The sequence below is a fragment of the Oryx dammah genome, unplaced genomic scaffold (assembly GCF_014754425.2).
Source record: "Oryx dammah isolate SB20612 unplaced genomic scaffold, SCBI_Odam_1.1 HiC_scaffold_7, whole genome shotgun sequence".
Lineage (NCBI taxonomy): Eukaryota > Metazoa > Chordata > Mammalia > Artiodactyla > Bovidae > Oryx > Oryx dammah.
In genome coordinates this window covers 14,386,722-14,675,079 of record NW_024070191.1, presented here as the reverse complement: position 1 = coordinate 14,675,079, position 288,358 = coordinate 14,386,722, and the positions used below count along the sequence as shown (strand labels likewise).

General features: G+C 41.6%; 9 protein-coding genes and 1 long non-coding RNA gene across 18 annotated transcripts; 6 read left to right on the top strand and 4 right to left on the bottom strand.

The window, feature by feature from the left end:
* The first annotated feature begins 13,668 nt into the window (after window positions 1–13,668).
* PDLIM3 (PDZ and LIM domain 3) lies at window positions 13,669–43,600 on the top strand. 3 transcript variants are annotated; one of them, XM_040243072.1, is made up of 8 exons: window positions 13,669–14,017; window positions 23,858–24,009; window positions 25,249–25,333; window positions 32,493–32,560; window positions 37,539–37,802; window positions 39,349–39,479; window positions 41,119–41,230; window positions 42,624–43,600. In XM_040243072.1, exons 1-8 carry the CDS (start codon window positions 13,925–13,927, stop codon window positions 42,811–42,813), a joined length of 1,095 nt encoding a protein of 364 aa, XP_040099006.1. In that variant the 5' UTR covers window positions 13,669–13,924; the 3' UTR covers window positions 42,814–43,600. The 3 variants fall into 3 exon arrangements, with proteins under 3 accessions (XP_040099006.1, XP_040099008.1, XP_040099007.1); XM_040243074.1 differs by lacking the exon at window positions 37,539–37,802 and having other exon boundaries at window positions 13,841–14,017; XM_040243073.1 differs by lacking the exons at window positions 32,493–32,560; window positions 37,539–37,802 and adding an exon at window positions 31,942–32,129 and having other exon boundaries at window positions 13,842–14,017.
* LOC120865736 lies at window positions 33,266–36,510 on the top strand. Its single transcript, XR_005721490.1, has 2 exons — window positions 33,266–34,658; window positions 34,759–36,510. It is a non-coding gene; the product is annotated as an uncharacterized LOC120865736 (long non-coding RNA).
* A 7,708-nt stretch (window positions 43,601–51,308) lies between the features above and the next one.
* Window positions 51,309–64,072, top strand: CCDC110 (coiled-coil domain containing 110). Its single transcript, XM_040242879.1, has 8 exons — window positions 51,309–51,425; window positions 51,656–51,956; window positions 58,698–58,753; window positions 59,187–59,252; window positions 60,679–60,789; window positions 60,885–60,944; window positions 61,626–63,711; window positions 64,016–64,072. The coding sequence occupies exons 1-8, from the start codon at window positions 51,309–51,311 to the stop codon at window positions 64,063–64,065; spliced, it is 2,847 nt and encodes a 948-aa protein (XP_040098813.1). The 3' UTR covers window positions 64,066–64,072.
* A 5,768-nt stretch (window positions 64,073–69,840) lies between these two features.
* On the bottom strand, window positions 69,841–86,002 carry CUNH4orf47 (chromosome unknown C4orf47 homolog). Of its 2 annotated transcripts, XM_040243067.1 has the most exons (8): window positions 85,645–86,002; window positions 80,936–81,121; window positions 79,628–79,847; window positions 78,117–78,254; window positions 77,947–78,022; window positions 76,147–76,326; window positions 71,915–72,081; window positions 70,205–70,291 (listed from the first exon to the last, which is right to left on the bottom strand). In XM_040243067.1, the coding sequence occupies exons 2-8, from the start codon at window positions 81,033–81,035 to the stop codon at window positions 70,243–70,245; spliced, it is 930 nt and encodes a 309-aa protein (XP_040099001.1). In that variant the 5' UTR covers window positions 81,036–81,121; window positions 85,645–86,002; the 3' UTR covers window positions 70,205–70,242. The 2 variants fall into 2 exon arrangements, with proteins under 2 accessions (XP_040099002.1, XP_040099001.1); XM_040243068.1 differs by lacking the exon at window positions 71,915–72,081 and having other exon boundaries at window positions 69,841–70,291; window positions 85,645–85,734.
* On the top strand, window positions 86,001–105,149 carry UFSP2 (UFM1 specific peptidase 2). The gene is made up of 12 exons (XM_040243066.1): window positions 86,001–86,173; window positions 89,075–89,153; window positions 92,055–92,238; window positions 92,320–92,386; window positions 95,181–95,338; window positions 95,729–95,921; window positions 97,468–97,614; window positions 98,037–98,201; window positions 98,402–98,526; window positions 100,023–100,099; window positions 101,011–101,135; window positions 104,982–105,149. The coding sequence occupies exons 1-12, from the start codon at window positions 86,171–86,173 to the stop codon at window positions 105,066–105,068; spliced, it is 1,410 nt and encodes a 469-aa protein (XP_040099000.1). The 5' UTR covers window positions 86,001–86,170; the 3' UTR covers window positions 105,069–105,149.
* Window positions 91,166–107,926, bottom strand: ANKRD37 (ankyrin repeat domain 37). Of its 2 annotated transcripts, none has more exons than XM_040243070.1 (5): window positions 107,683–107,926; window positions 107,311–107,463; window positions 106,414–106,505; window positions 105,696–105,899; window positions 91,166–91,383 (listed from the first exon to the last, which is right to left on the bottom strand). In XM_040243070.1, the coding sequence occupies exons 1-5, from the start codon at window positions 107,707–107,709 to the stop codon at window positions 91,380–91,382; spliced, it is 480 nt and encodes a 159-aa protein (XP_040099004.1). In that variant the 5' UTR covers window positions 107,710–107,926; the 3' UTR covers window positions 91,166–91,379. The 2 variants fall into 2 exon arrangements, with proteins under 2 accessions (XP_040099004.1, XP_040099005.1); XM_040243071.1 differs by lacking the exon at window positions 91,166–91,383 and adding an exon at window positions 105,215–105,447 and having other exon boundaries at window positions 107,683–107,922.
* A 288-nt stretch (window positions 107,927–108,214) lies between these two features.
* Window positions 108,215–135,331, top strand: LOC120865730 (LRP2 binding protein). The gene is made up of 9 exons (XM_040243065.1): window positions 108,215–109,563; window positions 114,663–114,789; window positions 115,508–115,620; window positions 119,622–119,735; window positions 129,016–129,158; window positions 129,239–129,344; window positions 130,231–130,454; window positions 131,845–132,019; window positions 133,982–135,331. Exons 2-9 carry the CDS (start codon window positions 114,684–114,686, stop codon window positions 134,045–134,047), a joined length of 1,047 nt encoding a protein of 348 aa, XP_040098999.1. The 5' UTR covers window positions 108,215–109,563; window positions 114,663–114,683; the 3' UTR covers window positions 134,048–135,331.
* Window positions 135,332–136,694: 1,363 nt separating this feature from the next.
* SNX25 (sorting nexin 25) lies at window positions 136,695–226,811 on the bottom strand. 4 transcript variants are annotated; one of them, XM_040243062.1, is made up of 19 exons: window positions 226,211–226,514; window positions 203,399–203,483; window positions 199,950–200,166; window positions 195,631–195,803; window positions 193,534–193,720; window positions 176,036–176,106; window positions 166,719–166,900; window positions 162,719–162,850; window positions 160,752–161,024; window positions 158,244–158,408; window positions 156,882–157,013; window positions 153,577–153,717; window positions 152,041–152,154; window positions 147,030–147,194; window positions 145,228–145,345; window positions 141,316–141,382; window positions 138,363–138,556; window positions 137,805–137,905; window positions 136,695–137,278 (listed from the first exon to the last, which is right to left on the bottom strand). In XM_040243062.1, exons 2-19 carry the CDS (start codon window positions 203,418–203,420, stop codon window positions 137,198–137,200), a joined length of 2,535 nt encoding a protein of 844 aa, XP_040098996.1. In that variant the 5' UTR covers window positions 203,421–203,483; window positions 226,211–226,514; the 3' UTR covers window positions 136,695–137,197. The 4 variants fall into 4 exon arrangements, 3 of the variants coding, with proteins under 3 accessions (XP_040098996.1, XP_040098997.1, XP_040098998.1); XR_005721489.1 differs by having other exon boundaries at window positions 137,805–138,556; window positions 226,211–226,794; XM_040243063.1 differs by lacking the exon at window positions 153,577–153,717.
* A 6,402-nt stretch (window positions 226,812–233,213) lies between these two features.
* On the top strand, window positions 233,214–262,133 carry CFAP97 (cilia and flagella associated protein 97). 2 transcript variants are annotated; one of them, XM_040243059.1, is made up of 5 exons: window positions 233,214–233,341; window positions 240,855–241,906; window positions 251,345–251,610; window positions 256,367–256,517; window positions 257,628–262,133. In XM_040243059.1, exons 2-5 carry the CDS (start codon window positions 240,871–240,873, stop codon window positions 257,756–257,758), a joined length of 1,584 nt encoding a protein of 527 aa, XP_040098993.1. In that variant the 5' UTR covers window positions 233,214–233,341; window positions 240,855–240,870; the 3' UTR covers window positions 257,759–262,133. The 2 variants fall into 2 exon arrangements, with proteins under 2 accessions (XP_040098993.1, XP_040098994.1); XM_040243060.1 differs by having other exon boundaries at window positions 233,288–233,439.
* Window positions 262,134–264,840: 2,707 nt separating this feature from the next.
* SLC25A4 (solute carrier family 25 member 4) lies at window positions 264,841–268,968 on the bottom strand. Its single transcript, XM_040243061.1, has 4 exons — window positions 268,712–268,968; window positions 266,969–267,455; window positions 266,323–266,463; window positions 264,841–265,291 (listed from the first exon to the last, which is right to left on the bottom strand). The coding sequence occupies exons 1-4, from the start codon at window positions 268,820–268,822 to the stop codon at window positions 265,134–265,136; spliced, it is 897 nt and encodes a 298-aa protein (XP_040098995.1). The 5' UTR covers window positions 268,823–268,968; the 3' UTR covers window positions 264,841–265,133.
* Window positions 268,969–288,358: the final 19,390 nt, after the last annotated feature.

Sequence of the window (288,358 nt, the reverse complement as noted above, 5' to 3'; positions counted from 1 at the left end):
TGGTGACTGCAACCATGAAATTAAAAGACACTTACTCCTTGCAACGAAAGTTATGACCAACCTAGACAGCATATTGAAAAGCAGAGACATTACTTTGTCAACAAAGGTCTGTCTAGTCAAGGCTATGGCTTTGCCAGTAGTCATGTATGGATGTAAGAGCTGGACTATAAAGAAAGCTGAGCGCCGAAGAATTGATGCTTTTAAACTATGGTGTTGGAGAAGACTCTTGAGAGTCCCTTGGACTGCAGGGAGATCCAACCAGTCCATCCTAAAGGAAATCAGTCCTGAATATTCACTGGAAGGACTGATGCTGAAGCTGAAACTCCAATACTTTGGCCACCTGATGCGAAGAGCTGACTTCTTGGAAAAGACCCTGGTGCTGGCAAAGATTGAGGGCAGGAGGAGAAGGGGACGACAGAGGATGAGATGGTTAGATGGCATCACTGACTCAATGGACATGGGTTTGGGTGCACTCCGGGAGTTGGCGATGGACAGGGAGGCCTGGAGTGCTGTGGTTCATGAGGTCACAAAGAGTCAGACATGACTGAGTGACTGAACTGAACTGAACTTATGGACTTGCACCAAACCTCTGAGTATTATCCAATTTCTTATTCTCTCTTGCTCTGGGATCAATTTCTTCAGAAGGGGTAACTCACCACAACTACCTGCCAGGCTCCTCTGTCCATGGAACTCTCCAGGCAAGAATACTGGAGTGGGTAGCCATTCCCTTCTCCAGGGGATCTTCCCAACCCAGGGATGGAACCCGAGTCTCCTGCATTGAAAACAGATTCTTTACAATCTGAGCCACCAGGGAAGCCCCAACTACATGCAACTATTCTTCATTTAAAAATCCACACTGCACCTGCTGCTGCTGCTGCTGCTAAGCCGTGTCAGTCGTGTCCGACTCTGTGCGACCCCATAAACGGCAGCCCACCAGGCTCCCCCGTCCCTGGGATTCTCCAGGCAAGAACACTGGAGTGGGTTCTCATGTCCTTCTCCAATGCATGAAAGTGAAAAGTGAAAGTGACGTTGCTCAGTCATATCTGACTCTTCGCGACCCCACGGACTGCAGCCCACCAAGCTCCTCTGTCCATGGGATTTTCCAGGCAAGAGTACTGGAGTGGGCTGCCATCGCCTTCTCTGACACTGCACCTAGTAGACAGCCACTAACACTTTAGTGCCTGGTCAGCTCATGAGTCCTTTATATATGCCAGACAATCTGGAATTCCATGGCCTGCCTGCTACAACTGTGTGTTATCATTTTTGAGAGTATTTACTTCAAAGGCAATAAGAAATGGTCTTATCTTTGTTGATGCCAAGTGGTGGACAAACAGAAGTTCAAAACTTGACTTCCAAGAAGCATAGGCTACGAACAGGGAGGCCTGACGTGCTGTGATTCATGGGGTCGCAAAGAGTCGGACACAACTGAGCGGCTGAACTGAACTGAACTGAACCAGCTCAATTTTGACTACTTGGTAATTTTGTTTTTCTTTGTTTCTTTTGTGGGTATCTCTAGAAGTAACTTCAGATCTTCTTTAAAGAAGTTAAAATGTGTGTCCTAACCCTGAGAAAACCCACCAAAACCTTAACAGAATATGGTGCAGAAAGTTAGTGTCAAGAAAAGAAGTTTTGAATTTCTTACAATTCATTTAATACCACAGTAATTAACTGGAATTTGAATTTTATAACCAGATATCACAATGTAAGGATCATAGGACTCTCTCTGACAAATCTGTGATAAAGAGTGCTTTTCTAATTTGAGGGTCACAAAGACCCACAAGAAGATACACTGCCGTCAGATGTGGACGCCCTGGTTGTCACTGCTCCACCCACTCCCCATCACAGCTGGATGACCAGGCGATATGAAAGGCCCCCAGAGAGACTAATTCTTTGTCATCTATTTTAAACTGCTTGGTAAAATGAAATCAGACATGCCTGCAATTCTAAGAATGCCTGCTAAGCCTCCCACCAACCTCTCAAGTCAATCACCATCTCATCCACCTTCAAAAAATATTTAGCTAAAAGGATATCTTGCTTCCAGTGGGGCCCTGTGTTATTTAAAAGTATACCATAAGCTATGGGTGGAGATGTGCTAAGTTTAACCCAGGAAAGAGAGAGAAAACCTACAGTGTTTTCCTAGGACAAAAGGGTATGTCTCCACTAAACAGATGAGCATGTAAAATATGATTGGCAGGCAGTCTTTACAGTAGAGTCTCTGTGACACCCACAGTTGCAGTGTTTTCTTTCTCGTGTTGGCTTCTTTTAAACGTCACATTGCCAGGTAAATGTACAATTCATTATTCATGTTTCACTTGTAGACTAGCATAATCAAACTGTTTCACTGAGATTTTTAAGAAACACACAATCTAAAGAAATATATATATATATATCTTAAGAAATACACAATCAACTAACATTTTTCAATATTTGACACAGTTCAAAATAGCTTTTAAATCCTTTCCTGGTTTCATTTTCAGGAAGCTTTTAATCTGCGGTAGGTCAATTTGCTAGCTGGAGGATAGAATTTAGGGAAATATAAATCAAAGGATTCAGTTGCCATATTAACAAGCTGGCTACAACCTATTTCACGCCCTCAGACCACTCTACAAGCCCAGTCAACCACCTAAAGTATGCATATACCCAGTAACAGGGAAATTAGACAAAATGTATGTCCAGAGAGTTTCCCTGATGGCTCAGCAGTTGGTAAAGAATCTGCCTGCAATGCAGGAGATGTAAGTTCGATCCTTGGGTCGGAACGATCCCCTGGAGGAAGAAAAGGCAGTGCACTCCAGTATTCTTGTCTGGGAAATCCCATGGACAGATGAGCCTGGTGGGCTACAGTCCATGGGGTCACAAAAGAGTCGGACATGACTGAGCGTGCACGTATGTACAGAACAGCAAAAACACATAACCATTGCTAGAAAACTCCCCAAAGACCATGACCTCTTGAAAGGAATTCATTTTTTCACCTGAAGAAGTGCATAATTATATCTACCTCTTCTAATTTCTAAGAACATAGGTGACCCCAAGAATAATGCTACCATTCACTATCCTGAGAACAGAAAATGTTCACCAAGTTCACGTGGCTCATTAACTTCCAAGCAAACAGCTCCAAGAAGATAGTACCCCTTGATGTAGGAATTCAGAAAACCTTCAAAGAAGACTACAGACTCTGGCTGAGTATCAGAGTGGAGAGTTTATCAAAAGCATGGAAGAACTCCAGTTGCCTCGCTGATCATCTTTGGTAAGCTGAGTAATGACATGTGAATTATGGATCTGATCTCGTTCATGATTCAAGTTAACTTTTTTTTGTGTTAAGGACACTTAATACAAGATCTACCCTCTTAGCAAAATTTTAAGCATACAGTATGGAATTGCTAACTAGAGGCACAGTGTTGTACAACAGACCCAAAACTTATTCACCTTACATAACTGAAATGTTACTCCCACTGAACAGCAGTTCCTCATTTCCTCCTCCCCTCAGGCCCCTGTTTCTATGAGTTTCTGTGGGTTTGACTATTTTAGACACCTCATCTAAATTTCCCTCATGCTCTCATGGCTCAGCTGGTAAAGAATCCTCCTGCAATGCGGGAGACCTGGGTTCAATCCCTGGGTTGGGAAGATCCCCTGGAGAAGGGAAAGGCTACCCACTCCAGTATTCTGGCCTGGAGAATTCCATGGACTATATAGTCCATGGGGTCACAAAAGAGTCAGACATGACTGTGACTTTCACACATACACACACACACACACACACACACACACACACACACATCTAAGTAACGTTACACAGTATTTGCCCTTTTGTGACCAGTTTATGTCACTTAACATAATATCCTCCAAGTTCATCCAGACTGCAATTCGGTGGTAGTAGGGGCATTCTCTGAGGGCATTCTCTCTCAGGAACCACTATTTAGTTCCAGAATCTTTTCATCTCCCCCAGAATGAAATCCTGCACCCATGAAATAGTCCCTCCCCATTCTCCACAGTCTCCAGCCCCAGACACAACTAATCTGCTTTCTGTCTCTATGGATTTGGCTGTTCTGACTATTCAGATAAATGGAATCATACAACATGTGGGGAGTACTTGCGGTGGCTGCAAGGAGAAGGGGAGGCAACACCTAGGTCTGAGCCTTGACTAGCAACACTGGAGGTGCTCCTCACCAGAACGGAGGGGAGAGGAAGGGAAAGAGGCAGAGGATTCAAATTTTGGACAATCTGAGCCTGCCTTTCTCTGAGGGAAAAGGTTAACAGACACTTCGATATATGGCTCTTACATCCAGAAAAAGAAAGTAATGACAGAATATATATATCTCATTGGGGGAGACAGACTTTCAATTTTGCTTTGAAACTCAATTATTTATTATTATCACTCTAACACTTCCTGTAAGTTTAAAAGCCTGGGTACTGACCAGAATTTTAATATCTTATGAGGCCGTATGGAGATTTGTCTTGGTTTATGGTGACACCTCAGTTTTCAGCTCCCCTTAGGGGCTTACAGGCATTCTCTGTCACCTCTAGAGCAACTCTGCACACTGTCTGTGAACCCCTCTTTGTCTAAGCATAGACAATATGTATAAGTGCACCAAAGGGATACCACATGTACACAAATACTTCCCAGGCTTTGCCTACCTTTACCATAGTCTTGACCCAACACTCTATAACCAGGGAGCTTTGTTTGCAATTATAGGCGTGCACTAGGCTCTTTTGGACTTCCACAGTGGCTCAGTGGGTAAAGAATCTGCCTGCAATGCAGGAGACTCAAAAGATGCAGGTTCAATCCCTAGATAAGGAAGATCCTCTGGAGGAGGAAATGGCAACCCACTCTGGTATTCTTGCCTGGAGAACCCCATGGACACAGGAGCCTCATGGGCTACAGTCCATGGGGTTGCAAAGAGTTGGACACAATGGAGTATCTGTTCATACATACATAGGTTCTTTCAGATTTCAGGAATGATCTGAAAGACTTGGTAAAAACTGACCCATCTCAGAAGCCTCTGATCAGAAATCAGCTCCACATTGAGAGCATGGCTTACCTACCCAGAAGGAGTCAACCATGATTCCCATGGCCCCACTCCACCCCTCTTACACATCGGTCATGATGCCTGTAGTCCTTCTGTACATTTATCTCTTAAACATCTACCTTTAAAAAAAAAATTTTTTTTTTACATCGATCATTTTAAAGTCTTTACTGAATTTGTTACAACACTGCCTCTGCGGTTTATGTTCCAGTTTTTTTGTCCTGGAGGCATGTGGGATCCTGGTTCCCCAACCAGGGATCAAACTCACACTCCCTACATTGGAAGTCAGTCTTTCACTACTAGACCACCTGGGAAGTCCCAATATCTATCTTTTTTAGTAGTCTACAAGACTTATACCAAGAGCCACGTGTTATTGCCCACTGTCACTCTATGTTCTCATATAGTGACTGAAAGTAATTAATCACATAACTGTTAGTAACATGGCCTAAGAAACTGATTGGAGGTGGTGGTGGCTTAGTCGCTGCTGCTGCTGCTAAGTCACTTCAGTCGTGTCCCACTCTGTGCGACCCCATAGACGACAGCCCACCAGGCTCTGCCAACCCTGGGATTCTCCAAGCAAGAACACTGGAGTGGGTTGCCATTTCCTTAGTCGCTGAGTCATGTCCAATTCTTGTGACCCCATGAACTGTAGCCTGTTAGTCGCCTCTGTTAATGGGATTTTCTGGCAAGAATACTAGAGTGGGTTGCCATTTCCTTCCCCAAGGGATCTTTCCAACCCAGGGATCAAACCTGTATCTCCTGCATTGCAGGAGGATTCCTTACCACTGAAGCACCAGGGAAGCCAGAGAAGTTGATTAGATACATAGAAAAGGTTTTAAGTTGAATTGGGGACTGAGACCAAGAGAGGAGTGAAGGTGAGTGAATGAGACAAAGACAAAGTTGGAACTTATCCAATGACCATCCCCACCCACCATAAACTACAAAGGCATATATAGTATATAAATATATCTTTTTCTATAAAAAATATTTGAAAGGAGGCTCCCAAGCCACTCCAGCCCATTAACCCCTGTCCCTGTTAATGTTTTCTAAACAAAAAGGATGTTGCTACCTCCCAGTACCATGGTTAGTAAACATTTGTGTGGACTAGCCAGTATCATTCTAACTCAAAATAAAGACTCTTCTTGGGGCCTGAAAGTAGGTTTTTATAGAGGCCCAGAGGGCAAGCATTGGAGAAGGAAATGGCAACCCACTCCAGTGTTCTTGCCTGGAGAATCCCAGGGACGGGGGAGCCTGGTGGGCTGCCGTCTATAGGAGCCCAGAGTCTCGCACAGAGTCGGACACAACTGAAGCGACTTAGCAGCAGCAGCAGCAGCAGCAGAGGGCAAGAGGAAAGCAGTCAAGAAACAAAGACAAAACAGAGATCTAGGGGACTTCCCTGATGATCCAGTGGTTAAGCTTAGGGAATGCAAGTTTGAGCCTTAGTCCGAACTGAAATCTCACACGCCAGCAGGACAACTAAAGCTATGCACCACAACTGCTGAGACCCCGGTGCTCTGGGGCCCACAAGACACAGCTGGAGAGCTCACACACCCCAAGCACAGCCAAAAAAACACAATAGAATAGAATTAAAATCTCAATTAGATACTGCTGCTAAAAATGAGTAAAAACCAACCAACCAACCCCAGACATCTGCAATAGTCATAGTCATGCTAGTTAAGAACTAGGTGGCTCACTCAGGCAGGTACAGAAGCTGGAGGCAGATGGAGAAGCCTATAAAACCAATGTCTGAGTACTCACCAGTGCTTGATAAACACCATAGAACGTCCACCTGGCTATAGCCATTATCAGTAGATAGGCTCGGCGAGAAAGGGCCCTCTCTGCCCCTCAAGAACTCCTCACCAGTGAGGAGCCCTCCATGGTCTCTGAGGGAGTCCGACTCCCAGGTGACAAGAAGCCCTGGGTCCGAGCGGGGCCAGTCCTGAGCGGTTACCAGGCGAGTGGTCCGCGTCCCCCTGGCCCCCCTGCCATCTGGCCCCCAGCTCCTACTCACTGGGCAGAGGCCCAGGAGCCGTCCGGGCGGGTTGAGTCCCCATCTGCCACGAGGAGATGCTGTCCGCGCACCACACCCGGAAGACAGACACCGGTTTCACCCTTGACCCGGCCAACCTGACCCCTCGGGCGCCGCCTGCACACCTGGCGCTCAGACTGCAAGATGCTCGCTGGGGCGGGACCAGGTACCACGCGGCGGCTGCTCGAGCAGAGGCTGCGCCTGGGAGAGCCCGCGGCGCATGGTGAAGCCTCCTCGCGTGTACAGGACACACCCAGCCCTCGGCGCAGGCCTCGCGGCACCTGGACTGCTTTTTCCTCTTGCGACCTCGCTCTAGCACCTCACAAACCCGTGGCCTCGCTGGAAAACTACTGCGCCCGACCTCACAGAGCTGGAAAGTTTCCATGCGTGCCGAGAAGGTCCCCAAAGGTTCCTTATGTGCAGAGGCCTGAAGGGGTCGGGGGCCGCAATGTACACAGAGGGTATCCGTCTCTTGCCGCAGCCTCTTGGGTTCCTCCTGTTCCTCCTCTGCCTCTGGTTTCCGGTCACTCCCTTCCCCACGTTTCCAGCTCTGCGGAGCCCTTCTCCATGCCCTCTGCCTCCATGCTGGCTGATAAGGGAAGCCAGACAGCCATCCAGAATTTTTTTTAAAGGGTTTTTTTTTTTTTTTTTAACATAGGCTATTTTTAAAGCCCTTACTGTGTTCGTTAGAACCTTGCCTTTGTTTTATGTCTTGTTTTTTTGGCATGTACAATCTTAGTTCCCCAACCAGGGATTGAACCCACACCCCCGGCACAGGAAGATGAAGTCTTAACCATTGGACTGCAGGGAAGTCCCCAGACTTTAATTTTTAAGTAGGAAAAAAAGCCACAGGCTTTTATGAAACCTCGCAGTGAGATTCCAGAACATGAGATGAGCCTGGAACCACTGACATTTAAGAAGCGATTATGGAAGGGAGCTTTTGAAGAAACTCAGGAGCTTCCAGTGATACGTGCCAGGAAAAAAATCCAGAAAATTCTGGTATGACAGGGTCTAAGAGATGCACAATTTTAAGGGAATAAGTAGACCAGAGCCTTCACTGAATTGGTTTTAGTTTGTACCAGGAGCATCCAATTCTACATATAAAACTTAGAGGTTTCATTATCCTGGAGGAAGAGCAAGTGTGTGTGCTTTGCAGATGGCCTTCCTGTAGTGAGAAGGCTTTCCTCCAACTACAACAGTTGGCCAGGACTTGGAACCTAAAATGTTCATTCCCTTCATGTGACCAGAAAACTGGGACAAATGGGACAGAAGTACTCATTTCCCTCCACTCGACACAAGTGGAGGCTGAGCCCATTATTCTAGAACAGCAGTAACATTGTCCAAATAATATAAACACAGACTATATATAGTAATTACTCACTAGTTATTGTCCCCATTTTTCATCTTAAAAGTCTTGAAGAATTTTAAGAAAAGAAAACATGGGGCCACTAAGATGACTGTGTATGGAACCCAGTTCTATCTGGACTAAACTGATATACCAAGTACAGAACACACACGTTTTATTTGTTCAGACACCAGTCATGCGGCCCAGTGGTGAAGCAGGTGGAAACGCTCAAGGAGATGGCCAAGGCGTCTGTGATAGATTAAATTCTAGCTTTAGTGCTTCCCTTCAAACCTTCTGGGTGACTAAATCCAGGCCAGGCGTCCAGCCATCCAAGTCTAGAGCTCCCTGTACATTTCCCCAGGGTTTCCACTCACTCTGTTCTCATCTGAAATGTTTTTATAGTAATGATAAACTGATCCAAACAGAAAAGCTCCAAAACACATGGTCTCTGTTACCGAAGCATAGGTTCCAATGTATTTCTATTATAACTATTATCTTGGCTCTTCTAATGGCTCGTGAGCGTGTTTAAAAGATAAATCTAGATAGAATCTGAGGGCAGTTAACCCTACCAAGTAAAATACCATTTGACTGAAGATCAGGTCTTTGATTTCCCAAGACCCATTTAGGCAGGAATTTCTAGGGACCCTGAAACATCAAGAACAGGTTGCAGTGAGCGAGATCAACTCCAACTTTCTGAGGAGTCCTTTTCCACTGGGATTTGTGACTCCACCTAGGTCCCCAGGGAAAACAAGCTTCTGGCTTCTAAAAGACCTCAAACCATGGCACTGAATGGCCAGGAGAGGTTGTTAGAGGCTGTCTGGGGTGGATAAACCTTAGCAAATGTGCATTAAGAGGCAACATGAAGGGACTTCCCTGGTGGTCCAGTGGCTAAGAATCTGCCTTCCAACACAGGAGACGGGTTTCGTCCCTAGTCAGGGAACTAAGATCCCACCTGCTGCAGGGCAGCTAAGCCCATGCACCACAACTACCGAACCCATGCTCTAGAGCCAGGGGCTCCCTAACTAGGGAGAAAGCCTGTGCACTGCAGCAAAAATCCAGCACAGCCAAAAAGAAAGAAAAAAAAAAGAAGAAGAAGAAGAAGCACTGTGAAATAATAGAAGAAGCAGAAAGGGACAGATCTAAGCTTGAATCCAACTCTGCTACTTATCAGGTATAAGATCTTAGGTAGCGTCCTTATCTTCTCACAGTCCCTATTTCTGAATAATAATTTCATAATAATATCTATTCTCCAGGATTGTCTTAGGAATCAGAAATAACTAGCCTGTTAAATGCTTAGCACAATGCCTGACACACCATAGTAGCTCTTCTGATCAAGATCAAGTTCACTTTGGCAGAACTAGAAATAGGTAAGTAGTCCACAAAGAAAGAAGCTTCTTCCTCAAGCTGCCAGTGCCAGGAAGCAACCTGCCCTCACTCAGCTTGAAGTCTACCCTGAAGACAATCTAGTAAGGATGGAAATACCCCAGAGAAGTGGCTGCAATGGGAAAACATGATAAAAAAAACTCTCATCCTCTGACCAACTCTCTCCTTCTCTCTCTGACACTGCAATTTGCAAAGGCCTAGCACGCAAACGGCAGCCACCAGTAGTAAGAGAGGCTGGTACCCAGAAGTCGCCCCTATTTGCTGCTCAGTCCACAGTGCCTCAGTTCTCATTTCCAGCATACTGATGAGTCTCTTGATTGTTATTAGTTAATTCAGTACAAACAGTGGGAAAACTCAGTGACATTTCAGAGGGGAATACCAAATGAACTTGAGCTGAACCATCGCATGGTCCCAAGGAGTGTGACGACGTGGGAATGAAACAATGGAGGCTCCTGCCAGCAATGAGGGTAGGCACGGAGCATGGAATTCAGTGTGGTTAATTCTCCAGAAGAGATTTCACAAGGGCCCAAATCCTCCAAAGCATGAAAATCACACGGGCTCTTACCAAAGAGGAAGTCAGATACAATGCAGGGAAGGGCTTGGGAGCACTGGCTGGCTGCCCGGGCCCTTGGATAAGTTGGTTTGTGTGGCCCATACCAGCAAAGACACGCAAATACAGCACCAGCAAGGTAGGGCTGGGGGAGCCGAAACCCTTGTGAACAATGAGCATAACAGAAGCTGTCAGGGAAGGTGCTTCTTGGTAGGACTATTGTGGAAGGGAGAGTCAAGAAGGAACAATGAGCTTTCCTAATCCAACCAATTCCAGTCAAGACCAAAACCTGCTTCTGCCTATGGAAGATCCCCTGGAGAAGGGCACAGCAACTCACTCCAGTATTCTTGCCTGGAGAATCCCATGGACAGAGGAGCCTGGCGGGCTAGCCCATGGGGTCACAAAGAGTCGGACACGACTAAAGCGACTTAGCACAGCACGGCACACTTAGCGGTAATTACCAACCACCTCCTCAAAGCCCAGCGCTAGATGGCAGTTTTGGTAAATTCCAATGAAATAGGACACCTGCCCTGGAGGAACCTATTGTCTTGTTGGGAATGCAAAATAACTCTCAGGAAAATGTCAACCTTGGGACTCCCCTGGTGGGCCAGTGGTTAAGACTATGCTTCCAATGCAGGGAAATTCTTGATCCCTGGTCAGGGAACTAAGATCCCACATGCCAAGCAGCCAAAAAATAAATAAATAAATAAATAAATAAAAATAAAGAATAAAAATAAAACATCATCCTTGGAAGATTATGTGCCTGTCAAAATCCAGACTCATCCCTTGTCCCTGTGTTTAACCCCAGCATCCATCACATTAGCAGGTGCTTGGTTATACTGGAGAAGAGCTAAATTCAAAATCAAGATATATTGAAGAGAAATAAGAGTTAAGTCAAGAAAATGTTCGGGGTAGATACTGGTGGCCAATCAAGTCTTCCCATAAAATGTGGAAAGGCAGTGGGCTGTGATAGAGAAAAGAGGACATTTCCAAAAGGATGAACCACACGTATGAAGCCACAGTATAAGATGTTAGAATCCTATGAGTTGATTTACTTTTTCTTAATGTGTGGTCCCCAGACCACCCACAGTGGATTTTGGCCCAAGCGACTGAATTCAGATCTCTGTAGAGTGGAGCCCAGGAGTCCACATCTCTAATAAGCACCCAGGCTGTCTTGTGCTGTGTGCTGTGCTGAGTTGGACACAACTGAACAACTGAGTTCAACAGCTGAGTTGTTCAGTCGTGTCCAACACTTTGAGACCCCATGGACTGTAACCTGCCAGGCTCTTCTGTCCATGGGGATTCTCCAAGCAGGAATACTGGAGTGGGTTGCCATGCCTTCCTCCAGGAGATCTTCCCAAGCCAGGGATAGAACCCAGGCCTCCCGCGTTGCAGGCAGATTCTTTACCATCTGAGCTACCAGGGAAGCCCCCCAGGCTCTCTTAATGAGCATCAAAATTCAGAACCACTGACTGAGGGGGTCTCAGACTTAAACACATACTCTTCCTTTAAAGACGGAAAGAGAAGTAGGGAAGGAAGAAAGGATGAAAGAACTGTTTGGAACCAGAAAACACCTATCTGCTAGGATTTTACATAACTCGCCACAGTGGACAAAGTAGTTTCAACCCAGGTTTTGTGATTTACATGATTTCTGGGCTAGTCGACTTTGCTCTCTGCTTCCTGAATCTGTCCCCTCTCTTGAGTCTTAAAACCACATACAAATAGACTAGGCTGCTAATAAAGCATACTCTGGCTCTTCTTACCTGAAGTGAGACAGCCCTATCATATAGGGCATGAAGTCCAAGACACTCATCCTTGAGCTTTTTAAGCATTTCATCCTTCTCCTCCCTTGTCCCTCCCCTTCTCCTTGGGAATCAGAGCATCCTGGAATATAACACGAGAAATATCTGATTCCACATGGAGCCTAGGCAGGACCCCCCTCAAACTATCCTGGTCTTCAGACCTACACCAGCTACATCCTGGAGTCAGGCAGACCTGGGTTTGTGATCACAACTGTATCACTTGTTAGCTATGTGATCTATGCAAGTAACTTCTAAGAAATTACTTCTTTACCAGAAAAAAAAAATTGAGAAGAAAAAGAGCAATCTGATGGGCTTGCCATGGGGATGAAAAGGACAGGAATAAAGCAATCACCGTAGCACCTGGACAATTAAGATGTTCACTGAACACCCACCCCCCTCTTTCTCCTATACCCAGTTTCATCCTGTTCAGGGGTCCTCTTGCACGGCTCACACAGGACAGTCTCAGCTCCTAGATTTCTGTTACACTCGCCACCCATGTGTCAAAAACATAAGTTTACAGACTGAATTTGAGGGAAGTATAATTACTCCAATCAAAATTAAATGATACTTTGGGTATACTGGGGTTCCCTGGTGGCTCAGACAGCAAAGAATCTTCCTGCAATGCAGGAGACCTGGGTTTGATCCCTGGGTGGGCAAGATCCCCTGCAGGAGGTCATGGCCACCCACTCAGCATTCTTGCCTGGAGAATTCCATGGACAGAGGAGCCTGGCGCAGGTTACAGTCCATGGGGTTGCAAAGAGTCAGACACGACTGAGCGACTAACACTTTCACTAACACTTTGAGTATACTGATGAATTATCTTTTCATATACACTTTTAGATGACCCATTGGATTGGATACCTTTGCATAATATTTTCACTTTTAGATTTCTTTGTTTTTTTAAAAAATAGAAGTTTAATATAGTTATATTATCATAGATTACATAAGGGTTTCCCAGGTGGCATTAGTGGTAAAAAAGAAAAACTGCCTGCCAAGGCAAGAGACATAGGAGATATGGGTTCTATCCCTGGGTGGGAAAGATCTGGAGTAGGAAATGGCATCCCACTCCATTATTCTTGCCTGGGAAATCCCACGGGCAGAGGAGCTTGGTGGACTAGAGTCCATGGAGTTGCAAAGAGTCAAACTTGACTGAAGTGACTTAGTGCACAGGTACACACCCACATGTGGTTGGAAGCAATGTGCAGAAATAGCTCATTTAATTCTCACAGCAACCCTACCAGAGAAGGACCATAATTCCCTGCAGGGGAAACTGAGGCTTAAGAAATTAAAGTTCCTTAGCCAGGGTCACACACTAGTAAGCCACCATTAAAGAACTCAAAATTGCTCAATAACCAATTGCATTGATGATGCTGGTCTTCTTTTAACTTGAAGTATAGAGGCTGTGGTTTAACTGCTTTTAACTTCCAATGAAGTTCCCTGTGGCTCTCCAAGCAGAAGATAAACAGTAGGACAGGTGTTACTTTTTAAGAGAGGGATGGGAGTTGTAACCCGAAGCCTCCTCCAGCCTTAAGCCCAAGAAGTCGGGGAGGCTGCGCCCGAGCCGGTGCGTCTGTAAACTCCCGCGGGTCTGGCACGTCTCTTTCTTCCAAAGTTGGAGCTCTCCTTGGTGGGAGGGGGCGGGGAGGAGGGGAGGCCACTGACGTCACACGGGAGCGGGGATAAAGCTCCCGGGTCGCGGTCCAGCGAGGACACTGCCCCGGGAGTGGAGTGGGCCGTGCCGCTCGGGGACACTCGCTGCGGCCCCGCCCGAGCAAGGCCGTGCCAGGAGGCACCATGCCCCAAAACGTGGTCCTGCCCGGGCCGGCGCCCTGGGGCTTCAGACTTTCGGGGGGCATAGACTTCAACCAGCCTTTGGTCATCACCAGGGTATGTGTTTTCCATCCTTCGGCTGCAAGTCGGGGACTCTGGCGTGCTGCCGGCCCCCTCGGGGGAGGAGAGCGGCCAGTGAGCCAGTGGGGTGTGCTGGGTGGGTCCTGGCTTCGGGTTCACAGGTCGAGGGACGGCAGCATCTCAGCGAACAAAGTTCGGAGGATGCGGAGCGGCTTAGAGAATTAACCACGTCCGTCCTGGTGGTCTCTGTCTGCAGCCTCTTGACCTCCCACAGTCTTCCGATGGGAGTGAACTGGCTGCGTGGTTTCCCTGCGAGGTGGGCTGCCTTCTCTCCCTCGACACCAGGTTTCCTTTCAGTCACAAACGAGGTGGGGATCTGAAAAGCGGAGACGGTAGTGGTGCTTTGTTGGAGAATGCTTTCCTTGTCTGGATGAAAAGTTCAGGACGCTGTTCGCAGGGCACCACCTGGGCTGGCCAAGTTGGAATCTATCATATCAGCCCAGACAGGGGAAAAGTTACTAATTTGTATTACTAGGTTTCCAGGCATTTTGAGTAAATACTTTCCAAAGCTGGAACTTGGCTTAGAAATCATCACCTATAACTCAAACTACAAAGAAAACTTGTCAGACAGCTTCCTTCATCTGATGGAGAGCCATCTTTCAGACTAGTAACTCTGAAGATAATACCTCATTATCAAAATCAAGCTTTCCTTAAACTTACTGCTTTCTAAAGTATTGTCCAATTAAGAAAAAAGGAAGTGAAAAAAATTCAGGATCTGTCCTGTCAGTAAATTTCTAGTTGGTCTAGTTGATTTGTTTCTAACATCATCTTAACATAAAATTGTTATTATTTCAATTATCACATATAAATATATATATATATAACCTAATTTTAAAACATAAACTTTCAGCATATTTATATCTTTACTATGCTTTATTTTCTTCCTTACTGCTCATACTATATTTTATAAATGTATACTTTATAATCTGGCTCACATAGACTTTGAACAAAGAATTCTAAATTCTGTTCTACTTATGGGTTTTAAGAACCAATGGCTTTTAAAAATATCTCAAAACATACGGATGCATGGAACATTTCAAGCTTTGTTTTACATTTTTTGAAAACATAAACACATCTGACATGTGTTTTCATATGGACATAAGAACTTAACATACTCTCAAAATGTTCCTAAGTAAATTAGGCAGAAAATGGTTCAATGATCTGGGCCAAGCAATGCCTTTTATGGATTTACCAAAGGAAACAATTTCCATTATCTCTACAGAGAAATATTTTTAAAGTTTCTGAAGTATAGTTTTCATTTGTTTGTATTAAATGAAATAAGCTTTTGAATCCTAACAAATCCTATTTATATTATAAATCCTAACAAATCATATTATAGTAAATCTTAGGGAAACAACTTTGTCACAAAAATCCTTTCAGTGATTTATAAAAGAAGTATCTTGCTATTACTGTGGAACATATCAATATGATTAATCTTATGCTTGAAATGTTGAGTTGTTGACTTTATAAACAATGTTTATTTCAAAGCAGAACTTAACATTTTGCACTTGACCACAGGAGCTATCAGTAAATATATTTGATATAATGACAACTATTATTTGGGAAGCCAATTCTGTTTGAATTTTAACTCATAATTAATTTGTGTCACTCACAATGACACTTGGTTCAATAACAGTGCATATGAACACATATGATTATTTCATTTGACTACTTATTTTCTCTTCAATTAATTTAACTCAAGGACAGCAGGTATTGCTACACTGCTTTGTTTTCATCCACTTAATTCACTTCATCCACTTAATTTACCTACAACCTCTTCTTACATCATACCTTGTACCACAATTGTTTGAATACATCTGTATCCCAGATTGCATGCTCCCCTGCTTAGGGCAACAACCAGCAGATTTAGGGGGCTACTCAGTGCCAAGCAGAGTGTCTAGTATCTCTTACGTTACAGAATGAAAGTAGACACAATATGAGTGATTAAGTCATTCACTTTTGAGATAACTTTATAAATTTATCCTAACTGGTGTACCTTTTATTATTCTAATAGGTGTACACTTTATTATCCAAGTGTACCAAAAGCCATTCACACGGTAGATTCTTATTCAATAAATGAAAACATAGTCACTTGAACTTTTTTGCTTTAATGAACACCTAATTGAGAGTACTTCCACTGAAATTATTAGAATACTAAAAATCATTTGGGAAAAAGACTAAAAGATATGAACATACTTATCAGTATTATAATTAGGTGGTAGAATAATTGTATTAATTTCATAATTTTTATACTGTGTTAAAAGGTAGTGGATGAGGTTGTGTGTGCATTAGTATACTTTTGCCTGCCATGCACTCTTCTAAGCCTTTCATACCCACTAACTCACTTGAATCTCACAATAATCCTATCAGAGTAGTAGTAGTAATATCCCTTTCTGCAGATGAAGGGAGTAAGGCTTCAAGAGCTTTATAACCTGACCATGACCACAGTGGTGGGTTGGACTTTGATACAGGTCAACTTGCTTCCAAAGCCTGCATCCTCCAAACGCATGAAAGATTCTGCTTATTGTACAGATATTTCCAAAGAGGTATTTTGTGCCATGCAACTCATCACCAGGTCTTGTTGATCCTACGTCTTTCAGATCTACCATTTTCCTCTTTTTCTTCCACTGTCCCCAGTCAAGATTTCATAAGTTGAAACCTAGTTGTCTCCCTTCTCGATTCACCATGCATATTCTCACCAGCCATCTCTGAGAAGGTTGCTGGTTGATCCTATCTTCCCCATTTTTAAAAGTCCTTCAGTGGTATTCCCAGTTTATAGAGAATAAAATGTGTGGTTTTTAGCATGACATTCACGGCTTTCACCTTCTCTCTCAACTCAAGTGTCCAACTCCATTTCCTCCCTCTCTTCTCTCTCCTTTCTTCCTCTCACTCCACAAATATGTAGTAGGGCCCATACTCTGGACCGCTTATGATTTCTCTAACATAGCTTTCTCTAATGTAGCTTTGCTCTTGCTATCATTTTTCTCCAGAATTCTCTTCCCCACCCATTCCACTGTCCTCTGTGCCTCTGGAAACCCATTTCAATACCATTCCTCCAGCCTGATTCTGGTAGCCATCATTTCATCCACTTAATTACTGTAGCTCTTGACCTACATCTCCTTACATTGCTCCTTGTACCACAGTTGTTTGAATACATCTGTATCCCACAGATTGTATGGCCCCCTCTTGGCAACAACCGACAAATTTGGGAGGGGAGCGCTATTCAGTGCAAAGCACAGTGTCTAGTATCTCATATATGTTACAGAATAAAAATAGACACAATATGAGTTATTAAATTGTTCACTTTTGACATAACTTTATTTTCCTAGTAGGTGCAAGTTATGTTCTCAGAAATATCCCACAATAAATAAAAAGGAAAACTTTTATTGTTCATTGATTTGTTTTATGTAAGTTCTTAAGCATGCAAAGAATTAAAACACCAGTGCCTGTACTGGACACCAGAATAAGTCCCATGAATAAGATATGGTCCTCAAGACAATTCAATTTTTATCCTACAAGCAATGCCCTCCCTTCCCTTCCTCATACTCTACAAAAGCAGATGATAGCAATGCTACTTAGACAGTGGTCCTCTGCTCCAGCCTCTGCTGGGGAGCATGGTTTACAAAATAATTCTTTCCATCAGTTGAAATTACAATTCAGAAAATTAGAACAAAGGGTCCCCACCCAATAATTGTTTACCATCCAATTAATCAGCCAGGTAAAACTCTGTATCATAAAAAAAAAAAAAACATTAGAAGTAAGATAAATTGGGGCTTCCCTGATGGCTCAGATGATAAATCAAATACCAAACAATCTCAAAAAATTTTTTGAGCAAATTGGTTGTGATCCAATGTGTAGGAAAGTAGTTTCTAGGCAAAGGTGCTCTTTACTTGGTGCAATGTGAATTTAAGTTGCGGATGTTTAGTGTGGGGGAGGGCATTGTTACTGCAAACATTGTATACAGCTGGCCTAGGTATTTCACAGAAGGTTCACATCTCTAAGTGAGCAGCTTTTCTTCTTCTGGCAAAAGTTTCTAAGGAATCTCTCCCTGTCTTAAATGTTTGGACCACCCTGAAGGTAGATCTATTATCATAGCCAAGTTACAGACAGTTTGTTTTCACAAATGGTCCAGTTTGGAATAAAGCACAGGCTTCTTTTGTGTACATGATGTAAAATGACTGTATACATCTCCTGCCAGTATGTCCCTTCCCACTCACTTCCTCTTCCCTCTTTTGTATACCGAGCACACCCAGGATCAAGATCACTGTGACTGAGAATGCTGTATACGGACCCGGGTACCAACATAGAAAACGTTAGGCTTTAACACAGAATAGTACTTTAATATAAACTATATTGGAAATTTGAACTTTTAGAAAGAAATGTTTACAGTTGAATGTGGTCTTTTCCCACATAGCCCTCGGTATCCTTGAGGAATTGTTTCCAGGACTCCACCCATCTCTCTCCCCAATCCCCATCACCCCTCAAGGATACCAAAACCCCAGGATGAACAAGTTTTTTATATAAAATAGTATTTGCACATAACCTAGGTACATTCTCCTGTATACTTGAAATCATCTCTAGATTACTTAAAATATCTAATGTGATGTAAATAGTATGTAAGTAGTTGCCAGCATGTGGCAATTTCCAGTTTTGTTTTTTGGAACGTTTTGGAATTCTTTTTCAAATATTTTCAGTCCTTGGTTGGTTGAATCCTGGATGCAGAACCCACGGATCTGGAGAGGTGACTGTATTTAATTTGTTCTAACAGAGATGTGTCTGCATCCAAGCACTAGTTCATCTGTTCCTGACATTCATACACACCACAAGGATCCATCAGGTGCAGAATGTATTGTTTGTGTAAAGCACTGTGGGGGATACAGTTATAATTTAATGAGTTTCTACCCCTCTGTATCAGAAGAGACATGTACACACACTACCATGATACAACTTGTCCAGGATTCCGTGAAAGAAGTGTGACCAAAGAGACAGGAGGAGTGAGAGAAGAGAGAGTACCTGCAGGGGTGGCATTGTGGGATAGTGGAGGAGCTTGAGCTACAGAGTTAGAGGAATTTCAAATTTTCATTGGATATATGACCCTAAGCACGTTTCTTATACTTTCTGAGTATTCATTTTCTCATCTTAAAAAAGACAAATACCAATAGTATAACACTGTTATAATATATAAATAATTACATATAATATAATATATAATAGTATAACATGGTTCTCAAACATGGCTGCACATTAAACTCGCTCAGATAATTTTTGAAAATATCCATGACCAGTTGCTACTTGCAGAGATTCTGAGTGAACTAGAAATGTAGATTGCAGCCAGGTGCTGTGGAGGGCTTTCAGACATTGGAGTTTATTTGTAGGCAGTGGAGAACAGCTGAACAATGGGATTTTTCACTATTTAGATCCACACTCCACAGGACAGCCTTTCAGTATACACTAGTCTTGCTCCATAACCATTTCAGTCATTTTTATTCTTAACACAAAAATCCCATCAGGGCCAAGGACTTCTTTCATTTCTCCCACAGTTAACAGGACTTTATAGATGGTTTACCTGTGATTTAAATTAGTTTTTTTTTTTTTAAAAACAGACCCAAATAATATATTGATGTGAAAAATAGGAATCATCTGAAGGACTTGTTAAAAGCACAGATTCCCTAGTTCCTCTGCTAGAGCTTCTGCTTCATGATTCTAGGCTTCTGGATTGCACTGGAACCTTTATGTTGAGCAAAGACCCTCCCTCCCCTCCCCCTCACCCAGTGATTCTTCTCATCCAACAAGTTTGAAACCATGTGTTCAGTGACTGGTGGCAGTACTGTTTCCAATGATTTCTTGAATGCTTTTGACTTTTGAGACACTAATGAAACTGAATAATAATCCACAGAAAACCTCTTTGCTTCATTTTACCTCTCTCTTCTCCTAATTTGGGGAAATGTTAAACTATAAGCAGTAATATAAATGAAATGCAAAGTAATAATATAAAGTAACGCTGGGAAATAATAGATTCTTGTGATTAAACAGATCGTTTAACTTCCTAAAACCAGGCCAATTTAGTGGTCACTTGCTGATCACTAACCTCGCTGAACTTGAGACCCAGGAAGAAGGGAAGATCCTGTTTTCTCCTTCTCTCTCGTCCATCTCTTGACACACTTTTTTTCTTTCTTATCAACTCTCGCCTTGGAGGTCCCAGGAAATCAATGTCCAGGTTGAATGCAAAGTCAGACTCTGGTTCCGGCGTCACCATCAGCCACCTTTCCTATGTGACTTAATGAAACACTGGCGACAGAGCTCCCACCTTAGTGAGAAGCCATAGGTTCCTTAGTCACTTTACCTCCTCTGATGGAAAAAAAGCAGCCTCCTTTGTCCAGCCTGTCTTAGAGTTGTAATGATAGAGTTATTAGAAAGAGTTTTGTAAATGTAATATTTTGGGTAAGTATGATAGTTATTAACTTCCATATTAACATTGCTAATTACATTTACTAATGCATGCAAACTAAGTCACTTCAGTCATATCCGACTCTGTGCGACCCCATGGACTGTAGCCCGCCAGCCTCCTCTGTCCATGGGATTCTCCAGGCAGGAACACTGGAGTGGGTTGCCATGTCCTCCTCCAGGAATCATCCTTACCCAGGGATAGAACCCTCATCTCCTGCAGCTCCTGTATTACAGGCTGATTCTTTACCACTGAGCCGCTGGGGAAGCCCACATTTAGTAATATTCGGTATCTAAGTTCAGCACACCAGATGCCTCTGTTTAAAATTTATATAGAGCGATACGCACCAAGCCTACCCTCAGATGTTTACACTCACTGGAACCAGAGCTAAGAAATAATGTTAGGCTTTTCTAAAACAATATTGAGTATTATATGTAAACCAAATTTAAGTATATTAGAAAAGCTAGTTGAGTCTTTAAAAGCAAACACATTGAGGCATGCTTTCTCATGTTTTAACTCAAAGAAAAGCATTCTGGTCTTAGAAGTTTTAAAATAGACTATTGATTTTGATGAACTATAGCTAGAGAAAATTAAAAGTTTGAGGTTATTTTTATCTCTACAAGCCACACTGGGAATGGAAACTCTTATTCTTCTAACAGTTGTGAGTCTGGGAGAATTTCTAAATGGAAAAATGGCATGCCTCCCAAAAGCTGAGATGTAATAATCTCCAGTTGTCTTCACCCAGGGCCCCCATTATGTGTTCCTACTGGAAAATAATCATGATTGCTACTGTGAGATGATCAGAGACATGAACTGAGTACAATAAACATTTTATTGATGAGACTGAAGATCTAGGACACATAAGAATTTTTTATTTTCTTCTTATGAATATAAATTTATATGAATTATTCATTTATACAGGGCTTCCCGCACAGCTCAGTTGGTAAAGAATCCGCCTGCAATGCAGTAGACCCTGGTTCGATTCCTAGGTTGGGAAGATCTGCTGGAGAAGGGAAAGGCTACACACTCGGGTATTCTTGGGCTTCCCTTGTAGCTCAGCTGGTAAAGAATCCTCCTGCAATGTGGGAGAGCTGGGTTCAATCCCTGGGTTGGGACGATCCCCTGGAGAAGGGCAAAGCTACCTACTCCAGTACTCTGGGCTGGAGAATTCCATGGACTGTATAGTCCATGGGATTGCAAAAGGTAGGACACGACTGAATGACTCACTTCACTTCATTCAATTCTGTGAATCTTGGATCTCTCTTAGAGCCATGAAGTTAATTCAATGACTAGTTATATCGATGACTAGATTAAGCAAGTGGAGAAAAAAATGAAATAATGACTGATCCTCAGTTAAACATTAGGAATGATCTAATTTATTCCTGGAGCAGTTTGAGGTTTAAGTCAAGTTCCACATATTATCCAGGCTTCCTGCATAGCTCAGTTGGTAAAGAATCCGCCTGCAGTGCTGGAGACCTGGGTTTCATTCCTGGGTAGGGAAGATCCCCTGGAGAAGGAAATGGCAACCCACTCCAGTATTATTGCCTGGAGAATCCCATGGACAGAAGAGCCTGGCAGGCTACAGTCCACAGGGCCGCAAAAGTCGGACATGTCTTAGCGCTACCTTTCTTTTCTTCCTTTCCACATATCCTGCTCTAACCAGTGGGAACTTGCAAAAGGAGCAGTGACAGATTGACATTAATAGCCATCATCTTTGGGTGTGTGAGGACTAGTTCTTTTTTGTTTCACAAGCTCTGATTAAATGTCCATTACATTCATCTTTCAAGTAGTTATTCATCAGTTCAGAACACTGAGTATACACTGGGAAGTATTGGAAATATACATGGTATTGTCCTTCAAGAGGTTGAGGTTGGGAAGGCACAATACCCAAGTAAATAAACAGACATGCAAGTACAAGTTGTCTTCATAGAGGGAAAGAACAGGGCGTCACAGTGGAGAACGATGGGGAGAGGCTGGAGACGCTGTATCAGAGGTCTGAGGAGGTCTCTTCATGACATTTAAACCTAAACCAAAAGGATGAGAAGCAGCAACAGGAGCGTTTCAGGCAGAAGGAACAGTGCATGAAAGCCCAGAAGAGGGTGCAAGCTTGGCCTATCTGAGGAGCTCAAAGGAAATCTGACTGGCTGTAGGGCAGTGGACGAACAGGAGCAGAGTGTTGTGAGATCACGCTCGAGAAGTAGGCAGGGTGACACCAAGTGAGGACTATTCGTTGTCAATTGGGTTTACCCAGAAAAGCTAGGAGTGGGTGTAGCAATCAAAAGAATCATTAGGCTTGCTCCTTGGAAGAATGCTATGACAATGTAATCAGTGGCACAGTTTAATTGAAAGCTGCCATCTTATTAGTTGTTTTCTACTTATTCCATCTCTTCTTCGTTTATGGAGAAGAGACTCTAAGTGGACACAAACGTCTCTTGTGTCTGTAGTTCCCGGGGGTTCTAGACTCTCACTGTTTACCTCATACTTGGCCTTTAGCAATTTGTTCACAGTTTTAGCTAAATTCTTCTCAATAGCTTGTACACTTGGCCCCATCTTCCTTTGTGCTCTGGTACAACTGAGCCTGTGCTTACATCTCATCTTTCCATGGAGATGCCCGTCTTTCCTTAGATTCCAAGCTAGTTGGTTGCCCTGCAACTTCAGTTCTCTGGAGTCTGTGCAAAGTTATAATTTTGCATATTATCTGGCTTCTTGTTAATACAAGAGTGATTCTCTTTCCAGCTTTCTATATCCCACCCAAGTGCATTATAGGGATGCTAAAGCTGTTTCAATTCAAATATAAAAGTACCCCAAATATATTAGTAGTAAAGTTATATTCCCAAATAGAGAGTTTGGGGTGAGCAAAGACTCTAAGAAAGCAAATTTTTATTTAAAGCAAAAATATGATTCAAACAGGGAGTCATAGAAGATGTTTTCAAAGAGAATTAGAAATGTCAAGATGGAGAACATGTGGTTAGTAAGAAATAGAATTATCTCACATAGCAGAAAAACAGAATACAATTGGCCAATTAAGAGTTAAGCTAGATATAATATTTTCTGCAGGGGACTTCCCAGGTGGCTCGGTGGTAAAGAATCCACCTGTCGATGCGGAGCTGCTGGAGACTCAGGTTTGATTCTTGGGTCAGGAAGATCCCCTGGAGGAGGAAATGGCAACCTACTCCAGTACTCTTGCCTGGGAAATCCCATGGATAGAGGAGCCTGGCAGGCTGCAGTCCATGGGGTCACAAAGAGTCACACAGGGCTGAGCCTGCCCAATGAAGCATTTAGAATGTTACCAAGGTGAAGTACAAATGTCAGGCACAAAACTCAAGATGCCACAGGGTGTTGATTTTTAGCTATGCAATGATTTCTTCCAGATCACTCCAGGAAGCAAGGCGGCAGCTGCCAACCTATGTCCTGGAGATGTCATCCTGGCTATTGATGGCTTCGGGACAGAGTCCATGACTCATGCTGATGCACAGGACAGGATTAAGGCAGCAGGACACCAGCTCTGTCTCAAAGTTGACAGGTGATCTTTAATTAATGGGGGTAAAATTTGATCTGTTTTGCAGGAGAACCTGAACCAGAATGATAAATGACTTCATCCTCCCCGTGAGGAAGAATATTGCAGGACCCAAAATTTTAACTGGCTTTTTTATATGTTGGCCACTTTGGTCTGTCCTTCACTGAAGTCAGTCTGGTAGCTGTTAACAAAGGATTTCTGAAAAGAATTCTCTGGAATGTCAGAATAATGAAAGAGGCTAAAAGAATTTTTTTTCCTTCACTAACCCAGTTGGTCGACCGAGAAAATAGTACTGGCCATATAAACACCAAACAGCATGTCTAGCTACACTGCTGTTCTAAACATGGTAGAGAATGGAATGGAATTTCGCAAAAGAATCGTCTGCTTGCCGAAGTGTGATCCTATTAAAATCTGGTTGCTAATGTCCTGTATGCTGTTTTCTGTTTTGTACTGAATTCAGCCCGGAAGAATCTCACAAGGTTTGAGAGGACATGGGCACACGAGGGTTTTTAGACAAGGAGACATTTCTGATCAAAAACAATATTAGGAAATCGAACCTGATCTTTTGCCATCAGACCCGAGATCTGGAACTGAACTGTGAAAAGAATGGTTTGTTGCCGTGGTTAGCATGTGTGTCTATCCTGCTGCTGTTGTATCCACAGTTTCCCCTGCTGTGGTCCAGAGGACACAATCCATCAGCCAGTCTGCCATTTCATGGGGTGAAACTGACTCTGTCCCTGTCTCTGCATCACCTGTGTTCCTGCCAAGCACATAGTTCCGTAGGAGCCACACGACCCCAAGTAGATACATGAGAAGAGCTGGATGGAGCCCACTTCCTTGATGCCAGCAGCAAATCCACCTGGCACATCGTTCACTGCCTCCTGTGGTGACCTACACAGGACAGGAGGGAAGTTGAGGAGGTCCAGGGGCGTTGCCCTGTGGTCATCTGCAGGGCAGGTCACCAGGCTCTCCCTCTCCCGTATACTTCCCGCATGCACGGCAGACCCGCTTTCTCCAGAAACTCTACGGTGTCCTTGCCTTAGTCCAAGTTCCTACAATCGAATACCATAGACTGGCTGGCTTAAGCAACAGACATTATTTCTCACATTTATGGAGGCTGAAAGTTCAACATCAGGGAGCCAGCATGGTTGGGTTTTCGGGATTCACAAACGCAGGAAATTAAAGTGTATTAAAAGTAGAAGTCCCATTAGAATTTGGGTTTACAAATTTTATTTTTATTTACAGGGCGGAAGCTCACTTATGGTCTCCACAGGTAACTGAAGATGGAAAGGCTCATCCTTTCAAAATCAACTTAGAATCAGAACCACAGGTATGAATTTTGGAGTTAAACGATGTTCACATTATGAAGAGAAGTATTCTTAGGTAAATATCTTGTTAAAAGACAAATATGTTCTCATTAGGGAAAAAAGAGGCTATATCTATCTACAGTCTGCTTATTTTTTCATTTTTCATGATGGACATCTGCCAAATGACCATGAGGTAACTCAGGAAATTTAAGATGTTGAAACAAAGCAAAACAAAGAAAGGTCAACCATTTGAAACAGGTGTCTCTAATCTAATAGTTATTGTGACCTTCAATTCCTCAAGGTCTTCATCCAACTCTTAGGTTACATCCTTCTTTAATTATCAGTTCAGGCATTCTATAATTAAGTTTACTCTAGGAAGAGAGTTTTGCATTATGTAATCACAATAATATTCTGCCTATGCAGCTGAATTACAAAAGAAAAGGATTTTCCCTTCAGGCAACTCTAATGAGCTAAATTAATCTAATAATCTGATGCCTATCTGACTGTCTACTTTCAAAATCGCCAAAACAAAACAAAAAAAAAACTGAAATTAAACTGACCCCCAGTTGTGCTGTGTGGACAGTATAATCAAGAAAAGGAACCTCTGCTTGGTTAGACGCTCCCCACATTTAGAGAGACAGACAGACATAGTTTGAATAGTCCCTTTTAAACAAGTATCACTACTAAACTGATTATATCTAATGAAAATGAACTGAAAATATATTTATAATTTGTGCTTCAGCAAGGTTTCCATTTTCAGGATCATCAGCTCCTGAATTTGTCCCTCACATTTTCCCCTTGAGGGCCTAAGCTCCTATTCATTTTATTCTTGGTAAAATACATGGAGAGTACATATTACATGTGTCTCATAGGGCTTCTAAAGATTGAAATAAAATAAGATAGGAAAATAACTTGGCATATTGCAGTGCTCTTAGAGAGACTCAGTTCAGTGGGCGCTCTCATTATTGCTGGTGTGCCACCCCCTCCTGCCAGGCTGCAACCAGAAGGGCTCCTGGCCTCTCCTGTCAGTGACATAGGAGGCTGCCTGTGTGACAGAGGCTGAAGGTGGCTTAGCCTGGCCTCAGAGGTGGGTGGGTGAATAGTACCTGTCATCAACATCTTCTCTGATAGAAGAAAAGGTTGGAAGGAGGAGCGAGAGCAAAGTCCTCCAGGCAGAGCGGTCACTTGTGGACAGCCCTTGGCAGTAATGCCCAAACCCACCTGCTTCCTCCAACCCTCATCACTCAGAGGCAACACAGGAAAACAGAGAGCATGTGGTGCTTTAAAAAAACAAAAACAAACAAAGAAGGAAATTTACACGCATATATCGACACCCCCATCTCCTATTATCACTAGGACAAACTGGATAGAATTCTGAATTTCCTTGATCCATGTAGAGGACACATCAAAAATTGTATGGCACCCTTCTGCACATTTCTATTCAAAATTTCTCCTAATTTTTTAAACCCGATTTCACTGATACTAAAATAAGGGACCAACTACACATGTTTGACCAAAGTACCAAATCCCCAGTGATCCCTGATCGTGTTGGAGCACCCACTCCGGCACATGGATGATTCGACAAGTATGGATTTTATTAAGCACAGGGTAAGCTGAGAGCATGCTGCGAGCCTGTGTTTTTCTACCATCTCCCCAGACCAAACTTGGAGCTTATCTGACCTTTATTCTTTATTGCAGATCCATGAGTTTTAATTTATGACTATGGTTATTCCAAGACTTAATTTTAAAAGATAATCCAAATGTTAAATGCCCTGGCTTCTGGTCAATCATTTGTTAGCACATGTGTCCTGCATTTTGGGGTCAGACAATATAAATATTTATGATACTACACATGGGGAAATGATAAAGAATGGGATAGTTTTTATTAAAAAAAAAAAGAGGTGAAGACTGAGTTAAGGGCTACAGAAGTCAGTCAGATGGAGCCTTTGAACATTCCATTAGACTGAGTCATGACTAACTTCTTACTTGCACCCTTTCTCTAAGAGGCTGGTGTTTGAAGAGCTCAGAGATAAGGACCATTTCTGTTCTTCCCCTAAAGGACCAAAATATTCCTACTCCTTATGACCCTCAGCCAGATTTCTGCATGACCAGCTCATATAACTTGGCATTTCAGGAAAGACCTTCCCTACAAAATATAGCTAAATTTCAGCATAACCTCTGCTATCTGAAAATTCCATAGCACAAACTGGAACAAAATGTAGGGATAAGTATCAAACAGTGAATTAACTTGTAGACTGAGACTGAAGAACTGGCCAAACTGTGCTTATGTTTGTATTCTTTTTCTAAAAACAATTAACACAAAGCTATGCAAAGAAACATCTTGCAAACAGATATCTTTTCTTTCCCCAAATGAGAACTCCACAACTAAAGCAACCCCTTCTGAGCAATAAAAGTGTGTCAGTCTGAAAAACAAATGCCAGTAAGTCTTTAAAATGCCATTGTATATGAATGGTAAAATGTTGCATTTGAGTGATATAATAGTTGAGTTCTTGTTTCTCAACCGAAGTCAAACTTCTGTTGTAAGTTATGTGACTTTTGCTATTGAACTAAAACACTATTTTTCATTTTAAAGGCAATATATATTTACTGGAGGGGTGGTGGTGGAAACCATGACACCCTACCATGCAAGTACAGCCACAAATAATAAAATGTTAGTGTATGTTTTTTCCAGCTTTTCCCCCTAGGAATAGGTTTAAGCTTTGGGGACTTTTTCTTACATAGTTATAGTAATAAATGATACTAAATTTTAACATCTAGATTTTTTTTCATTTTTCCATGCTATTATTAAATAGCTAAATTTTGATTTTATGAATTTAGACTCCAATCTTAGGCTTAAAAGAAACCTTAGAGGTTGTTTAGATCAACCCCTGGCCATTGGATAAACTCCTTTTAGACAATCCTGAACATGCCTATGAGCAGATGGGTACATTTTTCTATATAAAGTATAGAAAAGGACAAAAGGTATGTGTTAGAGTTCTTTGTCCTTCTTCAAAGGTTACATTCTCCAATAAGGTATTACCCTCATCTTTGTTTAATATTAGCTGAACTATTCAAAATTATAATGTAGTTATCACAAGACAGGAAAGATGCTTTTCAGAAATAAAAATGCTGTTTTCTAAATGAGAAAAGACTGCATCCTTTCCATAAAAGGTTTGGCAATAAAAACATGCTATCTGCACAGTCAAGTAGGGTACAGAAGTAGGCTTGAAGCTGTCAGATTTTCATGAAACAACTTCATTCTGCAATGTTCTGATAACTGGGCGGCAGCCTGCCCAAAACGAGTTTTCATAAAATCCTCGTTTCCCCAAACTCCTCCCCACTGACTTATGGGAGAACACTTGAAACATCACTGAAGTGAAAACATGAGTGGTTTTGTTCTTCACTTAAGGGGTAAGCATGAGGATGGGACAGGGATTGTTGATAAATTTCAACCATGGTAAAATATAATCATTTACTAAGTGTACTTTGATCTGAGCACTTGATATAGTTTGTTTCCTAATTTTGCCACCGTTTTTCTTATAAGTAGCTCTGCATACTGTCACACATGTATCAGACATGTTGTGTCAAAGCTGGTCATTCTCAGACCAAATATTTATTCAAGTAAAAAACTGAAAGGTGAGCTCTCTTTGAATGACAACATCTCAGAGGTCATTTCAAGGACTGGGGAGATTGCTGTCAAGAGCTGCATCTCCCAGTGTCAGCAGATCTCTGTCAAGTTTCTTAGCTTTCACTCTGGCAGCTCTAGCATTTCATTAATTCAAAATGTTATTCTTTAATATGAGATCCTACCATTTAAAAATAATATTGAAAAATCTAATTAATCGCAATAATTACTTATTGAATTCCTAAGAGAGAAGAGTCATTTAGATGCTTTTGTCTGGGTAGCAGAAACACAAGAGCTGGACTATATTAACTGCTAGATAAAATTTTGACAGTATTTTTCCATTACTAATGATTTTCCAGGAAAATATAAAAAGGAATTAAAGTAGAATAGCAAGCTTCTAATTGGTCTTGTCTTTTGATTCTGTTTGACCATGGATAGTGATGTAAGACTTGGATAGAATGTTGCCTCTCTGTGCCATATTTAAATTTTTTGTTTACCTTTAGTGTATACACTTCACTGTGCTTTTTTGGAATAACTCCAGCAACCCATAAACTAATGCTTTGCAAAGCCTGAATACAAATGTTTGAAGCCTGTATTAGAAACATTTCCTTTTAGGATCTGAGTGAAAAAGAGAGAGGGTTTTATTGTTTCATTTTAACAAATTACATTTTTGTGACATTTGCAATATATAACTAAAACTGAAAATAGCAAAGAAAAGCTTGGAGCTAATTAACTTATGTGCTGCTTTTTGAAGTACTACTAGGGGCTATTATTGCACAAATATTTTCAGAGCAGATGCCTCATTTATAGGTCAGTTGCCATCCATGTTTATTTATCATTTTAAGACTAAGAAATAAGGGCAGAGATTTTTTTTTCCTCATAAAGTGATCACATTATGTTACCTAATTTTTTGTAAAATCAATATTACATACCAACATCTTTAAGGCATATCACTTTCACTTTAAAAAAAAAAGCTAAATTCCACAAAGCTTGAGTCCTTCAGTACTTCTTTATATACTCTTTTGATTAACCTGAGAGATTTATAATACACCAAAACTAAATTAGGCAATTAGCCTTCTGTCTTTCATATCCAAAGTAACAAAGGCTTGAATCATGTCCATCGTCATTATTTACAATTATTTCCTATTTACTTTTTTTCATGCCATAATAACAGCTAATCATAATGGTTAATCATAAAACCCAGCCAATCCAAATTCATTATTAAGTCAGTCAAAGCAATCAGATGGTACCACTGTATCAATCTTTGTCCATGTTTTCACATTTTCTGGGATTCAGCACACTTCTAAAGCCATATTTTATTGTTTCAATCATGCTTCTGTCTAATATCAGCAACTACATTGTCACTCAACCAACTCCTAGGCAGTGAGCCATTATTCTGGAGATTAAAGATTGAATCAATAAGGTATGAGTCAAGTCAATCATACTATAGAATCACAGACCTTCTTTTCAAGTTCAGGAGGCTATTAAAATATGCTGTCCAAAGTAGTCGAGAGAAAAGCTCTCATTCACCACAGTACAGATTTTCAGGCACCAGGAGACCCGGGGCAGCTGGAGTCGAAGTCTCTGTTAGAGCGCGTGTTGGAAGCTTCACCCTATTTGCCTTGTCATAGCTACTTTGTAAGTGGGCTTTTCCAATAGGCCTGCATGGGGGAGCAGGAGTGTATGTGATGACTGCCTGCTCAGGAGAACCAAGAAGCATTGTTCTGGTTGGGTCCCTAATGTAAGTTGTTGGCTGTCCCTGAAATCCACGCAAAACTGTGGTTCCACCCCTAAGAAAGGAACACAAGCTTTTTTTCTAAACAGCACACTTCCACACCTTACTCATCTATAATCACAAGAGGAAAATGACACAAATAAGAATATTACTGGATGTTTTCAGTTTTTAAATCAAAATCGTCTCCATTAACATTTCAAGCAATCATAAATGTTTGTACTGTTTGAGATCTCTGTGAAACACTGTCGGTGAAGTCACAAAAGTAAAGGAGGTGGATGTGAATGTGTGAGTGAAAATAACGTAAAGACGGATCTTAACTAATTCTGCCAAATGAGAAGGTTTGAAAGAGAATCAGCTTGTGTGTATTTTAGCATTTGTTTTTGGTTTTCTTCTGTTGCTTAGAAGAAGAAAAAGTTTAGTGACTTGACAAAATTATCCATCTGTATAAAAATTGGAAAACTTGATTCCTACATTGAAAGATAATAACAGAGTTTCAGATCATTCAGGCATGTTTCAAACTCAGAGTTTTGGATTGAAGTTTGTTCTTTTTCCCTAAGCAATAAAGTGAAAATGCTTCTGTAAATCACCTACATTCACTGTCTCTGTGAACTTGAACCCACAACATGAAATCAGCACAATAAAAAGGGAGGGTTTTCTGTAAATGTTTTTCCTGCTTTAATAATGGAAGTCCTTTAATTTCTATTATTTTTTCAAAATTTAAGGCTATATCTTAATGCAAATTAAGAATTTTGTTTATTGTAGGAATTAAGAAAAAAACAGGAAAAAAGACTTGATTAGTTACAATGTTGCAGGACAGTTATTCATAAATGTTCACTCCCTTTCTGATTGCTTTAGTCTCCCATTTCCTAAAATGGGGGAAATGTTAAGAGAAATTTTATCTAAGTTCGACTTAAGACAGTGTTTCATAGAATCATTTTTCTAAGCCAAAAATCTTATTTTTGACACAAAATTTCTGGATTAAAATGAGTCCTATGAGACTTTCTTAGATGAAGTCAGTAGCGAGCAGACAAATGGTACAATATTTGCATTATTTTATACTTCAAATAATATCAGCTCCTTTGCACCTTAACATCTGGTGACGTTCACAACACATATGAAGTTCATGGCAAATGTAGTCCTCCTTTAACCCTGCCATTAATCTCGTAGTGGATAAAGAAGCCTTGATTAACAAGAGCGATGCTGTTGGTTTGCGCGCTAATGGCTTTGTTGTGCATTCTGTGGCTTTGTGTATTTTGTCTGCCATTGTACAGGAGTTCAAACCCATTGGTGCCGCGCACAACAGAAGGGCCCAGCCTTTTGTTGCAGCAGCAAACATTGATGACAAAAGACAGGTAGTGAGCGCTTCCTATAACTCACCCATTGGGCTCTATTCAACCAGCAACATACAAGATGCGCTTCACGGGCAGCTGCGGGGGCTCATTCCTAGTTCGCCTCAAAAGTAAGTATTCCACTGGTTTCTGGCTGCCATGCTCTCAATGGTGATAGTAAGGCTGCTTTTCCTTTCCAAAGTCCAGCTCTTGCTGTTTGATTTTTACTTTCCTGAAGGCACGGATCAGATTTTTCTTTTAAAGACAATCATCTAGAACATGGTTCTAGGGTCCAGTCTGCCAGTTCCTGAACGTTTAGTGAATAAATGGTTGAGAGGAAGAAATCGCTCTGGCTCCATCATCACCCTTCTTACTCATGTCAATATCTGGTGATAAATAATCCTTTCTGTACAATTGTGCAATTAATTTTATCTAAAATATATATATATCTATTAATCCTCCACTGAGGGGCTCTTTAACGCTTTGTTTTACAGGATGTGAACTACTTTGAACACAAGCACAACGTTCGGCCCAAACCTTTCATAATCCCAGGCCGAAGCAGGTCATAAGCTTTAAGATGGTGAAGTGTGGAGTGCATGCCTCCTTAATAAATCCTACTAATCACCAAGATACGTAACTCTTAGGTGTTTGGAGTGACTTTTCTCTTTTTTGAAGCTACTGCAAAAGCAAAAGAAACAAATGCACCTAGCAGAGGCTAGCAGCTAACTCACCTCCATTTCTGAGAGTAAATATTGACAAGATTAGAGAGCTGTGAAATGTTATGCAATCACTGTGTGTATTTATAACTGATATCCCGGCTGCTCTGAGAATCCCATCCAGAACACAGTGACCTTTGAGGTTAGCAGACATACCCTGTCCCAGGGCAGGATGGCCCAGTCAGCAGGAACAAACATGAAAACCAGCCTCTAGTCAGGAGTAAGGAAGCAGGTGAGGCAAACGTGGAAAGGCTGGTGCAGCTTTCTGTGTTTGACGGACTCCATTCATCCCATCTCAGCACCTAGTTCTCACTGTGTCATCAGAGCCTGCTGGGTAATCCCACTCATTCTAGCTCTTACATAAAAATAAATTTGCCTTCCTATGGATACTTCTGTGGCTTCCCTGGTGGTCAGCTGGTAAAGAACCTGCCTGCAATGCAGGAGACCTGGGAGCCATCCCTGGGTTGGGAAGACCCCTGGAGAAGGGAATGGCCACCCACTCCAGTATTCTTGCCTGGAGAATTCCATGGACAGAGGAGCCTGGCAGGCCACAGTCCGTGGTGCCGCAAAGTTGGACACAACTGAGAGACTAGCACACACACGTACACACACACACATATACATGGATACTTGCAAAGGAAGAGAGGCCACTTGGAATTTTTCCACTTGGGGAAAATAAGTATAAAGAGAGAGTTGGGAGGGAGGGAGATTTACTGGGTAACCCTCATGGATAACTGTGCATAGACGGGAATAATAATGAGGAAGATCTCTTCTTGTCTGTCAGAGAAAGAGATCATCGTCAGACAATCCTTTACAAATCTTCTCTAGAAATTAAATTCCAACCTACGAGGAAAGAAATGAATATCCTGTATTGCCGCATCAGGAAACAGTGACTTCAGGAAACCTGAAGTCCTCTGACCTCAGCTCCATCAACCAGCCCAGAGGAAGGAAGTGGGGGTTAGGCTGGATCAACCCTAACAGATCAGTGAACAATGATTTACATCAGGTGTCCCAATTGGTGGTCCATAGGTGGAGTCAATTCACAGACAATGTTTTCTTTAAACCTCCCGTTGTTTAAAAATATGGAATTTAGGTCAGTGCCTTAAGATGGAACATCTACTCTCCATCTTGGCAAAATACCCTTAACTCCCAAGTATACCACACCTGGCCCATTTTCATATATGTGTGACCCTCCTGGCCCCTGGAGACATCTGAGTTTATGCTGCTTGCCATGGATGGTCAGTCATCACTTGATATATGATTTCCATGTGCAGACCTTTCCATGAGCTAGAGTCAGAGCCAGAAAATGACCTCAAAGTAAGCCAATTTTGTGATATCAGACTCAGAAAGAGGAAATGGAGTAAAAGATTTGGAGAAAGATGCTATTAATAATAAGGCAATGACTACCAAAGACATCTGACCCCACTAAAATGTAAACATATTATATCTCTGCTACCAAGAAATGAGGCTAGGACAATAAATGCTCAGCAAATGTTCATTAGATAAAGGAACAAAATCTCGAGAGTGCCTAATTAGACTTCCTGAGTAGCAAGAAGAATCAGGAGCTGTTATTCCTCCTGCATACTGGCAACTTTGAACAATCCTTTTTGGCTTCTTTTAGCTTTTCCTCCTTCATATTTCATTCTCCTCTACATCCCTCTCTATTTCCCCACATTCAACAGTTTTCCAACCCCACTGTCAATAACATTAAAAAAAAAACTGGGTTAAAAGTTAAAAGCTCTTTTACTATTGGATAAATATATATACATACATCTTCCTAAAGAAGCATAGTAAAACAGATACACTTGCATTCTTTTGAGGTTAACATAAATGTAAGCTCACTAACATGAGCTAAAGAACTCCACGAGGCTTGAGTAAAATGATACGAGTAACACAGATCTTGCTTCTGCTAAAGACCAATAACATTTAATAGCAAAATTCAGGGTAAGTCAGAGATTCAGCTACGTAATGCCCTTCTTTTATATTTTCATTTAATTCAAACATGGTGATAATGACAAGCTACTCATAATTTTTTCATTGTAAGGTGCCTTTCAATCTAGCTAAGTTTGGAAGAGGGGAGAGGAAAACCAGATATGAAAGGATTTGCTTAAAAAGCAGGTACCAGTAAACAAACCTTAAAAAATTCTAAAATTGCTTCTATTATCCTCCCTGTCTTCCTGTGGCCCCTCACTATTTGCTCTAGCTTCCGAATTTCTTGTTCTTACCAAATAATTCTTCATCAAGGTGGAATTTTGAGTGGCTACTTACCAAGCAATAACTACACCATTAATAAATGACTTTTGCATCAGATGTTAAGTTGGAGATACCAATATAGTCATCTCCCTGGGTCTTAATACTAGTTAGGGTTCTTTTAATGGTTTCATCGTAACTGACCCATATTAAAAGAAAAGTGTTTTCATATGAAAATATGTAAATGTTTAAAGCCAAAACTAACATTTAAAGTACATACAAGGCATTTTATAGATCCAAGTGATAAAATACAATCCGGTTAGTGGTTTTTGGACAAGCTGCATCCAAAAGCATATCCCCCAAAGTCCATATACAAGCAGGGAAATGAGTTCTGTGTCTAATGATCTATCCAGTTGTGTGATAGTAATTGAGTGTATCATCAGCCTTACAGGTTGCCAAGTCAACAGCTCAATGTCGTGAAATTTCAGCAGTATCTACCTTTCCAAGTCACAGGAATAGGTCATGCTGACCCATGATCATCTCCACAGTGACTGGAGTCCATGAAAACTATTTTTCAAGCATCAGTTCAAGAGCTTGTTTAAAATCGTTCCAGAAATGTATAAAAAGATAATTGTCATTTGCTTAGGTTTTATTTCCTATGTGAATAGATAGACATGGGCCCTTAAACAGAGTGATTAAGAAACTGGGAAATAGAAGACACAATCTCTGCTTAAACAAAATTATGTCCACAGACATGCATGTATATAAGAACACTAATAAGAGGAAAAATAATATTAATTACAACTATAAAATAAGTTCTATCTGTAAGTTCTGAGTTAACCATAGTTTACATCTCCACTATCTAATACCATGCCTGGGACACAGTAAGGTCAGAGTAGTTATAAAATGCTTGTGGAAAAGGTTCACTATTTTAAGCTCCAGTCTCCCAATATTGAAATTCAGTGTCTCAAATCCCTAAATTAAAATTTAATAAACTTCATTATACTGAGGTCAAATCAATATGATCCTGACTGAACTGTACTCTAACTGAAATTTCATTTCTACTCTTTTATCAACTGAAGTCAATTTCAGCAACCAGTATAGTGTTAAGCCTATGAAAATGGTGAATAAACCACTTGATATTTTTGTGTGTGATCAGCCAATTTACTGAGTTTCAAACAGGTTCTCAACAGCCAGGAAGTGAAGGAGCACGTTCATATTAACCTGCTTCGTTTAATCTGTGCAGGTCAAATCAGATAATACAACACAAAAATTTTTTTTTGTAATTTATTTAGTGACATGGGTTGCCCAGACTAACCAGGCTACAACACTGATGAAGCCAACAAAATCAATCCTCAATATATTGGGTTTGGAGTTTTTCCTCTCTGTATGGACCTGAGGTTGACATTAATAGCCCTAGAGAGTAAATGCAGGCAGGGGCCATACTTGAGCCCTAAGGGAACACTGACTTTGAGATAAACACGCCATATAAACTGTTCTCTGCCTTGAGTTTACAGCAACACTAACTTGCAGACATGATAGAAGCTGACATCAATACTAATATTTCCTTTGGCTTTGTCTTAAATAACTATGCTTTAAAAAAAAACAATATATTCCATTTCTCAAAAAAATGCATTTGTCATGCTGCATTTAAAATGCATGTAGAAAAATGACTTTTAGTCATCAGCATGTCAGTTATGACTAACCTCATATCTGTAGAGAATTCTATTCATAGAGAATATGAAATTTCTGTAGTTGTTCTTAAAATTGCATGACTGGCCTTTCTGATGTTTTGGTAAGTTCCTTTAACTTGTTAAAAGGAAATGAAAAATATGCATGAAAATATATATGTGCTTTCAAAATTTTGCAAGAAATAGCTGTGCATTAAAGAAATATATATACATATCTTAGCCCTAAGTTGCATCCAAAGAGTCTGAGATCACTTTATTTGCTCTCTAATTATTAATTTCAAGGTGACAAGCATTTATTGGCTATTTCTAGGACCTATATTAAGTCACCAAACAATTTCTTAATGTGTAATCTCCACAAAATTAGAGAATTAAATAGAAAAAGTTAAAATAGTAACAAAATATTTATAAAATGTCATAAAACAGAATCTTTATCACATAACCTCAAGTTACCAATTACTTTGAATTAAGCCCAACTATATTTCTGAAAATACTTATTTTGCAATGTTTAGCCTAAATATTTGATTGGATCTTCACACTGCATATTCATATTACTATTTGTGTAGGATCATTCATTAATATTTTAATTTTAAATATTGCAGCTCAGAAATGTAAAAGGATTCCAGCTAATGCAATTCCCCTGAGCCACTTCTTTTATACACCACTCTTTTCCCATGAAGCTTTCACCTAGCAGAGCGTATTTTATAGTACAGCGGAGCCAAAAAATGCAGTATCACCGGTATCTTTTAATTCTGTGAAACTTTTTTCAATCGTGAATTTTTAAGTTCCCTTTCTAAAACAAATTCTAGCCAGAAATAAACATTTCTTTTCCATTTGGTTTAATTCACCTCTTACTTTTAACCTCTCTGTACTTGTTCTCTGTGTTCCCCTGTCTGGACTTTCTGGTTCCTGTGTCGTCTTCTGTGTGGCGTGGTCATTAACACAGCGGACGCAGTACTCCGTCCGGTGTTGACGGCGGCAGTGGGCGTAGCACCCCTTCTTCTGTCAGTACTCTTAGTACTATTTGCCCAGGTGACTTGAAAGTTGCTGCTAAGATGGCCCCTAACATTCCTTTGGAAATGGAACTTCCTGGTGTGAAGATTGTACATGCTCAATTTAATACACCCATGCAGTTGTACTCAGATGACAATATTATGGAAACACTTCAGGGTCAGGTTTCAACAGCTCTAGGGGAAACACCCTCGATGAGGTAATAAGAGTCTTTCTGAACCGTGGGCATATTAACTAAACACATGGGCAATGTCGACTTTACTGTTATCTTGTAACATTGTCTTAATTGAAAGAAAGCTTTCAAGAAAAAAAAAGTACTAAGGATTTATTGCAGATATCTAGGCCTTGTGAGAATGGCAATTTGGGAAATTAAGCAAGCAGAGTTTTATGTGACAGATAGCAATAAAATGAAATCATGGCAGGATGAAATGTACATGTCTTTTGAAAAGCTACAATGTACTTTACAAATCTCTGGTACAGTACTTCTCAAAAGTGATTTATAATCTGGGATACTGTGTTTCTTCTTTGGGTATCAAAAACTGGGGAAGGGATGGGACGTTCAGAGAAGTTTTAAAAGAAATGATACCTTTTGTCTCTTCTAATGGCATCTCGTGGAAGAGTTAATTATTTTTCCATTTACTATTTGTGCCATGAGTAAAGGTTTGTAAGTGAATATCTCAGGCTACTAATGTAGATATCTAATTTCCATTGGTCTCTATTTTGACTAATTTCTTCTTTATTATGCATATTTGTTCAAAGTACTTTTCAATTAAAAAGATTTATTAGAAGATAAAACCTTATCACTTCTTTCAATATTATAGAACAATTATAAAGTATTATGATGCTTACCAGTGCTATGTAACAATATCCCAAAGATAGCCCTTGGGATGAGATAATAATAGCATAATGTATTTCAAAGCCATTTGCAAGGAGCTTCAGATAGGTAAGATGATTATTTCCAAATATGATATAGGTAATAAAAATTTGTGCAAATAGCAACTACCTTTTCTAGATAATGCAATTAAATGACAAAATAGTAAAATATTACAGTGCCGGACATGTATTTTTATTATGGCATTTTTTATTGTTCATCATGAATATATTTGTAGAAAGTTTATTAAAATATATCATCTATCATTTTTGTAAATGAATTATAATGTAGCTATTTAGTAGCCTATACAACTGACTTCTGTGTGAAAGTCACTATATTATGCGCTTTCAAACACTGAGAAGTTGAATTCTTCAGTTTACAGCCAAAATGTTACCTTGATTCAGGAGTTAACAAAACTAAACCATATTTGATATTTGGTTTAATATCAAAAATGAATCTGAATTTTATTAGCATCTTTATGAATGAGATAAACTGGGCTCACTCATGCACTTTCTATCACACATATGTGGTCTTTTATTTCTAAAAGGTTAATTTTGTTCACATTATAATTATATATCCATCAGACGCACGCATTATTTTTTAAATTACTATTTCCTAACAACATTTCAGTTGCCCTCCAAAAGATTCTTCCACATGGAGAAGTGCTGAAGTGACCCCCAGGTTAATCAATGATATTTTTAAGGCAACCCCTGTGAAATCACGTTATACTTAGCTGTAATAGAGATTAACTTGAGAATACGGAATCTCTGTTCGGGAGTTGCTGTAAATATAGCAGTCACTGCTTATTGATATCTTGTGTCTTCCTGCACATACGCACGCTCCTGACGCGGCTTCGCCCGCCATGTTGTTTCAGTGAACCCACGGCCTCCGTGCCCCCCGAGTCGGATGTGTACCGGATGCTCCACGACAATCGGAATGAACCTAGTCAGCCTCGCCAGTCAGGCTCCTTCAGGGTGCTCCAGGAACTAGTGAACGATGGCCCTGGTGAGCAGTCCGTGAATGTCTGCTGAGACGTGGTTGACAGAGGTTATTGCAAGGGTCAGGGGAGGGGAGGGCAGCAAGCATAATGGGAATGAGAGTCTAAAATTGATTTTCATCAGTCATCAAATGACTCTTTGCTGTAAAAGGATTTGGTGTTGCCTGGTTTAGGAGGAGAACATCCAGAACATATTTAAGGAGCCATCAACTTGATGGTAAAAGATCATCAAAGGTAAATCCTATCTCAGTAGTCAAGGGCTAGTTCAGCTTATTGATCATAAAATACTGCAAGATTTCTCAGCCTCCCCCATATCCCAGGCTATCATAATCATCAAATTTTTAGATAACACTGGAATGAACACTCACTATGTCCCAAATCCTGTGCCGAGCTGCTTTGCAAATGTGATCATTTAATCCCCACAATAACTCAGTGAGGTAGGAGCTGTTATTTCCCCTAGTTAACAAAAGAGAAAAATGAGGCATAGAGAGGGTGGATTTGCACAAAGCCACACAGCCAGTAAGAAACAGAGTTGGGTCTCCAGCCCACTCCTGGGGTCTTCAGAGTTCATGCTCTTACCAATGATTTTCCATGTCCAAAAGATATATACTGTCCTTGAGAAGTTGCACAGAAATGCAAAATGCCCCATTAGTATAGCCATTATTAAAAAAATGGAAAATAAGTGTTGGTGAGGATGTGGAGAAATGGGGACCCTTGTGCACTGCTGATGGGGAATGTGAAATGGTGCGGCCACTGGAAAAACAGTATGGCGGTTCCTCAAAAAGTGAAACAGAATTGCCAAGGGATCCTGCAATTCCGCTCCTAGATGTATGCTCAGAAGAACTGAAAGCAGCGACTCAAACCAATACTTATGCACCAGCATCCACAGAATTATTCACAACATCCACATTATTCACAACAGCCAAAAGTTGGGAACAACCTAAATGTCTATTTACACATGAATGGAAAAACATAATGTGGTATATATCCATAAAGTATGCTATTATTCAGCCTTAAAAGGGAATGAAAATTCTGATATATGCTGCCACATGGATGAACCTTGAAAACATTCTGCTAAATAAAATAAACCAGGGACATAGAGACAGATATAGCATGATTCCATTTATATGAGGAGAGGACCTTAGAATAGTCCAGTCATAGGGACAGGAAGTATAATAGAGGTCACCAGGGTCTGGAAGGAGAGTGAAATACAGAGTTAATGTTTCCTGGTTACAGAGTTTCTGTTTTAGATGATGAAAATGTTCTAGAAATAGGTATCAGTGACGGCTGCACAAAATTGTGACCAGACTTGATGCTACTGAATTACACACTTAAAATGGCAAAGATGGTCCATTTTATGCTATGTATACTTTACCACAATTTAAAAAAAGAAAGATGCAAAATGTTTTCTGTTCCTTTGGGCATTTGGTAACAGCTCCCTACAACAACAGTTTTTTAACTAATTTTGTTTCCTAAGGTCCTGTTTCAGAATAAATTATGCTTGAAGGAATCCTGGTTCTTTCCAAATGATCATTGTGGGTAGGGCTAAGAATTCCTCAGGTTAAAGTGCACCCCTTAAAATAGAAGCGAAGTATCAACCATAGCCAGCTGCTCCCTGGCCATAAATGGAAGCACTTTGCTTTTCAGATGACCGTCCCGCTGGAACTCGGAGCGTGAGGGCTCCAGTCACAAAGGTCCATGGCGGCGCCGGCGGCACGCAGAAGATGCCATTCTGTGACAAGTGCGGGAGTGGCATCGTGTAAGTTTCGTTTTCAACCCCAAGTTCACCATCAGTCTTGGCGTCAGTTCCCTACTTCCTCTAGAAGAGACTTGAAGTTTTACAAAAGACAAATTTCTATTCAGCGAACTGAAGTATAAATGTCCACAACACTGAGGGCAGTCTGACCAGAAATCCTTTTAGGTGTACCCCCAAATTAGCATAGAAGGTGAGCTGGAAATCCTGACTTATAATTTCAGGTATATGTTCGTAAAAGGAAAATGCCCCAGAAGTATATCCTAAAAGTCATTTCCAAGAATCATGACTCCACTTCAAAAAGCCCTCCCTTTGTTGATGCTTAGTCTTTGAATTCTTCCTTTTCTGTATAAACCCAGGAAAACAAATATGGGGGTCACCCAGTTGTTCATTAAAACACATTATCCTTAGTCAGTTTCTTAAAGTTGCACAAATACTGAAATATGATCTTTAGACACATTTTAAGGGGCTTTAGGTGTAAATAGCCACCCTTGCTAGTTTCAGATCTTCAAGTGAACCAGATCATGGCAGTCCCTCCACCTCCTGGCCCGTGGGAGCACGCCTTCCATCCCCTTTTTCTGTCCCCCTGTCACTAGCTCTCACACTGAGGAGCTATTAGTGTAGTCACCCAGGAGGCATCCCAGGAGGGTAGGGGAAGGAGATAAGCCTGCTTATAGCACAGAAGGGGCTGGGAGACAGAGAAACTAGCAGGACAGGGGGCTGGGGGCAGAGAGGACCTCGTAACACATGACAGGTGTGTTGGGGTGGCCAAAAAGTTTGTTTGGGTTTTTCCATATGCTGCAATGGACAAACCCGAAAGGATTTTTTTTGGCCAATCCAACAATTGTTGCTCCCAAGTTGGAGTAAACTGTCTCAACAGTTTACTGTCGAAATGCAAGTGTACCCCACCCATGGAAAATTCCATCTCTGCCCTTTGATGTGTTCTGTGTTCCATAGAGTGGACGCTGGACCACCAAGCTAGACACTTTAAGCAGAGGGACTTTGGTTGTATAGACAACAACCTTGGTCACAGTCTGATTCCTTTGCAGAGGATTGATTATCTGCATCATCTCTCCTGCTTCCAAAGAAACAATGGGGAGAGATCATGAAGTAAGATCCTATCATTTCTCTAAAAAAAAAAAAAGAAGAAGAAAATTTGTTTGAAGAAAAAAATCTGAAAAATATTCACACGTGAACAACAGAGAGAAACCCATGCAGGTTTATCGTTGTTGTCTTGGCTCTCCCTGGTAACTGCATCAGTTCCACAGCTGCGCCGAGTTTTACAGCTGTTCTTTCCTGAATGTGAAACACCTGCCTTATCTATAGTGTTGTCTCCCTTTGGGTCATATTTTTGGCTGTATGTGTGTGTGTTCACAAGGGTCTCCTTTTTCCCCACCAGTGGTGCGGTTGTGAAAGCGCGGGACAAATACCGGCATCCAGAGTGCTTCGTGTGCGCAGACTGTAACCTCAACCTCAAACAGAAGGGCTACTTCTTCGTGGAGGGGGAGCTGTACTGCGAAACTCATGCCCGGGCCCGCATGAGGCCCCCAGAGGGCTACGACACGGTCACCCTGTATCCCAAAGCTTAAGTCTTAGGCAGAACGAGCACGCACACACCCACACGCATCCACACAGGCTGGTGTTAATGGCTTTGGGGCAGATTTATAGCAAAGTGTTGACGCCAAATCTAGAACCAAGATTTTAGACACTTACTGTATTTTTAGGAGAAAGAATGGGAGGTACATGCCTGTTGTAACACAAACATGCATTCAACTGTTTGGAGGGGAGCTTAGCAATAACTTAATGGCATTTAAAGCAATAATTTTTTCATGTCATTCTCCACAGTTTCCATTTATATTATTATGACCATCAAACATGTAAACATCAAGATATTCGGGGAGTCCAATTGTCTTTCCTTAACCAGCTGATTTTGCAATTCTAGTAAATACCAAATGACAATCTTGTATTCTAACAAAACCTGCAGTGTCTGTTATCTGTTTCAACAATTACAGTGCATATCAGAAATTTTCTAGATCTCTCTAGTTTCATATTCAAACAGTCATACTGCTGGATGCAACATAACATAATAAATACATAAAATATTTTAAAAATACCTAACAAAGTGGCACTCGCTGAATTCAGATAAAATCAACATTCCAATGAGGGAGCCCAGTCCTAACTTGTTGTGTACAACCTGAGTTGTACACGAGTGATAACTCGGATATTTTAAGGAAAAAAATATGGTTTCTTTAATTTTTATAACTCATTTGCTCTTTCTTATGAGCCCACAGTTTCTGCTGATTGGAGGGGAAGTTTTAAATTTGCTAGTTAAAGGTGATACAGTCTCAGATTAAAACAGTTTCTGTTGCTTTGAAATAGTCTCTTTCATTTTAAATGTCTCTTTCAGATAAATATTCAAAGTTCAGACTCCATCAAGGCCAGTTCTTTATTCTCAAGGCTCACCACCACCATCTTCACTTCCCAAAGGTGGCACCTCCAAGAGGAGACATTCAGGGGACCCCCTGGGGAGGAAAGGGGCTGCTGCGTTCCTGGGGTCCTGCTTGTATTCTCTGCTGAAAATCCATGGTTCCACTTGTGCTGTTTTTTTAACATAGTTGGAACCAGGCAACAAGCCACCTTTACCACCACCTCCAAAAGTCTCAGCTCAGCTTTCCTTGGAGTCATGGTTTCTTTGCATCTCAGACACGAACCCCATCTGGCCCCTGGCTCAGCTCGGGTACCTTGCCCTTCACCATGGTGGTGCCATGGCAATGCCCCCTGACATGCGTGTCTTACCTACTTCCCAAGCTTGTCCCTGAGGACAAAGGAGAAGTTACGAAACCGTCCTCTCCAAGTATAAACCATGGGAACCAGCAGGCTGGGGAGGTGGGCACTGTCTCAGGTCCATGGTCTCACCCCCTTGTCACAAAGCCATGTCTACCCAGCTGCAGCTGCTGCCTCTGGGCTGGGAGCAAGGATCCTCCTATTGTCCCAGATGGAAACTAGGGCCCGTGTTGTACTGCTCTGGGATTCTCCTAAACTTCTCTGATTATTTCTGACTCTGACCGGTCTGGGGTTTTGAACTAGTGACACAAGACAGAATACCTGCCCCAACCCTCTGGGCCATTTGAGATAGAAACCGGAACGCCTGCACCAAAACACAAATTCATCCACAGAGCAATTCAAAGGAAATAGAAAACTATGTGATCAAAGAAATGATTGTGTTCAAACACATTACTTTTTGGGTTCAGATGTTATTTTTAATTTTTTTTTTCTGGGAAAGACATAATCTTAAAAGTTTGGAAGCTAGAGCAAAGGAGTGGGAACTGATTTAGGAAAGCTGAGAAAGTTAAAATCCAAAGCAGCAATGGAGAAAACTGAAGACTCAACCCAGGATCTTGAAAAGGCGAGGGAACTGAAAACATAGGCATTTCTAGACTAGGGGATAAAGGTGGGGTTAATGAAAATGAGGGTCATGGACAAGCTGTTTGAGAAGCACTTAATCCCCACTGTATCCCCTCTCTGCCCCTCTCTCACACACCTATAACCTTTCCTAGTGGAAGTTTGCCTGGTGTTATCTGGAGAAAGTAAAACAGCATCTCTGGAGTCAGGAAGCAAAGTTGAGGGTACGTGTACCATACTAAAAGGAAGTTAAATAAGAATGAAAGACTCATGAGAAGAAAAGTGTACATTAGACATTATGCTATACATTAATGCATACTTTATGTTAGATATCAGACAGTATTTTCCTTAAAATTATATTTTACATATTTTATAATGACATTCTTAAGTTCAGATGTTCAATAATGAGGGGGAAAAGTAGTACAGTTTGAAAAATAGTAGTAGTATAGCTCTAATCTGAAATTCAGGAGCCATATGGCTTAAAGCTGATAATTCAGTCTATGTGACTAAGGTCTGTGATTATTGTTGTTTAGTCACTAGGTCATGTCCAACTCTTTGCAACCCCCTGGACTGTAGCCTATCAGGCTCCTCTGTCTATGGGATTTCCCAGGCAAGAATACAGGAGTGAGTTGCCGTTTCTTCCTCCAGGGGATCTTCCTTATCCAGGATCCAACTTGTGTGTCCCGCATTGGCAGACAGATTCTTTACCTGGGAAGCCCCAAGGCTTATGAAGCAAATTCTCAAATTGCATGTTCATTATTTTTAATTAAAATTATTCTTTTGATGATTAAGCCTAGAATTTGAACATAAAGATAAATTTATGACAATTAACCAGTAGAAATGAGTGCAATATAAAAATCATTTTAAAACATACAAAGTACAGGGTGAAAATAGCAATGTTAAAATGGAAAGGAATTAAAAGTTTTTTAAAAAGTAAACAAATAAGAAAGCAATATTTCTCCCTGTACTAGCACTTTGTCTTTCAATAATGAATTCACACCTGGGCTTATATAGGAATTCATGCCACAGACAAAGAATGCCAACCAGTTTTTATTTGGCTCTCAGAATACTATATCTTCTGAGAAAACAGATTAGTCACTGTTTTTAATATTTATAAGCTTATTAAAACCAGCAATGATCAATGAAATCATCTCTGTTTAACAACTCTAGGCTCATGATTAACTAAATTGCTCTTTTTTCAGAGTAAACCCAGGATAGAGTTGCTACACCCTCTACCAATGGGACAACTGTTTGAATAAAAAACAGTTCTGGTTATCACATACATTTGCTCCTGTGTAAGCAAAGTAAAGTTAATGGCTAATATGATATGCAAACAGTTTATTTATCTCTACATAAGATAATCTAAAATTTGTCCATCACAGGAACATTCCAAGATAGGCAGGATGGAGCTTGGGGGTTCTTCTACTAACAACCTGAGTTGCAAAAGTTTGTCAAGCTGTCCTTTAAACAGATTTGATTTTAGCCTTGAGAAACTACTACTTTATAACCATTACTCTTTATTACCATGTCATCATGGCCTAATGTCCTTTTTTTTTTTTTTTTTACTTATGCTGTGCTATCTGAATCTTAAGCATAAAAAACAAAATTGGAGAAAGATTGAGAGCATTCAGATAATTCAAGCAAATAAACCATTTACTTGATCTACATGAATATTTCAAGATAATTGTCTTAAGCTTCTATTCATGTTGGAGAGCACTCAATAAATACTTAGTTGACCCCCTACCAAGTAAGATATGTTGACACTGTGATCTAACGAAATGGATTTTTGAACACATTGGCTATATTTACAAACTGACATTTTCAAGCTAGCTAGAATGGTTCATGTGGTGAAGGTTAAAACAAAGCACCTATCAGAAGTGGTTGCTTTATCATAATTTCTTTCATTCAAATTTTGTAGTAATGTTATTCATCACACTTCAGAAGGGCATAAAATGATTATATACAAGTTGTTTCTGAGCCAAGGGCAAGAATATGTTGCAGAGTCTCAGACCTACCTCTTATGAGATCAAATTCCCATTTTATCTCCTTTCCTGAAGTAGAGGGGATTGAAAAACACAACATGAATTACCTATCATGTGTATATATGCCAAAGCGCACGTGTATCTGTGGTTCACTAAAGCACCAAGGTTATGCTACCAATGTGGCATGCAAGAGCCTGCTTTGTGTACCATGATGCCTCACACAGAGGCACATGCTGTTCCGCCTACCTCTTCACACATCTGGGCTCCAGATGCTGCTGAGTTCCTGAGGCTTTCAGCCTTGACCCTTCCGGAACCCTGCTTCATGTCTCAAATCTTGTCGTTCCTCCTCGTGAAGACGGTCCTTGATTCCACTGCTGCTTCTGCCAGCCAATGGAAAAGACTAATTGCCACTAACAAGTACTATTCATTTTCTACTGCCCCCTTTATGGCAAATCAAACACTTGTGTTTTGTTCTGAAGACAGCCCTTTAATCTTAAAAAAAAAAAAGACTTCAAGGGTAGGAATTCTAGATATATGGGGAAAAAAAGTTGGAAAGAGAACTTGAGGAATAGAGTAATGGGCATGATCTGGACCAATAAGGACCAAGTCTCTCTCTCCTTTTTTTTTTGACTGTGCTAGGTCTTTGTTGCTACACATGGGCTTTGTCTAGATGCTGCGAGCGAGACTACTCTATAGTAGTAGCCACACTGCTCTATCGTGTGGCACATGGGCTTAGTTGCCCCAAATCATGTGGAATCTTTCTGGACCAGGAATTGAACCCATGTCCCTTGCATTGGCGGACAGATTCTTAACCACTGGATTACCAGGGAAGTCTGGACCAACAGTCTCTTTGACCTTAGGAAGGTTTGTCCGATCTGTAGAGATGATGATACTGAGCTTGGCTCTCTGACAGAGGCTGAAGCAATATGGAATGCACTTTCTCTGAAACGAGGCACTTCCATGAGATAAGGCTGTGTTTGTGAATCTTACAGAGGGTGCCTATTTTTCCCACTCAGTCTTTCTGTGTCATGGACTCTTCTCAGCCTGCAAGTATGCTCACATACTCTCCACCATGCTAAAACTCTCTCTTTCCCTTATATCTATTCCTTCTCAAGCTCCCTTGATAATCCTCTGTGTATCTCTTTAGTACAGGCAGATCAACTCCACTTTCTGAGTTTCCGCACTACACCACTATTTATAAGTCCCCTAAGGCAGCAATCAACTTCCTAAGAGCCAAAGCTACTGGCTATTTTTAGTGAGTTGTGGGGTCTATTCTCCTATATAGATGAAATCAGGTTAAAATTAACTCCAAAAGATACCTAAAGATGGCTGTGGATTTGCATTTGCACGTAGTAGCCTTTGAGATGGTCCAGTAGCCATACAAGACGTAAGTCACCAGCACAGAGTTCCCCTGACCAAAGCACTAACCTCATGACAATTGTCCAAATTTACCATGTCCCTCGTGGCTTATCTGGTAAGAATTTGCCTGCAGTGTGGGAGACCTGGGTTTGATCCCTGGGTTGGGAAGATCCCCTGGAGAAGGGAAAGGCTACTAACTCCAGTGTTCTGGCCTGGAGAATTCCATGGACTGTATAGTCCATGGGGTCGCAAAGAGTCGGACACGACTGAGCGACTTTCACTCACTTACTCACTTGGTCACTTTTTCACACTACTATAGACTTCAGCTATGATTAATGATAGCCTTGTGATCTCAGGTTTTTAAAAAGATCTTCTGGAGCTAAAACCCCAGAAGTATTTCAGTCTGGTAATAAATTGCTAAGAATAGATTTGACTAGCTTGTTTTTGTGCAAGCTCTTGAATTTGTTCCAGATTCTTGATTCTGCAGCTGTTAGTCAACAGGTGAAAATGGATTCTGTAAGAAGAGCTACTATTTGAAGATTCTGAAATATTGTGACTCACAGATTTAAAAACAAACAAACAAATTGGCAGTACAGATTTTAATTCCAACCTTTAGCAATGAGCTTCACAATAAAAAATAAATAAATCAGATATTTTCACAGCAGTTTCTGGACTGACTGACATGTATGGCCAGAGAAGGCATATCCTCTGACAGAAAATTCTCCACTGTCCACCTGATATGAGGTCAAATGAAATAGGAACAGTCTCACCATACTGAGAAAATAGTACAGGTGACATGTGATACCATATCAGGGAAACAAACTTTTAGTTCTAACATTAATATTTATACCTCCTCTATACTTTTGTAAAATTTAGATGAAATGTTGTCCTATATCATAAAACTGTGATTTGCTATGGGTAAAAATAAATAAATAAATAAACTGATTTGTGGCAAAACTAGGATTTCAGAATCAAGAAGTCTAGCACTGACCAGTTAGGAGAGTTTTTGAAAAGTCCCTAAACCTTCCCATGTTTCAGTGTTTTCCATACAAATCTGGAAAATAACATTTTCCCATGAAATTCCACATTTCTCAACACCATGAAGTATAAGCTAAGAATATTTCACCAAAAACTTAATTATTGGGGCAATAATTACACTAGGGAGGGAAAAAATTGAGCATCCCTCAGAGTAAGTGTTTTGAATCTAAACTTTGCTCACCAATTTCAGCTGGGATCATCAACCTTTTTAGTGTCATAGGCCCAGGAACTATGATAGGTGGGGCCACGAGTAATCAGATAAGACTTCCCTGGACATACATTCACAAATGCAATAAATACTCCCCAAAGTGACCAAATACGTCCATTTTGGGGGTGACAGTTTCTCTCCTTAACCATCCAGTTTCTCTCTCTCACCAAAGAACAGGGTCTCCACGTGTCTCTTGGTGTGAGGCCCTCACAAGGGGCCTCTTCTGAGGGGATACCATTCATATCGTAGACACTTTAATTATTAAAGATATTTTTAAAATGTATTATAACTTTGTTGGCTCCAAAGATGGGCTTGTTCAATATTAATGATAATGATTTTTGGACAAATACATTATTTTTAAAAGTTATTCTTTAGTTTACAAAAGAGAAATGAAGCTTGTAATCAAATGATCTTGTTGACTTAACATCTAAAATCAACTGAACTTCTAAGTAAAGAACTGCTGCTCTCATTGATGAATTGATTGGGAAGTATCTTAAAATTAGAGTAGACATCTACTGAAATTAGCACACTGGCCAACTTTGAGTTTTTGATACTGTAGCTCTTATCATCTCCTTTTTATATCCTGTACTGAACAGTATGGTTGAATCATCCCATTTAAATCCACAAGTAATTTCTGTGTACACATCTGCCATCCTAACCCACAAACATTACACAGACAAATCAGCTATTGTAGAATATTACATGATATTAATTATGTTATCAGATATTAATATATAATGTTGCATAAAATAAACTATTTTATAGTAATTTCTTATTTGTTATGGAAATTTCATTAGTATAGTAATTAACTTTCTAAAATGTAATGCTTTTTTATCTACATTCTCCCTTCAAAATACTGAAGTTTATTCGGAAGAGTAATTTGACAGATACATTGATGAAAATGTTTGCAGCTCTTCAGAAAAAGTTAACTTTGTCACCATCAATCATCAGTGGAGAACCTAAGCTCTCAAAATTACAGTTTGCCAAAACTGTCTACAACACCACAAGAAAGACTGCCAAATCTTCCAGAGGCCATTTCTATAGGCTAGGAAACAAGAAATTTACAGCTAGTAAACAATGAAACTATGATAAAGAACTTCATTTCCATGAAATCGAGGCACATAATTATTACATAATAAATTATTCCATCATGATTTGAAATTCCTTACTATGACTTAAAATCTGAACTTTCAATTATTTTATATTTCATCTATAATGGCTGTTATCACAAAATAATAACATATACTCATTTAATAGTCTCACTTAAAGAGCTCCATTTTCTGATGGGCAAGGGGATTGACTGTGGCCAGGGTCAACCCATCTTTACTTGAACAAGCCCCTGCTTCCAAGGCAACATCCGTCTTTTACAAGTGGTTTGCGCACAGGAAAGCAGCATGCGCTACAAATGAAGACTGGCGCCTCTGCGACAGCTCTAATGTGGACGTTTCAATACACTGCTATTGGAAGTTCATTACTGGAAATAGGGGTCTTCTTTTAACCGCAGCAAATAGATGTCCCTTGTCTAGGATAGCCTGAATCTCAAGTCGCTGAAACTGACCTGACAGATGGGTTGAAACAAGAGGAACCGAACAGAATAAAACAATGAAATGGCAATCAGAGAGATCAGAGCAGGAGGGGAGTTCCTAGGTGTCTGTGTCTCTCCAAACACCCGCCTCTGTCTACACAACTTCGGCTCAACAGGTGCTGCGTTAAGTCAGTCTGATCAATTTCTGGATGAGCAGGGGAGACGCGGGGGGCAGGGAGGGGGGCGCCCTAATGAGTTTGTCACTGGATTTGGGGGGCACAGCGAAGGTGGGTGGAGAAGGAAATGGCAATCCACTCCAATATTCTTGCCTAGAGAATCCCGTGGACAGAGGAGCCTGGTGGACTGCTGTCCATGGGGTCGCACAGAGTCGTACACGACTGAAGCGACTTAGCATGCATGCATGCAATGGAGAAGGATATGGCAACCCACTCCTGTATTCTTGCCTGGAGAATCCCAGGAACAGAGGAGCTTGGTGGGCTGCCGTCTGTGGGGTCGCACAGAGTCGGACACGACTGAAGCGACTTAGCAGCAGCAGGCGCCGCTCGGGCGATGCGGGCATTTGGGACCCGGGACTCCAGACCCCAGGACGCACCTTCCTCCTTCCCACCTCCACCGCTGCGCGCGCCCCCACTGCCCCTCGCGCGGTCCCCGCCACCCCGTTGCCAAGCAACGAGATGCCCGGACTAGAAGCAACCGAGCAGAATGCCTGGGAGGAGTGAAGGCAGTTGGGAAGAGGCCTTGAGTAGCAGAAATGAGCCCGGGTAAGAGCCAGGCTGGGGTGGGACTGGCCTTTGAGGGGGCGCCCTGGGAGGTGGACGGGTACTGGAGAGCGCTGCCTCCCCGACCCCAGCCCGTTTACCCCCAGAGCGGGTCCGGTCTGGGGTGCGGATCTACAGGACCGGCCGCGCACCTCCGCCGGCCAGGAGGAAGGCATCCCGGCGCCCGCCCAGCCTCCAGCCCAGCGCGCCCTCCGGTGGCCGCTCAGCGCGCCCGCGCCTCGCATCCCCAGGCCTCGTCACCCTCCTCCCCAGGCCTCGTTTCCCTCTTCCCGGCAAAGCCAAAAGGCTAAAGCCCAGTGCTGTTTTATTACAGAAAAGCGTCCTGAGGAAGAGGATGAGGTTGACTACGTCCTCCTTTCAGCATCCAAGATCCTAAATTCTTCTGAGGGAGTAAAGGAAAATGGTAGCAGTGAAACAGGTAAAAGAAAAAAAAAACAAAAAACTCCCGGCCAAGCTCAGCCCACAGTGATGCTTCTGCGTTTTTACTGTAGCAAAACTACAATAAATGACGTAGCAACCAGTACGCCGCCTAAATCCCCTAGCCCAACTGGTGTACTTCCGGTAACTGTTCGGCTGGTACAAACAGTAACTAACACGGAACATTTCCTTTGGGCCACGTACGGTCCTGAGCACTTAAATGGATCAACTTAATCTTCGCAACAACCCTATGAAGTAGGTACGACTGTTCTCATATTACAGGTGAGGAAACTGAGGCACAGAGAGGTTAACTAACTCCCCAAGGTCACACAGCAAGCGACAGAGCCAGCATTCAGCAGGGTAGCTGCAAATGTCCAGGCCTGAACACACCTGCTACACTATACTGCTTCTCTGAATATCAAATAAGAAATTGCTGATTTTTCTGGACAATCACTAAAAAGATAGCGATTCTTTCCAAAAGAACTGCTTTTATAGTAAATATCTGTGGACTACTGGAAGGGTGTATAGGGAGGGTGTTTGAAATAATTAAAGAGCTGCAGTTTTGAAGCTCCATATAAATGATGAGTAAGATGTGCGGGGGTGGGAGGGCCATCTGAGCACACTGAAGTTGGAGTCTGGCTTCCTCCAGAGAGGCTGCAGGAGGCTCCAAGGCTCTCAGAGGAGCCTGGTGTTCATGAGAGATGTCAGGAGAGGCGCAGAGTGCTGGGGGTGGGAGGCCGTCTCTAAACTGATGGGCCATGTTCGGATCTACAGTTGCCCCTAAGCCACACAGGACACGTGGGCCATCCCCACGCAGAAGGGCTGGGAGAAGTAACAGGAGATCTGAGGTCAGGACGGATTGTCCACCTTCAGAAACCAGGGACCTTCACAAAGGCTTTGTCAAGGGCTCTGAAAACAGGGCTGGCACAGCCACACCCCTGTAGACAAAGACAGCAGGATGCCCGTGACCACCAGGATAAGCCATACCTCAGCGGCCCCCGCGGGGACAGTGGGCTGACCTGCCCCCTCTCCGCTCTTCTGAGCACCGGCCATCTTCTTGGGGGAGGCCAGGCAGGCACCCCTGTGCAATGTGTGGGTGGGTGGGGGTGGTTCCCGAAGTCCTGACCCAGGGAGAAGTCCTCACAGACGGTTTAGACAGTTCCACACCCTAGGGAGCGCGTTTAAGGTCAGAAGAGACTGAGGGCCTTGAATTTGGCAAGACTGTGTGTTCTCTAACATGAGCGAGATGTAAGGAGGAAAATGCCAGCATTCACAGAAAATGACGTTACATACAAAATAGCACATAGGCTTGGCTGAGAGATCCTGTCTTTCTCGCTAGAGCATGGTGGGTATAAGGGCAGGGGCTTAATCAGTGAGAGATATTCCAAGTCAGGCGTGATGAAGGATGGCAGGGACCTTCTGCCTACAGCTAGAGACGAAACTCGGACGTGTGACCCTGTGCCCCACCCTCTTTCTGTTCTCTTAGCTACATTTCATCATTACCAAGAGGTCTGTTCTTTGGGTACGGACCAACAGAACATTAACGTGATTTGCATAAATAACACCGAATTACAATGCTCTGCAATAGTTCTCAGGTCTCTGATTTTAAGTAGTTAATACATGAAGTGGTGGAGTATATGGAATGTCAGAGGTGGGTGGGGAGTGAGCAATTTTATTTCAAACAGGATGGGAGGAGACTTCATTAGCAGATGACATCTGGGCAAAGGCCTGAAGGAGCTCAAGGAGTTGTCAGTGCAGATTTCTGGGGAAAGAACATTCCGGAAAGAGAGGAAAGCAGCTGCAGGGGCCCTGAGGTGGGAGGAGGCCTGGTATGTTTGAGGAATAGCTAGTGACGGGGGCAGAATGAGCGAGGAGGAGGAGGATGGGAGGAGGGTTCAGAGAGGAAACTGGGCTTTGCAGTTCCATGTATGATGAGAGGGCTTGATCTGAGCAAACCAGGAAGCAGTGGAGAACTTGAGCAGTCATCCCTGCTCTCCATCTCAATTAGAAATTTTAAATTTATCAAACCATCATCATATTGATAACATCCTTGCTGCTGCAGTAATATTAGTAACGTTTTCTTGAGTACTTACTGTATGCCATGCACTATGTAAGGCTTTGCCTAGAAACTAGACACTATCCCTCACAGCAAGCGTCTGGCGAAGTCAGGCTTCCAGCCCAGGCAGCCTGGCTGCAGAGCTCCCGGGACAATGCCTTGTGCAGGGACATACCCTCCCCTGTGCCCTACATTTCCCCATAGGAGTTACTCCCGTCCTACACACTCTATCCTCCGTGCCCCTCACTAGAAGGGGAGCTTCACATGGGCAGAGATGTTGCATGTTTTGTTCAACTGTAAGATCGCCAGCACCTTGGACAGTACTTGATAGATACAAGGTGTTCAAAAACAGTTGTTGCATGAATGAATGAAGGTTTGGATGGAGCAGCTCACAAGGCTTCAGAAAACAATTCCTTCTAGGAGTGAATGGGAATTGCCACACCAAAAATCAGTGTTTGAACCTGAGAATTAAAAAGCTTCAATTACAGAGTATCTAACATCATATATAGAATTATTACCACATCGCATTTTTAAAATTCATTTGTTCTCCCTGCTCCGTTAGCTACAGCTATGTCCTTAAAACCTTCTCTATACATTGAATGGGCTGCCCTGGTGGCTCAGTGGTAAAGAATCCACCTGCCAATGCAGGAGACTTGGGTTTGATTCCTTGGTGGGAAAGATGCGCTGGAGAAGGAAACGGCAACCCACTGCAGTTTCTTGCCTGTGAAGTCCTATGGGCAGATTTGGTGGGCTACAGTCCAAGGGGTCAGACATAACTTAGCGACTAAACAACAAAAATATGTCTACTATGACATAAGCTCCTTTAGACTTTAGAATAAATTCCCCATATCTTTACCTAAATTATCTCAAAAGGCATCCTGTTGCAAACTATCTTGTTTAAATTCTGACATTTAAATATGAAACAGCTAGAGAATTTAAGTTGAATCTAATCTGAATAATATTTCTTTCAATCTGAATAGAGATTAGGCCTCTTCAGGACTGGCACCACATCCTCTACTTAGTCTAAATATTTCCCAATATTGTACGTTTAGCAAGGACTTAATAAACTGTGATGTGTGATTCTGCTCCCTCTCCTGTGCTTCATTCATAACTTCTCTCCAATTCTAGAATCACAAAATCCTATGTGGTTCTTTAAGTACTGATGAATTTTAAAATCATCTTCCCATTGGGAGTAAGGAGCAGCCAGTGTCTCTGAAACTCATAAGAAAAATAAAAAGTTCTTTTGATAGCTTTTTAAAATAAATGACTCTCTCTGCCTACCCTGTATCTTCACTGAATCATCGGAACTTTGCTGGAGAAAAACACTCACTTCTGAGTCATACTGTAGATCTCAATGCTATTTGGAAAATACTTTATTTCCCCAGAAAACACTTTATTAAGCCCTCTCCAAGATAACTATTTCACTTTCCTTGTTTCATGAAATCTCCAGCACCTCTCACCACTACCTCTCAATGGGCAACATGATCTCATACTGTATGAAAAAATTAGAAGCAGTCAGACCCAAACACCCTGACCCTCAACCTTAAATTCTGCTAAGCTACCTGGCTGTGTCCCACATTCTCTGCTGCCCCCACTTCCATGGAAGGACTGTCCCTGCTCCATCACAGGCCATTTCCTCCAGATCATATCTCTCCTGGAATTCTGTAGTTCTTAACTTTGGCCTCATTCTCCAGAATTCTTCTTCTTCTCCATTTCCACTACATGGTTTCCATAGCAAGCAGGTAGATTAGACTCTCTCAAGTTAAAAAATCTCTTGGACCTTCATATCTCTTCCCCCAAATGCCTGTCCCCACCCAGGCACCTTATCCACTGCCACAGTAAAGCCAGAAAATGCTGCCTATATATATATCCAGTGCCACAAACCTCCACCTTCCACAGGAGAATGAGACGGAGGGAGGGAGGTCCATGTAGAAGCTGTCTAGAAAGCCCATGCTCTTTCCTTAAGATCTTCATTCGCTTTATCTCTTGACCAAGTCTTTGGATTTCTTTTTGCCCCACATTTCTTACTCTGTCTTAGCAAAAGGAGTCCTTATATTTAGCCGTAAGCTTGCAAGTCCTAACAAGACAAAGGAAATCTGTGCAGAAAAGGGAGACTGTTGCTGCGGGTGCAGGAAGAGATAAAATTGTGAATAGGAAATTCATTAAGAATAAAGCTAGAGCCTGGGAATATTTACAGCAATATCTTATCTTCGGGTTTAAATAGTTTTGTGAGAATTATAGTTACAGAACAAAGTGTGAACATCATGAAATGTGAAAATATCACTATCAAACATCATGACAACTGGGGAGGAAGGACGAGGCCAATTTTCTCATCATTTACCCCCTTTTTTGGCATGGATGGAGTGAATCACACTGAATATTCATTCACATCAGAAATGTATGTTATTTGCAGGCGGCTTCTTTACCTGCTGAGCCATCAGGGAAGCCCCACCTAAAACATAAAATTTCCAATCTCTTAATCTGTTTCATGACCCATTTCCAATATTTTATTAGAGGGCTCTCATAAGAAATAATCTCTCATGTAGTGAGTAAAAATCTGAATACTAGCAATAAATTTGACTATTTGCAGTTTTATTTTATCAAATAAAGTGCATAATATGATCCCATTGATTGAAAATCATTTGTTTTTTTCCACATATGTATCTAGAGAGCTGACTAAAGGGAGGTACCTAAAGTTTTGTTCTTGTTGTTGTTGTTGTTTATCAGTCACTAAGTCGTGTCTGACTCTTTGTGACCCCATGGACTGCAGAACACCAGGCTTGCCTGTCCTTCACTGCCTCCTGGATTTTGCTCAAACTCATGTCCATTGAGTCAGTGATGCTATCTAACCATCTCATCCTCTGTCACCCCCTTCTCTTCCTGCTGTCAATCTTTCCCAGCATCAGGGTCTTTTCCAATGAGTCAGCTCTTTGCATCACATGGCCAAAGTATTGGAGCTTCAGCTTTAGCATTGGTCCTTCCAATGAATATTCAGGGTTGATTTCCTTTAGGATTGACTGGTTTGAGCTCCTTGCTGTCCAAGGGACTCTCAAAAGTCTTCTCCAGCACCACCATTTGAAAGCATCAGTTTTTCAGTGCTCAGTCCTCTTTATGGTCCAACTCTTTCACTCGTACATGACTACTGGGAAAACCATACATAGGTTTGACTATACAGACCTTTGTCGGCAAAGTGATGCCTCTGCTTTTAACATGCTGTCTAGGTATGTCATAGCTTTCCTTCCAAGGAGCAAGCATCTTTAATTCTGGATGGTGAGATTCTAGGTGATATATTCGGAGAAGGCAATGGCAACCCACTCCAGTACTCTTGCCTGGAAAATCCCATGGATGGAGGAGCCTGGTGGGCTACAGTCCATGGGGTCCCTAAGAGTTGGGCACGACTGAGTGACTTCACTTTCACTTTTCACTTTCATGCATTGGAGAAGGAAATGGCAACCCGCTCCAGTATTCTTGCCTGGAGAATCCCAGGGACAGAGGAGCCTAGTAGGCTGCCGTCTATGGGGTCGTGCAGAGTCAGACATGACTGAAACGACTTAGCAGCAGCAGGTGATATATTTTTTCATTTGCATTTTTATCTATTAATATTTGAGTTCATCATAAGAGGTTATTTTATTTATTTATTTTAAAATTTTATTCATTTAATTGGAGGCTAATTACTTTACAATATTGTAGTGGTTATTTTAGAGTTTGAAAAACTTTGGGATGCCTTACAGGACTGGTCCAGACCTTAACTTGAGTGCCTTTTTTCCTCTCTGAGATGAACATTTCTGACTACCGTTTTATTCCCAGTAAGATGCAAAGCTGAGCAGTAACCAGATGGACTCATTGTCCATCCCTGCCCTGTGATGAAGGTGGGATTCTTCACTTGGCCAAATGACTCCAGGTTGTGAACCAAAGCTGCTCTCTCAGTGATAAGGGCCAGATTGGGACGGGATGGGAGGGAAGCGGCTTTGCAACCAGTTTCTATAACATCTGGCAGACTTCCATTCCAAAGGAGCTATGCTGAACTCTTTAGAAACCTTCTCTTAAACATCAGAAATTGCCAGCCTAGGGGGAACATTCTAATGTAACTTTCATTTCATTCAGGACATGTTTCTAAAATTTTTTAAATAAAAATTTTGCATATGTCATGAAATTTGAAAACATTATATAGTGTCTCTGGCAGATCTATGATCTGTTTTTTAGGAAGGAACACTTTGCTTAAGAACATGATAAGACCTATGTTCTATTCATCCAAACTGTTTTCCAGATTAAGGAAGAAAAACATCACATGGCTGTTTCATAGACACTGAGACCTACATAGTACTTTGCCAAGGGTCTCCCATCATATGAGAACTGATCATTTTTATACCAAAAAATAGTTTATATCCCTGAAACAAACAAAGATATCTAAGTTTCAGAGTAGTCTAAGTTTGGTGTTACAAGTTAATGATTTATTATAAAAATAAAACCACTGTTACAACCTCAAGTAGGTGGAGTATTTTAAGTCAGATGAAAATTATTTCTTAATTCATTATACAGGTATCACTGGGTTTCTCCTAATGTGAATATCAGTCATCTCATTATCTCTTTGCCTCACCATCCAAAAAGCTAAAAGATTGCTTTCCATTAACATTGTTTAAAAATAACAAGAATTAAATCACATCATTTTTCAATTTTACTTTTTAGAACATGGGTGTGTATCAGAATCAGAAAATCAAATCCAGCCACAATCAGCATTGAAAGTGAGTATATTTCATTTTCTCAGAAAACCTGTGTAAAGTCTTTTCTTCCTCAGAAAACTTGAGAGTGAGCAAGAATGATTAAGAATGTAAGCCAGCCACCTGACTCTCCATATGATCCCCGTAATAGGCAACTTTGAGGGATATCTTTTTTAAATTCTAACAAAGTGTGTATTCATGCGTGCTAAGTCATTTCAGTCATGTCCGACTCTGTGTGACCCCATGGACTGTAGCCTGACAGGCTCTTCTGTCCATGGGATTCTCCAGGCAAGAATACCAGAGTGGGTTGTCATGCCCTTCTCCAGGGGATCTTCCTGACCCAGGTCTCCTGCATTGCAGGCAGATTCTTTACCATCTGGGCCACTAGGGAATCCCATAACAAAGTGTATGTTCACCTACAGATGTTCAATTGCATCCCTGTATAACTTTGTTATAGGCCCTTCAGCAACAACTGGAATCGTTTCAGGCTCTCCGAATACAGACTCTGCAAAATGTTAGCATGGTATGTTTCTTTTAATATACATAGAAAATATCCAAACTGAGGACACCATCATACATGTCTAAGCTGATGACCCCTAACCACTTGATTACTTGAAACTAAATGTGATAAAATAGAGCTGCAATCTATTCTAGAGCCCAAATTTGGAGGAAACTACATTCTGTTATACCTGAATTTAAAAAAAAAAGTATGTTTAAACTGCTACCTATTACAGTCTACAAATAGGGACTCTCGTCATAATTGATACAAAATCTAACTCAAAGTAAGGGGAAAGTGCACTTTGTTAGTTCTGGTAATGAAAACCCCAGGGATAGTGCACTTGCTGCTGCTGCTGCTGCTGCTAAGTTGCTTCAGTCGTGTCCGACTCTGTGCGACCCCATAGACAGCAGCCCACCAGGCTCCCCCGTCCCTAGGATTCTCCAAGCAAGAACACTGGAGTGGGTTGCCATTTCCTTCTCCAATGCATGAAAGTGAAAAGTGAAAGTGGAGTCGCTCAGTCGTGTCCGACTCTTTGCAACCCCATGGACCGAAGCCTACCAGGCTCCTCTGTCCATGGGATTTTCCAGGCAAGAGGACTGGAGTGGGGTGCCATTGCCTTCTCCGGATAGTGCACTTGGGGACATCTTTATCCATATGACCAGGACTATATCATCCGAGAACCAGCCTCCCTCCTTATCATGGTTCTGCTTTTGACAGTATCGGATTCTCAGACTCTAGGTGGTAGCAAAAGGGTTGCTAAAAGTTCTGGCCTTTATCTTTCCAGACTCTAGCTAGAGAAGAGACTGTGCTTTTCTCTCTTAGCACTTTGTCCTGATTCTGATGGCCCCACATGTATTCTTGAAAGCAGTCCCTGTTCAGAGGGAGGCAACGCTCTAACTGGTCACATGCTCACCCCTTGGAGCTGGAGGTGGGCTCTACCATCGCCAAAGACACAGGGACTTTACCCAGAAGAAACAAGGGGTAGTGTTAACAGGACAGGGTGTGGATACTGGGGATACAAAACACAAAACTTACAACTAGAAGCTCTATATAAACTTCATCCTGACATTCCTGTACTAGAAGCAAGTGCAGGGAAATGGGAAGAGAAGATAAAATCCTCCTGAGGCTGACACAACAGATTCCACTCTGATGACAGAGATCAAGGATCTCTGATTTATTCAACAACATAAAAAGCAAACATCTAAAGTTATTTTAATTCAGAAGATTTTACTTTCCTCAATTAAGTCTTTCTGATTTTATAATCACATAGTAAAGGCATACTTTTCTTAAAGATTCCTTCAGTGATAGAGATTATAAGTTTATTTTTTTATATGATGGCCAATAATTTTTATGTATAGGAAATTTAAAGATATCTTTTATTTATAATATCTATTATTCTTGTGCATTCATAAGTTTATAAGGTCTGATATTCTTAATTTGTCTTTTAAAGGTACAGTCTGAAATCAGTGAAATATTAAACAAAAGTATTATTGAAGTAGAAAACCCACAATTTAACCCAGAAAAAAATCTAGTATTCAGCACACACAATGAAACGGCTTTGGTATGTTCTTCAACATAAAATCATTTCTACATTTCGGTACTTCAGAAATGTTACAACCTTTGATCTTCATCTTTACATTCTCCCCTTCTTCACAGGATGATTGGATTGTCAGAGGTGAAAATAAGGAAACTCCTGTCCTGAAAACCCTGAAAGATGTATGTTTGCCTCCTCCATACTTCTACAGTTTTCTTGTTTCTCTTAGAAGAGCATATGAGGGGCATTTGACTTAGTCCAGATATCTAAAGAGTCCCAAGTAAACGGAAATGCAAGGCAGCTTTTATGGCCTTTCTGTCCACTTAAGAGTTCTCCTACTTTTAGGATTGACTTAGACCTAGAGTGAATTCTCTAGAACAGCTCCAAACCAGACTCACTGTGTCTCCACTTATTAGAACTCACATTTCCAGAACAGTCACAGCCCTAGATACACTTGAAACTAGAAAGACAAGCTAAGATTGACATACAGAAGGAATGAAAATTTTCATTTTCTTTAAACTTCCCTTTGAACTATGGCTGCTCTCTTCCCCATCAATGTATGATGGTCTCTTGAGAAATGCTAGATTTCTATTTCTGAAATTGAGGGGTTGACCCTGCCATCTCACTACTTAAGAAAATAAGTATAATTTCTAAGCAACCTGTGAAGACCAGAGTTACAGACCTCAAAATAAAGGTAAATTTTCCTGCAGAAAATGAATCATACTTGTTAGGCTTCTCTGCTGAAGGAATGGATAAAATGTTCATTCTAGTTGTAAAAATATATCCTCCCCAAATATTGTCTTAATTTGTTGGTCATGTAGCAAATGATAGTACATTTATAGTGTGATTTTTGTTTTTACTAGCCTATAGAGAATCAAGAAGAAACCCTTTCTACGGAGAAAATTCATCATTTTGAGGATTCCAGGACTCTTCATTCAGCAGAAGAAAAATTCAGTAGTGATAGTATTAACAGTCTTCCTCAAAGTATAGATGTTCCATGCCAGATACATTTCAAGGACATATTAACTCTGAGAACTTCAACAGATAATTCAGCTTCAGAAAATTCTGACAGGTTGAAGAATTATAATAACTTTTATAATTTTCTACCTAATGCACCTCAAAATGGGATGTCTGAAGCTGAGACATTAATTCTGGATAAGTGCAGAATGACAATGCCTTTTGTCAAGAATGGATTTTGTGAAAATTTAGATGATATTTGCCATTCTATCAAACAAATGAAGGAAGAGCTTCAAAAGTCACATAATAGGGAACTGGCACTTACAAACGAACTGCAGACTTTAAAAGCTGTTCCAAGGCATGGGAATTATGACCTGCCCCCCATTCACAAGGAAAAAAACAATTTCATTAAGGAAGAAAATATTGAAAGCAACTTAAGTGAAGATATAAAATCAAAGAGAATTTTGGAATTAGAGGCATTAGTAAACAAATTGCTCCCACTTAGGGAAACAGTGTCAAAATTCCATGTGAATTTTTGTAGGAAATGTAAAAAATTATCTAGGAGCGAAATACACAGGGGAAAAAGGAATGAGAAAAACAATAAAGAAATTCCTATCACTGACAAGAATATTGGGGATTTAAAACTCCATTCCAGAGTCCCGAGACATACATTGGCATTCTTTGACCCAACAAAATATGAAATGAAAGACAAAGAAAAACAACCATTTACAGTAAAACGAGGATCAATAATATTTGAAAATGAGAAAACATCCAAAGTCAATTCTGTTACTGAGCAATGTGTAGCAAAAATTCAGTACTTACAGAATTATTTGAAAGAATCTATGCAAATACAGAAAAAAGTAATGAAACTAGAGAATGAAAACCTAACCCTTAAAACAAAAATTAAACCTCTTGTCTTTACCACACAATCTCTGATACAGAAAATTGAAATGTATGAAAAGCAACTTAAGACACTGGTTGAAGAAAAGAATACTCTCCAGTCCAAGTTAACTAAAACAGAAGAAGATGGCAAAGAATGTCTTAAAGAATTGAAAAAAATAGTTAGCAACTACAATGTTCTCCAAGGACAAAATAAAACCCTCGAGGAAAAAAACAGTCAACTTTCTTTGGAGAATCAACAAATAATAGAAGCATTAGATCAACTAAAAAGCAAGGAACACAAAACTCAAAGTGATATGGCCATTGTCAATAATGAAAACAAACGATTGAGCATAGAAATGGAATCAATGAAAACAAATATTCTATTGATACAAGAGGAAAAAGAAATGTTAGAGAAAAAAACACATCAGCTTCTAAAGGAAAAAGGTGCACTGGAAAATGAACTGAAAGAAACCCGCCTAGAGACAGCACAGCTGAAAGAGAAAGAAAGACTGGCAAAAATTGAACAAGAGACACTTCTTCAAATAGTAGAAACAGTTAAAAATGAAAAGCTTAATCTTGAAACCACCTTACAAGAATCTACTGATGCGAGAGAGATGATGGCAAGAGAAATTGAGGCTATTCAAACATACCAATCTACTGCAGAAGAGAATTTTCTGCAAGAGATAAAAAATGCAAAGTCAGAAGCAAGTATTTATAAGAATAGTTTGTCAGAAATGGGCAATGAATGTGAACTGTTATCAAAAATGGTAATGGAAATTAAGACCGATAATCAGCTTCTAAAAGAAGAACTAAAAAAAAATAGTCAAGAAAGTATAAAATTTGAAAATAGCATCAGTAGACTTGAGGAAGACAAAATACTCCTAGAAAACTATGTAAGAAGTATAGAGAATGAAAGGGACACCTTGGAATTTGAGATGCGGAATCTTCAAAGAGAATATTCAAATCTAAGTGAAAAAATCTGCAGTCACCATATTGACCTCTCAAAAATGGGTCACGTTTCAAGGAAAGATAAATTCCATTTTGACATCTATGATATTTATGAAGACACCTCTAGTCCTGGGAATAGGCCTTTAGCCCTTGGTTTGAAAGGTGTGTATATCTTGGTGGATTCATAGAAATGTGTTTAAGATTTCTTTTGTTTATCAGGCATTAGCAAGAGGACAGTAATAAGAAGGCGAACACTATTTTTGTAAGATTTGTATCCAATTCATTACACAGCTGAATTACTTAGAGATTTTGGTCCTTTGATGAGATGTGTTATTTATACTACTTCTATATGTTGTATATGGCTAAAGCAACTTTGGTAGCAAGCAGGAAATTTTGTTAATTATTATTTTTCCACAGTACACTTACAGTGCCATCTTTTCAAAAATTCTCCTTTTTTTCCCCCTAGGAACTCCAAGTAAACTGTATCAACTGCTTCCATCCAAGACATGTAAATAAATTTCTGAAAACAATATTTCAAAATCTTTCATCCAGGTACTTTTTTCAACAAAAAGCTTTAAATTTACCTCCACATATGATCACAATTACCTTATAATTGATTGGGCTAATTTTTTAATTAGAAATTGGAATTAGGTATATATTCTCATGCTGTCAAGAACTATAAATACCTTGAGACTTTATCCAGTTTGTAAGCTAATAATGTGTTATAGCCTGACGTGGTGTCGTGGGTTCCAGTGGAAGACATGAGAATCCTGGATCAGAGACAAAGGAGCTTCTTGCTCACAGCAACAGCAGTAGGCAGAGTAACAGCACTTTCCCATGGGTTCTTCCAATTCCGACAGGCAACATGAAAAAAGTCACACAGTGGTTATTACAACAGAAAACTCTGAGCTTTTCCTTTAAATACAGTAACAGGTCAAATAGCCATTTTAATGTCTTTATTTGCTAATTCCATCTTCTCTACCATTATGGCATTCATTTCTATTGACTGATTTTTCTCCCGGTTGTGGGTTACATTTTCCTGCTTCCTGGCACATCTAGTAGTTGTGTTTTGTTTTTGTTTTTAAACTGGAAGATGGATTTTTTTTTTTTAATAATTGTATTTACTTGTTTATTTTTGGCCGCACTGGGTCTTTTTGCTGGGCAGGCTTTTCTCCAGCTGCGGAGTGCAGGCAACCCTGGCACGTAGGCTCGCGGGCTCTAGGGCACAGGCTCAGTAGTTGTGACACACACAGGCTTAGCAGCTCCATGGCATGTGAGATCTTCCTGGATCAGAGTGCAAAACTGTGTCTCCTGTATTGCCAGGTGAACTCTTCACCACTGAGCCACCAGCGAAACCAGGATTTTTGTGAATTTTCCATTGTCGAGCGTCTAAATTTGGTGTCTTCCTTTACAGGTTGTTGAACCTGGTTGTGCTGGGTTGTGCTTACTTCTGTTGGAACTGGTTGTGCTTACTTCTCTTTCAGTCAGATCCTTTTGAGCCTGGTTTTTTAGACTTTCATTAGGGTGGGTGCAGAGTAGCCTCTAGCCTACCCTAGCAGCTCTGGAGCCACCGCCGAATGCAGAGAGGTGAGAACACCCTAGCCTTGGCTTGTTTGACATTTATCACTATGTAACTAAATGAATTTTTATTCATTTATGTCTACCCGGAAAAAACTTAGCTACTCTGAAACAAACGTATTCCCCTCTGAGGCTCATGACACCCCTGATACTGTCTTTGAGATGTTCATTCCACACTGTCCTTTGGATAGGAAATAAAAATCTTAAATATTCCTTTAGAAAACTTTTTTCAGTATTCTTTAAAAATGTATTCTTTTAGAAAAAAAGTAAACAGTGATGAGGCATGAAATAAAAATATACGTTTGACAACAGGAAAACTCCTCTGTACCCTCTGAATCCCTTCAAAAGTCACATGTGTATCTGGATTGACCAGGCTTCTCCACCATCGGAAAAAATTGGGTCTAGAAGCAGAGCACTGCAGCCTCTACACATTCTGATTTTCAGCTCTGGGAGGCCTAGAATGGCAGAGGGACGAGTACTAAGAAAAAAACCATGAATCAAAAATAACTCCCCCAACCATTGTACTAATCAGTTCAGTTCAGTCGCTCAGTCGTGTCTGACTCTTTGCGACCCCATGGACTGCAGCACACCAGGCTTCCCTGTCCATCACCAACTCCCGAAGCTTACCCAAACTCATGTTCATCAAGTCAGTGATGCCATCCAACCATCCTCTCTCCTCCCCTCTCTTCCTGCCTTCAGTCTTTCCCAGCATTAGGGTCTTTTCAAATGAGTCAGTTCTTCACATCAGGTGGCCAAAGTATTGGGGCTTCAGCTTCAGCATCAGTCCTTCCAATGAATATTCAGGACTGATTTCCTTTAGGATTGACTGGTTTGGCCTCTTTGCAGTCCAAGGAACTCTCAAGAGTCTTCTCCAACACCACAGTTTAATTAATAGATACTGTAAACTTCCCTTTTAAATACCACTATCCCACCCCAACTGAATGAGAACTATTGAGAGATACCTCACTACGAATTACGGGAATATATTTAAATCATAACTTTTAAGAACAGATTTTTTAAAGTGATAGGGCCAGTGAAGAGGTAACATGGGAAGGAAGAGGATAAGACCTAGAGAGGCAGCTACAGAGGAGACTGAGAGAAGACAAGGACCAACTTCATCCATCTTGAAACCTGGCCATTTTTTATAAGATACTGAACTGAAAGTGCATTTCCCAGTCTCCCATCCCCCACACACACCCTAGACCCTCACCAACGCTGCTCAGCCTGGGGCTGCCACTGGCAGATCTGATGCTTTACACGGGATATACATAGAAGGCACCATACCACATTAACTGAGCTATCTGCCTCACTATACAATGTATGTATATGAGAATCTATTAAATAAGACTGATTCAGTACTTCCCTGATGTTAAGAATGCTTTAATGGACCGAGACACTTGGATAGCTGTCAATTCAACCTCCAGATACCTCCAAGACGGAACAGCAAATTAAGAATTTACTGTAAAGCAACTATACTCCAATAAAAATTAATCTTAAAAAAAAAAAAACCAGCCAGAAAAAAAGGCAATATGATAGGATACCAAAAAAGGAACTCCCCAGGTCATTAGGTGCCCAATATGCTACTGGAGATCACAGGAGAAACAACTCCAGAAAGAATGAAGGGATAGAGCCAAAGCAAAAACAATACCCAGTTGTGGATGTAACTGGTGATAGAAGCAAGGTCCAATGCTGTAAAGAGCAATATTGCATAGGAACCTGGAATGTCAGGTCCACGAATCAAGGCAAATTGGAAGCAGTCAAACAAGAGATGGCAAAGGTGAATGTCGAGATTTTAGGAATCAGCGAACTAAAATGGACTGGAATAGGTGAATTTAACTCAGATGACCATTATATCTACTACTGCGGGCAGGAATCCCTCAGAAGAAATGGAGTAGCCATCATGGTCAACAAAAGATTCCAAAATGCAGTACTTGGGTGCAATCTCAAAAATGACAGAATGATCTCTGTTCGTCTCCAAGGCAAACCATTCAATATCACAGTTATCCAAGTCTATGCCCCAACAAGTAACGCTGAAGAAACTGAAGTTGAACGGTTTTATGAAGACCTACAAGACCTTTTAGAACTAACACCCAAAAAAGATGTCCTTTTCATTGTAGGGGACTGGAATGCAAAAGTGGGAAGTCAAGAAACACCTGGAGTAACAGGCAAATTTGGCCTTGGAATGTGGAATGAAGCAGGGCAAAGACTAATAGAGTTTTGCCAAGAAAATGCACTGGTCATAGCAAACACCCTCTTCCAACAACACAAGAGAAGACTCTACACATAGACATCACCAGATGGTCAACACCGAAATCAGATTGATTATATTCTTTGCAGCCAAAGATGGAGAAGCTCTATACAGTCAACAAAAACAAGACCAGGAGCTGACTGTGGCTCAGATCATGAACTCCTTATTACCAAATTCAGACTTAAATTGAAGAAAGTAGGGAAAACCGCTAGACCATTCAGGTATGACCTAAATCAAATCCCTTATGATTATACACTGGAAGTGAGAAATAGATTTAAGGGCCTAGATCTATAGATAGAGTGCCTGATGAACTATGGAATGAAGTTCTGACATTGTGCAGGAGACAGGGATCAAGACCATCCCCGTGGAAAAGAAATGCAAAAAAGCAAAATGGCTGTCTGGGGAGGCCTTACAAATAGCTGTGAAGAGAAGAGAGGTGAAAAGCAAAGGAGAAAAGGAAAGATATAAGCATCTGAATGCAGAGTTCCAAAGAATAGCAACAAGAGATAAGAAAGCCTTCTTCAGCAATCAATGCAAAGAAATAGAGGAAAAAAACAGATTGGGAAAGACTAAAGATCTCTTCAAGAAAATTAGAGATACCAAGGGAACATTTCATGCAAGGATGGGCTCAACAAAGGACAGAAATGGTCTGGACCTAACAGAAGCAGAAGATATTAAGAAGAGGTGGCAAGAATACACAGAAGAACTGTACAAAAAAGATCTTCACGACCCAGATAATCATGATGATGTGATCACTAATCTAGAGCCAGACATCTTGGAATGTGAAGTCAAGTGGGCCTTAGATAGCATCACTACGAACAAAGCTAGTGGAGGTGACGGAATTCCAGTTGAGCTGTTTCAAATCCTAAAAGATGATGCTGTGAAAGTGCTGCACTCAATATGCCAGCAAATTTGGAAAACTCAGCAGTGGCCACAGGACTGGAAAAGGTCAGTTTTCATTCCAATCCCAAAGAAAGGCAATGCCAAAGAATGCTCAAAATTCTCCAAGCCAGGCTTCAGCAATACATGAACCGCGAACTCCCTGATGTTCAAGCTGGTTTTAGAAAAGGCAGAGGAACCAGAGATCAAATTGCCAACATCTGCTGGATCATCGAAAAAGCAAGAGAGTTCCAGAAAAACATCTATTTCTGCTTTATTGACTATGCCAAAGCCTTTGATTGTGTGGATCACAATAAACTGGAAAATTCTGAAAGAGATGGGAATACCAGACCGCCTGACTTGCCTCTTGAGAAATCTGTATGCAGGTCAGGAAGCAACTGTTAGAACTGGACATGGAACAACAGACTGGTTCCAAATAGGAAAAGGAGTACGTCAAGGCTGTATATTGTCACCCTGCTTATTTAACTTATATGCAGAGTACATCAGGAGAAATGCTGGACTGGAAGAAACACAAGCTGGAATCAGGATTTCTAGGAGAAATATCAATAACCTCAGATATGCAGATGACACCACTCTTATGGCACAAAGTGAGGTGAGGTGAGGTGAAGTCGCTCAGTCATGTCCGACTCTTTGCGACCATGTGGACTGTAGCCTACCAGGCTCCTCCGTCCAGGGGATTCTCCAGGCAAGAACACTGTGGAGTGGGTTGTCATTTCCTTCTTCAGGGGATCTTCCCGACCCAGGGATCGAACCCAGGTCTCCTGCATTGGAGGCAGACGCTTTAACCTCTGAGCCATCAGGGAAGTGAAGAGGAGCTAAAAAGCCTCTTGATGAAAGTGAAACAGGAGAGCGAAAAAGTTGGCCTAATGTTCAACATTCAGAAAACGAAGATCATGGCATCTGGTCCCATCATTTCATGGGAAATAGATGGGGAAACAGTGGAAACAGTGTCAGACTTAATTTTTTTGGGCTCCAGAATCACTGCAGATGGTGACTGCAGCCATGAAATTAAAAGACGCTTATTCCTTGGAAGAAAAGTTATATACCAACCTAGATAGTGTATTCAAAACCAGAGACATTACTTTGCCGACTAAGGTCCATCTAGTCAAGGCTATGGTTTTTCCCATGGTCATGTATGGATGTGAGAGTTGGACTGTGAAGAAGGCTGAGTGCCGAAGAATTGATGCTTTTGAACCGTGGTGTTGGAGAAGACTCTTGAGAGTCCCTTGGACTGCAAGGAGATCCAACCAGTTCATTCTGAAGGAGATCAACCCTGGAATTTCTTTGGAAGGAATGATGCTAAAGCTGAAACTCCAGTACTTTGGCTACCTCATGAGAAGAGTTGACTCATTGGAAAAAACTCTGATGCTGGGAGGGATTGGGGGCAGGAGGAGAAGGGGATGACTGAGGATGAGATGGCTGGATGGCATCACGGACTCGATGGACGTGAGTCTGAGTGAACTCCGGGAGATGGTGATGAACAGGGAGGCCTGGCGTGCTGCGATTCATGGGGTCGCAAAGAGTCGGACACGACTGAGCGACTGAACTGAACTGAACTGAACCAGAAAAACAATAACACTTAATAGAAAAATAAGCATTCCTTGTGCACGTTCTACCCCTCCAGCCTCCATTTTCATCCCTACCCTCCAACTCGGCAATATTTTTAATGTTAGGAGCAAAATATGTCAAATGAAAGAGTACACTTTGAGATTTTATAACAGTTTCAAACATTCCTAAACATCTCCTCAGAAACACAGATAGAGAAACAGAGCAATTATTAACAAATATTAGTCATTTATTGATATAATAATAGGAAAAGAAGGAAGAGCATTAGGGTCTCAGTCTTAAATTTCTTCTAAATATTTGAGCTATTTGTTCCACACATCTTACATATTTTTTCAGATAACGAGCACTTGATAGTGTATTTTAGGTAGTCAGGACCTGTAAGGTCATTTGTCTTTCAGATGCTAATAGGACTGTACTGAAGCAGTCTTGTAGTTCTTCGTATTTAGTGCCCTAAAATTAGAAAATAAATGCATATTTAATTTGATATGTACAGGTAATAGATCTGTATATTCTTGTAAAAAAAAAACATTTTGCAATTAATAGTTAACAATCCAAACAAAACCAAACTTTCTCACGAAAGAAAAAGCTTCATGTATACCAGATATACTTTTAAAATGTAATTTAAGAGGAAAAACTGGTTTATGAGACCAATTTTAAATACTACTCATAGTTTTAAAATCAGGCTAAAAGAAGCTATAACTTGATTTAGGATAATATTTGTGATAATGTAAAATAAAGACATTTCAATAGACTCAAAATACTAAACAAATGATAAACTTCTGAACAGTCAGATACTTTTTTTCTTTGCTTTAAACATATGTGCTAGAGCATCATAGCATTTTCTCAGATCTGTTCTCTGGATAGCCAGAAAACTTGAAACCACACTCCTGCCCACCCCCCACAAAATTCCATTTATTTGAGTGTGAGTGTGTTGAGAAAAATTCTAACTTTACTGTCAGTTCGGTTGTCAAAGGATAAAGGTCAAAGGACATGGAAAAAAGGCTCCACATCTTTGTTTCCCAAATGAATCCTCTACCAACTAGCCTGCAAAAAAATATTCCTATAGACAACAGTTAAACTATATAAATAATGAAGGGGCAGCCTTACTTTCGTGATTATAATAATGATGTTTTTACAATCACTATCCACAAGTAATAAAGATGTACTAGTGTTTCTACAAAAGGCATATGAATTTGATGTCCTTTTCCTAATCCACTGTATGATTACAATTAAGTTAGAAATATGTAAGTTAGTCAAATTGGCATTAAAACTTTTTCAGTGAATAGGCAGAAAGGGAATCAAATGAATTCTTAGTAATTATGATCTTTCACATGTAACAAAAAACTGACAGGCTGTCCTTTTCTAAATTATCTTCCGAACTTCTAAGAACTTTTCAGTTTTGAGAGTGCTCAAAACCTAGGAAAGATTCGAGTTTTATGATACATGAATAATATATGCTTTTCCTCAAAGTATTTTTAATTAATCAGAATATTTCCAGTTCTCATAGAGGGTTATTTAATAGTTAAAGAGAATAAGTGTCATTAAGAGTCCACACATTACTGAGAGTCTGGGGCCTATACAGAGATAATAATTTAATGAGTCAAAAGATCCTTTTAAGAAACAGACAATGTTAATATGTACTACTAAGTGAAATATATATATATATATATGTGCATGCTAAGTCACTTCAGTCATATCCAACTCTTTGTGACCCTATGGACTGTAGCCCACCAGGCTCCTCTGTTCATGGGATTCTCCAGGCAAGAATACTGGAGTAAAAAAAAAATAAATTAAAAAAAAAAAGAATACTGGAGTAGGTTGCCATTTCTTTCTCCAGGGGATCTTCCCAACCCAGGGATTGAACCTTTGTCTGTTTGGTACAGATAAATTAAGCTTTTTCAATTGAGAATTTCAGAAGATGGGAAAGAACTTCTATAGGAGAGGGTAGGTATAAAGAAGAAGCTGAGATTTCTACAGTCACCCAGATTTGTCAACTTTTGAAAGTATATGTAAATATAAGATATTACTCTGAAGAAATCCAAAAGCTGGAAATAATTTATGAGCTAACACTACCTTTTGACATTCAAAGCCATTATACTTTCAACTGGTCTGCTTTTTGGTCCACTTGGTGGATGGAAAACCTTAGCACTTTTGCTGGATGGGCTTTTCAATTTAACCACGTAAGGGTCAGCAGAATGTGAAGGGTAAGGATCAAATGTTCCTGCCTTCATTCCACCAGCCTACAAGTAAAAATGAGACAGTTTAATGTGGTTCTGTCAAAATGCTTCTAACAAAAATTAGATGTGAAAAAGGTCATACATATTTGTGTATTGTACATGGAGCTGGTTTTACATTTAAAGAAAACTGTTTATTCTGTTTAATTCAAATACCATCAAAGGGTCTTCCTACCACCAATTTTATGGGTTAAGACACTATAATTCCAAAAGTTCTCTATTAAAATGCATATAGTTATAAGAAGGTAATAGTCTCAACTATTGCCAACAGTTAATATACTAGTGAGTTTATCAGATCAGGCTATGAACTACACAGGATGTGAGTCCATTCCTGAGGGAGTGAGAGCCAGGTCACATGTATTTTGATACAGGAAGAAGTTAGGGTTCAGAACCAGAGGACGAGAGATGAGGCCAAAGGTAAGGTTTATCCAAAAGGAAGCCTGGCACAACACGAATTCAGTAAACATCAGTAAATGATGGGGAAGATATTGAAAAAAAAGTTTTTAATAAAAATAAAGGAATAGTACATAGAAAAAGAGAGTGAGAGGCAAACATAATCCACAATCAGTCCTCCACACCAGCAAGGTCTGCATCCTCAGATTCATCCAATCTAAGGGTGAAAATATTTTTTAAACAAAGAATTCCAGAAAGTTCCCCCAAAGAAAAATTGAACTTGACATGCACAGGAAACTATTTACATAGCATCTGCATTGTATCAGATATTGTAAGTAGTCTAGAGGTGATTTACATTATATAGGAGGATGTGCAAAGGTTACATGCAAATTCTAGGCCATTTTATGTAAGGGACCTGAGCACCCTTGAATTTTGGTATTCTGGGGGGAGGGGGCAGTGGTCTTGAAACCAATCCCCCATTGATACTGAGGAATAACTGTACCATATAGTGTACTTTTTTTATAATGTATTAAGAAAAGTCAATCATTTTTGACCTATATGCAAAACAAACATTTGCTTTAACTTTTTAAACTGATACATATCAACAGGATTTTCATCATATATGGTCACCAAGAAAACTCTATTCAATCACAATAATCCATTTAATTAGGCATCCTTTCTCTTGCAGTGTCTAAGCCAGATATATAAGAAAATGTGATTTATTTGGAAGATATAGTTGTAATTTTTCAAGTTATAAAGATTGAGACATATGGATTAGTTTAAAAGCAATAAATAATAAGGAATCTAAAGAAAATACAATTGATTAATTAATTGATGTAAAAGCAAAACAGATGATTAGAAAATAGAAAAATATATATGGTAAGTAAACCAACTCACCAGATGATGCTTAAAAAATTAACAGGTAAATCTACATTATATAGATTGAGAAACAGGTGGAAAAAACCTATACAATATATGGAATATCAAAAACTGTAAGACAATATTTTGTTACACCCCTACACTGACAAATTTGAAAATCTGAATTAAATGAATGGTTCTCAAAGAAAAATATTGTCAAAGTGACTCAAAGGGAGGACGCCTACAGAAAATAGATGGACATCATGTAAGAAATTAAGCTCAGAACACTTACTATGAGAAGTCTTTTAAATTTTCAAGGAAAAGATATATTTGATGCTATTAAACTCTTACTTTAAGATGCTAGCATCTACTTATATCAAAATAGAACAAGGAATGTAAAAATATAGACCAGTCACAACACTTAAAATAATTGATGCAAAAATACTTAATAAAATATTAGCAAATAAAACACAGTATTACACTTAAAGATTAATACAACACAGTCAAGTGAGAATCATTTCAAGAAATCTATTATTTTTACTCACCTTATAATAAGTGAATGGAGAAAAACAAGATGGTCTAGATAGATTATACCAAAACATTCAACATAATTCTACAAACATTCCTGATTTAGTCTTATTTATTTAAACATGAACGCTAGAGGTATTCCCATGATCCTCATATCATGTCTAAACATTGGGCACAAGCATGACATGAGAGAGAGAAATATTGGAAAGGAAGGAGCAAAATTATTTGCAGATAATATAATCATATATCTAAAGATCCAAAGAGAATCAATGAAATACCTATTAGAATATAAAATTTAATAAAGTGCCAGTTACTTTAAAAAATCAGATGTTTTAATAAGAACAAATAATATAAGTGAATTGATGGGGAAAAGAAACTATTGACCAGGACCTTAAAATAAGAATAAATATGATACATAAATCTATGTGAAAGAAAATATAAAAATCTACAAGACAAATAAAGGTTTCTGTGAGTAGCTTAATTCTAGATAAGAAGATTCAAAGTATAAAAATGCTAATACAAGCTAAAATCTAAAGATCTCATTTTAGAGCAAAACACCAAAGGTCTTTTTTTCCCCAGAACTTCACAAAATAATTCCAAAGTTCTAAATAATAACTACTGGGAAACAGTCATATAAACTTATTTAAAGAATAATAAGAAGAAACTAGACCACCCAATATTAAAATGCAATAATAATTAAAAATAGTTTGGTACTGGTAGAAATAAACATCAATTAAATAGAATGAAAATTCAGGGGAAAAAACACTAAAAATGCGAATTTTGATTTGATAAAGTGGCATTTCAAAACAGGGGTGTTAATTATTCCATCTGTGAGATCAGGAACAACTGGCTCTTTAAAAAAAAAATTTAAGTCTAAGTATAATAAGCTGCATCCATTTTAAGTTTATAGATTCTGTGAGTTTTGACAGATGTGATTTTTCCAGGAGTCATATATGGATGTGAGAATTGGACTATGAAGAAAGCTGAGTGCTGAAGAATTGATGCTTTTGAACTGTGGTGTTGGAGAAGACTCCTGAGAGTCCCTTGGATTGCAAGGAAATCCAACCAGTCCATCCTAAAGGAGATCAGGCCTGGTGTTCATTGGAAGGACTGATGCTGAAGCTGAAACTCCAATACTATGGCCGCCTGATGTGAAGAGCTGACTCGTTTGAAAAGACCCTGATGCTGGGAAAGATTGAGGGCAGGAGGAAAAGGGGACAACAGACGATGAGATGGTTGGATGGGATCACGGACTCAATGGACATGAGTCTGGGTAAACTCCAGAAGTTGGTGATGGACAAGAAGGCCTGGCATGCTGCAGTCCATGGGGTTGTAAAGAGTCAGACACGACTGAGTGACTGAACTGACTGACTGATACACCCTTGAAACCACAAAGGCAATCAAGATATGGAACATATCCTCCCCTGAAAGCATCCTTCTGTCCATAAAACTGAATTTTGAAAAAGATAAAAGCTGGATCCTTACCTTGTTCTTTCCATCAAAATATATTCCAGATGAAAATTTAAATGTAAAAGGATAAGACTAGTTAAGAAATCAAGAATGCATATTTCACTAATGTTGCTGGGAAGGAAAGGCATTCTGAGAATGACATAAACTCAGCACAGAGGACTCATAAAATCATTATTTTATATGATTTTATCATTATAAAGTTTATATTTTATAATGATAAATCATTATTGCTATTTCTGAATAGCACAGAATACTATAACCAAAGATTCAATAGACTAGAATAATTATTTTCAACACAAATGATAAAACAATATCCTTAATATATGAAAAGATTTTACAGATCAATATGAAAAAGACAAATGTCTTAATAGAACATTTCCAAGTAAAAGGAACACACAATTCACACACACAAAAAATAACCTAAGGTATAAACTAAGTCTATAAACTGTAAGGGAGATTTTTATTTTTATTCACACTTGTAAACCTCAGCAGAAGGAAGACAGTTCATTTTAATCACCCTTCAAAAACTAAATATGGTCTGACTTTTTATGGTTTTGAGAAAAACTACACCTAAGATCTAGACAGGTGCTTAGAAAATTCATTGTAAATTAAAATACTTTAGAGATGAGTAATAATTATTTCATAAGGGCATCATTATTCCTTATGGTATCCACATTCTATGACTTTTCATAATTTCATCAAAACAGGTTTCATGATTCATGGCACGAATATAAACAAATGGGAAATAAAATAATATGACAGCAAGAGGCAACATTTCTTTATGATGCTTAATATTTTTTCATTCTAAAAACTTTAACTTACCTTTTTACCAGGAGAAGAGGGCTTAAAAGGGTTTCCAACTGTTTCTTTCTTCTCTACTTTTTTAATTGGTGGTAAAGGTTTCTCAGATATGTAAGGATTGGTATCAAAATATTCCCTTGGGTAAAGATTTAATTTGAAAGCTGTCCCTTTAAGTAAACGATGATGTTCTTCATTCTCTTTCTGTAAATTAAGGAGTTTGAAATTACATTAGATAGCAAAAATTACTCAACACTGCAAGTAACGTAAAGTTAATTTAACTTTAAATTTTAACATAAGCGTGCAGATTTTTTAAGTATATACTTCTGGGTTCATTTTTTTGAAACATTCCTTTGCTATGTTCTATCTTTATGATACAAAAGATATGCTTGCTTAGGAAGAAGCACAGCTATGATTGTTCATCTTGAATATAAATTTATTTGATGTATATAGATATATCACTTGAGCAAATCTTTATTAACTATCTATAATATGATAGAATGCATTAAAAACAAAAGTCAGTTTCTAGTTCAAACCCTAACTCCTTCCTGCTTTCTGGCATTTCCCAGGGACACTGGGAGAATTACTGACCCTTTTAGTGTCACATTTTCTTCAACTATAAATGACGATCATAACATCCCCCTGACCCTTAATGCTATGATAAAAGATTAAATGCGATTATGTGTTCAAAGTACCTGGCACATGGTAGGCCTTCAAAGAAATGTCAGCTTTTCTCCTAAGAATAAGGAATACTTACATTTTACATTACAACACTTTTAGGTTACAATATTATTTTAGAAAAATTCAGGGACATAAAATTTTTGACTTATGAATAGTAAGTTCTAAATGAGGAATGAAAGAGTTTTATTCTAAAGAGAGAAAAGTATCTTATATCCATAAACTTAGGATGAAAGACTAATTACTAAGCTATTGATAAAACTGCCTTGTATGTATTTATATATTAGGTATTAACATTCCTATAGAATATATTATTCTATTCTATGTAAGAACTAGTTTACATAGAATCTTATATAAAGTGAAGAGTCCATACATAGAAACAAGAGATGACTATTTTCAAATGACAAAGGTTTCTGCTCAATTTAATAGAAAACTTTTCCTGGGTTTGGACATGCCCATTTGCAAAATTGGCTACTATTCTTCTATCTCATGCATGCATGCATGCTAAGTCACTTCAGTCATGTCCGACTCCGTGTGACTGTATGGATTACAGCCCGCTAGGCTCCTCTATCCATGCGGGTTCTTCAGGCAAGAATACTGGAGTGGGTTGCCATGCCCTCCTCCATCTATCTCACTACCATTTAAAGTCACCACAGCCAAAATTACTGAAGACTGCATGCTGAAAAAAACCCAAAAATTTAAAAACTTATATCCTTTTCTAGTCTCCACATCTTCCCTTCTCCCCAATACTCTTCCATTCTGTTCACTCACCGTAATGGCCTGATCAGCCCAAAAGGACTACCACTACTTTCTCAGGCACAAAATATTAGGATGTGTTGGGAATACAGCTAAGGATTAGGATACAATGCTTAGAATCAAAATAGAGTGGAGTTGATCAGGCCATGCTGACAGAAGTCTCACAGCTAGTTTAGAGAGATGGAAGATAAACTATAGCAGAAATTAAAGCTCATCCAGGGAATCTAAAATCAAAATGGTAAAATTATTACAATTCCTAAACATCAATCTGCCATTGCCCACATAATACAAATAGATAAAACAAAATAAACCCTAATTGGATCACAAGTGAATTCTCTAAGTCAATTAAATAAGAGAAAGATTGAAATAAGTTACAAGAGATTCCTTTACCTTGGTATTTAGTTTTGCTGCATCGTAGAGATCAGAAGAGTGTGAAAACTGCTTCCCTATGGTAACATTTGCATAGCTAAAGAAGGAAAACAACGATGATGACTTCAGGGTTCAGAAATTAAATTTTTAAAATTCAAAACAAATGATATGAAAGTATTGAAATATCTTACCCATATCCAGTTCCTTTCTTTCCTGGGTTTGTGTATAAATTCTTTCCAGGTGGCTCATATTTTTCTTTGGGTTTAGACTGAGCACTGAAAAATGGGACTGGTCCCCCTATGGTTCCATAGTAACTTCCTAATCCACAGCTTAAATACAGTGTAACAAGAACAAAAAGAAGCAAGTTCAAATAGTGAACTTTGTGTTATATGTATTTTACCAAAATTTATAAAATATTATTGAAAGAGGAGCAAAATATACGCAGTAGATTTGACTTGCCTAACTTCGGTAAGAAAAAAAAAAAAACTCTTGTTATTTTTTTAACCTAATTTTCCCTATTATTCAAAGTCAAAAATTCCATTTTAAATGTTCTACATAAACAAAGCTTTAGCAATCTCTAGGAGGATAGAAGAGTTTACATTAGTTCAGTTAACCACAAGAATAAATAGACCCTTTGTGTGTTCTTCCGCTGTGCTTTTTCTAAAATTATTTTTTATTTAAGCATAGTTTATTGACAATATTATATTAGTTTCAGGGGATGGGAAAGTTGAACAGGAAAAGTTGTTTAAAGAATAAAATACATATGTTACATGAAAAAGAAATAAAGTAGTAGCCCCCAAAATACACAATGGAATTTACATCTAAGAAGAAAAGTAAGAAACCCAAAAAAAGTAGTAATAATAATAATAATAATAAATAGTTCACACTTCTCCAAAGGGTACAAAGGTAGGAAAAGATAAACTATAATAACAGAAAAGAAGACATTCTCTACTCTTAATAAAGACAATTTAACTTGGAAGACTGAAGCTTTACTAATCTCAAAATCACAAAATTATTTTTCAACTAATCCTCATCTGTCATAAACTCTAGATTGAGGGTCAATGTTACTGAGTGTGAATTAACATCATATTATAAAACTCAGCTATAGTATATCACATAGATTATATGATTTTATCAGCTTAAGGATTTAAAGGTTAAAAAAAAAAGAAACTTATCCTGACAATTTTTACAACTAAAATACTGTTAAACCCCTACATGTAACTTCATCATGATTTTTAAACAATGTACCTTTGATAAATTATCCTTTTTACCCAAAAAAGATTTCTCCTAATTTCACATTTTTTATTTATACTTTTTTAAAGTTTTAAAAAGCAGAAAAAATAGTCAAGGCCACAGACAGGATGACCCAAGGCAATTTTTTTTGTAGTCTGACTACTGCAAGATTTTCAACTAAAACTTATTTTCATTATTTAGTTGGCTTTATTAGTATAAACTAATAGATAGAAAATAGTGACATAGATGACTAAAAATTTAATGTGACAATGAGAATCTACTTAATCAATTACCCTGCAACTTAAATCACCCAATATAACTGTCTCCATCTAAGACAAACTTAACCTAAAAGTCACACTTCAAAAAATGAGTCATACATAAGTAAGTCCTACAGAAAAATCAACCATTTAGGCTGCAGGAGAGAGAGTGATGCAGGAGATAGATTTAAGATTTTCTCCCCAATACTTACGGCTTTTTCTCTCCACTGCTGGGGAGGAAAGCTTTGCTTAGATTTTTTTTGGCTTCCTCCATCATGTACCGTCTCCTCACTTGATTCGGATTGACATAGCTTTCACCTTCAAAAATCCTTGCAAAATGGGGATCAAAATAACCTGCCTGGAGATTGGACATTTCTTTGGATCCCCCAGGTAGCATCTGTCTATTTTTGCTTGCAGCTTCATTAAAAGGTCCTTTAAAGATAAAATAGGAATATGACAATTTTGAGCTTACCATTAATAAAAGGACATGAAAAATAATAGAAAACTTTCCTGATCCTTGCCACTAGAACTCCAGGTCAACAGAGAAAAGTTTCAAAATGTGATTTGACCCAATGAGTTTTGAGCTCTTAAATGCTGTTTCAAAATGGTCACTGAAAGATCCATATCAAAGGCTTCACTGACAATAAGAAATAAGGCATTTCCATAAAACAGTTTAATAATTAGATTGAGATTCTCTTAAACTCTGAATCTGAGAGCTGGAAGATGCCTTACAGGTCACTGAATCCAATGCTTTCCCACAGGAAACTGTTTTGCATCTTGCCTTTTTAACAATTTATCTTAGAGATGTTCCGTATCAGCGTATTCTTTTTTATTGTTTTATTTATGACTTCTAAAAGTCTCTCAGGTATTTATTTGGCACTTCATTTTCAAGAAAGTGATCATGGATGGCCATTTTAGATGTGAGTGTAAACGCTATTTGTATAGCAGAGTGTCCCTACTAAGGGAAAAAAAAGCCAATGGTTCAGTCCTGTCATGGTTGTGATTCCCTTTTTGGGCTTTCCAGGTGGGGTGCCAGTGGTAAAGAATCTGCCTGCCAGGGCAGGAGCGACAGGACATTGGGGCGATTCCTGGGCCCAGAAGATTCCCTGGAGAAGGAAATGGCAACTCACTCTAGCATTCTTGTCTGAGAAATCCCACAGACAGAGGAGACTGGAGGGCTACAGTCCATAGGCTTGCAAAAGAGTCGAACACAACTTAGCGACTAGACAACAAACAAAAAAAATATTCTGGGAGAAAACTGCCATGCACCTTGAAAACAAATACAAATACCTATGAGAAGAATATATGAAGGTAAGATTGTCCAAGAAAACGAGCTTCCTGATCTTGCAAAAAAAAAGTTCTCTCTTACCGCTACTGACATTTCCCAGGTGTTTTCAACTTTATACCTAAAGCTTTAAAATACAGACCATTGAAAAAGATCATTTAACAAACATTAAAATCAAAATTTTATAGAGGGAACATCCACTCTTAGGCTGTAAAGAAAACCAAACTATACTTACGATTAAACTGTGACACATATTTATCCCCCACAGTGATATATTCCATCTCACTGAAGAGGCCAATCCTCTCCATGTCAGTCTTCCCTCCTTCCGCAGGCATGGTTGCTCCCTGTTGGCTGTGTGCTCTATGTTGGTGACTTCAGCGGGCTTCTTAGTGCTACTTCTATAGCAAAATTCTACTCTACACTGAAAAATACAGGAGAAAATTTAGGGAAAAGGTGATTCTAACTTTCAGTCCCGAATAGTTTCAGTCTTGAGAGTTAACATGCACATAATTACATCATAAAACAATCGTCCCAAGCTATATATGGGGAAAGAATCTACTCTGTGGGGCTGAGGGGGAATAATGGAGATTCAAAATTATCACCATGAACTTTCCCCTTAGTCTCCAGCTGAAATACCCACAAATTACAAAGAAATGTTTATCTGTGGCACTGCCATTCATCTGTCACAAACGGTAATATTATGATGGTACAGTTCAGTTCAGTTCAGTCACTCAGTCGTGTCCGACTCTTTGCGACCCCATGAATCGCAGCACGCCAGGCCTCCCTGTTCATCACCATCTCCCGGAGTTCACTCAGACTCACGTCCATCGAGTCCATGATACCATCCAGCCATCTCATCCTCGGTCGTCCCCTTCTCCTCCTCACCCCAATCCCTCCCAGCATCAGAGTCTTTTCCAATGAGTCAACTCTTTGCATGAGGTGGCCAAAGTACTGGAGTTTCAGCTTTAGCATCATTCCTTCCAAAGAAATCCCAGGGTTGATCTCCTTCAGAATGGACTGGTTGGATCTCCTTGCAGTGCAAGGGACTCTCAAGAGTCTTCTCCAACACCACAGTTCAAAAGCATCAATTCTTTGGCGCTCAGCCTTCTTCACAGTCCAACTCTCACATCCATACATGACCACTGGAAAAACCATAGCCTTGACTAGATGGACCTTAGTCGGCAAAGTAATGTCTCTGCTTTTGAATATACTATCTAGGTTGGTCATAACTTTTCTTCCAAGGAGTGAGCATCTTTTAATTTCATGGCTGCAGTCACCATCTGCAGTGATTTTGGAGCCCCAAAAAATAAAGTCTGACAGTTTCCAGTTTCCCCATCTATTTTCCCATGAAGTGATGGGACCAGATGCCATGATCTTCGTTTTCTGAATGTTGAGCTTTAAGCCAACTTTTTCGCTCTCCACTTTCACTTTCATCAAGAGGCTTTTTAGCTCCTCTTCACTTTCTGCCATAAGGGTGGTGTCATCTGCATATCTGAGGTTATTGATATTTCTCCTAGAAATCCTGATTCCAGCTTGTGTTTCTTCCAGTCCAGCATTTCTCCTGATGTACTCTGCATATAAGTTAAATAAGCAGGGTGACAATATACAGCCTTGACGTACTCCTTTTCCTATTTGGAACCAGTCTGTTGTTCCATGTCCAGTTCTAACTGTTCTTTCCTGACCCGCATACAGATTTCTCAAGAGGCAAGTCAGGTGGTCTGGTATTCCCATCTCTTTCAGAATTTTCCACAGTTTATTGTGATCCACACAGTCAAAGGCTTTGGCATAGTCAATAAAGCAGAAATAGATGTTTTTCTGGAACTCTCCTGCTTTTTCCATGATCCAGCAGATGTTGGCAATTTGATCTCTGGTTCCTCTGCTTTTTCTAAAACCAGCTTGGACATCAGGGAGTTCGCGGTTCATGTATTGCTGAAGCCTGGCTTGGAGAATTTTGAGCATTCCTTTACTAGCATGTGAGATGAGTGCAATTGTGCGGGAGTTTGAGCATTCTTTGGCATTGCCTTTCTTTGGAATTGGAATGAAAACTGACCTTTTCCAGTCCTGTGGCCACTGCTGAGTTTTCCAAATTTGCTGGCATATTGAGTGCAGCACTTTCACAGCATCATCTTTTAGGATTTGAAACAGCTCAATTGGAATTCCATCACCTCCACTAGCTTTGTTCGTAGTGATGCTTTCTAAGGCCCACTTGACTTCATTTTCCAAGATGTCTGGTTCTAGATTAGTGATCACATCATCATGATTATCTGGGTCGTGAAGATCTTTTTTGTACAGTTCTCCCGTGTATTCTTGCCACCTCTTCTTAATATCTTCTGCCTCTGTTAGGTCCAGACCATTTCTGTCCTTTATCGAGCCCATCCTTGCATGAAATGTTCCCTTGGTATCTCTAATTTTCTTGAAGAGATCTCTAGTCTTTCCCATTCTGTTCTTTTTCTCTATTTCTTTGCATTGATCACTGAAGAAGGCTTTCTTATCTCTTGTTGCTATTCTTTGGAACTCTGCATTCAGATGCTTATATCTTTCCTTTTCTCCTTTGCTTTTCGCCTCTCTTCTTTTCCCAGCTATTTGTAAGTGCCAGACAGCCACTTTGCCTTTTTGCATTTCTTTTCCATGGGGATGGTCTTGATCCCTGTCTCCTGTACAATGTCACTAACCTCATTCCATAGTTCATCAGGCACTCTACAGTGTGGTATAATTACTGTATAAACAACATCCTTCTTTTGAGAAGTTCAAAGTTGACTGTAAGATCTTAATTATATAGGCAGTCATTTTTAGTTTAAACCCTTCTATCTAAACATACTACATTGTCCCTTGTATTAAAAATTACAACTTACTTTTACAGAATGCACAACACACCTAGGGCATTACCCTATAATTCTTGAATTTTTTCAAGTTTAAATGTATATAACAAATGTGCCACTTGGCGAAATCAGTTCACAACGGGGATAGGAAGAGAGGACAACTGACTCAGCAAGATAAACACGAAGAAGAGCAAAACAAAAATCCACAAAGAATTCAGAGTATTTGTTAAAGAGCAGACTGCAACTATGAGTTCTTGAAATATCACTCTAAATATGCAACTACGTATTTGGATGTTTCCTTTAACTAGACATGTTCTAAAAAGTTGGACCAAAGAACTAAGAATGCTTTCCTCCATTTCATGGTAATATTTTTGAAGCACCAACTAGATCTAGGTACTGGACACATAGGGTGATGAATAAAACAAACATCGGCTTACACTTCCCAGTTTATAATCCAAGGTAAGAAACTTCTGCCTTGAATTTAGAGCAAGCTGTTTCAATGACAGGATTGCTTATTTGAATCTGTGGCTCATCCTCTCCTCCTCCTTGCCATCCTAGCTCTGATCACCTATGCTTTAAAACTAAACGTCAGTCAGTTGGAGGGCACTAATTCGATTTGTTTCATATTTCAAGGCTCCATCTCCACTGCAACCTTAAAGTCTTCCTGTGCTGCTACAGGGGCTCAAATCCTTTAAATGGCTCATAAGGCCACTATCATCCTCATCTGTCACCATGGGAACCCCTCTCCCTGGAACCTAAGCTCCAATCGTCTTTCAGTTCTCAAGTCGGCCTCTCCAACCACAGGACACTAGCACATGCTGTCTCACTTTCACCAGGTACTTCACTGTGCCTACCCTGCTCTTTCCTCAATAAATACTGATCCTTCTGATTGTTTAGCTCATTCTTTACTTCCTTAATTCACTTCATCATAGCGCCATGTACTTCCCTCTCCAACCCCTGATCATGGATGCTTATTTTATATTGGGTTATTTTACATTCACCTTGTAGGGATCTTGAATTAACTGCTGTTTTCCCTCACTTGGTTTTTCCAGTGGTCATGTATGGATGTGAGAGTTGGACTATAAAGAAAGCTGAGCACTGAAGAACTGACCCTTTTGAACTGTGGTGTTGGAGAAGACTTTTGCGAGTCCCCTGGACTGCAAGGAAATCCAACCAGTCCATCCTAAAGGAGATCAGTCCTGGGTGTTCATAGGAAGGACTGATGTTGAGGCTGAAACTCCAATACTTTGGCCACCTGATGCGAACAGCTGACTAACTGAAAAAGACCCTGATGCTGGGAAAGATTGAGGGCTGGATGAGAAGGGGACAACAGAGGATGAGATGGTTGGATGGCATCATCGACTCGATGGACATGGGTTTGGGTGGACTCCGGGAGTTGGTGATGGACAGGGAGGCCTGGCGTGCTGCGGTTCATGGGGTCGCAAAGAGTCCGACATGACTGAGCGACTGAACTGAACTGAACTGTGAAAAGTGAAAGTGAAGTAGCTCAGTCGTGTCCGACTCTTTGCAACCCCATGGACTGTAGCCCACCAGGCTCCCCAGTCCATGGAATTTTCCAGGCAAGAGTAGTGGAGTGGGTTGCCATTTCCTTCTCCAGAGGATCTGCCCAACCCAGGAATCGAACACGGGTTTCCCGCACTGCAGGCAGACGCTTTACCGTCTGAGGGGATCTTGAATTAACTGCTGTTTTCCCTCACTAAACTGTGGGCTCCAGGAAGATAGGAGCCCAATGAAGTGTGACACAGAGAGAAGAAAGCAAAGGGAACAAAAGGAGAGTTTTTGCCTTGAATTTTTCCACTACTTAACTCTTCTTGAGCAGCATTGGCAAAATTTTTCATTCACTTATTTAACGTTTTGCAAAACTCTCCTCTGAGTAGGGCTTGCTGGTAGAAGTTATAAATCAGATTTTAAAAGGCATAGATACTGCTGTTAGAGAGCTTATACTCTTAGACAAGACAATAAAGTATAACACAGTGGAACACAGCAAGTACCCTTCCAAAGTTATTGATAAAGTGTCTTAGGGGATGAAGGAGGGACAGAAAACTTCTGGAGAAAATGATGTCCCATCAGGGAAACGGAGGTCTAGGTATCCAAAAGACAGTACCTGATGGCTGCGAGTACCAAGTCACCTCGGAGAAGGGTACAAAGATCAGAGATCAGATTGTCCAGGCTTCAGTCCGAGCCAAGCTGCAAGAGCGACCAGCGCCACGAAGCGGCTCCCGCGCGAGCGATTCCCGCGCTGGACTTCGCCACGCAGCGGGTCCGCACGCTCGGCGAGACGCGGAGACGTCCGCGGCGCGTTGCCCCGGCTACGGGAGAATCCATTCCGAGAACGAAGGTTGAGGGAGGCTAGGTGCAGGGTTCGCATACGGTCGAGGAAGACACAGACAGAAAGACGTCAAGAGGATGCGGAGGACCTGCGTCCATCATTCGTTAGGACTTCCGCTCTCCGCCCCGTTATCCCCCCGCGAGATCTGGAGTGGTGGTACGCCCAGTGACGCACGCCGCAGAGCATGTTGGGAACGGTAGTCGGCCCTCCCAAATCCCGCCCCCCCGGCGGAACCACTTCCGAGCCAGCCTCCTGAGCGGTGGGCGGACCTCGGGGTTGCTGTCGGCGCCACGTAGCTGATATGGTGAGTATTACCCCCCCAGTCCGCCACCGACTCCTGCGTGGTCACCTCCGACCTCACTAGCTACCTGCGAGTGGGGCTCTGCGGCCCTTGAAAGAACTGGGACTGCCGGGGACCGGTGGTCCGGGCCTTGTTCTGGGCCTTCTCGTCCTCGGCCTGGCCCCTCCCGGTAGGGCCGGAGGGAAGCCGCCCCCGGACGACCTTCGACTGCCCGGCTCCACTGCGCTCCCTGCACCTTTCCCTTGGGCGTGCATTTTGAGAACGAGGGAATCATGAGACGTTTTTGAAGGTTTCGAAGAAAGGGTGGACATGGAGAAGAGTAACTTCGCACGTAACTCTTGTTCTCTCGGCAGTGTGGTGGTAACACTTCCCTGGTTTCCCCCTGACTGCTTAGGCAGGTTCTGCTGCAGTCTGGGATCCCTGGATGTGTGTTCAGTACCTTTCTTTACACCCTGTGCTTTCTCCAGAATTTGTATCTCTAGCTTAGAGATGTATTCTGAGCTCCAGAGCCGCATGTCTACTAACTGTACCTCCACTTGGTTGGCCCATATATATTTTAAACTCAGCAAGTTCAAAACTGACTTAACCATACCCACCTCACCCTGCTCTTCCTCCAGCGACCCCGTCTCGGGTCATTGCCCCACCACTCACCGCACCGTTGTTCATGCCAGACACCTGGAAATCATCCTTGACATCGGCCTCTTCGCAGCTCCTGAACATCTGTTCGGTGACCAAATCCTATGGAATCTACAGGGGCTTCCCTGATAGCTCTGTTGGTAAAGACTCCGCCTGCAATGCAGGAGACCCCGGTTCAATCCCTGGGTCGGGAAGATCCTCTGGAGAAGGGATAGGCTACCTACTCCAGTATTCTTGGGCTTCCCTTGTAGCTCAGCTGGTTAAGAATCTGCCTGCAACGCGGGAGACCTGGGTTTGATCCCTGGGTTGGGAAGATCCCCTAGGGAAGGGAACAGCTACCCACTCCAGCATTCTTGGCCTGACTGTATAGTCCATGGGGTCACAAAGAGTCGGACACGACTGACACCTAAATGGTTGTCAATCATCACAGTCTCTAGTTATTCTTGTCCTTGGCATCATGAGATCTAACCCTCTGTTCTGGTCTCAAGTGGTCTTTTAAGCAGGCCTTCACAGTCAGAGCCTCTGCCTGGGAAAGGCTTGGCCACCTTCACCCCTATCTTTACTTTAGAATTTGGAATGTTCTTTGGAGTATTTCCTTTGGTATACTCTTACCTACTTACCCCTCAGATCTCAGTTTAAATATTATTTCTTCAGAGAGAGTCTCAATTCAGAAGTGTAAGGAGATTCTAGTGTGTTCACATAAGATCTCTATGGAGCCTTCAGAACAACCCTGTGATGTATATTTTTCCAGTATTACAGAAAAGACACACTTGAGTGATTAGTTACAAGGTCATACAGAAAGTCACAGTTAAGTGTTGCTCTTGCTAACTTTTATCCTTAGTATCTTTCAGTGCCATTAAATATTTTTTATTCAAATAGGTATATAGTATTTAACCAACTTCTTATACTTAATAGATTCTTATTGATAGCAATTTAGGTGGGATTTTTTTTGTTTGTTTTTTGCTGTGATGAACAACAGTATGAGAAGTGGACAGCATTCAAGCTAACTTTGTCCTGAACTTTCTTGATTATTTCTTTAGGATAAATTCCAAGAAGTATAACTGGGGCGAAGGGCATGGACTTTCAGTAGGTTATAATTTGAAAAATAGAAGCAGTTGCCTTTGGAACAATGTGACAGAGATTATAAATGAGAAAAATAGTAATGGTACCTATTTCGAGTATCCAAGTTGGTATATGTCCAGTCATTTAGCATAGTGGCCTCTACTTTTTTAAGAGCTCAGTAAATGTACTACTTACTGATTTAGTTAAAAAAGGACTCTTACTGTGTAGTATGGTTCTTCATCTTGTTTGGGGCATATTTTGAGAATCTGATGAAATCTTTGAAACCTTTTCCCAGAGGTTGCCTCCCTCTTTCCCACCCTTCTCCCCAAGCAAAATGATACGTCTTTTGTCATATGTCATCAACTACATGAAACTCAACATATGGACCCAAATTAAGAACTGCTAATAATTTCATTTTACAAGTGCTTTTTTTTCCCCTTTATAAGTTGCAGGCATTTTCCTACAGCATTAAATATTCACATAAAGCATGATTTTTCATTGCTGTATAATGTTTGTAATTATTTAATTGGTTTCCTCTTGTTGACAGGCTAATATTCGTATACACTAATCTTTGTGTGTTTTGCAGATTTCCTTAGATTAAATTTCTATATGCAAAATTACTAGACCAAGAATGTGAATGTAAGGCTTTTGATTCTTATTGCCACATCGCCCTATGATGGATTCTAAGAGTTTATACTTCCACCATCAGTGATATATTAGTTTCCTTTCATTGTCTTGCCCACCAGTTGTTATCATAATAGGTTCAGTGTTCCTGTCCCATTCTTAAACCATTTCTTGACCGTTGATCTTTTCATGGCATTGTTAAACCCTATGATTGTGAAGACTATAATTTAGAAATACTGTCCCAGAGCAGTGTGGTCCTCAACCTTTTTCCTTTAGAATCACTGATATAGAAGAGTTTTTAAATATCCTCCCCAGACCAATTTATCAGAATCTCTGGGAGTGTAGCCTAGGAATGGGTACTTTAAAATCCTCAGGTGATTTCAATGTGGAACAAAGGCTGAGAATCTCTAATACAGAATTTATGGTGTTGTGTTTTTCTCCATAAAGCAAGGAATTAACTCAGAAAATAATTTGAAAAGTCACAGTTAATTTATGCCTTAATCTAAATTCAGTTATATTCTAATTTATATAAAGATGAGTTTCTTTTGTTTTACAATGAAATTTTGGTTTTATTTGTCTTAGGTTATTTCAGAGACTATGGATATACTCTTCAGAATAAGAGGTGGCCTTGATCTAGCTTTTCAGCTAGCTACTCCTAATGGTAGGTCTTCCAAGATACTCTCATTTTTTACTATAAAAGCGACAGTGAAATATGGTGAGATTCTCCCCATTTTGCAAATGAAACTGAGTGTGGGGATGAATAAACTGTCTAAAGTCAAATAGTAAGTGATATGAATTGGATTTAGATGCTGCATTCCCCACCACTGCTTAGCCCATGGGGCTCCTCTGCACATTAAGGTGTCCCCTTACTTAAGAAGCTTTATTGCCCTCTCCAAGAAAATTGTCACAATAAATATAAATATCCACCCTGAGCATACTGTAAATGAGACAGCTAGACTTACACTTTGCAGATTTAAATAGTCCATAACCCTAAGACTCCAGAACCCATTCTCTTGAGGTCGTGTGGTTTCAGAATGGCAGGCAGGTTCTATGGGAGAAAAATCAGCAGTGTTGGTATAAACCAAACTCTAGGATGTCTTCCTGTTTCTGACTGCTGCCACAAACCAAGCTAAAGGATATCAGAGGAGGATGATAAGGAGCTGTGTTTGAGATGTGTTTCATTTGAAATGCCACAGTACATCAAGTGTGAATTCGCAGCAGGCAATTGGTAATTTGAGTCTGAAACTTGGGGGAGAGTGGTCAGAATTGGAGATAGAGAACTTAGTATATCCCAAGGATGATAGTTAATGCCTTGTATTAGATGAAATCACTCAAGAAGAGTATGATCAAGGGTGTCAGGAGCCACAGAGAAGTTCAGAAAGGTCAGGAATAAACAGTGTCAGAGTTCCTTCAAGGTTAGCAGCTGATGATTATTTACTGGCCCCTTGGAAAGAGAAGGGGAAAGAATGCAAGATGGTCTTTCTGACCCATCCCTTCATATTAAAAAATTGTTTTCTGTGTTGGTCCACATTCTGATCCCCACTCCCCAAGCAAATAAAGTAAGTCTCAAGGACAGAGACTTGGGCATCAGTAAGTTTTTTAGTTGATTCTCTAATGTGCAATCAAGATGAGAATGATTTTGCAAGAACTAAGTCAAACTCATTTTTAAGCCTATCTTATCAGTAAAGTATTGTTTCTTGGGCTTCCCTGGTGGCTCAGTGGTGAAGAATCTATCCATCAATGCAGGAGACATGGGTTGGATCCCTGACTTGGGAAGATCCTCTAGAGAAGAAAATGGCAGATCACTCTGGTATTCTTGCCTGGAAGATCCCATAGACAGGAGCCTGGCGAGGCTGTAGTCCATGGTGTCACAAAGAGCCGGACATGACTTAACTACTGAGCTCCCACACAGTGTGTTACTTGTGTGGATAAAGCCTTACATTTTACAGCTCGCTACAAATTGAAAGTTTTCCTTTGCTATGAACTTAACTGCAATAACTATAACTCATCTATCAGTCAACAGACATAATGATGTAATTTCAAATGTAAATAGGGACTGCACATACTTTTTACCCAAATAATTGATGTATTTGAGCTTGTCTTCTGACTTTATAGTATTCCCCCTGCTGTACCCAACTCTTTGAAACACTCCTTGAAGGGAATCATTAATGAGGAAATACTGAGAACAGAGGTGCTTAACTTTAAAGACATCACAATTATTTAGATATTTCATGGTCTTCAGGGATGGACAGAAGGTAAATCCAGGAATTATGTTTGTCTTTTGTAGTGAAACTATAAATCTTTAAATTTGGATTTCTGAAACATATTAGGATGCCTTTATATCTGACTTGTTATAAGTAATCTTTCTCTCCCACAACTTCAAGGTATTTATTTATCAAGATATCGATGTGATAGTTAAATATTTTAACCACAGAGTTAAATAGGTTTAGGATTTAGGAATATAAAACTCGGAAAAATATTTAAATATTGTCTTCTTCAGATGTATCTTTTTATATAGTTTTGACTCTGGAACTATGAAAATGGTTTTTATATTCAAAAAATTCTATTAAGTAAAAAGGAAATCATTGAAAATGAAGTCAGACAAATACCAGGTTGATGACATACCACATAGAGGGGAAAAAGAACATGAGTTAAGAACACAATACTTTGTACAGTCTTAGTGGGATATAGTGTGAGGAAGAGAACTACTAAGAAATTCAAATCTCAGTCAAGTTTTATTTCTGTAAGTAATATGGTATTTTGAGAGTAATTGGAATCCTCATCCATCGCTGATGGGAGGGTAAAAGGATGCAATTCCTCTAGAAAGCAGTTTGACAGATCCACAAAAAGAGAGTCACCATATGATCCAGCAGTTCCTTCTGGGTTATTACCTAAAAGAATGAAAGACATATCCACACACTGACTTCTGCACAAATATTTGTAAAACCATTATTCATGATAGCTAAAAGATAGACACAACCCAAATGTGTATCAGCTTACAAATGAATAAACAGAGTATGTTCTGTTCATATAATAGAATATTATTTAGTCATAAAAAAGAGTGAAGTGCTATTTCATGCTAGGGATGGATTCACAGTTGGTTGAATCTTGAAAATATTAGGCTGAGTGAAAGAAGCCAGACACAAAAGGCCACAAAATGTGTGATTTTATTCATATGAAGTGTCCAGAGTAAGCCAGTTTATAGAGACCAAAAGTAGGTTAGTGATTGCCATGAGTAAGTGCAGGGGGCTGGGGAATGACTGCTGGGAAGTCCAGGGTTTATTTGGGGGTGACGGAATGTTCTGGGATTAGATAGTGATGATTGTAAACCTTGTGGTATACTAAAAGCAACTGAATTGTACACATTAAAAAAACGAATTTTCTGGTCTATGAATTTTATCTCCATTTTTTTAAAGACAAACTTTTTTTACATTATTGAATCTGAGGAATGGGTATTTGGGGGTCACTTTTACTGTGCTCTACATCTGTGTGCTTGGATGCCTTCATGTTGAAAAGTTTACAGTTTTTCATATTAACTTCTATTTGTGTTCTTTTAATTTAGAAATTTTTATCAAGAATGCACTAAAACATGTACTGAGTGACCTGTCAACCAAGCTTTCTTCAAATGCCCTTGTGTTCAGAATTTGCCATAGTTCAGTGTACATATGGCCTAACAGTGACATGAACACCATTCCAGGAGAGCTGACCGATACTTCTGCCTGTAAGAACATAATGCGCTTTATTCAGTGAGTATGCTTGAAGATTGCTGGAAATGTCTTTACAATATCATTTCATATTATAAATATCTCCGTATATTAAAATTTTAGATTTGAACAGGAAGAAGATACAAAACGAAAATTCATGAAGAAGAAAGATAAAAAGTTATCAGACATGGTAAGCAAATCACCTGTCTTCTTAGTGATAAAAATTTTCAGCCCTTGAATTTGGAGTTGAGTGAGATCTTAGAAAGTTCTTATTTTTTTTTTTACAGATCAGATGATTCAAGTCCAGAAAGATTAAGTGACATGCCCAAGATTATACCTCTGTTTTATATATCTAAACTTTTGTCCTTGAGTATGTTTACCAGTTACTTAAAAAGGAATCATTCTGAAACTTGACAGTGACCCATTATGCTGTATGAAATAGTAAAGGATAAGCGATTCACTTTTCTTCACAGTTTTGGTTCTGTTGATTTTTGAACCAGTACTCACGTGCCACAAACTTTGCCAGGTATTAGAGATGAAAACCGGAGCAGCTACTTCAAGGCAGGAAGCTGTAGAAAGTTAATATTTAATATGACTGTAGCATTTTTCCAGACTAGTAAGAATAATAGAGTGGACATGAGGCTGGAGATGTGGACAGAGACCACTCAGGGGACTCTGAACAAAACCAGTAGCTATAATAATAAAGAGAAGGGAATGGATATAAGAAATGTTTAGGGAATGAGAAGGATTGTACTTGGGAGACTAATTGGATGTGAGATGACCAGCTTTTTGCTTGGGTGAAGATGGGAGATGGGGAAGACATGAGGTCAGTGTTGGTCATACTGTGTTTGAGACACCAGTGAGGTGTTGACCTGAGCTGTGAGATTTTTAAATGTGGAATGTACAAAAAAACTATGGGCTTTGGATAAGGATTTGAGAGTTACCAGACATTGGAGGAAGGCAATGGCACCCCACTCCAGTACTCTTGCCTGGAAAATCCCATGGACGGAGGAGCCTGGTAGGCTGCAGTCCATGGGGTCGCTAAGAGTCAGACATGACTGAGCGACTTCACTTTCACTTTTCACCTTCATGCATTGGAGAAGGAAATGGCAACCCACTCCAGTGTTCTTGCCTGGAGAATCCCAGGGACGGGGGAGCCTGGTGGGCTGCTGTCTGTGGGGCCGCACAGAGTCGGACACGACTGAAGCGACTTAGTAGCAGTAGCAGCAGGAGGTTGACATCTTGAGGGTTACAGGTCAGTTATTTTGTAGAATGTTTCTCAGATTGGGTTTGAGTTTGTTCTAGGCCACCTTATGGTAGGTTCAGGTGGTCATTGTTGATAGGAATACCAAAGAAGTAACGATGTCCTCAGCACATCGTATGAAAGAGGCATATACTTAGTTGGTTCTCATATCAATGACGTTAACGTTGATCACTTAATGTGGTAACTGCCACTTTTCTCCACTGTGAGGGTCCTATTTTTTGCCCTGATAATTAGAAGGTATCTTGTGGGAAGATGCTTTGAGTTTTTGTATATATCCTATTCCTCATCAAGTTTTTACCCAACACTTCTAACATCAACTGATAATTGTTGTCAGAATCTAGCATTAATCTGATGGTTGCAAAGTGGTGATTTTTTCCTAAGTCTTGTTTGCTTTCACATGTACAAGATGACTTTGTACTGTAAGGAAGAGCTTTTCCTTTTCGCTGTGTATTAACTGCGTGGAAGCATGGATTCCTGTTTTATGCAGTGAGTTGTCTGTTAACTATCATCAGTTGTTTTGATGCTCATATTTTCTAATTTGGCCAAGAGAAACTTTATGCTGGCTCCAGTGTCCTCTTGATACTGTACTTTTGAATACTTCCTACTTTCTTCCAAGGATGTTCCAGGTTCACGTACTTTTGCTGTTTCATCTCAAGAATCAGCCATTTCCCCAAGGAAGGCAGACATGTATGCATACATACTATACATATAGAACGCACACATCAATATTTACCCATGTACATCATATACCTCCAGTTCTACTTCAGTCTCACACAATTCCTAACCTTTTCCTGGTGAGAAACCTGGCTTCCAGTACTCTTAATATTTTGCTAAATTTGTTTAATATACAGAAAGCATTTTCAGAATTGTTTTTCCATACCACTATCAAAATCAAACCTTCTAATACAGTCCATTATTAGTATGTTTTTATTTTTTTTTTTTATTTTTTATTTATTTATTTATTTATTTATTTTTTAAGTTTCTTTTTTTTTTTTTAATTTATTTATTTATTTTTAATTTTTACTTTACAATTCTGTATTGGTTTTGGCATAGATTGACATTAGTATGTTTTTAGAGCAGAGGTATATAGTCATAACACGTTTAAAAGTTGTCCTGATGTGTGGTATTGTATCTTGTTTATTCATTTTTTTGGAAAATTTTAAATCTATACAAATATAGTACAATGAACCATAGTGAACTTTTAATGTTTCTGGATATGTGATCAGTCTGGTTTCATCTTCACTTCCCACTCACTCTATGCCTCTCCTCAGATTATTTTGAAGCAGAGAAGAATTTTTCTTTAAGCTAAAAATTGTGCTTTTAAATAATTTACTGTAATATAGTTTGCTGCTGCTGCTGCTAAGTCGCTTCAGTCATGTCTGACTCTGTTCGACCCCAGAGACAGCAGCCCAACAGGCTCCCCTGTCCCTGGGATTCTCCATGCAAGAACACTGGAGTGGGTTGCCATTTCCTTCTCCAATGCATGAAGGTGAAAAGTGAAAATGAAGTCGCTCAGTCGTGTCCGACTCCTAGTGACCCCATGGACTGCAGCCTACCAGGCTCCTCCGTCCATGGGATTTTCCAGGCAAGAGTACTGGAGTGGGATGCCATTGCCTTTTCCAGTAATATAGTTTATATGGTCCTTAAAAAGTCCTTTTACTTACCTTTTATATTATTGTTCAGTGTGCTTTAATTTAACTATTACTGTTTATCTTTATAGCATCAAATAGTAAATATAGATCTGATGCTGGAAGTGTCAACCCCTCTGGCCGCCGTAACGCCCATTATTGAAAGAGAAAGCGGAGGACACCACTATGTTAGTATGACTTTACCAGTTGATGCAGTTTTATCTGTTGCTCCAGAAGAAACGTGGGGAAAGTAGGTATCTTCTAATACTGCTGTCACCTTTAAATGAGGACCCTCCCCCAAAGTAATCAAAGCCCATTTTTAAGTGTCATTGAGGCATATCTAGGGTGGTGGTTGTTCTTTTTCACTATGATTTACTCTGTGTTTATTATTAAACTAAGAGTCATCTAGTAATTCAGTGTTTATTGAGGAAGTAGGATAATATGCAAAACCTATAGAATTTTCCATTTATCTGCACAGAGGAAATTTAGTTTATTTAACATTAACTTTTTATTATTTAGACTTACTTTAATAAACCCAGTCCTATCAAGGGCATATTAGGAATATATTTACTCAACACTTTCAAGTATTATAACTATTATAACTTTTATTAATGCACTTGTATATTCCACCCCCCCACAGAGTTCGTAAACTTCTCGTTGATGCAATTCATAATCAACTAACTGATATGGAAAAATGCATTTTGAAATACATGAAAGGAACATCTATTGTGGTTCCTGAACCACTGCACTTTTTATTACCAGGGGAAAAAAATCTTGTAACAATTTCATATCCATCAGGAATTCCAGATGGTCAGCTGCAGGCCTATAGAAAGGTAAAACCAAATCATTCTTAGAAAAATAAAAATATCATTCATTTTGTATTTAATTTTGTGCTTCTAATAAATAGCCAGTGTTTTGTGATTTAATTTTATAAAGTGTGGATGCAACTGTTGGCTTTACATCTTATTTGATGTCTATTCTCATGTAACTTTTTAAAGTCTTTTTAAAAAAATATTATGCTAAATTATATATAACATTTTAATTTCATATATTCAGTGAAGTTCATATGTTATTTTTCTATAGTGAAATTTAAGAATGAAAAGATGCTTACATGCCTAGAGTAGCTGATGAGTGCTATTTAATAACTTCCTTTTCTTTTCCATTACTTGCAGATGTATAAAAAATACAAGATTACAGTTAGAGAAGGGAAATTAGATTTTATTCTGTTTCTAATTAAGATTTGTAGTACTACTCCATCCCTCACCTCCCAGGGTCATTTGGGTTTTATTAGAGGCGTTTTGAAGAAAACATAATCAGCATTCAAAGAAATGAGATTTATTGGCAAATGACTGGTTTGATAGTGTGTGTTTGTTTATTTATTTATTTATTTTGGTAGTATGTATTTTTTGTTAGTATATATTTTTGATATGTGGCCTTGCCTGCTGCTGCTAAGTCGCTTCAGTAGTGTCCGACTCTATGCGACTCCATAGACGGCAGCCTACCAGGCTCCCCCGTCCCTGGGATTCTCCAGGCAAGAACACTGGAGTGGGTTGCCATTTCCTTCTCCAATGCATGAAAGTGAAACGTGAAAGTGAAGTTGCTCAGTCGTGTCCGACCTAGTACCCATCAAATTATACCATGGAAACATCTTCCCAATCTCTGTCCCTGAAAAGCGATGTAACACTGTAACCCTCTGTGCCTCTCTGTAAGTGCCAAATGAATTGATTTGCAAAGGCAACAGTTATACAAGCTAATGATCTCATTCAAACTGCTCGAATACATAGGAGATATCAAAAAGAAGATGTCAGACTTTCAGAGTAACTATTACATGTTTTTATACATTTAGGAATATGTGGCCTTTTAAACATATATGTATATTTTTATTTTGATGCCATATTGGTCTTTAAACCACCAATTTCCATTCTGTAATCTAATCATTACCCCTTATATTTGTTAAATACTCTAAGCATGATTTTTAAAAATGAAAACCTAAGCATGACTTTTTTGGTATAGTTATATCATTGTTAATTACTCATTTACAAGACTTTGAAAACTAGTCTTTAGCCTGGATTTATTTTAGCAGACTGTGTTACAATAAGTAATTTTAAATTATCTCAGTTCTTTCACTGTAACAATTTTTTATAATCTCTTCCAGTTTCTATCCATATACATAGATAAACAAAAATAAATCCTTTTTGGTTTTAGTTTAAATCTCACCCTCTTTGACCTTCATGAATTAAATCATAAGTGTTTGATAACTTGTATAACCAGTATATAGTAAATTTTCTGTTTTGTATCTAGTTTGGGTTTATTTATTGACTAGGAACCTATATCATTTAACCTTTTTTCTCATTTCCTGTTGATTCTGGTTTTATTTAGGAACTACACGATGTCTTCAATCTGCCTCATGACAGACCTTATTTCAAAAGGTCTAATGCTTATCATTTTCCAGATGAACCATACAAAGATGGTTACATTAGAAATCCACATACTTATCTCAATCCACCTAACATAGAGACTGGTATGGTGAGTTTAGTAATTATTTATACGAGTTGCTTGATCATTAGTGTCATTAGTTGTTTTTTGCTTGTGCCCAGCGGATGTTTGATTATGCTTAATTATTTTTTATTCTCAGCAGGACTTAGGTTGCTAATATTTTGTTCAGATTTTTGCATTTATGTAATGATATTGTCTTATAATTTTATTTTCTCATACTGTTCTTAGTTCACTTTTGTATCAGTAATACACTGATACATTGAAAGAGTTGGAGAGTATTTTTTTTTTAATTTTTTATAAGGCACTAAAAGTAACAGTCTAGCTCTGAAAACAGTAAATGACTCAAGCATGTGTATGTATATAATGTTATCTTAATAGATGGTATATATATGTATACATATAATATATACATCTACAGTTAATATTTTACTGTGTTTCTTCTTTTTGTATAGGTTTATGTGGTCCAGGGTATATACGGTTACCATCATTATATGCAGGATCGAATAGATGACAATGGCTGGGGCTGTGCTTATCGATCTCTGCAGACTATCTGCTCGTGGTTCAAACACCAGGGATACACAGAGAGATCCATTCCAACACACAGAGAAATCCAGCAGGTACAGAACATGCCATTGTGAATTATATGGACGTTTCATGAACCCTAATATACCATTAAATAATTATACCTACCTCATGGTCCAGACTTCTGTTTTGAAGGGAAAAAACATATATACTGGTAATCAAGGGAAATGCCCTATACATAATTTTTAATAGCTGTCTTGTATATGATTTTTTTTTTTTGTATTTTTAAATAAAGGCTCTAGTTGATGCTGGGGACAAACCAGCAATATTTGTCGGATCACGGCAGTGGATTGGATCTATCGAGGTACAGCTGGTGCTGAACCATTTGATTGGTGTAACTTCAAAAATACTGTTTGTCAGGTAAGGAAACTTTAAGAAATTTGAGAAATCGCTTCAAAGAGAGTTTGTCACTTTTATTAAAAGAAAAAAGTGCATTTTTCCCCCAATTTGTTTTTGCTCTTTTCTCTTCCTCCACATTGCCCCCTTGCTTTATAAACCTCATTTTTTCCAGTCCAAAATTTTTTTGCTGTTATTTTTTAGAAGATGTTGGTGAGTAAACTTTGTGATATGTACTTGTACGATCTAGGCCTAGTCTTAGTCTGGAAGAGGAAAAATTGGAAATATGTCAACTTTGAGTAGTTACAGAAGATCTGGTTTTTTAATGCAGAAGTCATTGAATTCTGGGAAGGGAAAAATCACATATTGATCTATTACCTACCTTTTTGTTTATTCCTACTCTTTTGCTTCCTGAGATTTTAAGAAACTAATCATATATCCAAATATAATTTTATCTTTTCCTTATCTATTATAATAGGAAATTTTATATAGGAAATAGGAAATTTATAATATAGAAATATAAAATTTATAAATAGGAAATTTATAATAGGAAATTTTCTTTTCCTTATCTATTAAAAATAGAATATTACTATTCTAATCACTCTTCTAGTATTAAAATATGAGCAAATATTAGATAAGATTGATTTCTATGACCATCTCTAGAGCTTACTCCTTATATATGAGCTTATGTTTTTAATACATTTATTATGACAACCTTGATAACTATAATGTCATAATCCTTATTGTCCAAGTACTTTAGTACGTCTGATTTCACAGTTGCAATTTGGATTGGATGTGGAAATCAGTGCTAACAAATAAATAATAGATTAAGTAGTGAAGTAGATGGTGATTAAAAAGTGAAAGTTTTGACACATGAAAATGTTGCTTCATACATTCCTTACGAAGCAAGAGCTAAGGGTTAGTTAGCAACACCTGGCACCTCCATTCTAAAAAAACAAAAATTCATCTATTCATCTTTTCTATTCTCAGAAGTAAAAATTGTATGATATTGAAAGATTCCCTAAAAATATGTTGTACTTGAAAACGTTTTGCAGTTTTCACACTGGCTTCACAGACATTGTCTGTTTTAGTCCTGGAATCTCCTGTCACATAGAATGGCAGGTATTTTTGGTCCCAGATTAAAGATGAGGAATTACAGGCTCAGAGTTTGATGGTAAGAAGACAAAATCTCAGGATTTAAAACCTATCCTTCTGAAATTAAGTCCACCCATAAGAATCCCCTCAGTATGAAAATGACCACTTTCAATCTTAGATTAAAAATCCAGAACCTTCTTTATGCAGTTCTAGAAGCAAAGAATCAAGATCGTCTTTCCTAGCTCATTTAGTGACCTTAAATATTTAGAGGTTTTATTGCTTTAAATTGCTCTCAGTTCCCTACGACTTAATTTTACTTAAATTTATATCTATATTTTTAATAACCAAAAAGATAGAAAACATTAGTTCCCAAGCTCATTTGATCTTCAGAATAGTTCATCTGATAGAAACTGGTTTCTTTCTAGCCAAGGTTCTGAAATGGCCTCTCAGGGACGGGAACTGGCTAATCATTTCCAGAGTGAAGGAACTCCAATAATGATTGGTAAGATGTTTTGGAATCTTGTGTTCTTTTGGTAGATGGAGAGTATGTGAAACTTACCATTAATGTAAATACATAATGGCACATAATATCAGTCCTTTGTAAACATATTAAAATTAGCTTTTACATAATGCATACTGACCTCTGGATATTTTTTAAAATTTTCAAGGTGGGAGGAAAGTTATAAAAAAAGATTATAATAACTAGAAGTAGTAAAGGCTAAGAAGAGATTTGATAACTGTGTTCAAATAGACTTCAGAGCAGAATGGAAAAGAGACAGTGGTCACTCAGTATAGCATCGGAAGTCATGGCTGTCAGGAACTTGGCTCGCTGTGTGACATTATGCAAATTGCTTAACCTCTCTGGGCTTTCTTTGTAAAATAAGAGAATTGGATTAGCTAATCTAAAGATTCACAATTCTATGAGAAATAAGACTTGTCCTGGATGACAGAAGGCAAGCTAAGACTGGTGTGTAAGAGATGCAGGTAGGCAGATGTCAACCAGCTACAGAAAGTACTGACTGAGTAGACAGGTGGCATCATTGGAGGCACTCAGAGCAGAGATAACATGGCTTGTCTGCTGAGAGAGGCACCAACAGCAATGATTGTTACCCTGCTGTGAGGAGTTTAGACCCTCTCTGGCCCTTTTTAAATCCAGTTTAGGTAATTCCATGAATATTAAAATGACATAGAAACCTAATATGATTATAGATGTGATTGTATCTTTTCTGTCCTAAAGATGTGATTTTGTCTTTTCGGAGTATATTTGACATTATGTCTTTTCCAGTTTAGGGCAATCAATTTTAATATTATGTTAGATCAATTCATAAGCAAAATAATCTTTTTTCAACTGAAATTGAATGGAAAGTTGAGACTAACATATGCCCTCTCATTTCTTTATTTCCTCTTCTATAGGGGGAGGAGTTTTGGCTCACACAATACTAGGAGTTGCATGGAATGAAATTACAGGACAGATAAAATTTCTGATTTTAGATCCACATTATACAGGTGCTGAAGATCTGCAGGTTATTTTGGAAAAGGTAAGTGTCTGTTTAATAAATAAATACAAGGAAAAGAACCCAAAACCAGGAGGGAGAACTGGAAGCTAACAGAAAGATGGATTGTAAACTGAGAACAGAGATCCTCACTATAAGGAAGGACTCTAAGCCTGTGATGAGTAACTCTGTCTGGGTATGAAGGCCGGGGGGATCTAAAGTAATAGAATACGAAACTCATAAATATATTCCTTTGGAGACTTTACAGCGTTTTGTGAATATAGTGAGATTTATCAATGCCTCAAAAAAGAGTGAAATATATAACGTTTATAATTTTCAAATTAACCAAAAATTGGCAGTATGATGGATTATGGAGACTTGACTGCATTTATATATATATATTTTTTTACATATAACTTAATCTCATTCTATGAAAGATTTGAATTGGAAACAAATTTAAGAATATTTGTTAATGCTTAAACTACTAGCTCGGAGAAGGCAATGGCACCCCACTCCAGTACTCTTGCCTGGAAAATCCCATGGACGGAGGAGCCTGGTACGCTGCAGTCCATGGGGTCGCTAAGAGTCAGACACAACTGAGTGACTTCACTTTCACTTTTCACTTTCATGCATTGGAGAAGGAAATGGCAACCCACTCCAGTGTTCCTGCCTGGAGAATCCCAGGGACGGGGGAGCCTGGTGGGCTGCCATCTATGGGGTCGCACAGAGTCGGACACGACTGAAGCGACTTAGCAGCAGCAGCAGCAAACTACTAGCTAAAGGAGGTATAAATTTACGTTAATCTATAGGCAACTAATTCAGATTTAGTACTGAGTTTTAATGAGATATTAGTACTAAATTTCCATGAAACCTATACTAAATCTTTTGGAGGCAAGTGTTACACGACACAACTTGAATTTTTAAAAAGTTTTATATTTTTTGCCAAAAAAGTCCTTAGTACCAATAAAAAGATTTCTTAAATCAGAAATACTAGGGAATTCTGGGGAAATGGATGGTTTAACATTGAAATTCACTTATGAGAGATCTTCAAAACTGAATAGCTATATGAGATTAGTAAAACCCTATGGATGAGATGTTTATGTAAAGAGTTTTTAGTGTTTTATGTAGCTGAACTCTTATATCCCCACTTTAGTAAAGTCTTTTACCAATTATTGGAACATCTATAAATACTAACAGAATATAAACACATTCTTAAAATTTTAAATGCCACATACACACAGTTTTCTCTTTCAAGGCATTTGGACTTCTATGACATGTTCTTGGCTGGTATACATATCTTCCTGAAAGTAGGAGCAATTTCTGTAGCAAAGTGTTCATTCACTGGACATTCATTAAGTACCTAATATTTACTATCCACTGTCCTAAGCACTGGGGGTATTAAAATGGATCTTTAGAAGGACAACGAAGGAGGGTCCATAAAGGGCTGCTGCTGCTGCTGCTGCTAAGTTGCTTCAGTCACTTCTGACTCTGTGCGACCCCATAGACGGCAGCCACCAGACTGCTCCGTCCCTGGGATTCTCTAGGCAAGAACACTGGAGTGGGTTGCCATTTCCTTCTCCAATGCATGAAAGTGAAAAGTGAAAGTGAAGATGCTCAGTCATGTCCGACTCTTAGTGACCCCATGGACTGCAGCCTACCAGGCTCCTCTGTCCATGGGATTCTCCAAGCAAGAATACTGGAGTGGGTTGCTATTTCCTCCTCCACCATAAAGGATTCCTTCCTCCCAAAAATATGGTGTCTTTGGTGGCGCTTACAAGGCTGCCCCTGCAAAGGGATAACTCAAAATAAGTGAAAGGAAAGCTGGGCATTTTCTGAGAACTGTGGCATTTTTAACATGACTTGAGCTGGTGGAAAGGGGTGGCTGATGGCTGGAGGGATCTGCAGGAGCTAAGTCAGGATGGCTACTAAGAGCCAGGCTGAGACGCACATGTTCAGATTTTATCTTAAAGGCAGTGAGAAGCCTTACAGCTGCTGTAACGGAACACTGTAGAGGGAGCAGCTTATAGTAGCGGAGGTTTATTTCTCAGAGTTCTGGAGGCTGGGAAATCCAGGATGGAGGTGCCAGCTGATTTGGTGGGTGGTGAGGCCCTCTTTCTAGTTCAAAGACAGCAGACTTCTTCACTGTCCCCACGTGCTATAAGGGATGAGGGAGCTCTCTGGGCACTCTAATGATGCCTCTACTGTCATTAACGCCACTTCAGATGCCAGCACATTGGAGATTAGGGTTCGTCATACAAGTCTTAGACACATTCAGTCTATGTCAGGGGCCGGAGGGATAATCCTCTCTCTGCCTGACCTCTCTACCCACTTGGGGAGCTTTCCTGTGTAAGTGCCCTAAGCCAGTCACCTCAAAAGAAAGATGTCCAGCTCCTCTCCTTACCCCCACAGTTGCTGGTTTGGGCACCGTCTCTACCCACTTTTCTTGAAAAAATTTGAGGGCCCACATGTGTGGAAGATTAAAATAGAAAGTGTAAGCCTTTTTCTATCATTAGGAAAACAGATTTTAGGACATGAAATTCATTAGAGAAAGTTTTGCTGAAAAAATGAGATGATAAAAAGAATTTTATATAAAGAAACGACTCTCAGTGGAAATAAATGAGACTTAATTGGTGGTATCTGTAGGCAGGGGGAGCAGAACTGATAGAGGATTTTTTAATTTTTACTTTCACCTCATTTGAATTTTTTTATGTGTATCTTATTTTGCAATCAGAAAAATAATAAAGACCTAAAGAGCATCTCTACTCAACCCTCTCCCCTCCACACTGAAAAACTGGCTAACAGACCATCTTCCTCTGTAGGAACTATGACCTTTGACTTCAGGTCCCTGCCAGAATGCCCAGCAGCCTCCTAGTTAGGTGGGCTTCCCTGATGACTTAAGTGGTAAAGAATCTGCCTCCCAGTGCAGGAGACACAGGAGACTCGCGTTCCATCTCTGGATTGGGAAGATCCCTGGAGGAGGAAATGGCACCCCACTCCAGTACTCTTGCCTGGAAAATCCCATGGACAGAGGAGCCAGGTAGGGTCCATGGGGTCACAAGAGTAGGTCATGACTGAGCATGCACTCATACACTCCCAGCTAGGTATGGTAAAGGAGCAAGACCACTGCCTGTCACTCAACGCAATGACATTGTGAGTCCTCACTAACCTCTGAACAAGTATGTGTAAGCAAGTGTTTCATTTCAGAATGATGTAAAGTCAGACAAGTCATTAGCTGGGTCTTTAAGAAAATAAATCAATGGCCCTAGAAGAAATTTGATGAACTTAACTATATTCACAATGAAATGTTGTTTGAAAGTAATTTTCTCTGCTGGAAAAAAGGATTAATACTGACATGAAGCTAGGAAGTGGCAGTGATTACAGCCTGAGAAAAATGAAGAATGTAGAATGCAACTCCCAAGGGCAGGTTCAGATTCCTTTACTATCTGGTATCACTGCTGAGATGCCACTGCTGGGAAATCAGTGGCTGGGGAGGCCCATTTTCAATGAAAAGGCTTATAGGCTTTCTCACTGTCTATACAGTCTTCCATGGGACAGATGGCAGTTAAATTATCACATGCCATCGACTATCAGAATTATAAAACCATACATCTTAAAAATCAATAAAATATGACATTGAGTAATAGTACCATAATGAAGCTTTTCCTTTTTAAAATGATTCCTATGATTAAATATCATAGAATTAAAATTTTTTTAATTCTATCTGAAATGAACCCAAATAAGCTACTTTTCTGTGCTTAATAGGAATTCAGATACTTGCATTATATAGGTATTTACAGTCTTACTGCAAGATTCATTTGTCAAATGTTACAATTTCAATTATGTAGTTCTGTAACTTCTTAAAAGGTTTTCCTTTCCCTCTTCCACATCTAGGGCTGGTGTGGATGGAAGGGCCCAGAGTTTTGGAACAAGGATGCTTACTATAACTTATGTCTCCCTCAGCGACCAAATACTATTTAAAATATCTTGGACTCAAAGACTGTAGTAAAGTTTTACTTTGTAACTTTGTTGATAAAGAATAAATTTAATTTCAGATTAAACCCTGGTGGTAGTTTGATGGTTTTTATGAGTTTTTCCAAAGGTTGTAAATATCACGAAGAAAACAATTTATTGTTTAGACGTTCTTTTAAGAAGTTAAGAGACAAAGCATGCACAACTGGAACATTATAGGCATGTAAATACATGTATTCTTGAACGTTATCTTCACTTAGAAGAAAGGTTTCCTCCTTCTTAGAAGGAGTTTAGACACACTTGATGAGCCTGAAGCCACAGCTTTTAGCTGAGCGGTAGACCTGCATGAAGTGAAGACCTTCTCCACACCTCTTCAGGACCAATACATCTGTTGTTGAAAAACATATTAACATTAAAACTTTTTTTAAAAAGGTTTCCTCCCCAATCTTCCACCATGCAGGACAATTTTTGGTCTCTAAAGTCTAGTAGTAGTTACTACATCCAGTATTAAAATGTGTTAATGAGAATGAAAAGATATACAAGACATAAGACTGGCAATGTTTAAATGAAACAATAAATTCTGTTTTAAATAAGAAATCCTTAAGGGAGGAAGAACGAAGAAACTGAATTACTTACCAACACTTCCTTTTCCCACTTGTATTTTCCTCACTTCCCAAACTTCGTTTCTGTGTGAGCACTTGAACACAATGATCTTTATTGGGGTGTTCCCTTGATTTTATTGTCTGCATACATTTAATTGTTGTAAGAAACTTGGCACATTCTGGAAATCCACATGACCAAGCAAGATCTTCAGCTGTTTGCCCATTCTTATTACATAAACTAAGACAAAAAAAAAAAAGGTTCAAGTAAAAGTTGACAGTTGTTTAGCCTTTTTAAAATATATTTCTAACAAAGGTACTTTGGTCTCATACAAATGTTGGTTGCAGAATAAAAGAGGTAAAGGAAGCACAGAGGAATTCCATGTTTGCTCACTATTTGTCCTTACTTGGCACAGAGGACAGCACAGAATGGGCACTTCATTTCTGCACAAATAACTATTCTGTTTTCAATACACTGAGTGAGTACACAAAGGAAGTCAGTGAAAACATCTATAGAATGGATTTTTTAAAACTAAGATGTAATACTGCCATGACATGAAAAGAACTGCACCTCTGATTGCTTAGGATCAATTTTTTAATTTACTTGAGTAGTACCAGGTAATCATTAACAGCCTAAGTTAACATTTAAATGGTTCCACTACATTATCAATTAGGCAAGCATCATGTAATTGAGCTGCAGGAGTCTGATTAACCCAAGAAAATATAACATTTGAAGTCACTGATTCCATACTCACTCAATTTGGGCATCACTGGCTACAAGCAGGCTGAGGCATTCCATGCTTCCAACTCTTGCTGCCTTGTGTAGTGGAGCTTCTCCAAAAACATCCTTACAGACAAGACAGCATATTTTAGTCTCCCCAAAACACTCTTGTGGAAGTTGATGAGAGGCTTATTGCTTGAGGAAGCTATTTGAGGAAGTAGGGTTAGAACTGCATTGTACTGGACTGAATCTTTTAATTCTTTTTTAAAATAAAGTTCACTTGGTGCCCTATTAAATATAGAATTGTCCCTAATAAAAGCATGTGCAATCATAGCTACATACATTAAATTTTAAGTGATTAAAAGCAAAATAGAATCCTACAGAAGTAAAAATTACAATTTAAAATTTAACATTCAATGGAAGATGCAAACTACCCTAAGTTCTATAAGGAATTATATTGATTGTGAGCATGTCTTACAAGTTGTGCTACCCTGAGACTTAATTTTGTAATGGAGCAGTTCCTTTGGAAATGAATGGTAGACCCTGGAAATGTCCGATGTAGTAGCCAGCAGCCATCTATCCGGCTAATGAGCACCTAAAATGTAGCTAGTCTGAACTGAAATGTGCTGTCAATGTAAAATACACGGAGGGTGAGAAGGCATGTCCCATATATATGTTATGTTTTATATTGATTACACATGAAATAATATTTTTGATTAATTGGGTCAGTTTACTAAAATGTTTCACTTCATTAATGTGGTTACTGGAAAATTGTAAAGTTAGATAGTGTCTCACACTTCTGTGGGCATCGCTGTACTAGTCATGTTTCTCTAACAACTGAAACGACAATATCTTGATGTCTAAGAAATGTTTGTGTGGATTTGGGGTGAAGGGGAGGGTTGCACACGGCAACAATCAGTTACCTAGTTACCTGCTGGTTGAGGTCAGCGCCCGTCTGCAGCTGCCAGAGAAGAAAGCAAGCAAGGCCGCCACCTGCAGCCAAGTGGACAGGCGACTGCTCGCAGGAATCCGGGGGTGCGTTAACGGAGGCCCCGGTCTCCAGCAGATGCTTCAGACTATCCACCTGCGAGAAAAGAACAGCTCCAGCACCCCTTCTCGCCTTTGTCCAGGCTCCTACCCTCCGGGGATTGAAATCCTCCGCCACTCCAAAAACCCTCCAACTCTGAAGAGGCTTGACTTGGCAGCGCCAAGTGGTCAGTACACCCTCACCCTATCTAGCCCTCTCTAGAAGACAGACATCTGGACGCTTAAACCTGCCAGACAAAAGCAGCCTGAGTCTCACCTCTGGGTTGCAATCGAGCAGCAGCATCTCCCGCCTAAAGTAGAGGACAGGCGTCCTTGGGAGAGCTGAGCAGTGCGGCTCTCGCTGCAGACGGACAGGTTAAGAGTGGACAAGGCAGCCCGAGAGCCGGAGAATTTAAAAGATCACCAGAGCCAGGGAGCCAGCCCCTCCCCGCCCTGCCCCAGCTGCGGCTAGGCCTGAGCAGCCCAACCCTAGGCTGTCAGCCTTTCTCCGCCCAGCAGCAGCCGCACGTACACAAACAGTAGCACGTGTAACCTGGAGCCCAGTGAGGCTGGCTGGGGCGGGGTTGAGGAGGCGGCAGCGAGGATGCGCCAGCTGATTGGCCAAGGGGAGGTGTCAGGCCCGCCCATCTTTGGGCGGAGCCCTGGGGCCGTTCCCTCCCAGGCCTCGTTGCGCGTGCGCCATGAAGGACCGGAGTCAGGAATGCTGGGTTTCACCCGGCGCCATGAGGCGCTCAGAGATCGGCACGTCTCACGCTGCTTGTGCCTAGCTCATTAGTCCCTCTGGGGAAGCGGAAGTCGCGGGTGGAGGTTTTGGTTTCTGCTAGCGCGCACGTAACCAGGAAATGAGGGAGGTGCCAGGATCTTGATCTTGGGCGGCAACGCAACCTTTAGAAGCTGCTACCGCGCTTGGTGCTGGACCCCCGCGGCCCCAGCCTCTGGCTCCTGAGGAAAGAAAGTTTTTTCTGAGTCATCGTGTTCAAAGCCGCCCCAGGCTTGCCTCTGTCCCTTAGGCCCTGGACATTTAGGAAAGCTAGAGCGGGTGGTGGTGGAGGGGCGGTTAACATGAGCCGAGGGGCTGGGTTTTCCCACAGGACTGCTTCACCCACACCCCAAAATGACACCATGCCCTTTCCGGGAGTGACGTAAAGTGAGCCTCATTGTCATGTGGCCCCTCAGAGACAGGTCAGGCACAGTGCTGGACTTGCGGCCTGGGGAAATGGTGGTCCCAGCTCTTGGCCCTGAGCTCGCTGAGCCTGGAGCCCCGCACTCAGGCCGTGGACGTTTATGACCACTGGGCTCTTCCCCGTGGGCAGGGCTGACCGTACCTCAGAAAACTGTAGAAACAAGACATCCTGACTTCAAAGCCATAGCCGTTGACCGTGTATTTTTATGTCTGGACAGTTCCTAAGCACTTTTTTTTCTTCCCCAGGTTAATCTAGCTAAAAGCTAAAGTTCCAACCATGTATTTATTTTCCCTGATATCTTAATCTGTTCCCCTCTGTGTGCTGGTACCTTGTGAGAGCAAGACTGAGTTTATTCTGTTTTTGGAGAACAACCTCAGTGTCCTCTTAAGATAGATGGGTGGCCTTTTTGTTCTAATTTTGGTTACAGTTTCTTGTTTATTTTGTAATAAGAGCCATAAACTAATTTTGCAGTAATTATATTACCAGATTTATGCAGTTGATCCAAGGTGTCGACTTGGAGAAAAATGTGCAGCATGAGAGGTGTGAGTTAAAGTTTATTCAGGGTTTTACTGAGGACTGTAGCCCCAGAGACAGCCTTCAGATAGCACTGAGGAACTACGCCAAAGAGGTGGGAGTGGGGAAGCTAGTTTATATGTGATTTTTTTTGATGTTAAGGAATACATACAGTCAACATGTATCTTGGTAAAAGATCACTGCTAGTTACAAAGAACAAATATTCCAAGTTAATGATTATAGTGCTTTTCTATGTATGGGAAGCAGAGTTCATTAAAATTCTTCGGGAGATGTATTTAACTAAGGGCCTGGTTGTCCAAAGCACAGAGCATCCCCTTTTCATCTTTTATTTCCTCTGTCTGAAGTACTGAGTGCACCTCCTGTTATCACCTTAGTCTCTTCATCTGAAGTATCCAGTGCCTTGCTGCCTAAAAGACTTGGTGAGCAAAATTCTCTTTTCTTTTGTTTGCAAAGGGGTAGTTTTAAACATCTTTGTTTATATGTGTACTTAAGCATACACACACACACACTTATATTCAAACATGTATAGAATCATGTTTGTGTTCTTTTTTTTAAATTTAAACTATTCACAGTACTTTTTGTGCTGTTTAAAGACTGTCAGAGATATATGAGAACACATGTCCATATTGCCAGTTTTCCTTTTCTCGTGTTTTTCATCTAGATAAGCACTATTTTTCAAAGCATATAATTAAGCTTCAAGTTTGCACGATGTTCATTTTCAAGAATTCCTAACTAATACAAGGTGTCATCGAAGAAGTTCTTAGAGTTCTAAAACATACATTTTGCAGTTAACATATGAAATGGAATATTTGTGTGAGACATGCACCTCCATGTTACCTCTCTTTTCTTGAAAACAAGATTCTGTTCAGCATGCATTAAATCTGGTAATTATTGTTAACTTCCTGTGACATATTTAAATTTCACAAGGAAAGGGAATTTTGTGAGTAGTTTTTAAAGCTTTTGTCCCTTTAATCACTGCGTACTTCTCCATTGCTAATAATGTTTCCAAACAACTCTTTATGTCTCAGCTATGTCTCAGCTAAGTATCTGATTTACTCTTAGAAATGGGCCTAAAAGCTTTCTGAAAACTGAATAGAGCTGGTGGAGTACAGAAGTATACAGAATAAATACATTCAGAGAACAGTATCTTTTTTTCTTTTGTTTTTCTTTTTTGTTGTTTTTTTTCTTTATTTTTAAATTTTTATTAGAGTATAGTTGATTCACAATATTGTGTTAGTCTCAGGTATACAGCAAAGTAAATCAGTTATACATATACAGATATCCACTCTTTGTTTCTTTTTCCACATGGACCATTAAAGAGTATTGAGTTGAGTTCCCTGTTCTATGTAGTAGGTTCTTTATTATCTATTTTATATACAGTAGTGTGTGTATACTACAAGCCCCATCTCCCAATTTATCCCTTCCTCACTTACCCCTTGGTAACCATAAGTCTGTTTTCTAAATCTGTTACTCTACTTCTGTTTTGTCAATTAAGTTCATTTATACCTAGGGGACAGTATCTTACTGGCAAGGGACTGGAGATTTTACAGAACATATAGCAGGTGGGATCAATTTTCTAAAGTGGTAAATGGTCTAAGAAGCATGTGGAGTAGTCACTCTTCCAAGCATCGCCAATTCTACTTATGTGTAGTTTGCTGGTAGTTGTGTTTCCAGAAGGGTGCCATTTAGAGTGAGTTTAAAAAAAAAAAAAGGTTGAATGATGACTGAGTGACCAAATGAGTGAAAGATGTGTGGACTAACACTTGAAGGGTAAGAGTTTGCAAGGTCATCCAGAAGAGGAAGAGAATTTATAAGAAGTGTTAAATATCTTCCAGTGTTGAGAACTATGTGTAATTCAGCCTGGTTGCAATATATGTTACACATATAGCAGTGATGTGAAATAAAGATATATAAATGAGAAGTTATGTTAAATGACCACTAATGTCTATTCCAATATGTTATTGTGTTGAGGTACATTGACATTAATTGGGCACTTATTATGCCCCATGGTTAATACAGATAGGAAAGGAAACTGATACTTAGGGAGATTTCTATAACTTATCTAAGGTCATATCATTATTAAGGAGTGGAGCTGGAACTCAGGCAATTTAACTCCAGAGCCCACATTCTTATACCTATATTTTAAAGAATTGTGGTCATCTTTGGTAGTTCAAAGCTACTAAGATTGACTGCTTTAAAGCAAAATGAAGTCCTCAGAGAAGATTACTACAATCCATTGAAAAACACTCTTAATGATGACTTAATGTAACCTTGTTTCTAGAACTGAATCTCCCACAGTGCTTAGTCCAATGCCTTCTATTCAAGGAGTTCCTTTTTAATGAATGAATGAATATGTGCCAATTGGTGAAAATTATTAAAGTATTTGGTGGACAGGCTAATTAATTAGAATTAGGCTAATTTCATCTATTTCCTGTTTGCCTTTATTGGCCAAAAAGATAACTAGAAAACATTCCGTAAATGCATAGCATTGAAAGGAGTAATTGGGAATAGCTTCTAATCCCCATTTATCACATTTAATTACATTGTATACATTTAGCAATAATGCTATAGAGAACTTTAGCTCTAAAGCAAATGAAGAAATATAAAGTAAAACTAAAAATCTCAATAGTTTACTTGGTTTCACATGTATTATTTAGATCTCTTGAGACTTGTATAACCCCCAAACATATTCAAGTAATATTCCTCAGACATTTCTGAATATGATGTTTCAATTATTTATTGCCAGCTAGGTGCCCTATTATTTATATTAATGTTGACCAGATTCCAGTGAGCCTTAAAAGTAACTAGATATTAATTATTAATAAAGATGTGTGGCAGATATATTTCTATAGCTCATACACTGAAGATAATATATCACTGCAAATAAGAAAACTTTTCAAAGACAGAAGATGATAGCCAGAGCTGGAATTTCAATAACTGTTCTTTGATTTTTAACAGTTTTTTTTAATCCACAGATTGAAAATGACTTGAACTAATCAATATAATTATGACCTTCATTGGCATAGGCAGTCAGGAAATCCATATATGATCCTAGTATGATTATAAATGGAGAAGGAACTGGCAGCACACTCCACTGTTCTTGCCTGGAAAATCACATGGACAGAGGAGCCTGGAGAGTTAACAGTCCATGGGGTTGCAAAGAGTCGGACACCACTGAATGACTAGCACATGTGAAAGCAAAAGGATTTCCCACGAAGAAATTCTTCTTGTGCCTAGTTTATACTGTATAAATCCTTCCAGCCTTGCTTACTCAAACTTCTGGGAAAAGATGATAAATTATATAGTTATTCTAAACAACTACTGCTCCAGGATATTATGGCACAAAGAATAGATACTGGGTTGGTGAGAAAGTTCGTTCAGGTTTTTCTGTAACATCTTATGGAAAAACCCAAATGGATTTTTTGGCCAACTCAATAGATAATTGATAAAGATGGATAGATAGGAAGGAAAGAAGTAAGGAAAAAGACAGCTCTTCTTTACAAAAGCATTCCAAACACATCATTTAGACATTTCTCACTCCAGAAAGTAGAGGTTAATCCTTACCTCACCCCATCCTCCTCTGAGTGTGGGTTCTGCCTAATGACTTGCTTCCAAAAAGTAGAGTATGGGAAGTGAGGGGAAGTAACTTCACAGTGGGGAACACTGCCCTGGCCAGGTGTTTGTTATTATCATCAGTGATAAGTCATGCACCCTTGATATGGTCTGCCAAAAAGATACTTCACCTCTGCATCCATAACCCAAGTCTAACCATGAGTCAAATATCAGTTAAACCCTGATTGGGAAACATTCTACAGGATATCTGGCCAGTACAAAACTGTCAAAGTTGTTAAAAACAAGGAAAACCTGAGAATCTGTCATAGACCAGAGGAGGCTAAGGAGACATGATGACTATGGGATCCTGGGACAGAAAGAGGAAATAACAGTAGTCCCCTGTTACCTGCATTTTCAATTCCTGTGGTTTCAGGCCCATCATCGTCTGGAAATAGTAAATGGAAAATTACAGAAATAAGCAATTCATAAATTTTAAATAGCATGCTGCTCTGAGTAGTGTGATGAAATTGCACTCCATCCCTCCTGGGAGGTGAATCACCCCTTTTGTCCAGGTTAGTCACGTAGTAGCCACCTGGGTTATCAAATTTACTTGTGTTCTAGTAACCCTTATTTACTTACTGATGGCCCCAAAGCACAAGAGTCGAGATACTGGCATTTCAGAGATAACAGAAACATGCTGTGAACATCATCGTATTTGGATCGTCTTAGTTCTTCTAAACACTTCACCTAATTAACATTTAGTGAAAATATTATCAGGACTTGTACCTTGTAACTGCTTCACCCTAAAGTTCTTTGGAAACTTCTATATTTACTAGTACAACCATAGGTTTTTGGAATCATACAATCCAAGAAGTTTACAAATCTAGGAATAGATATTTTGAAATCCTCTAGTTCAAACTATTTATAATCCAAACTACAGATGAGACAATTAACTCTTAAAAAAATTAAAATCACAGATACTTTGGTGATTTTTTCCTCTGGTATACTGATTTATCTTCCTTTCTGCACTTCATTCTCATTGTGTGTGTGTTAGTCATTCAATCATGTCTGACTCTTTGCAACCCTGTAGACTGTAGCTCACCAGGCTCTTCTCTTCATGGAATTCTCCAGGCAAGCATAGTGGAGTGGGTTGCCATTCCCTTCTCATAAAGCAATTTATTGTCCAAAATAGTATCATAAAATTGTATGATTGTGGCTTTCCAGTCATGCTAAAGATCTATTGAGTTCACCACCAATCAGGAAGCTTTACCGGAAGCTTGTTCCTGATTGGTGAGAGCATGCTGTAACAGTGGAATTCCATGGAGTAAACAAAAAAGCGTAGCAACAACTGAGTTTGCGGTCTCACTATCCTCAGCCTAGACCAACCTGGACTCCTTCATCCCACATGAGGTGGCCTCTACATTTTATATGAAGGCTCTGATTTTCCATTCAACTGTGATCCACCTTATAACATGGAAACCCAATACAGATGGAAAGATAAAACTGAACAACACAGTTGAAATAAAGTGTATTCCCAGGTAAAATAGACAGGTGCTTCCATTTAAAATGGATTAGTTTGATGAGCTTCAGTTAATGGGAAGATACCAGTGCACAAGAACTGTACCTGTGAGCAGTGTCACCAATTCCTACTAGTGGCAGCAGCTGTGGTGGGTGACAGGATTTGCTAGAGCATGTGATTTCACAGCCAGAGAGGACTTGCAGATAGCTCTGATCATTGACTCCATGCGGTGGGAACAGACATGGACGAGGGCTGTGCTTCTTGTAGCTATGAAAGGTCCTAGTTCCCTAAGAAGGAATGCTCATATACCAGAGCTGTTAGTTTGGTGCCCTATCCCTCAGTGATGCGGGGAAGATGCTCTTTCTGTTAAGTGGAAATGGAATCTCTTGGTGCATTTTCCTGGAGGAAGATATTTCTACCATATTATTATTTTATTCTCTTTTACAGAATACCCACTGTGGAGACAGGATGAAGTTGACCAGTGAAAAGTTGCCCAAGAACCCCTCTTATACTTCCCTATCCCACTTCGCTGCTAAGAATGCAAAAATCTTCCAGTGGAGAAAGGAAAAGACTGGTACAAGTCCTGATAGTATTTTCACGTAAAGTTAATTACATACACCAGAGCAAAAGAGACGGGAAATATGAGTCTTATTCCTGGCAAGGAAGTGGTTTACAGTCCTTACTAGCTTTTCTGTAAGAATTTGTGGAATTGCTACCCAGCTTATCTGGTAGCAGATCATCAATGAAGAAGTTTCATCATGAGATCCTGCTCCTGGTTTTACTCTCAGGACTTTAGAACACTCTTCTTGAAAAAAGAAGCCAGATGTCACTTCTGTTAGAGAGGACGGTACCATACTTTATTTGAAATAGGCATTTAAAGCTACCATTTCTTTTTCTATAGACCTAAAAAAAATTGGGGATGGTTAGCTCATTTAGTTAGAGTAGTTCTAATTAAGACTGAAATTAAGAATTTCACACAGAGGCCAACTTTGTCTAAAGAATTCCACACAGACTACATTGCTAGAGCTCCTGCCTAGTAGGAAGGAGGGTTAGTGTGACAGCCCACCAATACACTTCTTAATTATATAAGGTACAATGTCTGGTATTGTGATATTGCTTTCTTTTTTCTAAGGTGGTGCTTTTTCCTTGAACTAAGGAGGTCAGTTTTAGGAATGAGAACTAGGAAGGAAACCAGTATAAACAGTGTCAGATTAATTCTATATACTTTATTACTTTAAGAGAAAAAATTCACATTGGGTAAAAATGGAATTCTTTACTTTTTTAAAAACCAGATCATTACAGCCATGCTAATTTGGTGGATAAGGCCTTGCAGCTCTTGAAGGAAAGGATAAGAAGAGGGGATACTATGGCATATTTTCTACGAGGTCAACTGTATTTTGAAGAGGTACCAGTTTTTGTGGATTTGTTTTCATTTCATATAAAGCCATTGTTAGACCTTCATAGCAAAGTTTCCTATAGAGTTCCTTACCATTGTTAAGCTAGGGAGGTTCTGTCAAATTCCCTAGATTGTGTTTGTGGCTTTGAGCATGATACGTTGGTCCCAGCTTACAGAGCTATTCAACCTTTCTCCATAAGTCATTCTAATAAATGTCATTTATGGGAGTCATTTTGTTATGAAATCCATTTGCACATAATAAATAAAAAGTCTAATTTTTATATTTTGCTAAAATAGTGTCATTTGTAAAATGTTTTCTTATTATTAACAGTTAAAAATCCTGATTCTTATCGGTTAATAGTACTTAAAGGTAGCTTTAAGTAAGTTTCTATATGGATTAAGGAGAGAATTTCCTTCTTTAGGAAGGAAGGGTAATAATATGTATGCCATAGAGCTATTATTAGGATATATTAATTGTAAAAATACTGACTAATAGGGCCTGCCACTTGATAAGTGCTTTATAAATATTTGCTACTATTATGCTAGGTACTAACTATACAGTGGTGAGGGAATTAGAATGTTCCCCATTTTATGGAGCTTATAGTCAAGAGGAGGATAACAAGTTAATATATGATTACAAATAAATTAAAAATACTATGAAAGCAATTAACTGGCTACTCTGATAGAGAATAACTTAGGGGTAGGGAAGAAAGACCTGTTGAAACTGAAACTTAAGGAAACAGGCAATGCAAACAGCCACAGGAAAGTACATTCCAGGTAGAAGGGAAAACAGATGCAACGTTTCTGAGATGAAGACTTTGGTGAACTCTACAATGTGAATAGAATGCAAAGTCAAGTGGGCCTTAGGAAGCATCACTACGAACAAAGCTAGTGGAGGTGATGGAATTCCAGTTGAGCCATTTCAAATCCTAAAAGATGATGCTGTGAAAGTGCTGCACTCAATATGCCAGCAAATTTGGAAAACTCAGCAGTGGCCACAGGACTGGAAAGGTGAGTTTTCATTCCAATCCCAAAGAAAGGCAATACCAAAGAATGCTCAAACTACTGCACAATTGTACTCATCTCACACATTAGCAAAGTAATGCTCAAAATTCTCCAAGCCAGGCTTCAAAAGTACGTGAACCGTAAACTTCCAGATGATCAAGCTGGATTTAGAAAAGGCAGAGGAACCAGAGATCAAATTGCCAACATCCGCTGGATCATGGAAAAAGCAAGAGAGTTCCAGAAAAACATCTACTACGGCTTTATTGACTATACCAAAGGCTTTGACTATGTGGATCACAATAAACTGTGGAAAATTCTGAAAGAGATGGGAATACCAGACCACCTAACCTGCCTCTTGAGAAATCTGTATGCAGGCCAGGAAGCAACAGTTAGAACTGTACATGAACAACAGACTGGTTCCAAATAGGAAAAGGAGTACATTAAGGCTGTATATTGTCACCCTGTTTATTTAACTTATATGCAGAGTACATCATGAGAAATGCTGGACTGGATGAAGCACAAGCTGGAATCAAGATTACTGGGAGAAATATCAATAACTCAGATATGTAGATGACACCACCCTTATGGCAGAAAGCAAAGAAGAACTAAAGAGCCTCTTGATGAAAGTGAAAGGGGAGTGAAAAAGTTGGCTTAAAGCTCAACATTCAGAAAATTAAGATCATGGCATCTGGTCCCATCACTTCATGGCCAATAGATGGGGAAACAATGGAAACAGTGACAGACTTTATTTTCTTGGGCTCCAAAATCACTGCAGATGGTGACTGCAGCCATAAAATTAAAAGATGCTTGCTCCTTGGAAGAAAACTTATGACCAACCTAGAGAGCATATTAAAAAGCAGAGACATTACTTTGCCAACAAAGGTCCATCTAGTCAAGGCTATTGTTTTTCCAGTGGTCATGTATGGATGTGAGAGTTGGACTATAAAGAAAGCTGCTGCTGCTGCTGTTGCTGCTGCTAAGTCACTTCAGTTGTGTCTGACTCTGTGCGATCCCATAGACAGCTAAATGAGGAAGAATTGATGCTTTTGAACTGTGGTGTTGGAGAAGACTCTTGAGAGTCCCTTGGACTGCAAGGAGATCCAACCAGTCCATGCTAAAGGAAATCAGTCCTAAATATTCACTAGAAGGATTGATGATGAAGCTGAAACTCCAATACTTTGCCAACAAAGCTCCATCTTGTTATAGATATGGTTTTTCCAGTAGTCACGTATGGATGGGAGAGTTGGACTATAAAAAAAAGCTGAGCACCAAAGAATTGATGCTTTTGAATTGTGGTGTGTGAGAAGACTCTTGAGAGTCCTTCAGACTGCAAGGAGATCCAACCAGTCCATCGTAAAGGAAATCAGTCCTGAATATTCATTAGAAGGATTGATGCTGAAGCTGAAACTCCAATACTTTGGCCACCTGATGTGAAGAACTAACTCATTGGAAAAGACCCTGATGCTAGGAAAGATTGAAGACTGGAGGAGAAGGGGACGGTAGAAGACGAGATGGTTGGATGGCATCACCGACTCAATGGACATGCATTTGAGCAAGCTCCAGGAGTGAGTGATAGACAGGGAGGCCTGGCATGCTGCAGTCCATGGGGTTGCAAAGAGTCGGACACGACTGAGCGACTGAACTGAAGGACTCTAGACAAACCTTGTTTCAAAAGTAGTGAGAAGCTGTTGGAAGTGTTTTGAGACTCTGATGAATGGACTGGAAGGGAAGCATAGAACCAAGACCAGTTTTAGAGAGAAATTATACTAGTTGGGGCAAGAGAGGATGGTGATCTTGACCAGAGTGGTGGCAGTGGAACTGGGTCCTGGATTTATTTTGGAGATACAAGGAATGGTGGCATGGACTGAAAAATGGAGAAGTGGGTGAGTTTTGAGGAAACCATCAAGAGTTCAGTTTTTGGACGTTTTATGTTTAAGGTTCCCCATCGTCATCCAACTATAAGGTTTCAAAGTAGAAACTACATGTAATACTCTAGATCTCAAAAGAAAAGTCAGAGTTGAAAGTAAATATATATCTGAGATTTTTCCAGCATGTATATGACATTTAAAATAACAAAAACTGTAAGGTCCTCTCGAGTATTCTGAGTTTTCCAGCCTTCATATCTTGGCCAAACATTAGCCAGAAAAGAGAATGACTTTACAAGTCATTTACTTATTGTTAGCATTTTGGTGCAATTTTTATTAATTTTATCAATTTGTTGATTAATTACAGTTTAGGAAAAGAGAAATTCAGTAGTTTCTGTGTTTCCCAAAAGTTGTTTTTGTCAGGCCTTCTCATCCTAGTACTGACCTTTCAACTCAGAGACTCTTTTTCCATTGTTTCAAATGATTTATTCTTTAAGGCATTTTCCATGGAGGATTAAGATATAAGCTCCATGTTTGTACCTTACACTTTACCATATTTCTTATTATATCCTATGATGCTAAGGAGACTTAAATGAATGACTTGTGACATGGAGGTTTCTATAGGACATATGGGAGGAAGAATAATTTTTGAGAATCCCACATTTGCTTTTCTGTGTCTTCTTTAGCTAGAAAATGGCAAAACTGGAAGAGCCATATTAGAGTGGATATTTAATAATAATAGGTGTCCTGATGCTTATCTTTTCTCAGAGACTTTGGCCCCAACTCTGAAGTTTCTCAGATTCTGGGGGTGAAGAGTGATATGGCAGGCTGGGATGAGCACCGAGCTAGGCTGTCATTAGAGGGTAGTTCAGTAATAGCCGAGAATAAGAGTGAAAGTCAAAGAAAGCCCCTCCTAGGTTCCTCCTCGTTACTTCCCTCAGTTGCCATGTTTAGGTTTATTTTACTGATTTTTATAGTGTGTTGGTTGTTGTCAATGGCTCACTTGTAAATTCCATAAATTTCTTTCTGTCTTTTTTTGTTTTATTTGGTGCTGCTAGCTAGATTTAGGTGGGAACTAAGTATCTGTGATTACTTTAAGATAATAAAGAAAATAATTCAATATTTCCTGGGAGCTTACAGGGATGGTATGAAGAAGCATTAGAACAGTTTGAAGAAATCAAGGAAAAGGATCATCAGGCAACTTACCAGCTAGGAGTGATGTATTATGATGGCCTGGGGACAGCCACAGACTCTGTAAGTTATTGTTTTGTTCAGTGTTTAAGATTTCATGGTTTCTGGATTATTTGATATATTTAAAATTATTTATATTTTAATAATACATATCTGTACTCATATTTCAGAGAAGGCAATGGCACCCCATTCCAGTACTCTTGACGGAGGAGCCTGGTAGGCTACAGTCCATGGGGTCGCTAAGAGTCAGACATGACTGAGCAACTTCACTTTCACTTTTCACTTTCATGCATTAGAGAAGGAAATGGCAACCCACTCCAGTGTTCTTGCCTAGAGAATCCCAGGGACAGGGAAGCCTGGTGGGCTGCCATCTATGGGGTCGCACAGAGTCGGACACGACTGAAGCGACTTAGCAGCAGCAGCATTGTCAATAGATAATAGTCTACATTTTCATTTAAATACTTGTCTAATAATCTATTGTATATCAATAGCATTTTTAGGCCTCATATTTTTGTCATGCTCGAAGATGAAAGAATAAGTTAAATTATGAGTTTGGAGATCAGTAATACAATTTTCTCTATGCTTTATGGTTTTCATTTTTAAATTCTTTCCCCCTTTTTTTGCCTCATCTTACAAAGAAATTTCCTATGAAATTTATTTTTTAAATTTTCAAAGATACTTTGAATTTAATTTCCCTGTATTCACTTGCAAAGGTGTCCTGTCTATACAGGTCTATTACAAATTCTAAAATGTGAAAGTACACAGGCTTTCAAATTTTGGCTTTAACACTGGTTTCAAATCTTGGTTTCGCCACCTATTAGCAGTATAATCTTGGGAAACTTATTTCTAGCTTTAGTGTCCTTATTTGTAAAATGAAGATAAATAACCTCAGAGATGCATCTGTCATTTCCCCCTCGCCTTTGGTCATGGCCAGCCTTGATGATCGATTACAACCCAGTCAGCTACAAAGAGTAGCTAAGTCCAGACATGGTCTCAGAACTTTTATCAGTACAAAGCTTTAAGGATACATTACCAGGTTAATCCATTGCAGGCAGCATAAATAAAACTCATTAACCTAACTCACATAGTTGTTAATGAGATTGGATGACAACACATAAAAATAACTAACACAGGGCACATGGAGTAAGTGTCCAAGAAGCATTTTCCTCCCTGACTTTATCTTGTATAAAGCTAATAATGAGGACCATACTCTAATTCCTGAAATTCTTCATTTTTCCATATTTATAATCATTGTACCCTATGATGAAATGAATGGTAAAAATAAATATTTGCATTAACTGTAAGATACTCATTGTAACCTATGTATAGTTTAATTTTTGAAAGTTTAGTAATCTGCATTATCCATTACTACACTGCCTGCATTTACTCCAAATTTAATACAGCTGACCACACCCTCCTTGCAACACCCTTCCCCCTTAGCATCTGAGATATCTTTAGTTCATCTGATTCTCCCTCATACTTCGCACACATCGTTCTACCATTGTTTGTATATCTGAAATACAGTTTTTTCTGTTTGCCTCTTCACAGCCGCTCCTCAGACCCTTGTGCCTCAGCCCTTCCTGCCTCCTCCTTTCACTCTCTCCTTGAGTAGGCTCATCCAGTCCCATGGCCGACACTATCTATACATACTTTTTAAAAACTTTCTGATCACTGTCTTCATGCCAGAAACTAATTCTGAGATCCACATAGCCAGCTGCTTGCCTCTCCCTAAATGATGAATCAGCTAAATTCATTGATTTAGTGTTTATTTAGTGAAATAAAAGTGAGGCAATGTGTTTGCTTTAGCAGCATGTATGCAGAGCCTGTGCAAAGATGACACACAAACTCATGAACTGTTCCATACTTTTTATAAAAATATTTTAAAAATCGAAGCCATGAGCTGAGGCTGAGGAGTGGGAGCAGGGAGAGCAGAAGTTTGAAGAGAAAGAAGGTTTGAAATAGTATCCCCTCTTCAAGATAAGTGGGAGAGACTATTGTTGAAACAAATTGGTAGTATTACTTGTGAGGGCTGAGAGCTTGCTCTGAAATTTATAGTCATAAATTTTAAGAAGCACCTGTTAGCATGGTTATTTTTTTTCCAGCCATGTTCAGTGGTTTAAGTACAGCAGAGTAGGGAGAAATAGGGTATGTGCCTCATGAGTGAGTGTCATGGAGGGAAAGAGGGACAAAGGAATGAGTACAGTGACAGATATAGAATAAGCTGATAATGTAGGAAGAACATGAAGGTGTGGAAAGATTAGGAAAACTGGTAGATTCAATGGGTTGGGATATGGCAACTCCACAAAGTAGAATGACTTCAATGTGATTACATATGGAGATCAGAGGAGCAAAATGGAAGATGGCTTCTGTAGCTCTCTTCAGTTAATCCCAAGGTAAAGGAGCAAAGAGCAAATTCTTTTAATTTTTATCAATTTATAAATTTACTGAGTTGTTCTTGAGACTAATTTGGCCCAGAATCTGGTTGAACCAAATGTGCTTTGTGTGGTAGACCTGAAATGTCTTGAAATTTACATTATAAATCCCCAAATACAAAATAGTTATGTTTACTTTAATCATATATCTTTGGAAAGAAATTGAGAGGAAAAAATAAATACAAGTATGTATATATGTGCCTGTGTATCTTTTATATTTGTACATATTTACCATTTCTGGGGCTCTTCAGTCCTTCCTATCAAGGTGGGTTCCCGTTTGGCACAGTATTCCATTTCTTTTCAACCTGAAAAACTTCCTTTAAAGAGCATTTTTTGTATAATGTGCAGGTGATGAGTTATCTCCAATTGTGAGTATCTGAAAATGTCTTCAATCTGCCTTCATTTCTAATGAATTGTTTTGGGGTTGAGGTCTTTCTTACTCCACTTTAAAAATGCCATTCTAAAATCTCCTGGCTTCTCATGAGAAGTCAGTCTCTTTGTGTGTTAGTATTGTGTGTTAGTCGCTCAATCGTATCTGACTGTTTGTGACTCCATGTACTATAGCCCATCAGGCTCCTCTGTCCATGGAGTTCTCCAGGCAAGAATACTGGAGTGGGTTGCCATTCCCTTCTCTAGGGGATCTTCCCATCCCAGGGATCGAACCCCTGTCTCCTGCATTGCAGGCAGATACCTTACCATCTGAACCACCAGGGAAGCTCTGTATTATGTTTCCTGTATGTAATGTGGCCTTTTTCTCTGGCTGCTTGCAAGGTGTCTGTAGCTTTCAGCAGTTTGACTATGATGTGTACCTAGGAGAGGGTTTTTGTGTATTCTATCTGGGGTTTACTGAATTTCAAGGATCCCTTTTGGTTGCAGTTTTCAAGAGTTATTCCTTTTCCAGTTTATGTTTGCTTTGGTAAACTTCCTAGTGCCTTTAAAAAGTGGTTCTATGTGTTTGGCCCCAGTTTAATCCCTGCCATCTGTGGGAGGATTTGCACAAACATGTCACTCTACTGTGGTTGTACCCTAAGTTCTCTCTTATTAACAAGCTGGCGGGGAATGGTAGACACCTACTTCACACACTCACAGAAATAGATCCATGTGATCTGGGACTCAGTAAAACACTTTATTTTCTCATCTTTTACTGTGTTGTTTAGCCAAAAACAGCATTTTGAGAGAGCAGTGAGGGGTAAAAGTTAGAATGAAGTGTACACAACTGTACATGACTGTTAAATATTATTTTTTTCTTTGGAGTGACTTTTGAAGGTTTTGAAACTGAGGATTAAGTCCATTTCACCTGCCTTCATTTGTCAAGGTTGTTTTAAAGCTAACATGCCCTCTAGGCAGCATGAGCACAAACCATAAACCATTACCCAAGTGGTTGTCTAGAAACTGGGAGTCAGCTGCATCTAGTTTGAGCAGCTGGTTGAGACTGGATCGGGCCACCCACCCTCCAGCTGGGCATCCACAGGTGTCCATTGCTTGGTGATCTTTTAAATGTGCAGAAGCCTGTAGCTTAGTTACACCTGCGCAGAGCGAAAATTATCCGCCAGTCACCACACCTTTCCCCATGCCCTCCACGCTCCCCACACCTCCAACTGCCATGCTGTGTTATTCATTATCCTGTGAACACCTGGAGCCACTTGCCTTGGGAAGCTGGTTTGAGGTTTGTTCTTCCTGTCTTCTGGTTTGACTGCCTTGCAAATAAACCCTCTTTTTGCTGCAGACCTTGGTGTCTCAGCATTTGGCTTGCAGTGTGTCTGGCAAGACAAATCTAGCTTGGTAACAGATGTGGTGAGCCAGCCAAGAGGTAAGTAAAAATAAACCTTTCACCTGTGGCTCGTTAGCCCCTTGCAGGCGCTGAGGACCTGGGAACGAGCAGACCCTATGGCCCTTGCTCCCCATCCCCGCATCCTCTGCCTGCCTTTTGTGTGGAGAAAAACTTCAGTCAAAGAATGAATTCAGAGAAATGAAAGTGTTGAAGCAAAGGAAAACAAGAACAAACTACACTACTTCGGTCATTAAACGAAGCCAAGGCCCTTTAGTTCCTCCTCAAGGGCTACAGGTAATATTCTAAACCACATCCTTTGAGCTGTTTTGTAGCCACTGAAACTGCCACCAGGTGGAAGAAGTTAAATACATGATGACCAGACTAGCCATGAGAACTGGCCCCAAAGAAATGGGAACAAACAAACCCTGGAACTGAAGTGTACTTAAAACAATCAAGATGACGCTGATCAGACCACTTCACGACCAATTTCAAGATGACTGTCAGAACTGACGGTGCTGTTCTGCATGCGGCCCCTCTCCAACTATAAAAGTTCTTGCCCACTGATTGTCAGTGAGGAGTTGGCTTTCAGACTTGAGTCCACCGTTCTCTCCCACTGCTGGCCTCCAGAATAAAAAAAACTTTCCTTTCCACCAGACTTGACTGTCAAGTATTGGCTTCTGAGCGGTGAGCAGTCAGACCTGATTTTCAGTAACATATTTTGGAGGTTTGGAGCTTTTGGGTTTGGAAGATTTCTTTGGGTGAGTAACTTCGTTAAAGAAACACAACTATGCCTAGACTGTCTTTGCAACCCTGAATGGATCATGGACCAGAGGCCCACTTGGAGGGACTTTGGCAGACGGTACAGACGGTTACAGGCCTCTGTATCTGGGTCACAGGCCCAGGGCCATAGTTTTGTTTTAGTTTTGCTTGTCCATGTATGTGTGTGTCTGACTGTCTAAATGTTAGGAATTGGCTACTGGGGATTGAGCTGAGGTGTCCAAACAAGCCTTGAAAATGCCTTTTTTTTTCCCCAGGAGCTAGACTGTCAGATGGGGAAAAAGCATAACTTTATATAATATACCTGAATGTCCCATTCCCCATCTGAGAGATTTACTAAATACCAGGGTTACCTTTGCACCTGGGCAAATGAGCATTAAAGTACCACTAGAGCAGGCTTGCAAATTGCAGGCTGTACCCCAGAGAAGAGTCTGCAGCTATTCCAGGAGAGATTGCAAAGAAGAGTCCAGAGGCCTGGATGGACAAGAGATCAGCAAGAGCAGAGAGCTAGGCCTATGTAAGTTAGGGCATCACCTGAAGTCGGCTTGTACAAAATTCAAGAGTAGTCAGATTGTAAAAGAGGCTCATGGGGCAGTCCCTAAGCCCTGCACTGTCACTGATCTGTCCGCAAAGTGTGGGTCTACTGTATGAGAGGTGACAGATGACTTTTCCTGCATGTCCTTGTTTTAAATCCCAAGAGTTGTTTGCTTTCAAGTGGGAAGATCTGATACTAAGTTAACAGTACTGCCTCAAGGATTTAAAACTTCAGCCATTGTATTTGGAGAAATCGTGGCAAAAGATTAAGGGACCCTCAACTAAATGAGGGAGGTAGGATGGTATTCAGATTACCAGTAAGACAAAGGACACTTGAGACCAGAATATGATTTTTATTTCTTTATTTTTTGGTCATGCTGGGTCTTTGTTGCTTGCGGCGAGCAGGGGCTCCTCTTCGTTGTAGTGCTTGAGCTTGTCATTGTGGTGGCTTCTCTCGTTGCTGGGCATGGGCTCTAGGCGTGCGGGCTTCAGTAGTTGCAGCTCCCAGGCTCTAGAGCACAGGCTCAATAGTTGTTGGCACATGGGCTTAATTGCTCCGAGACCAGGGATCCAACCTGTGTGCTCTATGCTGGCCGGCAGGTTCCTATCCATTGTACCACCAGGGAAGTTGCCAGAACATGATTTTGAGGCTATCGGGTATCCAAGAAAAAGCAGAGTTCTCAGCCCTCTGGTAAATATTTGGGTTTTGAACTCTTATAAGGACAGAGACTTGCCCTCTGACAGAAGGAGAGCTCTAGGCAGAGCTGCAGCCCCCACCAAGAGACTGCTGCAGGAATCTCTGGGAGTGGCCGGCTTCTGCATATTTGGGTCCTCAGCTTTGGATGCACAGCAAAACCCCTTTCAGAAGTTCTTAAAGGAGGAGATAATGAACCTCTAGACTGAAGTTGTGGAGAATAAACATTGTGAAGCCCAGCTCCATCTTCAACAACCGGGACCTTATGAGGAACTGGCCAGGAGAGGGAAATCACACTGCAGGAGGAATATCAATCCCAGCTGCTCCCAGGGGGCCAGTGAACCCCCAACAGATCTTAAGTTTCTATTGAGGAAGAAGCCATGAGAAAGAAAGGTGAATGGGGTTGCTGTGGTGGTGGGCTTGAGAAAGTAAAATTCAGAGAGCAATTTAAATAACTCATTAGTTACCAGATTGTTTTTTATTCCGCTTTCTCTTTGTTTATAACCTCCCAGGCTTCAAAGGATAGTTCAGTGATCAGAATTTTTCAGTCTTTGGCAAAAGTAGGTAATTTCTCTACCTTTTGGCTGTCATCCAAAACCTTCTGTATTTGATCATGTTGACCCCTTAGTTGTGCCTGTCATTAATTGTTGACCATCCCTAACTTCACTGTGACTTCAGGTGTGACTGTTGAATTAGGCTAATCAGTAAATTTCCTGTCCTTTGTATTTTCTTGACTAAGTGAAAATTTGGTCTTCTCCTCTTGTCCTCAGAATAAACAAAACCAAACCTTTGGCATCTCCCCTTGCCAAGGTTCTGTTTGGCGAGGATATTTCAGAAACCACGCTTTCCCAGCCTGTGTCCCTTCCATATTATCTGAGTGTTTCTGTCAACTGATAATGATCAAGACACTCCAATAGGTAAAAAGTATTATAAGACAGAGATCCCTGGCTCGCTCTGTCCCAGTTAAAATCCCCAAGGATAAGAGTCTTAAGTTTTAACATGTCTGGTATTCTGTGTGCCCTCAGAGGGTATATAGTTGTCCCCACTCCCAACCTGCTACTTATTTATCTACAATTTTTATTACCAGTGTTGGGCCTGTGAATACCCTGACAGCTGGTGCATAAGTGATATTTGTTTGGGATCACAATGTTAACTTGAGGGACTTGCCTGGTGATCCAGTTGAGATTTCACCTCCGAGCGTTGGGGGTGTGGGTCTGACTCCTGGTTGGGGAGCTAAGACCCCACATGCCTCCCAGCCAAAAAGCCAAAGCATAAAGCGGAAGCAATGTCACAACAAATTCAATAAAGACTTTAAAAATCATCCACATTAAAAAAGATGTTCACTTGAAACCAGGAACATATTCTCAAATAAGTGCTTAAGAGATTGATTCAAGCCCATGTTAGGCCTTAGCAGCAGGAATTAGCCAAAGCTGTCCTTGGCCCTTTTCCTCAAGAGTGAGAAATGGTCAAAAGGTAAGGTGGGGACTGAAACCATGTTCAAATCCATTTTGATTGCCTTCACTAATCCAGGTGTTTTTAAGACTGTTACGTCTCCCAGGCAGCATGTAGCCTAAACAAGATGCTTGCCCGAGCTCCTTTTAGGAACCTGGAGTCAGGTATGTCTACTTCGAGCTGAGCTGGTTCAGACAGGATGGAACCATTGGCCCTTCATCTGGGCATGCCCAAGTATCCATTGCTTGGTGACTTTTTGAACATGCGGAGCCCTATAGCTTAGGTACACTTGCACAGAACAAAGACTCCCACACCTTTTTCCAGTCACTTTTACCCACACGCCCCATGCCTCCAGTGGCTGCTTTCTTCATCCCATAAATACTCGAAACCTCTTGCCTTGCAGGGGGTGGAATTTGAGATTTGTTCTCCCATCTACTTGGCTGCCTTGTAAACCCTCCTTGCTGCAAACCTTGGTGTCTCAGTGTTTTGGCTTGCTGGGCATTGGGCAAGAGGAACCTGGTTTGGTAAACAGTGTCTCGGTTTCTGGAGGCAGGGCAAGCCTTTTATTAGCAGTTAGGATGGGAAACAGTGTCAAAGACTTTATTTTTGGGGGCTCCAAAATCACTGCAGATGGTGATTGCAGCCATGAAATTAAGACACTCCTTGTAAGGAAAGTTATGACCAACCTAGATAGCATATTCAAAAGCAGACATTACTTTGCCAACAAAGGTCCGTCTAGTCAAGGCTACGGTTTTTCCAGTAGTCATGTGTGGATGTGAGTTGGACTGTGAAGAAGGCTGAGCACCAAAGAATTGATGCTTTTGAACTGTGGTGTTGGAGAAGACTCTTGAGAGTCCCTTGGACTGCAAAGAGATCCAACCAGTCCATTCTAAAGGAGATCAGTCCTAGGTGTTCTTTGGAAGGAATGATGCTAAAGCTGAAACTCCAGTGCTTTGGCCACCTCGTGCAAAGAGTTGACTCACTGGGAGGGATTTGGGGGCAGGAGGAGAAGGGGATGATAGAGGATGAGATGGCTGGATGGCATCACCAACTTGATGGACGTGAGTCTGAGTGAACTCCAGAAGTTGATGATGGACAGGGAGTCCTGGCGTGCTGCAATTCATGGGGTCGCAAACAGTCACATGACTGAGCAACTCAACTGAACTGAGGATATCATCTGTGTTTTGTGACTACACAGACATCATATGAAGATGAGTGTAGCAGATATAAATTTATCACTAAGCACAGCTAGGGAAAGGACGCTTAAAGAAAGAAGACAGGGTTTAGGGCTCACATGCAACCTGTAAGGGTTAAAAATTTGAAAGTGTCTGGTTATTCTTACACTTTGACAAGTTCTAAGAACTGTGCTGATTCAAAATAAGGACCATGAGAAGAGACAAAGGCACTCATTGAGATGTGATGCAATTGTGGAAGCTGTAATATGGGAGGAATGCCTTACATCCCAGAGCTCCTAGGAACGCTGACTTGGGAGATGGACTTTTATTTCTAGTTCTGCAGACTCCAGGACAACCATACTGTTAGGTACAGACTCGAGACTCTACATCATGTCAGAGCGTGAACACTTCATGGCATTATCAGAAAACTTAGTTTTGGTAAAACTAAACTGGGATTTGGGTAAAACTAAACTGGGACTTTCTGTCTTGTTCTTTTCCTTTGTGGAAGGAAAAAGGAGTGGAATATATGAAGAAAATTGTTGATTCTCCATGCCCCAAAGCAAGACACTTAAAATTTGCAGCAGCTTACAACCTTGGAAGAGCTTATTATGAAGGAAAAGGTGTTAAACGATCGGACAAGGAAGCTGAAAGGTAATCTGGCCTAAGAACAAGATTTTGTTTTAATCAAATGTTCTAAACAAAGAATAACTCACCTTCTCCTTCTCTTCTAGACTGTGGCTTTTTGCTGCCGACAATGGAAACCCAAAAGCTAGTGTGAAGGCTCAGAGTATCCTAGGATTGTATTACTCAACAAAGGAGCCCAAAGAGCTTGAGAAGGTAACAGCGGTCCCATTTGATAAACTGTAGCATCACGTGTAGATTAATATTTGGTTCACTATTCCTTCTGTGAATGGAGGATGGTGAGGAATAAGTATGTAGCCCTGTATAGCTCATAATTCTTTAAAATGTAAAGAAAACTTACATATTAGGATCTCCAAGCTCATCTCACCCTTTCCTCAACTATGAATGCTGCCTCCTTCTACCAAAGGAGACCACAGATGTGAGCACTTTGTGTGCTGCGGACAACACACCTACAAAATACTCTACCATAAAAGGTAAGAGGAGGGTGAGTTAGTACAGTCTCTTAATCATCAGTGATGGGAGCTGTTGCCAAGAAATCTTACAGGGAGGAGGAAATGAAGCGTTCAAGGCAAGCTTGTAGGAGGCACGTAACCACCACCACCCCGCTCCCTGCGCCCCCGCCTCCCCAGATCCTTGGCAGATAGCTGAACAGCTACCTGGAAATCCCTGTGAACTCAGACTCAGGGCGGATGTGCTTGGGCCACATGCAGGTTTGTTGTCCTTGGTTGTCTTTGGTCCTGTCAGAGCTCCAGGTGGGCCTGAGAGATGGCCGCCATCTAACGTCATCAACTGGTCTCCTTGCTGTGCCGCTTCACAAAGCCTTTCAGACATTTGGCTCTTGTTTCCCACCTTCTCTGTGCCTCCTCTGGAAAACTTGAAAATCCCAAAACCTGAATACCTGAGCTCAAGCCAGTGACCTGGCCTGCACTGTGGGGAGAGAAAAGGGGAGCCTCCCTCAGCACCCTCTCTGAGGCCTGTGAAACTGGTGCCAGCCTGACCTGTGTTCAAGAGGCTGGAGCTGTGTCCTATAGATGAATTAAATTCCACCTGGTGAATACTATGGAATTGTGCTTTTTCTTAGGCATTTTATTGGCATTCAGAAGCTTGTGGTAATGGAAACCTGGAGTCCCAGGGTGCCCTGGGGCTCATGTACTTCTATGGACAAGGTATCCGCCAGGACACTGAGGCCGCCCTGCACTGCCTGAGGGAAGCAGCGGAGCGTGGCAACGTCTATGCTCAAGGGAATCTCGTGGAATATTACTATAAGATGAAGTTCTTTACAAAGTGTGTTGCATTTTCCAAAAGGTGAGTAAGCTGGATAAAAGTATTTACAAAACTTACTAGATGTTCTGTGCCTGGTCTGTTTAATAGAACTCACTGCAGTATTGGAAATGATGGCTGTTGGCACTTGCAAAGTGGCCAGTGCAACTGAGGACTGAACTTGTAACTTTCATTGAATTTTAATTTAAACAGACACACACAGCCCATGGCTACCGTATCAGATAGTGATTGATGAAACATCTGTGCCATCAGTCTGCATGATTTCAGTGCTCTTTGCTTTATATGCCGGCTAAGTGATCTTAAGCAAATCTTACTTCTGAGGGCACCAGTTGTTCTTTTGCAATCTTGCAGAAGTATTTTCTTCTTGATTAAAAATAATAGTGAATATAAAGCATGTAACATAGCTTGGCACATGAGAAATTTTTTTTCTTCCTACACCCTCAGCCACAGGTTCTGTAACTGCAGTTACACTGTAGCTTGATGAGGACAACAAAATGAGAATGGTTAAAAGACTCAACACTAACATAAAGGATATGGAAATTTGTTCTGAGGCCATGTACTTTCCCGCCTTTATCCACAATGCACAAATGCAACATGCCAGGAGAAAGAAACCGTGGTGTCCTCTAGAATGGCTGTAAGGCCATGCTGACATCTCCCTCCCCACACGCCCTCCCACAGAGCCCACAGGCACCCAGTATAAAGTGGACATCTACATTGGAGGATGAAGCAACGCCTTTTGCCCTCACCTCCCCAGCATCATGGGCTCCAGGCAGCTGGCCACTTGACAGTGTGGTCTCCAGTGTCTCAAATCTCCCAAGTGCCCACCTGGGTAAAACTAAGACTTCAAATAGTCCTTTAAAAATCTTTGTAACTTTCCATTATTGTCCATATTCCTGTTTCCTACAGTATCACAGCTGACATGGAATGGACTCTTTCATATAATTGTCCATCTCTGTATCTGGGTTATAAAGAATGATTTTTTATTGCCCACTAACATAGATGTGCAAGTTTCTCAATGTGTTTTCTGGTCCTCTGTGACTGAAGTCCAAATTCAAGGTTGATGTTTAAATACCCAGGGAGATAGAAAATTGCTTTTCTTTCCATTGTTTAAATCTGCAAAGTGGTAAGAGTTTTTGTAGTAATATTTTAAACTTAATATTTTCTAGTGGTTATTAAGCCTGACAAGTGTAATCCTAGAGGGGCTGTAAAGTAACCACTGTGGTTAGTTAGTTCCTCTTCCACTTGTGTTAGTTGACTGTATTTACCCTTCCCCACACAGCAAACAATTTAGTTCTAAAACTTGTAGAAATGCTAGGGAAACCACTTGGGGCACAAGGACAGTTTCTGGATGCATTTATAAAAATGTAAACCATAAGTGTGATAGTGTTTTTAATCTGACGACTGGGTATTCCAGGATCGCTGACTATGATGAGGTTCACGACATCCCCATGATAGCCCAGGTCACGGACTGTCTCCCAGAATTCATCATCAGAGGCATGGCCCTGGCCTCCTTCTACCACGCGCGCTGTCTGCAGCTCGGCCTGGGGGTCACAAAGGATGAGGCGACAGCTAAACGCTATTATTCTAAAGTAAGCCCTATCACAAACATAAATGGACTCAATTAGAATTTCTAGGTTTTCAGTTGAGACTTTTATAAAACATTTTATAAATTAGTGTTTTTTTCTTACTTACTATGCAGATAACCTCTGTCTACCCAGAAGTTGTCAGACATGCAGCTTGTTTGCAGACAATTTTCTCATTCTTCTTTAACATAATTAAGCTCAGATGGTAAAATTTCTATTTTTGATGCAAATTATTCTATTTCCCTGTCTGCAGCCTAAGGCTCAGCACTAAGACCTTAAGGCCTGCACAAGCATGCCTTAGTTCACCCAGAAAAAGTGTGAATCTCTATTTTCCGTCTGTATACATTAGAGTACATTTCATTAAGGTTTCTTTATGCATGACATCTACAGCCAGTTAAAATAAGCCTTTTCATGTTTTAATCCATGTGATCAGTTTATTTATACCAAATAGATTTCACATCTAAACGCAACTGTTAAAAACTGTAGAGGAAGTGAGAAAGGCAGTCATTATGAATAGTAACTGCAAGTTCATTTTTTAATAAAAAGAAAGCAAAAAACTGCACACTTTAGGTCCATGACATCCATAAGTCCAAACTGGAATTAGATCATAAACATTTGCATAATACACAAATTGTTCAGCTGGAGCAGGGGAACAGAGCAAAGAAGAATTTTCTAAGTCCCTTGCCTAAAAATCTGATTATGTTATAGCAGTGGTTCTCAAAATTATTTGCATGTTAAAATCACATGGGGATCTCTTAAGAATCCCAAAACCTAGGCCTTATTTCAGAACAATTTAATGTCCTAGAGTGGACATGGGCAGATTTAAGTTCCCCAGGAGGTTGCAATGTGTCGGCAAGTTTGGAACCCTAAATTATTTTGTTGGAAATTAAATGTCCACAGTATTAAACCCATATCAACACAAATATCAGAATATGGTACAAAAATACAACTAACCTTTGAGATATCTACCATTACACCATTCTATCAGTATGAGTAACAGCTGTCTTTTTTAAAATCTAAATATTCTTTTATTATACCAGTTTCCAAACCAAGTTAGTTTTACATTCTGTACTAGGTGTCCTTTCCAAGTAGACATAAGCAAAGAGAACTCTGGGTGAAAAATATCCAGAAATGTGGTACATGTTCATCCCGAACAACAGCATAATTGAACAGGTACAACTGTAAAACTGTTTTCCTTAGGTTGGGAGATAAGACAGACCCGTTACTCAGTTTTGGTCACTGGATTTTATGGGAGATACTTCCTCTAACTTTTCTGCATTTTAAAAGTATACTCGTGAAGGGTCTGGAATCACATCAGATGAGGCACAATAAGGGAAATTCTAAGTATTTTACTCTGAGAATAAAGGACTTGAGGGGCTTCAGTGGCGATCTTCAGCAGACTGCGAGGCTGTCCTAGAAGAGAGGCACAGTGGGGAGAGGCTTACAGCCCAGGCAGTTACAGGAAGGGGAGGGCAGCAAGCAGGTGCCCAGTGACCCACGTTGAGGTGACTAAGGAGACAGTTTCTGCAGGGAGTGAGGTTTGGGTGAGGTGCCTTCTTTCAAATTCTTGACTTACTATGAAACTATGCACCTTATCACTGATTTAGGCATAATAAAACCATATATTTAAAAATTATCCATGCTGCTATTCACATGAGATAGCAAGTTTGAGGTCAAATAGTAATGCTTTCTATTTTAATTACTTTAATAATTTACATCTTAGAATACTATCAATGTGTAAATTCATTATTTTGGGCACTGAAAATTCTCTCTCCCCCCAATGATAATAGCATGGTTATTTTTAGTATGATCTATTTTGCGTAGTTTATCTTGAATTCCCCTAATTAAGCAATTAGAGTAGAAATGTATTTTAATTACAAAATTCCCTTAAATCACTGTACTCTACTTCTTAAAAACAAAAGGTTCAACAGTCCAAAATTGTCTAAATAACTTTCTTTGAATTTGAAGGCTTGTCGTCTGAATCCTGCATTGGCAGATGAACTTCACACTTTACTTATTCATCAAAGAATTTAGATCACAATGCATTTCAACAAAGATCATCGATTCTAACAGCTTAGAATGTATGTATTTTTATAATAGCTATGTTTTCTGCCTCGCACATTAGATTAACCTGGGTATTTTAATGGTATCATGATGGCATGATACCTTCATTCTTGAATTTGTATAATACAACTTGAAGTGTAGCTAACAAGATCAAATTGCAGGAAGAGTCCTCAGAGATCCAACTCTTAGTCTAGAGACTGGCCCAGACTGTGTCAGGTATTGAAAACTATTCTATAAAGCCAGTGTTTTTTTCCATTCTTAAATAGTGTCCTGAAATACTTGATGCAGTCTTAGCTTTAATAGTATAAGTGCTACAAACTTACCCAAAAAATGACAAAGTTTAATTCCTTAAATTTCTTTAATCTTTAGTTTTATGAATTTTTAATAATTTTATTCAGTCATCTAAAACTTTAAAATAGAAAATTCCAAATTGAAAGGGAAAACTAGAAATCTAGATTTGAAAATAAGTGGGTTTAAAGAACTGCTTACAATTTTGCCTCTCTATATCCTCCCTTAAACATCTTAGTGACTAAAACTACTATACTGAAACAAGATGTCTCTTTGAACTTCAAGTCCTTGTCTACATTTTAAAACCCTCAGTGTATTTCAAAGATAAAATCTCAAATCATCTACCAGTATAAGACCTAGAAATTGTTAAATCAGCAAGAGGCTTTCCTTATCCGTTACATCTACAAAGGCAAAAGCCGACAGAAAAAATAGAATCCATACACAAAAGATTTTAAAAGAAATGCACATCTGTAAAATAAATATTGAAAGTATTAAGATACCCAAATGACACCTTCTTTGTAAATGTTCTGGCTTTATTTTATAAATCACACCCATCCTTTCTAAAGTGAATAAGAACTCATCTTAGCACTGGTAAAATACAATTAATATGTAGGTGCTAGTCACTAACGAACTATTAAATGGCACAAAACTACCCGCTTTTGTTTCATGTTCTGGTTTTTCTGTATTACTTGAACTTCATTTTGTCTTTATCTAAAGGGAAGAAATTTCAACAAACTTTACGCCATATACTTCTCCTTAAATCTCTTAGAGTAGAAATTTAAACTCCCTGAAAACCAGTCCTTTCCTTTTCGGATCTCTACTGAAGACTCTGTTCTCCCCCAGGAACAGCTTTTCCATTTCTCTAGCCCACTACAAGATTTCATAAAAACCTAACTTAAATCATTCTACAGTACAAACCCACTTGCTTTGCTCTTGTTTTCTTAATAGCATCCATAGAACATTCCTTCAGTATTTGAAGATCCATATTCCCAACTGATATTTTCTTCTCCACACACAGTCCATTTCCTGGAGCCTCTAAGAATCTTAAACAGAAATGTAATAAGGCCGCGTATGGGGACTTTAATGGCACCTTTAATAGGTCACTCTTCAGTCTCCAAAGTGAAGACCACTTTGGAGGCCATCAGAACACAGGTCTGAGAAACCCTAAAGGTAGGCATTTGACATGGCATATTTTGTGATATGCTATGCTTGCATGTCCTAAGTGAATCCAACACAGAAGTTAAAATCTCAGTTTACTGTAGTTACCATAAGGCTGGCACGTCTAGCCCAAGTGAGCCCCTGGAAACCATTAATACCACTGCCGCCAGCCATGATGCCTACCTTGACCTGTGATTGGAGTCAGTCTTTAAGGGAGGTGAAGCTTCAATATCATTAACTGTTTTCAAAAAAAGAAAAATCAAAACTTTGATTAAGTCCTTATAGTTGATAACTTATGAAAAGGTAAGACTTAAGATTGAGAAGTCATAACAGCTCTAGTTTAATTACAGAAGATGGACACTTCGAGTAATTGCTGTGAGGTTCCTGGGGCGTGCTGACCTCACTCTGCTTCTCTTCTCGAATGTCTTTTCTATGTCGCTGTGAATGATAATTCCAAGTACAATATCTTGGTTTGAGAAAAGGATCAAAGAGCTGTAGCTAACAGAATCTCAGAGATAAAATTTGCTTTACTAATTTTTAATCATTTCTCTTTCAGAACTTACGTTTTATATCAAGAACTTGGCAGGTATGCTCTAACAATGATATAATCAATACCATTTTAATATACATTTACATAGTATTTTTCTTTCATGGATTTCAAACTGAATTTCTGCTTAATTAGTTTCTTTCAGTATTCCTGGAGGGTAGGAAGGGGAAGTGTTTCCTTATCACTGCATAATAAATGGTAAAACCCAGGAAAATTAAGTCCCTTGTCCATGCCCTACTACTGAAAACAAAGCAACGTCTGTACACGTGATGCCCCTCCTAGTCCCCAAGACTTGATGGCACTGTCAAGTCGTGAGCAGCAAGAAGTAACTTCCCTCCTCTCTGTTTGCCCATCTCATTCCTGCCTGTCTTTCAAAATTTAGCTCCCATCCTACATCCCGAATACAGCTTTTTAAGCACCCATTTGGCTCTTCTCATTCAACTAAAAATCATATTTTTCACATTCATTCTGGGAGAATGGCAAAACCTTTATATCTCCTTAGAGAAGAACTCATGCACAATGTTTTCTACAAACAAGGCACTTGATATATATCTGAACGGCCTTCAGTGTTTCACTTTTTTTTTTTTTTTGAGAGAAGGATACAAGCATCTTAAACATCAGAGCTCTGATTCATTTTTATAATTTATTGCTTCAAATGCTTCAAACTATGGGAAATCTTTGGTAAAAATAAAGACAGGAAAATTTTCACAATAACTTCACACAAAGCATTGCACAACAATATTCAGTACACACGAATAGAGGAATGTTCAGAGTCCTCAGTGAGGAGATTAACTGTACAATGTTCAGAGTTCTTCATTTAAAACAAAACTTCATAAATATTTAAAATATTTCCTAGGTTCTTATCACATATCAACATTTATATTTCAAACAGTATGTTGTCCTTTAAAGGATTTATATTAAAATAAAAATAATTAACAAGTGGTTTTTTTTTCTCTTGCCTAATATACAGCATCAAGTTTCCTCCCCAATTCTGCTTAATTCACATAAAACTAGAGGGAGGTAACTAAAAGTTCAGTATGGTTCTCAGTCAAGCCCTCTGTGGAAAAGAGGAAAATGTTTCATGTCTATTTGTACAGACATTTCTCTGGTGGTTTATTTGTGCAGTCTCAAATTTGACAAGCTTTAAGTTGATCTAAATGAGTTCTCAGCTCAGGACACAATTCAGTTAGCAGCAGTTCCATCAGCACCTGAACCAAGAAAGAAAGAAAGAAAAAGTCTTTTTCTCTGAAGATTTATTTAGATATCTACATCTAAGACTAAAATCTAATTTTAAGCCTGAGATGCTCCTCAGTGAACAAGTTACTCTCCAAAGGAATCCGTATTCTATAAACTCCATTCAGATTGATTTATTTCATGGCCCATTAACCATCATCAGACCATTAGGGTATTTAATATTGCTCACTATTATAAGACAGACAGCTAGGAAAGAGTTTGCTTTGTTGAAATAAGAAAGCGAAGCAGGCAGAGATGTTACAGCACAAGAGAGAAACAATAGCAGCTAGGAAGAGGAGGTGGCATCCACTGGGAGTATTTTGTTTTTGTTTTTTTTTTTTTCAAAGCAAATTGAACAGACAAAAATAAAGCAGAGAAAATGGGTTCAGAGTTATAAGTAATAAAAATGATTACGAGTATAAAGAATTAACATCTACCCCCATATGTGAACAGAAATGTACAACTGAAGAAACAGTGAATCCTCTGGGAGGCTTTACTCACATATAGCAGGTGCTTATTGGCTCTCTTTTCTTGGAGTGCATTGAATATTTTTATTATACCATAACGGGCATTTTGCTGTCCAACAAGGCTCTGAAGCATATCTGAAAAATTAAGTTTATATTCCGAGCGGCCACTGATACAAGTGCCCCATGCGCAGACCTTCAGTGAGAGGCCATGCCCTGCGCACACAGCACATAAAGGCGCCGAGGAACCTGAGGGGTGGGTCCCTGCCAGCGTTTCAGGAAAATATAGTTTTTTGACAGGCATTTAAACAGAGTATAATTTTAATACCCCAATTAAAACCATAGCTCTCAAAACAGGGATTTTTAAAGTATAAAATTCTGTTATCTGTATTGTTCTAGTGAAATTATAACCAGTAGTGTTCTTTTGGGGACTCTCAGTATAATTTCTTAGCAAGGGACAAGACATGATTTGAGAGAAAAAGGTACAATCACTTTTTTTTCACTGTAAATAATGTTTCCTAAGTGGCAGATGCCTTAGTGGGGCTGACAACACTCCCTTTCTGTCCGACTTTCAGGAGCAGAACCCAGGCCTCACCTGGAATGTTCTCGAGCAGCTTCTGCTGGGCTCTCTGCTTTGTTTCCTGGCTGCGCGCGCGGCTTTGTTCTTGGCGTGGGATTGTGTTTGGCGGTGCCAGCTTCCCGTTGGGCCAAAAAGCATCCCGGAAAAGATTGATGTAGTAAACCAACATTTGCTCACTGAAAATCCAGTTCACTGTGTCCCGAATTTGTCTTTTAAGAGAAAAATACGTCTCGGATGAGGTTTTTAAAAATTGTATTCTCTGTTTCTCAAAAGGCATTTATCAGTGGGTAGGTTAAGATACAGTGTGATCTAGGCGTTTAATGAATAAACTAGGAATTGGATTTTTAAACACTGACTCTGAAAGTTATTTTTCCTTTTGGTAACACAGCCACTCATTCCTGCAGCTCACATTTCCACCGTTACTGACTTCTCTAAATGTTTGCCACACGGTGTCTTTCAATTTTGAAAGGCAAGAACTGAGAGGAGATGGATTCATTTGAAGTTGGCAACTACTCTAACTGTGCACAGTACTTAACATACTAATTTCTCCATAAAGTGTTGCAAACTGAAAACATCCATCCATGTAAAGACAGCGAAAAATGGCCTGAAGACCTTCCTGAGCTCTGGCAGTCCCAGAGAGGAGAAGCAAGCTTTTTCACGAGTAGTCCCTTGGGGCTGCTGTGGCAGGGGGTGCTGGGCGGAGTTCTCCAACCCGGGAAGCATCTCACAGGCTCATGAGGCAAAGAGGGAAGAAGATACCCCTTTCCCCACAAAGAGGAGCACTCTGAGAGGATACACTGCCGTCCAGCCACTCCAACCTCCCATAGGAATAAAGACCGACAGACCCTGACTCGCAGAGTTATAAGTAAGTGGCTTTCTCCCTGGTCGCTCAGGTCTTCCATAAAGCCGACTTCAGCAGTCCAAGAGACTGCAGAGCTCACAGGGGAGCTGAGCCGCAGTCTGAGGGCGGAGGGAGGTCTCTGCAGTAAAGGGGAGCAGAATCACCTTCGACTCTTAGCACCAGGAAGGCCTGAGACTTCAAACTGAATTCACAAATAATAAATCAAACAGCCCTTTAAGAATCTGACATCCCAACCAGATTTTTAAAGGGATGATGTCTGGTTTTCAGGAACAGTATTTGAAATAGATGTTTCAAGCTCAGCACTGTGCACAGAGTAACCTAGTCACCAGTGAAGTCCAGAGTCCACTATGAGTCAGAACCATGGTAATCCTGTAACTGCATGTCTCCTAAGACACTTCCCAATACTGCTTAGACTAAATAAAATAATTTTATTTATTCAGTGGGACTTCTGCTTTAGGAGAGAACCTGCTGACCTGCCTAATAAAAATCTACATCACAAAACAGTCTGTCTTGCTTGGAGTCTTTGGGTTACTCACTGGCACTGCATGAAGAAATGAAGAAGGAAAATTTCAATTCGCAACTTAGAATTAGGTGAGTGGCTTTTACCAAAGGCCATCTCCTACATATTTTCTATTAATTCAAGCCTGACTTTGTATTAGCCGAAACCGCAGGAAGCTTCTGAAGCCATTCTGGCATGTGAATGACAGTCAGTACCAGGCAGGAGGCACTTGGAGCTGCTGGTGAACTTCATGGTGTGGCATCGTCTGCCTGAGGCAGAAGAGCAGAGGGCGAGGTGCTCCGCCACTTCTCTACCCGAGGACAAGCCCCCGGAGCAAGCAGCCTGGAGATGCCTACCCGGTGCCCTTCCCCCGGCCAGGAAAACCACTGAAAACGCGTTCACCACTTTCAACCCACAGCTGCTCATCTTAGCATTAAGAGGCAACATCATAAATCGGAGCAAGGAACGTACACATGACTTTCTGAAACTGGAAAAGAAATGTGCAAGTCTGGAGTTCTGAGAAAAATGGGGCCATTCTGAAAACTTTATCCAAGGCCTGTCAGTACTAAGGTTAAGAGGTTTTCATCAGACTGAAACTGTAAGTTAAACAGGGCATTTTTCTGTTTAAAACAAAAGCCCACGATACTAAGTCAACCAAACAAGTTACTAACACCATAAAAAAAAAACTTAAACAAGTAAATTTTGAAATATACTCTATTTGCAAATGAATAAAAATATAAAATGTTCTTTATTATGTTTCCCACAAATTTTATAAGATTTGTATAATAAAACTATCACTTTAGCCTTGTACATACATTTGACAACTAAACCTTTCACTTTGAAAAATATCTGATAATCATCTTAAAACGTATTTTACTGTTAAATTGATTTTCCCCTCAATTTTAGCATTTGAGTCTCAGTTTTTCTTGTGGGGAAGTCATGTTGCTGACAGTCTTGAAGAGTGCTGGGTATAGAGTATATAGAACCTTTATGTATATGGATAATGGGCTACAGTTTAGAATACACATATGGCTTATATAGCAGTGTAACAGGATATACACACCCCTCATGGATACTCAGGTATCATCTAACAAGAGAATATACTATTTTAATGCCACCGCAACTCTAAAAAAAAAATGTATGGTGTGCAGACCCTTCAAATAAATACCAGACATGTGATGCTCATCCTACTTTGCTTTGGCTCAAGAGTCTAAGCCTTTAAACTGATCCCCATCATGTGACATAAAAATGTTGCACGCATGGTACTAAAACCAGTCATCAGGGTCAACAGAGAACTTTATAGAACAGTCTTCTGACCCTCACCAGCCAGCCAGCGGGAGCATGCGAGTCATCAGGGTCAACAGAGAACTTTACAGAACAGTCTTCCGACCCTCACCAGCCAGCCAGCAGGAGCATGCGCCAGCTTGTCATCTGGTGCACCGTGTGTTCTGGGGGAGAGATTCTTGCAGAAATTTGCTTCCCTCTCCAGTCTTAGAATCATAGCAGAAATACAAAGAGAAACTAAGAGACCCGCATTTGTGGAGGTAATCTGACTATTGAGGCAAAAGGTAGGGCATGAATTCAAATACTAACTTCATGCAACTTACTTGTTGATGGTTCTTCCAAAAGTGACCTGAACAAGAGCAATCAACGTTCTTCTCACCCATTTAAACACTGAAATATAAATCAGAGGGAAAGCATCACCACAGGCGATCACAGTCGTGACGTCTTCACAGCAGCACAAAGCATAAATCTCACCATGTCATTCAACCTGAGTCCTGACAACGAGTCAGGGGCAATGAGCTCCAGGATTTGCGTCTAGGTTAGCAAACTTCTCTACCCAGGAGAATTCTAATAAGCTTTCATTTTCTGCTTAGCAACTGATGAAACCTACAGGTTTTTTGTTTGTTTGTTTTTTACAGCTTTTCAGCTTCATGAGTCCTTGGGCTGCTGATGTCTTGTTTCCAACTAGTGGATGGTGCAAACCCAGACAGAAGATTTCTGTCTGGCTTCTTAAAGCCAATGTTCTAACAGTGCTGTGAATGAGAAGCATCTGTAGTCAAATGTTGACAACTATCTGAAATATTAATGAACTGCTGGGTCTAACTGCTCCCTTTGAATACTGCTGTGTAGACCAGGGGCTTCATATATTTTTATGCCTGTGGGGGAAGAAAGGGGAACTGGGAGTACCCAGGATCCCGAGTGAGCCACGGACCTGGCGCAGCTGCGCCACTGCCTGGAGCAGGCGGCCGCCATCCCCTCCTCCCAGCCTCCGGCGCCTCACCTGGGAAAGGGCAGTGTTAACACGGACTTTTTTTTTTTGCTCGAAGAGTCGCATCAATATTTTGTGTCAGAGTTTTGTGAAGGGTCCTTCCTACAGACCTAAACTCTTAACTATTAGCATTAGATTAGGAGACACATTGCTTTAAGTGTAGAATATGAATATAAACCAAAAGAAGGCAAGGAAATGCTGTGAGGATATTTTTGATCTGCAAATTGGAATCAAAACCAAATATTCCCTTTATATATTCACCTCTGTGCACTGAAATGTTTAGCTCCTGACACACGGCTTGGCTATGATGGAGCCAGGAGTTCAGGTCTCCAGCACCAGTAAGAAAAAAAAGGAGAAAATTCACAAACACCTCTATACAAATATCAACAGCAGTTAACACAGACTTGGAACCAGGCTTGAAAACATTCTCAAGTCATTTCTAACTTTTAAAATGTGTCCAGGTGCAGTAATGTCAATCCTTCAAGCAAGAGTCCTGTCCTGGAATCAGAACCATGCCTCAGAAGTGCCCTTCATGTTTGATGGAATTCAGAGCACCTAGGAGGCATGTGTCTGTTGGGGAGGATCACTTCTGTGCACCTTCTAGGGCAGCAGAGAGGTGGCCACACCCAGAGAGGGTCTAGGACACGAGCGGCTCCAGGAAGAATGCCTGACACCCGAGTGCCTGGTCATAAATGTTTAAAACAGCTGTATTTCTGGTCCCTTTTCATAAACTGAACTAGAGCAGGAACCAAAAATAGCTCTGCTACAAATTCTCTCCTGCTACCAATTCCCTTGACTCTGGTGTGTTTTCCTAACCTTCTCTAGTCCCCCAACACACACACACAAACCCATTATTCCTTCCAAGGACTCATCCCTTCAAAGCCACAAGGCAGCTGCAGCAACACTAGGATTTAGCTGATGGCAAACAAATCACATCTCATTATCAATGATGTTCTATTTATTGCCCTCTGAAATGTCACTAGCAAAACCAAACGTTCTTCTGAGCAGGCATGAGGAGGAAGTGCACGCTGCGGAGACAGGACTTGGGGCCCGACTCCTGGCCTGACTGCCTCTGACACGTCCACCTCTCTCTCAGTCTCCCTATGGCAGAGAGAACACACTGACCAAAGGTGAAGACGGTGCTTTCTCACTGTTACCAGCTCTGGAGGAGTCACGGTTTAACAGACCAGATTTCAGTGAGAAAGAGTCAGACTCTCAGTGGGTGGAGGAGAGGTTTTTTCTGCCTATACAAACATTAGCAAACATCTCAAAGTGTCTAAAATATAGACCAGGTATAGCTTTTTCATCTGCAAGGATCCTTCAGACTTAGACAATACTCCACCATGTGGATAGTTCTTAATTTAACCACCACCTGTTTCTGAAGTTTGACTTAGTTCCAAATTTTCATTATTAAAATTATGCTCAAATGAACATCCTTATATATAAACCTCTGCCTGGAGTTTAGAATTTAATTGTGTCTGTTGCTCAATGTGAATTACATTTTGGGAACCCTTATAGTGTAAATTCGCTGAAGGAAGACTCTTATCTCTGAGATGTTTTTGTTTCCCCTAGGGAGTTATAGCTAAAACATAAGTTCCTAAAGTGTCTGCTGATTATTTTAGATTTGGTTTAGAGGAAGAAAGAAACCACTGAGCTGCTCTGGCGGCTCAGTCAGTAGAGAATCTGCCTGCCGTACAGGAGATCCAGGTTTGATCCCTGGGTCAGGAAGATCCCCTGGAGAAGGGATGACAATCCACTCTAGTATTCTTGCCTGGAGAATTCCATGGACAGAGGAACCTGGTGGGCTATATAGTCCATCGGGTCGCAAAGAGACAGACACAACTGAGAGACTAACACACACAGTAGAGAAAGAAAAACTTAAATGACCAAAGCAATCCCAGCACCAAAAATTTTCTTGCCTATTCATTTATCTACCCAAGGATTTTATTAATCACCTACTATGGATCACGGATGAGGCATTATAACAGACACCCAGGATTAAAAGACAAAAAAGATGTGCTCAAGTTTATAACAGCCCTTGGAAGTTTCTTCATCTGCACAGAATTCTTTAAGTGGCATGTTAAGGGGTATATAAGTAAGAAGCTACACACAGCCTAACTCCTGTGTAGGACCAACTCTCAGCACTGTCTTTGCCCCAAGGGAAGAAATGCTCATCCAAGGGGACAGAGGCCAGGACACTCTCAGGGCAACACATACTGGCTAGTGGCATGACTGTGCCTTGTGACACCTGGCTCCTCCCGTGTGCCTCCTCTTCTAGGCACTCAGGTGTGCCTTTAGGCACCTGTCGCACCTCTAGCTAGTACCTGAGGCTCTGGGTGTGCCCAAGTATGCTGGCCTCATGACTCAGAGCTGGGGGCTGTGCAAGGTGAACGTGGGCAGAGGGTCCCACTCAGGAACTGAGACAAGAGCCGAGCAGTGCAGCTTGACCTTTGACCCAGTGCTGCTCTGGGACAGAGGCACCTGGGCAGGTCTGAGCAGAACAGTCTCCTGATCCTCTCGATTCTCGTTTCTTGGAAGTCCATCTCCCCCGGGGGCCATCAGGGGAGAATTTCTCAACGTGGCACTGCTGTCACTCGGGTCAGGAGAACCCTGTGTGGTGGGGCTGCCCAGGGCGCTGGGGTGTAACATGCAGCAACCCTGGCCTCCACCCAGAAGATGCCCGAGGCGCCATCCCACAGGCTGTGACAGCCAGGAATGTCTCCAGACACGCCCAGTGTGCCCCGGGGACAAAAGTCCCCCACGCCTCCGTGGATGACCACTGCTCTGGGGCAGAGAGGTGGCTGAAAGCACCGTTGGCCACCCCTGCGTCCCTGGCCACATACCTTCACCAAGTGGCTCTTCCTCTGCTGCGCAAAATCAATTTTTGTATACCTTTTGGCAATAAAGTCATGAGGCTATGCTAAGTCCCATGAAAAGAAATTCAAAGCATTCTAGCTTTGAATTCAATTCTTTCTATGTTCAAATTCTATTTCTTTCAAATTCAAAGCTTTCTATATTCAGAGGAACATGGGGGCAGTGTAAATCAGGACCCTGCATTCCATGAGCACAGAGATGATTCCTGTCCTAAGAGTCGACCTTGGGGTCTGGCTGCCCTGTGAAAGTATTTGCTGAATGGATATAGATACACATCTGCTTCAGGAACAAAGGGATGTTAAATATACGTGTGTCCATGTGTGTATAGCCACCCAACCTGAAAACACGACTGAATCGTAACAAAGAGGCTTACTTCCTCGAAGTTCAAAAATCTCCCCAATCAACATGAAACACGGTTCAGCCAAGGCATCCTTCCTTCCATCCGCATCGTCACCATAATCTGATAGGTCACTGTCCTCCTCTGCCTCCTCCTGGGGGAACAGAAAAGTCATGGAAAGCAGGTCACTCACCCAAGACAGATGCAGGCACCACCCCTCTTGCAGTGTCAGTTCTGAATGACGTCAAGGTTCAACCTCACACAGTCCTTCCACTTCCCTACATGCAGAACGCTAGGCCTTTTCCAAAAAGGTCAAAGTGTATCTAACCCCAGGGAAAACCTTGATCCCAAGGCCTTACTCAAGCTCTAAAACAATTCTGAAAAGCCTCTGTCACTGCATTAATGAGGAGTGAATTCGCAGATGACAAAATAGTTGTCTAACCATTTGGGGTTTTCAAAGGCTTTTCAGCTTAAGTGATTTTAAATTCACTGTGTTTTACAGGCATGTATCATTTAAAGTAATTTATTTTTGAGGCTCTGAATCAAGCTGTTATTCTGTATTTCAGCTAGTCTCATTTCCTGATCTTCGTATCAGCAGTCTTCAGTTGAAAACTCATCATATGCCAGGCACCAGGCCAGTGCAAACGAGTGTGACGGGGCGCCGGACTTTGAGAGGCCCTGAGCTCTGTGCGGAGGTGACCAGGAGACACGTGGCCATTTCTGTAGTGGGGTGCAGACGTCAGCCAGAAGATGACAGCCGAGGAAGTCCATTCTGCTGTCTGCAGAAGCAGCAGCTGGCACTGTGGACCAGGGCTTCGGGGCTGGACGGCAGAGGAGCAGCCGGGAAGTTGCAGAGGAGGAGTCCCCCCACCACCAGAGGCTGCGGAGAGCAGGGAGGAGCCACAGCCCAAGGAGGCCTCCCCTTCAGAGGGCAGATTCCGGCAGTGGCTGGGCCACAGGGGACATGGCGAGAGGTTCAGGGATAAACGGGAGGTGGCAGAGGTGAGGGGCCAAGTCAGGCCGGACACAGCACGTACGGCCGTGAAGGAGAGCGGCAGGGAGATGCTCGGGAGGGAGGTGGGCACGGGATCCCCTGTGGGCTCCGCTCCAGCTCACAATGCAGCAGACGCTGCTTCAGGGTCACTTCCTTCTGTCAGAACTCATTAAACCAATTCCAGTGAAGAGGTGGAGGGGTCTTTCACTGAACTACAGAGATGCCGGACTTCAGAGATGGGCTCGGGTAACGTGCTGGAGAGCCAGGTGAGGGCCACAGCCCGAGTAAGAAGCCTGCCGGAGGGAAGCCTGAAGCCCGGGTATGAGTTCCCCAAATCTGCAGTCTCCCTCTATTCACTCCTTCACCCACTCACATCACCACCAGGTTCATCTTGCTTTGGAACACGCCACAGCTTTCCATCCCCTGAGAATAAAGCTTGAGCCCTGCAGCCCAGCACGGCCTTGCCCCTCCTTCTACCCTCTGCTTCATCTTCCATCAGCCCCCTTCCCGGAGCCGTCCCCCAGTCCAAGACCTGCTGACTGTTCCCTAATACATCCTTGTCTCCTGAATCTCACTATCAGCTCCAACTCCTCCATAGTGAAGGTCCCCATCCTGGGGAACAGCCAGGCTGCCTCCCGTAGAGGGGCTCCCCAAGAACCTTGGCTGCATCCCACCTACCTGCTTGCCCATCCTGTCCCCCAACACGACCCTCATGGTAACTCAAGGGGGTTGCTTTCTCCCCACGTGCAGCAGACCTGCCACAAACACCTGCTACTTCACACAGCCTGCAAGAAGACGTTTGCTTAAATACGTTTCAAAGACATACAAGCTTTAGACAGCTCACCTCCTGATGGGAGAAGAAGTCGCGAGGGAGTCTTTCCAAAAATGAGGCTAATGAAAAACTGGCTTTTTTCCCCTGCACGTCAATAACCTTGAGGTAGTCAGGAGAAGGGCTCAAAAAGGCATAAAGTGCTTCACTCTGACACAGTCTTTCATCCGAAAGCAGATTCTGTGGGAGAAAGAGGATTAATTCTTCCTACATGGTAGGAACACGTCGTGCACTGGAAGCCCCCGACGTCAAGAAGAAGAGCTGGCTGTCTCAGGAAGTGTACTTTCCTCGTGATTCTGAACCTAAAGCCATTATCCTTTCCCCCTGAAAGAAAATGCATTAGCCCAATTCTCACTGAATCTCAATGGCAAACAACTCTGGGTAGGTTGACTGGAGCTCCCTGACCATTCTGCTGGTGGGAGATACTGGCCCACAAGAGAACTCACGGCTTGGGGCAACAGAAAAGTCTCGCTTTGCAAACCGCCTGCAGATCCAGAGGCCACCACCTTTCAGAGTCAACTTAACTGTCGCTTGTCTGTGTTGAAACAAGGTACCTATTCGCACGGCACACCAGGATCTCACTCAACCACTCAACCACTGTTTCATGGCTACCACTGTTTCATAGCTGAGCGAAGAGCTCTGTGCTGCCACCAGGTGGTAACTGCCTGCCAGGCGGCAGCGTTGTGTCCCTGGGCTGCCACATTCCCCATGTGGTGCATGCTTACATGATTAGATAACTTTTTATTGGCCCCTAGACTGGAAATTTCCTTCAAGTTCTCTATGTGCCTGTCTGGCCTTAGGAGAGAGGAAAGGAGGACATCGTCAGGTTCATTTCTGTGCAAAGCAGGTGCACCTGGTTGCGGGATCAATGAACCAGTAAGAAATCCTGCCCCATGGATGGGGTGACTCCCTGGGGGATGGAACTCGGGTTCTAAGGGCAGAACCCTCTCTGCTGGGAGAGGAGAGAGGAGCTGCCCCATGAGGTTTGTGGTATCTTTGTTCAGATGCAAGCTGACATCTGATAAACCCTATGACCCTCCCTAGAAAAGCCCCTCTGAGAATGCCTAATACTGCCACACTGGGGACTGGGGTCCCGGGGCACCCCGCCCCCGGCCCCCCACATTCCAGCGGTGGTCAGCTCCCTGTGTCCTGCAGAAGACTGGCCTGAGGCTGGAGGTTCTGCCTCAGGCGTGGGAAGGAGACTGCGAGCATGGGCCGCTGGACTCACTACTGCCTTCCCGGCCCCTGAGCGTTTATTCCTTTCACAGAGCCTTAAACGCTCAGCGGTACGTGAGCGTGCATGAGCAGGAGTGAGGTGTTCTCCTTCCACCTTGATTTCCTGGCTAATCTACACTCTGACACTCTTTCATAAAGTCATGGAACGGGTAACTAGTGGTAAGCCTCAAATAATACAACAATCATAAACATGGAAATGATTCAGGATGCGTCAAGTGTTTGGACTGAGTTATATTCTATTATGAAGTTAAATAAATTAATTATGTATGAAAAGTTAGATATGTTCTCAAAGACTATGTCCATGGGGGAAGGTATAATTGGGATTTTATCACATTTTAATGCTGAGAACAGAATTCCAGTCCCAATCCTTCCCCCCGAGGGCTCAGAGCATGTCGCTGCATGTGGCGGAGAGTGGAGGAGGGCTGTGGATAGGAGGGGACAAGTGTACACGGCATTCTGGGAAGAGCAGATAGCACGGTCACCCCCAGAAGCAGCTGCAGCGCAGTCGGGGGAACGGCTGGAGTAAGGTGTCTGCGTGTGAGGAACAATCAGCTAGATTACTAAATATCTGTTATTAGTTTACCTCGACAGGGACCCATATATAAATATTCACATGAACACACACTCAATGGAAATCCTCTTTTCTAGAAGGTCTTTTTGCATTTTGCTTTTCCCATTTGCGGGATGATATTATGAAACTTCAGTCGGCTGTGTAACCTACCTAAATATATCAAACAGTGAGCACTTTCAAATAAAGTCTTTGAGGAAACGAAAAACAGTTTAAACAGTTACTTCCTGACTTACAGTCCTCCTGATTGGAAGACAACCCGCTCCTTGGGAAGCTGTTGGACCTGTTCAGGCAGGTGGTCCCGCCCCCAGCCTCACCTGCGCCACCTAGTGGCAGCGCAGAGCACATGCTCCTCTTGGCACCAGGGCAGGAACCACGAACCTATTTCCATCACCAGCAACTCAAGTGGGGCAAGCCTGGCCCCTCTCCACATCCCCAGAAGTGCAAGGGTGCCCTGGTCTCTGAAGTACAGCTGGAAAGGTGGCTGAAAGGCTGGCAGCACTGAACAACCCTCCCTTCCCAAAGACCCTCCCTCCCCCAACAGCAGAGGCTGCAAGGAAACGCAAGTGTTAGCTGGAGGGTCCTAGAGCCACACATGAAGGACTTCACAACCTGGAACTGTGAATAATGCAGATTCGTTTCACAAACAAGACCTTAAATTCGTCTGAATGATTTAATCAGGTACGATGCTTGAGTGGGTTTAGTATTTCGGAGGAGCCTGGTAGGCTGCAGTCCCTGGGGCCGCTAAGAGTCGGACATGACTGAGCGACTTCACTTTCACTTTCATGCATTGGAGAAGGAAATGACAACCCACTCCAGTGTTCTTGCCTGGAGAATCCCAGGGACGGGGGAGCCTGGTGGGCTGCCATCTATGGGGTCGCACAGAGTTGGACACGACTGAAGTGACTTAGCAGCAGCAGCAGCACATTCTGAATCAGCAGCAAGATAGTAATATTTCTGTAAGACCACTTAAACATAAATGATTCTCTATCCCACTTCTGCCATAATTAAACTCGAAGATGCAACTTTTTATTTCCTGATGGACATATGCATACACACAAATTTATATATTTATAACAACACATACATGTATCTTTAGAGAGAAATGAATATATGAGAGAAAAGTAGAAACTGACTGACACCTGTAAGGGAACTCTAGCTAAAATTTACCTAATTTAACTATGATCTGTACACCTGATTCAAATGAATATATTTTAATATAGCCTCTATTGAGAATCTGCAACATCTATGAAGTCCCAGGACTTCCAGCTACTTCTTCATTGGCAAACAGTGTTTTATGAGGCAAAGGTTCATGCTCCCTGCCCCTGAGAACTAGGACTCAGGAGCCCACAGTGTGAGTAACTTAATTATAGTCTGAAGACAGAGGCCCCAGCTAAGGAAAAAATGAATAGAGGTTGCTACTGGAGACAAAGCATAGCTTTGTCCGGTCTTATTCTCTAAACATAGACTGAAGGAAAACAAGTGTTTACAGGAAATCTGGAGACTATCTTTAGGACCATGCAGTAGGCAAAGAGCTCAAAAAGCATTAAGCACAAAAAAGAAAAAAAAAAAAGGATAGATTGGACTAAAGTTGAGAATTATGCTCATTAAAAGAACTCATTAAGAGACTGAAAAGGCAACCCACAGAAACACAGAAGAAATCTACAGCACAGGCTTACACAAGAGACTTACATCCAAACCACACACCCAACTCCTGCAAAGCGATATGGAGAAGACAAGTAACACAACAGAAAAACAGACACAATTTTAACTTCACAAAAGAAAACGGTCCAGTGTGGAGCGACCAGAACCCTGCATGCTGCTGATGAGAGTGTACAAACTGCTTTGACTACTGAGGATAAAGGAAAACCCCCAATCTCCAGGGAACCCCCCAGCAGATATTCACCAAAGACTAGCAACGGCAGCTTCAGCTTCGCTCCCCTGCACAGCCTCTGGCTGCAAACTCTCTGAACGCCCGCCCATCAGCAAGAGGACGCATGGACTGCGGGGGGTGTGCACAAGGAGAAGCCCATTCAACAGTGAAAACAAGGAGGAAAAGGAAATCAAAGATGGTCTGCAACGAAGAAACTCGGGACAACCACCCTGAGTGAAAGGAGTCGCACAGAAGCGGGTCCACACCCTTCACTCATGTGAAGTTCAAAACCAGCTGTAACCATGCGGTTGGGAGTCAGGACTCTGGTCCCCTGTGGTGATGCTGGTGGGACAGAAGACACCCTGTCTCTGGGACTGGATGCTAGTTACAAGGTTGTGTCCAGCTACAAAACTGGAGAAAGCCTTACATATGGTATCGGCATATTCTATATCTATACATCGGGTCCCATCACTTCATGACAAATAGATGGGGAAAAAGTGGAAACAGTGACAGATTTTCTTTTCCTGGGCTCCAAAATCACTGCAGATGGTGACTGCAGCCATGAAATTAAGGACACTTGCTTAATTTAACGACACATTAAGCAAGGACACTTGCTCCTTGGAAGAAAAGCTGTAGCAAACTTAGCGTATTAAAAAGCAGAGGTATCACTTTGCCAACGAAGGTCCATAGAGCCCAAAGCTACGGTTTTTCCAGAAGTCATGTACAGATATGAGAGCTGGACTGTAAAGAAGGCAGAGCACCGCCAAAGAATTGCTGCTTTCAAATTGTGCTAGAGAAGACACTTGAGAGTCCCTTGGACTGCAAGGAGACCAAACCAGAAAATCCTAAAGGAAATCAACCCTGAATATTCATTGGAAGGACTGATGCTGAAGCTCCGATACTTTAGCCACCTGATGTGAAGAGCTGACTCACTGGAAAAGACCCTGATACTGGTAAAGATTGAACGCAAAAGAAGGGGACAACAGAGGATGAGAGGGTTGGATGGCATCACCGACTCGATGGACATGAGTTTGGGTAGACTCCGGGAGATGAAGGACAGGGAAGCCTGGTGTGCTGCGGTCCATGGAGTCACAAAGAGTTGGACAGGACTTAGTGACTGAACAACAACAACAATAGTTTAACTACAAACACACACACACACACACACACACACAAATAATAAAAACAAAGAAGAAAAAAACCCCAAATACCCTAAACCAAAGATATTTTGAGAATCTGGCATGATGTGTGAGAATAGAAGGTGAACAGGCAAACAGTTAGAATGGAGTCAGTTTAACCCCAAGTTACTAATGTTTCCTTCCACACCCAAAAAGTTTTCAGTGGCTTACCTGTAAAAACTTATTTAATTGATTCTTTGACTTTTCCATAAACTTTTGATCTACAGATTTGAAAGGCAGCTTGCTAAGAGAAGGCAACTGGACTTTTTTTAAAGAAGGGAAACACTGTGAGAGAAAAGAAATAAATGTTAGTTATCTCAAAATTACATTTAAATCTTTAAAATTTTATTTTAGATTTTTAATAAGAACAAACCAAGTAACTTCCTCTTGTATTCATTCCCTCTGAGACTGAACACCTTAAAAACCTACCTGTTCTAACCAGCTCAAAGAATATGGAGGAACAGGACATGGACGAGAAAAGCTAAGACTCGTCCCTAGACTGACAAGTGCCTGGAAGCTGGAAATCTTGGAGCCAGGCTGGGAAGACGGGTTTGCACACAGCACAGAGCACAGGGTTCTGGGTAGAGACAACTGACTCACGGCAAGAGTTTTTCTCTTGGAATGTGTTTTGTTTACAACACATCTGTAAAACGTTATCACAGTTGACAAAAGTAGAGCATGGGAAGAACCAGCTTTACAGGGGCAAAGTGCAGAATGTAAATATATTAATAATAATAATAATGGATGTTAATAAATAATAACAACAGGCTTTTCTTTGTGGATTAAATCCTGTGTCCTGCCAGACACTGTACGAGAAGTAACAGCTATGCATGTGTTTAACTGCTCAGTCGTGTCTGACTCTTCACGACTCCACAGACTGTAGCCCACCAGGCTCCTCTGTCCATACGATTTCCCAGGCAAGAATACTGGAGTGGGCTGCCATTTCTTCCTCCAGGGAATCGTCCCGACCCAGGGATGGAACCCAGGTCTCCTACACTGGCAGGTGGATTCTTTACCACTGAGCCACCAGGAAAGCCCGCTCTGACTGTAATTACTACTAATAAAAACAAATAATGATTGCTATGTACAGCACACTCTTCTAAACACTTTGTGCGTGGTTACTCCTTTCATTCTCATGACAGCTCTGGGAGGCGGGTGAGAAGACATTGTTAGTATCTGTGCCCACTGATGAGGGCAGAGAGGCAGAAACAGACGCAGTGGCAGGGCCAGTCACGAGCTGGTGACCAGGGAAGCGAGGATCCAAAGTGGAGGCAAACTCTGGCAACCTGGCCCCAGAGCCTGTGCCTTCAAACACCGCACTTTACAGACTCGATTCCTTTGTGTGATGCAATGCAATATGTTCTACTATTTATTCCTGCGACCTCGAACGGATCCCTTTATCCTCTAACGAGTCACAACCAGCAGCTTTGAAACCACTGGCCAGAGATACCCTCAGCTGTCCTCCAGCTCTGGGGTTCTGTTGGATTCAACGGAAGTCAGACAGCCCTCTGTGTATTCAAGGACTCCGACTAGACTAGACGGTTGACCTACAGGTAAATTCCAACCATCAGGCTGAAAATACCACTGTACCAGTGTCAACAGCAAAGGGGAAAGAGGGACCAGTTTCCCCGTGTCATTAAAACGGAAATGGGCCCTGAGATCTCTTCTCGCTCAGTAATTCTAAGCCTGTGCCCCAAGCGTTCGTACCTCACTAAGTCTCCGGTGTAAATTCTGAAACTCACTGAGCCTCCTGGGGACCGTCCAGTTCTTGGTTTCAACTCCTCCAACTTCCTGTAAGCTTACCGTGACAAAGTAACAGGGCATTTGCTCGCTGTTCTCTTCTGTGATCTTGGAGAAATGGGTAAACACAACAGCAAGAAAGAGCACGGTGAGCAGACATGGCAGGCAAGATCCCCAGCACCCCTCCAGGCGCCCTCTCCCGGCGTGCAGGTCCCGCATGGTCCCCAGGACTTGAAAAGGACGGGCTCTGCTCTGGCTTTAGGCTACCTCAGAGGGCACAGCCCACCTGAGACCGGGCCTATCCGAATCTCAGGGCCCCTTGCAGAAGCAGAGGGATTTCTTTGGTGAGTAGAAAAAGAATCAGAGGAAGCACAAGAAGGATCTGACACGCAGTGCAGGTAAAAAGATGGACTGGGCCACGCAGAAAGATCTGGAGCATTTCTAGGACCTGAGAACAATGCCAGGCTGATAGCAGGAGAACAGAGACCTCAGCCCCACTGGGAACCAGATTCTGCCGAGAACCTGAATGAACTTGGAGGCAAGACTTCCCCTGCATTCTCCAGACAGGAATTTAGTCTGGCTAGCAACCTGACTTCAGCCTTACGATATAGAGTAGAGAACCCAGTCACACAGCTGGACTCTCAACCTGCAGAATTGTGAGCTAAGAAATGGGTGGTGTTTTGAGCCATGAAAGGCAAGAAAATTTGCTCCACGGCAAAAGAAAACTAGCCTAGTGAACTCAACATCCTAACTGCATTTCCTTGAAAAAGCAAATTAACAGTAAGCAGACAGGTGTGAGAGAGCAAAACCTCTCTCAGAGAAGGATGGGAGGCTTCCTCAGTTTAATACAGGATTCCACACACCGTGGTTTCTGTTTTCATGAAATTTCACGTTGGGAGACATGATTTCCTCTACCTCCCAACTGAAGACAGCTCTTAGGCACTCACACACACACCCTGTCATAATTCAGAAAAGGCCACCATTGCTTCTAATTTAAATGGATAAGAGAAGAAACAAAAAGAAAATATGCTGAATTGAAGCTTGAATTAGGGTCATGAACCGAATTAGAGACAAAGAGTAAACAGAAGAGCAAAGCAAAGGGACACCATTCTGCTGAGCACCAGCTGAGCCCCACCGGGTAGGAGGACCACCGTCCCTCGTGGGAGGCAGGAGGTGGAGCACAGACAGCCCACGGCCGTCCCGGGAGCGCACAGCTCACGGAGCCTCGCCTGGCTCAGAAATCCGGAGGGGGACCCCCCCCTCCACCGTTCCCACGGGGGGCTGCTTCGTGGATGCTGGGTGGTCAGACGATCCCTCTGTGTCCACTGCCATTATCTTTCCAGGGACCAAGGTCACAGCAAGCTCCTGAGTAACAACTGATGACCAGGGCAAAGGGCCTTGTGAGGGTTTTTCCTCCTTCCCTCCCTCCTCAGTAACTGCCTTTGGAAGACAAGTATAAGCAACTGTGAAATGCCAGAGGCAGCTCTGGGCAAAGCTGAGGAAGCAACAGAATCTGTTTGTACCCCATCCCCAGGGGCTCCTCTTTTATACCTTTTGACACCATGTGCCCTGAGTGCCCCTTCCTAGACTTCTACACCAAAGGCAATTCCATCAGCAATGAGTAGGCGTTTCTCATGGTGTTTCAGGCTCTGGGCAACCTCGCCTGACCTGCTGTCCCCCTTCAACTCAACAAAGGCACCTGGCCCTGCACTGTAACGGGAGGACAGCAAGCACCAAAGGCACACGGAGGGCGCTCGGTAAGTGCTCACGTGGCGTGGCTTTCAGGCTGGCACCAGGAGAATGTGCACAGTTTTGCTTCCTAAACTAGAAGTGAATTTCAGATTGTGAATTCTAAGCCTTTCCCCAAGAAAGAGTGTCAGGCCACTGATGATGGGAAAAGCAGGGATGGACACAGATAAGTTGGGCAGATGGGCCCTTGAAAATCTCAGGAGTTGAGTACTGGTCCAGACATATGAAACAATGATGGAGACCAACAGTAACACTGACGATCAGTCGAGTGTGTGTGTGTGTGTGTGTGTGTGTGAATTGTAACCTCCTAATTTATACCCCCACCACCCCACACCTTTCCCCTTTGGTAACAATAAGTTTGATGCTTTTGAACTGTGGTGTTGGAGAAGATTCTTGAGAGTCCCTTGGACTGGAAGAAGATCAAACCAGTTAATCCTAAAGGAAATCAGTCCCGAATATTCACTGGAAGGACTGATGCTGAAGCTGAAGCTCCAACACTTTGGCCACCTGATATGAAGAACTGACTCACTGGAAAAGACCCTGATGCTGGGAAAGATTGAGGGCAGGAGGAGAAGGTGATAACAGAGGATGAGATGGTTGGATGGCATCACCAATTTGATGGACTTGAGTTTGAGCAAGCTCTGGGAGTTGGTGATGGACAGGGAAGCCTGGCATGCTGTGGTCCATGGGGTTGCGAAGAGTCGGACACAACTGAATGACTGAACTGAACAATAAGTTTGTTTTTGAAATGTGTGAGTCTGTTTCTGTTTTATAAATAAATTCATTTATATCATTTTTTAAACTCACATTCCACGAGTGATATTATATGATACTGACTTTCTCTGCTTAGCGTGATAATCTCCAGGTAGGGTGGACCTGACTTTCTTCTCCATGTGTCGACAGTCAGTTAGATGGAAAGGAAGTTTATACTAATGATATAAATGTATATAAGCATTTTGCCATCAAATGAAATTATTTTTATATTCAAAAAAAGGGATATGGTGTATTCTGAAAACTACTGTCCCATGTCCCTCAGAGAAGAGCAAAATATTTTCTAATTCCAGGAGGAAATATTCATTATTAAAGATCTTAGAGCTACTGATGTCTGAGCCACTGACATCAGCAGGATGAATCAATCAGAAATACATTAAAAAATTTTCATCTCCAAATTTCAAGTAGTGTTTTCCATTTTTTTCCAACCTCGGTAGAAAAGGAAATTGGTAATTTGAGGACATCAACTGTTTCTATCTGAAAGTTGCTTACAATTTGTGAACGAGGACAACCTTCTGTCTCAAGGGGAGGGAGACGAGATCTATACCAGGCAACCCAACAAACAGCTCCCGGTCAAGAAGAGAATGGAGATATGGAGCAAGTAAGGCAGGACCAGGGCAGTCCAGAAGGATGAATATAAGCTTTTGATTCCCAACCCTGATTCTTTGGGACAAAATCTAATCCGATAAAGCCAAACTTACACTCTGGGAACAAATAGGTAATCAATTGGGAAGGGAAGCAGTCAGGCCTACCTCTCCACTGGTGATGGAGGCTTTCCACAAGCCCAGGTTCTCACACCACCAGTCTGTTCGCGCCATGTGCAACTGGAGGTCTGTGCGTTCTTTCTCTATTAGAATTATCTCCTCTTTCAATTTAGAAACAATCTGTCACAGGGGGAAACATCCTGGGAGTTACAAAACCATCTAAAATGCTGTGCAGTTCACCAAATCAACACACACAAGTCAGCTTTGTTTCTATATACTGACATTGCATACTCCAAAAAGGAAATTAAGAAAACAGTTTCATTTACAATAGCATAAAAAAAAATCACAAAATACTTAGGAAATTAAGTTTAGCAAGGAGGTGAAAGATTCCTACAATGAAAACTACAAAGAAAGAAAGAAAGACATTACGGAAGACACAGATCAAGGGAAAGACAACCCCACAATTTACGCAACTCTATCATTTGAAACCAGTAGCTTTGCCTCAAAACTCTCCTGATCATGCAGTCTACAAGGACCTGTTCCTTCTTGAGAGAGCCTGCAGCAAGGTTGTCCTGCCCTGCACCATCAGCACGGGCTGTAATTGTTTCATCTTTGGTTCCACTGTCAGCATGTTTGTGCTCCCCGCCCCGCCAGGGCAGGTTTCTCTGTTTACTCTGGTTCTTCATCCTGCCCTGCACTTACCCATCACTGAGGTTTCTGAATGCACATACAGAAAGTGCCAGAGGAGATCAGGTTGGCAGAGCAAAGAGCGCCAGCCGTAGCTACATTAAGGGAAACCTCCTTGTCGGACCCAAGAAGCAGGAACACAAAGCAAGAGACCGCACCACTGCCTGGGTGAGATGCTATTTACATTTTTTTTAAACTTTCAAATTCTGTTGGTTTCTAGCAAAACAATCCTTTTTTTTCCCCCACTTTTTTGCCGCACACAGCATGGCATATGGGATCTTAGTTCCCTGACCAGGGATCAAACCTGCATCGGAAGCAAAGTCTTAACCACTAGACCGCCAGGGAAGTCCCCAAACAATCTATTTCTTGCATAATTCTATGAGATGATCTAAGCTGTGCTTGGAGTGTTTGAAAGAAAAAAAAAAATTAAGATGGTCCCTGCTTAGTTAACTCACTTCCAGAAACAACTGTGGCACAAGGGGCAGTTTAGCCCCTTTCCCAAAGGCACTGCAGACAAGTCAGATAAAAGACAGAGTTATAACTGAGGATGGAGAACACAAACCAGACCATAACAGGTAAAAGACAAATGCCCCCTATTCTATACTATAAGCAAAAAAACCCCAAAACCCATAAAAACAAAAAAAGTGGAACTTACAGAATTTCTATCTATCAAATTAGAAAAATGGCAACTTTTACAGACAACCTTGAAAATGGAAGAGTTACCTTTTTGTCGGGTTTTGGCGCATTTTGAATAGAATTTAGAGCTTGCCTTTTATACTCAAGTTTCTCATTTAGTTCTCGTAGCTTGTTTACAGCAAAGCTGGCTTGTTCATTAACCCGACTGGAGCTTTCATCCACAGCTTCCTCACCGACTTCACCTCCCGAGTCCTGGGGGAGAACGCCACGTGAACCACTGCATCTCACACAGATGGAATTTTCCCTCAGTATTACCTACACTACAGGCTCTAGGGCATGACAATACACCGCTCCAAATCACTGGATTCCACTAAGGAAAGGACCACAGTAGAAAGCCTAGAAGCAGCCTGCTTTTTCTCAGCAAAGTGAAAAATCACAGTATTAGAACCAAAGTAACTGGTGTTTGGAACTGCAGTGAAAAAAAGAAATATTTGATAGCCTAAAGAAAGGAGAAAAAAAATTTCATGTTGCTATCTCCCAAATGGGAACCTGCACAGAACAAGGGAAGGCAACTGAGTTATCTTTCCAACTAAACCCAGATGTTCTGTGCCTAAACTCTGCCCCCAAAATGCTGAGACCTGGCTTGCTAGCTTTTGGTCTCCTAGGATATTATGAAAAATTCATGTGAGTCTCTTTAAAATCAGTTCAGTTCAGTTGCTCAGTCATGTCCGACTCTTTGCAACCCGGTGGACTGTAGCATGCCAGGCTTCCCTGTCCACCACCAATTCCAGGAGCTTTTAAAATAAAATTTCCGAATTCCCACTAGTGAAGGTATTTTTAGCATACACTTTGCTCAGCCCTTCTTTTAAAGATGTATTTTACTAATCAAGAGGTAGATTATTTTACAAGTTAGATGGTTAGCACTTGAAAGTGACTTAAGATTCATAAAGAACTACATAATTTGGGAAAAACCTGAATAGATTACCAACAAACAGCATGTTGGTAATTAGATTCATGAGCAGCAAGAGCATGAAAGAACTGCTCAGAACTGTCTTCTGGTTCGTTTACTCCTTAACTTTCTTCCACATTTTTTTCTTCTAGTTTTTCTTACTTGTAACAAACAGTAAAGAAAAAAAAAATGTCAAAGGAAAATATTAATAATCATAGAATACCAGGCTGTTTTCATTTTTATATATTCTCCCTAATTCTTGTCCATGAGTATATGTATTATGACATTATTCTATGCCTTTATACATTCAAGAGGGTATTCTGCCTTTCTCATAAAATATATTACTACAATGCTGCATATTTGAGGGTACTGTAATCTTCAAAATTATAATTGCTATGGCTGCAGAGTATTCTATGAATTGATAATAAACTGAGGCATATTCCTATTGCTAGTCCTGCTGTGGGTTGATTTCTGCTTTTTTGCCATCCCAGATATGTTAAAATAAACTCCACAGTGCATAAACCTTTTCCCCCCTACATTATAATTATTTTCATAGGATAAATTTCTAAAAGTGACTATACTAAAACAAAGAATAGGAACTTTCAAAAGGTCAGTGATACATGTCACCCTTCTTTGAATCCTAGGTGACGCTGGACATTTTTCATGTTTGTTTACGATTTATTACCTATCGTATCAACGGGCAGTTCAAGTCTTTATTCAATTTATGTGTTGGATACTCATGTTTTTACTAATCTGAATAAACTGTTCACAACATTTACACATCAACCATTTTAATTTTTGAGCTAAAGACCAGTTTGTTTTAGCTGTGCTATTCTAAAAATAAAATGCAATGAGTAGTGACCAATCAGTTTAGTGGTTCTGTTCACTGAAAATGTAAAGATCCATAATAGAACTTTTTTTAAAAAGTCTGAATGAAGTTCAGAGACATCCACTTCTAAAACTATCATGAAGAAGCATCTGATTCCTCAGGGCTTGAGACATAGTGAAGTGGACAGAAAGAGAGAATCCAAGATAAATTACAATCTTTCTATGTAAAGTGACTCTAAAACACTTTTTCTTTGTACTTTCAAAACTTTCAAACTTATATAAATCATTAATAGCGAAAGGGAGATGGCCACTGGGCTACCCAAAATGATCTAATACACTGTGAGAAAATTAGACTTCAGGTATGGTTGGACAAGATTTGTTTCAAAATATCTTAATTTCACTTGATTGTGTTTAAACTCCAAAATATTTCCTGCAGGTCTTCCTACATTCTCTGCCTCTCATCTTTTCCCCATCCTTTTTGTCTGGTCTTGGGCTAGACTGGCAAGCTACTGGTTCTCTTACCTGGCCTAAGTCGCAAATGTCTCCCCAACCCCCCGAGTCCTGCCCTCACTTTTCAGGCATCAAACTCACATGTGTCCCAGGCAGGGAAAGGAGGTCTCTGATACAATGCTGGGTAGCGGTACCCAGCCGGTCAGAAGGACAAAGAAAGCACCGACCAGAAGCAGTGAGGTGCTTCGAAGTTCTATATGTTACAAGATGAAGGCACACACCCTATCTGACTCCCACAATCTGCGCCCACCTAGTCACGTCCAACGGGTAAGCACTCGAAAGGCAGCAGAAAGGTAAATGAGACTCACCACTTCATCCTTGTTGGAAACCAACTGTGAGACATGTTTTTCTTCCTCTTTCATCATCAGTTTCTCATACAGGTCGCTGACAATGAATGAAGGGTAGTACCTATCCTTCAGGGTCTCATAAACGTCTCCCTGGATTTTGCAGAACACTTCTATCCCTTTATTGCCCACAAGACACTGCTGGATTTCTTTGTAAAGTGATTTTTCCACTGTTATTTCTTTGCTCTCCACGAAGAAATTCTGGTAAATTTCACCAACTAATTGTGGGATTTCATTCTGAAAAGATGGGAAGATAAGGAAAGAGAAAGTATGAAACACCGTCTCTGAGAAAAACTATTTTCTTCCGAATTCTCTGCATTTTAAAGGTGGAAGGAAGACACCTGGTGTGCAGCTTTGTGGGCACATTCAGGGCCAAGGGGTGTGCATCAGACCCTGAAAAAAAACCAGTTGAGTCCTTAAAAGGAACACTTTACATTGAACAGTTAACAAATATAAATTCTTTTTAATGCTGGAAGGAAAAAACAAAGAATGAGAACAGTTCTCTTCTTGCACTGGATTCCCTTCTCATAAATCTCAGTTTCACAGGAATATAATTCATCAGCTAAATTCAATTTGACTTTTCCATCTAATATAAACAGAAGTGCCAACTTCCTACTCCAGAAGAAAGTCAATATAATAATTGTGTAAGTAAGAGACATATTCTTCAGAATGATGACTTACTACACTGTAATCAAGCTTGGTCTTAAACACTACACTTAGGTCATAGCCATCCTACTTTGAATGTGCAAACATCTCTTACATCTGATTAACAGAACCTTTGCATTTCTGCTAGAGACAACTCTAGGAATGACGTAAAGTCTTTAACAGTAGCAATAAAATGAAGACAAACGCCTTAATAAATACTATGAACATAAACAACATCATAGAACTTTTACATCCTAATCAGTGTTGCTAGATCAAAATATAGTTATTTGAGGAAGCTATACCTTCTTGCTGTACTGACATTTTTCAACTTGTTTTTAATAGTTCAGGAAATTTCTTTGGATTGCTCTTTATAGTAGTCCTCTGATAGCAGCCAAAGCCAAGTTTGTAGCCAAGTCTGGTAGACAAAATATGTAATAAAACTGGCTAGTACAATATTGAGTAAAATGAGGTCATTGGTGGCTTATAAATTAACACTGAAAGAAATTCCTAAGATTTCAAAATACTATGAGACTGGATTTAGTTCCTTAACCAATACAGTCTGTGATTTATGATGTATTCTAAATTGGTGTTAAGCTCTAGCAACATTCATATTAAGTGTAAATGAGTAATTTAATGTACATAGTGCTCTTTGGGCTTATTTTAATAAGCCTCTCAAAATGTATGTATTATATATGCTGTATATATTGTTATATATGTTTGTTGACATATATTCACAGACATGTATTTCACATTCTTCAACTTAATTCTTAAATATATATTGAGAACTTGCTGAGCACAAAACACAATGCTCATTATTGCGCTTTCTACTGTAACAGATATCTGTAATCAAAATTATTTTTTGTCTTCCTTAACACAATCATTTTAAATAAAATGACAGTTAGGTGTGCACATTACAATATTAAAAATAACAAGGTTATGAGAATGAGGTACAGGTGATAAGACCAAACTTATAATAGCAAAGCGGGTAAGACGTGCCTTTTTATAATGAATTACAAAATAACTACCTGAAATTAAATTCAGTAACTGGGTACATCTGTAAATCTTTTCTCCTTGACTACACATTTAAAAGCACTTTCTATAATAATAAAATCTAATTTTATTTACCATTATGGGCTAGAACACAATGCCAATAATATGTCTGGTTTAAAATATTCTTTTAATGTATAGCTTATCTTACAGCTTTATTGAAAAACATAGATACACTGCCTAAAACACAAGCTTTCATCAGCCAGTGATTAACATTCCTTTGGACCTATATATCCTACCTTGTTAGCATTCTTTAAGTACTCCACAGACTCCCAAAAACTAATTAGAGCTCTTTTGTCCATCCTTTCCATGTACGTTCGAAACTGCTCTCGGTAGACAGTGTTAGCCAAGATATCTTCGAACTGAAGAATCTATGAAGCAAATGTAATTAGGGGTTTTTAAAAATCTAATTTTAAATATCAGTTCACTTTGACTTCCAAAGGATTCATTTTCACATTCAGGAAAAAAAAATGCCTCATTTTCTAAGGTCATAGAGTGCCTGTTTCACCTTCCTAAACTTTAAATTGAAAAAGCTTACTGAATACTCAAAGTGCACATATTCAAAAAATACCAATTTTCTATTAACCATTAGCTCATTCAGCAAAGGATTTATTTGGCTTCTACTCTGTATCAGGTGCATTTCTAGGAAACAGATAAAAATCCCTGCCTTGCATGATGAACTGCTGAAAGCAACCATGCTCATAGTAGAAAAGTCGAGAGATGTTTAAGAGACCAGGTAGCTGGACTCTAGTAAATTGGTATTTTTGTTTTCCATCCTATTTTCATATAGGTAAGGAAATCTACAAATGATTTCATACCTTGCCTTTTTGTTTATAATATCACATTCATTTTAAAAAAATCTCTTATATGTATCATATCATTTTAATTGACCCATTAAAAGTCCATTGTATGTCTAGCATTCTATTCACACTAGGTCAAACAAGTGGAATCAAAATGTCATAAATTCTTTAGTTAGGCAAAAATTCATAAGTTTTCTAAAACATATATATTGTACACAAACCTTTACAGTAATTCAGGACTTAACAAGGAGAAATGCCTCAAATTAGTTTAGAAGGAATTTAACTCCTACATCCTTAGTTATCTATTTAGTAATAAAAATGATGCCTAAGTATAATGCAGAGAGGGCAATGGCACCCCACTCCAGTGCTCTTGCCTGGAAAGTCCCATGGACAGAGGAGCCTGGTGGGCTGCAGTCCATGGGGTCGCTAAGAGTTGGACACAACTGAGCGACTTCACTTTCACCTTTCACTTTCATGCCTTAGAGAAGGAAATGGCAACCCACTCCGGTGTTCTTGCCTGGAGAATCCCAGGGATGGAGGAGCCTGGTGGGCTGCCATCTATGGGGTCGCACAGAGTCGGACACGACTGAGGTGACTTAGCAGCAGCAGCAGCAAGTATAATTCAATAAAAGGAAAACTTATATTTAAGATTCTTAAAACTAATATAGTAGCAGATGGAAAAATTTCAGAAATGTTATCAGTAAGATTTTTCTAAAATCAAGTGCATATGATCAATGCATGTTTACCTCCTCTGCCATGCACAGTAAGTCTTCAATCTGTTTTGTGGGCAGAAAGGGGCAGGCATTTTTCTAGCAGCTCTTGGTAACTAATTAAAGGAATGACCATCCCTTGCTACAGATCATTAATACTTAGAATGTAGCATACTAACTTTGGGAAATCATAGAATGTATCCCTCACTTCAGGTAAACCTACCAGTGAAACATTTTAAAGTACAAATCCTAACTGTACAGGCTCCAAAGAAGTCTGAAGGCTCCCATATCAACTCTGATAGGAATGACAGATTACTCAGAGAAAAACTCATTTTCAACACAGAGAGGAGCCGGGCAGGAGAGACATCCAACAGTTCTAAGGAAGTCTTCCCAGTCTAATCTCATAGATTGAAATGAATTCCAAGTTAGATACAAATTCTTGTATTTGTAAAATTAAGCCCCCCAAATCTTCTAAAATATTAGCTGCTTTTATTCTCTTATTGTGTCTTATGAATACTCTTATGTTTAGTTCTAAAAGTGCACACATAAACAAATAAATGACTAATTTAACATCTGATACATCTCATATCTTAGCTGGTGAACTAACCTTAAGTTCTCTACTCCAAGTTTTTTGTTTCTGTTTTTAATTTTCTCTTGAAGCCTGCATAAGCCTTTCACTGAGTAACGCACACTAACGGTGCAGGTCTGGGTGACCAGGATGAACAGATGGCACACTTGTGAGTCAAATATGTTAATGTGAGATGAACCCAACCTCACTGCATTAATCTGAGATGAGCTATTCTCAGAAATTCTGAGACTTCGTACATAAGTGGGAAAGAAAACACTGGGTAGGTCAAAGTGGACACTACTGCTCAACAGATCATTTAAAAATACAAGTATATATACACAACATAATACCAATTACCATTTACTAAGGGCTTCCATACAGCAAACACCATGCTCTTGTGTTAATTTCCTCTGTTGGATTAACACATTTCTTTCTGTCCTAAAACCTCTGGTAATTCTGGGATGGGTGCTGCCACTGGGCAGAAGACAAAAACTGTCCTGGTGGATGTTTCATGTGCCAAAGGCCATGGAGTGTTTCAGGCTGGAAGGTGCCCTGTGATCATTCTTTATTCCCCCTCAGGGATTTTTATTTATTTCTTTTCACTATGTCCCAGTCCCACTGGATCTGGTTTCATGATGCGTATGCTGTTAACTTAGTTTTATGGTCTCTTAACCCACAGGCTAATTTTTCTATAGGAAATACATCCCTATAGCACTCAAAAAGACCACAAGGCCTAGAATAGTAAATAAATATTCTCCCAGAACACCCAACGTGTTACCAAGAGGGACCCAGGCCCAAGATTCTCCGGCCATGGAATATCCACAATATACTCATGAAATTGTCTATAGCAGACTAAAGAGAATGTGGAGAACTAGGATCCTGGGAACGATGTTTTATCCTGAAAGGAGAGTTCACAATTGGATTTCTCTTACATTTACGACATCACTAAAACATACCCCCGAATAATTAATGCCAGTTGTAATAGATGTTTATTGAGTGCTCATTATATACCAACTACTGTGCTTATCATTTTATGTGCATTATTTAATTCCATAGTTACCATGCCCTGTACGGTCTGTACACCTATTGTTACTTTACAAACAGAGTACAGCGAGGCTAACTGACTTGCCCAAAGTGAATCCCCAGTGAACCTGGGATTTAAGAGTCAGGCTTTCTGACTCTGTAGCATAACTTTTTTGTTGTTGTTGAAACTTTTGATTTTATATTGGACTATAGATGATTAACAATGTTATGATATTTTTCAGGTGGACAGCAAAGGGACTCAGCCATACATATACATGCATCCATTCCTCCCATCCAGGCTACTACATGACCCTGAGCAGAGTTCCCTGTGCTCTACAGTAGGTCCTTGTTGGCTACCCATTTTAAATAGAGCATTGTGTACATGTCCATCCCAAACTATCCGTTCCCCTCATCCCATTATAAAATACTTACTCTTCTCAAGAAATTACCTGATTTGTATTCAGGCCAAAAGATTTAGCAAACTAAAAACAGTACGGAAGTCAAGAAAGAAAGGTGGATTGAGAGCTCTGTAAGAACTTCAGGGGAGACAGAGCCGGGGAGTCTTTTCACATTCAAGCGCAGGGTCCTCAGCTACACTCAGACTTGTGAGCCAACCAGATCCGGGTTTTTATATAGTTCTGTCTCTTCCTATCCACATGGCCTTAGTAGGTAATTTACTTACACTAACTGTTTCTTCATCTTTTGTCAAATGGAGACACGGAGTACATATTCACTGCCCCGTGGCGAGAGCTAAGTAAAATAACCTCTAGGAGACCTGCTTCGCTGCTGGTAATTTCTAGCCAATTAGTAGTGAGTAATCTGATTGGGCCCTTAAAAATATAAATATGCTCCTCTGGGATGACGGGAGGACAAAAAGGAGATAGGAAAACACACACAGGCGTGCACACACACACACACACACGCATCTCACACCTCCCGATCACACCAGTTACCACTCGTGGAAGTCAAGGACACCAAGAAATGTGGATTCCTGACTCCTAAAACTAAACATGTGAGTTTATGTTAGGGAATACATGCTTTAGGTTAAATTACCAAGAAGTGAAAGCACTGTCTATGTGGTGACATCAGCGTTCATAACAAACACAAAAGGGCCAAACAAGAAACCACCAAGTTCTACCTTCTGGCTCTGAGGTCCTTCCCCCTCGTCGAAGGCCCCGTCCTCTTGCTGGTCATAGGCAGGGCCTCCCAGGACTCTGATCCTCTTCTCACACTGCTTCTTCGCCACAGTCAGCTGGTTAATGTACCTTTTCATGTTCCTGGCCCTCAGGAGATCAGCCTTCATGGCGGCGGTTTCCTTACCTTGAATGAGACAGATGGGCAGTAGGCAGTCAGAGGACAAGGTGCCGAAGAGGGAGGGAACGTGGTCACGCTGGGCCAAATTTGTGAAAACGTGGGGCTGAAAATTTGCCATTTGTGGCATGGACAGACCTGGGGGTCATTGTATTTAGTGAAGTCAGTCAGAGAGAAAAAAAATAAATACTGTATGCTTTCTCTTATATGTAGAATCTAAAAAAAAGAAGCAAATGAATATAACAAAAAAGGAACAGACTCACAAGTAATAAACTAGTGGTTACCAGAGCGAAGAGGAGTGTGGGGAGGGTCAACACAGGTGAAGGGGTTGAAGAGGTACAAACTGCCAGGTATAAAATAGGTAAGTTACAAGGATAGAACACACAGCACAGGAAATAGAGCCAATGTTTTATAATAACTATATGGCGTATAATCTATAAACACAGTGAATCACTAGGCTACAGGGCTGTCTTTGGATTTGCCTCTCCTGGACACTACGTGGTCTCCGGTGACCAGCTTCCTGAACACACTGCGTAGCTTCCTGTGGGGCTTCAATATCCATTACCTCAGCAGGTCCCCCAAGAATCTGCCTGGCTCCATGCCCTGTCCCCTTCAGGTCCCTAGTTCAGAGCTCAGCAAAGACATCTCTGGTCACCTTCTTTCTCCCTGCAACCTCCACCCTAAAACACCAGTCTTCTCCCACATGGCTTTATACTTTCTCTATAGCACGACTGCCATACCACCTATTTGACTTCCTTATCCTCCAAGTGTGTCCTCATAAAAGTAGCATTTTGTTTGTTTATACACAGCTGTGCCACCAGCACCCACAACTGTGCCCGGCAACACTGTCGGGACTCAGGGAACGCGCTGAGTGGATGCGTGATCTATGTCAGATGTTACCGCGGGTTCAATATAACAGAGCTAATGTTCTGCTGAGTCCTCGCTATGCATCAGGTACTCTGCTCTCTCTCGAGCCCTGGCTGTGAGAGAGAACCCGGGTGAGACTCCTCACCTCCTGCTCCTTACCTTACTCCAACACGGCGTCTAGCTCTCCCTGCCACCAATCAGCTGTGGCCAGGACCACGAGCAGACAAGTCCTGTGGACGGCTGTCAGTAGAGTCTGCAATCAGACCAGAAGCTGGTCTCTGCCACCCCAAGCTCTGTGGTCTCGGGGAGAATTTTTTTTAATTTTAACTTAAAAATATTTACAATGGTTTGCTTCCTTAAGTTGACATTATGTAATTTAAAGCAAAAGCAAAAACTTCACACAAAATTATTTTTTAAAAATGATTAAGCATCAAGCACCTCCTTGTGGAGAAGGGACTAGCTTTGCACATATAACCTGCAGGCAGGGAGGGGCAGGGGTTGAGGGCAGGCTTTTTTCTGTTAAATGGGTGAGAAATGAGCTGGTTTTAATGCTGGTGGAAGGAAGCAGTTAAGAAGGAAACAGGCTACAAGTTGGGAGGGTGGTACCCAGTAGACAGTGAGAAAGGAGGCTAGCTTTGGGGGAGGCCACCCCGCCCTGTGGTGACAGGAAAGCACAGGGATGGATGCGGACACCAGCCAGTCTGGACCTGGTGTTGGGAGCTGCAGCAGTTCACTTCCGAGGGGTCTGCTGTCTGGAAGCAGGGAGTGAGGTTATCTGCTCAGAGAAGTGTTAGCCACTCAGTCGTGTCTGACTCTCTGTGATGTCAAGGACTGTAGCCCACCAGGCTCCTCTCTCCATGGAAATTTTTAGGCAAGAACACTCGAGTGGGTAGCCATTTCCTTCTCCAGGGGATCTTTAGACCCAGGAATCGAATCTGCGTCTCAAGCTAGGCAGGCAGATTCTTTACCATGGAGCCACCGGGGAAGTTCTCACACACTGAGGGAGACCTCCAGTTCCCCAGGGTGGCTGTCACACCCTCAGGTCAGAGTCAGTCTGTGCAGAGGCTGACAACCATGCCTGGACAGGCTGCACACGTCCAACAGGAAAAGCTCAGGCAAGGACCACAAGGCACGGATCTATCAGAGCAGCCCTTCCGACATGCATCACCAACGGTCACGCACAGACTTCTGGTCAACAGTCGGCCCTGTTCAAGGGGGTCTGTCGTGTCCCAGGGTGCTTTCAAACGTGTAACTGAGGAGAAGGGAACGAAAGAGGATGAGATGGTTGGATGGCATCACTGACTCAATGGACATGAGTTTGGTGATGGACAGGGAGGCCTGGCGTGCTGCAGTCCACGGGGTCGCAAAGAGTCAGACACGACTGACCGACTGAACTGAACTGAACCGAGGAGGCATTTTCATCTGACGCCAATGATGGGTTCTCAGTGTGTCCTGTGCTTGGCTGACAGGGAGGCCCTGCTCGAAGAACTGAACTCAGCATCTCGAGAGGAAAAGTAGTATTTCAGAGCCCTCTTTGTGGGAAGACAAATGTCTGATGTATGGCAGAAACCAACAAAATACTATAAAGCAATTATCCTCCAATTAAAATTTTTAAATAAAGTAATTGTTAGTCTGTCTCCAAATTAGAATACTGCAAACTGAAATTATTTGTGGGTGTACCTAAAGAAATACTTGCTTGGAATTGTGACTTTTACAGAAAACCTTTCATTTGTTTTTTTCTGCTTCCAAAACTCACATTATTTCCATTACACTTAGATTCCAAGGAGCTTAAACTCCCACAGTTGCATTCCACGATTCTGCACTGATTACATTTATTTTAAAAAGATTTAAAGCATATATTCTTAAACTAGTTTGCATTGGTTACATTTATTTTAAACATGCTACATGTATATTCTTAAACTCTAAATTCTGTGCATAATCTTTAAGCTACTTTAAAATGCGAAGACAAAAAGTTGCCTTTTATAACATAAACCTATACTACAATTTTAACTTTGGGTTAAAACAGGCTAATCAAGAGAGATACAGAGGAAGAAACTGATACACAATTAACAACAAACACATTCTTCTCCTGAGAAGGCTTAAAAGTCTTTCTAAAAGGACAAAAACAGGCAAATTCCAAAGGGAAGAGAGAGAATAAACCTTCCCCTAAAACCCAGCTGCAGAGCTGAGAAAACATCCCAGAGTCCTGCTAGAGTGTCCCCTGCTTGCGTGAATGCCTTCTGTTTGTTGAGGGCCAAAGTCATTGTCTGATCACAAAGCTTGTTGCTAACAAATGCAATGGCAGTTTGTTGCTTAGACAATTCTGTTTATTTTTTTGCCTCGGAAAACTAATGCCACGTTCAGGGCTTAATGCCTAACAGGGCGCTGCTGCAGTGCATACGACTGTTGTGCAAAAATCCTAGGAAATCCAGCGAGAGAGATGAATACGCTTCTTGGTGACCTGAGGACCCGTCCAGCCAAGAAACCCTCTCATCAAGAGTAGCGCGGGCCAGCGGGTGGATGACACACTGCCCAGTTCATGCCAGCCTCCTGCAGCCGCGTCTGCTGAGCCCTAGGTAACGCCGTGTGCTGTTGAGCCGGGTGAATCACACAATGTTTATCGAGGTTAAGGAAGAAGGCCGTGACCACGAATGGTGGCAGGCGCCACAGTGGGTGCAGCAGCTCTTTACATGGGTGCCAAGAACACGTGAGTGCCGTAATTGTCTAAAACAATTCATCATCAGTGTTTACTGGCTGCCCTCCCAGAGAGTCCAGATTCTGCTCAGGTGAGCAAAAGGGAAGGGGAGCATTTGCTGCAAGAGTGAGCTGGGTCAGACCTCAGAGGAACCCCCTGTGGGCACTGCAGGGGACCAGTGAACTACGTCACAGAGCCCTTTGGGCCGCAAGCCTTCCGCCCACGATACGGGTCCTCCTTGAGGGAGTAAAGTGACTTGCTGCAAAGCAGAAACACAGGGGACAACCGCTGGGCGCTCCCCCCAACGTGGCAAAGGGCAGTGAAGGGACTTACAGTGCAAACCAAGGGCCCCAAAGCGGCACCAGCGCAGCTGGATGAAAGCGGCACCCCCGCATCTGTCGAGCACTAAGAAGCACCCACAGCAGAGTGTTTCTCTTCTCACGTCAGACTCCAAGGCGCAGCCTAACTGCGGCAGCCTCGGTGGGCTGCCTGAGGAATCCCACGGAGGACACACGGTCTCACCAGTGACCTTCCAGGCAGCGAAACCTTCCCTGTGGGGCTGTCCCGCGTGTCGCAGGATGTCTCGCAGCATCCCTGGCCTTTACCACTAGCTGCCAGAGGCACCCCTTCCCCCTGGGCGACAACCAGAAACGTCTGCAGACCTTGTTAAATGCCCCCTGTCCCTTGGAAGGCAAAACTGTACCCCCCACCACACTGGGAGGATTACTACAGAGGTACAGCTCCGAAGGGGGTGCAGGAGGCAAGGCTGCGCTTGCCCACCCCCACGGGGCTCCCCAGCATGTGGTTCCGCCCCCCACGATGCACAGGTCTCCTCAGGCCCCCCAGGCAGTGGAGGGAAGGGATTATCGGGGCTCCTCGCTGGCAGAGTTCAGGCTTCTGTCCACACTGACAGGCTGACAAATCTTTGAAATCTCTCCTGTACACTGAAACAAATGTTTCAGTAAAAGGTCCTAAGAAGGGGGTTCAAGAAATGGGTGTGTATTTATTTAGGGATTAGTGAAGTTTCAGCGGAGAAGGCAATGGCACCCCACTCCAGTACTCTTGCCTGGAAAATCCCATGGACGGAGGAGCCTGGTGGGCTGCAGTCCATGGGGTCGCTGAGGGTCGGACATGACTGAGCGACTTCACTTTCACTTTTCATTTTCATGCATCGGAGAAGGAAATGGCAACCCACTCCAGTGTTCTTGCCTGGAGACTCCCAGAGACAGGGGAGCCTGGTGGGCTGCCATCTATGGGGTCACACAGAGTCGGACACAACTGAAGCGACTTAGCAGCAGCAGCAGCAGCAGTGAAGTTTCAGCAGGAGAAATGCTGTTTCCTTCTGAATGCAGAGCTGATGGCAGTTCTCGGCAGTTACCGATCATCACAGACTTCCTCAAAGTTATCTGAAGATCACCTCAAAAGTTGCCCAGGAACTAATGCAATATTTACCTTACTTTCCAACTTAGGGCTGGTATGCTTTAAAAAAAAAAAAAAAACAAACACAGAACAAGTGGGATTCTCTTATCACAGCAAACACCTGAAGTTTCAGAGTCAAATGTGCTGCTCCCCTTCAGTAGGAAGGATACTTGAGGAATGAGCAGAGGCCCCAGCAGGAGCTCCCGGCGGAGCCTCTCCTATTACAGCGGAGAAGACGACAGAGACCTCGAGGGCCAGGCGAGGCCTAGGCCAGGGGCCTGCAGAACACCTTTTATCCATGTTTCCCTTCCTTAAATATATCAAGTGCTGAAACTTCCAGCATTTTGCTTGGTTGAAGGCCCTCCAACACGCTGGCAACAGATTTTTAAAGTAATAAGGCCCCATCAGTTAAATCCACATGCCAGATTACAGGAGAGGCCTGCTCCCAGATGAGAATGTGACTTGAGCAGAGCGGAGTCAGAAACCGAAGACACAGCTCTGGCGCATGCAGCTTCTGAGTTCCGAGCGCGACCCTCAGAGCACCCGCCTCCGTGAGTGAGCAGGGCAGTGGGAAGAGTGCAGAACATGTTGGTTCATGCCCCAGATCAGCACGTGACTGACCACACACTTGCTGAAAGCCTCTGGACCTGAACTTTACTTGAATAAATACAGGTTCTTAGGACGTACAATGACTCAAGTTTTCTGTGGGGGGCAGGTGGGAGCAGAGTTGGATATATAAATTATGAGACTAGAGAGCATTCCCTAGTGGCTCAGCCACAATGCGGGAGACCTGGGTTTGACCCCTGGGTTGGGAAGATCCTCTGGAGGAGGGCATGACAACCCACTCCAGTAACCTGGCCTGGAGAATTCCATGGACTGCACAGTCCATGGGTCACAAAGAGTTGGACACGACTGAGCCACTTTCAGTTTCACAGAGAGCACAGGGCTTCCCTGGTGGCTCAGGCGGTAAGAATCCTCCTGCAAGGAGTAAGACCTGGGTTCGATCCCTGGGTTGGGAAGATCCCCTGGAGGAGGTTATGGCAACCCACTCCAGTATCCTTGCCTGGGGAATCCCATGGACAGAGGAGCCTGACGGGCTGCAGGCCACGGGGTCACAAAAGAACTGGACGTGACTTAGTCACTAAGCCACCACCACCAGAAGGTGCGTATTGGAAGCGGCTGGCCCTTGGCCACAAGCAAGCGATGGGACAGGGCTGCGCTGGGTGCCGGGGAAGGGACCGGGCAGAGAGAAACCCGAGCAAAGGCCCTGCAGCAATGGCCTGCGGTGTAAGTTTAGGTCATTCATAAATTAGAAATTGTGTCAAATTACTGCAATACTACGAAATCAGAGCATTAGAAAGGACTCTGAAAAGTCCTCTAGAGTCTACAGAATAGCTCCTTCCTTTAGGCAGGGACACTTTTAAATCCAAAATCAGATAAGAAATATGATTCAAAAATTATTCCTAATGGAAATCGTTATGGTTGTTATCAACAAGTAACTGTGCATGTGTGTATACATATTCAGTATATTCTGAAGTTCTTCCACAGTTCTGCTCGGTATACTCAATTCCAAAACTCTCTACTTACACTCTATACAAGGCGCACGATGGGCACGGCACCCCCACGTGTGCAGTATTTATCCAGAGCAGTTTCTATTAGACTCAGATCAACATCCTGTCCTTTGTTGCAGTCAGCTAAATAAATATTACTCTTGAATCACTTTATTCTTGCTAACATTTCAGAACCCAGAACAACAGTGAGGGAAAGAAAAAGCCTTAAAGGGAGCTGAAACAGAAAATAATAATTTAGGGTAACACACAGGATACAATCAGATGTTCTGGGATTTTTCTTTTAAGTTTCCCACTAAATTGACCTCATACCCCTCTTAATGGGCTGACAGGTTTTGCTCACTGCAGATGTGACAGGAACAGGGACAAATAAACTACGGATAAAAAGGGGTCCAGGCATTGGGGAGCTATGGTTTCTCAAGCAGCTGTTCTAGTAGTTAAAGCCTAAATGTCCACTCTCTTAATGACATGTCTGAATTTCCAAAGCAGGATTCTGATTCATCCCTGTTGTTACCTGTGCTGACAGGATCCACCCTTCAAAACAACTGACCCAGGGGCCAGGCCTGGGGCGGGGAGGCTCCCACCAACCAGCCCCGTGGAGACTCCCTGCCCCCTCCACTGCCTTGCAGGGTAAGCGACATCAGACTAGACATCAGGACAGTAAATCCCAGGGCTTGCTTAAGGAACTGTATGGTGATAACTCGGCTGGCTTACACACCTACGAGAAGCCCATATAATTTAAAATAAAGTTGCCAGTCAATTAAAAACTATCAAGAAAAAAAAAAGAGGGAGCTGAAATACTGGGCTTATTCGCCTTCAGCAACAAAGAAGTCGAAGCATATGTTCCATTACTACCAGAATGCCGGCTCTTGGCCAGTGTCTTAGTTTGGGCAGCTATAACCACACACCACAGACTGGCCGGCTGTAAACAACACAAACGTGTTTCTCACAGTCTGGAGACTAGAGCGCCAGGGCGGTCCTTGGTGAAGCCCCTCATGCTGGCTGCAGACTGCCAGCTTCCTGCTGTGTCCTCATGGTGGGGGAGGTTGGGGATCTCTCTGCAGCCTCTCTCATAAGACACCAAGCCCATCCATGAGGGCCCCACCCTCCTGAGCAAAGCAAACCTCCCAAATTCTGTGACCATCAAGCAGCTGATGGGATTAGTGGGTAAAAGTCACGCCTCAGCCAGTATGTTTGGCCAGAATGAATGATAAAATAAGGTCAGAGGCAAGGAAATTTTGTGAGCGCACTTAAAACTTCTGAGACCAAGTGCTTCAAAAAATTTATAAATTGTGCAGTATTTATAAATTTGCTCTAAGAACCTGTTTCTCCAAATATTCCTAATTTTTCTTTCTCAGAGGACAAAGATCTGGGTTAGATGGTCTCAATTTTTTTTTTCTTATTTCTATGACTACTTAGTTTCCCTAGAACAGTACCAGCAATTAAACTAGTTAAGAGACTGTAAAGAATTAAAAAACCACTGGATACCTTATTTCTTAAAAACATCAAAATTCCAAAAGAAAAAAGCCACCAAAAATCAAATTAAAATTTCTACATTGTTAAAGAGAGTAATTTGGTCTTCTACTATGAACCTGAAACATTCTCAGAGTGTTGTGTGGATTTGCTGGAGTTTATTGAAGCCTCAGAGGCCTTATTTGAACATTCCTGAATATACAAAGTAAAGAGGTCCTCCCAGCCCTCCTGTGTTATCCTGAGAAAACTCCATGCAGAGTCAGCTAGTTGATTCCTTAAGGTTTTAGAGGGCACACAATCGGGTATTTTCTCCCTTTAAATCCCCAAAATACTTTCACAATTACATACCAATTCCTAATCAATAAACAATTATAATTGAAAAAGACTTGCCTGAAACAAACATATTTATATGTAGCAACAAAATTATATTTCAGCATATTCATTCTACCTTCATTTTAAAAAAAAAAGCTCTCATCTCTAGTTTGAATCCCAAGTATTCTTAGGATCTTCCATCAGTCCATTTTTTTTAACACTTCTTCAGTTTACTATTCACAAAGAGAACACAAAACTAAGGCTAAGAAGAAACAACCCTGGACATGAGATTGCTTAGAGCCGCACACACAGCCTGGAGGCACCGCTACATGGTCACTTCAAGCACTGCCCGAACGTCCAGCTTTAAGGACACAGTGCGGGCAGGTGGGGCGGTGGGGAGAGGTTACCATCCAGACGAGGCGCTTCCCAGATGCTGACCAGATTGCACTCTCTCTAAAACAGAGCTCTCCAAAAACTAACAAAACAATTCTATTTGGGGGGAGCCTTTTAATATGAGAAAAAACTATGAAACTGCGTTTAGTATGTAAACAGAACAGCAGCATGATTCTACCCACTGACTTCAATATTCTAAAAATTATGAACACAAAGTTTATCAGGGAACACAGAACTACAAAGGTTTTTGTTAGGATGAACTCATACTTACTTTCTCTTTTGCTGATATAGCAATATTTTAACAAGTTTGAAATACTTAAGTGTATACATGTCAAAACTCTGACAGGAGAGAGAAGACGGGGAACTAGACCCAGGACCTTCAGGACGTAAAAGCAAAGAAAAGGAACTGGTTCTTACCTTTGTGCCTCTTCAGCTGCGGGAAGCTGCTGATTGTTGTTGCCTGGATTATCTCCACTACAATTTGATACCTGAGTATTGAAAAGAGAGAACAATTAAAGATGGAACAGGAAGGAAAGACTATTTTCAGGGAGAATTTCAGACTCTATTTGTAGTGATCAACTGTAACACGGTGAATCCTGCATAAGCATCATGAAAACCATCCAACACGGATGAAGTCAGCAGGCTGGGTGCTGCGCCATAGGCTACTCATTCCTGAGGCCTGAATGCAAGAGTCGTGAACGTACCCCCACCTCCATTCCCTGTACAGAAGCATTCCCACCTGCCTCCCAACTAAAGAAGGAAACCCTGAGGTCATGAGCGACTCCTCCCCCTCCTTCACCCCCCACCAGAGCCCTCCCCGACACTGGTAACCAGAACCCTACTGATTCTACCTCCTAGACCCGCACTGTCCAGGAAGGTGACCATGAGCCCTCCCTGTGGGCTACTTAAATCACAATTTTAGTTCCTCGTTGCACCATCCACACTTGAAGTGCTGAGCCGCCTCACGGACCTCATAAACCACAGTGGACTGTGCAGATAGAACACTTCCATCTATAACCTTTACTAGAGGTAACACTTAGGGAATACTCCATCATTATAAGATATGGTGGTTCATGGGACGTTTTCCCCCAGGACCTGGGATTGTGTCAATGTGAGGAAGCTGTGGGTGACAGACGGCTCCAGGAATATGTATGTGTGACTGAGAACACCTCTGCTTCAGGAAAAAGAAAACCTTACATTTTTAGACCAAGTATAATCCTAGAACGATGGCTATTTTGAGCACGTTCATGTCAGGTAGGTTATAAACCCAAGTTCTCAGGCGCTATTCAATTATTATTAAGTATTTCCCTAATGAAACTCATCAATCCTGAGTGTTTCTCAGCCCTTAATTATACTAAGAACTTGCTTGTAATAAAACTATGTAACATTAACTCTTTATCAGAACACAATCTTAGCAGCATTTTAAGATTTAATGCTACATCTGGCTGGCTTTTTTTTTTAACCCCGCCACCTGGCTTGCTGGATCCTCATCCCCCAGCCAGAGGTTGAACTCAGGCCTACGGTAGTGAAAGCCCCAAGTCCTTAACCCCTGGGCTGCCAGGGAGTTCCCTTGGCTGGCTTTTAGAGCACAAAACATGTTCTTCTGCTTTTCAACTAATACCTGGGTGACTCGAATTCATCAGTCATAGCTCTTCATGGGTTCAGATTCACATCTTTTTATTTCTTCCTTTGCGTCATATGAATATTGATGCTACCCCACCCCTCAGAGAACGGGCTGTCAGGAGCACTGGCCAGCGGTCGCCTGTGGCAGACTGCCGTTTGCCAACACCCTTCATCTCCTTCTTCCCCACTAACTGGATCATGCTGATCGGGGCAAGCAAGGCCCCAGACAAAAATGCTAACCTTCTTCCAAGCAGTTAGGGACAGCCATCTGAAATAGTTCTAGCCGACGAGACATGAGCAGAACTAGCCGGGAGGGGGTTCCAGGAAGGCTTCCTACAGGGGCGGACTCCCCCTTCATCTTTTGTCCCTGACTTTCCTTAGTTCTCCTGCCTGGGACAAGGATGCAGCGGGACAGAGGCGCAGCACCCCCAAGGATGAAAGCCACGTGGTGATGGGAGAAGATGGAAGGAGCTCAGGTGTCCAGAGACACCACTAAGCCGTGACTGCAGCCCTGGCCTGGCCATCTCAGGACTTTCTGGTATTGAGGGCCATAAAGCCCTGACTTGTTCAAGTAACCATGCGTCAATGTGGCTCGTGGCCAAATGCCACCTGACTGGCAGAGAACTTTCTGAAGTCTCCATACATGGAGAAGTTATCTCCAGGCTGAACACACACTTGGGTGATGTTCTGCAAAAGGAAGCGTTGCTAGGACATTAATGACCATTACAGTTGTGTGATAGAGCCACCTGAATTCCTTCATTAATGGTAAAACACAAAGACAGTTTTTCATGTGATTTTTCCCACCAGTTACTGAACAGATGAGGAAATAGCTTATAAGAAGCAAACACAAACCTGGAATCATCAAAGTCTAACACTCCCTAACCAACCCTTTATTTTAACCTTGGACTTAGGGTCTACAAGCAGAAAGCACTGACTTTTTCCAGGCAACTCAAATGCATGTCACCAAACTCCATAGGCTTGTTGTAGCAACTTCTACAAAGAAACAGCACAAGAATAATTTATGTGGTCAATATGCTTTCATTAAACAAACACTTGTTAATCGTTTCCTAGGTTCTAGACACACAGAAGTAACACCAGTATGGTGTCTGCTTTCAGAAAGCTCCAGGGATATATCAGACGGAGAAAACAGCCTATAATATCTGTAATAATGAAGACTACATAATAGATTTTAATGATTCTAAAATGCAAAATGGCAGGTATATTTATGATTGCAGGTATCTAAATATGTGGGTCTATGAACCAGGGCTACAATGCAAAACAGAGATATAAAGGAAAGAACAACTGCATTAAACTGGTAGAATTATACGTCATCTTATAACTGTTCCCAAACTACTTCCGTATCTGAGCCAGTTCACACTAGACTTACCTTCCTTCCTGCACAGGAAGCTTTCCTCCCCTCTCCATTTCCACACGAGCCCCATCTTTTCTATCCTGTAGGCTCGAAATACCATCTTTGATATCCGCCCTCCCGTAAATATGAATCTCCAAGTCCTGAATCTTTAAACAAGTTCCTCTCGTCCTCTTCCTCTAGACACCACCCTTCTCACCCATGGGTCAGCTGCATTAGCTGGATGGCCTGTTTCCTTCATGTCAACCTATCTCCCACCCAACCCACGCTGTGCAGTGCTCTCAAAGCCCCTTCCTCAAGGACCACTCTCAGCGCCTCCTCCTCCAGGGAGGTCCCTGGAGGGTTTGAGCCTCCTCCCCAGAAGAGGACCCCTCTGCTCCAGCCTGTGGGTCCCTCAGCAACCGGCGCTGGCCCCCTCGCTCAAGCCCCATAGAAACCTGAAGTGAAGTCAGGATGGCTTCCACACAGCTCTCCTCAAACTGTAGCCACTTGCCAGGCTTTGGCTTATGCTGTTTCCTTCTGAAAACAACCTCCCTTTTTGGCCACCTAATCAGATCTTGCATATATTATTTCTTCCCTCAGGTTATCCTCAATCCCTCTCATTCACATCAACATTTCTCCTCTCTGAAATCCTAAATTACTTCTGCTCTATAATATCACCCATTTATCTACTATTTTCCACAAAGAATCCTGTGAATGAAGAAAACGGTGTGTTTGGGGCTTTCGGGGCCTCGCCCTTCTTTTTAACATGGTAACAAGTCTTGTACTTAAATGTAAGCAGTGAGCTTAATGCCATCTGAGGAAGAAGTATGTTCAAACGAATCCACAGAATTCTAAAGTAATACCAGCTAACAGATTCCTTTCATCAGGTACCAGGTACCTAACTAAATACTTTATTTTACATTATCTAATTTAAATCTCACAAGGTACTATAATGAACCCCACACTACACAGGGAGAAACTGGAGTTCAGGGGGATTAAGAAATCTATACAATATTAAAGCATATTTATGGAATTTAGAAAGATGGTGATGATGACCCTATATGTGAGATAGCAAAAGAGACACAGATGTAAAGAACAGACTTTTGGACCCTGTGGGAGAAGGCGAGGGTGGGATGATTTGAGAGAACAGCACTGAAACAAGTATATTTGCATATGGGAAACAGATCGCCAGTCCAGGTTCAACACATGAGACAGGGTGCTCAGGGCTGGTGCACTGGGATGACCCTGAGGGATGGGATGGGGAGGGAGGTGGGAAGGGGGTTCAGCATGGGGAACACATGTACACCCATGGCTGATTCATGTCAATGTATGGCAAAAACCACTACAATACTGTAAAGTAATTAGCCTCCAATTAAAATAAATAAATTAACCAAAAAAATCTATACAAGGTCTCAGTGCTTTTAAGTACAAGTAAAGCCTAAAACAAAAATGTTGGAGCCTAAACAAAATTGCAGGTTTGTCTATGAAAAAAGATATGCTGTTTTTATCTCCAACTAGATCAGGAGCCTTTAGAAAATAGGGATTGAGTCTTGAATTCTTCAACCGAGCCTAACTTGGCAGTAAATATTTCAGAGTGCCAGGGACGGAGTGTGTGTGTCCCCTGCAAAAGTCACAGGTGAAGCCTAAATCCCAGTGTCATGGTGTTTGGAGGAAGGACCTCTGAAAGGTCATTAGGTCTCAAGGGTGGTCCATGCCCATATTAAAGAGACCCCAGAGAGCTCTCTCCACCTCGTAAGGACAGAGCGAGAAGACTACTGTTGAACCAAGAAGCAAGACCCTCACCAGACACCCAGTCTGACTACCAGTGGCTTGATCTCGGACCCTCCAAACTCCAGAACCAGGAGAGAAAAACATTTGTTCTTTGAGCCACCCATTCTATGGTTTATTTGTGATAGTGGTCCAAACCAAAGAGCTAAATTCCTAAGTGTTAACATCTGTAACAGTTAACAGGTGCACATAACACCCTGAACAATCTGTTCTCTGGGTGTTCTCAGTGATTCACACTCCGGAACAAATAACTCACCAGTGGTACTGAGATAATACATGCCATCTAAGGAAGAGGCATGTTCAAACAAGTCCACAGAATTCTAAAGTAACATCAGCTGACTGACTCCTTTCATCAGGTACCAGGTACCTAATTAAATACTTTACATTACCTCATTTAATCCTCACAACGTACTGTAATGAACCCCACACTACAGAGGGAGAAACTGGAGCTCAGGGGAATTAAGAAATCTATACAAGGTTTCACTGCTTTTAAGTAGAAGAACCAGCATGATAACCTAGGGCTTGATGATGCTAAAGCTCAAGCTCTTAGCCATTTTCCAGCTTCCCTAAAATTCAACAGGTTAGTGTTTAGCATGTCTAAGGCCCTTCACAGTTTATCAGCACAGCCAAGGCCAGACCATCTTTCCAGCCAAACTGCCTTCCACATCCCTCTTGGATACCATCTTCCGGGCAAACCAGGCCACATGCAACACTCCAAACACACTCCAGCTCTTTCCTACCAGCCGGGCTCTGCTTCGTTTCTTCTCCCTCCTACACCTCACCTCGCCTCTTCACCTGCTGAAATCTTAATCACTCCAAAACATTCAAGCCTCAGCCAACTCCTCTCTGAAGCTTCCTAGATCCCTCTCACCTACAGCAGGAAATATGTGCTCCTACCCACTTCTTTAGCTCTTCACACTCTACTTCTGGCCTGACTGTCTTACTTCACATTTAGTGATTTACATCCACAGGGGTCTTCTGTTTTGAACAGCAAACACCCTGATGACAGGGGAAAGAATCGAGGGTCCAGAGTCAATTCATCTTTACAGATACCAGACCCTCCTCACATGGTGCCCAGCACACAGGAGGCATCTGAAGATGCTGACTGAATCTGCAGAACTCATTTTCACTTGATACCAAAAGGCAAAGCAGGAAAGGAAGGACTTTTCATTCCAAATGCTGGCCAAGGCTGATGGCACAGCCTTGCTGGTTGTCTGAGGAGCTATCGGGGAGGGTACCTGGCACTCACTTGGCTCGTCCCCTCCAGAGAACGACACAGCCTTGCTGGTGCCAAGTTCAGTTCAACCACTGGGAAGACTATTATTTGTAGGCTTCCTCTTGATCAGAAGAGCAGATTGTTAGTATCTCTTTTTCTAAAATGATGATGTAAACTCAAGTCTTAGGAGGAAGCAGTATAGTAAGAATTCAGCTCTTTCCAATCCTCGCAAGGTCCTACCCAGAGCATCTTTGTCTCAAGGATAATGAAAAAGTCACCCAAAGCTTGCTGGTGCCTGCCACTGAGTCGCCACCTCACCTCCCTTCACTTTTTTACACTTAGCTAAATTAATAAAGACTTAGACCAAGATTATTTTTATAAACCCTCCCCAACGACCTTAATCTCGCCTGAATGCTACACAGTCCTTCAAAACACGTGCTCGGTCACTCAGTCGTGTCTGACTCGTTGTGGCCCTGTGGACTGTAGCCCTCCAGCTCCTCTGTCCATGGGATTTCCCAGGCAAGAATACTGGAGTGGGTTGCCATTTCCTGCTCCAAGGGATCTTCCTGACCCAGGGACTGAACCTGTGTCTCTTGCGTCTCCTGCACTGGCAGGTGGACTCCTTACCACTTGCGCTACTTGGGAAGCACCAGCCTTCAAAATAATTACCTTGGAAATCAACACTTTCTACTATCAAATGTTCAGAACAGCTTTGGGATCCTATCAGACTTGATTTCAAAATTATTTAGAAGCCAAACCAAAAAAATTAGTCTCTCCACTTCATTAGGCACATCCTTGAAATATGACTTTAGAGCTGTCTTGGGAGTGTACATGCTGCAACATCTTAGGAGAGTCAAAGGCTGTGGATAAATTCAGGTGTACAACATGGTAAATGGTTTAAAATACCATCTTATATTAAAATGAGCAAGGTTCTACCATGGAACAGAATATCATACACATACAAATGTTTTAAGAAGAAAATCAGAAATTTTAAAATAGTGTTTCAGAACTGCCACAGGCTACTCTGTACTAGGCTAGGGATAATGTTTCCATTAAAGAGACTTCACGTAAAATGTTTAAAAAATGAAGCCATGGCGATTTCTGCTAGCTAAGCTGGCGCCATCTCCCATGTCCATGACACTACCATTATCTGCTGGATAATTTAGAAAGTATATCAGAGTAGTTAAGAATGTGAGCTTTGTGGACTTCTCTGGCATCCAATGGCTAAGACTCTGTGCTCCAATGCAGGAACCTGGGTTCAATCCCTGGTCAGGGAACTAGATCCCACAGCCAAATATTAATATATAAATATAAAATATAAAGAATGTGAGCTCTGGCACCAGATGGGCTTTGTTCAAATGCTGCTTTCAATGCTTACACTGTCACCCTGGGGAAATTTTTCAAGCTTTTAAAACTCAAGAGTCCTCATTTGTAAAAAGAGGAATAGCAGCATTTTTCCTCATAGGATTTTTATGAAGTTACATGAGAGAACTTAAAATATCTGGAACTGCATCTGCCTCACAGTGAGAGTTTAACAAGTATCACAATTACTGTCCTTTAACACTGCTGCTGACTCTTTAGATCTGTGTTGTTTAGGGGGATGGTGTGTGTGTGCTTGTAAAATATATATAGAAGCCATTTTATAATAAGTAACCTCACTTTTTTTTTCCTATGAGAGTCTCAGCCTGACCACCAGGGTCATTATAGTCCCAGAACATCAGGCTTCCTGACCCACTGCCATGAACAAGAGGAACCATGGGGCATCTCCCCAAAGAAAAAGATAAAAGTTACCATAGGATTCTGGGGAAAGGCAGGGTGTGGATGAAATGTAAATGAAGCGGTGCTGTGACAAGCTCAAAGCAGGGCTTATAAAAGGGTCAATTTCAGATGAACCCAGGGCTCTACTGCCTTGGAAACTACCAAGTTAAGGTCAATGTAGGATGCTGAGTCCAGAAACCCGTATCTGCAACTCTGGGTTAAAATGGGGCTGCTGCTCTATGTCAAAGTGACTGATACCCTCCAGGCAAGAATAGGATGTGTCATTCCTACTGATATAATTTCACGCAGCAAAGTTTCTGATAAAATTTAGAGAGGCGTGCTTTTCAGTGAATAAGAAAGCAGGGGTTGCTCAGAAGGGAGTATCATCATAACATATTACAGGTGTATTTGGAAGAAATACTATTTCCTGTTAACCTGGTAGCTGGTTTTAGTGTCTGCTCCCACCAGCTTGATAAATGGACAGGCAGATTTTACTTTCTCGGTCTGAGCCAATTTTTACTTTCTCTGAAGTAACATAACGCTCTTTCAAGAAAATGAGAAAGTACACAAACTACGGAATTCAAAGTTAACCGCTATTAACATGTGGTATCTTTATAACATTTTTTCTATGCAAACATGATTTTCTTTCTGTTTTATAAGATGGAATTTTTGCTTCAAACCTCTTTTTAAATTTTATTTATTTATTATTTATTTATTGGGCTGCGCAGGTCTTATTTGCAGCATATGGGATCAACTTCCCTGACCTGGGATCAAACTCAGGTCCCCTGCATCGGGAGCTCGGAGTCTAAGCTATTGGACCACCAGGGAAGTTCTCTATAATTTATAAATCTATAGTTCAGTTCAGCTCAGACGCTCAGTCATGTCGGACTCTTTGCAACCCCATGGACTGCAGCATGCCAGGCTTCCCTGTCCATCACCAACTCTTGGAGCTTACTCAAACTCATGTCCATTGAGTAGTGATGCCATCCAACCATCTCATCCTCTGTCATCGCCTTCTCCTCCTGCCTTCAATTTTTCCCAGCATCAGGGTCTCTTCCAATCAATCTTTTCTTTGCATCAGGTGGCCAAAGTATTGGAGTTTCAGCTTTAGCATCAGTCCTTCCAATGAATATTCAGGACTGATTTCCTTTAGGACTGACTGGTTTGATCTCTTTGCAGTACAATAGTTACTGTCTCCCAACAGTATTAAATATTCTGTTTCCACACTATTATTACATGGCAATCCACTGTACAGGTGAGCCAAAACTTTTTTAACTGACCCTTATTGTTAGATGTTTTTAATTATCTCAAGCCAAAACTTTTTTAACCGACCCTTATTGTTAGATGTTTTTAATTATCTCAAGCATTTCTCTATTTTAAATAAAAATTACAAGAAACATTCTTGGAGAAATCTTTTCTTATATTCCTGATTACTTTCTTAACATAAATTCTTATGAATAATGAATCTATCTGAAAGAATGCATATTTTGTGCCCTGTTGTTCAGATTATAAAAGCTGTAACAGAAAGGACGTAATTTCAACCCGCAGGACACTCTTGATAACACACTAGGTGTCAAATTTTTAATCTTCACTAATATTATGAACAAAGAGAAGTATCTAATTTTAGCTTTTTGGTCTGAGTACTACTGAGGATGACAACAAGCTCCTGAGCTATCTTTTCAGGAGGTATATTTAATGGTCTTAAGCAGGAAGTACCCAGAGCTATAGCACAAACAGGGGAAATTTTCAGTTAAGATTCAGGAGAAAGAGGCACTTCCCCCCCGCCACTTTTCCAGTGTGCAGAAGGCGGCTGATTTCACCAAGAGTCTAAGGCACGTTTCCCAGCCTTTTCCCACTTGCAGCACACACAGCAAGTGACAGTATCTGATCAGGACACGGGGTGACCACCATCCCAGCCACCTCGTGCGTGAGGGCACCCTCATCCCTGCATACCCACACACTGTGCTTTAGTCATTCTAGCTAGAAAGTTCTGCACCAGAGCAGCCTGAGGAATCCAGAGTGTATGTAAACACACACACACACACTTCATGCTATATATACAGAAAATAATCTGGAAATGTACATGTCAAGTAGTCGTAGTTTTTATCTGTCTGCAATAAGTAATTTCTATTTTCTTAATCTTGGTTGTATCTTTTAATCTTCCTAAAATAACGACTGTACATTCATTTGCTAGTTTCCAGAGTCTACAGAAATTGCACGTTACAGAAGCAGCCAAAGCTCTGTCATGCTGGCCAGCTGGTGCCCTTGAGTTAACCTCAAGAATGCCAAAGTTTTCCTTGCTGCCCGTATCTCATTTCTACCCGTGTTCCTCATATTTTTATGACATTAATATTGTTATAAAGTGTTTACTAGCACCACTGCTATATGTTCCATTCCCAATTCTTATATAAAGCATTTTCATTGAGAATGTCTTCCACGTATCACCTTCAGTTGCCTAGTTTTATCTTCTATACCAAAAATGTCCCAATGACTTTTCATACGTTTTGAACCAAGTTTTTCTGCAATAAGATATACTGTGTCACGTCATCACCTCCATTAATAGTGTTCAAGTCAGGATCTGATAGTGTTCCTCCTCCTTCTGACAACTTATTTTTTCAGCTCTTACCCAGAGCCTAGCATGCCCTGCCTTACATGCATTATCTCATTTAATTATCATGATAACCCTAGGCAATAGGAACTATTTTCTGTTTCACAGTTAAGACTGAGGCTCAGCGTGGAAGCGACTTGCCTCCGGCCATGCACGCGGCTAGCAGTGAAGCCACAGGGCAAGCCAGGTCAGTGAAATCCAGGCCTGTCGGACCCCTGAGCCAGTGCTGGTGGCCAGGGTCTGCCTCGACGCTCGATGCTTCATGAGACATTGACCTCTTACGTTGTTAATGCTCATCTGCCTTTAGAAGAACTGCATCAAGTGCAGGACATCGAAAGACAGGACATGCGTGGCCACGACTTACTCACTGCAGGGCTGGAGTCAGCCCGCCAGTCCTGGGCGGGCTCTGGAGAGCCGGCTGCTGGGTTTCAGGAATTAAGCCCACCGTTATTAAAATGACACAAAGTCATGCACGGATGTAAAAGCTGGACTATAAAGAAAGCTGAGCACTGAAGAATTGATGCTTTTGAACTGCGCTGCTGGAGAAAACTCTTGACAAGTCCCTTGGACTGCAAGGAGATCCAACCAGTCCATCCTAAAGGAAATCAGTCCTGAATATTCATTGGAAGGGCTGATGCTGAAGCTGAAGCTCCAATACTTTGGCCACCTGACGCGAAGAACTGACTCATTTGAAAAGACCCTGATGCTGGGAAAGATTGAAGGTGGGAGAAGAAGGGGACAACAGAGGATGAGATGGCTGGATGGCATCACCGACTCGAGGGACATGAGTTTGGGTAAACCAGACGTTGGTGATGGACAGGGAGGCCTGGTGTGCTGCAGTCCATGGGGTCACAAAGAGTGAGACACCACTGAGCGACTGCACTGACTGAACTGACCATTTTTTTTAGGATTAAAAGTACTCAAAACTCACTGGTTCCTAATGATTTCAATGATTTCTTATCTCTGTGGGAGGTTCTTTACACCCACTGGGTCAATGTACTGGAAATGCTGCATGAACACATACTCTGTGGGTCTCCTCCCAGCTCCGCATGTGCTGACGTCACGCTGGTGGCTTTCCACTGGCCGTGCTGGCAGTGTGGACACTAGGGGAACCGCCAGATGCTGCAAGTCAGGGCTAAGGAAAACCCTCCCGCCACAGAAACCAGCTGCTCACAAGGACCAGCAAACCACCTCCACCAGCCTTCACCACTCTTCACTACTTGTAAATCACAAGTTCTTCTGTTCCCTCAATCATCTGTAAAAAAATTTTTGTTTTCGTTTTTTGTGCCACACTGCGTGGCATGTGGGATCCTAGCTCCTCTGACCAGGGGTTGAACCCCCTGCAGTGGAAGGGTGGAGTCTTAACCACTGGATGGCAGGGAAGGTCTGTGAGCACCATGATGTTTGTCTCTGTTTTGTGTTTTTTTAATGAGACAGGCAGTACCCATAGACCTCACCCTACTCTCAAACCCTTCATGTTTAAAGTCCGAGAAGCTCCACCCCTGGCCTCTCTCCATCTGTCTCTCAGTCCTCTCCTCCCAAGACGAAGAGGCTTTTCATGTGATCACAGAGGAGGAGAAACTGGGCAAGTGCCGTGCTGCCCTCCCGTGCCCTTTCCTCTCAGGGGTATGAGTTCCTGCCTTGGGGAACCACATCCCTGCGGCAAGTGGACCATGCCCGCCAGGGATGAGCAGGCACAAGGAGAGGGATTCTAGTCCAGCAGTGCTGGGCAGGAAAGAACGTCTAATGCTGAAACTCAGTTTTAGCCAGTGTGCTGCCCGCATATGTAAACCATGTTCTCCATGATCCATCAGTAATAAAAGTGACACTGAGGTCTTCATTTGCCCTATGCCTTTACCTGAAGATGGATCAGATTTCAAGATAGACAAGACCATTGCTATTGATGTTGTTGTTCAGTTGCTCAGTCATGTCTGACTCTTTGCAACACCATGGACTGCAGCACACCAGGCTTCCCTGTCCTTCCCTATCTCCCGGAGTTTGCTCAAACTCATGTCCATCGAGTCAGCTGTATCATCCAACCGTCTCATCCTCTGTTGTCCCCTTCTCCTCCCACCTTCAATCTTTCCCAGCATCAGGGTCTTTTCCAATGAGTCAGCTCTTCATATCAGGTGGCCAAAGTATTGGAGCTTCAGCTTCAGCATCAATCCTTACAATGAACATTCAGGGTTGATTTCCTTTAGGATGGACTGGTTTGACTTCCATGCTGTCCAAGGGACTCTCAAGAGCCTTCTACAGCACCACAGTTTGAAAGCATCAATTCTTCAGCGCTTAGCCTTCTTTATGGTCCAACTCTCACATCCGAAAATGATTACTGGAAAAACCAAAGCGTTGACTAGATGGGCCTGATCATGACAGCTCCTCAAACCCTAAGATGAAACGCTGTATCCTCACAGGCCTTGAGGAGCTGCCCAGTCTTCACAATCATATTAAGTCCATCTGCAAGCCTTGGTCTAGTGATTACAAACAGTAAAAATACTAGTACCAGCTAACAATTAGAAATACGCAGGTCTTGGGCCAAGTGCTTTACATAAACTGACTTGGGGTTCTGTCATTCGTAAAGCAGGGAACACTTACCCACAACTAACCCAGTGCCAGAGCTGCTCCAAACACAAGCACATAATAGATCCTTTACTTTCAGCGACAGCATCAACTTCACACCAAAATCCCCCTTCTCATGTCACATTTTAATTGCTGCCAACACTTAATCTTGCCTCCTAAATAAAAATAACTTGTGCCCTGGGATATGTTTAACCCCTGCCTCAGTGCCCTCTGCTATTTCTCAGACATTGGAAGGAATTGTATTCTCAAGTCAGTGTACTTTTATTTTTTCATAAAACTGAAAGATCTTTTAGACATTTTCATAGGCAGTCTCGCATTTTAATGTGTGTTTTAAAACTAAACTTATATTCATTTATTCTTTTCATAAAGATTTGCCAGGCCTCTGTTTTACAGTTTGCATTTCCATCTCCCTGTCCGCCCACACGAGCCTTCCTTAGCAGTTTACACATGCTCACTGATTTCTGGCACACTGCAATGGGTTGTCTTAAGTATGCTTGACTTCTTTTTTTCTTATTCCTCAATAACGTGACCCTATTTACTGCTCAAGATTCACATTTTCAGAATCCTGTTCAAAACACTAAACATTCAAATAATTTGAATTTTTCTACACAGCAGCATGAGATTTTAAGAATTTTATTATTTTTAATATCTTATCTTCATGTGCAGATGTACCTAAACTGATTCAGAGTTGAAAAATCCAGTGCATTATGATAGCCAAAGAAAAAATAATTAGAAACCCTCTCAGTAACCCATGCTAATGTTAGTCACGATCTCTTCAGTTAATCCAGTCAGAACCACTGCCTCTTGCTTTAGTAAAACTGAAAACACCATACCAATCTCAGTATGTGCTAGATAAAAGGTTTCCTTCTCTTCTCCAAGCTAAATAATCTTTAATTTTAACCTTTTGTTTATTATTAGAATTTCCTCTCTATTTTTAGGTTTTCCACACTGCTCTCTAAATGAGGGTCAGAAATAAATACAGAACTGAAAAATCTAATAAAGATCAGGCTGGCAGTAAATGAGATTATGGCAGTGACAGGCTGCTCTGATTTACTTTATTACTACTCGTTTCTCTGGCGGTCTGTCACTGTCTTAATAAAAGATGATGGCACTTCTGATGGTTATTGCGTGAGTTATACCTATGGCAGGGTTGGTGCCTGCCAAGCCCTACCAACAGTAGAGTCATCTCCATGCCAGCAGGCAATCCCACAAGACTGAGGCCGTGTCTCACTGCTGTTCTCTGCCTGCCTGACTGGCAGGTCACCCAGCTCTACAAATGTGTGTGAAGTCAGACAGACTCGAGTTCAAATACCAGCTCTGTTACTGATTAGCTTTGATCCAGGGCAAGTCACTTTGCTCTCCTCAACCAAGCCATGAGCAACACACACCTATTGTACATGGGGGTTATAAGGATCAGATGATTATTACAAAGAATCTTGCATTGTGCTGGATACACATTAGATTGTCAACAAATGGTAGCTTAAAACAAAAAGAGCTTTCCTTTCTTGAGTAATTGCTTGGCATCTCCTTAACCGTGGCGAACGTCCAGGCCAGGAAAGCACCTTCCCACTGCCTGTGTGGGAAGCAGTGCTGCTCTGCCTTACTCTAACCCACAGCACATAGGACCGGGGCAAACATGCCTACCTGCCTATTCCATACCCATTCTTTAATCTTCCTTAGTAATAGAACCCTCCATTTATAACTAAGCCTAAGGGTGCCTAGAAAAAGACTTGTTTTTTTCTCAATTGTTTTGACCAACACAGCATAAACAAAAAGGTCATGTAGCAGCTTCTAGAAATTTCCTTAAAAGACAAGCAGTGCATGCATGACCTATGCCACCATCTTTCCTGGCCTCCCTCCCACTTCCTGGGGTGAGATCCTAGAGAACATCCTAACCATGAGGCCTCTGGAATACAGGAGGGCAGAGCAGTGAGCTAGGAGGAGCCTGGGTCCTTGAGAAGGTTGGGACCCCACTGGGGACTCCAGACTTCTGTGTAAGGAAGAATACACCCTCTGTTCTTTGACAAGTCATCATTATTCTGTGGGTTTTCTAATTTTCAGCTGAATCTAAACCTAACTAATATAAGACAGGGCTTCCCAGGTGGCACTAGTGGTAAAGAACCTGCCTTCCAATGCAAGAGACATAGACCCCTGGGTCAGGGAGATCCCCTGGAGAAGGGCATGGCAGCCCACTCCAGTATTCTTGTCTGGAGAATTCCACTGACAGAGGAGCCTGGCAGGCAGGGTTGCAAAGAATCGGGCACAACTGAAGAGACCAAGCAAGCATGTACAATATAAGTTCAGTATCTCCAAACTGTTCTTGGAGTTACACCAGTGGCTCCTAAGCAGGAACATTTTTGTCCCCCAGAGGACACACGGCAACGTCCAGAGACGTTCTGCGCTGTCACAACTCTGGGGGTGCTGCCGGCATTCAGCGGGTGGAGGCCAGGGGCGCTGCTTATGTTCTACATTAAGTTGAACAACCCCCACAACAAAGGATCATCTGGCTCCACGTGTCAGTTTTGCCAAGGCTGAGAAACCTCAGGTTAAACACGTCTCTCGGGAAGGTCAGGGGTAAGATGCCCTTCGCTCGTGACAGTAACCCTGGCAGAAGAATGAGGGGCCCGGATCAGTTAGTATTCCCCTATCAGAGTTACTGTGCACCTCATACAGTGTAAGTCGTTTTCAAAGAATCAGAATAGAATGAATTACATGACAAGACATTTGGCAAAAACTTCAGACTGGCAGCAGGTGGGAGGATACTACATTTAAAAGAGACACCACATTCTTGGGGTCTTAATCGCATATTATGATCCCCTGGGAAGTTGGTGCCCCAGTTCTACTCCAGACCAGTTATAACAAAGTTCCCAGGGGTGAAGCCTAGGCATCTATCTGTACTTTCCATGGAGGAGCAAATAATTTTCACAAATAACTTTCCATGGAGGAGCAAATAACTTTTCACAAATAACCTTAAGAATTTCAGAAGGCAGACAGCCCTGGATATGCCAGATTCCTGGACCACAACCTGCCTACTTGTTTACAAAAGGTTCCATCGGGGCCTTTCACTTCTCCTTTGCTTAATGTTCACTTCGACGCCCGCTTTATCTTCAAAATAAAGGAACATGTGGTCTTTTCTCTAGTCTGGCTGTGACTGCCCCATTTCACAGGTGAGTGCATCTTAGCTCTGAACGAGGCTCTCTGCCTTTCCTTGAGGGTGGCTATCACCCCACCAGCCACTCCATCACTGGAATCTAATCAGCTGCCCTTTACCATCCTGCATCAACACAACATTCAGATTACCGGCTCCTGTTTTGTTAGCAGAGCTGTTCACTGCTCCTACTAGAAGACCCAGAAAATTCAAAATATTAACCCAGTCTAGCTCCCATATCCTCAGTTTGACATTTTGGAGGCTAGAGAAGAACGAGGAAGTAGCCTCAAAGAGATAGTGGGATCTCAAGCTGTAATTTTTAAAAGTCTGGTTGATTCTAATATACAGCCAGGGATGCGCCTGCCGGATGCATTTCTAGCTCTATAACCCTACAATGAAAGCATCTCATGCTGACTCAGAAAAAAAGAAAACAAAGTTTTTTTTGTAGTTCTACTGCAGAACTGCAAACAGCACATTCAGGGGTTTTTTGCTGTTGTTTGTTTAATGCATTCTAGTCTAGCAGAGCTGAGTGACTATTTCCTTTAGAAAATACTCATCTTTCTTTCAGGCTTCCCAAGTTATGCAGTGGTAAAGAATCCCCCCGCCAAGCAGGAGATGAGGGTTTGATCCCTGGGTCGGGAGATCCCAGAGGAAGAAATGGCAACTCATTCCAGTATTCTTGCCTGGGAAATCCTATGGATAGAAGAGCCTGGAGGGCTACAGTCCAAGGGGTCGCAAAGAGTCAGACACGACTGAGCAACTAGACACACACCTGTTCATCTTTTTTCAAACATGTATGAAACAAAGATGTTTCACTTAGTCTAAATAAGATGCAATTCCTGCTTTAGGCAGCCTATCCCAAAATTTTACTGGGGGCATTTGAAGACAGGGACCTAAAATGCTAATAAAAGTCAGAGAGCAGAGTCCTCTAACTGTACAGGAAAAACAACGGGACAGTTGAGATTATGACTGAAGAAAGCAGCTCCATTTGTGCTGATGAGGCTCATCGATGTGGGTTTCAGACAGAAGTCTGATAAAAAGCAATTCAGTCTGTCAATAAGAGTGGGCAGAGTTGACCCTTAAATAAGAGGGCAATTTTTTTTTTTTTATCAGATGAACAATAAGTAGCTAAGTAACAAGATACTTTATGCAGCGTCACCTCCTCTTTGAGCAGAAAGATCAATCCCTGCCATCATTGAGCTGTTCCTGGCAGCCTCTCCAGTACAAGAAGCAGAGAGTAAGAACTGGTCCTCAGGTCTGTGCCTCAGATACAGCAAACAGGGACCACCACCCAGAGGATGAAACATACACCGGTGCCGCCTCAAAGAGAACTGCCCGAGATGCTACGATACAGCAAAGCCCACGGAACTCTCCCAGTCACAGGTCAGGGAAGGAGACTGGACTCCCCTATGAAAGAGACTCCTGGGGTGTTATTTCCGATATGTTTTCTCAAGACAATCAGTCAAGAACCCCTTTATTCCCAAACTGGGCCTCTGTGTTTTCTAAGAAAAAAGAAAATCAACACAAATGTTCTACACTGTGATTTTAAACACACATCAGTTCCTTCCACTGCTTTCCCCAAGGAAGCATCTGAGCAGCTACACAGGTCTAACAACTGATCGACTTTCTATTATAACCTAATCATTTGAAAAACATGGTACTTTGAACAAACGAACTCCACTACTAAGGGAGAAGCTCGATAAATTTTGTTGTCACTGATTAGTGAGATTTATGGACTTCCTTTATTTCTGCTTCCCTGACAAGCACTTTTTTTTTTTTAAACCTAACCAGGCAGAGAAGGATAATTAGTAGCATTGTCATGCTATAATTAAAGACCAAATACCTGAGCTGCTTCAGGAACTCAACATCAGAGTTGCTGTTAATGAGCTTGATGAACTCTTCATAGGAAGGCGCGTATGTGTAGGCTCTCTTGTGATGTTCGTTCATGTGCTCCCTGCGCTCCAGCTGGGCGAGCAGCATCTGGTTAATGTAATCTGGGTTACTGAGCAGCTCCACCACCGGCTTCAAGACTGCGGGACAGAGAATAGAGCAACACTGAAAAGGCCTTCTCCTTCAGAGGAGCTGTCTTCATGCTTCTGTAATTGAAACTGCACCTGGCAAACACTGTGAAACTACCCAAGTGGGCTGCACAAGTGTGCATGCATGCGCACACACGCAACACACACATACACACAGACCCATCCTGCTGGGTCTGCTACCAGCTAAGGCTACAACCAAGTGGTCATTTTAACAAATGAGATACACAGAAAAGGATGATGAAAGAAAGTCATTCGGAACCCAAGAGGTTAACAGAGCTATCAAAATTAAGTACATTCATTTTTTTTCCCTTTTATTTCCATTATAAGGCTCAACATGCTTTGTCTGCCAAAAGGTTGAAAGTTAACATTCTCCCAACTGGTGAAACAGACCTCAGGGAGGAAGTTGTGAGAAAGCCAAGGACACCATGAAAGAGTCATCCTACAAACTTCAGGTTAAAAAGGTCGCCTTCTCGCTATGGTTGGCTGTATCAGCTAATGGGCAGAGCTGGCTAATCCTGAGATAATAAATGAGACATTAAATCAATGCATATAAACACAATGTTCTTTTGAGATTCTGCAGTAGGAAAAGTTTCTCTTTAGATGATATTTTCTTCCATTTTTCTTATCCTAGCTAAGCATTTCCTTGGATATACTTTTTTGCTAATAACCACCTTATATTGTGGTACAGCTCCCTTTTTATGTATTCTAAGTCACATATGTTGGTGGTGGTGCTGTGCTCAGTCGTGTCTGACTTTTTGTGACCCCATGGACTGTAGCCCGCCAGGCTCTTCTGTCCATGGAATTCTCCAGGCAAGAACACTGGAGTGGGTTGCCATTTCCAACTCTAGGGGATCTTCCTGATTTAGGGACTGAACTCGCATCTCTTGCATTTCCTGCATTGGCAGGTAGGTTCTTCACCACTGCTCTACCTGTGAAGACCTAAGTCACATAAAGGTATTACCAATGAATACTGCAGCAAAAGCATTTTAAGTGAATGCATACTAGACCTTGAGTACAGATATTCCTTTGTTTACGCATATAATGGATGCTACATTGTGAAGGGCATAAGGACTGGTTCAGTTCAGTTCAGTTACTCAGTCATATCCGACTCTTTGCGACCCCATGAATTGCAGCATGCCAGGCCTCCGTGTCCATCACCAACTCCCAGAGTTCACCCAAACTCATGTCCATTGAGTCAGTGATGCCATCCAGCCATCTCATCCTCTGTCGTCCCCTTCTCCTCCTGCCCTCAATCCCTCCCAGCATCAGAGTCTTTTCCAATGAGTCTACTCTTCGCACGAGGTGGCCCAAGTATTGGAGTTTCAGTTTTAGCATCAGTCCTTCCAAAGAACACCCAGGACTGATCTCCTTTAGAATGGACTGGCTGGATCTCCTTGCAGTCCTAGGGACTCTCAAGAGTCTTCTCCAACACCATGGTTCAAAAGCATCAATTCTTTGGCACTCAGCCTTCTTCACAGTCCAACCCTCACATCCATACATGACTACTGGAAAAACCATAGCCTTGACTAGACGGACCTTAGTCGGCAAAGTAATGTCTCTGCTTTTGAATATGCTATCTAGGTTGGTCATAACTTTCCTTCCAGGGAGTAAGTGTCTTTTAATTTCATTAAGGACTGGTTATCTATTATTTTTTTAAAAAAATGAAATGGACTATGTATTTGGCAATATGTTATATAAAACAATTTATCACATAGGGCCAAGTAATGTCTTCTTCAAGTAACATTTAAAACTTGATCTTTTGAAAACACTTTAATTCCCATACATCCCACAGTATACAAGGTCTGTACAGGTATCATATAAAGTGTTCTCACATTCGTATGGAGCACATTAGTTTGCATTAAGTATCGCATTAGTAATATCAATTAGTTATGAAAGTCTACCTTTCGTTGTCAGAATTTCCGCGAGCATTATGCGTAAGCTGAGAGACTGGACGTTCTTCGAAGGGAGGAGACAGAGCACCAGAACCCGAGAACATGTCTGCAGAAATCTTACTTCATCGTTTGAGTTCCTCAAGCAAGAATGCAACACAAAAGGCCTCGGCTGCTCTTCATGTCTGAGAAAATAAATACGTGAACAGAGGGAAAAGGAAGGAAAGAAATTTCTAGAAACAATTTGGTCATGTACCATTAGCTTAAAAAAAAAACACTTCAGTTTTAACAACTATGTTCACTCTTTGACTATCAATAGTCAATAATTTTCTCAACCACAGATTAATCTGGAAAAATGGGCTTTTGGGATTTCTAACCTTAAGTAGCACGAACGGTTATACAGAACTCCCGAATCATAGCAACAACTATCCAGAAAGGGATGAGTGTCTTTTTAATTCAATTTTAAAATCTTCTAGTTCTCTTTTTAAATGTCATCTAGAGTTTCCTTTAAAAAAAAAATCGAACAAAGCATAAACCAGGGTCACCAGGTCCTGACAGCATCCTTCTGCAATTCCTTACTGCAATTCCTAGTACTTACCTCTGGGTTCTCGTGCCTTGAGTAAGCAAAAGGACGTTAACCTTCTATACATTTCATATGGGCAGTCTTACTTAATCTTCCCACCTACATCCAGAAGTGTATTTATCATCGCCATTTTACAGATGAGAACACTAAGGATCTGAATGATCGAGTGAACAGTTCAAAGTCACAGAAGTAATTAATGGTAAAAGTAATTCAAGTTCTGCTCTGACTCGCACATCCCCAACTCTTTAACACAAAGCCAAAATTAGAGATTAAGATGAAAAGGGAAAAAAAATTCAGAGATAAAGAGAAAAATATGTGAAGAAAAGCATTATTTTGTCCCTTAAACAGCATGCCTGGGCTTTATGCGTAAAAAGAATACAAAGACTGTAAAAAGGAGGCTATGAAATTAAAAATGCTATTGATTTAATAGCATAAAAACAATCATTTTTAAATTTCCTCGAAACATGCTAGAACAAGACAGATGGGGCAAAGGAAGAGGAAACAAGCAAGAATTAAGTGTGATCTGGATTGACTTAGGGCAGCCAACGGCATGTCGGCTGGGAAATAAATACAGGCTGACCGGAAAGCTGCCTCCACACAATTGCCCAACAGTCAACCAGAGGATGTGTCGCTTTTATTAATGCAATTTATTATTCTCTTGCCTGACTGTGGCCAATTCAATTGGGTGCCTCCTGGCTGCCACTGTCATTTTGCAGTCAATGGAAATCTGCACCCCAATGGCGATTTCCAGGGCGAAGGTACAGCTTATCTGGGGCAGGTGAGTGCAGAGATAACCACAGAACCTGGATGCATTTCTGCCCAGTCTCATTGTGATGTGTAGAAGGTGATGCACAATCAGATATTAGATCCCCAGCGTTCACCTCCAGGGCACCACCATCTATATGCAAAACACCAGTGACCTACTGGCACTTTTCCAAATATCCATAATCTCAGAGAACAATGATAGAGTTCCTTCCTTTAATAAGAATCATCAACTAGAGCTTCTAGGCATAGCCCAGACACCAATAAATCTATCCTTGGCACAAGAAAACTGGAGGTCCAAACAGAAGGCACTTCTAAAACGCAATCAGGTCTCTGTTTCTATTATTCTGATGCTTACTCATAATATCTTTATATAATCCACAAAGGCAGTCATTTCACAAGCTGGTAAATAAATGTCTCAGTGAAAAATATATTCTCATGTTGAAATCAGATAATCATAAAAACACTCCATTTCTCTAACCACTTGCTCTTCTCCCAAACCTAAATTCATCAGTCTTCTAACTGGAATAATCTAAAAATACTGTCCTCTACTGAGCCGTAATTTAAATACTTTAAAATGAGCTTCCACTGATAACAGTATCCACCAGACAGAACTAGGGAGCACTTTATGGAGCGGACGCCATAGCCGATTAGGTGCTGCATGGGCCTCAGAACACTCAGAAGGAGAGGTTGAAGCTTCTGAGACTCCAGCAAGGTGACCCTTATAACTTCCTCATCGGTTCACATACCCCCTCCTTACTGGAAGATACTTTCTCTAAAAACAATGGTTTTCAAAGGGTGGTCTCCAGGCTCCCGCGTGTCCCCCAGACACTGTCAGGGGGGTCTGTGAGATCCAAACCCTATTCATAGCAATGAAACAATTCCAGGTGTCTCGCCTGCTCTCACGAGTTGTAGTGGAGTTTGCCAGAGGCGACAGGCTGTGTGGTGACCTTGTCCCTGTTGACGTTGAGTGGAAAGCGAACTGTGCATTCTTACACTTAAAAAAAAGCCTTAGTTTAATATCTGATATGATAAATATTGACAGATACGATGAGTGCTGAGCTGGTAAATGTTTAACAACGGCCTCTCCAAAGGGGAGAAAAGCTCCCATTTGGAGCATTTGCCCCATTTCACGGTGTCAGTACCCCTGCTGTGGCCAATTACAAAGTGACAAGGTGCTGCTCACTGACCTCAGGGTTGCTCCTGCACCAGCACAAGCCGGCCCCAGGACCCCACGGCTCTAACTCACACAGACAAAAGCTCTTTCAGGTCCTCAACAACCTTCAAGAGCACAGGGCTATTCTCAGACCAGGAAAACTGAAAACCACTGCTCCACAGTAAATTTTTCAAACTGTGGATTGGGACTCAAGGAACAAGATAAAATTTAATCTCAGATGCCATTTTTGTTAATGGTAAAGAACCAAAAAAAAAAAATCAAAGTTATCATAGGTGATGAGCATTATTTGATGAAACTGGATCACAATATAAGAAGTATTCCCAACTCTCACAATACTGTTAACCCGCTATATTGTAATACAAAATAAAAAGTCTAATAAAACAAATTTTTTAAAGGTATCCCCCATTTTATTTTTAAAATCTGCAAAAAACATGGACATTTACACACTGCTCTATTTAAAATGGATAACCAACAAGGACTTACTGTATAGTACAGGGAATCCTGCTCAATGTTATGTGGCAGCCTGGATGGGAGGGTAGTTTGGGGGAGAACAGATACATGTATATGCATGGCTGAGTCCCTTTGGTGTCCATCTGAAACTATCACAATATTGTCAATCAGCTATACTCCAATGCAAAATAAGTAGTTAAAAAAAAGAGAGAGTTTGCAAAAAACACTGGGGGCAGTGAGCTGGAAAAGAATAGGCATACGGTGGCCCTGTGGATTCTGGCCTCGTGAACCTAAGCTGGGTGAGCATGGCGAGAGAGATGACTCCTGGACAGCTGCCGCTGCACGACCCCCCTTAACAGCCAGGAGCCCCCACAACCTCATAGGCAGGGCAGCAAGTGCACGCAGACAAATCCACAAGACAGGGCTTCTTAGAAGGAGGAGAGCTACCACCTGCCTGAGGAGGATGACTCTGCTTCCTCATCCCCTTACATATTTTGCAAATATTTTCTCTTCTCCCCTAAAATAGAGGCAGCACTATATCAGCAAGAAGAGGCCCCAGAAACTGCTGGGACCCTGCTTCTACTCCAACTGAGTGTGTATCCAGTAGGCAGAAGGCTACTCGCTGCAGTGAGACTGCTCTTTATGTCCAGGTTAGAGGTGCTATGAGTCGTCATGCTCTCACTCAGGCAAGAGTAAGACAGACGTTTAGGATCCTATCAGCAAACCTAAGGGAATAACGATTTGTTATGAGCCCCGAGGTCTTGTTGAAGTCTTCTTCCAAAGGCAGAGTCACCTCTCAGGCACAAACCTTTCCTGGCTAATAGTACAAAAGGCTGACAAACCTGAGTGCTGGCATTTTCACATGAAAACACCTTCTCTAAGCATGGCCTACATGTTCCAATACTGAGTTCCTTTTAGGATACTACGATGCAACAAAGCTCTTAACAGAGGACTCACAAAAAGAAACATTAACTTTATTTAAACTTTCTCAAAAACTGAAAACTCACTGACACTCTTCAGAGTGTAAAACAACTATATTTAAATGTTCTGTTTCTAGGCACCTTTAATGCTACTAAATAGATTCATGATAGTGCTGGCTCTGTAAAATTAATCTCACTGCTTCAGCTATTTACAAAATCAAACAGGTCTATATCGTGGTTTTCTGGTAAAAAAAATTTTTTTTTATTTGCTCCATCAGAACATTATAATGATTCCCCGCAATGTCAACATTTCCAGCCAAGGGCCAATAAGAGGATGAATATGCTAGAGTTCTGTCTTGACTCTGACCCCTTTTCTCAACAAGGAAAACACTTTAACGAGAGTAAAGGGAAGAGAGGTTGTTCCCACTGTAACAGCTACCTGGCACTCGCCGCCTTCAGGTCACAGAAGTGAGTGAGCAAAGCTCGTACGACATCGTTGCAGACGACTTTGACCACGTCCATGTGGCTCAGCCGGTGGCGCAGCTGTCTGGCGACTTCCCAGAAATCCTCGGACAGCAGGTGGTAGAGCCGCCCCTCGTCTCTGCTGAGGTTTCCATACCAGGACAGAATGTAGTCTCTGTAGCTGTAGTCAAACACTACCAGGAAGAGAAAGGCCACACATCAAACGCAGGCGAGGGCCGCAGACACTGAGAGCGCGCTCCTGCTGTCTGCTGCTATTTAACAGTCACTTTAAAATATAAAGAGTGGAAAGCAAAACAAGGGAAGACACACTGTTTCCTGAAACCTTTCAAAATGAGAGATTCTTATCTAACTCAAATTTTGGGGGTGTGGAGACACGAGGTACTGGATTTTCTTGGACAGCCCAATCTTTAAACAGTCTACCCTGGTACCCAACTCCCTGATTGTGTGTTTAATTTCAAATTGCTCTAGATGGGTGGAAATCACAAGGAAGTTGCTTTTTTCTATTCAACACAAGGAAGAGCTGAACAAAAGCATTAAAATTATTCAAGAGATTGCCATATTAAATGATGGATGCGCCATCATAAGAAATTTCAGCACAAGCGGAGCATTTAATGGACAAGGATGACATGGAAGAAAGTACTTCCTGAGATGGTGAGCTGGGTTACATGACCTCCAGGCTTTCACATCCTTTTATCTTCCTTCTGGGCAGCCCAGTGCCAAGCAGCAAGAGCGTGATGACACACACTTTGCCAATAAAAACACTGCTAAACTCTCCATGTGCAATTCCTTCTCTCTTACTCTTCTATTAAACTAAAAGTTTTCACGCCACGGGATTTTTAGCTAATAGCAAATAAATCTGCAAACCAACACACTTGGAAAATAGAAGCATTTTTTCTTTCATTAAAATTTAATTTCAAATTAAAGCAGGAAATTAAGAGCAATTATAAGAGACTTAATACTTAAAATTACGATCTTTTCAACATGCTAAAGGATTTATGTGAAGGCCATATTCACCTATGTAATGTTTCATTACATTTGTTAACCACATTGCATATTCTGATTACTGTAACTCTAAAACACTCCTCTGATAATACATTTTGGTGAGAAATGGATAAAAATGAATACTGGCAAAAATCTATACTTAGTAATAGAGATATGTGCTAGTCACAGGTATATCTTCTTTCAATAGTTCATCAGCACCCCAAGTATCATAAAAATATAAAAGTACAAAACAAAGACACGATTCTAAGTATGCGTTATATAACTATAGACACTCATTCATACAAGTACAAAAAAACCCGAAATATTTTAAAATATATCATCTGTGTCAATTCAAGGAGACAGAGAAATTCATGATAGTAAAATCATTTTATGTTCTTCATTAAGAAATATGCATGAGTAATATAACAAACCATAGTAAGAAATGAAGGAACACTTATTCTCACTGCCAAGCAAACAGCTTTTCTTCTAAAGGTGTAACAGCCAACAAAAAATTCAATGCTATTATGACTTAAATACATCTATTTTCTAGGACTGCTCTTCAAGAAATAAGCAGGTAAGAGGGGATCACAGAAGATTAGAGAGAATGGAATAACATGATTAGAACTTCAGTTTTAGTTGGATTAATCTGAAAAGATGATTTAGGGTAACAAGAGAGAAATACTAGAGGTGAGGAGACCAGTTTAAAAGCTACCATTTAGTCTAGAAAATGTGATGTTAGGTAAATCTCTGTCTATAAATGTTCAGAACAAGGAATGACTCTGTCTAAGTAAATGGTATGAGAGAGAGCCATTTTCCACCTCTGCCTTCTCCCCACGGTAACTCAGGCACAGTCTTCCATGCCCAAGAGGGTAGAGCCCCACAGGTCAAAAGTGGGGTCCATGACCCGAGTCTCTTGGAACAAAGAAACAGTCATTCAACCAGGAACTGCCCTAGTGATGATGACAACAGCAGCAATTCCATTGATCACATAGATGTCCCTCTGTGGTTTGCAAAGTTTTCAAAAATGCAATTAGTAATTGCTCTCTGTGTGCAGAAGAAAAGCATCTTCTGGAAAGATCTGAGGTTATTAGCTTATGTCACTGGTGGATCTATTGATTTATTCAAGAAAAATGAACATGTATTTCATACCACTGGGTAAAGAGACATGAACTAGATCAGTTGAGCCTATGGAGAGGGGGAAAGCCATGCTCTTTGAGGTACCAGCTATGCTTCTTTTGTGTCAGCATCTAATCCTTGGACAGTCTGAGTTCTACTGAGCAAACAGCAGGTACTTAATAATTGCTGAATTACATTTCTTGCCCACATTACTGAGATAATTCAGGGCAGTCCAGTGAAAATTGGGCTGCAGATCTAGTGAGATTTAATATTAAGTCAAAGAGACTTTTAAAAGTCTACCTTCTGCCAGTTTTCCAGGAAATGTAACTTGAGGAAAAAAACTTTTAAGGGTATCTGATATAGAAGAGTAGTTGCCAGTTCTCTCCTAACTTCATACTTAACACTGTATATTTTCATCTGGAAAACCTCAGACTTTTTTTTTGTATATAATAACTGAAACTGTCAGTTTTTAGAAATTTAATTTTTAAAGCATATTTTTAAAACTTTAATTTGATCGAAATATAGTCTCTTTTAAACTTTAATATTTGTAATTACACTTACTCATCCCCATTTCCAGACATATAACACTGTATCCGCCACAGTCCCCTTTTCAATCATCTTTAATACAAGTTTCACGTCTCTGTCTCTTCTTTTGTCAAGGTTGGACAAGATCCCTTAATTTGGTTAACTGGTTTGTCCATGAGCAAGCCTGAGTGTATTTATTCCCAACACACTTTCCCTACGTATATCTACTGACAAAAGAAAAAAAAAAGAAAGGCTTCCTGACACCCACTTCAAGTAACAGTGAACAACAGATTCTTGCTTCAATCGTGGAAGCACCCCAATAAGCTGGCTAGTTGCATGCAATCTGCAAATTCCTGCTTAATCAATGTTTAGATCCCATTCATTTAACTGAAACATGGATGTATTGGGGGGCTTCCCTGGTGACCCAGTGGTAAAAGAATCTGCCTGCCAATGCAGGAGATACAGGTTTGTTCCCAGGGTTGGGAAGATTACCAGGAGAAGGGCATGGCAACCCACTCTGGTATTCTTGCCTGGAGAATCCCAAGGACAGAGGAGCCTGGCGGGCTACAGTCCATGGGGTAACAAACAGTCAGACACAGTTGGCTGACTAAACAACAAGTGGATGTATTTACTATGTCTTCAAGTAAAAATTCATGGTGAAAAAAAATCCAAATGCCATCAAACAGAGAGAGGATAGATAAATTTGCTGGAAATTACTATCTTCCTTTTAGAACATAATGAATTGCTTCCCGTGGTAATTATATACCCTCACTTAATCCTTACCTTCTTTTAGAGCTTTGTCCATATTATGAGAAATGACTACCCTTCTAGACTGAACTGACTCATTTGAGTCTCCATACACAGGACTCTGAAATATAAGAAAAAAAGATACAGATTACTGAATAAATCACATAAATATAAAACCAAAAGTATGAAAAACCATTTAAACAGATGTTAAAATATTGCCTAACAGATTATAAAGTTCTTCTGGAAAAGTAAATACATGCTTAAGGTTAATAAATTTTTGAAAAAGAATTAAGGAAGGATTTTCCCTAGCAGATATCAAGACAGTGTGATGCCAGTGTAGAAATAAACAACTGAATGGTAGAAAGTACAAAAACATCTATACAGAAATGCAAATATATGAGAATTAAGAACATAATGAGAAGAATTTGAAATCTGTGAGGAACACACAGACTATTCAATAAGTAGTGCTGGCATAATTTGATATTCATGTGGGAAGAAAGTTTAGAGTCTTACGCCATACTTCGTATATTAATAACTCCAAACTGATTAAAGAGCTAAATATTTTAACTAAAAATGTATTTAAAGGAAACAAAGGAGATGCTATTTAATCCTGGGACGGAGAAGCCCTCTCCAAAATAAGACACAAAAAGATTTATAAAGGAAAAAAAACCTGACAAATATAACTACATAAAATAGGAAATTCCTGTTTGACAAAGATAACTATAAAATATAACTGACAGACAACATCTGCAAGATGTAGAACAAAGGACTATTATTTCATATATACAGAGATCCCAAAACAAGAAAAATAACTCAAAAAACCAGGCAAAGAAATTAAAAGAGCAATCATAAAAGATAAACACCAATCAATGTATGAAAAAAAAACTGCAACCTCTTTTTCAATGAGAGAAATGCAAATAAGTGCAATGAGACACCAGCAGACTGACAACACAGGGGCAAAGTGTCATCTAACCTAATGTTGGCAAAGACACGTGGGAATGGCCATTTTCATACATCATGAGGGGAAACGTCCATTTCTAAAAGCTTTGAAGAAAACAACTGAGCACATATCAAAATTTAAAAGCACTCTGTTTATTCAGCAATTCTACTTCTAGGAATCCAGCTAAGATAAAATACTTGCACATTAAAAAAAAAAGTACACACACCAAGACTTTCACTGCTATATTGACTCTAAGGGAAGAAATTGGAAATAAATCAAGTGTATCAGTTCAGTTCAGTCACTCAATCATGTCCAACTCTTTGCGACCCCATGGACTGCAGCTCGCCAGGCCTCCCTGTCCATCACCAACTCCCAGAATCAAGTGTATATCAATAATCAAAGAGTTAAATTGTGATGGTTCATGTTTTAGAATATAATTCAGCCATGAAAGAAGAATGAATTAGGGATACATATGCCTTCATGAAAAGTTTTCCATGATGGAAAATGTTTGGAAACACATATGCTAAACAATTAAAAATGGTTTCCTCCTCCATATATGTCTGTATAACACAATTTAAAATTTTAATTATAAAAAGATACTAGTTGGCAAAAACAGAGAGGCAACATGCAGGATTTAAACCCCACTATCAGACAGCTTAAGGGTACTTTAAACAGAAAAGCTTCTTAACTGATCACATTCCAAAGTGATCAAAAGTATATGCATATTGTAAGCATATGCTGGACCATGAAGAAGGCTCAGTGCCGAAGAACTGATGCTATAGAACTGTGGTGTTGGAGAAGACTCTTGAGAGTCCCTTGGACTGCAAGGATTTCCAACCAGTCAATCCTAAAGGAAATAAATCCTGAATATTCACTGGAGGAACTGGTGCTGAAGCTGAAGCTCCAATACTTTGGCTACCTGATGTGAAGAACTGACTCATTAGAAAAAGACCGATACTGGGAAAGATTGAAGGTGGGAGAAGGAAACAACAGAGGATGGCACCACCGACTTAATGGACATGAGTTTGAGCAAACTCTGGGAGATGGTGAAGGACAGGGAAGCCTGGCATACTAGAGTCCATAGAGTCACAAACAGTCGGACACAACTGAGCAACTGAACACTGCAATGGGTGTACTTATTGGTTTTAGAGGCTTCCCTGGTGGCTCAGTTGATAAAGAATCCACCTGCAATGCAGAAGACCCAGGTTTGATCTCTAGGCGGGGAAGATACCCTGGAGAAGGAAATGGCAACCCACTCCAGCCTTTTTGCCTGGGAAATCCCATGGACAGAGAAGCCTGGCAGGCTACAGTCCATGGGGTTACAAAGAGTCGGACATGACTGAGTGACTAACACATATATACAACGCTACAAATTAATACATAACATTCAATACTTTCTCAAGGAATCATTTTTTAAAAAGACAAAACCCTTAATCATAATCGTATAGACAAAAGCCATCTTACCCTAAAAGAAATATACTCTCAACCTATCGAAAACTACTTTCTAGTTTCTGAGTAACTTGTTATAAACTTAAATGGTCAGGACATTTTACTGTAATTTTTAAATTTTAGTTCATGAAAGGAAAAGACTGAAGAAATGAGAAGAATTTTTAAATTCTAGTGCTTTTTAGAACATCAGGCAGGTATTTAAACAACTTAATACTGTTAGAGCACTATACTGATAAATAACTTTAACCACAACTTCTCAAGCCTTTGGCAAACACGCTGGTATAGTTTTCCAAATATAGGTACGGCAGTTTCGTGCACAATACTAACCAGATGATGAAATCACAGCCAAATGATGCTTAATTGAGAAGTTCCTGAATTCGGGTTCTTAAAATGGAAACTGTGGTTAAGGGCTGGGAGAGAAGCAGGTGTGAATATGACAACACACGCCTATCTGAGCATATTTTGTACTTATGTGTCTATCTTTACAGCTTCCTTCAGAACAATTTTGTGCTTATTTTTTACCCCTCCTTTCTCTCCCTAGTTATAGCTTTCCCAATTCTCACCATCTATCTGCACATTTCTTTTCTCTCTCTGCTTCCCACTTAGACGTAATACCTACAATAAACATGTTTGTCTCTACTCACTGTATTTGAATTAGGCGTTTATGTGCTTTAACTTAAAAAGTTTGTGAGAATAATATTTTCTATGTTGGTTCTTTCTCTAAAAGTATTATCAGTTTTTCAATCTGGTTCTGGATTTCCCTGCACTCTGTCCCCCAGGACCCTTATTAGGGAGGAAAAAAAAAAAAAAAGAGTTCTTCCGCCCTGTCACCCCATAGCCTGATTGAGAGTCTGGAAGTTAAGGAGAACAGAAGATCAAAGAAAACATCACGGGCCCAAAGTAACTGGGTAACCACACATGGAAAGTCCTTTTTTTAAAGGATTTAATATTTCTGGAGCCAGTGGCAGCTAACTCAGGCACGTGAGCATGGCTGTGGCCCAGAGGGCGGTGAGGCAAAACCTGCCTTCTCTCTCCTTCCATTTATAGGTGTGAAAAGAGGAACCGCTCACCGCAGAGACTTCCGCAAGAGACGTGTGCCAGCGAACGCTCGCCCCCAGGTCTGCGCCTCCCAGGTCTGCGCCTCGCAGTCCCTCCCCCTCCTCAGGTAAAGCCTGCCTCAGACGTCCTGAGGAGGGTGAGAAACACGTGCGTGCTGTCCTCAGCCCTCTGCCACAGAGTGTAAGTGACAGGAGGCTTCACCACTCCATCCAGAACTGCAGACTTCGAGTGTCGTCTGAGCGGTCAGCCCTCGCCTGGAGTCTGGCATCAGTATTCCAATACTTGGCTTCCCGGGTGGCTCAGACGGTAAAGAATCCGCCTGCAATGCGGGAGACCTGGGTTCGATCCCTAGGTTGGGAAGATCCTCTGGAGGAGGGCATGGCAACTCACTCCAGTATCCTTGCCTGGAGAATCCCATGGACGGAGGAGTCTGACAGGCTACAGTCCATGGGATCACAAAGAGTTGGACACAACTGAGCGTGAACGTCTGGTGAACCAGAATCCCTGCCATGTAAAAAAAAGATACACCTTATTCTCCATTTCATTAAGATAAATGAAACTTATCTTCAATTTAAGATTTAAACCTAGCTTGTACCCTACTTGTTGAGGTCATTTTAATCACTCAGGGAGTTCTCTGGAGAGAGAAAGTGAAAAGCCTCAACAAATAATTGCTCATTCTGAAAACGTTCTCCAAAGACAGGGCAAAACCTGAAGACTTTGCTCTGATATACGAGTCTCAGCATCAGAGTATAAGTCTATCAACAGATGCTGTCCTGAGTACCTACGTATCAGCTTTCTGTTTACTCCTGGATGTCAGCTTTTAGTCTATAGCCATAATACGGTCCAACTATCTTCGTGAAGACACCCTCTCCTGAGGGAACAACATCTGGAGAGAGAATCCAAGCAGAGAGCTGGGTACCCTGATACCATTAGCAACGAGACAGCCAGGGGTGACCTGGAACCCAGCCAGAGACACACACCTCATTTTCCATTGTTTACACGGACGACACTGCTTACTGTGTTGCTTCCTGTGGGAGCAGAGACAGGACTGCTAATTCCTTTCATGCCTATTACCTGGACGACTCAAATAAACAAGTATCTTTCTCCTTCACTATATGCTTCTATAATAAAAAAATTTTTTTAATGTATTTTGGTTTATTTTAACAAAGAAAAAAAACTGTACAGAGTTGATGGCGTGATAGGCATAATTTCCTGTAAAGCTACTGAAATGGTGATTTATCTTAGGAAAACAAACACAAAACCCCAACCATCATTACCCACACGGAGCTGTAACATGGCCCACCCTTCCCAAGTATTCGCAGCATCAGACAGTCTACTGGGATCTTGTGACTAATATTCTCATTCTTAAGCTATGTTCTTCTCAAAACCACTGCTCCTTTCAAACCAACCGTATTCTGCCTCATCCTCAAAAAATCATGTAATCAAAAGCAAAGAAACAAACGACCCACACAGATCCCTTCTCAGGAAGACAGGAAGGAACTGAGGTATGGAAAGGCCACCGGGCTTGACTGAGACCCTGAGGAAAGAGCGTGACGTGAGTGACAACCCTTCCAGCGATGGTGTCCAGTCTGTAACTGCTGGCTTGCAGAAAGCATTTAGCAGAGGGCCTGGCACCTAGTGGCAAAGTACAACTATCGTCACTAATAAAACTCAAAGCAGGATCAACTTTCAACACACTGAGGCTAATCGGTTGGTTGGTTTTAACAGCTGATTGGATGGTTTTCTGAAGGGAAAAGAATTGTGGAAATGAAAGCAAGAGAGAAGGATTGAAAGTTAAATCACCAAAGTTAATAGAACATACTGTTCCTGAAGTATTTTTGCCTTTGAGGATGTACTTTCCAGAGAGGAAAGTGTCCATTTCCTGGAGACATTCTATCGTGTATGGGCCTTTACATTCTCTATCACTGGTGAAGTATTCAAGTGTTCAAACAAAACCTGGTTTGATCAGAACCAGTTTCTTGGATTGTGCTTTATAATGTTTAATTGTGAACTAACGAAGGTCTGGTTCACCTTATCTGTATCCAATATATACTGAAAGGTTATCATTTAGGGAGATTGTACTGATAGAAAGTACTGTTTTTTTTTGTCTTTTTTGCCCTCTTAATCGAGTATAATTTCTGTTTTAGATAGAAGAAAAGCTACTCTCTGAAATTCAAACCTACAAATGTTCTCAATAGGCTTCAATTTCTTTTAAAATTGCTAGTTCTAATATATCACAAGTAGAGAGGGACACATTCTATAAATGTAAAGAATTAAATCAGCCTATTTCACACCAGTATCCACAGATACTCCCTACTGATATTTTGGTCTATTTCCTCCTAGTTGGTGAGTCCATTTCTTACCATGTAACTGTGGACAACTTACTTTTCCGTAAGGGCCTCAAAGGCCTCATCCGTAAAACAAAGATAACAACGGTACCTACCTCTTAGGACTGATATGAGCATTGAATTAATACACATGAAGTCTTTGAAACTGTGCTGGGCAATGTCTTATTAATTATAAATTACTATTGGTACTTTATTTTCATATACTTTGGAAGAAATTACAACCATCGTATTCACACATTTCTGCACCTGGTTTTTCACACTCAGTATTTTATCCTGAGCATCTTTTATGTAATAAAGATTTGGAATGTTTTGTTTTGAATGACTTACACTGCATTTTAACTATTTTCTTATTACTCTGTATTTAATTGGTCCTCAATACGTTTTTCCAATTTTCCATGAAAAACCTATTCATTTCCATGCTATCGACCTAAGTGTAGTATTACCAAAAATGATCTAAACAATACTGGAAGTGTCTATGAACCATACAGTGGATTGGAACTCTAACTTCAAACAACCGTGTGCCTCGAGAATGTTGTTCTTATCTTTAAGGAGCGTCCTCTACCAGCTAAGGAGAAACTGATCGAACAACAGGGCGTGGTACGTATAGGATGCTGTGAAGCACAAATTACGCAAAGGTTAACAGGAACAGTCCCTGTCCAGCCTTTTGAACCGATAGTAAGTAACCTACATGCCTTGAAAGTCCAACACTGCAGGGTGTTTCCAGATGGGAAAACAAGTAATGGCCACAAGAGGCAGGTGCAAGTCAGGCCTTCTCTACCCTCGGGGACACTCTCGGGGAGCAGTAAAGGAAACCACCTGTCCTCCAGAAGCATAAATCCCCACCATGGTTTCACCTGAAATGAACTTTGGCAAGAGATGAATGGTAGATTACATGGTGAGCACCTTCCATAGCTTGGTACACACCAGTTATCAGAAGTATTGTTGTGTTCAGGCTAAAGGCCAATGCTGCCTGCATGCAAATGTAGGAATCAAGGTTCTGTTTCTATTTCTATAAAGAAAGATAATCAGTTAGGTTAGCTCCTGAGACCAGATCCTATGACTGGGTATGAAATCAATTAGATCTTTTCTCTGAACAAATATGAAACTCAAGTGTGCTTCAGGCAAGGGCACAATCCCATTATTACTACGAGGGCAAAAGCACATGACGTGACATCACGCCACAGCGGCAAGACTTAATTAAGACCCAGAAAAAAGTTGGTTGCAGTCGATTCTTTGCCATTTTCTTACTGTGTTATGATGAATATGTCCATTTCTCTGAGATTCAGTTTAAATAATGTCTGTCCTATTTATACGAAAGGATTGTTATGCATCCCAAGAAGATAATGTACGTGAAAGGGTTTTTTAAAGTGTAAGACTTAGTCGCTCAATCGTTGTCAGACTCTTTGAGACCCACGGACTGTAGCCCACTAGGCTCCTCTGTCCATGGAATTCTCTAGGCAAGGATACTGGAGTGGGTTGCATTTACAAAGCAGTACTCAAATACAGATCATTTTTATAGTGCCAAAAGTCATAGTCCAAATTTTTTGCGATGTTAATCAAAGAATGATTATTGTTATATTACATGTGATTAGTGTTATGACAGAACATACTTTCAGATTTGACTATCACAAGCAAATTCCTTTCATAATGTTTCTCGGTTATTAATCTACTAAAAAAATGATTATTAATCCAAAGGCAAAATCTGTATTAACTGATTAACAGAGGTATTTTTTGAGACAGGTTAACATACTAAGGGTTGTTTTTCCATTCAGCTGGACAAATTAGGCTCGTCGGAAGAAAAAAAATGTGCTTCATTTCTAATGTCAAGGACTCAGATCTGAAGCTCCTGAGAAAACACACTCCACTTGATTACAAGAGAAATTTCAGTGTATTTCAAACCAGACACAGATTTAGAAACTGAAATTATAATGTGCACTTGATAGGACACAGGCAGACAGCAGGATGTCTAAACTGGCAAGCACAGAACAAGAGACTAGGGCTGGGGGAGAAGAAGGAGGAAAAAGCAAACTGGCTTAGGAAAGATCACTGATGACTGGCAGCAGCTTTTTGCATTCCTACGAAGATTTGTGTAAGAAAAATTCTGCAGCCATTTTATCACTGACTCACACTGTAATTTTGAGCTCATGAGGGAAATCAGAGGTTTTCACATTTCCATCAGCTCATTCAGTCATCTAACACGCAATGAGGACTGTGAGTCTGCCACTTAGTTGGGTTCCAGAGACAAAGGTAAATACATTCTCTGTGCTCAAAGGGGCTTAATCTATCCCTGATGGAACAGAAGCTCATAATCGAATAACTGACGAGCTTGAACTCTGTGGGAGGCTCTGCTTAGGAATTCTAGTGTTCTTCCTATTCTAGTCTCTCTTCTACATCTCACCCTCCAGCCCAGGTCCCGGAAGAAAATTTACTCAAATATGCAATCAATCCAAGAGATCATGTCATAAGAATTCTGAAGTTCAGACACAGTGAAGTAAATTATAAAAATTATTTTCATAAGAGTTCTCACTGAAACCACTGAACTGAAATGGAGAAGATGCCAGGGTGGTTGCCCTCGCTTCAAAGCTATCATGTAGCTCAACAACTCGATGAGTCACACAGAACTGCTTTCACAGAGATGCTTTAATGAAAGCAATCACTTTTTTTTTCTTCATTACTGTCCCAAATACCCATAATACCACTCTTATTAAATTTGTTGACTGGCTTTTAAATGAAAACTGGTGATAAAATATTCAGGATCTAGCTGGAAAAATATCACATTGGTGATTTGATTCAGTGAGATTTCTAATATTTTCATAGCTCTCTTGAAGCAAAAAGCTGAGCTCCAGGCAGCAGCTTTGATAACATACATGTACTAGATACAGATATGCGTGAGATGGATTACTGCCATAAAAATACTAGCTGCAAAAAAGAAGAAAAGAAAATACAATTCAATGGAATCTACTCAAAGAGACGGACTTTCACATCCCTTATAACTGGAGAGTAAAAATTATCTACCCCAGCCTAGATCTAGAACATAGAAATTCTTCCGTTTCTATGTAAAATAAACATATAGAAATTCAAAGAATAAAACCTTCTCCTTATGAGAAACGTGGTGTTAAAGATAAGCTTCAGTGCAGCCACTCCACCTCTGAGCAGGGAGGATGGGTGGTGAGTGTGGGTCCACAGGACAGGACCACCGGATGTAGCTCCCAGTCTTCTGGGACCCTGCTGACCTCAGGAAGCCCCCAGCCCCCACTTGGAAACACATTAACACATTTTTAAGACTCACTTGGGGATTTTGTTCTAATGCAGATTTCTAGATCCTAATTCAGCAACTATAAGGCATGCTTTTGAAACACAGCATTTTTAGCAAGAATTCCTAAATTATGTATGCGTCTTTAGACCGCACGCATTTGGCAAAACACTGCTAAATGGTGGTGATGACAAAAGGTTATGACCCCTGAGAACAAGCTAGGAAGTTTTATTTCTTGGAAGATTTATTTTAATACAAGAGTGAAAGTGAAAGAAAGTGGAGTCGCTCAGTCGTGTCTGACTCTTTGCGACCCCGTGGACTGTAGTCTACCACAGTCCTCCGTCCATGGGATTTTCCAGGCAAGGGTACTGGAGTAGAGCCATCGTTTTACGTCAACTAGGACAGAGTCACAAAAGACTCACGGAATCTCTTACGACCTCAATAAAATTACCCCCGACACATCATCCTCCTCACTATCAGCAATCAATCTGCCTCCCACTTACCAAGAAGGTCGAGGCGACCCAGTTTGAAACATCTCAATTCCCTGCCAGCCTCTCGGCCTACGAGCTTCTCTCTCTGCTCCTGTTTCTACCTCCTTCCCGTTAGTCTCGAGCCTGAATCCTCCACCTGCGCCCTGACCCTGTCCGCCCTCCCCTCACCTGTTACCATCCTGTCTCTGGGATCTTCAGGCTCTTCCTTTCTACTTTGCAAGATTTCTCCTTAACCCAAAACTGCACTCAAGTCTCTCCTCAACTACACAACTGCCCAAAGCACGCCCAGCACATACACACCTGTGAAGGCCGCCTTCTCTCCTTCTCAGCCAGGCTGCTAGGGGGCACCGTGCACCCCATCTCTGCTTCCTCACCTGCCCCTCACCCCTCACCCAAGAGGATCAATACCACTTCTGCCCCGTGTCCACCCTGCCCTCTCAGACGCCACCCACATGGTCTCCAGTGTCAAATCTGGGGTCACTTTCCTCCCTCTTTCTGTACCACTAGCCAGGGAGAGCCAGGCCCCTCCATGGGGAGAGCAGAGCTAAGAGAAACAGAGAGGAGTGGTCCTGAGGGGTTGTGTCCACACGCAGTCTGACTTCCTCCGCGACTTTCCTACCTCTGGGTTATGTATCCTTTTTAAAAAATTTTTAAGAGCTTCAAGAAATTATTTAATAACCAAAATAAGTCTAGGGATATTGAGAGAGGTGGATCCAGGTTTTACAGAGATTGGAATTTACACAGTATTGAAGGCTTTCTTAGGAATAAAAAATACACAATTATGAGCACAATGTTAGAGACAGAGATGGATGCTTATTCTGAATAAGGAAATAAATATAAGAAACTGAGCAGCCCCTGCAGGTGAACTCAAGCTTCACAACCTCACCTACATCCACCTCCAAGATGTAGGTGTTCTCCTTAGCTCCATGTTCATAGATGAGACGACTGAGACCTTGGTTGAGTAAACCAATGTATCATATCTTAAGATAATAAATCTCATTGTTTAAAAAAAAAGGGGGGTGGGATTTACAGGTATAAGTCATGTTTAGAAAACACCGGGTTAAAAAAAGTTAAATGGGTTCCTTTACTTGGATTTCTCAGAACATTAGTATAGCAATACACACTGAAAAGCTTCAAGAACTTACGTCTTCAAATTGATGTGACCCACCCCCCTCGACAAGCCTCTCATCTTGCCTCTTCTGTTTTTGCAGTGTATAATAACTAAAAGCATCTCCAAAATTAAGTGTTTACGGATCACAGTTTAGAGAACTCTGATTTTTCCCAGAACAGAAGAAAAAGAACGTAAGACTAACTGTTTGATACAGTATAGAGAGAGCAGAGTGGGAACCTGGAGGCTTCACTGTCGTTCCACAAGGTTCTCACACAGAATGGCAAATGGGTCTCACGTTATATGCCAACTAGTAAAATCTTAGTAGCCTCCTGGAATGCTATGTTGAAAAGGATTCTGAGGCTTCATCCGGACTGGGGGGCGGGGGAGAGAAGCAGCCTTACCTGATCAGCAGTGACTGTCATGAACACAGAAGGGGCAGTTGTGACGTCATTCTGAGACCTCTAAAGTGACACTAATTCCTAAACAGATCCTAGAACCATCCCAAAGATGCTCAAGTTTTCTAAACCTGAATCGGGCCAGACTAATCTTTAATAATTAAAATCTTTCTTTAATAATTAAATAATTAAAATAACTGTAGAGGCTCCAAAATAAGAAAGACGTGGGTTTAATTTAGCTCTTCCGCTTGCTCTGGGCACATGCTTTAGCCTCTCTAAACTTCAGTTTGGCCTTCCCGAGGGCCTCAGTGGTAAAGAATCCACCTGCCAAGCAGGAGATCTGGGTTTGTTCCCTAAGTCAGGAAGATCCCCTGGAGAAAGAAATGGCAACCTACTCCAGTATTCTTGCCTCAGAAATCTCACGGACAGAGGAGCCTGGCAGGCTACAGTCCATGGGGTCAAAGAAAGTGATATGACTGAACGACTAAACAGCAGAATGGCAAACCTCAGTTTTCCCACTTGTAAAATGAGATTAACTGGTCCTACCTCACATGGAAGACAAACATTTAACTGGGTAATGCATACATACATACAGTAAGTGCAATAAACATTAAGTTTAGTTATAGCAATTACTAAGGCATTCACTTTATGACGTTCACATTATGACTCCTGTGTACGTGTTTGTCCACTATACTCAGAGCCATTGGTTACAGTAAAATGACTCAAACGTCAGCCATAGAAACCATTTTCCAGAACCCATTATCAATGTCAATTTATAGACTATAATAAGCAAATGGCAAAGCGCTATTCAAATAAGTGTTACCTGCCTTGAAGGAGACAGAGAGTATATAAATCTAACTACTGAGTGGTTATTCTTTGCAAAAGACAGATCTCTTACAAATTTTTTCCAACCCCTCCATAGAGAAGGCCAAGACACAAAGACCAAACCAACAGCAGCGAGCCTCCCTAACACCTGGACTAAGTCCCCCACCCCCTCGGGGAATAGTTTTCTGTGTGAGAACCGTGACAGCCCTGAGCAAACAGGGACAGCTGCTCACCCCACAAACAAATGATCAGCTGAAGTCCCAATAGCTACGTCTGAGTCTGGCTGTGCTGCTCAAAAGTGAGACAGAATGAATTCTTGAAATACTATTTCCACTTAAAAAAATATCAGGGCTCTTTGTGGAGAAATGGCTAGTTCCAGGTGTAAGCAGAAAACACTCAAAATGGACCTGATCTATCTTGCTATATCAGATAGCAAGAAAACTCTCAGACTTAGTGGGGTCATATCAAAAAGACCAAGGAATCAACTTGAAAAGACTTCCACTGGCCAGAGATGAGACTGCCTTCAAAAAAGAAACTATGTAATAATAATTACAAACTAATTGGAACCAATAAAATATATTCGAATTCATGAGTTCACAATATTTTTTTAAACACATAACTAACTGGCCACCTTCAGAGGATGAGGGGGAACCAATCATTATCTTGGAAAACTGATGATGGGAAAGAATCTAGTATTTATCCTGCTTTTTTGTATGAACTGTACCACTGTGCAACCAAAGAGCAGATGATTGGAAAATGTCTCTTTCCAAACAAAGTCAAACCAATAAAGGAGAGAAATGACAGAATTAAAACACCCCTATTTGTCACCCCTAACAAATTAACAGATCCAAGTAACTGGGCATCAACAGCTACTAATAAAACCAAAAAAAGATAATCAGATATTATGTGCCTCCTGATGAAAGTTCACATACCACCTACAGTCCTGCCAAAGGGGTCAAACACAAGTCTGATCTGGACAACAGGCAGGACATACAAAGGAAGAAACAACAAACTGAGCTGTATCATTCATATATTGTTGTTTTAGTTGCTAAGTCACATCCGACTCTTTTGCGACTCCAGGGCCTGTAGCCCACCAGGCTCCTCTGTCCATGAAATTCTCTGGGCAAGAATACTGGAGTGGGTAGACATTCCCTTCTCCAGGGGATCTTCTTGACCCAGGGATCAAAGCTGTGTCTCCTGCTTGACAGGTAGATTCTTCACCACTGAGCCACGTGGGAAGCATTCATATGCAACCAGTAAAATCCAGATTACAAGATGCTAAAAAAAAATGCTCCAGGTTCAATAGATAACCCACAGGGAAAAGAAAGGATACAGGGAAGACATTTTTTTTTTTCAAATGGGTAAGACTAAACTATAACATCCACAGATGCCCATTTGACTGATAAAACTGTAACAACACACAAAGAAGTGATTATTATGGAATCAAGATGGCATTACTTAGGTGGAAGGGAAGGGGCTGCCATTGGGGTGGACATATAGGGGAGCTTCAGGAAGTTACAAGAGTATTATCTTTATAATCACTCATCCAACTATACATTTATTTTGTATAATTTTTTTGAAGCTGGATCTTATTTTTAAAGGTTTTTTTAAAAAAAGGTAAAAGTGGGTAATTCCCTGGCAGTCCAGTGGTTAGGGCTAGGCACTTTTGCTGCCAGGTCCTGGGTTCAACCTTGAGTTGCGGAACTAAGATCCCATAAGCTGCATGATGCGGCCAAAAAATAAATAAAAAAGGTAAAAGTGTAAAATCCACCTTTTAACACCTTCTAATTCAAAGCACTTTCACAAACACCAGCATTTGTATCTTCAAATACCACCACATTGTTCCAAACAACCTCTGAAGGTATTTACTACTTCCACGTTTCAGACTGGCAAACTGAGGCTTAGAAATCTTAAGTAAGCTGCCCATTGTCCCACCATTATCAAGGCAGAGTAGATTGAAATTCAAATGTCTGGCTCACTCCAGGACCATTCTCTGAATGCCTGTGCTCTGCTGATTCCCAGCTGTTCATTCACTCAAAAAATGTTTACTGCTAGATGTTATGCTAGATGTTAAAGAGACGGAGAGGAGTGTCTGCCTTCATGGAGTTCAGGGGTTAGTGAGAAAGACACAAGGAATTGTGCAGGTATCTACAACTGAGCCGAGTACAGTGAAGGAAAGGTGCATGGTGCTATGAGAATATATGCAGTTGGAAGACAGGGAGAGCCACTCTGCAGAAGTGACGGCTGAAGTTAATTAGGCAAGCGGGCATCGGAGGCTAGAGACAGAGCAAGCAATACTCAGAGTCGACATCGACAGAGTGGGCTTAGCACTCTGATGGCTGAGGATGGAGCATGAGAAGTAAAGGTAATTATGATAGGAGACCAGGCTGGAGAGCTACGAGGACCAGGGAAGTGTTGAGGGCTTTTAATTAAACATGGTGAGAAAGAGGGATGGGACTAGGCTTGCGTCTTTAAGAGAATGAATTGGAGGAGGGACAGGGAGGTAGACAGAGATGAGCTGAGGGGCTACTGCAGTCACCTGGGAAGCACACGATGACAGCTGGGACCAAGCAGGAGAGATGGGAAGAAGTAGGTGGACGTAAGATACTCCAGAGGTAAGGAGACAGGTCTGGGGGATGGGACTGCGTGTGGGAAGGGAGGAGGAGATGTCAGGAAGGCCTCGGGCTTCCGGATGGAGGACTTGCAGAAGGTGCCAAACTCTGACAGGAGCAATGGGAGAGGGACGGGGACCGACCACAGGACACATGGAAACTTGGACTTGATTTCGGGCCCCACTGAGAGCACCAAGTGAACAGATCAGGGTAAGCAGGTGAATGAGTGAGTCTGAGCCTGAGCAGATGGTTATTTGGGGGTGGGGGGGCCGCCCAGGGTAAGACTGCCTAAGAGCCAGATACTTCCACAAATGGGACCTCAAGAATGATCAAAATTCAAATATAGGAAACAAAGCAACTTCCTGTGCTTATCTAAGGGTTGAAAACTCAGAAAGGTTCAGTGAGGTGGGGGGGGGGAGAAAATCAGAAGGACAATACAAGATTAACAGCTGCACCTCAGGAAAAACCCACTGCAATGTCTGGAATGTTTAGGATGTTAATTTCACGTCAAACGAGTTGGCACAATCTGCACAACTATATCTGCATATGAGGAGAGGCCTTTAGAGTAGTGGCTCAAGGTTGGAGACTCGAGAAAGCTCTTGACCCCAGGGGCAACTCTGAGTCTGGGATGTGCCCAGCCGCTCAGGCATCTCTTTTGCAGGGATAGAGAGGAGGTAGACAGAGGCGATGGAGTATCTTCACAGGAGATGCAAATAGAGACACAAGCTCCTCTCAGCTAAAAACTGAGTTTAATTATACTCAGTGAGAGAAATAAGGCTATACTGTCAACTTCCTTAAAGCACATAACGTGGCTTCGGCTGGGGGGGGGGGGGGAAGGGACCAAGCCCTCCTGGATCTCCAGTCTGAGGGAACTGAGAGGGCAGGAGCCAAAGAAAAAACATGCTTTTTCACAGACTGGCTTGGTGACACAGAGGAGCTTCTCTCAAATGTTCTGCAGTCACCAGGTACAGAAGAACATAAGTGAACGCACTCATGTGTGCAAAATCCTGCCTGTGGGCTGGCAGAAATAAGAGGACTGCAGGATGAAGCTCGGCGTGAGCAGACAGGAACAAACTCTGTACACTCTGAGTTACTACTATTAACGGAAACTCACCCATACCTACAAGGTGGGTGCGAACTACAGCAAGGCAGGTTATTTTAGAAATGAGTACTTGTTTAAAATGCATCCAACTTTCTAAGAGGTGTAGTCTACACTAAAACAGAAAGCTTACTATTAAATAGATCCTAGTGACCTAAACAAGTTCCAGTGTCTTATTCTAAAAGTGCACAATTCTTTCTGGCTTCCCCCTTGGCCTTGGAGCCATTTTACTTGGAGTTACCATATTCATGTTCATACACGGAAGCCCTGGGCTGGCTGACAAATGGACTGGGACTGGCCAGTGCCTAGCATCACTAATAAGCAAGGGCAAGCCCTGGGGACAGAGCCCACACACGTCACCTCCTAACTGCATTTTCACAAAGCATTATTCGAGCTGAGGAGCCCACCAGAATGCAACCCAAAACCCACTGGGCTTTCTGGAAAGCTCCATTGTGTTTGGAGAAACTATATAAGCACACACGCCAGAACTAAAGAAGGGTGTAAGAATGACTAACTGAACGCAACCCCCAGGGTGCCCAGCAGAGTCCCCAGGAAGGGCTGTCTACCCACCCCTGTCATCGGTCACTTCCATGCAAACAAGCAGCCCTCATTTAGAAAGTCACCTAACAGTGAAGTTGGTAAAAAATACAAGCTCCAAGTTTGCAAGTTTTTCTTTCAAAAGCAAAGCTGCAATTAGAAAAAAAAAAAAAAAAGGCAAGTTTGTATGTCATGATTTTAATACTAACAGGCTTCCACAGACATTTCCTTTTCTAAAACCTAAGCCCTCAGCACCAAACTTGCTGAGTCACTTTTTTTGGTACAAATGTGTGTACTATTCTGACTGCACAAGGGCTCAAACATTCTAAGAAAAGTAGGGCACTTCCTACCCTCAAAATTATAAGGTTGGGAAATGAAACCTAAGATATCTTTAAGAAGGCAACACTTAATTACAAAAGCTGACATCGTAGCATGTGTCCAAAACAAAACTGGCTTAAGATTCAAGGGAATTAGAAATAAATCTCTTCGGAATGATCAGAATTTAGGCTCCAAGCAGCGCTGATCAAGCTTGGAGACTTTGGTCTTCTCATTTGTGAAGAAATAGTAGGACCCTTAAGTTTGTGGCTGAGTTTATTATATAAAGAGAATGTTACGATGCTCTTGAGACGATTCCTGAACCCATCTGTAATGATAACTACTGATAATTATCATGAAAGAAACCTCACAGGAAAGTCACCAGAAATTTCACCCATCATGACATTAACATGAAAGAAACATGAAAGTCACTCTTGGCTGTGATCTCCCTTCCCACAGCTTCCGGTCTCCCTTCCCACAGCTTCCGGTCTCCCTTCCCACAGCTTCCGGCCTCCATTCACACAGCTTCCGGCCTCCCTTCACGAAGCTTCATTAACCCTCACTTGCAATCACTGCAACTGATTAGTGCTTCTCCTCCAGTATCCCCTAATCACCTTTCCATTTAGCGTGTCCATAACCCAGCTTTGATGCCACACTCCAGAGTTCAAAAGGTATGAGGAGCTGCCCTGACAGCAGACAACAACCCAGCGCTACTCTCTCACAGCTACAGACTTCCACAACCCCGCCCAAGCCACCTCCACAACCCCGCCTCCTAGGATTCACCTGATTACACTCCCCGGCAACTCAAATCCGGAACAGCACATGTACTCTGTCTCGAAAACAGTTTCCTAGGGGTGCTTCCCAGGTGGCTCAGTGGTAAAGAATCTGCCTGCCAAGCAGGAGACGCAGGTTCAATCCCTGGGTCGGGAAGATCCCCTGGAGAAGGACTGGAAACCCATTCCAGTTTTCCTGCCTGGGAAATCCCATGGACAGAGGAGCCTTGCAGGCTACAGGCCATGGGGTTGCAAAGAGACAAGACTTAGGGACTAAACCACAACAGGGGATCATATTCAAAATCTTGTAATAATTTAGGATACAATAAGAAAAAGTACAATTTTCTGGGTTTGTTTCGAAGTGAAGTGAAAGTTGCTCAGTTTTGTCTCTTTGCGACCCGATCCCATATAGTCCATAGAGTTCTCCAAGCCAGAATACTGGAGTGAGTAGACTCTCCCTTCTCCAGGGGATCTTCCCAACCCTGGGATTGAACCCAGGTCTCCCACATTGCAGGCAGATTCTTTTCCAGCTGAGCCACCAGGGAAATCCTTTTGGTTTTGTACAAATTGTGAAAATACATATATATGCTTCCTTCAGACAGCTTTGCTAAATTCAAAAATACATGTTCATCATTTCTTAGAATACATTTGCTGGTTTCGATGACCATTTTTTTAATGTTCCAGGTTTAATCATGAATTGTAGCTTCCTACTTTGAAGTTATCACTCTTCATATGTAACTTCTGATGTCTACTAACCCTAAGAAATAGTTCCTTCATAATAAAGATACAGAAAATAATTTTCTTTTATGTGTAATCATTGTTTATATTGTTTTTGAGTATGTATTTGTATTTGCTTGTATATACATAATACATATCTGGAAGAACAATCAACTGTTAATAATGGTTGCCTATAGGGGAGATTTTTTTTTTCAATGCATATCCTTTTATATGTTTTTCTTTTTTCTATTAAAGCCATGTGAATCCATAACCTGCAAAAAAAGTTAAATTAAAAAATTATGAATAGATGAATTTAAGGTAAACAATTCTTACACTAGTTAGATTTATGGGGGTTTCAAAAGCCATCTTGCTCAAAAACATTTTTCCCAGTAGCCACCCTGACTTAAATCCCCCGGTCAAAAGTCAACCTAATAATCTGAAGACAGTAAATGCATTACCCCACTATCCACTATCAAATTATTGAGGATTAGTTTATCACATTAGCATAATAAAGGAGCATCACAAAGAGGCTGTGTATAGTCTCCCTACATCTTGGTTCTTTTCCTTTTTCCCTTGAGTAACTAAATCGAGTTTGTTTTACTCAAAAGAACTTTTGTATCAGTAAAAGAACTCATTTAGGGATTCTAGAAGTCCCACCCAAGCCAAGTGGCGCCTTGGATTGCTGTGTGAATGTTTTTACTGTCTCTATAAACATCTGCCCTCCCCTCCAGTTCTCCCTATCAATCTAATCTACTCAGCCTGAGAAGGCAGGGACACAGGGCATCTTGTTCATCTCTGGATCCTCCCCAACACTGAAAACACTGCCATCCACTTAACGCAAAGCAACTATCAAAGTTCTCAGTGACACCTACCTTGAGATATTCTTGCCTGGGAAATCTCATGAACAGAGGAAACTGGAGGGCTAGCCCATGGGGTCCCAAAGAGTCAGACAAGACTGAGCGACTACACACCGCGAGACTATGATCCCTTCTCTAGGGAACTGTGGCTGAAATTTCAAATTTAAAAATGTCAGTCCGATACTCAAGTCTGTTCTCATCTCAAACAATAATCCATTCATTAGGGACAAAAACCCATCCATAGAGAACCTACTATGTGCCTGGCACTGACATTTAGCAACTAACTAGGCCAAAATGATCTCCCAAGATCAGAAAAGCAATATGCAGCAGATATACAGTAAATGCTTATGAGCTTTGATGAACTTCTTGAACTTTTCTGTCTAAACTTGGAAAAGTCTTTCACTAATACTTTCTTCACATAGCAGTGGACTTTAGTTTCCCATTATGCTACTAAGCACCTTTGTGGACTTTCTTGTATCAGGCCCCTAGACTTCATTTGTCCAGTGCTTCTTGCCTGGAGAATCCCCGAGACAGGGGAGCCTGGTGGGCTGCCGTCTATGGGGTCACACAGAGTCGGACATGACTGAAGTGACTTAGCAGCACCAGCAGCATAAATCAAGTGTAAATCAAGAAACATCTAATAAATTACCATGTAAAAGAGAAAAATCCATAAACTATGTGAATAACTGACATCTTAAAAAGTTATTCCTTATTTTTATCACCAAAATGTAAGAAATTATTTTTCTTTTTTCCATTATATGAAGATACACTTTGTACCACTGGTCTAGTAACGAAAGTAAGGTTTCTAAACTATTGATTCATTATTCCCATGTTTTTCTTGCTGTTGCTTTGGGAAGATCATGTGCTAGGGTCAGGTAACCGCAGCCAGTGAATCTGAGGCCTTTGGTCCACGTGAGTTGACAGGTCTGGCACAACACCAAACTACAACCTTGGACTAAGAAGCACCACTCTAGGGCAGCCTACTCAGCAAAGCAGGGCTAACAACTGTTGCCCCAGAAGCAGGCCAACCCCAGAGCATCACAGCTCCAGCCAACTGGCTTGCAACAAAGTTCAAGTTTTTCTAAAGTGGGGCCCAGAAAGCAAATGTCAAGACTTCACCGTCAAGCTTCCTGACCTTACACAAAGCTTTTTTTTTTTTTTTTTGCCACCTGAATATACAACTGGATGTTCTTTCCACCCGAGTTGAAAAATCAGTTTTACTACTTTAATCAGTAATGATTACCAGCCAAGTAAAATAAAATTCCTTGCACATAAGTGATGCTCAATAAACACTAGGTTAACTGAAGGGGGAAAGCCCTCTGTTAGTGACCACAAACTGACCTAATTTTTTTCATCATCAGCAAACACTTTTTGGAGCTCCTGCAAGGTACAAGGGATAATAAAAGATATCAGTCAAGGATCTCAACCACAAAGAGTTATGACAGCCAACAGCTACCTTATAAAGCTTGCAGGAGCATTTGAACACATCTAGATATGAAAATGCCTTCTCCCTTCTAGTTTAGTCTTCTCTGGTTGCCTACTTTCAATAGTATATGCATTTTTTTCCCTCTAGAGAAGAAAGTCAAGAAGGGGGAAAAAAAAAGGATGGACAGATAGGATAGATCCAAGTGTCTGACACGCTCAGCAGATACTAGAAGAACCTGAAATATCCAAGAACAAATGAGGATTCTTTTCTTAATGCTGAATCACAATTTCTGTAGTAAAGTAGTCACTGTATCTTAAGAGACACCATTTGGTTCACTACAAAACAGCCTCCCCCTCCACATATGTTAGATGACCCGTGTGGTCCAGCTCCTACCCCCACAGAACTGACAGATATTTTACACTACACCACATGCTTATGCTTCCATTCATAAGGAGCATTTTTTAAAAAACCTTAAGCATAAGTTATTGGAAATACAGCACAATGAAAGGCTTGAGTAAACTGCACTGGTACTGTAAATATATATAAATAATTTTAGACACGGGCTTGATCCCTGGGTGGGGAAGGTCCCCTGTAGGAGGGCATGGCCACCCACCCCAGTATTCTTGCCTGGGAAATCCTATGGACAGAGAAGCCTGGCAGGCTACAGTTCATGGGGTTGCACAGTGGTGAACACAACTGAGCAGGCACAGACATATGAATAGCATATGTGCATACACTTTAATTCTAGGTAACAGAAAGTAAACCTCCAAATGTACTTATTTTCCTACTTAATGCTGTAGGAATCTGAATTCAAAAAGAATGACCAATAATCGCCTGTCCTTAATGTACACTTATACCTCTTCCGCTGCCTGAAATTTTCAGGTAGTATACATGAGAGATCACAGAAGCTACTTCCTTTTCTGTCACCTCTAATGTAGTATTTTCTCTGCTTCCTCTACTAAAGCATCTTTCTGGATGATAACCTAAGTTTTATCAGAGGTACAAGTGAGCTGGGAGCTTTGGGGGAATGTATTTTCCTGGAAAAAGGGAGGTAAACCACCCGTGAGGCTTCCAGGACAGAGGAGTGACAATACTGAGGCTTAGACTCTGACCCCACCCATCTAAACTTCCTGCCCCCACACACCAGGCACTCTTAATCACTTAACTCTTAATTATTTTTGGTTTCATAAGCATTTAAGCATTTATCACTATCCAAAACTAACGCATTTCTTTGTTTAATGCCTGATTCCCCCATAAGTATATAATCTCCAGAAAGCAGGGCTTTTGTTTGTCTTGTTGATTCATCCCCAGCTTCCAAAATAATACCGAGTTTCTGAAAGACTCAATAAATACGATTAAATACACATGGAATAGATTAAAACATCTTAAAATACTCTAAAGAATTGTAACGTCATTCACACATCAACAGTAAAATTCTGGGGTCTTTTATCATTGTAGGGAAAAAGCAAGAGGAAAAATACACCTCCTCACCAACTCTTGCTAAATCAGATATAATAGCTGGGTGAAGGCTTTTAAGAGAAATAAACACAGCTAGTTTGGGGCTATTTACGAAAACTGAAGTTCCTTTTCCTCAACATACTGAACAGCTGCTTAACTTAGTGGGGATGGGCGCCCCTTTACCTACACCTCTTTACCCATTATTTCAGCTCTGCTTTCTGAACTGACACACTGAGGAAAGGATCCTTTTGGCGAAGAGGGTGAGACTTAAAAAAAGAAGCAGCAGGTCGTATTACAAACAAACACAAAACCCAGGGAGTAATAATGCTTCTAACAAAATATTTTTACGAAGTTGAGCCACAGCCACTTCTCTTACTACAGAGTGAGCAATTTCAGGTTAATGACAGTAGAATTCAGTCAAGCGGTAAGACAGGCTACGACAGAACCGAGTCTCTTTTCAAGGGTTGTGAAAGTGAAGCTGCTGGGAGGTAGAGAAAAAACAGCAGTTTGGCACTACGGAAGCGGAGAGCTCATTTAAAACACTGTCTTTTCCTGAATTCCTTAACCACGGTTCTCCACTAGATCCTCCCACCCCACTGATGATAACGTTCCTTTCGATGCAAACTACAGTGATTTTGGGCATCCGTTTCCTAAATCACTGAAACTGCGATACTTATCCACACGGCGGAGGACAGGACAGCATGATTATAAAAAAAAAAAAAAAGCGTACCCGGGCTTTCGGCATGAGGTATACCGGGCAGGGGACCTAAGCCAAGTCAGCCCCTCTGCGCCAAGTTTCCCGGTCTGTACAAGGGCATAAAAGTTACCTCCCACGGGGAACGGTTACCAGAACCCAGCGTGATGACCGGCCCCAGGCGCAGCGCCTGCGTACAGCGGCCGCCCCGCTCCCCAGCGGCAGGGCCACAGCCAAGATCTGGAAGGATTATTCAGCTCCCGAGCCTGGGACTGAGGATGGAGTCGAGCAACTAAGTACATCACCTGCTAGCGTGCATCTCGGCCCGCCCCACGCGGGGGACGAGAGGACGCGAGCATCTATCTCCCCGCCCGGCCGGCCCGGCCCAGCCCAGCCCCCGCTTCCCCGAGAGGACCAGCCCGCCGCGACCCCCGGCCCTCCCGGAGCGGGCGGGCCGGGTGAGGCCGCGGGCGGGCACCCAGTACTCACCTCCGGCCGGCGGCGTGCGGCCAGCCGTCTCCAGGCGGCGGCGAAGTCGGGCGGCGGGGCTCGCGGGCTCCGGCAGACCAGGGAGAACACGGTCCCCAACAGGAAGGCGGCCGCGGCGCAGCCCAGGTACAGGCTGAGCCTGAGCAGGACCGTGCCCGGCCCCGCGCCTCCCGCCGCCGCCGGCCACCAGCCGGCCAGCAGGCAGGAGGCGCACACGGCGGCGAGGGCGGCCGCCGCCACCCACCGACTCCCGCCGCCGGGCGCCCCCGGGGCCGCCGCGTCCCCCCGGGGCTCCGGCCGCCGCTCGCCCGGGGCGCCCGCGAGGCTGGCGCCGCCGCTGTCGGAGGGATCGGGGTGCATGCTGCTTGCTGGGCCGCTAAGGACAGGCACATCTCCCGCCCCGCTCTCCCCCGGCGCTGCCCCGGACCGTGGCCTCTGCGCGGCGCCTCCTTCCCTCCCCGCTCCCGCCGCGCCGGAGGCAGGAGTCCGCGCTCATGCCCTCGTCGGCGGCCCCCGCCCGACGGAACGGCTCTCACAGACGCCGCCGGCCGGCGCCGGACCCGCAGCTGCCCGGCCGGGCGCGCCCCAGGTAGCGGGACCGGGATGGGACTCGCGCTGGCGGAGCCCCGGGGGCGGAGCGGGGGCGGGGGCGACCCGGAAAGCGTGTCGGGAGGGGGCGGGGTGGGGGCGGGGAGCCACCGCTACCCGCTGAGTGACAGCCGGGGGCGCCCCGCCCCACCCGGCCCCCGCCCCGCCCCCCCACCGTCCGGCCCCGCCCCCCGCCGCGGCACCCCCCAGCCCGGCTCCGCCCCGGCCCCGCCCACCGGCCGCGGGCGGCCCCCTCCCGGGTAGGGGGCGCCGCCAATCACGCGAAAACGGCTCTTTCCTGCGCTCCTGTCCCCGCCCCGCCCAGGATACCGTCGGTTGATGGAAAATTCTGCTGCAGGTGTCAGAAGCGTTTGCAGCTCTCCAGCTCAGGTGATCCCTTAATCCTCGGCCCGCTCTTCTCTTGACAAGTAACCTCCCCGTGGGTGGCGGTTTAACAGCCCTTCCTTCAAAATTTCTGCCTCCTTTGCACCTGCTGTTTGAATAGGCAACCCTTCTTGATCCTCACTTTTAGCCTAGTTCCCCTGACAACCTTCTCTGTTTCCCACCCAGCCGCCTCTGGGACGGGACCAAGACAAACGGGGAGCAGTAAATGCTCCCTGCAAAATTCCTAGGTACAGAGAGGTCCCCCTCAAAAGTCCGCCTGGCGCCAGGGGGCGTGCACAGCTGCCATCCTCACTGTGGCTCCAACTCCCTGTATTTTTGTCGCCAACGATTCAGTACAAATGCCAGTGCCCACACGCAAGTGAAAGTGCTCCGGGTAATTTTGAGAATACATATTTTCTTCTCGTACCACGGACCCCGCGTTAATATACAGATAATGCTTACTGAGAAGATGCCAATATGCTAAACACTAGAAATTACTAAGATCAACAAAACAGATATATCTTTAATGAATAAAGGAATTCTAGGGGAGATGAAGGACTTGGAAAGAGATTAATGCTTACTTAAAAGGGGGTGATAGAATAGAGAGGGCAAATCAAGAATAGAAAGGGGAAGAAAGGGAAGGGGGTAAATAGATGAGGGATGCCATGGAGGATGTGGGAGACAGACATCAAAAAGCAAAAGAGTTTAAAAGCACTAGCATTTTCCAATAAATTGAGTTATAGCCTGCTTCCTAGGAAACAGAGTTAAGTAAGCATTAAAATATATTTTCAAATACTGTGACTATACTGTGCTTTTCTATAAGGAATCTCTATCGTTTCAACTGAGAAAAAATACATTCATACAAAGTAAACTAATAGATATTTTATTATTTCATTTTTTTAACTATTAAAATTTGGCTGGGCCCGATCTTCATTGCTGCACGTGGGATCTCCAGCTATGGCATTTGGGATCCAGCTTGCAACCGGGTGATCAAAACCGGGCCCCCTGAATTCGGAACGCAGTCTTGGTCACTGGACCACCAGGGAACTCCCTGTTTATTCTTTTAAAACAGAGTATTATCCAAGAGGTTATCATTCAAACAAAAAAATACTAGTGTCCATAGACATACAAAGGGCTCCCATGTATTCATGTTTTTGTAATAAATTTCCCTGGAATGGCATGGATTTCAAGTGGGAGATGAAGTAGGAGGCCAAAAAAAAAAATTATCCCTAATATTAAGCTCTAATAAAACAGTACAGAAATGAATTATTTTATGTATCTACATAAAAACAAATATGTTCACATCTGTCATTTTTAAAAAGCTGATTGTTTTAAATATTAGTATTCATGGACCACTTTATTCTTATTCCTTGTAAGTCAAGGACAAGGAGGTAATGAGTGCCTTAGGCCAGATGTAGTTTGCCATGCCTAGGTGATGACAGGGGATGACTTCAAAAGTAGTTACTACCTTCCTGTCTTCCTTGTCTTCTCTTTTTTATTTTTAAATTAAGCAGTGTAACTGATCTTGAAGAAGCCCTTTTGCCCCTAAAATAGTTAATGTTCATCCCTCTGGGGGTCCTCAAAGTGTACCCTCCAATTCCAAATTATTTCAAATAAAGCATGGTAATCTGATATTACCGACAATAAGATACATTTGTGTGTGTGTGTGATCCTTTACATGCAAGGGACAGCATGCCAAGTGCTCTACATACTTGATATATATTTTAAATTTTCCAAAATATGGGTTTACTGCAGTTGACAATAATAGTAACTAACTGAGCACTAACTGTGTCAGATACAGTTCTAAGCACCAGATATACTTCATCTGATCTTCACAATCACCTGTGAATGTAATCTCCACATATCCGTGAGGAAACTGAGGCACAGAAGGCAAAATAACTTGCTCAACTGTTACAGAGTTATCAGACTTTGGTTTTATCACCCCCCTGCTCTGGCTCTAAGGCTTGTGCATTTAAGCACTAACTCATGGTACTTTCTAAAAACTCTATCTCCTTTAGTCATCCCACATGACAGATGAGAAAAAAAAAACAGGGTTTAAATCCATGAGCTTATTAGTCCCTGTATTCCATGCTTTTATAAGTGTTTAGTTTTGTTGCTTTTTGAGTATGGCCGGTATCAGAGCCAGCCACCCGACAAGTGCAAAATGATTTATAGTAATCACTAAAGTTGGTAAAATCGTATAATCAATAAAGAGGAAACTGTCTAACATTTATTGAGAGCCCTGGTCTATAACTCATGATCTTTCCAGCACACTATATATATTGTTCCCAAGAATGAGATCTGGAGAAATGTACACTTGTGGTCAGGAAACTGCCTTAAAGCAAATGTCATATTGCTGCGAAGTCGGCACGGACAGTTCAAACATTTATTTAAAAGTAGTAGTTTGGTTTCTACCCTGTGCAAGGTTTGAGGAACACTGGGAGGTGACAAGGGAGTGCCTGAGATCAGGAGGTATTGAGGGAGATGTCAGGTATTAAATTAGAATCCAGGAAGTCAGTTCCTTCCTGGAAGTCAGGGCTGAGTCCTCCCAGGTATAACTTAAGACCAAGTTAAGTAGAGATGCCTTATTTACTATATTCCTTATGGCCAGCACATTCTGACAGCTTTGTAATTAAACACTCCATGGGCTATCTTCATTATTCTTTTTGGTAAGCTGGGAATGGTGTCTGAATTCATTGGGATACTATAGGGATAAATTAAGTGAAAATTTGACATTTAAAGTACTAGAGTGTAAATAGGTATACAACACCCAATCTCTTGATAATAGGTAATGAATATTCCCCTTCACTATTTAGTATTGTGCTAGCTGCTCAGTCATGTCCAACTCTGCAACCCCATGAACTGTAGCCCACCAGGCTCCTTTGTCCATGGACTTCTCCAGGCAAGAATACTGGAGTGGGTTGCCATTTCCTTCTCCAGAGGATCTTTCCAACCCAGGGACTGAACCCCGGTCTCCTGCATTGCAGCCAGATGCTTTACTGTCTGAGGTACTAGGGAAGCCCATTAGTATACTTCTCCTTAAAGCCCCTGGATCTCCTTAAAGGTAGCCGTAGGGTTAGAGAGAAAAACACTGTATTTGCCTTTGCCCACCTTGGGTAAAATTTTGTATAGGTATTAATAGGAATCAAAATACCTAGATATCATTATAGTTTCTTCTGCTGATTTACCACAAGAACATAACAGGTCTGTTAACCTCTCTCTCTCTCTCGTAAACTTTCAAGCAGAGTGTAGTTTACAGAAAATACGGTTGTTAAGTGGGGCCAAACTTCTAAAGGAGAAGTGAAAAAATTATAAAACACTTTAAAAACAAATAGACTGCTAAAGCTTAAAGGAAACATACTATAGCATTTGGAAGAGGAAAAGTAATCTGTGAACAAAATTTTAGGACATTGATATATAAATTACACTGAGTGGGCCTCTTCAAGTAAAAATATTCATTTTGGGAAACTTTCAGGCAGAAGTATCTTTGTATTAAACTTCAAAGAGAAAGAGAATTACAAAGCAAAGTAGTGTAGACTGAATTAGCTGGTATCAAGACAAAGAATTGACAAGGGTAGATCCCCAAAAGAGGATAATTTCAACTTATCCAAGTTTTGACCTGAAATTTAGGGAAACAGAGTATGTCAATTATCTACTGTCATATAACAAACTACCACCAAATAACAACCACTGGATATGCTTATGATTTTGCAGGTCAGTCAATGGTCTGGGGTCTGTTGAGTCAGTTCTCCTCTTCTTGACTGAGCCACTAACAATGCTGTGATCTCCTGGTGCACAAGCTAGGACTACTCTGGCCATGGAGCCTCCATTAACGGTTTGTCTCTGTTCCCTGAGTTCTCATCCTTCCAGAGATTGCTTGGGTCTCTTCACGTGACCAAGCCAGAGATGTGATATACAAGTTCTTTTTAAGCTTTTACTTGTGTTACATTTGTTAACATCCCATTGGCCAAAGCAAATATTGGCCCAGCCAGGAATTAAATGAGAGGGGGCCTACATACACGTGTGCTCAGCTTTGTCGGTCTTTGGAACCAATGAATAACATCTCTCCATGTTTAAATACATGGCATCCGGTCCCATCACTTCATGGGAAATAGATGGGGAAACAGTGGAAACAGTGTCAGACTTTATTTTTTTGGGCTCCAAAATCACTGCAAATGGTGACTGCAGCCAAGAAATTAAGACGCTTACTCCTTGGAAGAAAAGTTATGAGCAACCTAGATAGCATATTCAAAAGCAGAGACATTACTTTGCCGACTAAGGTCCGTCTAGTCAAGGCTATGGTTTTTCCAGTAGTCATGTATGGATGTGAGAGTTGGACTGTGAAGAAGGCTGAGTGCCGAAGAATTGATGCTTTTGAACTGTGGAGAAGACTCTTGAGAGTCCCTTGGACTGCAAGGAGATCCAACCAGTCCATTCTGAAGATCAGCCCTGGGATTTCTTTGGAAGGAATGATGCTAAAGCTGAAACTTCAGTACTTTGGCCACCTCATGCGAAGAGTTGACTCACTGGAAAAGACTCTGATGCTGGGAGGGATTGGGGGCAGGAGAAGAAGGGGACGACCGAGGATGAGATGGCTGGATGGCATCACGGACTCGATGGACACGAGTCCGGGTGAACTCCGGGAGTTGGTGATGGACAGGGAGGCCTGGCGTGCTGCAATTCATGGGGTGGCAAAGAGTCGGACACGACTGAGCAACTGAACTATGTTTAAACCCATGTGAAGGGCCCCTTCCAGGTGGTGCAGCAGTAAAGAATCTGCTTCCAATGCAGGAGACTCAGGTGCAGTCCCTGGGTGGGGAAGACTCCCTGGAGGAAGGCATAGCAACCCACTCCAGTATTCCTGCCTGGAGAATCCCACGGTCGGGGGAGGTTCATGGGCTACAGTCCATAGGGTTGCAAAGAATCCAGCACAACTGAAGTGACTGGGCATGCATGATATGGTTTACCAGGCGTTCCTTTCTCTACACTTTCACGTAAAAAATATTGGGTACCTATTGTATTAATTTCCTGTTGCTGCTATAACAAATTACTACAAACTTAGTGGTTTAAAACAACATGAATTTATCTTACCATTCTGGAGGTCAAAAGTAAAATTAAGGTGTGACCCGGGCTGCTTTTCTTCCGGAGGCTTCAAGGGGAGAATCCTTTTTCTTCCCTTTGTCAGTTTCCAGTGCATGACAAGTTACCTCAGTGGTGTTGGACTCTTGGCAACTCTATGGACTGTATGTAGCCCACCAGGCTCCTCTGTCCATGGGGAATCTCCAGCTTCTATCAAATATACAGCAGGGTATTAACTGTAGTCACCACGGTGTATATTACAAGCTCTTGCTTCCATGGCCATGTTTTGTTTTTATTACTGACCTCAAATCTCCTGTCTCTCCTCTTATAAAAACACTTGGGATTACACTGAGCTCACCTGGGATAACCTAGGTTGATGTTCTCATCTGAAGATCCTTAATCACAGCACAGGTTTGGGATTAGCAGGCCGGCATCTGTGGGGTGCCACTGCTCTGTCGCACCTACTATGTGCTTGCGAGTTCAAACACAAAAAAAGGGCTGCATTCAAAATAGTGGACAGAGATCATTTTTCCCAGATTGTTTGAACTACCCATCTCATTTACCAGTAGTCAGAGGACTTTCTCACGTGTTTACCAGCCCCTGGCCCACAGGGCTGTTTAAACCGAACTTTGCTGATATAAGCAAATTTATATCAGCTGCCTCCATATTTATTATTACTCTTGCTATTTGGGTACAACATCACAAGACCATCAAAGCAGCTTTCCTCGTTAGCAGCGGAGGCGGCAGCAGTTAACACCTGGGCGGTGCAGGACACAGCCGAGGGTCCGGAGGTCACTTTCTTCCCGCGTCCCTTTCCATCCGAGAGGGCGCTCGCTGGCCAGGCCCCGAGCGGGGCGGGCCCGCCGCGCTCTGTGACGCCCGCCTCGAGGAGCCTCCGGCACCGCCCGGTTCCCGCGGGACCAGCAGCGCGGGCCCAGGCGACCTCCTTTCCCGTTCCGCTCTCTCCGCCTCCGGAAGCTCGGGCGGCCGCCGGGGTCGCGTGCAGGGGTTGCGGGAGCGCGCGCGCGGGCGCACGCCCGGGACGCCGGCGGCGCGAGGAGGTTGCGGCTGCGGCGCCGGGTGAGCTGCGCGCGGGCGGACCCTTCCTCCGCCCCCCGCGCCCCCCGTTCGGGATCCGTTTCCCCTCTCCGAGGCCCAGGCCGCGGCGAGCGCACAGGGTCGGTATGCGGAAGGCGGACTGGCCAGGCCGCCCCCTCACCCCCCGCCCCAGCCCTCCAGGCCCCGCCGCCTCTGCGGCCCGGGCAGCCTGTCGGTAGGAGGGTGTAACCCACACGCAGGCGTCCGGAGCCGGCGCGATCGCAGGGCCAGCGCCCCTCGTCGGCCGCGCTGGGATGGCCGGGCCTGACCTCGGGGCGCGTTCGCCGGTGGCGTGGGGTCGGGATCGGCCGTGAATTAAGATGTGATCGGCCCCCACCCCGTCCCGGGAGATACTGGCTCAGGTCTCCCCCGCCCACCTCCGCGGAACTTGACCCTGAACTCAGAGGAGGGAGGGGGATGTCAGTTATCCGCTACCTCGTGGCGTCCGGAGGGGGTAGTGTAAGGAACCTCAGATCCTGAAAGACAGGTGTTTCCTTTGGGCTGAGATTTTCGGGTATCCAATAGGTTACCTGCTTTGGACCAAATCATATGTCTTAACTACAGAAACGTCATGTCCCCGTATCTAAAATGACAGTTAAAAATGCCGGATTCCTCTGTGGGTTTTCCTGACGTAAGGCGAAAGCGTTGGTATTTGTATTGCTGGTTCTGCAAGGGTTCTACGAATCATGGGTGTCTAAATGAAAAGCAGAGACGTTACTTTGCCAACAAAGGTCCGTCTAGTCAAGGCTATGGTTTTTCCAGTGGTCATGTATGGATGCGAGAGTTGGACTGTGAAGAAAGCTGAGCGCCGAAGAATTGATGCTTTTGAACTGTGGTGTTGGAGAAGACTTTTGCGAGTCCCTTGGACTGCAAGGAGATCCAGCCAGTCCATTCTAAAGGAGTCAGCCCTGGGTGTTCTTTGGAAGGAATGATGCTAAAGCTGAAACTCCAGTACTTTGGCCACCTCATGCGAAGAGTTGACTCATTGGAAAAGACTCTGATGCTGGGAGGGATTGGGGGCAGGAGAAGAAGGGGACGACCGAGGATGAGATGGCTGGATGGCATCACGGACTCGATGGACGTGGGTTTGAGTAAACTCCGGGAGTTGGTGATGGACAGGGAGGCCTGGCGTGCTGCGATTCATGGGGTCGCCAAGAGTCTGACACGACTGAGCGGCTGAACTGAACTGAACTGAACTGACTCCTGGGCAGCTTTGGCAAGTACTTGTTCTTATTCAGTATCAGCAGGGTTATTGCAGCCTAATGAACTGTCATTTGATTTTTACGCTTTCCCAATATGTTGTAAAGAGAAACTTTACTATCTTATTAAGTCCATATTTTTAATGTAAATTGAATCTCACTAACTGAAGTGAAGGTTATCAAAAGGACTGCTCAGTGGTTGGCACAGTTGGATATTTTTTCTGTTCATTAAGTCACCTGAATGCTTCAGTTCAGTTGCTCAGTCATATCCCAACTCTTTGCAACCCCAGGGACTGCAGCACACCAGGCCTCCCTGTCCATCACCAACTCACCGAGCTTACTCAAACTCATGTACATCGAGTTGCTGATGCCATCCAACCATCTCATCCTCTGTTGTCCCCTTCTCCTCCCGCCTTCAATCTTTCCCAGCATCAGGGTCTTTTCTAATGAGTCAGTTCTTCGCATCACATGGCCAAAGAATTGGAGTTTCTGCTTCAGCATCAGTCCTTCCAATGAATATTCAGGACTGATTTCCTTTAGGATGGACTGGTTGGATCTCCTTGCAGTCCAAGGGACTCCCAAGAGTCTTCTCCAACTCCACAGTTCAAAAGCATCAATTTTTTGGCACTCAGCTTTCTTTATAGTCCATCTCTCACATCCATACATGACTACTGGAAAAACCTGAATGTTTATGTCTTTACAGTAACCCATCTGTTGGATGTTAGGAACCTAAATCTATAAACCTGAAAAGCCTCTCAGACACTGAACTCTACACCCCTTCTCATGAACTGTGACCATGTAGGGAGACAGATGCTTACAGTTGGTGGGGACTACAGGAACCTTGTGAGGCTTCCCTGGTGGCTCAGATGGTAAAGAATCCACCTGCAATGCAGGATACCTGAGTTTGATCCTTGGGTTTGGAAGATCCCCTGCAGAAGGGAATGTCTACCCACTCTAGTATTCTTGCCTGGAGAATTCCATGGACAGAGGAGCCTAAGAGACTTCCGTCCAAGGGGTCGCAAAGAGTCGGACATGACTGAGTGACTTTCACACTCGCAGGGATCTTGTAAATGCAGATAAGGGGATAGTTGCTTCTAGTGTGTGGGGTAGGAAGGGAATGAAGAACAGCTATGGAAAACTATCCAGGAAAAAAACTCAGGTGAAAGAGGTGATTTTTCGGCTTACATAGCTGGCTGTGCTCAATCGTGTCCAACTTTGCAACCCCATGGACTGTAGCCTACCAGGCTTCTCACTCCATGGAATTTTCCAGACAAAAATACTGGAGCAGGTTGCCATTTCCTCCTCTAAGGGGATCTTCCCGACCCAGGAATTGAACCCATGTCTCTGGTGTCCCCTGCATTGGTAGGGATATTCTTTACTACTGTGCCACCTGGAAAGCCCTACATAGCTGGCTCAATCTTAAATCTCCTAACTCCAAACTCCTTCATCAGATAAACATTCTTTGAATATCTAGTATTTGTCAGGTTTGACTTTAGGTGCTAGGATATAAAGATGAGCAAGGTACAAGGAGTTCCCAGTTTGGTAAGAAGACAGGGAAGGCAGGAAACAGCTATGAAAAATGGATTTCACAGAAGTATCTATAGTCATTTGGCTTAGGGATAGACTTTGGGATTTAGACCTAGCTCATGTTAGGGTTGTGAAAGGTCATATCCTCCAGACACACAAATTCCCTCTGCAGCACCCCAGCAAATAGCCATCTAGTCTTTGCTCCAACAATATTAGTGACTTGTGGCTAGATGACTTATGGCTCATAATCCTTGAAGGGAGCTCATTCCATTTTTGAGCAATTCTAACGTTAAACTCAGAACAGCTTTCTTATACATTCTATTTGTTGATGCAAGTTCTGCCTCTGGAGCTGCAAATAATAGCTCTCAAGTCTGTTTCATATCACTACTCTTCAAGTATCTGAACACACCCTTTCCCTTAGTTATTTCTTTTATTTCTGTGAGCCCTTGGTTGGTAAACCATTAATCATAACTCAGGTTCTAGACTCTTTGCCATAGCACTCAAAGCTAAGTGCTTCATCCAAAAGGTGGTTTGACCAAGCAGAATATGATACAAGTTGTACTATGCTACCCCAGGTTTGTCATCCTCCTTGCCAGAGATACCTGGGAAAATCTTTACTGTCTTTGGAAAGGTGGTTTGATCACAAGCTCAGTTTGGGATAGAGAGTCACAAATCAGTTCAAAGTTCTGAATTCTTATTACCTACGTTAACACTTAAATTTACCTAAGGCTACTGGTTTATGGCAGAAAGTGAAGAAGAACTAAAGCGCCTCTTGATGAAAATGAAAGAAGAAGGTGAAAAAGTTGGCTTAAAGCTCAACATTCAGAAAACTAAGATCATGGCATCCAGTGGGGATGGCAAGTAGATGGGGAAACAGTGGCTCACTTTATTTTTCTGGGCTCCAAAATCACTGCAGATGGTGATTGCAGCCATGAAATTAAAAGACACTTAACTCCTTGGAAGGAAAGTTATGACCAACCTAGACAGCATATTAAAAAGCAGAGACATTACTTTGCCAACAAAGGTCCGTCTAGTCAAGGCTATGGTTTTTCCAGTGGTCATGTATGGATGTGAGAGTTGGACTGTAAAGAAAGCTGAGCACCGAAGAATTGATGCTTTTGAACTGTGGTGTTGGAGAAGACTTTGAGAGTCCCTTGGACTGCAAGGAGATCCAACCAGTCCATCCTAAAGGAGATCAGTCCTGGGTGTTCATTGGAAGGACTGATGGTGAAGCTGAAACTCCAGTACTTTGGCCACCTGGTGCGAAGAGCTGACTCATTTGAAAAGACCCTGGTGCTGGGAAAGATTGAGGGCAGGAGGAGAAGGGGACGGACAGAGGATGAGATGCTTGGATGACATCACCAACTCGATGGACATGGGTTTGGGTGGACACTGGGATTTGGTGATGGACAGGGAGGCCTGGCGTGCTGCGGTTCATGGGGTCGCAAAGAGTCGGACACGACTGAGCAACTGAACTAAACTAGTTTATTCAGTTTGTGATGCCAGTGAGATTTGTTCCAGATTATTTTGCTAGAGGAAAACTGCTGCACGGCAAATATATCCAGCAAAATGTGTGGCAAACACTAGCATGTGTATCTAATTTTCACTGAGCAGGCCATCCTTTTTTGCAAAGAACTGTTTCTAAAGCCGAATTGCTAAACAAATCCCACTTTCTCTTAAAACTTCCTACCACGGGAGGGATTATTTTACTATATTGGCCCCGATTACTGTCAAATAAATCATAGATAACACAACAATGTGTTTTACACTTCAAAGAAGGAAGTTCTCAGTTTTTTTCTTTCTGTAAGGGTAGGACCATATTTCTAAAGCAGAATAGAACAGTGGTTAGTCATGTGATCCTCAAAGCTGCCCGCTTTAGAATCCTGGTAGGTCACTTAACTAGCTGTGTGGCTTCAGGCAAGTTCCCACTTACCAGAGAGTGACAAAATACCTTAAAAGTTGTTGTCAAGAGTCAGTGAGTTAGTACTTCTTTTGCACTTAGAACAATCAAACCTGAATATTCATTAGAAGGACTGATGCTGAAGCCCCAATACTCTGGCCACCTGATGTGAAGAGACTCATTGGAAAAGATGAGGATAGGAGGAGAAGGGGACGACAGAGGATGAAATGGTGGGATGGCATCACTGACTCAATGCACATGAGTTTAAGCAAACTCTTAGAAATAGTAAAGGACAGGGAAGCCTGGTGTGCTACAGTCCATGGGGTCACAAAGAGTTGGGTGTGACTTAGCAACTGAACAGCAACAACATATAAGTACTCAGTTAATGAGTACTAAGTTAATGTTTTAACTAGTAGTAGTAGTAGTAGAACAACAACACTAATACAAATGAGACTTAGGTTAGTAATTTTGTTTCCTGAAAAATGTAAACAAGTTTTGCAGAGGGATGGAAGTTGGAATAATTTGGATGATTTGTTTTTGAAAAGATTTCTGTTTTAAACTGACTAAGAAAATTTGCTCTGGGCTGTGCTATGAAACTGTTTGATTTTAGAATTTGAAGAAACTGGTTAAAACTTTTTTAATCCTTAAAGGCATTAAACAGTGGGATGAAACAGCTACCACAGCTCTTTTATTCCCTGACGTTTTAAAGTGTGAATTATCTTACAAAAAAGGATAGCTTTAGGGAGAACTTAATGACTATTAGTAAGCACGGTCCATCATTCAATAGCTTATTTGCTGTTTTTCTCTTTGAACTCAGGTGGGCAGAATTAGGTTGATAATGATCAGTCATACCTTTTTATATTTGTGATGATTCATGATCACAGAAAACCGGTTCTTAATTCTTCCCCTCGGTCCCCTTTTCCAGATTCTTTCTTCCTCCCTCCCTTTACAGGCTCATACTCTTGGATATTTAATGCACGTCTTCCCAGGCCAGGCTGGTAGAATTTTTACGTATATGTTTGTCCGCTTGAAGAGTTCAGCGCTATTTCGTTTGTGCATGTGTGTGTGTGTTAAGTTTTTCATGATTATATTGTCATTCAATTCCACTCTCTTGGTAGACATGATTTTCGTGGCTCTCAGCTCATCATTTTTGACTGATACACAGTATATAATACACAACGTTTCTCTTCTCTGTTTTCCTCCGACTGGACATTGAGTTTTTCCCTCAGTCAGCACTGTTGCAGACAGGGCTGTGATGCCTTTTCTTGTCCGTGTGCCCAGGAACACACAGCTGAGAAGCAGTAGCACCGAGTTTTGAGCCTGAGTATCTGACCCAGTTGGTTCTTTTTCACTGTGCAGACTCCCTGTCATCACTTCCTTGCTTCGTTTATCACATGAACACTATCACAATAACAGCAGTGGAAAATATTAAAAAGGCAGTGGGATTGTTAATTTTTCAACTCTTCATTTTTTGTCCAATGTCTAAATTGTATTATTAATCCAATATAGCCAACAATTTTATATTAATGCATTTTTCACGCTGATAATAGCACCAACATCAGGGGGCCACGAAGGATCCATTGGTAAATATTTTAGGCTGTGTGGGCCCTGTGGTATCTGTCACAGCTACTTAACTCTGCAGATGCTGTGGGAAAGCTGTCAGAGAGAGTTCTTCAACCTGTGAGTAGGGCTGTGTCCCAATAAAACTTTTTTTAATGAAACAAGTGGTGGGCCAAATTTAGCCCATTCACAGTAGTTTGCTGACCTGTGATTTAAATAATGATTTTAATTGGCTCAAAATATTCCTCTATTCAAGTTTTTTTTTTTTTTTTCAGTATTAAAAGTAATGCTGTAATTGCACATTCATAGCCAGTAACCATCAAGGGTTCTCCCTAAGACTGAACCTCAGAGAAATGGAGAAGGGAATGCCTGGCTTTAAGACTGTGAGCCTGAAGCTGTGACCTGTGACTGTCACATGGGTTAAGCAAAAATGCCATAATCTACGGATGCCACATAGAGGGACAACAAAAAGTTTAAGAACTTAAGAACAGTAGCTGAGACTGTTGCTAATGCCTTAGATTTTGATCACATCTCTCATCTTTTAAACTGAGTCTGATTGAAAACTGCAGGCTCCAAATGGAGTCCTGACTGCTGGGCCATCCCACCAAACTGGGGCTTTCATAACTAACCTTGAAGCTGAAATGCGAGTCTTTAACCGGCCAGTCTACCAGAATGATGTCTGTCTGGGCTGGCTTAGCATTCTAAGCTCTGCTGCTGCTGCTGCTGCTAAGTCGTTTCAGTCATGTCCGACTCTGTGCGACCCCATAGATGGCAGCCCACCAGGCTCCGCCGTCCCTGGATTCTCTAGGCAAGAACACTGGAGTGGGTTGCCATTTCTTTCTCCAATGCATGAAAGTGAAAAGTGAAAGTGAAGTTGCTCAGTCGTGTCTGACTCTTAGCCACCCCAGGGACTATAGTCCACCAGGCTCCTCCGTCCATGGGATTTTCCAGGCAAGAGTACTGGAGTGGGGTGCCATTGCCTTCTCCGATTCTAAGCTTTAGATGTACTTAATTTATGGAAGTCAGTTTTTCTTTGGCGTTCACCTACATATCCACGTTTGTAATATACTTGCCTTGATGATCTCTTATTATTGTTCAGATCATTGGTATAACTTGTTATTACCCCTGTAGCCCCCATTATCATTTCACTGAGTTACTGTTTTTATGGTAGTTTTTTTCTTTTTCATATTTCTCTTTATATATTACCCAGACTTCTCAGTTTGGGAAAATTTGCAATTATTGTATAAAAATAAAAAGAGTAATCTGGAAATTACTCTTAGTCTGATGGTTACACTTTCCTCCTTTCCAGATATATTTTTGCCAGCATGGATCGGTTTGACGATATATCAGAAGGTGAAGTGGACCATTCTTTCTTTGACAGTGACTTTGAAGAAGCAAAGAAAGGTGACAGCAGCTCAGTTTTTAACAAGCAGGATGATGACGCTGAAGAGAGAATAGACAAAGATACAGAAAATGTAAACTTGAAACTTGGACTACAAAGAAAGGAAGATGATCTTACTGAGAAGGGAATGGAGAGCAATGGAAAAACTCCTCCAGAGGAACACCCTATAGAAGATGATAACGCACAAGCTGGAAATTCCTCGTCTTCGACCACTTCTTCAAGATCAAAATTGTGTGATGCTAGAGTAGAACATAAAGTACGCTTGCCCACTCCAAATAGCGTTCCCCAAACTGTAAAAGACGGTGAGCACGAGTACTATACAGATGGAGAGGAGAGCACTGATGATGAGAAAAAGCATCATGTCAGGTCCAAGTCAGCTAAGCTGCCGAATAACTTCAAGAAAAGCCTAAGTAAAAAGTATTCCAGAAGCAGTTCCTCTTCCTCTTTGTCCTTCTCATCTTCAAGTTCCGATACAGGCTGTTCAGATACCGGATCTGATGTCGGCCTGTCTGATTCATCTCCATCACTGAAGAAGTGTCTCCCTGGCGCCACCCACTTGTCACCCAAACTGAAATATAAACCAGGAGAAAAATCACCAGGAGCCCACGCTTCAGGTACAAAACCCAAGGTTGGTGATGACACCGATGAATCGGAAGACACTGTGACGGACGTCACTCCTTTATCGACCCCGGACATCAGCCCGGTTCAGTCTTTCGAACTGGGTGCCTTAAGCGACCGAAAAATGAAAGTTAAAAGGCAAGAAAATGTGAGGCAAGAAGTATATGAAAATGCTGAGGATTTGAAAAATAACTCAAAATCTTTGAAATCAGCCAAAAAAGGGAAGGAAAAACATGAACCAAGTCTCACCTCAAAGTCGACGCCGTTGGATTCCGATTTAGACCACAGATATAAACAAAAAGTCTTACATGACACAATGGACCTGAATCATCTTTTAAAAGGTAATTTTAAACTCTGTGTTTGGAATTTATTTTTTAAATCACTGTATCTGGAGATAGGGCCTTTGTTTATTTTATAATTTATTTTTGGCTGCATGGACTAGTTGTGGCGAGAGGTGGGGGCTACCCTCTAGTTGGGGTGCACAGGCTTCTTATTTTGGTGGCTTCTCATTGCAGAGCACCCGTTCTAGGTTCATGGCCTTCAGTAGCTGCAGCATGTGGGCTCAATAGTTGTGGTATATGGGCTTAGTTACTCCATGGCACGTGGAATCTACCCAGACCAGGGATCGAAACCCTGTCCCCTGCATTGGCTGGTGGATTCTTATCCACTGTACCCCCAGGGAAGTCCTGTGTATTGAAGGTAAATATTAAACCTAATATTATATTGAGCTTAAATATTAAATGCTATGAATTTGCCTTGATTTTTCTAGTAGGTGTGTTTTATTGTTTGAGATCATGGATATATTATTATAATGTAACCAAATTATTTCATTTAAAGATACCTGGAATATCATTATTTATATTACTGCAAAACTGATCAACTGGGACTAGAAAGTACTTCACAGTGATTCTTAGAAACTCAAAATGCCTGGAGACCAGATAAAATAAATGCAAGAAGGGGAGCAGATGTTTTCCTACGTTTGATGGAGACATGGGTGTAAGATATATTTCACTTCCTTTAAGAAAGAAAGCAAGAGCACCAAGTTTAAGGGAAGGTGGCATGAATGCTGGCAAATTAAGAGAGCTCAGAGAAAACTGTAGGAGACAATTCAGATTTTAAGTTAAGGCTAAAGAGAATTACTAGAAAATAATTACCAATGATGAAATAGCATGATTCAAGTTTTAGTTACTTTTAAGATAGAAGGATTTAAGAATTAAGATAATCCTGACTACTGTATTTCTGACTCAATTTATACCCATTATTTAGTTTGAAAGGAACAGTATATTGCAGGTGAAGAAAAAGCAACCTCAAACTTCATCTTTGACTAGTTAATATAAAACTAAAAATATTGAGCTTGCAGGTTAGGTTTTAGGGCAATTGAAGATAAAGTTTTTAAGTTGCAAATAAGACTCTCTTGTCTTCATTTGTTTGAAATGTTAGTTGAAAGAATAAATCTTCAGCTCCATAATTTACATATGGTGGCCTGATAGAAATAAATAAATAAGTCCCTTATTTGGTCAAATGAGTCTCATAGATTGATAAAATGTATTTTGGAGCAACTTACACTTGTGAATGTCCCCTCTTTTATAGGTTTTCTTTGACTGTTACTCATTGATTGTTTAATTATTTAAAATATCAATAGTATAAGGAAGAATACTCAGGAAGTAAAGTCTTGAAAAAGATATGCCAGGCTGGTAAGAAAGAGAAAATAAAGTATCAATCTTGTTAGTACACAAAGTAGAATTCAAAATCAGATTCTTGACATTGCCTATTACCATCTAGTGGCTGAGTCTCCACTCAGCATGCCTTTCCTGATAAATGCTCATTCAGTCTCTTAAAACTGTCAAGACTGAGTTTTCTTTTCTTGCCCATCTGCTTCTTCCCCTAACAATGGGAATGATGTTTAAAAAAGTAGATCAGACCTACTAGTTTCCTTCTTAACTCTTCAGTGGACTTACTCTTAGGTTAAAACTAAATACCAAATTTCTTACCATAGGCTAACAGACTGTTTATTCGGTGACCCTTCATCCCAGGAAGTATGTGAGCATCTCTTAGAGAACTACTCAAATTATTAAGACAGACTATTAAGTACTGATGCTTGGGCCATGGAGAGCCTGCTGCACTTGTCTAACATGCAGTTAAAGTTGATGAACCGTGGCTCGCCGTCATATGTTTACTACCTTCAGCTTCTCTTTCTCTCATTACCTCTCTGTCCATCACAGTACTTCCTTACTGTTCATAGAATGTTAATACTTGGCACTCGTGGAGTATTTGCACTCAAGGTTGGCTTGCCTCTCTGTACAGGCTACTTCAGTCTGTTGCTCGGCCCTCAGCTTATCCATCACCTTCTCAGAAGTAGTCTTCTGAACGTCCTGTGCCGAAGTTTCACACGCACCCCTGCCTCACAGTCACAAAAGCCCATTTCCTTTCAGGAGACTCTGGAGTTAGTGTAAGCAACATGAGGGCAGGATCTTATTCCTTGCTGGAATCCCCACCTTAGACACTATGTGTTACCTAAAGGACTGTGGGACACTTCTGTCCACAGCGCTAACGGTCAGGCAGTATACATCTTAAGTTTCACTGAAATTGAATTTTGTAACAGGTACTCACTAGTCTTAGGTTTGCCATCTGAAATACATACAGTAAGTCTTTGCCTCCTGCTTCTCCCTTATAATCTTATCCTGTTTTGACTCAGAAACAGAGCTAAAATGTGGCTCAGTCTCTAGGCACATGGACTAGAGCTTTATTCAGTCTGCTGCCCCCTGGGGATCCTGATCCCAGGACCTGCCCATACAGTACGTGGTGCTCAGGGTTACTACAAGCCCAAGAACAAAGTGGCATTTTTCCCCCTTGATGCATCTGTTGTTGGAGTCACCAATATATCCCACCAAAGATTCTTTATAGCAGTAGAGTATGTTTTAAATACTAATTGTGGCAATCAGTCTAGGCATACAGTGTTTCTTGAGGTTTCTCAAATTATTATTCCTGCCGAATTAGCCCAGTGAAGCTTTCAGATACAAGAATATTTTTGTTCTTCTTTTTTTCATTTTCCCCATAGAGCTAAGCCAGGGACATGTGAGATGTGTGTGCGTGGCCAAGCTGTGTCACTCTGGCTGTCTTCTATTAAGCTCAGTTCAGTCGCTCAGTCATGTCCAACTCTTTGCGACCCCATGAATCGCAGCACACCAGGCCTCCCTGTCCATCACCAACTCCTGGATTTGACTCAGACTCACATCCATCGAGTCGGTGATGCCATCCAGCCATCTCATCCTCGGTCGTCCCCTTCTTCTCCTGCCCCCAATCCCCCCCAGCATCAAAGTCTTTTCCAATGAGTCAACTCTTCGCATGAGGTGGCCGAAGTAGTGGAGTTTCAGCTTTAGCATCATTCCTTCCAAAGAAATCCCAGGGTTGATCTCCTTCAGAATGGACTGGTTGGATCTCCTTGCAGTCCAAGGGACTCTCAAGAGTCTTCTCCAACACCACAGTTCAAAAGCATCAATTCTTCGGCGCTCAGCTTTCTTCACAGTCCAACTCTCACATCCATACATGACCACAGGAAAAACCATAGCCTTGACTAGACGGACCTTAGTCGGCAAAGTAATGTCTCTGCTTTTGAATATGCTATCTAGGTTGGTCATAACTTTTCTTCCAAGGAGTAAGCGTCTTTTAATTTCATGGCTGCAGTCACCATCTGCAGTGATTTTGGAGCCCAAAAAAATAAAGTCTGACACTGTTTCCACTGTTTCTCCATCTATTTCCCATGGAGTGATGGGACCAGATGCCATGATCTTCATTTTCTGAATGTTGAGCTTTAAGCCAACTTTTTCACTGTCCTCTTTTACTTTCATCAAGAGGCTTTTTAGCTCCTCTTCACTTTCTGCCATAAGGATGGTGTCATCTGCATATCTGAGGTTATTGATATTTCTCCCAGCAATCTTGGTTCCAGCTTGTGTTTCTTCCAGTCCAGTGTTTCTCGTGATGTACTCTGCATAGAAGTTAAATAAGCAGGGTGACAGTATACAGCCTTGATGCACTCCTTTTCCTATTTGGAACCAGTCTGTTGTTCCATGTCCAGTTCTAACTGTTGCTTCCTGGCCTGCATACAGATTTCTCAAGAGGCAGGTCAGGTGGTCTGGTATTCCCATCTCTTTCAGAATTTTCCACAGTTTATTGTGATCCACACAGTCAAAGGCTTTGGCATAGTCAATAATGCAGAAATAGATGTTTTTCTGGAACTCTTCTGCTTTTTCCATGATCCAGGTGATGTTGGCAATTTGATCTCTGGTTCCTCTGCCTTTTCTAAAACCAGCTTGAACATCAGGAAGTTCACAGTTCACGTATTGCTGAAGCCTAGCTTGGAGAATTTTGAGCATTCCTTTACTAGCATGTGAGATGAGTGCAATTGTGAGGTAGTTTGAGCATTCTTTGGCATTGCCTTTCTTTGGGATTGGAATGAAAACTGACCTTTTCCAGTCCTGTGACCACCGCTGAGTTTTCCAAATTTGCTGGCATATTGAGTGCAGCACTTTCACAGCATCATCTTTCAGGATTTGAAACAGCTCTACTGGAATTCCATTACCTCCGCTAGCTTTGTTCGTAGTCTTCTATTAAGGCAGGCAGTAAAAGATTGCAGAAATGTTCAACTCTGCTTCTCTTCTCACTAATTTTTTATTTTTATAAAATGTGATATTTACATAGAACTGGTTTATTATTTTCAGATGAATTAACAGATATCTTTCAATTAATTTCTAACATGGTAAATGTTGATAGATATAACCCACATAAACATTATTTGGGGTCCTCAGTAAACTTTTGGTGTGAGGTCTGTTTAAGAACTTCTATACCTGAAGAGATTTATAGTCTATTAGAGAAAAAATAAATTAGCATAGTCAGACTTTGAAAAGGGGGAAAATGAGAGAAAAGAACAAAAAAAAAAAAGCATTTTTTTGAAGATATAAAATTGTGAGATCAAACAATATAAGTAAATTGTTTTATCAGAAGGTATTATCAGAGGGGATAAATTTTTTTAATCAAGTCCAACCTGCAAAGATGTTTAAAATATCAATAGTGTAGGAAGAATGAAAATAAAGGTTTGAAAAAGTTATGCCAGGCAGATAACAAGGAGAAAATAGAAATATCAATCTTATTAGTACACAAAATAGAATTTAAGATGTGAAAAATCACTGAAAGGGACAAAGAAGAGTATTTGACATGAACAAACTGATCAAGTACACTAAAAAAGATTTAATAGCCATTGATTTGAAGTGTTTGATAAAAACAAAACAGAGCTAGATGATGAAATTGATAAAGCCGTAATCACTATGGAAGATTGGTAGATGTTAGACAAAAAAAAGTAGGAACTACCCACTTATGGGCTGCACTTGGCCCATGGTTGTTTTTTTTTTTTTTTTGTCTATTACATAATATATTTTTTTAAGTGATGAGATAGCAGTTTCATAACTACTTAGGGTATAGTCATAGTCGCTCAGTCGTGTCCAACTCTTTGCGATCCCATGGACTAATGTAGCCCACCAGGCTCCTCTGTCCATGCAATTCTCGAGGCAAGAATAGTGGAGTGGCTAGCCATTCCCTTTTCCAGGGCATCATCCTGACCCAGGGATCGAACCCCGGTCTCCCACACTGGAGGCAGATTCTTTACTGTCTGAGCCACCAGGGAAGCCCCTTCGGGTAGAGAGAGAGACTCAAAGGTGGGGGTGACTTGACAGGTGGGGCCTGGAATCATCTGAGTGCTGGTGTACTCACACGTCAAGTGTCTGGGCTTGGGATGACTTGGAGACCAGGACTTGCTGAGCAGAGGGCTTGTGCGTGGCCTCTCCATGTGGCCTGGCGACTTCAGGTACCGCAGCCTCGGTGCAGATGGCTCAGAGCCCCGAGGACAGTGTTCCAGGAAACAAGGCGCAAACCTCACCACCTTTTATGACCTAGCATCGGAAGCCATGTGGCATCATTTCTTCCATGTTCTATTGGCTATACACCTTCCCAGATTTAAGAGCAGGGGCGTAGACCCTCCTTCTTAATGGGAGGAGTATCAAATAACACAGACACTCTGCAAAACTTCTTTAGTCCGCCCTCTGGCCATACATGGATTTACATTCCTCCCAAGTGCAAACTATGTTCCCCCTTTTCAAAGATCCCTCCCACCTGGTGATTCAGGGTTAAAGCAAGTCCCAAGGGCAGGTGTGGCTGCTTGGGTGTGATTCCTCAATTTTAGCTCGAGTACTTTGAGAATCTTCTGCCAGGAGAGACTAGGAAGCCGACATAGTAAAAATTTTGAACCCCAAAAGTCCCACCTCTGATATTATCTATAAATTCTGCTTGAAAACTGACCGATTCCTTTTTTAGTTCATCTGTCTTCTATCCTGTCTTCTTATGGTGGTAAAATAAACTATTGATACTTTAAAGATTCTCCCTGGAGATCTGCTTAGCAAAATCCACCAATGGCAGAAGGTATGTTTTCCATTTTCCTTGCTGTCAGAACCAAGAGTGTTGCTAAAATTCTGCCACTTGATCACGTTCACCAGCAGTCTCCTCCAACCCTTTCTAGCTCCACTTACTATCTGGCCTCAAAGCTAGTGCTCCAGATGTTAGGTTTTTGTTGCAGTAGTACCCTACTCCTGGTACTCTGCTTTGTGTGTTAGTTACTATTGCTCTGATGACAGATCACAATCTTAGACGGGTAAAGTGGCAGCCTAGGATGACCTGAAGGCTGGGATCACAGTGCCCACGCCACACATAGCCCCTCTGTGTGGTTTTGATGTCCTCACAGGGTAGTCAGCCTCACAGCCTCAGGGCAGCCAGACACAGGGTGGCCCAGGGCCCCAAGCACAAGGATTCCAGAGACAAGGCGGGGTGGGCTGCATCTGTCTCTCTTTTTGCCCAGCCTTGGGCTGTATCGTGTTTGTCCACAGCATCACAGACCTGCCCAGATGCAAAGGAAGGAGACTGGAAGAACGTCTCAGAAGTTCTCATCTGACAAGATGTTCATAAAGAAGATAAAGAAACTTAGTAAATTTAGTTATTATTCTTTGAATCATCACCTCTCAGTTATAAGAATTTGGATTGAAAAAAAAAACAACCTTTGAAACATCATTTTAAAAAGCAAATATCATTGGTTTTTTAAATTGGGATTGTGAATATGCCTACAGGGTGGATTTTTTTGAAGAAAAACTAATATTATGTAAATAAGGACATAATATGACTTGGGATAAATTTTCCATTCGTAGTATTCACATAAACATTTTAAATGCTGTCTCTATCACAGTTTAGGTGCAAGTTAAGCTGGTACTTCTAGTAAATGGTGTTACTGAGTCAAGAAGTAGCTCTAGTGATAATGGACATATTGAAATACTGTAAAGAGTTTGAGCAAAATGTTTCATTAAAGAAAATTAAGGAAAAGCAGTATTTCTTAAATGTGTCATTTAAATAATGTACATATTTATATTAATGTGTTTTTATCCCTGAAATTTTATTCAAATTAACATTTTTTTAGATCTTAATTGGAAAGACAGTGGATCATATATTGGAAGTTACCTCATACTAAAGTGTATAGTAGCCACTTTAGAAAAATGTGTTAATGATACCTGGCATCAGTATGTAAGCACTCAACATATACTTTTCCCATCAAGGGAGGTTAGAATGCTGTTTCGTTTTTTTTTTTTTTTTAATGAATTAGTTTGAAGTCCTTCCTTTATTTTATTTTTAGCTGTTGCCTTATTTTACTTATAAAAGCTTTTTGTAAATGACATTAGGAAAATAGCTTACTTTTAATTCCCTCTAGAATTTAATTTTAAAGGCTAAATTAGTCTAGAAACCTTATTCAATTCTACAAAATGGATATTTCTTGGAAGTAAGATAATTCAATTATATATAGTCTATATATATCTCCTTCTAAATGTGTTCCTATTCAGGTTTTGTGATTAGTTTGGTATGCTTTTCAACAAATTACTAGTCATGAATTTCCTAATTTTTCCTATCAGGAAGTCACTGTTAATAATTTTTTAAAAAGTTTCCTTAATCTCTGATCGTCTTTGGTTTAAGCGTTGAGATGTAGATTTACAGTTTTGTGACCTTGCTCAAAGGATTTAACTTTTCTGCACCAGTCACATTTTTAAATGGGGTTAAAAATGCTTGTAACAGCATAAAATACTAAGCAAGTAAAAGAGTGTACTTGCTTAGTACAAGTACAACAACAAGATGGTTGTTGTTCAGTCACTAAGTGTGCCTGACTCTTCACAGCGCCGTGGGCTGCAGCACGCCAGGCTTCTCTGAGCTTCACTATCTCCCGGAGTTTGCTCAAATTCATGTCCATTGAGTTCATGATGCTATCTTAACGATCTCATGCTCTGTCATCCTCTTCTCCTTTTGCCTTCAGTCTTTCCCAGCATCAGGGTCTTTTCCAATGAGGAGGGAATGGCAAACAGCACCAGTATTCTTTCCATGAGAACCTCATGAACATAAAGGTACTCTGATATATTGAAAGCAAATAATGGGGGACTTCCAGTGGCTAAGACTCCACACTTCCAGTGTAGGGGGCCTGGGATCAATCCCTGGTCAGGGAATTAGATCCTGTATGCCTCAACTAAGACCCAGTGCAGCCAAATAAATGATTAATTTAAAACAAACAATGGTTACTTTAAAAAGATATTGTTAAAACAAATGTACCAAATTTGTTCAAACAAATGTACCAAATTATATCAAATGTTAATCTGATATAATACATTCATTTTTAGCAGAAACTTTAGGTGAAACAAGCTTAATATGTTTAGAAATTTCTGATAACTGTTCAGTAATAATTGTGACTTGCTGAAAACTGTTCTAGTAATATGAAATACTGATAATTTAGCATGTCGATAAAAATGTCATTTGATAATCATAGTATACAAAATATTTTTCTTGATTAAAAGCTCTTTTTATATAAGGTATTCATTTGGCTTATGTCTAGTCAGGAATAATAGTTTGACTTTTATAGTAGAAGTATTTGTTACAATGCCAATATCAAGACCATAAGTCTTATATAGTAAAATTCTTTCAGGTTAAGTTGAAAGTTTCAGAATATTCTAGGTTTGCTTTTGCCATTTTCTGGCCACTGTTTGCATTGCTGAGAACATTTTATTTTTTTGAATTATGTGTGTCGGTGTGCTCAGTCGTTCAATTGTATCCAATTCTTTGCTACCCCATGGACTGTAGCCGGCCAGGTTTCTCTGTCCATGGGATTTTCCAGGCAAGAAGGCTGGAGTGGGTTACCACTTCCTACTCCAGGGGATTTTCCCGACCCAGGGTTCGAACCCACGTCTCCCGCGTTGCACATGGAATCTTGTGCACCACTTGGGATGCCTTTCTGACTAATAAAAACCATCTCAACTGAGTATTCTGTCAGTGCAATCCACCAGAGGTTTCTAACTTTTAAGCTTCCTTTAGGAGAACATAGAATGAACACGATAAAAGCATTTTCCATAAATTATGTCTGCAGTCTACAACCAGCGCCTTGTTCATTTCTTATTAAAATATTTTCATGGTTTTGTGTACAGCATTTATTCCCAAAGAACCCAATGAGCATAAACCTCTAAGCTGCCTCTGTATTTTTTTCTACCCAGTTGTAGTCTGGATGTCGTTGAAATTATTCCATGCATCCCTTATCATGAATCAATGTAGTTTCCGTTTATAAAAGTTAAAGCATATACCATTATGCCATCATATTGCTGTTTATTTAGCCATTTTTCCTTTTTTTGTTCACTTTTTGTTGTTGTTCACTTCTGTAGCTTTTCTGCACTTAGATAAAAAGAGACCACAAAAACATCACTTTGATCAGCCTTCAGTAGCACCTAGGAAAAACTACTCTTTCACAAGAGAGGAAGTGAGGCAGATTGATCGAGAAAATCAGAGGCTTCTGAAAGAACTGTCGAGACAGGCTGAGAAACCAGGAAGCAAGAGTATGATTCCAAGATCAACTGGGCCTCCCCCTAAGTTGTATCACAGTGCTCTCAACAGACAGAGGGAACAACAAAGGATTGAAAGAGAAAATTTGGTAAGTGATTGATTAACATTTTAGTCATCAAATAAAGTGCATTTGTACTGATTTGTAAGCCCAACTTTCAGCAAACCCAATACAGCCAAATTTTCTAAATGATACAAAAGTAGGAATAGGTTTGTATGGCATAAAATATAGGACGAGCCATGAGCCTGGAAGGTAACAGTATGTGCTTTTTTTTAATCCAGGAAACTATATTTTAAGGGGGTATTAAATGAAAATACTGCAAGGTCTATTATTTAACTAGATCTGTTAAATTACTATAGCAATATAGGAAAAGGTGTCCAAGGGTTAGATACATACATCTTCTGTGAAGTACTCAGTCACTAGCTAAATCTGTTTTACTTCATTTTATCCTCAAAAGCTAAAATAATTTATATATCATTTATTTTAAATAATACACACATTCTCAGAGAGGTGCCCTGCTGCTTGAATGTATGAAAGACATTGATTATTAAAAATCATACAGTAATAGTCCTTTGATATCCTAAGAAATATATATATGGAAACTGTTGAAAATCTTCACATTAAACTACTATTCATAGCATATCATTTTCTTTATAAAATGCAATTCATAATTGCTGATATTTACAGAGCTTTTCAATGCTGGGCATCGTTCCAAGTGTCTTCTAAATATTAGCTAATTGAATCCAGACAATGATTCTTTCAGGGACGTACTTTATTTTTATCCACATCTTACAGGTAGAATAATTGAGACCTAAAAGGGTTAAATAATTAACCCATGGACAAGGAGCTGCTAAGCAAGTGACTGAGCCAAGATTTTAAGCCCAGGTAGCATCTTCAACTAAAGTTAGACTCTTAATGAACACATACATCCAGAGTTAACATAAGTGATAAAGCTGTTATTAAAATTACTAGAACCATTCCCCAAATTCATCCTTATTATGTTTCATCATCAGTACAGTTCTACTTACCCTGAATTTGTAAGAGTAACTCTTATGAATTTATTACTATCACTAACACCGAGAGTTGGTGAGCTAGGGTAGTATATTTGCAAAAAATAGTAAAATATTGGTCAAGAGAGTTACCCTGAACATGGCAGGGAGTAGATTACAGCAGAACAAGTTGAAATGAGGTTGGCGGGTAGTGAACTAGATGGTAACTTTCTACGTATCACTCTAGCAAGTTCAGGATTCATTTACATTTTATGATAATGGTTAAATATCTAGAGCAGGTGGTAGAATCATATCCGGGTTTCCTCGCTTTGGGATTACTTTTTTCTTTTTAACATCTTTTTTGAGGTATAATTTACATGCTATACCCATCTAAAGTATACAGTTCAGAGGGTTCTGATAAATTACATGATTCATTTTTTTAAGTTATATGTAAACATAACAAAATTTGCCACTTTAACTTTTTAAAATTTTCAGTGTCGTCTTCATTATTATTTTGATACGTGCATGCTGCCATGTTTATTTCTGATTCACTCCTGGCGGGGCTGTGTCTTTGTCGTGGCATGTGGGCTTTCTCTAGTTGCGGGAGCAGGGGCTCCTCTCTAGTTGTGTTGCTTGAGCTTCTCACTGTGGCAGCTTCTCTCGTCGCAGAGCGCACGGGCTCTAGGGCACAGGGACTCATTAGCTGTGGCTCACGGGCCGCAGAGCGTGCAGGCTTCAGTCGTTGTGGCGCACAAGCCCAGTTGCCCCACGGCCCGTGAAGTCCTCCTGGACCAGGGATCGAACCTGTGTCCTTTGCATTGGCAGGCAGGATTCTTATCCATACGCCCCCAGGGAAGTTCGCCATTTTAACTGTTTTGAGTGATTGGTTCAGTGACATTAATTACATTCACAATGTTGTGAATTGTGAGTAAATACTACTTATTTCCAAAACTTTTTTGATCATTACGTACAGAAACACTGTGCCAAACAGTAACGCTCTGTTCTCCCTCCCCCTCAGCCCTGGGCAACCTTTTCTCTACCGTCTATTCCATATTAGTAGAATAATAGACTCTTAGGTCATTTTGTCTCTGGCTCATTTCACTCCATTATGTTTTCAAGGTCCATCCTGTAGCCTGTATCAGAACTTCATTCCTTTTTGTGTCTGAGTAATAGTCCATGTATGTATATATGCCACATTTTGATTCCCCATTCATCTGATGATGGACACTTGGATTGTTTGCACATTTTGGCTATTGTGAGTAATGCTACCCTATAGGTATCTCTTCAGGTCCCAGCTTTCAGTTCCTTTAGCTGTGTGCCTAAGAGAGGAATGGCTGGGTCATATAGTAATTCTATATTTATTGTTTTGAGAAACTTGGGTTTACTTTTGAGAAGTTGAAGCCATTAATGTCTAGGGACTATTCTAGATACAAACGAGATGAAAACTGGCAAGCAGCTTCTATGATACCCCATATCAATTGTACATCTGAGCTATTTTAATAAGCAGTGCAAAATTACTGCTATTTTTTTCTTTTTACTTTGTTACTTAGTAGTTTGTATATGTGAGCAATATTTTTCTCCATTTCATAGTAGGATCTTATTTGTTATACTCGAGAACAGTAGAACATAAAGTGAACCACATGTTTAATTTAAATTTTCCTAACAGTTACATTAGAAACATCAAAGAAACAGGTGAAATTATTCTACTATAATATTTATCTGACTAAATAAAAAATATTACACTTTAACATGTAATAAATATAAAAAATTGTTGAGAGATATTTTACGTTTTTTGATACTAAGTCTCTGAAGACTGTTGTATGTTTTAGACTGAGAGCATGTCTCAATTTGAACTAGCCACATTTTAAATGTTCTGTAACAATATGTGGCTTGTGGCCTTGGACAGTGCAGCTCTGGATCAAAAGCTTAATTCACAAGAAGTAGAAAAAGTAGCTTAAAGCTAAATGGTGAAATAAGCATAATTTATTATACAAATTATTATGTTATTGTAAGGAATCGTATCTTCATGGGAAATAGATGGGGAAACAGTGTCAGACTTTATTTTTGGGGGCTCCAAAGGAGATCAACCCTGGGATTTCTTTGGAAGGAATGATGCTAAAGCTGAAACTCCACTACTTTGGCCACCTCATGCGAAGAGTTGACTCATTGGAAAAGACTCTGATGCTGGGAGGGATTGGGGGCAGGAGGAGAAGGGGACGACTGAGGATGAGATGGCTGGATGGCATCACAGACTCGACGGACGTGAGTCTGAGCAAACTCCGGGAGATGGTGATGGACAGGGAGGCCTGGCGTGCTGCGATTCATGGGGTCGCAGAGTCGGACACGACTGAGTGAGTGAACTGAACTGAAGGAATAGTAATTGTCCAGATTTATGCTTAACTCTTCTTTATTAAGCAAATATTTGCTTTATTAAGCAAAATAAAACTAATTCTATATATTGTAATTTTTTTCTTGGCTGGTCCTTTGCATTTATTCTTCAAAATAGCTGATTATTTTTTCTTTATAAAATTTTTTTAATTAAATTTTTGTTGGAATTGTGTTAAATTTACATTTTAATTTCAGAGTGTTGGGCACTCTTAAAATATTACCTTTTAATCCAGAAATATGGTATGTCCTTCTGTTTACTCAAGCCTTCTTAACACTCGACCTTAGTAAGGTTTTCTAGTTTTCTTTAAAATTATATTTTTTTATGTTATTGCCATGACATTTTTCATTTTGTTTTCTGATTGGTTATTTTCATAAACCATCAACTTTTGTGTATTCATTGTATAACCAGCCACCTACCAAACCCTTATATAGAGCCGCATTGGCTCAAATCGTTCTTCAGTGTGAGATGATACACTTTTTAACCTGTTTGCCGGATTGTTATAATCAAAACACACATGCAAGGGTGCACACGTGCACACACACACCACTTTTGTGTCCAATGTACTGCACAACCAGGGTCCATTACTTTGTAATTTTCATGATTCATAATCCTTCATTTGCTCCATCTCCAGTGATAGAGACCAGTTCACATGGCTCACAGGCATGATGACTAAAGCAGTTTTGTTCCAGTTCCCTAACATCAGCTCCTTAGCAATCCAGAGGCTGCAAGCCTCCAGGCAAAAGGAGTGGTGCTGTGCAGAACAGGTGAAGAGGACAGCCCTCTCCTGTAGAGGGCGTACTTGCTACATATAGACCCAACTGTATTAGAACTTTGTTACTTCAAAAGGGGATAATTTTTTTAATTAACAAAATTTGAAACTGTTCTTGTTAAACCATGTTTCCATATATTCATTTGGACACAATATGAATTCTGTTTTTAAGAAAAATTGCAAGAATAATCTTAGCAGAAGGAAAAGAGAAGAGGTCAACGAGGGTACTTTATAGTTTCCTATAGTATGGTTTATAGTTTCACTTTACTCCCTGAAAGAAATGACATTATTTCATGCTCTTAAATGTATGTATGTCAGTTCCTCTCTAAGCATATGTTCACGGTCATTTCTAGGGTTGAACACTGGGCTCTTAGCATTATTACTCCCATAATGTCATTTCTATGAAAAAATAAGGTTTAATGTTTTTCAACTTACAGCATCTTTTCTCTAAGATTGTAACCTGACAAGCAAGAGAGTTGTGTCTACAATTAGTTGTTAAAATCATAGTGGTTTTGGTTAGCTGTGGGACAGGTAGAAACTTTTAGATTTTCCACATTACTATTGAAATGTCTTTTCCGCATGATTTGAAGTCTTTTCTACTTTATTTTGTGAATTTCAGGCTCTAGAAAGTGTTTGCCTTTTTAAAAAACAATTGCAATTTATCTAATGTTTGCTTTTAAATTGTTTATTTAAATGAAGGCTTTTCTGAAAAGGCTTGAAGCTGTGAAGCCAACACTTGGCATGAAACGCTCAGAGCAGCTGATGGACTATCACCGCAACATGGGTTATCTCAGCTCATCCCCAGTCTCCAGACGAGTGAGGTCCACCCTCAGCCAGTACAGCTCGCTAAGTAAGCACACGCATACGTGTTTTGCACGTTTGTACCCTTTTCCCTTTTAAAAGTATATGGCTTAGGTTCTTCTGATTGAGTTTTACATGCTGACTTCTGGGATGCAGTCTGCTCTGCTTCACTGGCATGCCTTGTTTTGTGTTAGTTCACTTAACTTCAGGTTTCATTTTTTTACAGCGTATAATGGCAACATAGGAAGGAAACCAGGAGGTTAAACAACAGAAAATATCAGTAGTCTCTTAGGTAATGAGGAGAAACTTTTAAATTCAGTGTGTTTATTAAAGGAAGAAATAAACAGATAGACTGTTTAAAAGTTGCCAAAGCAGTCTCTTTAGCCGGTGAAGAATTTTCAGTAGTATCTTCCAGCCCTAATGCATGCTGCTGCTTCTTCACCGGTAACTAAGACAAGAATTAGCAATCTGTAGTCCTCAGATCAATCCCTCTTAATGCTCAGGATATGATCCGTTACACACCCAGAGAATACAGGTGGGAGTGACCGCTGAGTGTTGGAGTGAACAACACACAGAAAGGCCAGACCGCTTTCCCTACAGAAGTCTGTGCTGTTACTTTATGTATGTGTTCTAAGCTATAAAGTCTGTAAAAGTTAGTCCTAACAGAAAGTTGGAACCACTTGTAGTCTTAAACACTCTGATAACTAGTTTAATTCCATTCATTCATCCTCCACGCATCATTTCCTTGGTGGAGTTAGTGACTAAGACAGCATCTTATTCCAATAACTCACACTTAATATCGTGCCTTGAATGTGCAAAATTATTTGTTGAATAAATGTATAAATGGTTATACAAAGAGATTTTATTTTTCCCACTTGAATCCTTTGAGAGGCTTTTAAAAACACTTACTCCCACCCCAAATCTATTGCATCAAAATGTCCTTGTATAGAGTTTGGTTATGTTTGTTATTTTAAGTTCCACAGGGAATTCTGAAGTACATTCCTGGTTGAGAATAGAATTAGACTATTAAAAACACATGTGAGATAGAGAAGGCAGTTTTATTTTAATCTGGGCTTCAGATTAGGAAAGGAAGTGTATCAGATGATGATTTATGTATTTAGTTAGTTCAGATAATTTCTTGCTCTTTGTCTATTTTCAGAAGGAGCTTCCAGGACATCCAGTGCTACCAGTGGCCTCAGCTGTAAGAGTGAGCGATCTGATTTTGACAAAACTGGTGGTGGCCTGTTGCTAAGACCTAAGCCCCCAAATGTCCGTACAGCTTGGTTATAAAAAACTCTTTTTACTTTAAACATTGTTCATCCAATTCTTAGTTGAAGTGCTCTTGTATAATGCTGTCATTCTCTGTGTAGACATCTAAATACTGGTTTAAGCAATTTCAGGTGTACAAATAGTGACTTGTAATTTGAGGCAAAATGGTTTTCAAAAAGACAGTTTAATATAAAAATCAGTGTTTCCTGCGAGGAGGTGTTTATATGAGCCATGTATATATTTCGTAGAGAAATGGTAGTATACCTGTGTCTTTTCTCAACATAGAAACTGGTTCAGCTGTCGGACTGATGAAGCAGTTGTGATAGCATCCTGCACGTTGGACCAAAATGTTAGCTATATAGTTCTCATTTAATGTGTTTTTGTTTTGTTTTCATTTTCTGTAAGTTTTATACAGTGAGCGTAGCTCTTGACTGACTTGGTTTTCTATTTGCTTCAGAACTTGGGTGGTGTGACTTATACCTTGATTGTAAGATAGTTATTATGAAACTGATCTTGAAATTTGTTCTCATTGGTGGCGCTGATTTAGATTTGAGGAGAAGACAGAAGCTTGCACTAGGGCAGTCCTTGTGATTCACCAGAGGTGCCTACTACCTCTATAGAAGTGTGCACTGAGTTAGATCTTAAAAATTTTATCAACCATTCCAGACCACTTCAAATTGTGAGTCTTAGAAAGCTCAATTTAGAAGCTCCTCTTTTGTGTTTTTCAGGGGAAGTAGGTAAGGATTCTGATAAGTTAGGTTTCTTTAGCGCTCCTGCATTGTGAATAGTTTGTCCAAGGACCAGATCCTCATAAGCAAAAGCAAGTATTTGTTGAATTAGCAAAGGAGCACCACCAGCTTGAGGAACCAAGAAGCAGATCCCAAGTTGTGTCAGGACAGCATTTTAAGGGGTGTTGTTAATGGGTTTTGCTGTATTCAGCGTTTATTGTTTTAAGTGAGAGGAAACGTAAGAAACAAATGCATTGTTCTCAGCCCTTTTGAAGCTCCAGCTACTGTTTTTAAAGGCTGACAAAGAAAACTAAAAATATGAATGATAAAGGAGGAAAAAATCCCGTATTTGTTGAGGCTACTTTATAAATGTCAGCCAATTTTTTTGTTTTGTTTTGGCCTTTTGTATTGAATCCTGGAAATACCATTTTTGCCAGTTTCACTTTCAAAGACCTTTTGAAATTAGTGATGTGTGAGTAGGGTGTAATATAGTTGACTCTTGAAATCAGAGTATTTTTTCTGTCAATCTGTAGGCTCTTGTACAACGAAGTATATCTTGGTCATGTTGCTTCTGCCGTTCTGGTTATCACTGTTTTCACTACTGGCCTTTTCTGTATGCATTAAAATATATTGCTAAGTTTCTATATTAAATGCCAAATCTGTCTTTTTTTTTTTTTTTAGTGTGAATTTTTGATCTGTAAACACAGTAAGATTTGTTTTTTGTTTTTCTGGGTTGCTCAAGCTCTGTAGTGTGTATGCCAAACTTAACCTTTCTTAAATACCTTCAGCGGTAAGCCAAACTGCATTTTGCTAAACACCAATTCAGAATGTCTTGGTCTTAGTTTGTATTGATAGATTTTGTTTCAGGTAGGGCTTGAGAAGGGTGGGGAGAATGGGGTTAAAAAAATTCATGGGAAAACAACCTGACCGTAAGATTTTTCTGCTGCTTTCCTTGAGTTATAATGTTCATTTGTTGTTATTTGATATTCTGGTGTATAGGTTTTTACATCACTTAGTGCTTTACTTTATAAACTTTAGCTGTACTAAATCAAGGTTTTGTTTTTTAACTTATTGCACTTTTTGATGTTTGTGTAACAACCTGTCTTTAAGGAGAGGTAAGATAATGCTAAATTTTAAAATTCAGCATTTGAATATATTCCCAGTAGTGAGTGAGTTAGCCAATTTTATTCAGTTGGTTTTTAAGTTGTTAGGGGGGAAAAGAATCCTTTTATGTAATAGCATTAGTCTCTGAATACACTTTATATAGTCTTTGCTGCCATATGTCATATGCCATATGGTACAATTTTAATTTTATACATAAAAGCTGTACTTTTTTTTTTTCTTTGATCTTAAAATTTTTTTTCTCTCTGTACTTTGATTTTAGATTCTAAATGAATGCCTTCAGTTTTTAGTATTAGGCAGGGGAGTTTCGTCTAAGTATTACTGATAACAGGGACTCAGCTTGAAGCAAAAGTCAGAAAGAACAACAATACTTATCTTTTCAAAGAGAAATTTACAATGGTTGTCATGATTAGTTTACACTGATAAGTATAAGTAGAGGGATAGGGGTTGAAAAATGTGACATTCTCTGATGTAAGTCAAGATGCCTTTTAAGTTGTTACGATTTAAGGGATATTTTTATGAAGAAATCAGAAGCATATTATTTTCATTTTCAAGAACATAAAAAATGTGAACTGTCTAGCACTGCTTTATATTTGGGTCACTTGTACCTAAGATATATATTTTTAAGATTTACACGTGCAACTAGAAATGATACTCATCCAAGGTCAGCAATTACTAGGCAAGGTTCTTATTGAGAGTTACTTTCATGTCTGTTAAATGTTATACTGGTATTGCATCCTTCTTAATAAGATCCTATGAAAAATTTTGAATTATTAAAGTTATTTCCTAAGGATAGCAATTACTCTCATACTTCCCCTACTTCCTTTTTTTTTTCAGTCTCCATAAAAAGCTGCTTTCTTAGCTACTACCCCAAATAAAAGTTTTCTCGTTTGCTTGTAAATGTAGTGTAATGCAGTTGTTTTCAGCCCATTAACCCAAATGTCCAAAATGGACATCTAGGTAACTTTAAAAAGAGGTCACTGGGATGGATATGTGTGTGTACTTTCATCTTCAAATTCAAATCCTATACACTATGAAAAGTATTATGACCAATGTAAAGTTGGGGATACAAGTTTAAGTTACTCTATTATTTTAATAATTAAATTCATAAAATGTTTAATATCTTAAATGCCAAAGTTGGAACCTATATACATGATTGTAAACCATCCAAAAAAATGTGCTTAATGCTCCTGACTACTTTATTTGTATGAATAAAGATAGTAAAAAACTTAAAAATCAACATTCTTTTTTAATTTCCCAGTCTACTATAGTGTCTTTTAGGCATGAAGAACTCATCCTTGGCACAGTGAAGAAAAGAGTCAAAGATAACTGAGTTTTGGTCCTATGTCTGTCTCTCAAATGCACTATCTTCTTGTTCCCATTGTAAAAATTAGAATAATAACTTTTACATGCCTCCATGACTAAGAAGTAGTGAGAATGAAATTGGAAAGAGGATATTAAATTATTTATATCTTTGGAAGTATGATATTTATGTGGGAAAATGCTTAAAATTACATTCTTGATCATCTCTTTAAACCACATCATAATTGTTATGTTGCTACAGTGTTGTTGTCAGTAAGTCATGTCCAACCCTTGGTGACCCCATGGATGGCAGCACACCGGGCCCGCCCGTCCTGCACTGTCTCCTGGAGTTTGCTCAAATTTATGTCCCATTGGTTTATGGTGCTAGCTACCCATCTCATCCTCTGCTGCCCCCCTTTCCTTTTGCCTTCAGTCTTTGCAAGCATCAGGGTCTTTTCCAGCGAGTGGGCTCTTTGTATCAGGTGGCCAAAGTATTGGAGCTTCAGCAACAGTCCTTCCAATGAATATACAGGATTGATTTCCTTTAGGAAATCATTCTTTTATAGCTTGAATACAATAGACACTCTTATAGCTTGAAGGACTGTTTTTTTAAAGTTCACATCAAGATTCCGTATGTATAGTGTGTATTATGAATGATAAGAAATACTCTCTTTAAAACTTGCTGCTAAACCATTATGAATTTTTTTGATAAGGGTTAAATAACAATAGTGCCACTGGAGTAAATTACTGAGTAGTTCCTGCTGGTAGTATATTTGAGCTCTAGCAAATGAGACTACATTATAGCAGAAATTTGTACTTGGTTTTAAAATTCTGCTGACTGTTTTAATCCACTTAGAGATATTTCTGGAACCACCATAATACAGTCTTAATGTTCTGTGTCTCTATTTCAGAATCCGATTTGTCGGTCTTTTCTTGCATGATTAGTACTTTTTTAAATGTTGGATTTTATAAATTTTCATTTACCTGAGGACTTGAAAAAATGCTGTTTTATTACCTTCTGGAAATGTTACCTTTCACACTTAGATATGCAATTCACCTAGCATTGTTGGGTGTCTCTTTTTCACTAATTCTGTTATCTAAGTTGTTTAGTTCCAGCTTTATTCTTTGGGCTTAATTTGCTGTCATTTTTTAAAACTTGGAATGGACGTATAGTTCACTGATTTTCAGCCCTTCTTTTCTAATGTTGCTGTTGTCTTTTCTAATAAATGCATCAAAGGCTGTAAGTTTCTTCTGAGCATAACTTTAGCTGTTTCCCACAAGTTTTGATAACATGGTATTTTTGTTGTTTTGTTGTTTAGTGATTAAGTCATGTCTGACTTCTGCAATCCCAAGGAGTGTAGCCTGCCAGGCTCCTCGCTGTCCATGGGATTTCCCAGGCAAGAATACTACAGGATTGGGTTGCCATTTCCTCCTCCAAGGAATCTTCCCAACCCAGCAATCGAACCTGAGTCTTCTGCAATGCCAGGCAGATTCTTTACCACTGAACCACCAGGGAAGACCCCATTTTTATCAAGTTCAAAACATTTTTGAATATCTCTTCTGATTTTCACGTTTTACTCTGTGGCTCTTTAGAATGTATTTTTATAGGCTGTTTTAGAGTTATATTTGTGGTTTTGGTTATGTTTATATGAAAAATTATAGGAAAAATTTGAAGCCCTAGATCGGGGTACAGAGTTACAGCCTGTTGGCCATATTCAGCAGCCCAGAGCCCATTTTTGTGGCCTTTACCTTTTTAAGTATTTTTTAAAATCAAAAGAATATTTTGTGACATGTCAGTACTCTAAGAAGTGCACAATTCAGTGTCTGTACATGAAGTTTTGCAGACCAGCCACCCTGGATTCGTGTCTAGTCCAGGGTGCTGTTGCAGTAGGGCAGAGCTGCCCTATCAAAGACCATCTGGTCGACACAGCCTGAACTATTTACTACATTGCCCTTCAGAGAAAAAGTTTGTTGACTCCTGCTCTAGGTGGTATTTTCTTCCAGAGATTTACTTTTGCTTTTGACAGCAGGCAGCAGGGGTGCTCACAATCTCCAGTCTCCCATATCCAGCTAAAGGAATGAGATAGCTGAAAGCCGGCCTCCAGGACTGCAGGGGCTGCCCTGTCCCTGGTTCCCTCTTCCTGCTTCGGGAGGCCACCCAGAGGTGTGACCCTTCCCTCCCCACCCCCAAGACACTCTCAGAATCACGCTCCAATTCTCAGCCTTCCAGCTGCATCTCCACAACTTTCACACACCTCCTGGGAGAATGGACCCTCAGTGAGGGGATTGAAAAGACAGGGCAGTTCAAGGAGGTGCTGCCTGTCCAGGGTTGAGGGGCCTGGGGACTCCAGGTCGTTAAGGAGCTGGGGTGAAGGCTGACTGCACAGGCTCCTTATACATACATTCCTGAGGCCACGGAGGTTAACACTCGCAGGAAGCAGGGAGGCTGACTTGTGGGTCACACGCAGAAGGGAGATAATCACACCATTGAGTAAATGTTGAATCCTCTTCTCCACTTCCTGTTCCTGCCAGAGAGGGCCGAGGGGTCCTCCACTGCTCGCACTGCCCACCTGCTTCCATATCCTCCCCAACCCCCCTACCCTTCCTCCCCCTGCGCTAACTTAGGGCGGGCCTTCTCTGGAGAGCCACTCCACAGAAGCATTTGTCCTACTAGCCTGCCCTCTTTTCTCTCCATCAGCAGCAGAGCTTGGACTTTTCAGATCACCTTTAGGATAGGAAGCCAATGAGACACGTATCCAAAGGCCCCTAATGACCCTACTTGTGACCTGGCTTTGAGATGGGCTTGAGAGGCTTTCTGTTGGCCTTTTCTGTTGGCAGAGACAACTGCTAGATTAAGATGGATGTAACCTTGGATGTGGCAAAACTCAGACCTTAGCTACTGGAGTAGAACAAGGCAGCCAATTTTTTTTTTTTTTTAAATCGGGGAGGCAGGAGTGAGAAGGTGGGAGAGCTTGGGGAGGAGGCAGGTCAAGAACAGAGTGTGCAGAGGCACCCCTCAGCCACCTGTCAGGACCTCGAAGACACGTGCCTGCCCTCCAGGCTTCACCCTGCATGTAGGGGCTTGTGTCCGCAGGCCACCCCCAGCAAGCAAGGACCCTATGAACCGTGTGGTCTTCTGGACCCAAAACGCTTTCTTTCCAATGTGGAATTGTCCTTGTTTTCCTCTTGCTCACAGACTTACCAGAGTCAAGTCCCAAACTGACTTTTCCTCCAGGTCTTGATAAATTGTTGCGGCAAAGAAGTGCTGGCAGAGACTTTCTATACCCATGTATCTAAGTCTAGTTATTTTCTTTCAAGGCCTATCTTCTGTCCTTCCCCCCAGTTCCCTCTGGCTTCTAGTTCTCCTCAGCCAAGATTCATTGTATTGATATTAAATGTTACACTATTTAACAATGCCAAGTCCTGCCTCTCTCCTAACCCCACCTAAGCTTTTTTTTCCCCAAAGGGCTTCTGCCTTTTTGTATCTTCCAGGATCCAACAGGATTTCAGTGCTAGCTTTCTAACTGATTTCAATGACTACTGTCCACCTGTCATAAAATTCCAAGTATCACAGTTCTCTAAAGGCACTGATGGCCCTTCCTAACCATGCAGAGCTCCTGAAACTGTGATTTAAAGCTTTTAGTGGAATCTCAGAATCCCTGAAGACTGTGTGAAAAGTGCATAAAATACGCTGAGATTATGGAAGCCACAATCCATGTTACCACTACGAGGCTACAGCAGTATGGTGTAAGGTGAAGAGAAAGAACATAACCTATTTCAGTTTGAAAACTGTAACTCTGAAGTACTCTAGGTGTTCACATGATAACACAGTGTAATATCTGATATTTAGAAGCTTGTCCACTGAGTTATATAAATGAGTCATGCTAGAAAATAAGATTTATGGTCTTATGATTTTAATCCATTTGGCAGTTAATAAGAATTCAGTAAAAGAGAGAACATGCATTAAGTGGTCTTTATTGACATTTCACATTGAGTTATTCATGATCAGTTCTTCAGTTAATTATATAAGTATGATAAGTTATTTTCTATTGGCTGTGGAAATTTAAATGTAAAATAAATACAAAATACATTTGTGGTTTAATGAATACTCAAGCTTTTTTCCCAAACCCTCTGAGGTATTCCTTTCAATCTGGTTTCATCCCAGATCTTTTTACTTCCCCTTAGGAAGAGTCTATTAAACCACACAATGGATCTGGAACCAATGAAATCGAGTTTTAATCACATTAGACAAACTTTTTTATCTCATCATACAATACCAATACAAAAGCACCGCCCATGCCTCTCAACACGTTGGACCAGGCGCCTTTGAAGAAAGCCTTGGGTCCTTCGTCTTTGGCAATCTTCCGCCAGCAGTCCACTGTGCCCGTGTACATGATATCCGCTGTGGAAACAAACATCATTGGTGAGGGCTGCATAATTCCGGAGGAAAGAGACTTTGCCTCTGAAAGACACCTGCACAGTTTGTTTTTAGTGTTACAAAAGGTCACTTCGAGTCTTCTGCCCAGCTCTAAGCACATTCAATGGGACAGCCCCTCCCCTCGCATAACCGCTGGGTAGGGTCTCTAGATTCCTAGTTCAACTCAAGATCAAGTGAAGAACTGGGGCAATGAACCAGCTAATTCACATAAGTCAAACAGAGAAACACGAAGGGAGCAGTGGGGAGCAGAAGTATTAAGCTGGGGGCGGGGTCCTGTTTATTATTGATGAGAAAACTGAGATCCAATCTCAGATTATACTCTTACAAAGCAAGAGATACAATTATTAGGTTGAAGCTGCTGCTGCTAAGTCGCTTCAGTCGTGTCCAACTCTGTGCGACCCCATAGACGGCAGCCCACCAGGCTCCCCCATCCCTGGGATTCTCCAGGCAAGAATACTGAAGTGGGTTGCCATTTCCTTCTCCAATGCATGAAAGTGAAAAGTCAAAGTGAAGTAGGTTGAAGCGGATGAAACTAATTATACTCGGTGTTTCTTACTGTTACAATGTCAATTTCTTGTGTTTCAACCTGTCAAAGCCAAAACTTCCTATTGCCACAAACTGCTGGAGGCCATCTCTCCCCCAGCTAAATCACTCTCCCCAGTAATACGTGTAAAACTAGGTAAGAAACATTTTAAAATAAACTAGCTGATTACTTCAATTTCTGCACCCAGGCTCTAAGGGAAAAAGGCCTAAGGCCTCTATGACGCTAGCTACCTAGTTAAGTTCACAAACCAGGTGAACCAAACAATATCCCATTTTTGGTGTTCTTACTTCTTTGATAAAAACAAACCAAATCTTTAAAGGAATAGTTTAGAACATTAGGGAGGATTCATCACCATCTTTCTTAAATTTTTATCTCAATGCAGGCTGTAAAGAGCACTGACTAGCGTTCTCCTTGAGCAGAAAAGTACGATTCTCATGGGTCTCGGGCTTACCCCCTTTCCGGCCAGACTGCATCATCATCCTACGGCGGACGGTGTCAAAGGGGTAGGACACCAGCCCCGCGACCGCCGTCACAGTCTGGGCGATCATCCAGCTCACAATAATGTGCACATTCTTGGGGTCAGGCAGCATCCCTGTGGGCAGAACCAAGAAGCCAAATGGCCATGACGCGATTCCTCCTCCAAGCAGCTGAGCAAAAAGCAGGTGGGGACGGAGAACAGGGCACTGCAACTCCTTGCTCCACCCTTCCAGAAAAGCCTGCCCCGTGAGGGGTGTCTCAGGAGTAACCAAGCAGCCAATGCAAGTTGGTGCCGCCAACCCTCCCTGGACCCGCAAAGCCCGAGCGGTGCCCCGCGCACAGGCCGTGTTGAAGTGGCTCCAAGTTAAACTCGGTAACTGATAAAAGGAGCCAGGCACCCCCTTTGCCCTCTCCGAGTAACTCAAGGCCAGGGTAGTTCAGGAGAGGACAAGGAGAGTCCCCCAGCTATTGATCCCCACCTCACCACCTCCGCAGTTTAGCCCAGGGCCTAGGGGAAAGTGAGATTAACAAGACAAAGTCCTTTATGAGTTAGACACCCCTCAGGATCCTCTCTGCACACATCCTCCTCAGCTCTGCGCCCCCTGACGCCCTTCTCTCACCCTTGGCCGTATCATAGACTCCGAAGTAGGCGGCTCTGTAGATAATGATGCCCTGGACCGAGACGTTGAAACCCTGGTAGAGGCCTCTCAGGCCATCAGACTTGAAGATCTTGGTGATACAGTTGCCCAGACCAGTGAACTCCCGCTGGGCGGCACCCTTGCCCACGTCGGCAGCCAGCCTCGTCCTAGCGAAGTCCAGCGGGTAGACAAAGCAGAGGGAGGTGGCCCCAGCTGCCCCACCTGAGGCCAGGTTACCGGCAAAGTAGCGCCAGAACTGCTTATGCCGGTCCACGCCCCCCAGGAAGATCTGCTTGTACTTGTCCTTGAAGGCGAAGTTGAGAGCTTGGGTGGGGAAGTAACGGATCACGTTGGCCAGGTTACCCCTCCAGAAGGAGAGAAAGCCCTGCTCTTTGGGGATTCTCACCACGCAATCAATGATCCCTTTGTACTGCTTCTCGGCACTGATCTGTTTGCTGGCATGCTGGACCTGCAGCAGGGAGGAGGGAGACGGGGTGGCAGGGGGTGGGGGACAGGGAGGGCCGAGAGAAGAGGGCAGGAGAACAAGAAGGTTTGTGCTTCCTGATTTCCTTGTTTAAAAAGTATGGGGAAATCGAACACGGAGTAAACTGAAGTCTTAGCTACTTGGACAGAGTCCCTTAAACCCAGTTTGCCTCAATTACCAGGGCATTTGAGAGAAACAGTTCTGCTCCAAAATACACTGAAAAGGATGATTTGATTACGTAAAGGGAGACATTGATTTGCTGCATTTTCCCTAGGTGCCAGAACTGTACTAGGGGTTTATTACTGGGAGACAAAAATAATTAAAGATCCCTGGCCCAAAGGACACCTGCTCTGATCTGACAGATATGAGGTGAGGAGGTGAGGATTCCTCAGTCTCTCTTTAATGTCCCTGAAGACACAGTCTCTGAGTAGTAGGTGTTCTAACAGAAGAAGAAGGGATCCACTCAGCATTGGAGCCTGACATTTTCCAGGCATATCCAAATAATCAATTATTGAGGAGTTTGTTGCTGTGGGCCATTTGTTGGGGTTTTTTCTTGTTATTGATCATTTTGACTCCCAAATTGAGAATGCCCAGTTCCTCATGGAGGGGTCCTTGCTTTTGGTGGGGGGGGGGGGCGCGGTGAGATGATGAGAATAAACCATTCAGAGATCAGGGCTGGGGAGGAAAAGATTTGGGGAAAGGATGAATAAGGCCATCTGAGTTTATTTTGAAAAGTGTTGGTCTCTCAAGACCTGTTCCTTTATGTGCAAAATGGGGGAAACAGTATCTGTCTTACAGAGGTCATACCAAGATGAATGAATAATAGAATAATGTCGGCTAGAGCACGGCACACTGGACATGTAATAACCTTGAGTAGTAATTATTTCGATGTTGTTAATCGTAAAAGGTGGATGCTGAGAAGAGGGTGCAAGTGGGTCTGAAAATCAAGAGGTGAGGCTGACCCAAGAGGCCTGAGTGCCCGCGCTGTCCCCGGAGCAGGATCTGGCTGGCTGCAACCTACTCGGGGTGGGTTTCCATATATAGACACCCGCACGCGGGGCGCCACCCGACACCAGGAATCCGCTACTGACGCTGGACCTGTCTCTGCGCAGAGGGCACCTTCCCCTTCGTGCAGGCCGTGCGCCGGGCCCGGGGCCTAGCGCGGATCTGGGGGGCAGCCCCGCGCCTCGCCGAGGCCCCGCGCGCCCGCTCCCCGCTCGCCGCGCCCGCAAGGTCCTCACCTGCAGCAGCAGTTTGACCCTCTCGATGGGCGCGACAGCAGTCTTGGAGATGGCAGCGGCCACGCCGCCGGCCAAGAAGTCCTTCAGGAAGCTCAGAGCCTGATCGCTCATGGTGACAGCCGGGCGCACACCGCCTCCGCGAGACGCGCTCTCGCTGTCTCCGCCCGGGAAGCCCCGGCTTCCCCTGCTCCAGACCCTGCGCGACTCGAAGGGGCCGCTCACCTCACCCCGCCGCCCGCTTTATATACCCCGCCCAGGCTATCGCGAGAGGAGGCGGAGCCCCAGGGCCCCGCTCGCCCCTTTCATTGGCTGGGCGGGTGCTCGGAGCCCCGCCTCCTGGCCCGCCCCCTCTTCTGCAGAGGGCAACGGGGGCGAAGGCGCTTCCGGGAGGCAGGGGTGGGCTAGGGGCTGTGCCTGTACTTGGGACGTTTAAAGGGCAAATTCATGTTATCTGTCCCGCGAGTGCAAGGAACACCGTGTCTCTGCAGCATGTGGGCCGCTGTATTTATAGCACAGGAGGCCTAGGCCGACCTGGACGCGGACACGGGACCCGCGGCCTCCAGCCCCGCTCGCCTTAACCCCGGGTCTGCACGCGACCCGCCCCCGGCCGAGGCGTGGAAGGCTCTTTTCTTCTTCTTTGTTACTGTGTTCCTCCCCAGAGCTCCCTGCATGTATGCGGGCCCTTAAAGAGTCGTGTGCGCTCACAAATAAATTAAGATCCGCCAGAATAAATACACTAACGTCACTTGATGCTGTGATTGCTTCATCTAATGTGGCAACCTGCTGAATCCCCTCTTCTGTCCATTCAAATCGGTCAATCATTCATTCCGCGAGCAAGTGTTTCTGTGCCCGGCACTCAGCGCCACCAGGACAGGCCCTCAGCGCCACCAGGACAGGCCGAGTGGTACGGGGGCCACTAGGTCAACACTTATTTAGCAAGTATTTAGTATGTGTGTGTGTCGTTTGTCTATTGGATCTGCCTGTCACAGCCCCTGCTAACTCAAATAACGAGGACCTTATAGGTCTCTCTCTCTTTTTTTTCATCCCTAAGGGGTTTAATGTTCCACTCTGCTCTCAATAGAATCTCAGCAAATATTCTGGGCAGAATGTTCGCAGGCAGCTGGCAGCTTCTTGAGAGTCAATGCTGTTACCCTTCCCATCAGAGTAGCCGGATGACTGGGGAATGTTAAGTAAGAGAAGGTCGAATGCTTGACTGCTTTTGCCTCTTTTTTAATAGACACCTGGCTTTGGGGAGATATAGTCTATCTAGTTCTAGGAACTGATTGCAATTAGTTTTTGTATTTAAGAAAATAAATTAGTGTGAACTTTGATTTTCCTTATTTTTTGACAGTTCATAGAATCATACAACTTTTCAAATACAGCTGTTCCTTCCCCTAGAATGATTGATCTAAACTCTCTTCACTGTTCAATCTCTTGCCATGTTTGTTAATGTTCCTTTGTACACTGGACAAAGTTTATTCATTTTTTTTCATGAGCTTGGTGCAGACAGACATCATGCTAGGCACTGAGTGAGCAGCAGCCATGTGTCATCCTGGGTTTGGAGGCTTCAGTAGAGCAGAGGTCACTTAGCTGGATGCCAGCACCATAAAGGGTACACATTTATTTGAGGATGGAGCAGGCTAGAGTTCAGAAACCCAGGTGAACTGTATGAGAGTGCACATTCACCAAGGTCAGGAAGAAGGTCAAGAATTCAGCATAAACAGAAAAGTCATTTATGCATCTGTTCAACAAATACTTGAGCACTTCCTGAGTACCAGGAACTAAGTTTGTCTCTGTGGATTCAATATGGCTCAGTCCCCAAGAACCCCCAAATACGTCTATGGCTGAAATAAGTTGAGCCAAGGACATATTTGTTACTTGTTCAGATTTATCACAGCTTCACATAGAGATTTCCATGGATCAACATAATCCACATATTAGTCATTTTAATTAAATAGTGTACTTAATTACCTTCTGTTGATACAGAGCAGTTGTCTAAACCATTTTTCTTTTAACTATGCATTAGAGATGTTTCTTGTTTTTATTATGAAAAGTAATGCTGCTATACAGATACTTCTGCACAGATTTTATTTTCCCCTTCAATTTTTTGCTTATCATGTATCCCCAAGATGAAATTAATAGACCGAACATTTTAAACATTTTTTTTTAGCTCCTGCTACAGATTGACCAATTGCTCTTCAGAAAAACTGTACAATATGACTTTTATGTATAATCTAAAAGTTACAGCAAACTAGTGAATGTAGCACAAAAGAAACAAGCTCACAGATACAGAGAACAAATTAATGGTTACCAGTGGGGAGAGGGAAGGGAGGCGGGGCAAGAGAGGGGTAAGGGGTAAGCTACAAAATATGGTACAACATGGGGAACATAGCCAATATTTTATAGTGACTGTAAATGGACTATAACCTTTAAAAACTATGAATCACTATGTTATGCATATGAAACTTATGCAATGTTGTACATCAAGTACATTGCTGCTCAGTCACCCAGTTGTGTCTGACTATGACTCCATGGGCTGCAGCATGCCAGGCCTCCCTATAATTCAATTTATAAAAAGAGGAAGGCGAAATGTGGAGTCCACCAGCTATGTAAACAGGCTCATTTCCCACAGATCCTCCACCAACAATGACTTAAAAAAAGAAAGAGATCTTTTTGCTATTTGTAACATTTTATGAGTTCTAATTTGCACCTCTTTAATTACTATGAACCTATACATATTCCACATGATTCAACTTAGTTTGCCAGCATTTATCTTTTGTTTAAAATCTTAATCTTCCTTGACTACTTATGGCATGAAAGCAGAGTATTTATACTTACAACTATTCTTTATAGATTTGGGACAATAAATATGTTTTGAGCATTTTCATTTTTTAAAATATTTATTTTCTTGCATTGTTTTAATCATGTTATTTATTTAAATAGGAGCAGATCCAGAATATGATGATATACTTTCTGTTCTGGTGTAAATGTATCTCTTTTGTAGATAGACTAGTCTGTTTGCCCCAAATCATAATTAGTCTATCTTCTACTTCTTTTGGTAGTCATTTTTTAAAAATATAATGTTACATTACATATTATAAAGTGGTATAATCCAACTTCATTTTTCTCCATACCATTCTTGGGTAACCCAACACTGATTTTCAAGTAGGTATTTTCTCCTCCCCATTATTTGTCTTATATTACTAATTCTAGTTTGTTGTATGAGTGCTTATAATAGCTTTAATTTAGGAAATCACCAGTCACTTATTTATTTGATCATCAGTCTTTAAAAACAACTGTTTTTTTAGTCTATTAAGAACAACACCAGCCTATGAAGAACAACTTAACAGGTGATTCCACAACTTAAAACACAAAAAGTTTTATCTGCCTGTATGCCTGGATTTATTTTTTACTGTCAAGGTGTTCAATTATTTAAACATAACAGACATTTACATTAAATTAGCATATTGATTCAAGAAGTTTTATTATCTTTATTACACTTCATTTTACCAATCAGAATTTTTCGTATTTTCTAAGTGGGAGATACCATATTTCTCCTTGGCTTCTGTCCGATTCTCCTGTCACCTCAGGGGAGCTGTAGCTGGAATCCTTGACAGGGGTTTTTCCATGAAAATCCATACACTGTCCTTTCCCTCCGCGGACTTTCTCAGAAAAGAGAGGCCTCAGATGCCCCCAGGAGCATGAGCTGTCTGCGGTCACAGGGTCTGGGTATCACTTTACACAGGCAGGGGAGAGAATGGTGCTCAGCAGAACCATGTGTCTGCCCGCCAATCCCAGTACGTGGTGGCTTTCTGCCAGCCTGAGAATGGACACAGCGTCTGAGATAAGAGAGAAAAGTCTGCCTTTAAATGTGGCGTGGTGTCCTGGAGATTTGGGTGGGGTGAGGGGAGGGTTACATAGAAAAGAGAGTAGGGTATTGAGAGAGTCTTTTGGATTTTAATGGCAGCTTATACACACACACATATGTATTTTGTATATAATATTTATATATTATATATAATATAAAATACAATATATAATAGAAATATATAATATATATATTTTTAATTTTCTGGCTGCACCACACAGCACATGGGATCTTAGTTCCCTCACCAAGGATCGAACCTAAGTGCCCCCGCTTTGGAAGCACTGGAGTCCTAACTACTGACTACCAGGGAAGTCCCAGTGGCAGCTTTGAAAGAATTAGTGTTTTCTTTCTACCAAATTGGAGCTAGAGTCTGGGAGCTACTAAAGAGGAAAAGGACACTAGAAACAAAAACACTTAAGGACTTGCTGACAATGAGGCTAACGAATTGCCTGTGTGTAGTCAGCTAAATACTTTTGATTGAAATTCAGCAATTCATGTATGGTCTTTTATGGTCGAAAAAATAAATTTTCAGAATTCATTCCTCTTTGCTTAGGGCTGAAGTTTACGACGGGAATAAATAGTAATAGTGGGTTTACTATACATGAATTGCTGAATTTCAATCAAAAGTTTTTAGTAGACTTTCATAGCCATACATTGATGCATTGTTTCAAAAAGATCAAACAGAACAAATACAACATTTCTCTACCAGTCTCACTTAGGGTAGCTCCATTAATCAGAACAATACCTTAATTAACAAACTCTTTATAAGAATCTTAATAGTCAAGCCCTTAATGAAGTGCACACACACATCACATGCCTTCAGAAATCATGTGTATTCATGCAAAACACTCCAACTACCAGTTCCTAGTTAGCTCCTGCCAAGAAAATTATGCAACTACAAAATGTGCCCTTTTTTTAACCCATTGGTTCATTGTAGAAACTTTTAACCCTTTAATGATAAACTCCCTTGGGTATCTACTCTCCTCCTACCTTCATCCATCAAAATAGAAATTACCGGAACCGTTCACACATCATTCATTCAAATTCACTTCCTTTTCATCTTTCTACAAGCATTTTTGCATGCCTAGTCTAGACACCAAATACTGTTGAGCACTGGTGATACAAAAAGGTAAGATTGTTTCTTATACAGAAAGGTAAGATTGTTGCCCTGAAGAAGCTCACTTGGCAGACACAAATATACATGTGCTGCCTGCAAGGCTGTTCCAACATCATGGGACAAGATCCAAGTAGGACTTCTGAGTGAATGACTTTCATGTGCTACCCCAATCAGACTTGTGTTCTTAACATTTTAGGAATGCTTATGACACAAAAGTTTTGTTTAAAAAGATATTAGGCATTGTTATTGTTTTCCTAATCCATTCTAACTCGAAAACAATTATTTATTTACTTGTTTTGGCTGTACTAGGTCTTCACTGTTGCGCATGGGCTTTCTCTAGTTGCAGCGAGTGACGGCTACGCTGGCAGCGCACTGGCTTCTCATTGTGATTGCTTCTCTTGTTGCACAAAGCACGGGCCCTAGGCGTGCAAGCTTCAGTAGTTGCAGCACCCGGGCTCAGTAACTGTGGCTTACATTCTTAGTTGCTCTGAGGCATGTGGAATCCTCCCAGACCAAGGAGTGACCTAGCGTCCCCTGCATTGGCAGGCAGAGTCTTAACCACTGGATCACCAGGGAAGTACCAGGCACTGTTACTTAAAGGAGGTGATTTTGGAGGCAGAGGAGCCCCTGAATCATGAAAAAAAAGATGTTTAGAGGGATTTCTTCTCCAGAAGGCCCTCCACCCTGGAGAAGGTGGCTCAGCAGTTGCTGAAGGCAGAGAACCTGCATGCTTTTAGCCCCAGCAGCCTGTCTCCCACAAGCAGGGGTGGGTATCCCCTTGCTAAAGAGATCCATAATTTCTTCTCACCTACCCAATCGTAGTACCCCTCCTTTACTTTATCCATGACCCCAGTAAGCATTTTCAGTCTTCTGTAGTACAGTTAAACTTATTTCTATGATTGTGTAATAGTGTCTTCCAACCATAATCATCCACACTTCATTTTTCACTGACTTCTGGTTTCACCGAATTGTGGCTTCTATGAATAAAGCCACTACTCACCTGGAGTTGACTTGATGGTTTTCTAAGTACATTTTGAGCTGGTTTCCCCAGTATTTAGCGTTTCCTTATCCTAGGATTTTTTTTTTATAACACTTGCTTTATTTCTGTTATTACTTAAATCAGTGTTTAATAGATGTTATCCAAGAGACCTTTTTTGTTCATCTGTACTATTGAATAGCAATATGTTGCTATTTTAATATAGGATGTCATTTTCTCCATATACTTGCTTTTACCCGCTCTTTCCTTTTTCAGTCAGCAAGACATTCTGTCGTTACCTCCAAAAAAGAAAACATTCAGAAAACAAAGAAAATAAGGAGTCCATTGTTAACATTCAGATTTCCCAAGGAAGAGAAAGAAATCGCATCTACACAGGAGATTTGGTAGAGTACCCGAGGGAAAGCAGAACTTCCTGCCAATCCCACACCTTTCCAAAAATTATATCAAGTTCCGGAACCTGGGGAGAAAGGAGGTGCTAGAGAGAACGCAAGGAGTGAGATGTTCATTTGGGTCTTGAGAAGATTGGGCCCTGTACACTTCCCAGTCCAGGGAGGCAGCGAGCAGCCAGGGAGACGCGCCTGGGTGGAATTTTAGGACACAGATCAGAGACAGCCTTGCAGAGTTCATTCAGCATGAAACGGAACAGGAGAACACATTCCAGGCCCCTGCAGGTTAGCCTGCGTGCGTGAAGGACTCTAGAAAACCCCAGCGTGTTTCTCCTGCCCCCGCGTGGTGTGGGAGCAACCCCAGAACATTCTGTAACCAAGGACACCAAAGTCAGCTGAGGCCGAGCCAGACCCGAAGGGCCCCGGGGCTGAAAATGAGGCGAGTGTCGGGCGTGACCTTCAGGGGCAATGACAGGAGATCAGAAGGGAATAAGGAAGGGTCTGGCAGCTGGGGCCAGCGCCGGGAGATCCAGGCCACACGCCCTTCCTCCCCAGCGTTGGCGCTACCGTCAGACATCCCTGGAATGTAGATGGAATCCATCCAAAGGCGGTGGAGAAATAAACGGGAACCCAAACTTCTTCCACCACTCGGCAGAATGGAGTCCGCTGAGTTTGTGGGGCAACTTTTATACTTACAATAGTATTTTCTTAGTTTTAAAAAACAATATACTAAGGGCATATCATGATTTTGGAAACCACTGAGGTTCATCCCATCAAACAGATTTCTTTAAGGAGGAGATGCAGAAGACTTAGTTGGGGAAGGGAGGGCCTTCAGGGCGGTTTACGCTATAAAACTCTGCAAAACTGCAGCTTATGCCTTCCTTGTTCTTGTTGTTGTTTAGTCTCTAACTCGTATCTGACTCTTCTGACACCCACCAGGCTTCTCTCTGTCCATGGGATTTTCCAGCAAGAATACTGGAGTAGGTTACCATTTCTGTCTCCAGGGGATCTTCCCGACCCAGGGATCGAACCCAAATCTCCTGCATTGGCAAGCAGATTCTTCTCCACTGAGCCACCAGGGAAGCATTTTCATTATATGGCTAAACTAAATAAGTGCAGTAACTGACTCTTTTTAACATATAAGCTCCATGATGTGTTAAACATAATAATTGTTGGATAAATCGTTGTTAAATGAATAGGGAAATAGCACACTTAAGTTTCTAATCCACTAGTTCTTTTATTTATTTTTTTACAATAAACCTGTGTGACATTTTATTTATTTATTTTTATTGAAGTATAATTGATTTACAATGTTAATTTCTGCTATACAACAAAGTGATTTATATATATGAATCACACACACATATATGTATATATAAGAATACATCTTCTTTTTAACGTTCTTTATATATTCTTTTCCACTATGGTTTATCACAGGGTATTGAACATAGGTCCCTGTGCTATACAGTAACACACTGTTGTTTATCCATTCCATATGTAATATGTGTGTGTGCCCACTTAGTCGCTCAGTTGTGTCTGATTCTTTGTGACTCCGTGCACTGGAGCCTGCCAGGTTCCTCTGTCCATGGGGATTCTCCAGGCAAAATAGAGTGGGTTGCATATTCCAGCCTCAGACTCCCAACCCATCACTCCCCTCTTTTCCCCTCCTTGGCAACTGCAAGTCTGTTTCTCTGTGAGTCTATTTCCATTTTGTAGGTAAGGTCATCTGCGTCTTATTTTAGATCCCACATATAAATGATACTATATGGTATTCATCTTTCTCTTTCTGTCTAGTGCACTAGCTCTTAATTTGTCAATAAGGGAGCACCTGAAGCCCACCCTATCTTCTGTGGAGCACTATGAAATGTAGGTGGTTGAAATTTCATCAGATAAAGCAGGAATAACCTAGCAGAAACACAGTGTCTACAATGTGTGTCTGCCGTGCAAAATCATCGCCACTTCAGGGGTTGATTTGTCAGTTTCTCCTTGTAGTTCTGTCAGATTTTCCTTTATATATTTTAAGGCTTTGTTCTTAAAGACATACCAAATTTGAATTGTTATACCTTCTCGGTGAATCTAGCTTTTACCCTTAAGTTTCAGTCCTCTTTATCTGTAGTGATATTTGTCCCCTAAATTCTCCATGGCCCAAAGGAACAGAGCAATAGCTGATTTTCTTTGGTTTGCATTTGTCTAGTTTCTCTTTTTCTACTGCTTTTCTTTCAACCATGCTGTATGTTTGAGGTATGTTTTCTTTTTCCTTTTTAAAAAAAGTCTAAATTGATACTTTTATCTTTTAGCTGGAGAGCCTGGATCCATTTCCATTTGTTGTGATCACTGGTATTTTTAAATTTTTATTTTGAAATAGTTATGGGCTCAAAGGAAGTTGCAAAGGAATCACTACACATATTTAAAATTTTTATTTCTGCCACTTTATTTTATAATTTCTATTTGTCTTCCTTGTTCATGTCCTTGAAAGTTACAATTTATATTACCTTTTACCATGAATATTCTATGTCAACCATTATATATGTATCTGAGTTACATGCTGCTGCTGCTGCTAAGTGGCTTCAGTCATGTCCAACTCTGTGCGACCCCAGAGACGGCAGCCCACCAGGCTCCCCCATCCCTGGGATTCTCCAGGCAAGAATACTGGAGTGGGTTGCCATTTCCTTCTCCAATGCATGAAAGTGAAAAGTGAAGGTGAAGTCTCTCAGTGGTGTCCGACTCTTAGCTACCCCATGGACTGCAGCCTACCACGCTTCTCCATCCATAGGATTTTCCAGGCAAGAGTACTGGAGTGGGGTGCCATTGCCTTCTCCCTCTGAGTTACATATCAAGGTGCTAATAACACTATGCTGCTACTGCTTAGTCGCTCAGTCATGTCCGACTCTGTGTGACTCCGTAGACGGCAGCCCACCAGGCTCCCCCATCCCTGGGATTCTCTAGGCAAGAATACTGGAGTGGGTTGCCATTTCCTTCTCCAATGCATGAAAGTGAAAAGTCAAAATGAAGTCGCTCAGTCGTGGCCGACTCTTAGCGACCCCATAGACTGCAGCCTACCAGGCTCCTCCGTCCATGGGATTTTCCAGGCAAGAGTACCGGAGTGGGGTGCCATTGCCTTAGTGGTGATTAATTATTTTAGGTGGCTACGGTTTTGCCAGGTTCTGAGAGAGCCCAGTTTCCCCTCTTGGTCTATTTAGGCACTGAGTATCTCTCTGGACTGTGATGCCAATTTACTACCTGCTGCAGGAAACACTAAAGTAAAATGAATAAGGAATTGACACAGCGATCAAATATGTGTAGCTTGCCATGAATAATGACACGACTGAGCGACTTCACTTTCACTTTTCACTTTTATGCATTGGAGAAGGAAATGGCAACCCACTCCAGCGTTCTTGCCTGGAGAATCCCAGGGACAGGGGAGCCTGGTGGGCTGCCGTCTCTGGGGTCACATAGAGTCGGACACGACTGAAATGACTTAGCAGCAGCAGCAGCAGCAGCCATGAATAATAAACGCTCAGGAAAAATTGTTTGAATGTCATAGCATTACACAATGTGGCCACTAGAGGGAGATCTCATACAGCTATTACACCATTATGTTTGTGAGGGATGACAGAAGAAAATTCTTAACGCCACAGATTGCTTGGCTTAAATAAAAAATGGATTTTCTCACAATTCTAGAGGGTAGGAGTCCCAAATCCAATATATCAAAAACTTTGGTTTCTGATGGCTGCCTTCTTGCTGTGTCCTGATCACATCTCCCCTGGGGGAGGGAGTGGGGTGCACTCGGGCCCGGGGCGGCAAACTTACAGCCAGGGGTGCCCCGAGCCGACCTCCTGCACGCTTCGCTCCTCTCCGTCTTGCCAGGCCTCTGCCTCCGGCTTCTGGAGAGGCGATCCGCGAGGGATGCTGCGGCTGGCGTGTTGCCGTGGCAACCCGATCCCTGCAGGGAGCGGCGCCCAGCGCCTCCTGGCTCCTCGGAACAGGAGAGGGGACTCCGAGGGACCTGCGGCCGGGCCGCGCGGCTGAGGCTGTGTGCTCTAGGGGCGCGGCGCGGGCCGCAGGGAGGCCGGGAGGAAGCCGGGTGAGAGAGGTCAGCGCCTCCTGCTTTCTTAGCGCCTGGCTTTCAGCCCCAGGAGCCCGGCGCGCGCGGATTCCCGGCGGCGCCGACAGGCCGCTGGGGAGCGCGGGTCAGCCTGGAACACGGGTCCCGGATGCGCGCGCCCCCTTCCGCTCCCCCAGGGCGGTCTGCGCGCGGACCCGAGCCGGAGAAGACTGTGCCCGGAGAGCCTCGCAGTGGCTCCCTGGGGTGGGGTGGGGTCTGCGGGGCGGGGGCGGCCCCCGGTGGCCCCAGCCCGCAGGTACTGGCGGGCAACAGGCATCCCAGGGTCAGCGCCGCCGAGCTTCGGCGGCCGCCCACAGGATGCATCCGTGAGACGCGGAACCACCTGCATTATGAACTTGCTAAATCCAGCCTCCTACCCACTCCAGTACTCTTGCCTGGAGTGTCCCATGGACAGAGGAGCCTGGCAGGCTACAGTCCACGGGGTCGTACAGAGTCGGACACGACTGAGTCGGTCGCACTGAGTCGGATACACACACACGCACTGGCCCCTAATCCGTTCCCAGAGGTTCCTTGATTCGGTTGTCGAATCTGCCACCCTGCAGGCCACTGATCTCCCCCTAAACTTGACTTAGCCCTGACTTTGTGCTGCACACTGTACTTAAGCTTTTTACAGCCATCATGGCATTTAATTCTTTCAGCCAAATCCAGGTAGGTGGTTCAGTTCACTACAGTCGCTCAGTTGTGTCAGGCTGTTTGCGACCGAATAAACCGCAGGATGCCAGGCCTTCCTGTCCATCACCAACTCCGGGAGTTTACCCAAACTCATGTCTATTGAGTCGGTGATGCCATCCAACCATCCTACCCGCTTTCATCCCCTTCTCCTGCCTTCAGTCTTTCCCAACATCACGGTCTTTTCAAATGTGTCAGTTCAGGTGGCCAAAGTATTGGAGTTTCAGCTTCAGCATCAGTCCTTCCCATGAATATTCAGGGCTTATTTCCTTTAGAATGGACTGGTTGGATCTCCTTGCAGTTTAAGGGACTCGCAAGAGTCTTCTCCAACACCACAGTTCAAAAGCATTAATTCTTCCGCGCTCAGCTTTCCTTATAGTCCAACTCTCACATCCATACATGACCACTGGGAAAAACCATAGCCTTGATTAAATGGACCTTTGTTGGCAAAGTAATGTCTCTGCTTTTTAATATGCTGTCTGAGTTGGTCATAACTTTCCTTCCAAGGAGTAAGCATCTCTTAATTTCATGTCTACAATCACCATCTGCAGTGATTTTCTAGCCCCCCCCCCAAAATAAAGTCAGCCACTGTTTCCACTGTTTCCCCATCTATTTGCCATGAAGTGATGGGACCAGATGCCATGATCTTTGTTTTCTGAATGTTGAGCTGTAAGCCAACTTTTTCACTCTCCTCTTTCACTTTCATCAAAAGGCTCTTTAATTCTTCTTCACTTTCTGCCTCAAGGGTGGTGTCATCTGCATATCTGAGGTTATTGATATTTCTCCCAGCAATCTTGAGTTCAGCTTGTGCTTCCTCCAGCCTAGTGTTTCTCGTGATGTACTCTGCATAGAAGTTAAATAAGCAGGGTGACAATATACAGCCTTGACATACTCCTTTTCCTATTTGGAACCAGTCTGTTGTTCTATGTCCAGTTCTAACTGTTGCTTCCTGACCTGCATACAGGTTTCTCAAGAGGCAGGTCAGGTGGTCTGGTATTCCCATCTCTTTCAGAATTTTCCACAGTTTATTGTGATCCACACAGTCAAAGGCTTTGGCATATCAAAGCAGAAATAGATGTTTTTCTGGAACTCTCTTGCTTTTTCCATGATCCAGTGGATGTTGGCAATTTGATCTCTGGTTCCTCTGCCCTTTCTAAAACCAGCTTGAACATCTGGAAGTTCACGGTTCCCGTATTGCTGAAGCCTGGCTTGGAGAATTTTGAGCATTACTTTCCTAGCGTGTGAGAGGAGTGCAATTGTGTGGTAGTCTGAGCATTTTTTGGCATTGCCTTTCTTTGGGACTGGAGTGAGAAGTATTTTCATTCCAAAAGGTAGGTGGTGTTACCTCTATGTTGAGGGGAAGAAGCTGCAGGCTGGGAAAAGACCCCTGCCCTGTACAACCTCTAGGCCTGGGCAGAAGTACCAAGCCCCTCCAGCCATGGCCTGGTCTCCATGGTCACATGAGTGCAGCTCGTAAAAAAGCCCAGCCACTCTTCCTCAGGGAGAATTTCATTCAGTTCAGCAGTTGAGACCAAGCAGAAGCCTATGTTCATAGGTGGCTCTCTCCTTACCCTCCAAGAGGGGACTGGAAACTATCTATCTAAGCTCTGTTCAAACCAGAGATATAATGTGTCACGGATTTATGGCATTACACTTCATTGACATATAATAACCAACTTTTAATATCTTCCCGGGTGGGCAGATGGTCAAGCATCTGCCTACAACGCGGGAGACCTGGGTTCAATCCCTGGGTCGGGAAGATCCTCTGGAGAAGGAAATGGCAACCCACTCCAGTATTCCTGCCTGGAGAATCTCATGGATGCAGGAGCGTGGTAGGCTACAGTCCATGGGGTCACAGAGAGTCGGACAGGACTGAGCAACTTCACTTTCATCTTAATAACACTTTATCATTGGAAGGGTCTCTCCTTACTTTATTATATTTCATGTCGTAATCACAATTCACACCATGAAGTGAGTGAGTGTCTTTATTTTACGTGGATGTAAACTGAAGCCCAGAGAGGGTCAGCAGTTTTGCCCAAGGTCACACACCTATTAGGCAGTTGGTTCCTTATTTCATGCCCCCCATACCTGCAGTAATATAGATATTCCTCTAAAGTAGTCCACATTCCAGCCGTCACAATGTACACAAATGTTGTCCCACCGATCATACAGTAGGGAGGGTCCAGGGGTAGGGACCGTCTGCCCTCTGCTCTCATTCCTCCCATCTCCTTTCTGACCGCAGCACCCCACATGGCACCTGGCATACGGTGGACTCTCAGTGAATGCTTGTTGAATGGATGAATCCTAGCCTTACTTTGTAATTGTCTCTCAGCTTTCCCTTCTGTTAGCCGGGCCCCCGTGTTAGATTCCTCTTCCAGTTCTGGTAAGCTTCAACACAGATGTCATAAAAGCCATTTGTTGGATTGCTACACTCTGTCCTAGGCTCTTTATAAATGTACCGTTTATTCCTTGGCTTCCCTGGTGGCTTCCCTGGTGGTTCAGATGGTAAAGAATCCAATTGCAAAGCAGGAGACCTGGGTTTGATCCCTAGGTTGGGAAGATCCCCTGGAAGAGGGCATAGCAACCCACTCCAGTATTATTTCCTGGAGAATCTCCGTGGACAGAGGAGCCTGGAGGGCTACAGCCCATAGCACGTAGCATTTACCTCTTAACAACCCTGTGAGGTGAGAGTTATTTCTTCCATTTTACAGGAGAAGAGACAGACTCAGAGAGAGAATTAGAAGTTACAAATTGTAAGTCACAGAGTCTATTCAGTGTCAAACCCCAGGGCCTGTACCATTGAATCACCGTGTTGGCACTGTTTTTTTTTTTTTTTTGGATATTGCATTTCTGATCTCGACCTTGAGCCAAGAATGGATCATATATATATATACACATATATATATATAATTATGCTTGCTCTAAGGGCAAGGAAGGAGCAGTTACTTGGTGTATTTCTCCATAATTGTGTGTTAGTTGCTCAGTTATGTTTGATTCTTTGAGACCCCATGGACTGTAGCCAGCCAAATTCCTTTGTCCATGAAATTCTCCAGGCAAGAATACTGGAGTGGTTTGCCAGTATATAATGGGTATATGTGGTCCTGCAACAGAAATAATATTTTTTGTCAAGCCCCACATCAAGACACACGGTCTGTTAAAGAATTTTTAAATAATTATTCGTCTTTTTTTTAAGTCTTTTTTTTTAATTTTTATTTTTACTTTATTTTACTTTGCAATACTGTATTGGTTTTGCCATACATTGACATGTATGGTGACATGAATCCGCCACAGGTGTACATGAGTTCCCAATCATGAACCCCCCTCCCCCCTCCCACCCCATATAATCTCTCTGGATCATCCCCATGCACCAAATTATTCATCTTTTAACTATTTTATTTTATTTTTTAAATTTTATTCTTCTTTTTAAATGAAATGAAGAGAGAAATCTGTTACACTTTTATTTTCTACTCAGTAGTTAGCTGTTTAAAAATAATCGTGTCTTCTAATATTCCATTTCCATAATGTCATCTAATATTCCATTTCATCTTTGAAATCACCCTTCCAGGTTATTTCTTTGTTCAGAAGGTACCCAGAAGTTTGTTAGGGATTGTGCTTCTTCAGTTTTGTTTGGAAGATGCATTCCACACGTGGTCAAGACTTTCCGTTCTGGGCATGGGGCTTCTGTTGGCGGGATGAAAGGATTCTTTAGGTTAATGGGGGAATTTGATTCATGGGCCACACAGATCCAATAAGGTGGAGTTACCAGCAAAGCACCAGCGAGATTTTAGTTCAGCTCCTGGCTGTTATGTAGCATTCTCATCTCCTAGTCTGAAAGAGGAAGATGTCATTAATTTATAAGTCATCGAATAACCACTAATGAAGAACCTCTTGATCTTAGTGCCCAAATTAATTAAGTAGTTCAAGGAACATGTATTATGAGTCTACCACGTGCCCTATTGTCATTTAGAGACACTTTTAATACACATGGGGTCGCAAAGAGTCGACACGACTGAGCGACTGAACTGAACTGACCTTAATACACATAGCTCCTGAGCTGGTGAAAAAAATAAAAGAATCAGTGCTTTTTAGAGCTAAGGGTAAGGGCCTTGAGCAATCATGTAGTGTTTTTATTTGTTTGTTTGTTTGTTTGTTTTACTTCTTATTTATGAGAAACTGAAGCCCAGAAGGAGACTCAGAGTCAAACAGCTAGTTAGTAATTGCTAGAACTGATATTCCTGGAACTTCCCTGGTGGTCCCGTGGTTAAGACTCTGCACTTTCAATGCAGGGGACATAGGTTTGCCCCCTGGGCAGGGAACAGAGATCCTGCATGCCACAAGACACAGCAAAAAAAAAAAAAAAAAAAAAAAAAAACAGAAAGAAACATATATATAGAATTGAGATGCCAGCTTCTGACCTCCTGACCCAGGGCGCTGGGGCAGTAGTCCAAACAACAGAACGTTTGTCAAGGAGTGTACCACACAATCTTGGATTATATATGGGTTTCGTTTGAAGAGGGACACAGAGAATCTCCCTCAACTTGCTTTTTATTTGTATTTCATTTTCCCTAATTTACTTGTCAGCATGATTTTCAGTCTTCATACCTGCACTGGTTTTGAATCAAGGGGAGAAAAGTCCAGAGATTTCCAGCCCAAAGTGATGTCAAGCTTGACAGTGTATTCAACCCTGAGGGGTTATTTTTTAGGTCTCCAAGAGCTAGAACCAGGAAAGGAAATTCCAAACCTTGCTTGAGACTGGGCCCTGTGATAGATCATGCATGTCCCTTGGTTGATGTGAAAAGATGATTGAAACCTGCTCTGGGAGGGACTTCTTGCTTGATGCTTTCGGTTTTGTTTATGACTGGGAGGTAGGAGTTCTTCTCTAAGTGTGAAGTTACAGTACATTCTGGCAATTTCTTTCTAACATAAACACAGCATTTCACATGTTAGGATTTGAGGATAAAACATTATCCCCAATGTTTTACTGAGATTTCCTCACAGAGGCCTCTAAGGCACGGTGAAAATGACTTCAGAAATTCTTGTTAAATGGGAGACTGGTTCACACTTCATATTACTTTATGACCTTGTCAGTTTACATTACTGATATGGAACTTGGTTCCTATATGTACAAATAAATGATCACAGTTGTCTAAAATGTAGGAAAATATTATGTCTTTATAATACTTTGTTCTGTGAGGTTCCAAAAGAACAAATAACGTTCTTTGGACAGAAAAGTATCCCAAACTGGACTGCAGAATATCTGTACTAAGGAGGAATATGTATACGTTTGTGTAAGTTCATTTAAGGAATCATGCAGGGTAACATTTGTAAAATATTGTTCTGTAATTAGTACTGTAGATTTAGATGCTCAGCAAAGTAATACAAGCCATTGAGAGGGCTTAGCACTGCTGAGTCCCTGCCACCTTTGACAAGAAGGTCCCTGTCCCTGTCGCCAGAATCACCCAGAAGGTTCTTTTCTGCTGGGATCAGCACCTTCCTCCGCCCCTCAATCCAGCCCCAGTCGATATAGCAGAGGACTTGGCTTAAGGAATAAGTGCAGTGTCCATGATGAGGGCCATCCCCATCACCCCATCTCACCTGCTGTATCCATGAATGGCCAAGGAAATAACATGTAGAGCTTTGGGGGCCCAGGAGCAGGGGGACCCCAATATTTCATTTCCTGGGGAGGCAGTAGCTTGGCCAAGAGAAGGGAGGAGATGGCCTGGTGTGACAGAGAGGGGACAGTGAAGCCAGGCAGCTTCTGGCTCTGAGAAGTGGAGACAGGATCCTGCTCCTGCCTCCAGGCCCCTTACCTGGAACAATAGAAGGCAGGTGCAGTTGAGGGCACAATCACCCTGAGCTCTAGATGAATATGCTCAATTAATTGGAAAAATAAAGTAAAATGTGTCAATCCAGCATAAATAGACCAAGCCAAAATTGCGTAAACATTCAGTGTTTACGCAATTTACAATTTAGACACAATTATAACAGAGCATGTAATGGGCCTTATGAAAGAGTTATGGGAACACAGAGGAGGGCATCTAAATTAGATGGGACGATCCAAGAGGGCTTCCTGGAAGAGGTGACACAAACTGAATTTGGAGGATGAAAATGCACTAACTAGAAAAAGAAGGGGCTGGGGAGAGTATTTCAGCAACCGCATGTGAAGAGAAGTGGAGGAAAGAAAACACACACTGCATTTTCGAACTGACATCTGGTTTCGAGTGGCTGAGATAGAGGGTGGATGTGGGAGTGATAGGAGAGGAGGCTAGTGAGGAACCCACACCCAGATAATGCAAGACCCGGCGTGCTAAACCAAAAAGCTTTAAATTAACTCTGAAATCAGTGGGGAGTGGACTTCCCTGGTGGCCCAGCGATTAAGAAACCCCCTGCTAGTGCAGGGCACACAGGTTTGATCCCTGGTCCAGGAAGATTCTACCTGCCTCGGGGCAACTAAGCTCATGTACTGCAATTAGAGACGAGCCCCCACTTGCTGCAACTAGAGAAAGCCTGCTCACGACGATGAAGAACCCAGAGCAGCCATAAATCAGTAAGTAAATAAATCAGTGGGAAGTGACGGATTTTGAACAGGGAAGTGAGATGATCACATTGGCAGTTTAGAAGCATCATACACCCAGCAGCATGCAGGCATCCAGGGCGGAGGTGGGCAGACTGGAGGCAGGAAGGCCAGCTAGGAGGCTCCTTGCTCGGGGTGATGGCAGACCCCGAGATCTGGCACTTCTGCGAGCTTAGAAGGTGGAAGACTGAGCACCTTCCACCCCAACCCCCAATTAGTTCCAGACGTAGCCATGACAGCAGATGCTAACTTCATGCCAAGAACAACTTTGAGTGCTTTACACTGAATCCTTCAGCAACGCTATGGTGACTGTATTATTCTTATTATTCTCAATTGACATATGAGGATATTGAGGCAATGAAACATTAAGTAACTTACCTGGAGTTACCAGCCAGTAAGTGGTTGCCCTGATTAAGCCAGAAGAGAGGGTGTCCAAGTTCATTGATGCTGCTGACCCCACTACCCCTCCTCCATCCTAGCCTGTGAGGTTAGAGGTGCCCACACCTGCTGATGACGGTCCAGCTTAGCTGGTGCGTGGCAAACAGGAGTCCCTCCCTGTGCCCTGGTGACTCAATGGGGATTTATGGTGCCCTCCTTCACCTCGTTTAGTTTTACCTGCTAGGTGTGATTTTCATGTTATATAATCTCTTGGCAGGTCCACTATGGCTTTTAAAAAATATTTCTATGAGAAAGAATGATGTGTTATCTACTATCATTTACAGTTTTTGTGCCATTTACTTTTTTGGTGGGAGCCACGCGTGTGCACAGCACATGGGATCTTAGTTCCTCAATCAGGGATCAAACCTGTGCCCCCTGCAATGGGAACATGGAGTCTTAACCCCTGGACCACCAGAGAAGTCTCATACCATTTACTTTCACTGTTTTTTTACTGAGGACTCTTTTATTTTTTAATTGAAAAAGTAATATAGGCACAGAAAGATATTCAGACTGCAAAAAGTATTCAGAGGAAAGTAAGCCTCCTCCTTTTCACTCCCAGACTCCCAGCTCCTCTCCCCCAGGGCCACCCTTCTAGGTCTTTTAATGAAATACTGTACGAAGCAAGGTCATACATTTAGCTCACATTAATGAAATGTACGTTTTTTGTTTTTGCCTGTAATGAATTATGCCTTGCTCTGTACCTGCCCTGGCCCCACCTTTCCACCACCCCTACCCGTGGGATAACGGCAAAAAAAAAAAAAAAAAAAAAAATCCAGGATCCAATTTCATTTAAGCCCTAGTCTATGACTGAAGCGACTTAGCAGCAGCAGCTACCTGGTAATTTAAGCTGCTCGTTTAGAAGAGGTTTCAGGCTGACTTGGATGAGAAGGATCAGTCTCCCTAGAGCCTGTCCTTTGCCCTGCCCCTTTCAGGATGAGAGTCAAGTTGCTTATGAGACCTTCAGCCGATATGCTCGGGTCCACTTTGTGCGCGCCTACTGGCCTCTGGGTCCCTGCCTCTGGGCCGCGTGCTTCACTCCTCCAGTCAGGGCTAACCTTCAGACCTCAAAGGAGGGTCAGGGGTCTGCCGTTGGGGCACGGCTCCTGGTGGCTCCCCCGGGCCGAGGTGAGCGCTGTCCAGCCTCTGATGGCCGTGTGGCTCCTCTGGGTTTGGCTGACAGGCCCGTGGACCCAGCTCAGCCTTCTTTCTGCAGCCTTCCCCGCAGCAGGCCACCCTTGCCTGGCAGCTGCTTCAGCATGGCTGGCCAGCCAGGTTCTCAGTTACCTCTGCAGCCTGTCAGCACGTGAGACCCAAGGACAGGTTGGCACAGCTAAACCTGGCGTCAGACCTTCCACCTGACCACAAGCACAGTGACGTTTGTCCTGGTGTGGCTGTGCCAGGTTGGAATGGGGCACCCAGTGAGGTGGCACGTCCCAGGCAGAGAATTTCGGAAGGGGTGCAGCTTCTCCTCC

Coding starts and splice junctions, on each gene's coding strand:
- CUNH4orf47 (XM_040243067.1), bottom strand. CDS start 81,035: ATGCCTGCGGAAGGAGGGAAGACTGACATGGAGAGGATTGGCCTCTTC. Junction 76,327..77,946: donor CAGCAAAACTAAATACCAAG/GTAAAGGAATCT, acceptor CTTAATTTACAG/AAAGAGAATGAAGAACATCA. Junction 70,292..71,914: donor ATGGCTTTGAATGTCAAAAG/GTAGTGTTAGCT, acceptor TTCTAATTTTAG/GGCACTAAATACGAAGAACT.
- CCDC110 (XM_040242879.1), top strand. CDS start 51,309: ATGCGGGCATTTGGGACCCGGGACTCCAGACCCCAGGACGCACCTTCC. Junction 60,790..60,884: donor CACACAATGAAACGGCTTTG/GTATGTTCTTCA, acceptor CCTTCTTCACAG/GATGATTGGATTGTCAGAGG. Junction 60,945..61,625: donor TCCTGAAAACCCTGAAAGAT/GTATGTTTGCCT, acceptor TGTTTTTACTAG/CCTATAGAGAATCAAGAAGA.
- SLC25A4 (XM_040243061.1), bottom strand. CDS start 268,822: ATGAGCGATCAGGCTCTGAGCTTCCTGAAGGACTTCTTGGCCGGCGGC. Junction 267,456..268,711: donor GGGTCAAACTGCTGCTGCAG/GTGAGGACCTTG, acceptor TCCCTGCTGCAG/GTCCAGCATGCCAGCAAACA. Junction 266,464..266,968: donor AGTCTATGATACGGCCAAGG/GTGAGAGAAGGG, acceptor TTCTGCCCACAG/GGATGCTGCCTGACCCCAAG.
- CFAP97 (XM_040243059.1), top strand. CDS start 240,871: ATGGATCGGTTTGACGATATATCAGAAGGTGAAGTGGACCATTCTTTC. Junction 251,611..256,366: donor GGATTGAAAGAGAAAATTTG/GTAAGTGATTGA, acceptor ATTTAAATGAAG/GCTTTTCTGAAAAGGCTTGA. Junction 256,518..257,627: donor CAGCCAGTACAGCTCGCTAA/GTAAGCACACGC, acceptor GTCTATTTTCAG/AAGGAGCTTCCAGGACATCC.
- LOC120865730 (XM_040243065.1), top strand. CDS start 114,684: ATGAAGTTGACCAGTGAAAAGTTGCCCAAGAACCCCTCTTATACTTCC. Junction 115,621..119,621: donor GTCAACTGTATTTTGAAGAG/GTACCAGTTTTT, acceptor GGGAGCTTACAG/GGATGGTATGAAGAAGCATT. Junction 130,455..131,844: donor TGTGTTGCATTTTCCAAAAG/GTGAGTAAGCTG, acceptor TGGGTATTCCAG/GATCGCTGACTATGATGAGG.
- ANKRD37 (XM_040243070.1), bottom strand. CDS start 107,709: ATGCTGCTGCTCGATTGCAACCCAGAG. Junction 107,464..107,682: donor TGCTCGATTGCAACCCAGAG/GTGAGACTCAGG, acceptor CTTTTCTCGCAG/GTGGATAGTCTGAAGCATCT. Junction 105,900..106,413: donor GCCAGTGATGCCCAAATTGA/GTGAGTATGGAA, acceptor TTTTTGTCTTAG/TTTATGTAATAAGAATGGGC.
- UFSP2 (XM_040243066.1), top strand. Junction 89,154..92,054: donor TCAGCTAGCTACTCCTAATG/GTAGGTCTTCCA, acceptor CTTTTAATTTAG/AAATTTTTATCAAGAATGCA. Junction 95,339..95,728: donor CCAGAAGAAACGTGGGGAAA/GTAGGTATCTTC, acceptor ACCCCCCCACAG/AGTTCGTAAACTTCTCGTTG.
- SNX25 (XM_040243062.1), bottom strand. CDS start 203,420: ATGGACAAAGCTCTAAAAGAAG. Junction 176,107..193,533: donor GAGTTCCTGAAGCAGCTCAG/GTATTTGGTCTT, acceptor TTCAATACTCAG/GTATCAAATTGTAGTGGAGA. Junction 137,279..137,804: donor CCAATAAGCACCTGCTATAT/GTGAGTAAAGCC, acceptor TTCTTGGTTCAG/GTGCTGATGGAACTGCTGCT.
- PDLIM3 (XM_040243072.1), top strand. CDS start 13,925: ATGCCCCAAAACGTGGTCCTGCCCGGGCCGGCGCCCTGGGGCTTCAGA. Junction 24,010..25,248: donor CTCTGTCTCAAAGTTGACAG/GTGATCTTTAAT, acceptor TTTTATTTACAG/GGCGGAAGCTCACTTATGGT. Junction 41,231..42,623: donor AAGTGCGGGAGTGGCATCGT/GTAAGTTTCGTT, acceptor TTTCCCCACCAG/TGGTGCGGTTGTGAAAGCGC.